This window comes from Thunnus albacares, chromosome 19 (assembly GCF_914725855.1).
Source record: "Thunnus albacares chromosome 19, fThuAlb1.1, whole genome shotgun sequence".
Classification (NCBI taxonomy): domain Eukaryota; kingdom Metazoa; phylum Chordata; class Actinopteri; order Scombriformes; family Scombridae; genus Thunnus; species Thunnus albacares.
The window spans coordinates 9,868,895-10,157,252 of NC_058124.1; the positions used below are offsets into that span (position 1 = coordinate 9,868,895).

The 288,358-nt window shown below is 39.2% G+C and overlaps 2 protein-coding genes and 1 long non-coding RNA gene across 10 annotated transcripts in view; all 3 read right to left on the minus strand.

The window, feature by feature from the left end:
- Positions 1–3,074: 3,074 nt before the first annotated feature.
- LOC122970511 lies at positions 3,075–243,389 on the minus strand. Of its 7 annotated transcripts, none has more exons than XR_006399218.1 (4): positions 242,887–243,389; positions 198,365–198,575; positions 6,279–6,406; positions 3,075–5,523 (listed from the first exon to the last, which is right to left on the minus strand). It is a non-coding gene; the product is annotated as an uncharacterized LOC122970511 (long non-coding RNA). The 7 variants fall into 7 exon arrangements; XR_006399223.1 differs by lacking the exon at positions 6,279–6,406 and adding an exon at positions 114,712–114,768; XR_006399221.1 differs by lacking the exons at positions 3,075–5,523; positions 6,279–6,406 and adding exons at positions 178,295–178,471; positions 191,299–191,511.
- A 2,520-nt stretch (positions 243,390–245,909) lies between these two features.
- On the minus strand, positions 245,910–271,830 carry ptp4a2b (protein tyrosine phosphatase 4A2b). Of its 2 annotated transcripts, none has more exons than XM_044336673.1 (7): positions 271,682–271,830; positions 253,302–253,609; positions 252,854–252,962; positions 252,676–252,768; positions 252,406–252,536; positions 249,501–249,575; positions 245,910–248,807 (listed from the first exon to the last, which is right to left on the minus strand). In XM_044336673.1, the coding sequence occupies exons 2-7, from the start codon at positions 253,304–253,306 to the stop codon at positions 248,696–248,698; spliced, it is 525 nt and encodes a 174-aa protein (XP_044192608.1). In that variant the 5' UTR covers positions 253,307–253,609; positions 271,682–271,830; the 3' UTR covers positions 245,910–248,695. The 2 variants fall into 2 exon arrangements, with proteins under 2 accessions (XP_044192608.1, XP_044192610.1); XM_044336675.1 differs by lacking the exon at positions 271,682–271,830 and adding an exon at positions 270,280–270,803.
- Positions 271,831–273,356: 1,526 nt separating this feature from the next.
- col8a2 (collagen, type VIII, alpha 2) overlaps positions 273,357–288,358 on the minus strand; it is a 126,244-nt gene continuing 111,242 nt past the window's right edge. The window contains exons 5-6 of the mRNA XM_044336671.1: positions 286,221–286,412; positions 273,357–278,831 (exon numbers count right to left, since the gene is read on the minus strand). Coding sequence (XP_044192606.1) covers positions 276,931–278,831; positions 286,221–286,383 — 2,064 coding nt within the window. The 5' untranslated portion in view covers positions 286,384–286,412 and the 3' untranslated portion in view covers positions 273,357–276,930. The remainder of the gene's footprint in view (positions 278,832–286,220; positions 286,413–288,358) is intronic.

A 288,358-nucleotide genomic window follows, 5' to 3' on the forward strand; every position in this document is an offset into this window, starting at 1 on the left:
CGTTTGTCCAAACGTTTCAGAGTAGATAAGACCAAAACACAGAAAATAAAAGTCTGATCAATACCAGTGTCTATTTGAGTCTAAATGAAGAGATTATTTAAAAAAATAATCACACATCACATAAATTCAGTTAATAATATAATAATTTTTGCATATTTTTCTTTGTTCCTCATCTTACAATGTATGCATGAAGCTGCTCATTCTCTCTCTATTTTCACCTTCTTCTCTACCACCTTCACCTTTAGACCAGTGTTACTATGCAGCTTGTCCCTCTGTGCCTCTCTCTTTTTGCACACATTTAGCAGGCAAGGGAGGTCTGGGACGCCCAGATGTTTGCTGAACTGGAAGCCTGCGTTGGCAGCAGCTGCCAGCCCATCACAGAGGAACACAGGCAGGAAGTAAAAATATGAACAGGCGGTTTAACTTTTAGATCTTCTACCCCCGTCTTTTCTTCAGCTTGCCTCCTCCTCTATCATCTCTCCTACCTTTTCTTCCTGCAAATAAGATAAGACAGTGAAATAATTCCAGGGTACATTAACATGCACAGATGTGCGGTGACCACAGAGTGGCCTTCTGTTTTAGTTGTTTGTGGAAAGAAAAATGCAGCAGTTGTTGTGACTGCCAGTTAATCTCCTTATCTAGCCCTCCTGAATACATATCACCTCTCCAAATCCTGAAAATCCTTCCCTTACAATCCTTTACTCCACTGCAAATGCTACCAGTTACTCAACTTAGAGGTCATATTTTGAAGTTGTTTTGTAAGCCCACCCTCTGTGATCGTGCTCTATCCGGCACTCATCTCCTGACATCTATTGTCTGCTGGCCAGATTTTACTTCAGAACACGTGAAATGCTTTGAGAGTGAGCAATGGCTGAAGGGGGGAGAGAGCCATAGAGAGACAGAGAAAGGAAGGGAGAGAGAGAGAAAGAGAGAGAGAGGGACCCTGGCAGGAGGTGGAATCCATTTGGGGCACTTAGTCAGCCAAGAGTCCCCAACAACAAAATTGAGAGAGGGAAAATGACCAGCAGGCAGCAGCCACTGTGCCGGCCCAACCTTCCAGTGGAATGAGAATAAATTGAAGTAAAATGTAACCTAGAAATAACAATCCAGTGCACGCGTGCGTGTCTCTTTGGCTTTCTGTCAACTAGCTGCCTCCTTTCACTGCTCGGCCACCATTTGCTTTTTCGCCACAGCTGTGACACAAATTTCCAAATTTGCACTGCAATAATGATTGTTTTGAGTCTTGTCTCTGCATTTAACACTCAGAAACTGATACAAGTGCTGTGAGTTCTACATGTGGCTGATGAATTTAATGCAGCTTGATCATGATGTTATGATCAGATGTACCCTGAGGCTCTACAGGGCTTGCAGTAGTTCTCAGCTCCTTTAACTGTAAAGTAAGCGTCATTATGTTGAATTTAAAACACCAGCATGACTCCTTTTTATTCCATTAAACTCTCTGTAGTTGAAAAAGTCCAACACACCCTATGTGCTGGCAGAGGAGGTAGTTTGAATTTGCATTTTCTGCCAGCCAAGGATGACTTCAGCTAAGCTTTGATGACAGCACATTAAACACAAAACCCATCTTATATCAGCGATTTGGGAATTTCTCTCTCTTCTTTTCCAATTTCTTTAAAGATGTTCTTAAAAGATGTCTAAAGCAGAATAAAAAAGGAAGGCTGGCTGACAAAAATTAAGTCCGTTGAGAGTATCTTCGACGCAGTGTTTTAAAGAAAAGCATTGGGAGTTTCTAACGTCTTGCTGAAGCAAATGATGGTGCCAAAGCTGTAGCCTGTCTTCACAAGAAAAATGACAGTATAGGTCTAAAATTCAGCTGGCAAAAATGACCTATAGTTACATTTATGCCATCTAGCGGCCGTGTTAATTATGACCCGTGGAAGTGACGTATTTCAGATGATGTAAATATGACGTGACTCGATGAGATGATTTTTGCCTTGTTAGGAGGACGTAGGTTGGGTGGATGGCTGGATAGATAGTGGACTCTTTGCTGCAGGAGACCACTGTTTGCTTTCTGTTTGCAACCGCGAGTGTCATGTTTCCAACTCTTCCCCTAACCCTAACAAAGTGGTTTTTGTGCCTAAACCTAACAAGACCTTAACCACATGTTGTCACACCATAAAACATAATTATTTTTTAACAGTGATTTATAACAGATTTGGAAAGCCAGAGTCCATTACTATGGCCGCTAGATGGTGTAAACGTAACTATAGGTCATTTTTACCAGCCTGAAATTTAGACCTATACTACATATTTTTATGAGGATGTGTTACAAAGCTGTTGGGTTTAGATACTGAAGTGAACACTAGCCAGTGAAAAATGGCAAAAATCTTCATAAAGCCTGTGCAAGCTTTTTAAGATGGATAATAACAAGAATCTTTCACAGTCTATTCCTCATCTGCAGTTTGTTGGACGGAATAAAACAATTTTGTTTCCAGGCAGTGGACCTAATCCTGTTCACAGTGAAATGGGAGGCTGGCAACCAGATGTCTGCTCTCCTCAGCTGCAGTTCTGCTCATCAGGCTGGATAAAGTCCAGCTATAGTGACATTATGCCTCAAATGTCTGAACAGGGAGCTGAGAGTGCCCGTAGAGCAGTGGACAGGCCATCCTTACTGTAAGCCCTCAGACAGAGAGATCTAGTCGATTGCCAGACCTGGGCTGAGCATCGATCCTCCTGTAGACGTGGGTTGGAATGTCTATATGTGATTTAGAGAGTGTGCCATTATCCACCGCTACAAGGCCAGGTAGACAAAAGGAAAAGTAATTTCAAGGATCCTAAAGCAAGATTCTAAAGTGGGTACTTACTTCTTCAAGGACAGTTAACTCACTAACAGACATGAACATACGTGCACAAACACAAAGATATGTGGATGAAAACAACACAGTTTGTTTTTACACAGTCAGGATTGTGGGAAATGATGACTAATGTGTTCAGAGAAGTAGATCAATACAAATAAAGCCTAGAGAGGAATAAATACCTCATCTGCTGCCACTCACTGTGGAGGAATACTAACGCTGCAGAAAACACTGTACAGTAAATAGGGACAGACAAAATGTTGCAACACATTTAATGTGATGGAATCCAATACAGCACTGCCTCAAAATTGACCAGAGACCAATCATGAACTCTGTGACATAGACTCCATTTGGTTTTTATTAACATAAAAGAAAAAAACACATATTAATGCAAGTGCAAATGCATGCAGGATGCATTCAAATTGGAATGCAATCAGATCAGCCAAATCACATCCCAGCTTGCATTCTGATCAGATCATGGCGGGGTAAAAATGGAACGACAGCATCCTTGGGAGCCTGGATGATGAGGACTGGGATTTAGGTACCTCTAGTTGCCTGTAGCATGTCAACTGCTCTTCTTCTATATTCACCTCAACATTCAAGATTGATAGTTAAGCACACTGTATTGCTACTTAGAGAATAAAAGAATAGAGTAGAATAAAAGAACAACTGCGAACAAGATAGCAGTGTGCATGTATTTTTATTTGTCTTTTTGTGCTAAAAGTTGAGAGGCCACCCAAGTCCACCTCTCTCTGCTACAGCCTCTCAAGCAAAGGCAGTGGTGAGCTTGTTACCAGAAGGTCATCAGTTCAATCCTCGGACTGGCAGGATAAATCTGGGTGGGGAAAGTGAAAATGCAGCGCTTGCCCCTCCTCGTCACAAACAATGAGGTGCCCTTGAGCAAGGCCCTTAACCCCAACTGCTGATCAGTGGCCGGCAAATCAGACTGTGGTTGTGTGTGTGAATGTGTGTAACTGTTTTAATGTGATCAGAGCGTTCCTGCCAAAGAGAGGATTCCTCTCAGTGAAACTTCCCTGAATAAATAAAGGTTTAAAAGAAAGACAGCTACAATCTCACAAACTCCTTCATGGCCAAAAGAAAGTTAAATTCATACAACGGCATAGCCTCTCTTGACCTGGGAACTGTCTGTCACCTCTTACTTTCTAATTTGCATATTAAAGTTACTGTTTTGTGTTGATTTTAGTGGCCCCTGTGGACAAAAGCAGTAGTGTTTTCCCTAAAATGAAGACTGCATGAGCACTACCACCTCATGTCGTAAAGATCTTAGCTAGCACATGCATTGGTTTTGGAAGCGAGTGAAAGAAATCGTCGCTGAAATTGTTGATGTAAACCGTCTATAAACATTATTTGGGTGGCTATTATAAAGTTGCATCCTATACTTATGGTAATTAGTAAATGATTAATAAGTGGTTTATAAAGCATCAAGTAACATTATTTGGCCCCATTAAATCTTTTATTGGTGATCTATAAAAGAATGATTATTTGTGCACTGATATCAGAATTGTATCTGATCATCATATTGCGCACATTTATGAACAGAAAGTCAATATTAACATGCAACACTGCATCACAGATAAACACGGTGGGAGATGAGAACGATGGGATGACAAAAAGAAAAGTTAACACAACAACTCAGCAATGACAACTTTACTTGAATATAAATCAGTGATGCAGCATTCAAAATGTGTGGGTAGGGGTGCTTTAGAGGCACAGTTCACTTTAAAATAAAATGCTTCATTATCTACTCACCCCGTATTTCAGCAAATTATCTAGCACTGCTCCATTTTAGCCCTCTTCCAAAAAACAGACGCCTTGCACAGAATGTTTGTGTAGTTCATTCTTCGAACATGGCTGCCTGTAACCATTGGTAACATCTTTAGAGAGAAAATGCCCAATTTTTGCGCAGTGGTAGAGGAGGTAGAATATTGGAAAAACATATTACTCAACCACTATGACTTGTTTACAAGATCCAGTAATAAGATGCCAAATTCTAAAATTTTTGTTGATATATTTTTCACATATCAACACATAGCAACTGTTTTGCACATAGCAACTGTTGTTTCTTCCAACATGGAGGACAAATGGGCATTCTTAACATTCTGTGAAAGGCCGCTATTGAAGTGAACATTGATCATTGCTTTAGAGTTCCAAATTAGTCAGCACAGTCCAAGTGTTTTACAGTAAAATGGACCTCAGTGCAGATACTGTAATATTTAGTTCCACATGATCATCTGTCTATTTGTATTGCTTAGCAATATCATGGAGCAGGTGTCCTAATGAACCATTATGGTGTCTTTTTACACAGCCATTCATTCCACTTGATCACAATCAGGTGATCTCTTAGCAGGTCCTTGGTGCGATTCCCTGAGTCTCTTTGTAGCTCCTCCAGGCCCTCTCAGTATGTTCAGTATGGCATCCTGTTTCAGCATTGACATATGCCGCACTGTGGTTGACTGTGTAATGCCTGTAGCCAAATGCAGGCAGAGCCTGACGGCAGGCCCGCCACTCATCGCTCAATATTATGGATCCTGTCCGAACATGGTACAGAATCAGTGGGATCAGCTCTCGTCTGGTCTGTCTTTCCACCAAGCGGAGAACAGGCACTGTCTTCTGTCCTCTGTGCTTTATGCCTATCATCCCAAACTCCCACTTCTTCCTTGTCCACTCACCAGCCAATTTTCCACGTCTGTAATGTCAAAATATTCAAATAGAACACATATTAGAGATGGTAATTATTCACATGATGATGTATGACTAATATATGGTCATACATGACTAATATATGGTAATCATTTGGCCATTAAAACATAAAATTAAGCCAATTAGATTTACTTCAATGAGTTATAAAAGTATGGATTCACCCCCACCACTGCATCTGCAGATCATTCCTGTTAGTGCTAAAACTGGAATAGTTTTCATTTCAATCTTTTTAAATTTGCTATGAACACTCATGACCTCTTGAAGAAGAACTTTTTTATTTTTGGTGGCAATGAGTGCATCTCCTTACCTGTTGGTCATACAATGACAAAACCCAAAGATACAGCTCATTGTGAACAATAAATTTGTCATAATAACTTATCAAGTCTGTCATTTTGGATTTTCCGCCATTTCAGATGTTTTTAAAATCACATTTTCCCTTACTCCTACTACCGTAGACTGTTCATCTGGGTCACCCAAAATAATAATAAAAAAAACAAACATATCTTTCCTCTTACCCAGAGTGCTATCTACCCACCCAGATAGTTTGGTGTGATTTGCTGAGTTTTGGAGATATCTACCACAGAGATGTCTGCTATCAATCTAATACAATGGAGCTGTATGGCACTGGATTTGTGGCGGGAATTCTCACAGAAATTTTATATGTATGGTGTTTGCACTTACCTTTCTTTCACGTCTGAAGTGGCTTTCATCGATAACCACAAACTCTCTTCGCCCTCCTACCTTTATCTTTGTTCCTTCTCTCCATCGCCTCAACACAGACATCTTTGTGTTGAGGCAGTGTAGGTGTGCTCGCAGCAGTGTCATTTTTCATCATGTTTATTTGTCTTAATTGTAGGCCTTGTGCAAACCTGAAAATACATAATATTAATGGTGAAAATGTTGTGGCCTTATGCAGACAATACTTCAGCAACTACACCTGGGAGGGCATTATTTACTATGATTATGGGTATGACAGTGATTCAAAGTACAGTCCAGCACTGTCGGCATTACCAATGTGCCTGCCCACATTTAGACAAAGTTTCACAATGATGGAACAAACTGTCATGGAGTTATGAACAATGTTGCCTCCCTTCGTAAAACAAATGAAATGTCTAAAATGAAATTACATTTAAGGGGGCATATTTGGATAATGGGTTTAACCTAGTCTTTGTATGGATTCGGCAGTCTGAAATGTTATTTGGGTGCTGGGGAAAAATTAGGGGGACACAAGCAATAAATTAGCTTTGATTAATCAATTAGTTGTGCTTTTTGGAGCCAGGAACAATACCTACTTAATGTACTGCCCAGTTTGTAAATGTTTTTTACTCTTGTGTGTGGGGTAGCTAGGCAGGGAAAGAAAAAAAATCATTTAAAATCTGGTGTGTGCTACACCCACCAAAAAGAGGCTTGTTCAATACAAGCAAAGAAAGAAGTGCTGGAAAATAAATAATAAAAACTAGACTAGTTCCTTTGCAAAAAAACTTAACAAACATGTTCCACAGATTCAAAGAAGTTATATAAAATTGTTGAAAAGGTACATAATATCTTTTAGACTAATCAAACTTTATTTTTATAGCACCTTTTGAAACAGGGTTACAAAGTGCTTCACAGAACAGAATAATACATAATTAAAAATGACACACAAAAAACATAAGAGCAAAGGGGAAGATAGCAATTTGTTATCAGAAACAATTGCAAAAAATAAAATGAAATAAAATCAAATTATTGAGTCACCCAGACAACAGAAAACTGGTCACCTTTGGTGATAAGGCATATTTCAGGAACAACCAGGAGACCCCTACCTGAGGATCTCAGGCTACGCTCAGGCTCATAGGGGACTAACAGGTCTGAAATGTAAATCAGAGCCTGACCTTGTAAAGCTTTAAAAGTTATCGGTAAAATCAACTCTAAAAACTACAGGCCACCAATGAAGAGAGGCAAGGATGCGTGTAATATGGTCTTGTCTCCCTGAGTTAATTAAAAGTCTAGCAGCAGCATTTTGTACCAGCTGAAGGCGGGAAGTGGCTTTCTGACTCAGCCCTGAGTATAGGGAGTTACAGTAATCTAAACGTGAAGAAATAAAAGCATGGATGACTTTTTCAAGGTCTGTAAAAGATATGAAGGAAGCGATGTTCCTCAGCTGGAGAAAACACTATTGTTTGGGTTGGATTTCAGTGAATACAGGGGAGGAGTCACTACTGCTGGCCACACCTCAGGCTCTGCCAAGAGAGGTCTGGAGAAATTCACAGTATAATAAGTTACTAAATTCCAACCCACACATTGGCCCAAAACAAAAACAAAGTAAATAAACACAATACTATTAACCCCCGCTTTGCTTTCTGAACTGGATCTTTTTCAGGTGGTGGTATGGTTAAGACTGTGGTATTTAACTCTCATGGTCAAGTGGTGTTGGTAAGCACAGGGTTCACGGTTCAAGGCCAGTCAGGGTTTTTCGTTCATACACTGTAACAAATTGCTGTAAAAATACAGCCAAATTCCAACAGTAAGGTACTATTCTTTCTATATATGGTAACATACTGTAAATTCTGATGCTGAGCCAAAACCAAGAACAAACATTAACAGTAGGCTACGGTAACACTTGATGGTATTTTCATTTTTGCCGCTACAGTTAATAGAGGGACAGAAGCCACAGGCAACCATCGACATCATATAATCATCGTTCATCCTCCTTTGTGGAATCAAACCAAAAGGTCAGTAACATCATACTCAGAATACAGAATGACGTTTGTGCATCTGCTTATGCAATTAGTAATTTTGTTCTAATATTTAACTGGTATAATCCTAGCATGCACCTGACAGGCACAAGAGAGCATTTTCAGGTAATGTTCTTCAGTTGGAAGTTTGATTTACCAGTATTTAAACATTATTTTCACTGCTGTTTGCAAGTCTAGTTTAAAGATTATTTTAGGATGGCTGTTTTTTCTTGAAATACACATTAGTGAATGCTAACGTTAGTCCAGCCTGGTCTATACCCACACCTTGTTTATCCCACTTGCATTTCATAATAATTAATAGCATTCTATCTAAAGCACATAACAATTGAAGTTTATTCAACTATGTAGTCAAGTTGATTAAGATATGTTTGCTGCTGAGCCCCAAAAGACAGAGTGGTTATATTGGTCATCTTAGCTCAATCCAAGTGTGTTTCTAAGCTGAAGCTAGGTTGCTGCAAATATTACTGTAGTTTGTTGCCAAGCTGTACTAAAACCTAGGACATAATAGTTGATTTGTTACATGTTGTCTTCAGGTACTTCATTGTGATTAACCCTGAGAGGGGAACAGAGGCTGACCAGGGAAAGAAATGCCTAAGAAGACAAACAAGCCCACAGAGATTCCTTGTCACCACTCTTCTGAAGTACTTGATGTCACTCCTTAAAGGTATGCTAGGTGTCATTGTTCAAAATGTTGATCTCTCCCATTCAACTGTTTCATTTCTCTTTCTCTCACTCTGTGCTTGACTTTCATTCGTGTTTCATTCTCACTCAGTGAGCTGTGAGCCTGGAAACCAACCCTCTGCCAATTATAACAGAGGACATTTGAAGGCATTACAAATTGTGTATTTGTGCCTTTATATTTTAAAAAGTAGTTTGTAAAACAGTTGCTGTTCAGACTCATGACTAAGTTTTGCTGGCAGCTCAGGATATTATGATTAATAGATTTACGTTGACCCCCTTTGAAAGGGCATGAACCATAAGAATTGTTTTTTCAAACATTCTTGAAAATACTCGGCATATTTGAAAGCTTTTGAATAAACGTTCAGTTCCATAAAGCTGTCACTTGTCTCATCCTCTTTCATAATAAATTTTAAGGGTTATGCATTTTAAATGTAAAACTGAGCTGATCTCATTACCGGACCATTAAGCTTGAAGATAGATTGTTATTTACAGTATATGTCTGCAATTTATAGTTGTTTTTATTAATATGAATAAGAAGTACACTTTTCAGTTGTGTACTTTAACATTTACAGTAAGAAACATGTAGATTACAATAGCAACACTGTAAAAATACAGTATATTACTGCAGGCCTGGCTACAGTATCAAACTGTAAACCTCACATTCTACAGCAGAATACTGTAATGAACACTTAACTGTTAAATTAAATTACAGTGATGACACTGTAAAAAATGGTAAAATGCGGGCAACTACAGCTGCCAGTAGTTTACTGTAATTTTATAGGGAAATTTGTTACAGTGTAGAACATTTGTAGGCGGCCACCTCCACTGATTTTCTCAGGAAAAAAATGCTGGCAGAAACTATAAGGCAATATAATCTAGGCTTCAATTGCTGCCATAGTAATCAATGTCAGAATAACTATTTGAATGTTTTGTTTTCTTTGTTTTTGGTAGTGTTTTTTTAAATCACTCCAAAAATGTTCCTACATCAACATTAGAAATAGCTTGTAGAAATAATAATCTAACAGTTATTCTGAAAATCAGTTCTTCTCAGTCAAAAACATCATAAGAACTATCAGAAAACCTATCTGACACATTGCTCTCATTAACCCACTGCATTGAAACTTTTGTGTGGGAAGAATGAAGCTTTGATTATTCCATGATAATTACTAGTGAAGCCTCAAAGCACAAAAACAATTGCAATTGAGACAGCCCTAATATAATCATTACACAACTCCACCACTGTTTCCTTGATTTTACAAATCAATGATTGTAGTAGTCCAGTGCAGCGCTGCAGCTTTATCTGACTGTCTGCCGAGGACAAAGAAGTCAAAACCAGCCAGCTAGTGTTTCTGCCACAGTCTGAAGGCAAGGCAGCTTTGAGCAGAACACCAAAAAAAGCAATCAATGATCGGAGTTTATTGTACCCTGATTTAAAGGTGCAGTGTGTAGAATTTAGTGGCCTCTATCGGAACAGACTTGGCAGAAATGGAATACAATATTCATAAGTATGTTTTAATTAGTGTATAATCACCTGAAAATAAGAACTGAATCAAAAATAAATAGGGAGTGGCTCCTCTTCCACAGAGACTGCCATGTCGCATTGCTATGTTTCTACAGTAGCCCAGAATGGACAAACCAAACACTGGCTCTAGAGAGTTTCGTGGCCCCCCTAGGTCCTCCTACATGCTTGGAGGGGGAGAGAGAGGGGTATATATTTGGTTGCAATTTGCAACCTCACCACTAGATGCCACTAAATCCCACACACTGGTCCTTTAAGACTTGAACTAATGCTAAATAAGCTTCGCTATAAGATTATGGCCACAGATTTATTATTCCTAAATCTTAGCTCAGATTCATAGCTCAGGAGGCATTTGAGCTAATGCTGGACAGTGTAATGGGCGTGCAATGAACGCATTACATGAGAACAACCAACCACCTAGAACCATCACATCAATACATGGATGTTTACAAATGTTATCACAAATTGCTAATATATTTTACCCCTTGCAGAGTGTTTCATGCCTGGCTGGATAAAAGTCTACTTTAGGAAGAGAATTATAGCAAGGAAATCAGCAGGACAGGTGAATGGGAGAAAATACCAACACTGATTGCAACTATTCAGTAGTACACAATGTAATGGCCTTACTAACATCAGATCACCATAAATGGTTGACCATGATTCTAATCATGAACAAGACGCTGTTAATTTATCGTGTTTGAGAGAGGTACAACTGTGGAGTAGAGAGAGAGAGTCCGCTGATCAGGAGATGAGGTTAGGGAGGGTGTAGCTGCACAAATACTGTAGGTGTATGCCAAAGAGTTAGATACAAGTGTGACTGGCACAGATTACGTAAACTATCCAATTATGTCTGTCCTTTTAGGCCATATCATAGATGCCTATGAGAAATTGGCTACCCACTATTCATGGAGGTCTCCACAACTGCTGTCCTTCATCTTCATTTTGTGGTGGTGTTGGGACGGGCAGTAGTGCGTTTCATTATTAGCAATAATTCATAATTATCATAGATAACGGACGGACGGCAGTCTGTGACGCACATTGTCTGGTTTCTGATCGACAAAGCAACTTACTTCCTCACTCACAGTGGCACAAACACAGCAGTAGTCCTGAGGGGGACAAACACAAAACAGTCTAGCGTGTTGAACACAACTAAACAGGCAGCAAACTTAAAATACTCCTCGGAGTAAACCAGAGAAAAATGGACTCGGTGGTCTGTCAACTCACACAACAAAACAATAGCAATAAAGCTAAAAAGCTAAATGCTAAACAACAGCAACTGATGCTGAAAAGAACACACAACTAACACTGCCTCTGCCCAGACTTATGTCTCTTACTTGGTCGCTTCAGAAAGCGAGCAGGGCGTGTAAAAACTTTGTCTTTGGCTCAGATGCAGGCGAAAATCATGGGAGCTGGCTCTGAGTGGCGTGGCGGAGAGAACAGCAGAGTCGACTCGGTGAAGATGAGCGGGGCAGAGAAGTTCCACGTCTTCCTGAAGAAACTTTGTTTCTTCCTTCTCGAGGGAATTTGAGGACGCTGGTTGCAGCAGCGGTCTCTCTTGGATCCAGGAATGTGTTCGGGTGAACACGGGCGAAGTCTCGTCTCGTTCGGTGAGGGGAGTCTTGAATGAGGGGAAAACATGTGCGTGGGGTATCCCCTTTAGTCAAGCTGACTCACAGAGGAACAGAGGTTACCCCTAGCTCAGCGACATGGGAAAGGCGTGTGCTTCAGGGCACGTTCAGCTTTTAAAGGGGCGGTGATGTCATGGCTGCGTCATCAGGATGCTCCGCTGTGCAGGAGCGTCTCTGCCATTGAGAGACTGTATGTTGACTGTTCCCTGCTGAAGTGTGAAAATCGCAAAGCATCCTTGGAAATGGAGTTTGCAATGGACTCCCATTGTCTGTAAGCAGCATTTTGGCGCTATCCTACACATCAGACCAAAACAAAAAAGTAAACAAAATACCAAGCAGGGCTCTTTTGCCTAGAGGTCGTTGTTTGACAGTATTACAGATTATACCTTTAAGTATGTTTTACAAACAATTTCTTCAAGGTTTACAAATTTGATAATCATTAACAATTACTTAATATAGTATATAAAATGTTATAATGTGTTCAACAATAAACTGTTAATAAATTTACTAATGTAATCAGTTGCCCTAACACCAGTTGTTATGAAGTACTTTGAGAAGCTCTTACTATCTCATATCAAGGCCGGCATGCCCACTGATCTGGACAGCTACCAGTTTGCTTATTGAGGAAACAGATCTACAGAGGATGCACTTGTACTTCATACAGCCCTGTCAAACCTGGATCATCCAAACACATATGTCATGATGCTGTTCATTGATTTTAGTTCTGCTTTCAATACTATGATAGCCCATAAACCGGTTGAGAAACTCAACAACCTGGGATTAGCCATTTCCTCACTAACAGACCACAAAATGTCAGAATGGGCAACCACACATCCTTGACCCCCATCCTGAACACAGGTGCACCACAGGGCTGTGTGCTCAGTCCAGCCTTCTTCACCCATTACTGCACCCCCATCAACTCCTCAAACACTATAGTGAAATTTGCTGATGACACCACTATTATGGGACTTGTATCTGACAACGAGGAGACATGCTACACAGTGGAGGTCCAACATCTGGCCGAGTGGTGTTCGGACAATAATCTGGTCCTGAACACCACAAAAACCAAGGAGATCATTGTGGACTTTAGGAGATCCAGAAAGACCACACATCCCCCTTTCCACAGAAATAGTGAAGAGGTGGAGAGTGTCAACGACATCAGATTCCTGGGAATCCAAAGATCTCTCATGGTCCCTTAACACCTCCCACTTGGTGAAGAAAAGCTCAACTTTTCTTAAGAAAACTCAAACAGGCCAAACTTCCCTCTCAACTCATAATAAACTTTTATAGAAGTACCATAGAGAGTATCATCTGCTACTGTGCCACAGTGTAATATGCCAGCTGTACTGCCAAGAATTGGAAGGACTTGGTCCAGGTTGTAAAAACGGCACAGAAGATTGTGGGAACTGTGCTCCCAAACATGGACACAGTGTAAGCTAGCCGTCTACACAAGAAGGCTAGCAACATCTGGAAGGACCCAACCCACCCAGGTCACGGTCTGATTGTCCTCTTGCCATCAGGGATGAGATACAAAGCCATCAAAGCCTGAACAAACAGACAGAAGAAAAGCTTTTTTCTCCAGAATTGTAACCCCCCTCACCCCCCATCCTCCGATAGCAACTGTGGACTGAAGACTGTAAATATTACCACCCACCCCCCACTCCAACTGCTGTTAATGCACTCCAACACTTTATTACATATATCTAACTTGACGTGCAATCCCTTTTTATTATTTATTATCTTTTAATATCTTGTTTTTATCTTGCTATGTTTTTTTTTTTTTTTTTTATCTTATTCTCTATTGCTGCTGGTCACTGAGAGTTACCAAACATAATTTCATTGTATGACTACAATGACAATTAAGTGTCTTATGTCTTAATCAGAATGTAATTGTTATTGTTATTGTCTCTTATTAGCTATGACACAATATATAATTTAAAAAGTAATTATTTTATTATTATTATTAAAAACTAATGATAAAATAACAAATTTTAGCGTTACTAATAATTAGTGAACATTATTGATTATCATTTCATTGTTTGTTAACAGTAAAATGACTATTACCTAAAGTTTAATTAACTATCAATTTACCATTTATTGAAAATGGTTATTATAAAGTGTTACCATCAACAGAACAGAAGCTTTAAAAAGGTAGGATTTATTGAGGCAGTTTTATTGGATTGCATTAGATTACACAGGTATACCCAATAAATGAGTAGCACAGTATAGTTGCGACATCAGCCGGCTGGCCAGCAGAGCAACATTTGGTCTGACCAGAAGAATAATGATGCCCGCTGGGTCACCTGGCATGAAAAAAAAACAAAACAAAAAAAAACTCAACACCCAGATGGATTGACAATCATTAAAGGATGAGGTGAAACAAACAAACAAACACGTCTGTGCCTAAAAGAATCCCGCACATACTCCATCACTTTGTCCTCTTCTCCCTTGAAATACCGGCAACAAATCTGATTGCTGTGTTTTATTCAATTTAGTTTGCCATTTATTGCTAATTAATCTAAATTTCCCTGCTACTTGATGATCAAAACAAAACAGATTGCCAAGATCAGGTGGCTTCTGTTTATCAACACTATTAAACAGTAATCTCAGTGTTGAGAGGGATGACTTGCATTGTAAGTGATGCAGAAATCTTATGTACAAACCAAAGTAAGGCCAAATGAGGATAAATAATTGATCACATGATGAATTGATTGATTAAAACCTAGTTCATTCTGGGATCCAGCTCCAATACATCTGTTTATCCTGTATATGAAAGCAGTTTTAGTACATCTCAATTATATTCACTGAAACTTCTTTTACAGAGTGGAAAAATTGGCCCTACATTTCCCTATTACCCCCCACATATGAGATTTAACTTCTGCTATCTAATTGCTATGCCTCCTCTGGTTTCCAAAGTATACCTCTGCAACCCCAGTGAGCTGGAGATACCAGAGCCTTGCTGTGATCCAGAAGCCACCAGACAGATAAAGTCACATTAAACTGAGTCTCTGCAAGGTGCAAGTGGCTCCATATCATCTTATATTCACAAATATGCACACAGCACTCCACCAGCTTGAAATCGGCCGATTTACAGTGTTTTGTTTCCTTAGTGATTACATTGTGAGTGAGAAATGGTAATTAACTGTGAAATTCCTTGGTATGGTATTGCTGTTGTGCAAAAATGGCTGGTATGCAAAGTGTGAAGTACTGAATAACTATATTTCAACATATAGCAGACAAATAATAGTGTTACAAGATCCAGTTGTCCAAATTGATAAGCAAACCGTATTTAAAAACTGGCAAAATGAGTTAATACATAATATATATGCAGTGATATACTGTATGCATTAATCCACCGTCATCATTCTGTGCAAAAATACAGTATAAAATTAGGTTCAGTAGTCTTAGCCAAACAACTGGGTTCTTATTTTTCATTTTTTTTTGTTTTTAGTACAAATTCCCACTTTGTGTTTTTTTACTAATGCAACATGACTATATATGACTATGACTATATATATATATATATATGTATGTCATATGCCTCAACTACTGCCTCAACAAATACAGACACAAATACAAATAGTGGGCCCTCTGCACATCCCTAGTAGAAGGAAAATGTTAATGACATATGTGTGTACTTAATAATATCATTCGGCTATCTCAGAATTGTGCTTTGTCCACCATTTCTTACATTAAAGTCGCACTATGAAAGGATTGCTTTGCACCCCGTATGGGCAAGAGCAATGGAAAAAGTGACCAAAACTATATGGGCACCTAAGTATTGCATTAAGAGAGACTTGCAATTTAATACTGTGATATCGCCCATCACTTGGTAAATTTACTCAACTATTCAAGTCACAGTGCAGTCTGCTTCCTTTGAGCAAAAGTTTTTTCATTTGAATTAAATTAATCACAGATTCATCTCCTGCTTAGTTTTTCACATCCCAATTACCAGCAAAACAGCATGAAAAGTAATGAATTCATTCTCAGGTAGCAGAGGAAAAAGTAATATCATAGACTTGGAGATTGTGCATAAAAGAGGATCTGTATTACAAAACTTTTCTGTTCAGCATTTCCCATTTAAAATAAGGGTGCTCCTCTTTATTATGCAACCTAGGTGAGAAAGAAAGAAAGAAAGAAAGAAAGAAAGAAAGAAAGAAATCCTCAGCTAAAGAAGATTGAGCTGTGTCCAGGGTGGAGTTGGTCTCGCTGACTTGAAACAGCTGAGTGACTATGCCCAGACTGAAAGACTGAAATCCTCGACAGGGTGCTGTGACATGGAGAAAATCTCCAGCAGGGTTGATGTAAGTCAGCTACCATGCTAACACTCGACGCTAAATGGCTGTAATGAATGACTGAATAACTTTTGTGACATCTGGTGAAATGTTATATGTGGGTTATATGTCTCCTTAAACCAAGTCAGACACACAGGAAATAGTGAGCTCAACTTGAATTTTAAACAGTGTGGGCTGGATTCTCAAGATGCTGCAAAGCTCCATTGTTGCTGCAACAGCATCAGAAAGGAAAGCGATAAAACAATGGCTGTGAATGGTAGATACATACATGTTTGCATACATGACTGCTTTTTGTTGCTCACATAGTGTTGCACAAAGGATATTGCAGATGTTTTTGCTAAAGACTAGGTACATACAAACAAGCAGATTTAGTAAAGATACACAGCTTGGCTCTGATTTTTCCCTGCAGAGTGTAACAACCTGTGGTGAATAAAATGAACTAGCCATAAAAGCTTTTTAATTGGAGCTACCTCAGTCCTTCCCCCATTCTTATATTAATTAAGTACCAGTGAAGGTTGTCTGTTGGCATGAAGCATGTGGTGCGTGGGCCAGAGTCATGGACGGCTGTGTTTTCTCTGTGCTACTCTCCTTTTTTTTTTTTAAATGCCACAATTTAAGATGGAGTGTTGCATACAGCGTGCACACACACACATGCACACACACACACACACACGGAAACCCCAGTGGTGTAGATGCAGACAAATAGCCTTGAGATGAGAAAGTTGCAAATTGCTCCCATGATAGAGGTAGCCAGAAGAGTTGGATGGATTTTTTCATACTTTGTTAAGGGAGTGTTTATAACATCATTGTGAGGTTAAACACAAATCAGCACTAAAAATGGGACACTAGCCCCCAGGTAGAGTGGGTGCTTATGACTCTAGGTGCAAAATGAATACAAATTGAGACCGTGAGACATGTAGAAATAGTATGTACTGCATACTGTAGGCTACACACGTACACTTATGCACATGTATATTGCAAAAGTGAAAAAAAATTCATGCTTTGTCACTCTACTCTCTTCCCCATTCCTTACTCCTTGCTTCCTTGACATTTTCCTCACAACAATGCAGCATCTCCGATAGCAGCAGCAATGTAACCAAGCTGCTTTCCAAGAGATGACGATCCGCATGAATGTCAAAATGGAACATTTCACCTCAGGCTGATGCCCTGCACTTAAGGAGACCCACCAGCAGCAGCCAGTGACATGGAATGATCTGAAAGCGGGTGGAAAGCAGTGTGCAACAATGCACATGTTTGTGAAGTGCAGAAGTAGCGTTGAGATAAAATGTAAGACAATTTGAGACCCGTTAAATCTAGCGACTAAGGCTGATAAGCATCTGATCCATCAAAGTGTGTGTGTGTGTGTGCGTATGTGTGTTATTGCTCCTCTTTCTTAATCACAAAGTGAACTAGAAACAGTGAGAAAGCTTTGACCTTTCATTGACCTTCCAAGCATTCAAACTGATATGTGTGTGTCCAGCCATGTTTACGTATGTGGGTGAATGTGTGTGTGTATGTGTGTATTAAAGTGTATTCCCTACATGTGAGCTGGGATCCATGGTGATGGATTAGGGCTGGAACTAATGTGTTCGTCCACCTGTGAAATGAGAACCAGGGGAGAGGGGACAGGCAAAGGAGGGCCCCATCACACTTGCATCAGGCTTCCTACAGACAAAACCTGACACTTTATGATGGTTTGATGGCACACAACCCTCCCTCCCCCTCGCATTCTCTCTTTTCTCTTTTCTTTCTCTTAGAAACCTACAAGCAAAACAGACAGCCGCACAATTCTGCAAGTCACTTGTAGTGCAAGACACGTCTGACCACATCGTCAAAAAAGGAGGTCATGAATGAGGTGAACACACACAAGAAAAGAAAAATCTACCACAGTCAATAATGTGGGATTAAAACAGTCTCATTAGTATTCACAAACAAATGACAAGTTACGTAACTCGTAAAACACAGTGCAGAAATAAATACAGAGTAATTTGTATCTGTAAATCTCTATCTGTGCCTCTAATTTACCAATTGTATATCATTGTTTGTATGTTAACTTTGCATTTTTAAATGGAAATATATTTGTGACTCTCAACCTATTTGTGTAGATTATTTTTAGACTGTTCTACCATGCTGTTACACACAAAATCCACAAATGCAGGGGGCATGTGACTCGTAAAATGTCACGTGAATCGTCTCGTAAAACACAATGCACTTGCACTTTTCATTTATTGCCTATTTTTTACAATCTAACTTTGTGAAAAGGAGAGGGGGAACAACAGGTTATGGAGAGTCCCTTGGGAGCACCTCACATGTGTCAGTAACACCCCAAACTCCGGGAGTAATGTCGAAATTAGGAAATGCAAAAACAAATTATTGGACAAATTCAAATTTTTACCTGCTGTTGGCCCTAGTGAGGAAATTAGGATTCATCCTCTGGTCAACACGAATACCTGAATAAAAATTTAATGGCAATCAGTAGTTTTTGAGATATTACAGTGTGGACCAAAGTAGTGGACAAACTGACCAACAGACTGATATTGCCATCCACAGAGCCACAAAATAATTGTTTGTTGCAGTTCTTTGAGATTGAATCGTGTAGTGTGTCTTCATGTATTGGTGAGCTGAGGAAAATTTTCCACCCTGGTGGACAATAAAGATATACTCTACTCTGTTCTATTCTATTTTATTCTATTCTATTCTATACATTTGTTTAGTGGCAAAGATGTAACCAAACATATGCTGGAAAATTAAGCTTCATGTACAAGTCAAAACAGATGTGAGGGGTATGGATCAGTCATTGTGTTTACATGATTTAAAAGTTGGTGAGAAACAGTGAACAACCAACAAAGCAAATCAATTTATAAAAATTAATAAATGTGAATAAGTTCATAGCATATGATCTGCAAAAATGTATGCAACATCATCCTGCGAGAACATATTGGTTTAAGCACAAGTCAACATCAGGCCTGAATAAAATTGCTGCATTTCTCACATGATAAACACACACCTATCAAATTCAATGCTCATCTTCTCACCTGCATGGATGGGATGGTGAGTGGGGGGATTGCGACTGACTACACCTCTAAACACACTCCTAAACATCTGACTTCCTGTTTTCTTTCATCATTCAAAAAAGGCTTTACTCATGTGCTTATTAGAAAGACGAGCCTGAGGGAGTGCCAGCTTTTAGTTTTCTATGATTACTCTTTTTAAGTAGAGAAGCATGTCTGAAACAGGTTGTGCCGAGTCCATCTGTTCGCTGTCAGGTATCTGAGCATGCTGTTCCTCTGTGTGTATGTGTGTGTGCTGTATCTACAATATGCGTGCACCCCTTGCAGATGTCCAAAAGCTACTTAAGGGCGATAATTTCCCTCTGATTACTCTAATACGCTACAGTGCTGCCATCCTGTCTGTGATTTCTCCATTGCTTGGCAGGACCACACACACACTCCATATGCTTGCTGACTGTCAGGCACTCAGACACACACTTATCACCGAGAATGCAAGCTATGAAGAGATGAAAAGGGAAATGAGAAGGCAGGAGTGAGAGGGGGAATGGGGGTGGGGGGTGGTGGGAGAAGAGCAAGAAAATTGTCTCCATTTTGTAATTTGTGCATATTTTATCAAATTCTCCCATGACAATGCTCGACATTCTTCACTGTGCCTCATTGTGTTGCAAGTTGCAAAACCAGGCTGATAAACAAGGGTGGCAAATTACGTAGTCAGAAACTTTTGAAACAATTGGAGTCTGAGATGAGTTGGGGGGGAATTAATAAATCATATTTGTTCATACATTAGTAAGGAGGGGAGCTGGTGAGGTAGGGGGTGGGCTGAGCCCAACGTCTTTGACAGATCTTGAACATCAATATTTAACTACTGTAAACAGATATGATGCACCCCTACACTGGCTTCAGATCATGTTATGTGTGTTAATGTGTATGTGTGCGTGTGCATGCAAATATGTTTGAACAAGTATGTTCAGAAGCATACGCAAATTTGAGCATATGCACAGACAGAAAGTCTCTTTTTTGCATTTTAAGTACAGAGATCAAATTAGTGATGAAACACAGTGATCTAATCACCAACTGAAAAGATGTTTAAAACACATCTAAGCTGAATTCATCGAAGACTAATGGTACACAGCGAACATTAATGGGAACATTTTGACTGACCACTTAAAAGGTTTTGAATCGGTTGATCATTTATTTCATTAGGACATTTATGGGGAGACTTGAAACTTTGTCTATCGACCATGTACGATCAAAAGTTAGGAGCCATGTCGGGATGAGTACAGCTGAGTGGCAGCACACTTGGCTGTGCATTGACATTGACATTGCAAAATATGAGCCGGATTCTGCTCATTTAGGCTGCCAGATGTGCCTAGGGACTGTTTGTTATTTATGAAAGGAGGGGGGGTTGGTGCAAAATGAGGGAGGCATGTCAAATTATTTTTAAGCACTGGGGATAGACTTGTTTTTTATTTTGGCTTAGAGGAGGAACATACAACTTTAAAAGGTTGTATTTACTATTTATTTTAAAAGTTTTTTTCTTTTCAAAATAAATGTTTTACTGCTCTATGGTGATGAAACTCACTAAATATGGTATCTCCCACACTGGACCTTCAAACCTGCCTAGTCAGTTTGTGTTGGAATGTGAAGGGTTAAATGAAAGACGCCCCTTTTGTCAGCCTATCAGAATTTTGCGCCTCTCCAGTTGCTGGGAAGAAAATGCTACTTACAGCTCTGTGATTGGTGGTCCAGCTATAATTTTACAGAGGGCTGCGTAATTTCAAATGCTAGTAAAATTGACCAATCACAACCATATCAAACTTTCAAGATTAATTTATAATGAAAAGTTGGAGATAATCGGCAAAGGAAGACCTTCACCAGAGCTAATTTGGTGCAGAAAACAAAGGATTTTTCAACTCCAGGATTTTATTTTCAAGTAACTTTCGTTAAAAGGGTAAGTTTTTAAAATCTAATAACGGCCGCTGTGTTTATTTGGGAAAGCGATCATTAATGTGCACGTCGCTAATGTTGGCTGTGAGTGCACTGTTATGTGTGTGTGTGATGTGTAGGCTTATTAAAGTTTGTTAGTTTTGTGTGGTAGGAGGGGTGGCTGTCATGCACCCATATTCTGCTGAAACGCACACAGCTTGTGTGATGATGCGATTATTTGTAATGAGGATTTGCATTTTGCTTAAGAAATTAGCTCTTTTTTTTGGTGGTAACTTTCACTCCGTCCATGCTGTTTGCTGGTTGCATTAGCTGGACTAAGTTAGCATCCTATTTTTATTTCAGATTTTGAATTTTCATAGGTAACTTTTGCAGTAGTGTAGGAGGGGACACAGTAAGTTGCAGTGTTTGCGGAGGGTGGGACGGGGGGATGTTAGCATGTTATCAATGCTTAGTCAGATGACAGACGCTACAATTGTAAACTTAAAGTGTCTGTTCTGTGACCATCTGCAGCAGCAGCAGCAGAGTCGCACCACAGAGCAGCAGAGTGAGACATTTTTCTTCCCTCATGCTCTCTGCTCTAAACACACGTAGTTGTTAGCGAGCAGCTGCTCTCATGTCTCCCCGGGTCTCAGTGCTTGTTTTTGGCAGAAACTCTCCCGCTCTCTGCCTGCTCTCGGTGTGTCTCTCTCCGGATGGCAGGCGGGTTATTCCGGTTCTGGCTTGTCCCCGCGTCTGTGTGCACAGCGGCCTCTCCATCACACAAACGCTCTCTCGCTCTCTTGACCGCACACTCGCTATGCACTGAGCTAAAAGGAGCTACGCTAAATAACTAATGTGTGTAACACATTTTAGTTCAGAAAACATCTTAAATACAAAAAAAAAAAATTCCTGATGCTTCGGCTTGGCAGGGGGTCACTCTTTCAATACACTGGCGGAAACCCTGAGTTGGTCTGGTAGTTTGCTTTTTTTTCCTAATGAAGGAAGGGGGGGCCAGAGGGCCAACCTTTGAGAGTCACGGTTTGCTGTTAAACATAATGGTTAGAAAAGGTCAGCCTTTGCTTTTTATTTTTTCCAATACTACCTAACGTGAATATAATAAAATATGGTTATTTATGGTGGAGGGAGGGTCATGCATATTCCCCCAGTCACTCAAGGAGGCTCAAGGAAAAAAAATTGTGGCTCTGGGGAGGGTCAAAATAAAATAAAAAAAAAAACAAAGTCACACCTCAGCTACAATCCCCCCCTTCCCCCCAACACCACCCCCATCTAATAAATAACGAACAGTCCCTTAGTATTTGGGAAAGTGCCAATTTGAGATGTAAATCAGCTCCAGTTAGCAGCACTAGTGCACACTTTGGGCCAGTGTTGGCTGTTAAATTCATCACAAAATATAAAACTAAAACATTCTTTATTCTTTCAGTCAAAAAAGAAGCAACCATTAATTTTTCAGTGTGAGAAGTAGCACCTTTTTGTAGAACCTTGGGCTGATATGTGGTTTGCAGGATTTAGGCTACTTTTGGATCCATTTTTTTGCTCCCTGTGAATAATGTATTGGTTACATTTAGGGTACAGCACCTTTGAGTTAAAACATGCACCCAATCCTGGGATTATGGGGTGTCAGGGATAATATAGGCTTTGGCATTGGTGAAAGGCCAGTTTTTAGTTAGCAGAGTAAACCATCGATGACACTGAGGTCTCGTCCTCTGCTATTTTTTCTCTTTTTCTGAGACTTTTGAACATTCTAAAATTAAAAATGTATGAATAGTGGGTGTTTTGGGGGCAGATTTCAGACTCAGTATATTAAATTCAAATACTTTTAGTCCAACAAAAATATATAAATAAAGGATTAAGTATTTTTCCACCAGAACTATATTTCTGGCAGTGTGAAGACTGCTTTGAAACAACAGTTAGTTTAATAAGTAAAATATGAAAATCCAAATAAATAAGAAATTGTAGAGACTTTCTTTTTATGTCTAGTCTTATTGTCCCTACATATTACCATACCGTATCCCCTGGCTGCTGTTGCCTCAAGGTCACAGCGCAGCTAACAAACACATCAGAGAGATGCAACATGACAGGTGTGTTTGCCTGCGTGTTACATCTTGTCATTGACAACACAGGGGATACACAAATGAGAGCCTGGCACAGTCGTGAGGTGTTGGGAAAATAAATGCAATTTCTGTTAAATGGGACAAAGAAATAGATGAATCCTGCTGAAGTTATTAGCACGAACGTAGCTATCATTTAGCCTGGATGTCCAGGTGTCATGACCATTTTTGTATTAGCTAATGAATTCAGTTTTCCCTTGAGCAACGGGATTCTTTTTACAATATCCTGTTCATGCTCATAATGACCAATTGCTTTAACTGAGATAACATTTGCCCCCCCGGGGATCTTCAATACGTGTTAAGAGGAAAAAAGTTTCCATATACCTTTGTGTGTGTGTGTGTGTGTGTGTGTTGGCGTATGTGCGCAGTTTATGTCCATTAGACTGTGAGACTGTAGCAAAGGAGGAAAAACCCCTCCAGTCAGAGTTTTTTGCTGCTCCCTAATAGTGCCTCTGTGACAAAGATGAGTGGCGGTGAGCAATAACCAGCAGGTCAATAAGAATTAAGGCTGAAGAGAAAGAGAGGAAGTAGAGATACAGAGCTGTTAAAAAAAGTAAAAGAAGAAGTGGCACATGGAGGAGGGGCTGAGCAGTAAAGCTCATCATTTTAAGTCCATCAAAAATAACTGCCCATTCAGAGCAATTGCTGCTAGTTTGCTCCTGCTTCTGTTTCTCTCTTTCCCTCTTAAATGTGACTGAGAGGCATCATGACTCAGATTATTGTGCTCTTTTTCTTAAAGCTTCAAATACGCACTTTCATGCTTTTGTACATAGACCCTTTTATTCTCATCTTCACACCTACAATCTGCTGTTTATGTCTGTGTGTGTGTCTGCTTTAATTATGTAACTTTATATACTGTACCACACAGGCCAGACACACACCTCCTATCTTTCCAGCCATCAAAGATTCCTCTCCTACATCTCTGTCTCTTGGTGACCTTGCATATTAATTATTCACTTTGTATGAATGTTGCCCCCGCCGGAACATTTTCCTTCATTAATTCCAATATGTGCAGTGCTGTGGGCCTGACAACTCATTTACACTCTCAACACTGAAACTATGGCGTTTTTTTCTTTCTGCTGTTTATCATAAACTCTATCTGTATTCTGGATGTTCTCTTCAATCTGTCTTTTTTTTTTTTTTTACACTTTTGCACCTTTTCGTCTGTTTCTTCTATCTCAGCCCTTTGTAATATCACCTTTCTTCACAACTATATTTCATACATATCTGTGCCTCTTCTCTCCTTTTGTTATGGTCATCGGTCCTGCAGAAAAAAAAAGTATATCAAAAAGATTCTAGGAATGTTTTAAGTGTCCATTACTTTTAGATGACCGGTGAACCGGTTGCCAAATTCCCATTACCTATGTCTTACTCAGCTAAAGCCTTATCTTCACTCTCCTTTCTCTTCCCTCGGGCTGGGCTACCTCAATATCAGAGAAAGCACAGTGAGGACAGTTCTGAATGCTCACCCAAAACCCTAAATACCTGAACACTATTTGAGGCTCAGCAAACCAAGCAATCACAGCATTTACTGAACATTTACAGGGGTGACACAAAGTTCCTGGGGGATTTGAATAAAGTTTTCAGTATTTTCTCACAGCTATCAGAGGGTTCAGTGTATAATTAATCCTTTTTTCACCCTTTTTAAACTTCACACTGCCACATTGCAAAATGCATATTCAATGTGCATCACCTGCTGTGACTGGTTGGCAGCAAACATGAATCTTGACTCCATTAGCTGAGAGACAATTAATCAGCTGGCAGTACTGTATCTGCATATTATTGTTCTGGAGGTTTTCCATAATGTTAATGTTAGGTCAGAGTGAATTGTGCTACTACCATGCAAATGATGGTGCAGATTCTGCCTGTTAAAGATCTTGCATTTTGAATTAGACAAGAAGAAGGAGAAGAAGAAGAACTTTATTGATCCCTGTGGGGAAACTGATCCTCTGCATTTGACCCATCCTATACACACTAGGAGCACTGGGCAGCCGCAGTGCAGCGCCCGGGGACCAGCTCCTGTTCTTTTACCAGTTCCTAGGTCAGGGAGCACTGACAGGAGTATTAAAGGTGCAGTGCAGTTGATTGCAGTCTGCAACCTCACTTCTAGATGCCACTAAATCCTACACACTGGTCTTTTAACCCTAACATGCTGTACATGTCTCTGTTGGTGGGAGATAACCGGAGCACCTGGCGGAAACCCACACAAACACAGAGAAAACATGCAAACTCCACACAGACCTGGGATGGCTGGGTTCAAACCCAGGACCTTCTTGCTGTGAGGCAACAGTGCTAACCACTGAGCCACCCACCGTGCTGCCCACAAGCCGGAATAATGGAAGTTTTTCCCATTTATCCATTGGAAATCTTCATCATACACCAATTTAATTTTTATTCCCATAAGACACTGTACCTTCTGCTGCAATGTTTTTCTTTATCCCCATAGATGGTTTGAGCCAGAGCATGGCACTGCGACAATGATCCCCTTAAAACATACAGTAAAATGCTCTATTACTACAACCTTCTGGGCCCCATCTGATACCATAAAGGGAGGATCACTGCTGTTAGCAGGCTTCCCATTTTTAGATTTTATAAACTGGAACTACACTGAATGAATTGTTGGCTGTTACCTATAGTAAATGTGCATTGCAATCAGGTGTCTAGTTATCAAGTTAGCTAGGATTGCATCTTTTTGCAGTTCATAAAGTCCAAGAGTGATTGACTGAAAGAGTGATGAGTCTTTCAGTCAATAAATGGCCTGTGACTGTGTATATAATTTTCCAGCCCTGTATGTTGAAGCAAGTCAGCAGCCAAAACACTCCTACTGTATTAACCAACAGCTAATGCTAGAAGGCAGAAAACAACAACCGTAATCCCTCAGTTATACTTTTAAGCACATCACATCAATACCTTAATCAGAGCTGAGCAGCAGCTTGTTCTGTAAATCTGTGAAATTATAACATTATCCAAAGGGGGGATTGAGAAGTGTTAACAGGATTGTTTGAATAACATCTTCAATTTACCAACATTTCTCATTATTGCCAGAAGTTGGCAACTGCATATCAGTCATCACTAAATATAATGCCACTTTAAATATAATAATTACAATAATAAAAAAGTAATTTGAAATATCCCAGTAATGCAGGTATTATCACTAAAATATCAGCTACAGTAAATTGGTCTGGTTACAGATGATTTTTTAACTTCCTTGCTGTTGACCTGTTGAAAAATACTAATTTAAATATTTGTCAGTGGCACATCAAACATTGCTGAAATAAACTGCTCATAGCTTCAATACATCCCCGCCTCTAGATATATCATAGAAAAGGCATTCATCAGACTTGGTCAAGTGCTCACACACGCGTATGCAAACACACCTTCTCTCTAGTGTGCAGAAGCTTACACGCACATACCCATAGATGACAGTTTAATTGCAAGATTGGCTGAAAACATATGGAACTGGAAATACAGGGGTCTATTAGTGTATCCTTTGTAATGGATATCAGGAATAGAAAAGGGAATTAGGCCTAGGCCTTGCTACTGACAGAGCATTAGAATAATCCCTGCTACTTAGGACAACAGTCAGATACTAAATACACCAAATCCACTTCCCCTGCTCACAGAGCAAAAGCAAACTAATGAACGAGGCGCCTTTGCATATTCACCATTATAACTGAAGTCAGACAGAGACCATTTATTTTTATGAAGCACCATAAAGCACAGCAGCACCATCCGCGTGCTTTGCCAAACAAACACATAAAGGCAAACAATATTGGAGCAGACGCGCGCGTGCGCTGACACAAGTACGCACATCCCACACACATTTTTTTTTTAAATTATTTTGAATCCTACACCCTTTGAATCCTAACAAGGCTGAGAATTACTGAGTTGTTAAGTTCAAAACATAATACTGGAGTGCGGAGAAAATAAGCCACAACACATAGAGGCTGAGAGAAAAATAGAGGGAAGACACAATAAAAGATAGATCAGGTTAAACCCCCTACCAGCTACGATGGACAATATACCCAAGAGTAAGTGTCATCTTTAATTTCTCCTAACCGCCTTGCCATTTCATTCCACATATTTCATTATAATTTGCAGACCCTTCAATATCTATGCGTGATGGGGGGCTACATTCTATTTGCTGAGATCGAGAGGTTATTGAGAAATCCCCATGCTGACCTTTTAGTTTGGAGGATATGAGTACCTAAGAATGTAGCAAGATCATGCAAGCAGAAATTTAATGTCAAACCCAGGTGGCTAAATGGCAATATTGATACACTGGGTAATGGTTATATCAATACTATCATCTGTAATTGGTGTAACCTGATGGACTGCATGCCAGCTGGAGGGTTTGGTGGTGCTATATTATCTATGAATAAGGTGCTGATAAGGATGTGTGATAGACAACGTGTCTATAGGCAGGGAGGAAGGGCATAGAAAGTATATTATGGCCTTGTTGCTACAAGGTTTCAAGGAGGCCAACTATAATTTCATGTTTATGGTACTTTTTGTATGGTCTTTCTTTGGCTACTTTTTCAGTGCGAAATAATAAAAATAAAAGTAACCCTTTAAAACGAATCACATTAGAAGTCCCCTATGAATATTACCAAAGGAAAGGTGGAGGAAATGGACCTCAAAATGTCTCTGCTATTGAGGGTCAGCCAATTTTTTTTATTTGTGAGGCAGTTGTATTTTACCCATGGTGTAAAATAATTATTGCGGCTCTAAAATCACGAAAGGCAACTTTAATGTAATATATGAGGTCATTCTGTTTCATCGCTGAGCACATTTTAACCAAACTCATGCTATGAAATATTACTGTGGTTGAACAACACCTATGCAGGATTTATACAGGGTGATATTTCCTCTTATTTCTCTGATCTATCAACTTACACTTGACTCCATACATTGCCATTTTTCCTCACCAATGTCTCATTTGTTACTCTTTACAACAGGAAATAACTTTTTTTAAACCAATGACCAAAAATGTAACAATACATACAATCTGTCAATCAATCATTAAGTTGGCCGCAGCAATGAATCCATATTTTATTATATAATAAACACTGCTTACTTGAAGAAGTGATGGACAAAAAATTAATCATCAACAGTTTTGATAATAACTGTAAATTGTAAATTGAATTGAATGAATTTTTATGCTCAACCAACAACCTAAATGACGAAAATAATTGTGACATCATTACATCACAGCCTTTATAAAACACACACACACAGGTATGAAATACACATTCTCTAACACTGAAACAAACAAGCCACCCACATTTGTTTCCCACAATAGATCACACACACGTACTGTACTATTCGTGCCTGCACACACACACATATGGAGTTGTTCTTTTAAATAATGGCTTTGTGTCAGCGTATAACGGATGTCTCTTAACAGTCCCATTTATTCCCATCTCCAGCTAGCCTATGCCTGTCCAAACAACAGCACGAAACAAAGGATGGAAAACAACAGAGGGGAGACAAACACATCAATCTGGCACCAAACCACACACACACACACACACACACACACACACACACACACACACACACACACACACACACACACACACACACACACACACACACACACACACACACACACAATCACATCAAACATATTCGCCACACAGACAGATAGCCTAATAGAGAGCATGGAGACATAGTTATTCAAGATTTTAACTCATACATAGTCATGGACACATATGGGTGAAGGATATGGAATAGAAAGTGAAAAAAAACAAAACAAAACTAACCACTCTTCACAAACAACTTGAGGACAATCTACAATCAGCGCATGTAAAAACACACCCATACAGAGCATGGAATACAAAGACACACACAGCCTCTCTGTACCAAACTCTTTCCATTTTCAGTCTTTCTTTCTTGAGGCCGATGGAAGACATGTAAGAAACCGGAGTACAGATCAATCAGCTGTCAGAGCGCTGTGCCTCTGAGGTGGAGAGGGCCCCTCGGAGATGAAGTAAGTCTGATACAGAGAGGGGATCTTTGATTGGAGCCAAAGCGTAATGGGGCTCCGCACTGAGAGTGGAATGGGCTGCAGTATCGCTCCAGCCTCGGGGATCACAGCGCTGGATATTTGATAGAGGCACACACTGCCATTTTATCTGCGTGCGCTCACCTGCGTGTTTCAGGGAAGAAATAAAGAGATCAGCCTCCTCTCAAAACACACACACACACACACACACACACACACACACACACACACACACACACACACACACAAGCCAGCTACAAGCACATGCTCACACTCTCTGTTGTCTCATCTCATACTCTGGTTATACTGAACACATGAGCTCCTACAAAGATGCAAATGAGCTACTTTTATTTTTATACGTTTGTCATTACATTCATTGCACTTAATATTGTTTCTCTGCTGTGTTCTCTCCATCTCACTGAAATGCGCTGTCTAAATGCTTATTGATATTACATACCCGCATTAAGTATTGCACAAACACCCCCTGTTTTCTTAGTAAACTGTTGAATGCCGCAACAGAATTCAAATACAGCGAACCACAGACAATCAACAGTAGAACAAATAAAACTCAAATACACACAAATAAATGTACGTGTTGAACTATTACAACAACAATGTGTTCCACTAACGTGAATAAGCTTATGCTAAACCCTGCCTGCGCCTGTGTGGCAGCCATTGATTAAAGGCCCTTGTTAGCATGTACGGCCCGTCATATGTTTCTGTTGTGTCATTGATAAGGGCTTTGTATTCACACTCGCTGAAGGGAGTCAGCTAATTAAAAACCAGTGACAGCCAGATTCAAGGAACAAAGGCATTGGTCCCACTGTCTCAGATTTGCATACGCATTAATTGTTGTTCTTCTTTTCATCTGGAAGTTTGTACAGTAAGGCTTACACACTCAAGGAGTGACTGGAAGTTTCTCCAGCAAGCTGGTGTTATTACAGAAGTGTGAATATGCTTTTTAACTCCTTCTTGATCAGCACTGATCAGTGTAGCTACAGTATGTTATAGTGATAACACAGAGAATCAATTATATGAATATAATATGAACTCTTTCGATGCTGAAGCTACATCTGGTGGAACCTATGAAGAGGTAAAATATTTTTGTAGCTTATCAGTGAAAACGTGTACAATGTACTGCATATACTGTGGAAAGACATAAGTCCTTTACAAAGAAGGAGACTTCTTCATTTTAAAGGGCTGAAACAATTACAAGATTACTCGTAATTTGAATAGTAAAAATCCTAAATTCTAATTCCTCTGCTTTAAAGACTTGTTTCATCATGGAACTACTATACACTGTTTATTGGAGGCACTAGTTGAACATGGACTTCAGTGAAGAGAAAAGAGTGTGAACAAAAGACAGGGGCAGTGAAAAGACACAAGCTATTAAATTTAAATTTGACTGCTTCTGTGCTAGCTGCTGGGCCATGCTACCTTCAAATCTAATTAAATCTAATTTAGTATTTAAAGTCTGTGTAAATCAATAATAAATATGTGTTCTTAGTTTGTCACACCACAGAAAAATGTGTAATTAACCACCTAGCCAAATTTGAATGATTAAAAAAAAACATAAAAAATTGTGGAAAAATAAGCAGTACTAGAACAACACTCATAACAAATTCTCCTAAAAAATACACAATATAAAATAGGCCTTGTTTGTGGGTGTAAGGCAAGCAGTATGGATGTTATTTTAAAAATAAAGTAACATTAGGAGCCACTGTTCGGCACATATTTTGTTGGTAAATGTGAACTTGTTTTTGTAAAAATGTAATTTAAGTGACTAGTTAACAAGTGATCCATCACTTATCATTGTTATATTAAATTGTCCTTTTTTTCAATGGAGTTCGGTTCAGTTAATGTTACTCACTTCTCTGCTGAAAAGCGGCTTCATTGTGACAGTCACCCTTAGAGCAATTGCTTCTCATGCTGTGCTTTCTGGTGAAGTGCTGCCCAGCAAATGCTCTCCCTCTGGCCGGGGACCTCCCAGCTGCACAGCTGGTGCTGAAGCTGAAGACGTGGCTGGTGTTGGCCGCTGCAAGTGCTGCGTCCGTTGACTCTACTCATCCTCCCAGCCGAACAGCCTGTGCTGAAGCCGAAGCTGCTGGCGGATCCACCCGTCAACGGACGCTTCAGCTGGGTTTAAAATAACTCCTTGAGCACTAACGTTTCCCGAAAATCAAATTTTATTTTCAACTGCGATTTTGGCTGCCAACAATTATGAAAACAAGATACTCAAGATAAAATTATTTTTGTGCTGCATTCCGTGTCGCAATAACGATCTAATTTTGTGTTGTGTTTTAAGTCTAGCACACCCCTTTCCTTTACAGCGGAATTGGTAATTGTTCATTTTAAAGTGATTAGTTCCTCATAATATCTATATATTTTTATTTTACATTTGAAACAATGACTTAAAAGCATTCTTAGCCAAGTACTTGTACTTAATTTTCAGACAAATCAGTAGTCAGTAGTAGATTTTTTTTTCTTTCTAAGCTATTATGTAATCTAAAAAGTATTCTGTGGGTTTCTTTTAATAAAGTGAAACTTTGTATTGTAACTACAGGAGAAGTTGGGGCAGAAGGAAAATATGGGTTTTTATTAGAGATCCCAGCATTTGGAAGTAACTTCTGAATTACTAAAGTTAATCAACAACCTAATCAACCTTTGCAGATATATTTAGGTAATTTTGTTCTATGGGGCAGTAAAAACTTTACTTATTGCCCCTTTAATAGCCAGTATTAAAAGAAATGAGAAATAATGTTGCATAAAACAGTCGTTTAGTGTTAATCTGACTGGCAGCCACCTCACTGTAGAGACATATGCTTGCCACTCTAATTAAACCATATGCAGCAGGGCATGAGTATGTGCAGTAGAGCACCTCAGTGTGCAGCCAAGCGTTAGCACAGAGGGGACTTCTGCAGGTTATAGAGGTGAAAGAGCCATTTTCCTCCCTCCTTCTCCCACTGCCAAACAGGGAAGCCACTTATTAGAGGATCCTAAGCTGTCAGCAGAATTGCACAATGCAGGCACATATTCTGTCGCAGCAGCCACACACACACACACACACACTTTTCCAAGTGTACTTTTTCATATATATACCTCTGTGTGTAACTAAGTTTAGGAACACAGCTCTGTTCCCCTGCTTATTTACATATCTTACAATATCTCCAAGTGTTCTGCTCCACAACTTCAACTGCTCAGATGTAATTAGCAATGGGTAGCAACACATATTACTTAATGCAGGGATGAGGACACATGTTGCACATCAGAGAGGAAGAGACCGTGATATGAGGATTGGGATACTGTGTTTTTTAGTCTTTTTCATTTTTCATCAGCAAACTGCAGCTGAGCAAAGGAATAGACACTAGTAATGCAAGACAACCTCATGCAAGACACCAGCAATGAAAGAAATGCAACCCTGTAAACAAGAATGGGTACAGAAATTCCTTTTAAGACACCAGGTGAATCGCACAAATCTACTGGCTACTTAAATGTAGTACAATCTGAAGATATTCCTTTGGTTCAGAGCTTTCCAGTACTTAAAAATACCTCCACCTGAGTTTCATTCAATAATGCCTGAAACATTTACAGAAATGCTTTTTTAAAAATTTAAACTACATTGCTTCTTTTGCCAGAACCACTGGAACTAAAGAGGTGATGCATCAAATTGTCACGCCTCAGTTACTGGCTGAACCGCAATATTGGGGCCATCCCTACACATGCAGTTGTCAGTGAGTGAGTGAGTGAGTGAGTGAGTGAGTGAGTGAGTGAGTGAGTGAATGAGTGAGTGAGTGAGTGATGAAGTTGCACCTTTGGTCGGCTGGCTGAGTGTTGGCGTTTCCCTGTTGGTTGTTGCTCTTTCAAAATGAATCAGCAGTTTTCTATTATGCCATCAGAGGATGTTTACAGTGCTCACAGCCAAATTCACATGGATTATGTATTACGTGGGGACCTCGGTGAGAGGAGATTTATGTGGGAAAACATAAAAAATATAATTTTAAAAGGTAATAGTAATCAGTATCAAAGGATTCAGATTCAGTTTGGAGACAGGACATATATCTAACTGGTGGAATTGGTAAAAAGCCCATCAGAATGGACCAACTATTGTGTGTCTGGCTTGACTTGGCACATCATCGATCATGAATGTTTATGGGAGAGAATCTGGTGAGGCATTATGTTCGTGTAACTACACTTGCAACTCCTGTTGGTTTCCAAATGGACCTGTGCCAAAGGAGATGGGATCACTGGGATCACTGGGATCACAGTCTCAGCTGGTGACTCCATGTGTATCAGTGAAAGCGCATGGCTGTCTACACCAGGTCAACACTGGGGGTTACCAGGGACAAGGAGCAGAGTGCATTGGTAACTGGCCATTCCAAATTGAGATAAAAAATGAGAACAAAATAAAAAATTCCAAATTGGCCCGAGTTGTTCAAAGGCAGTTCTGGTGGTATGGAGACCATGCCATGTAATGTGCCAAGTAAACCACAGGAATAAGATCCTAACTGTCTACTAGACAACCATACAACTGTAAGCCTGTCAAGAGATTTTTTTTCCAAGGATAAAAAAATGAAACAAGAATAAAAGTTATAAAAATGAGGGGGAAAAAATTGGCATGACATTAAATTATTTCAAGGTAATAACATTTTTAATTTCAAACACTTGTTGTTTGCCAACATTTGGGGGCACCAATAGTCAGCATAATTACCTAAAGCCATTTTAAAGGATAGCATCACTCATCTGTGTTTTCCTTCTTTTCTTTTGTTCCTAGTTGTTTCTGTACATAGTCCGCTTAGCTCAAGCTGTCTAGACTCCTTTGGGGATAAGCTATTTACTGTCATTTGTTCATGTAAAGTATAGAGAAAAAAGACACACTGACTTTAAAATTTCCTGGACTAGATAATCCATCACAGTAAACCTGAAGACTTAATTTGTTTTTTTGCCAAGGTTTCTGTCTGTTTTATCATCACTCCATTGTGCCTGCGTTGAGTATATTCATATTGGTGTGCACATTACATTATTCTCTGCTTCCTGTCAATCACCTGACAGCCTCCTCCTGGAGAGAATACATTAGAACGCTGAAGAAACTTTGTCACACCAAAATATTTGTATTTGCAATGTCTTGATTAGTAAAGGCAGGGGTATACCTCAAGCTTGGTTTGACACTGTGAAATGCATATTTTCCCAGTGACGAACAATGTTAAATGTAATATTGCTTGTGACATTCACCACAGAATGAAAGCCTGAAAAGAATGGGTTGGTATAAGATTTCATTGCATACATTCCATTAATATCAATATTCAGAATTTTAGATGCTTATCATAACTCTGTGTAATATTTGTCTTAAAAGTAGAGAACAGAAGTCATCTGACAGTTTTTGGAAGGAAAGTAAATGGAAAGGTGCCAGACATTGTTTCCCATCCCATCATCAGTGTTAATGTCTGGTAAGAGTACAACAGTGGTCACCAGTATTACACAGCAAACCTGCTCCATGGCAGAGGAAAAAGTATTCCTATGTTTTACTTAAGTAAAAGTAGCAATGGTACAGTATATAATGAGTGGACTCTGTAGTGTGATATTTTTATATACTGTTAGTATTGATTTGCTACGACATATGCAATGAAATGTAAGTAGCACTTTAAAGTTGTAGCTGGTGGAAAAAAGTGTAGTCATACTGTTTCGTAGTTCAATCTAAAATAATGCATCATACTTTATAAAGTGATCATATACTGTATTATTACACCTGACTAGAGGTCCAATCAGCCAGTCATTAAAAACTCCTGTGTGTGTATGCAAAGCAAAATAAATGGTAACTATAGCAGCAAAATAAATGTGGAGTAAAAAAGTATAAAATTTGCCCTCTGAAATTTATTGAACTAGAAGTATTAAGCATTTCTGCATTTTTAATAACCGGTCTGCTTCCAAGTTCTCATCTATTTTCTCTGATTTATATAATAGCCCTATTCAACCCTCTAACATTAATGATTTGGTCAATAATTTCAGCAACCTGTGTTCCTTGGTGTTAGATTCCATTGTACCTATTACAACCACATCACAAGCAGCCACCAACTCATCTCTGTGGATAAATGATGCTATCTGTAGCTGGAAGCACGACTGCAGGAGGGCTGAGCGCAGATGGAAAAAGACAAAACTTAATGTTCATTTTCTACAAATGAAAGAGCTTTTTGCTCAATCAAAAAATCAAGGATGCAAGAATAGCTTACTTCTAGGACTTAATTACTACTAATAGTCACAATCCCCAAGCTCTGTTTAGCACAATCAATCAGCTTGTACAACCTGCTCCCGCTGTTATCTCTGCCATCTCACCTGAAGATTGTGAATTGTATTTATCATTTGTTGCCAACAAGATCAATAGAATCATATCCAACATTGTGCCCCCATGCTCTGCTTTTGATCCATCTAGTAGTGTTTTAAATTTACTGACCCATTTTGCCCCCGTTACCATGCAAAACCTCATAGAGACAATTTCTCATCTGCACCTGTCTACCTGCCATCTTGATATCTTACCCCTCAGATTCTTTAAAGAGATCCTACCTGTCATAAACCCCGCTTTATTCACTATTATAAACATGTCCCTCACCTCTGGTTATGTCCCTGATCAATTTAAGACAGCCAGTGTCCAGTGTTCTAAAAAAAACCCAGCTTTGATCCATCCGTTTTGAAAAATATTAGACCCATCACAAAATTAATTTCATTTCCAAAAATGGAAAAACTTGTCACTGAGCTGCTTCTGCAAGTTGTTGTAGGGAATAATATCTTTGATAAATTTCAATCTGGTTTTCGCCGAAACCACAGTACTGAAACTGCTCTGTCTTACTTGACATGAGCGCTGCCTTTGATACCATTGATCATTCCATCTTCATAAATCGTCTAAATAAAATGCATTGGTATCTCTCTCATGGAAAGCTCTGGAGTGGTTTGTGTCATATTTGTCAAATAGACGTTTTTGGGTCTCTATGGGTATGTGTTCAAGGGTCAATCCTTGGTCCTGTTCTTTTCTCTCCATATATGCTTCCCTTGGGTCAGATAATCAGTCACTTTTGTTGTATATCCTACCATTGTTACGCAGACAACACTCAGCTATATTTTTCAGTAAAATCAGATGATTTTAGCAACCTAGACACTCTCCACAACTGTTTAGCCATGATAAAGGACCAGATGTCTCTCAACTTTCTTCAACTAAATTCTGACAAAACTGAGCTTCTCTTTTTTGGCTCTGAAAATACTACACATGGCATCATTCAGCATATTGGCCCATTTGTCTCCTATGTCAAAACTAACACTAGGAATCTTGGTGTTATATTGGACCCTAAATTGAAATTTGAACACCATGTCAGCAAATTGGTTCAATCCTATTTTTTTTTTCAACTTAGGAACATTGCAAAAATCAGACCATTATTAGTTGCCTCTGACTTAGAACATGTCATTCATGGCTTCATTTTTTCCCGCCTTAACTACTGCAATTCCCTTTTCACCTGCCTTAGTCACACTGTCCTGGCACATCTTCAGCTTGTATGAAATGCAGCAGCTAGGCTATTAACTCGGACTGGCTGTAGATCTCACATAACTCCTATTTTATCCTCACTGCACTGGCTGCCAGTGAAGTTCAGGATCGATTTTAAGATTCTTTTAATCACTTATAAGGCCCTACATGGTTTAGCTCTGGCCTACATTTCTGAGCTGCTAAGCCCTTACACTACTGAGCGGTCATTTAGGTCATCCAACCAAAACCTGTTGGCCATACCACGTGCCAAACTAAAAAAGAAAGGCAACTGCACTTTTGCTGTGCTGGCACCCAGACTTTGGAACAATCTCCCCTCCCATTAGATCAACTGAGTCTGTTGACTGTTTTAAGCAACATTTAAAAACCCACTTTTTTAGGGTGGCCTTTCCATAACTTTCAACAACTTAAATGTGTACTCTGGGTGGTGACTGGTTGCTGTATGCTTTCTGTGTTCATATGTGCATGTTATGTCTATATGTATTTCTTAAATTTTTTTTTCTCCTACTTATCTTGTTCTCTTTTTCTTTCAGTGCGGATGTTGATGTAAAGCACTCTGTAACGTGTGTTAAAAAATGTGCTATATAAATAAAGTTGAACTTACTTACTTTAGTTGCATAACATGAAAATACTTAGTAAAATACATTGTGAAGAGCAAGTACTTGAAAATTATATTTAAGTACAGTATATTAGACAGCATCCTACTGAACTGCATCAACCTAAAGCATTAGTAAACTTCCAAAAGAAGCCACAGAGGTCAAGACTGTGGACATGGTGTGGTGTATTTTATGGTGCCCTTTTAAAACACAATTTTAAATAAGGTACCAAGTAATCTAATCTAGTATTTTATTCAATTTTTCTTTGTGGCTGTTATTACCTATTTAGACGCCCCACCATGTCCTTCTTTTCTTTAATACTTCCATAATGCTTTGACAGCACTGAATTATGAGCCAAACATCCTGAGAGCCCCCCCTCAGCCAGAGCTGCTTAATCAAACACTCAGTGGGAACTGCTCAGCACTTGGGCTGATTTAGTAGCCCATAGCTTTTGGGTGTTAGAGTTCAGCGTCACATCATTACTTTTTTACACTTTACATTGATTTGTTTAGTAGGGTAACTGGCCTTCTTGTGGTCTGCAAGGGGATAAAATAAACACTTGAAGAGAGTGCAGTCAATCACACTTCTCATGGACAATAGACTCTGTGGTGGGATGGATAGAACATGGAAGGCATTACCAAAAAGGGAAGAAGAACAGCCACCAGGAGCTTCCATCACAGGGACAATATCTTCTTCCATTCCCTAATGTAGTGTACCTTAACCTGTAAGGGTTGTGGTATTTTCTGTCTGGGCAATTTTACACTGTGGCATTTTCTTTGCCCCAGACCTGGCATCATTTCCAAAAACCTTTAATCATAGCTTAAGTGGGCAAAGAGGCAGCGACATTCCTGAATAATGCATATCACTGTATATGACTGTTTTACACTGGGTGAACAAGCCAACACAAAAAGATATTGGTAATTCACTGGAGGGAATTCCGACACACTATAGCACCTAAACAGCATTGTATTCACATTATAATGTGGGTCTTGCATACATGCAACAGTATGTGAATGCACCAACATCAGTCTGGGCTTTGACTGCATTATCCAGCAACAACAGTGTATCTTAAATAAAACTGGGCTTCACAGATGCCAAGTCTCATACAAGCACTGACTAATCTACCTGGAACAGTCATCACACATGGGAATACACTCAACATGGCATCCATACAGGAGACCCATCTGTGAATGATGAAAACCAACTACATGAGCCACACTTGTGACAGCCTGGAAATCAATTCATTGATCCATATGTGAAAGAAGCTTAACACAAAAAGAAAGAAAAAAAACAAAACAAAATGAAAACAAACAATGCTAAATCACAAGTGCGTCAATCAAGATTTTTGGCATTAAACATATTGAATTCTGAAGTTCAGTCTTTATATCATGTCCACTTTCGATTCCTCCTCACAGCGTACCTTGCCATCCTTCCAGTGTGAGCGGATGAAAGGTGTGTCCAATCAGCTCATGGCATAATCATTCCAGAGCGCCATGAAAAATGGATTGCGGGTTTACGGATGGGAGATTGTGAGAATGGTGGAGGACGATGTGTGTGTGTTTGTGTGTGTGTGTGAGTATGTGTGAAAGGAATACGCAGTACTGCATGCAGGTTTGGTTCCCTGGACAACGGCAATCAATAAAGCATTAAAACGATCACAGGAAGGGGAACAAGATGTTGCAGCCATCTGGAACTGGTTATGGTATTAATCCATTTGGGAAGGCCTGATCCCCACATACATCAACTACAAACACAATAGATTCAATAGAACAACATGTCTCAAGTCCCCACTGCAGAGGAAATGGCACAAATGATATTGTTGTTGTTATAATCCTTTGGAGAACTACTGTACATTTGCTGTCAGTTGACATTGTAGCCAGTAGAGAATGAACACACCCTGTAGTCTGAAGAGGCCACAATGGGTTGGTTTTTTTTTTTGTTGTTGTTTGTTTTTGGTGGGGTTTTTCTCAAATGTTATAAGCATATGTGTAGGCTTGCTAATACATGATAATTTAGCTGAATTACTACCTGATCATCATCTTGCACCTCCTCTTTCACTGACATATTCAAGGTGATTTCAAGATACAAAGATGTTAAGTTCAATAACTCCTCCATGCATGTCCCTTCCATGTTCAAACATTAGAAAAGGCTACAATACACCACTTAGTGCTATATGACATAGTGTTAATTTTGTCGATGAAATATATGGCTAAAAATTCTCATCAATGACCTTTTTTAAGGTCTAAGGACTAAGATGAGATGATGATGAGACAGCGCCAACGTCATTAAAGACTATTTATTACTATTTATTTTTTATTTTTTTAATGCAAGCAGATTGCAAGTAGTGTGTGTACAGTATTTCCGTTGTTCAGAACAGAAAGGTAAGTTTGTCATGTTCTTTCGGCAACCAAAATATTGGTTTCATAACGTTTTATTGGCTGTACAGCTCTCACTGTTTCATAATAGTTTTAAAGAGAGTATTAGGCCCCAGTTGTTGAATCATGTCAGTTCAAAATAAATATGCAAATCAGAACACGTTCCACGTCTGGGTGTATTCCTTAAATTGATGCCATCAGACCAGACACTTTCTGCAAAGCTCCATTTTTAATCATTCAACCTGTGTTTTTCTTCAGATAATTTTAAGATACAATCTTATGTGAAATAAGTTTGACTAAAATGATTGACTGATGAAAAATGATTGGTTTTGGCTAGACTAGATTGACTGAAATGTTCAAATAGTTCGGTATATCTTTGACTAAGGTAAAACTAAAATGCCCAGCCTTTTAGTCAACTAAAACTTGGCTTAAGAAAAAAAGGATGAGGTTGACTAAATATGATAAAAAAAAAAAAAAAAGTAACAAGTACATTTGGCACAGGACTAAAACTAAGACATCAAGGGGTGGGCTATTGCCTTGCAGGGGATGTGGAGGTAAACAGCTGGTCTAATGTAGGTATGTGCAGTGTGTGATCCAGAATTGCCTAGGAGGGGATCAAAAGGGAAGGATATCTGAAGGACCCTAAATGATACCATTGACAGCTTTCAGTCTCCCGCGGGCAGCTGAGCTAACATTATATTTTCACAGCCTGACAAGACAACCTGCTCCTCAGCCCTAAATGGTTATATATATATATATATATATATATATATATAAACTGGGAGATTTTGACTTCTGTTTACTGCCCGCCAGTGTTAAGTGTTGAATAGTTTCTGCTGTCTAATTAGTTGCTAGCCCTGATCTGTGACCCATATACTCTGTATTACTGTTCTGCCATGTTGGAATGTTGAAAAACAATATTCTCACTGGATAGTAAGAAATCTTTGTGACTTTAAAGCTGGAAAAGAAAACTACATCAGGCACATGAAAAGTACCAAATAACATGATTTATTCAGACAGAGAAAACTCACTTTAATTTCAGTGATTATAAATCTAGTGAAATCATTTTTAATCACTTCAACCTTTTTTCCCCCAATTTTAAAAATCACTGAGAAGATCAAGTTCTTACCATTCACTGAGTTCATATTTCAATATGCCTCGATAAAAAACTTTATAGGAGGAATAGTGACTGAAATGTGAAAAGTACTGGAGAAAGTCATGCAGGACAGTGTAAGTGATATGTGGCATACAGTTCTTGATCAGGGCTGGCTAGCAGCTAATTCTGGAAATGCAACCATCTTCAAACAAAACAATGGCATAAATAGCATACTGAGGAAAATGCCACGATATATGTATAGGGCTGGAATATTTAAAGTGCAGTCACATAACATTAATTGTGAAAAAAATCTAAAAAAATGATTACCTTGATTACAGCACTGATTCTGCCCAGGTACTGGAAAATTCTATGTTTTAAGAGGGTTTTTGATACTCACTGTTTCATTTTAAAGCTGCATTAATCAATTTTGTTTTTGTTCCACTGCCACAAAGTAGCCCAAAAAATTATAAATAAATAAATTCATTCATTCATTTAAAAAAATAAAAATAAAAAAACAACAAACACTACATCAAGAGTACTCCACAAGTAATAGAAGTATTTATCTTGTTTATTTGTGAGCTATACCCAATGTGTTGGTACTTTATAGCCAACAAGCTAAAGCAACAGGTCCCTTTTACTTTTAGTAACAACGATGCAAAGTTTTTGCATCATGTTGAGTAGTGCTGAGGGCAAAAAAATAGCACATCTTAACCTTGAATGCTGCAAGTCAAAAACCTGTTAACCTGTACAGTAGGTAAAGAGACAAGGCTGTGATAGAGAGAAGAGAGACTGAAAGGTTGTTGAAGAGGCAGTATTTTCAGGATAATGGCCTGTACTTCTACTTTTGGAAGAAAATATTCAGTATGATAGAAAAAACTGGTAACCTTTCTCCAAACTACTTTTGCGTTTTTCTCCCTCTCTTTGCTGCCTGGCATTAATAGCGATTGGTGTGTGCTGGTGGGTTGTACTGGTCGGTAAACAAGCCAACAGCCACTCCTGCCTGGCTCTGGAGCACTCCATTAGGGAGCCAAGTGCATTCTGTTTTTTACACACTGGATGCACAAATATAATAAAGCCCCATGCAGCGGTTTAGGATGCTGCAGCAGTCTGTTGCAAAATGGAGGAGATTGAAGATGTATGTGTGCAGGTATTGGGACAGACAGAGATCCCTCCTCACCAAATTACTCCCATCCTATACACTCGTGCGGAACACTCTGTCTAAATATATATGGCTATACACAAACCCATGGGCACACGCATACAATACAAACATAAGCAGGCACTCGCACGCAAACCATTAAATGTCACATCCCGTAGCAGATTATATCAGTGAGCAATTTCGTGCTCTCTGGCATCATCTGGAAGAACAAAACTGGTGGAAAATGAAAGCCATATTGAACGATATGAGAATGGGAATGGTCAGAAAACCTCCATAATAAGGTTTAGAAGAAGCGCATACTAGAGATAAGTAACTAAGTAGAGACTCCCAGAGATGATACTGCTTACTACACAGGTCTGTGAAAAGAAAGAATAAGAATAACATTAATCCATACATTTTATTTTGCAGCATATCTGCTCAAATTATGTTCCAAGTTTAGCTTTTCTATTGAACTATCGCATGTATTACATTAAGTCATGTATTTATTTTAGTTTGATCTTTTTGGGACTGAAAAAGTTTGCAACTAAGGAAAAGTTTCGTACCTCAAAGTGTGTGGAGCATTGGACCGCTCCATGCTAAGGACAACACAGTCTCACATCAAAATGTGTAATAGCTATGTTGGTCCACAGCACAAAATGTATTAGTTTCACAATAATGACTCTAAAATTGTGAGATGCCGACTTTTTTTTTGGCTTATTCTTTTCAATTGGCCTGCGTCCACATTATGTGACTGTCAAGTTTCTGTCTGCCAAAAAAAAAGGCTGAAATTCTTTTTATTCTCAGTGGAAAATGCAATATTTTAAAATATTTTTGATAACATTTCTAGTGAATGCATATGATGTTTAGTTTGTCAGTTATAACTACATTTTTTCCAGGCTTTCTATCGTTGCTATGGTGGTTGCCATGGATGCTGCTATCACTGAAACCACATAGTTGTCTTTGCGTTGTGTAGTTATCTGAGCTGTTCTGTTATTTGTGTTATTTTATGTAACTGTTTGATGATGTTCTTTCAATAAAAAACATAGATTTCAAAGTGTTGCCCCATGGATGAATTGAATTTGAAATCCAGAATTTGAAGCTTTGCGACTGGCTGACTAGAGGACCCGCCCAGAAGTATTTTCTTCACCGTCACTGTGTTAAGGTTTTCTTTTAATGATATCTTCAACATTTCTCAACACAAAAACACAAAGATGTTCTTGATAACACAACATTATGGTAGGTAATTGCTAAGGCCATCAGTTTTAATCATTTCTCCCTTGATTCTGAGAAATAAACATTAATATTAACCTATTGTATTGTTTATCAAGGACACTTTTGTGTCTTTGTGTTGAGAAATGTTAAAGATATCATTAAAAGAAAACCTTAACACTGTGACATAGCATCCGTGGTTGCTAGTCTATAGCAGCCACCATAGCAAAGATAGAGAGCCTGAAAAAATCTTCATAATAACTGACAAACTAATCATTCACATTCACTGAAATGTTATCAAAACGCATTTTAATGCCGAAACTATCTTAAAATATTGCATTTTCCACTGAGAATAAAAGGAATGTCAGCTTTTTTTTTGTTTTGTGACGTAGACACAGGCCAATAGAAAAGAATAGGCCAAAAAAACATAAACATCTCACAATTTTAGAGCCGTTATTATGAAACTAATACATTTTGTGTTGTGGACCAGTGTAGCTATTACACATTTTGATGTGAGACTGGGTTGCCAAAGAATGTAGAATTAAGAGGAAAGTCTTGCAGTGTGTAGGGTGTTTTATCTGTGAACAAGTCCAGTATTACCACCTGCTTACATGCTTCTCACGCCAACAATCCACATCTGTTAGGTGAGTGTGTCAACATAATCCACACCCGCGCATCTGCCCCCGCACATGTTACATGCTGCACGGTCTTTCTCATTTTTGCCTCATCCTTGGCACTACCTTTAATACCTTTCTCCTCTATTTGTCTCTCCTGTCATTAATGAAAATGTAACAATATAGCTTCCAACAGTTCATCTTCTACATATCACTCCCTGTAGTTCCTATAATGGATAGTACAGGTCAGATATTAGGCTTCTATTATTCTCTCTGTGAACCCTAACTGCACTGTCAGATCTGGGGCTTCATCTGCCTAGAGAGACTAGAAAAAATAACAGCGGGATGACAGGAATGACAAACTTAGTCATACCTTTTTTTTTTTCTAGTGTGGAGTGAAAGAAAAAAAAAATGTCAGATGATGCTGCCTAAAGCCACTGAGCAAAAATCATTAAGGGAATTCATTTCCACATGAGGGAAAACAGCTTCAAGCTGTGAATAACACAATAACAGTCTCACAAATTCCCAGAGTTAACCCACTACCACATTTGACATACTGTTTGTCTCAGTGCCTCTTTGATCCAACATCACACAGAGGAAGGTGATGGATATCCTATGCAAGGGTAAACACTGGGCCATCACTTTGTTGGGCATTCAGTTCAGCACCACGAAGGGGTTCCAGTCACGCGTGGAGTGGAAGACAAACGACATCACAAAGATGTGTTGGTGTTTGTGATCGATGCTTACAGTTGCAAAACCAATGGATTCCCCTGCACGGCGAAGCAGACACCAGCACTTCTCTCACTTTCATTTGCGTCACTTATTCTCTGGGTGAGGATAACATATTTTCAATAACACCTGTAGTTACCTGTGCACGTACTTCTCATAGTCCATCTACAGCTGGGGCTTCATCTTTAACTTTGTCATTTGTGACTGAGTATGTGGTGGTGTTGAAAAATTGGCATGTATACACACATACACTTGTGTATGTTCACATACAGACACACACACATACACACACAGAGTACGGCCCCATTGCAGAAATTGATTTGACAAGGAGCGGGTTTGGCCCAGATGAGAATGGCGGTGTTTGAGCACAGCAGGTACAGCACAGAGCAAGGACAGCCGTAAATCAATGGCTCTGAGCTGCATGGCATTTTCAAATCCTACTCTACCAGAAACCTTATACAGGTACACGGCTCACCAGGAGTGGCTGGACCACACACACATACACACATACAGGCATGAATTGTTCATCTTTCTCTAGTGCATACAAACAGGCCCTTGCTGTTTATAACGGCCTTACATGAGGGTTTTACAGGACTTGTATAAGGGGGTAAAAACAGACACATAAAAATGATCTTCTGTGTTTGGGATAGCACTTATGTATTTTATTGTATGTATAGCCTGTAGTTTAATACAATTATCCTAGACTCAATAAAAGGTTTAACTTTTTCAGGTGCAGGAACCTTGATTGCATGTAGTCTTCCCATCAATCAGCACCTTCACTGAGGAAACAGCAAGAGTAGCTCCTAACAATTCTTACAGTGTGTTATTTTTAGATACAAATAGTGTATGGATCCAGAATATAACTCACTCATATATCATTTATTCAATCAATGGCTCACTCATCGTTTGTCTCTCTGCCCTTTACTGGGTGTGAGGAGGCATGACGAAATATACAGGTGGCACATTGAACCAGGATCATTCGCTTGTATCTTCTCTGCTCTCCCATGAACTGTGAGTGCTTCATATCTAAGTATGTTTCCATCCATCTGTGCATTTTGCATTAAAGTTGCGCATAAAAAGTATAAATGCTGGAAATTTACATTTGGCTGAGGTGGAAATGTTGGTCTCTATATATATATATATCTATATAATTAGTTGCCAAACTTAGTGGTTTATGGTTACTGATTTAGCCATAAAATGTACAATTATAATTTTTTCACACTTAGATAATTTAATGCATAACTATGTAAGTTTTGCTGAGAAGCAGGCTCTGCTGCTACATGTAATAATTACTGTACAGGACACATTTAATTCTTGATATCTGTGCAGTGAAGGGTACCGCACTATTAGAACTGAAGGGAAAAATACAATGCGTCTGGCAATATGCAGTTACTATTAGCAGTAATTGTGTTCTCCTTCCTTCTTGTTCTTTTTATGTATTATGGTAGCTGGCAAAATACAAAGTGATGCCCTATCACCACCCACTGCTATGGAGTGTGTCTTTGGCATATTTGCTTTTCCCTAAGAACCTTTGTTTGGACACACAGATGACGGTACCTTCAGGAGCACATCTGAAAAATGATGATGAAAGATCATGAAAAAAATTGTTAACTAGTTATAGTTAAAAATGTGTTGTGTTCCTTACCTGAAGCAACATGGAACTTTTGCCACGGAGCATAAAAAGCTTTTAGCTGTGTAAATTAAAAGATTTTTCCTACCTTCCTAAAAGTAGCTACACACAGTTTATCAGGCATTTTCTCACATTCCTGCTCACAGCCACACACACACATCCACAAAGTGATTGTGGCTCGTCATGTCTTAATTTCCTCCTGTCTTTTCACCATGCACTTTTTCAAAAAAAAGAAAAAATAATAATATGATTTGCAGCCTTTTTTCCACCTGTAAAGGTATGCTCTGCAGTTGAAATATTTAGCAGCTTATATTTATTCATTACCTTATGAACTGTCTACTTAGCTTAACAGGAATACTTTTATTTTTTTCTCTGGGATGAAACTGCAGTGAATCTATCTGCATAACGCATAATTTCATGCTTGCACCTGGGAAAAGGAGCTATATATTTTGGGGTGGAAAAGAAATGAGAATTAAGTCACCTACTCAACACCCACAAAACATCCATACACACTCTCATACTACATGAAGATGTGCACACACACACATGCACTCTCAAAAACACAGACAAAGCATAGGGATACTATAAATATGTCAGTGCAAAGGTATGAACTGTGAATGTATGTATGTATAAACATTACATTCAATAAGAGTATTAAAGTGATACTGAATAGACCTTCTGTTCATACTAAAAAAGGAATTTTTGATGCGACATACACACATACATATACGCACAGGTGAACACATCAAATGAAGGTGTTTTGGGTTTTTTTCCTCTCATAATCAGGATTTAGTTTTTGTTGTGTTTGGAGTGTGTGACCTTGTCAAGAGGAGCTGAAGGACCTGAGGTCCTGACTAATCTCATTCAGGCTTGGCCCCAGCCTTGTTCTAATGGACAATCAGCACTCTATATCTGGCTGACATTTTCCTCAGGCTGATCAGCTGCTTTGTCTATGTTCTGGAGTGATGTTTAGGCCTGTGATTACGCCTTGACCTTTAGCTCGACACGGAGATAAACAACACAAAAAGCTGGTACATAACAGCTCACGCACACTCCAGCATATCGTACTCAGGTTCATGTGTTAAGTGAAATCAAGATTTTAACAGTAAGTTTGTATATTGGTCAACGGTAGTTACATTAGTTGCAGAAGTCCTTCCACAGAAGGGGAAGAAGTCTTCATATCCTTAATGTTATGTAAAAGGGGCGATAACACAATGCAAAACTACTTCATTACAGTTACAGTCCTGCCTTAATTTAGGTAAAGAAATATTATGAAAAGCCGTATTAATAAAATTTTTAGGCCACTTGGGGAAAGCTTAGAAAACAGCTGTATATTTACACATCCAGCAGACATGGAGCAACATCAGCATTCACTGGGAATCATGTTTCTGTCCATCGGAAGACTATACTGTAAATCCAATAGTCTCTAGACTATAGACTCCTTTTATCTCTGTTTTGGGTCTCTACCAACCCCTGCCGGTCTGTCTCTTAAGCTGTGAATTGCTCTACTACATCTGCCAGCTAATCGCTAATCGCTAACTTTGTCTGTCTGCCTTTTACTGCTAAGCAGGTAGTGCAAAGTGGGTTTATTAGAGTTTTTTTCCCTGGAAACAGCTGCCCTCCGCAGTGTGATGACAGCAGTAAGACCAAACCAAACAGTGTGGGTCCAGGCTGTAAAACCAAAACAGTGAGCTGAAAGATGGTAAAACATTCTCCAGAGCTGAGTGGAACTGCAGATGATACCTCTCTAGGGGTTCATCACTACCAGCGACTCCTTCCACATGACATGTACTTATTTGACTCATTGTTAATGTAAACGAGCATAAATTAGTGTTGCTTTAAGTATCAAAGTTAAAAGTACTCATTATACAGAATGACCCCTTTCAGCGCGTTATATTATTCATATAATTGGACCGTTATTGCTGATGCATTAACATGTGAATAGCATTTTGATGTTATAGCAGTGGGAGGTACTGTAGAGCTCATTTTAAATGCTATGTACACGGTTGGGTAGCTATTTTTATGAGCTGATTATATGCCTTATATGTAAAATCTTTTTTTTTTTTTTTAAACTATAGCTGTCGAATAAATGTGGTCGAGTAAAAAAATACACTATTTCCTCTGAAATATAGTGGAGTGAGGTACAAAGCAGCAAAAGATGCAAATGCACAAGTTAAGTAAAAGTGCCTCAAACTTGCATTTAAGTAATTCAGTAAATGTACATACTTTCCACCTCTGGGAAGCAAGGATATGTCCTGAGGTGGAGAATTATGCCTCAACCATGACCATCGACCTCCCTTTTGTATTTGTTATTCACAAAGTTTTACTGTTGATGCCAATGTTAATGTCAACTCTCTTCACAGCTGCTGGTGCAGATCTCTTGCTTCCACAACCCTGTGACTTCACTCCACCTCTCCTCATTTATTATTCGTGTTTGTCCCCGCATCTCTGAACCAGTCCATCCAACGATTGTTGGTTTAGCCGCTTCCTTTCCTCTCTCTTCTCTCTCTCTCATTGATTTCTGCAATCTGCATCTGCAGCCCAAATTAGTGTGATTCTCCCGCTGTTGAATAATCATGTCTGGCTGCCGGTGCACTCATTAATACTTTGTACAACAAAATAAAGTAAACCACCCACATCAAGGCCTTAATTGCCACCACTTGGCTTACAATGAGACAACTGTACCTCTCCTGATCTATTATGACAAATAAACCGCCCCACTAATCGAAGCTTTACCTTGTTGTGCTTCCACAAGGTACACACAGTAAAGATGTCAATAAAAGAAAATACTGCATGCAACTACCATCTGTGTAGGCATTCAGATGTATTCAGTATTTGAATACATTTTTTGCCTAAATACAAGCATATGCTGCACATCTCATGCAAACTAACTTCCCACTTCTTACATACACATGCTCAAGTTGGAGTGAGTCCATAATGACAACATTAAGTAAAAGATGGATTGTGTTAACTTCAGCTCTCCAGCGTGGATAGAAGTGCCAGCACAGAACAGCAATGAATACAAGCTTGATTGCTGCCCTCCGTCATTATTTTACCATCTTTTATTATTGTTTTTTGTCTACTACATTGCACAAGACCCTGAAAGAAACAGCATATCTTGTGAAAATGAACATCAGTCTTGTGGATAGTTGAAAAGTTGGCTAATTTTAAAGACTCTCATCGATTTCTGATGTTTCTACACAACAATACTTTTTTAGCCTAAGTGGCTGTTAGCAGTGGATCAACTGACAAAAAATGTACTTGAATATTATTACTATTTTTAAAGTTAAAATTATTTCAGATGGACGAAATAATTAACTATTCATTAAAATAATTAAATGTGTTTTTGCTAACATCGTTTCAAAAGATTTTTTAATTATTCTTTGTCTATCTGAAACTAATTTATTTTGACACTTGGCAGATAGAAAATTCAGAAACTACTTTCAAGTTTCAAGGTTTAATTTTATATTTGTAAAGCCTTCTTATTTATTGCCACATGGGAGTAAAGTAATTGAAATAAATGAGATATTTATGATGGAAAATTGTGGAAATTGATTGACCTTCAGTTTGAAGAATTTCTTTGTCTCTAGTACAAATTGTCTGTATAAAGTTGCATATACAATAACAAAACTGCTAAAAATGCTCTCTGTAATGAACAGAATTGATCTGACAGTTAAATCCAGTGAAAGTGAACTATGAGAGTCGATCTCTCCCTCTGCTCATAAAACCGGTTTTGTGGGACAGTATATATAAAACTGCTAAGAAATGGTCTTGAGAAAATAATGGCCCTGAATTTTGACTTATCTTGGTAAAAAGTAGGACTTTGACGCTTTATATAAAGAAGCTAAAAGTAACTTTAAGCAAACTCTAAGTGTGGTTTTTAAGTGCTGATTGCAGTGACTCCTAAGTGCTGTGAAATAAGAAGCCCTTTTATTTATGTCTACCCAAAATGTCCTCACTCATGCATTAAATCAGCCAGTAGTGTGCCTCCAAAGGTGGTAAGTCATGGCTATATCACTACCCATCACAGATCCAACACATTCTTCAATATATTGAAACATACAAGAGGAAAGCTTAGAATATATCCATTACAGCTACTGGATATTGACAATATCATTATATTCTAATCGGTAAATTACTCAAATCTTTGCGTTAAAGAGGGGATATAGTAACCAATTTAGTATGGAGTAAAATGTTTTTCAAAAACACAGTGACTGACCTAAAAGCATTTTCATAAAACATTTTCTGGCAAATTTCCATATTTAGAATCATTTTTATATGCGATGTCTATATTTTGTTATTCATTGTCAGAATTCTTGTACTTCACAGTTCAGCCACTGTAATATAATATAGCACATTTTATAATTGCTATAAATGTGGTGTAGAATTACACAAATGTGTGAGCATTTGATCATATTCATAATGAATCCTTGATATGATTAACTTTTTAGGTCCTGGTTTTACAAACATTTCACCCTTCACTTGAAAAGCTTAACAAGCACTGATTGACCATTCCCAACAATCATAACAAGTCACCATGTCCTTGCACTTTGTATCTATCATCACATGTTGATACAGAGAACATTAAGCCTATCAGTAGGTTGCTAAGCTACATACTACAGAAGGTGACAGAGTGAGCAGCAAACACTGTTCACTCTAAAACATCCGTTTGAAGTTGCTCTACATGAGATGCATCAACTGTATTGTGCTGCTTGTTAGTTCAGTACAACTACTTGAAACTTTGATTTGAAAAGTGCTCTACAAATAAATTATTGTTCCCTCTGAGCTTGAAAACATGCACCAGTGTGTGAAGACTTAAACGCAGTTGGCTGCTTTGAATTCTGTTCCAGCCCACCTTCAGTCAGTTACACACACTGTGTAACTGATGAAAATGAAATGAGATGAAGAACATGGGTAAAATGGTAAGACAACAGCACATCTCAGAGGATTCTACTATCAGCCAAATTTGAATTTGATTTGATCACATACAGCGACATATTTCTAACATGCAGAATTATCAGGCATGTCTGACATTAAAGGTGAGCATATTGAGATGTAACAGTCTTACATCCACCTGTGTCTTCACGAGATAATAGGAGCAACAGCATCAGTATTGTGCAGACAGACAGCTTTTTTTCTTCTCTGTCTTCTTCACTAGAAAAGAGGGGTCCTTGAAGTCTCACATTCCACTCACACTCATTTCCCCTCCGGCTTTCATCTTCACAGACTCATGGGTGCTGAAGCAGTCATAAAATGACACCTATTTCTCCACTTGTGTGTAGATGCGCACTTGAGTGAGGAAATCTAAGCATTTGAATGTGTGCATGGATGGTAAAGTGTGTGTATGCGTGCGCACGCCCTTGTGGCCAAAGAGAGACATGCAATAGAGTCTGACACGTGGCCGCAGTAAATTGGATTGAAGATGTTAGAAAGACAATGACTCACTTGCCACAGGGTCTTTTCCACACAGTGAACTGGACAGAATAGGAAAAGGCCCTCGGAGAGAAGAAAAATCATCAAAGCAGTCAATTCTTTGGGGAAATGTCAAAGGGAGCTGTATCACCACCGCAAATGAGAATACACTGTCTGTCAAGTTAGCTTAATACAGTGCGGCCGACCAGTCGCCACAAAGAGTGGAAAAACATTACACTGAAGAGGGAGGGAAAGAGACAGAGGAGGCATGTGAAGGAGGAAGCTAGACAATGCCGTTTTTTCTTTAGTGAAATGTCTCGTATGGAGAATAGAGCAGGATTTTCCACCCAAACAGATGCCTGTGGCATCACAATAATCTTAATTCACCAAGCACCCCATGAAATAATATCCTCATGTTCCTTCCACCAGGGATTTGTCTCTGGTCTCATCCCAAGTAGGTGGCAGAATTGGCAACAACAATGTCTGTATTTCAGTGAAAAGGCTAAGAAAAGAAACGCAATACACTGTTGACTTCTGTTTCCCAAATTAATTACAGTGTTGGATGGAACAAAGACAAATACTCACACCTCCCAAAGTCAAACAGCAGCAGAGGTGCAGTGTATTGATTGTGAGTGAAACTCAGTAGCTGAGGAAGAATAAGACAATGATTTCCTCTTGATGGAGCTTCTCCTACTGTGTGCTCTCAGAGCGAGTATGAACACACACTCACAGACGCTCACAGATTGATGTCATCCCAGTGAAGCAGTGTGTCTTACTGGATGTCCATGGGTAATTGACCCATATAGGTCCCGCTCACCTTCTCTCACCCTTCACCTCACATTGACAGTAGGGGTATCTCAGACCTGTTACAGTCTTGTTAAAGTCATTGATCTCCACCCCCACACAGAGGAGACACCCAGTCCACTGCATATAGAGTTGGCCTACCTAAATATGAAGCATTTCGACACACTGTTACAGTAGCATGAGGTGCAGAGAATGTGTTTCATTTTGCCTGCACAAATGGTATTATGTTTAAGAAATTAACTACACCATGTGTGGAAGAGGAGCGTTCTGTTCCCTACATTAATGTAAGTTTGTATTTGAAATCATGTTTAATGAATGTATACTGTATGCGTTCTTTTTGATTACACACACGTTTGGTACGTATGTATATTAACCACTACTCTTACTGTGCTCGATGTTTTAATGGTTTGGCTGACACAGCGGTGACAAATATATCCGATCCTATTTGTCAAGCACACGGGCAGATCCAAAACGTCAACAAAAGGAGAGAAAAGCGGGAAGTGAAATGGTGTTGCAGTGCTGTGGGGATTAAAATGTTAGCCTTGCTGGCATAAGGCAAGAGCAGACACTGAGCTGTATAATACATAGTAAATGATAAGCATTTTAAAGCCCAACAGTGCATCAACGTTACAGCACTCTACCTTGCTCAGCAACATAACTAGGTGATGAAGTATTGAGAGGGGAGTGTGCACATCTCCCTGGGGGAGATGCACTCAGTTTGGGAGAGGTGTGTTATTTTATTTCAATTGATGCCAAATGTTACTCTGGGAGAGAAGTACAGTAGACAGTTATGGTGTCAACGAGAGCTGAGTGAGAATCAAAACACACATACATACACACACACAAAGTGTAGATGTAAAAGCCTTAAGTTTCCTGGATGAAGTGACTTAATACTTTAATTATACCTTGATGCCACTGCTAAGATTTTAAATCCCCTGTAGCTTTGTACTCTACCTTAATCATAATGCGGCATTAATAAGCTTTTTTTTTCCCAGGGAAGTATACTGTATGTCGGTGTTTTTAGAAGAGCACCAACAGTCTTTCTTGTAAGCTGGCTCTTCTCTCTCTCTTTCCCATGCCCCAAGTTCCTCATATTTAATGCATTTCGTAGAAATGGCTAATTCCAAATCTATACTCTATACTAATTCTATACAGTGTGTACTATATACTAATTGTAATAATACTGTTCATGTACAAAATAAATTACCATGCATACATGCAATGTTAAATGCCAATCAAACTTTGGAATGTCAGCAGGTTTACTTCAGAGGATCATATCACAGCCTGTCAACACCCTGACCACTGACCAATCAGATCACCGGAAAAAAGGAGACATCATTCCTACAGGATCCTGACATGGACAAAGGTCCTGAGTTTACAATAAAGTGACAAGTAAAGAGCAATATATATATTTTTAAAGGTCAGTGGAGACATCTTATTGTTTCAGGCTTTCTATTTCCACTGGTTTGGTTTTAAAACAGAGCTTCTAACAAACAGAGAGATTGTTTATGACACCAAACACATAATGATGATTTTAGCTGCATTTTAATTGTACACAGTTAATTTTATCCCCGACGTGACAGCTGACAGTGTGGATGATTTTACACTCTGTTTCCATCACTGCAGCTCAGAATAACATGAGACACCTATGTGATGATAACTGGAAATAAAAACGAAAGATTGTCTTTTGTTAATAATCCACACGCTGTTAATTGGCTCACATGATTATAAATGGAACATTTGAGTGAGAGAGGCCTCATCAGTCATTAATTACTTTTCCACTCTTTGCTTCAGTAGCAGAAACAGTCTGACATGACTTTTAAGTTTTTTATTTATGAAATATTCAGAATAGTGTGAATTAGTCACTGAGCTAGTTGACAGCCAGTTTCATGATACTGATTATCCAGGGTGGCTAATGTTAGGCTCAGTGAAGCCAGCTCAACCAAAGAGAGCCAGACTAAGTTCAACTTGCTTTGTAGAACAGGCTGGGGGCCTGTACTACGAAGCAAGTTCAACATACCCAGGATATCTTTTTGTTAGCTGGCTTCAATGAGCCTAACATTGGCCATCTTGGATAACCGGTATCACAAAACTGGCTGTCAGTCAGCTCTGGGTTTTCCAACTACGAGCGCATTCATGTGAAAGAAGCGGGGTTGTTAATTATGAGCAATATCATCGAAACCATGAATGAAGTACTTCATTTGATATGAGATGAAACGGTGATACCAAGTACCTGCGGAAAACTTTATGTATGACTTGATGTTTTAGGGACAGCAAAAAGTCATATTCAACAAAGTGAAATGTAAACAACAGCCTGTAATCATACAACAGAATAAGAAGATGCAGAAACACTAGAAATAATTTCCACATATTAATAGTAGGCTAAGGCTTAAAATACACGTAGGAATTATTATATATGACTGAAGTATGGAGTGAGTATTTTTTGCTATTTAGTTGGATGATGAAGAAACCACTCTGAATATGTCATGGACATATAAAACTTAAAAGTAATGTCAGACTGTCTCTGCTACTGAAGCAAAGAGTGGAAAAGTAGTTAATGACTGATGAGGTCTATCTGATCCAAATGTTACATTTATAATCATGGGAGTCATTAACAGTGTGTGGACTATATTTCTAATAAAAGACAATCTTTCATTTTTATTTCCAGTTATCATCAAACAGGTGTCTCATGTTATTCTGAGTGATTTTATTCTGCAGTGATGGAATCAGAGTGTTAAATTATCAACACTGTCAGCTGTCACTCCAGGGATAAAATCAACATTGCACAATTAAAATGCAGCTAAAATTATCATTGTGTGTTTAGTGTCGTAAATGATCTCTCCATTTGTTGAAGCTGTGTTTTAAAATCAGAGAGGAAATAGAAAGCCTGGAATAATAAAATGTTTCTATTGACCTATGAAAATATATATCACTCTTTTTTACTTGTCACTTTACTGTAAACTCAGGGCTTTTGTCCATGTCAGGATCCTGTAGGAATGATGACTCCTTTTTTCCAGTGATCTGATTGGTTAGTGGTTGAGGTGTTAACGGGCTTTGATCCAATCCTCTGGAGTTAACCTGCTCCGGAGAAGCTTAGCTGTTCAGCATAAGTTACCATGGCGTTGTACACCAGTAAAAAGTGAACCCAGAAAACCCGGAGTTAAACCTGAAGTTACCTCGCTAACCACAAATCCTGCTTCATAGTACAGGCCTCTGGTGCCATCTTTGTTTGGCCTTTGGTGACGTACCTGTTTGCTCTGCCTCAACAAGTGTTAGTTAGGGCAACTGGCGACACCTGATGGCTCACAGGGTTGCCAGCTTATTAATGTCTGGGCTGCAGCTGTGGCAGTCTCTCTCCCCCTCCTTTTGCTGATGCTGCTTGCAGCTTTTTACTTCTCCCTTCAGGCACCTGTTCTGGTTTGGTTTAGTTATGCTGCCTTAGTTATTTACTTTGCTTTCATGCACCTTCCAACACTAACACACACACTTATTCTCGACTTATAATTTACTTTCAATTTTTGTTGTTTTCAAAGATCATTCTGGAGCTGGCTAGCTGTGAGCAGCTCCTCCATTTCCTTTGTGAATTGCATTGTGGTAGAACAGTGTCAGTCAACAGCACACACAAAAATCCATTTAGCACGTGCACTTATCTAAGCTCCATCAATCTTATTTGAGTATCCTTCATTTATTCATTTTTCCAGTGTGAACACACTACATAACTCAAAACCTAATTAGTACATATTATGGATTTGGGACACATGTTCAACAGCAAAGCAGTTCTATATGGCTGTGCTTAGGCACAGCTATGCTTTGAGAAAATGTTAATTTCAGCATATTGACATAATCTCAATGACACTGCTAACATGTGGATGTTTGGCAGGTGTAATGTTCACCATGTTCACCATCTTATTTTAGCGTGCTAGCATACACGCGTTTGCTAATTAGTACTAAACACAAAGTACAGCTGAGTTTGATGGCAGTGTCAATAGTTTTGCAGGTTTTGGTAATAAACCAAAGTATTAGCCAAATTGAAATGTTGAAAGAATTGAAAGTTGAATGATGTTCAGATGTTATCCTTTGGTCACCATGGATATATGTGCTAAATGTCACGGGAATCCAAATGTTGAGACATTTCAATAAAAAACAATATCAACCTCATAAGGTTTCATCACAGGGTTCTTGGGTGTCTGTACAAAATTTGGTCAAAAAAGGTGAGCAAAGTGGTGGATTGACCGACCGACACAGTGCTATCCCTGGAGCCCAAATATATGTAACTCATTGATGTAATGGCCATATTTACCAGGAGGTGGGTGGTGATTATGGCAAGCAAACATGACGAGAGTCGAGGTTGTAGCCCTACCAACCAATCGGCTTTAGAGATGGAAAGATAGAAATTTTTAAAAACAACTCCAAATTCTTGATTTGATGAATTAAAAATATAAGTTTAGAAAATGAAATTCAATTTTCCTATTTACTATTTCAGATTTTTATTAAAATGAAAAAATTAACTGATAAGTGTTACGTTACAACATTTACAGCTTTTTCATGGCACAGTTTCTTAGGAGAAATTATAGAGGAATTTATATTTTGACTGCAGAGGATGAATAATTATACATGAAGCATCAGCATAATTTACATTTTGCCAACATTGCTGGGGCACATGTGAAGAAGCAGTCCTGAGCCAGTTGCCTGAATCATGACCAGACTACGTCATAAAACATGACCTGTGCTTTGTCAGTGGCGTGCAGTCAGTTGCTGCTGTTATCTACTGTCTAAAGATAGTGTTGATATCCTTGTGTTGTTGAATGAATAAATTCAATAGCTGCTGTTTTTCCATGTGAGTCCTGATGAACTGCCTGACTGCACAAATCCTTGTACCACAAATGAAGGCTTGAAATGGAGGCTTTAGGCTTGGATGGCAGTGCCAATACAACGCACACACATTCCCATGCAGTCATCAAATGAGACAGTGGGCAATTACAATTCCTTAGGCCTTTTTCAATAACGAGTATGCCAAGTTTGGACTCGGGAGTACAAACTTCCGAGGATGGGAGGACGCAGTACGATTATTCTGCAATTGGAACAGCAGCATATTTGCTGACAGCACCAGTTCAGCTTCAACACAACTACCTGACTACTGTGGAAAAAAATCTCAACTCAAAGCTCCACCAACACTTTTTTTCTCACAAAAAATAACCTCACTGACAGAGATGCAGTAAATTATGTTATTCAGTCTATAATGTAGCTATAAAAAAAATCAAAACTATTATGTAGCTTAATAAAATAAAACAAAATTGGAACAGTACTCTGGCTGCAACTGATGACTTTTCACAACTACACAAGAACACAAGTACAGACAAGAATGCAGATTGAGAAAGGCTTGTATTGGTTGACTGACTTTAATATTTGATCAAGGTTGCATTGTACAAATACAAAGTCACATACACAAAATATAACCCTGCAAAAGGACACACAGTAGACAGTAAGTCATAAATTACATACAGCTGGCATAGTTTCTTAGTTTTGATTGATTTATTGGCGTGTCTGGCATTCCACTGCAGATTAGTCAACCGAGCAACCTTCAGTTCATCAATATAGTCATCACTAAATCTGCCATGGTATTTGGAAATGATGAGCTACAGGCATTTGTGTCATGACTGCAGGGTTTGTGTGACCTACAGCTGTATCTGCAGTAGGTTCAAAATATTATTTTGCCAATACACTGGTCCAATACTTGATCAAATGTCAGATATCGGCTAGTTATGTAATATTATGACAATGTTTTATTGACAACAGCCACAAAAAAGCAGTCTGTCAGTCTCCATAAAACCAGCAATGAAATCTTTTTGTCTGTGGATATTATTTATCCAATTATACATTTATTTTAATTCTTCATTTTGAGGCCTGATTCATCCAAGAGTTTCACCTCCAATGAAATAGATTGGTTTAGTAACCATGCCCTGAAGGCATAGTTTGGAATTTTGGATATAAAGTGGATGTTGGCGCATTGATTTAGTGTCCACGTGGGAGTCCTGTTTTCAGCGATTCCCCAACCAGTTGGTGACTGGCCAGAACTAAATGAGTTGCAGCAAATGGCTGAAATAACAGCATTTCAAGCCAGAGAACAACATGCAATTATATGTTTTTACCATTCAAAACGCAGAACAAAAATTCAATTTTGTCTCCAAATTCTCCTGTTTGTGTGTTGTTAGCCAGTGTATCACTATATACTGTTGCTTGGTTGTATTGTCTCATGCTGTTTATTAACTATTTGAAGGACATCATGCAACAAAGGTACAACACCGTCCAGCTACTAAAAAGTGTTAATTGTTGCACTCAAATTACACAACAGCAGAGAGGATTAAATGGCAAATGAAAATCATCAAAAATATAACAAAATGCGGTTTGAGATGTTTTAAAAACCTGTTGATCCCCAACTTGTAGGGTGATATATTGCATGGATGATATATGATGAGTTCACAAGACCGCAATTGCTCCAAAACTGCAGCAGACAGATTTCAAAGATGATTGCTGCAAATGCTGGAAAAATGGCTCCAGGGTGGTGATTTAAATTTCATGTCTTTCTGAACGAGACATTTCACTGAGTCATTTCTGATAACATCAGCAGCGCTGGTGTCACTGTGTTTGAATGAGCTCCTTGTTTGCCTCCATCTGCCTCAGAAAAGTAAACTACTATACCAGACGGACAGACAGAAAGAGAGAGAGAGAGAGAGGAGAGACACTGTTTTGCATTGTGCCAGACTTCTCCTCCTGTGTGTCTGAGCCTCCAGGGATCTCTGACCAGATTGTGTCCCTTGTTAGCAGTCTGCTGTTTATGTGTGCAAATCTCCCTGCAGGTGTGTGTTTATGCGTATCTGTGTGTGTTGTTTTAGCTGGCTGCCCGAGGCATATTTGGACCCCTATTACCCTCTGCATTTGGAGAGAAGTTTGGGTTTTACCTTTTTAATTGATGGGTGGGGTGGGAGGTGCAGACTTCTCTGACTCTCCGCTTTTTCTCTTTCTGACTGTTATTCCCTCACCTGAGACCTACTTGGCAGCCAAAAATATCCACAACAGATGGCAGCTGGAGAAAATGCCGTCACACACCAACACAGCTACACAGCAACACTCATGGACTCTTAGGCTCTGTTGTACTCAGAAAACACACACTTGGATTATGTAAAACATGTGAATGTGGATCCACTTGGAATATCAGTCCCAGTTTTAGGTCAATCTGGCTGCTTGTAGGATCCTTGCAATATTGTATGTGTGTGTTGCTGTAGGGGGGGATTTACATGTGAGGGAATCCCGTATACTGCTACTCAACATTATTATACCTTGCTGAAATATGTCTAATCAACAGTACCAGATTTGTTTTATTTGTAGTCAGAATCTCAGTGTCTGTTGTATAAAGATGGGAAATTGTTCTCAGCACTATTTTGAGGTGCTGTTATCGTACATACAGAGCCTTAAGAGTGATCACTTTTAAGAAAAATACCTACTAGTCATGCTTGCAGGCTCACATGTTTGTTTTTAAAGCTACCATGGTGTGGGCTAAGCAAAATCTAATTCTGCAACAATGACTTCTTTTGTTATAGAAATGTTTTCTCACAACTATAAAGCCAGAATAAGAGCTAGACGTGTGTGCAGGCATTAAGCTGTGAAAGTGAAATCAATTCCAAGGGGCTATTTTTGTAATATCAGTTAATACCTACAGTACATCTTTAAAATGTAGAAGATCTAGACTGTGTTGTTATTTTATCAAACAAGCACGCAAGTATCACAACAAATAATATCTTTTTAAATCTTATACTATCAATCATTTTGTCAGAGTCGGTGCTGCTTCTATTCAAAGGGAAGATATCACGATTGGAAAGAAAACACATCAATTTGGACACAGGCCTGATAAAATGAGTTTGATCCACCAAAGTATAATGCAAAAGAAGACATAAATATTGAAGAGCAAACACAGCGAACAGGCAGTTGTACTGAACTGAAGCCAAAACACAGCAAGTTTATTGACTGTCTGTGCACAAACAGTTACCACGAGATAAATGGCTTGCCATATTGCTTTGTTTTCATAAGTGTCTGGGTGTGCATGACAGTTTTGGTGGTTCGACAAATGGCAGCAGTCGACGCATGAATACCCTTTTGACACTAACATACCTGCCTGAAGTGCCATTATTAATGTACAGTATGAAAAGATGTTGAGGAGCCTTTCTACAGAGTCGAGGAGTAAGAATAAGGAAACCGAACAAGGTAAAATATCCCTGAATCATATTTTTCCAGTTACCTTCAAAGCCACACAGTATATGGACAGATAACCATCCCACTTGAGCTTAGTTCAGTCCAATAATCCAGCCACTGTCAGGAAAATCCTATTCTTTAAAACATTTTTGGTTTTAAAGCCCTTCAATCAATCACCATTAGCACACCTCTTGGCTCTTGTTCATTCAATTAATTAAATTCAATAGCCCAAGTCAAAGTCTCATGTTGCACTATCTATTATCATTCATTAAGAATGAAAAGGTTTTAAACTTCAATATGCTGCATATTCAGCAGCACAGAGCACAAATAAATTACGAGAGATGAAAGAAATCAAACATTTGGGAATGTGTAATTATCATTCTAACTGCTTTGTTTGCCCACACACACATATATCTTCAAATACCTCTGAGGTCCTAAGAAGTAAAGTTCAACAGATGGAAGACTAAAGCCTGCAGCAGGCGGATTCTTCTCTTTCACAGATACACCCCTTCACATTCATTACAGCCTACAATGCTAAAATGGAGTTACGGCAAATGGGCACCTAGAGCTCATTTTTTTATACTGAGGAGGACAAAGAATATTAACACAATGTTCCTGACAGCTACAATGTGGCAGATCAAACACATTACATATTCTCCTTTTAGGTTGCATAAAATCTTGCTGAAAGGTTAATGGCATGTATTCATGAATGAGCAGTCAATGTTTACTTAACATTTCCTTAATGTGGAGGAAAATGAGAATAATTTCAAATTGCTCAAGTTCCAGTAACAGTCAAGCAAACTGATTTTCTATTTCAAGTTTACTTTATGAGCTTGTAAAACACTTCTGTTCATTCTTTATGGACTGACTGATTACTGAGCCAACGTGTGATAAACTCAGATTTAAAACCCAGCCAGGCACTTCTGCAGTGAATCCACAGGCTCAATTTGTAATTGAAAAGCTGTACAACACTATTAAAGGTGAAGGATTGTTTAAAATCGACTATAAACCGCTTGTGTGGCATTATTACAGACCTGATGTAAGTAATATGAACAGAAAGATAAATAAACTTGATAACTTTTCATCTTGTTCCAAGTGCTATAAATTGAGTGAAGAGAGAACAGGCAAAGTTTCAATAACATACTATAGAGGGTCGAATGGGCAGGAGAATTAATAACGCAAAAGTGGTAAGAACAACTCCATAAAAAGTGAAGCTACAAAAGTAAGTTCAAATCTCAAACTTACTTAAAAGAATATATTGATTCAGCAAGCCTGATCTCTCCTCAGGCAGACTGTTCCGAAACTGTAGAGGCTTTGATGGAGTAAGGCCGATCACCTTTATTTTTCATTTTTCAAACTTGACTTTGGAACAAAAAAGCCTGGACCAAAGAAATGAAGTTGCACTCTACTGTATAAGGGATTGAGAAGTGTGTGTGCTACATCAATACTCCGCAATGCTTTAAAAGCCAAATATTATTAGCAATTAGGAAACTCACAGGAATGCTAATTCTTCCATCATGAATATGTTAAAAAATATATCAGGGACCTATTCTTCATCTGAAGGTTCTAAGCAAATGTTGCATGACTTTTTCACATATATTTATTGAATGGAATTAGATGAGCACAGGTTACAAAAATGTCTCCAGGGGCCTCCTTTTCCATTCATCTATGCCCCTGAGATCAACTACGCTCTGTTCAGTCATCCCAATCTATTAGTGGGAGTTGCTAGTGCAGCAACACCGACACAATCCCTCACTGGCTTCCCACCAGTGAACACTGTCAGACATGACCACGGGTGGGAAGCCGGTGAGGGATCATGTCCTAGACCCAACTGATGTGTAGGGGTTGCTAGTGCTAGGACACAGTCCCTCACTGGCTTCCCAACAATACACATTGCCAGCTGTGTTCAAAGTGCAGATGGCACCCACTTGAACCCAACCAGGGAGGCAGAACTAAACAAACAAATTAGTTGATGCTGTACCTTTGTTCTTCTGCAGAAAAAGAAACTGAATATGATATGTCAGGGGAACATCCAGTTCCACTTTGTATGCCACAATTTCTTTCTTTCAATACTATGCTCCACAGTAAAGCATTTACTCAGAAAACCAGTTCTACATAACATCTTCTATGCTTTTGCAGCTGCTTCATGGTAAACAAACATTCAGTATAATGTGTTTACATGACTTTTTCCTATGCCTTTTGCAATAAGGAAGTGTTTTAGGAATCCTACAAGTTAATCTACATTACTGTGAGATTACACTTAAAGCAGTTGTCATGTCATATTATGTTTACAAGTATTAAACAATATCGATGGATATCTTGTGCATGAAACATACTCTACATATTACTTCCGCAGATGGTCAGGATTATAATGACCACAATGTTTTGCTACTAATACAAGGTTACCATCATTACCTGAAATGCACAGCTCAAAACTTATGTTGGCATTTTAAAAACCTGCAGAGTTGCCAGAGGAAACCTGAAACAGGCTGTAGATCTTCCATTTATGATTCTTGCTCTTATCACACCCTCAAACAATATGTACTTCAGATCCATCACGTTATTGAAGACTTACATTTGGTGTGATACAGCCCTGTGCTATATAGAGGACTTAAGTACACGAATTGGCCAGATGGCCAGTTTTTGGTTTGTTCGTTTTTTGACACAAAATTCCAGGTCGACTACTAACTAGGTTTTGTCTTGACCCTTCAAACACATTGTATGGTCTTCAGTATATGGAGAAATGAGCATTTCCAAGGACAAGAATTAACTTTATCACACAATTATCCATGGATTTTCTACTGTAGTACACAACTTTGTTTTAAACAAAGCAAGGAAAAATCACACATTGTACAGTACATACTTAAAGGTACTCTGTGGAGTTTTTCACCACTAGTAGTGCTATGGAGCAATCAGCTTTGCAACTGTTTTATGAGCACAGAAGTGCATTTAACATGTTTGTTAGACCTCAAGGATACATACAATGTGTTATGGTGAGAAACACTGAATGTAAACATAACTTTTGTTTGTTTACCCAGAGGGTAAACACAAAGCAAGTTCCTACATCAGATATATTTGGACTGGACTACAAAGTGCGTAACAAATTTTTCCTGTCAAACAGAACAGTTGACTCTTTCTGGACCAAAATTAACACATTCATGATATTCATAACATAACTGCCTTAAGCAATATCTTTTGCCCCACAAGGGAGTGTTAATATTACACAATTAGCATCAACAGCGCCCACATGTGGAGAGGATGTGATATGGATTCCCTTTACATATCTACAAGTCCTGTACTGGAGTGCCTCTTGACATTAAGGCTTCTTGAGAAAGCCTTTATCTGTGGTTAAAGCTCAGTACACTTTGCAGAATAGCTGCTGTATGCTGCTGCTCTTGGCCTTTCACACCCACTCTGTCACCCAAGTTTAAATGTCAAGCCCACATTAGCTTGTGAAGCCCTGCATGGATACAACTGGTTATCTGACAGCCTGGGTTCAGTCTCAGTCTCACACTAACACAAACACACACACACACACACACACACACACACACACACACGCACACACACATCTACACTCAGTAATATTACACACTGCATCTAGATTTTACCCACACAATACTGGACTAAACACACCATAAAGTCTCTCCTGGTATTTGAATGTTTATTGCTGATACTGTATATTGAACATATGACATCTCAAAAGTATATTATTGGATTTGTGCTTCACGTTAAACACACACACATACACGCACACACCTGTCCTCAACCTGTCATGGACCAGCCACCTGTCATACAGTCACGGCCAGAGGAGGCAGCAACGATGCGGAACAACAAGGCAAGAGATTCCTCCACACATATATAGTACGCACACACATACAGAATCTCAACACGAACACTGTCTAAACCACACGCATATCCTCTATAGCAGACACCATTCCTCACTTTGACTTGGCATCTCATAAGTCAGCTGCCGAGGCTGGAGGAAGAGACGGAGCGACGGATGAGGGGGTGGGAAGAGGAGAGAGAGAGGCAGGTAAAGGGTAGAGGAGGAAGAGAAGGGATAGGGGAGTGGTGGAGCATGATAACCTAATTTGTTAGCGGTGGATAAATAGAGGTCTGGGAGGTAAATCACCACAGGAAGAGCAAATGAAATAAGGATGGAGAGAAAAGGAGGGAGGGGAGGAGGAGGAATGGGGAGGAATAAACAACCTGGCCTAATGTAAATAATGCCAACCGTGCTTGTTGGTGAGAGGCTATATTTCAATATTGAGCATATAATTGAGCATATAAAAAGGCTACAGAGAGGAATTATAACTGCCTCCGACTGTAGTAAAAAGTTATAAATCACTCTGATGAAGCAACTGACCTATTTTGAAGAAACAGACGAACTTGTCCATTTTTTGGGTTGAATCTTTCTCAGGCTTTCATCTGATCTATATTTTGTTGTCTGTTCCTTTTTATTAATAAAACACCTTATTATACCTGAATCTAAATTGGAGCTTAAAAACAATCAATACAGTTTACTCTGGAGACAATAAGCTGTATAGCCTATCTGACATTTTGTACCCACGCTTATTAATGAATCAATAACAAAACAGTAAGATCTGGATAAAGTCACTCATTCAACTTTGTCACTGTGTGCTCCCCAATTAAGCTCCTGAAACACATTGCTCAGCACTTCGCACTTTGTTTGCTGTTGCTTGCCAAAAATCTTTACAGAGAGTACTTTGTTGTGTCGAATTTGCATCAAAATAATGGCCCATAAGGGATGTACTGCTGAATTAAAAAGGACAATGAATTACCTCGAGCTGATCTACCTCAGAGGGAGGAGACAAATTGACTTCGTCTCCCACATTGTTTCATCTTTCACACACAAATCCAACATGTGACATGAAATAACGAACATCCATTCAACCTGCATTTTGACATTTCATACAAGACTACTGATGTTTATAATTGCAATTTCGTACACATCTCTGGTGGTGTTTACCATGCAATCTCAACATCCCTGGCTCTCCCACATTTCTATATTATTATAAAAAAGCTAAATTAATTTTCAAAAATAATAACAAAAGACACATTACTGCTATATCAGAGATATATAAGTCTTTGTACACTTTAATGTTCTATGCTGAACAGGGTTGTGATTTTTATGCCAAGCAAGTGCTACATTCTTTTATTAAAATTGAAATTAAACATTTTCTGGTACAGGATACTAATACTCCACACCAGACTCTACAACTAAAAAAACAACAACAATATACCTATTTATAATAACAATAAGTTCAGAACAAAGGCAGAGACCAAAGTTTGTGACTTGTGTCCGGTGTGTGGTTAAGCTTAGGCCACTAGCTTTGGCTAAGGTTAGAGAGAGATCGTGATTTTGGTTTGGTTGGAAACAGTGAACACGTTTTGTCTCATCCCTCAAGTCAGCAAGGACTTTCTCAGTGTTTGAAAAGGACCACCATGTTTCTCTGACCTTGAGCAAGTGCTTTGTGTATCTTAACACAACCATAAATACCGTAATCATGCTCTAGTTGCTTTCCAAACAGATATTGAAGGGAAAACAAGTGAAATGTGTTGTTGCAGGTTTCCTTTTCCTTGAAAATGTTTCCTCATTATGTTGATATAAAATATCATTGGGGCGGCATTATGTTTCTCAAATTCCTCGGGGACAGGGTTGTTTTGCACGTCAGTCGGCATTGACATTATGATCAGCTACTGAAACAAATTACATTCTCCAAACATGTTCAGTCATCTTTGTGGTAAAGATTAATATTAAATTTTATATTGAATTAAATTTACTAGTAAAGCCCTTAAAAACTTCAAATCTTTAAAGGTGCAATATATGACTTTCAGCCCCACTAGATGTCTCACTAGCACCAGCATCTCAGACCAAAACAAATATGCATATCATTTACTCAATAAAGTTGGGGGGGAAAAAAAGAGAAAGCAGTCCCTGAACCAACAGCTCACGAAATTCAAGTCAAACTGTCAAATTAGGCAGTGCTGATTAAATATGGATCACGATTCTGTAACTGCATTGCCTATTTATTGCCTCAAATTTTTCTGTACTGTTCAACTGTAATTTGAGAAAGTTTGTGACACAGTCACCATGTTGAAAACAGATGCAGAGGACACACAGGGACTCACGTGCACTAACATTCATGCACAGCTGGACCAGCTACAAAAAAAAAGAAAAGAGAAGCCAGATTACAACACACAGAGGGAGTGTGACTTAATTCTTTGCCCACCTCAGTAATACTCTGTACATAGCAAATACTTGCTGATCTAGTGGGACTGAATGTCGTTTATTGCAACTTTAACATTTCTCCAGAGTTAAAGTCTGGGGGCAAAAAACAGTTTATTCAGTTTATTATTCACTAATTAATTCATTATTATTCATTAATTTGCTGCTCTGCAGTGCTGGCAATATAAGCAAACAACCCAACAACTGTGATCAGATTAAGATTCAAATGTTGCTAAACTGGTGCACAGAAGTATGACTCAGTATGTAGGAGCCCATTAGTCATAGTAAGAGGCTGATTGTGAAAATATGTCGTTATTGCTGAGAGGGTAAGACGATGCTGTCATTATGATTACAACGGGATTCGTCAAAACTCAAGTTCAAGCAGAGTTGATGAACCAGGTAAGAGAACACATGACATCCAATTCACACAAAATTGTTTCCTAGTTCCTTTCTTCACAGTGAAAGGGGAATCTTTCACTCTCTCGTGCTCTCGCTCTCTCTCTCCTCTTTACACTTACAACACTGCGGCACTGTGATCTGCATTGAAGGGCCCAGAGAGAACCTCAGTCTCCGTTGTTTGTGCCTGATGAGCTCCTTGACAAACAAACAGCTTGTATCCTCTCCGGCTTCTCCCCTCCACTGGGACTTTTAACCTCAATATTTAGAATCTTTAATGGGGAATCCTGCGTGGCATTTGTCTGGCAAACACTCCCTGCTATTGTCGAGCAATTTTATACAATCCAGATGTCTGCGTAAATATAGTCTCATTCTTATAGGGATTCTAAAGGGTGCAGTTCCACAGCTGCATGGATCACTTTATTTATCTTTGCCCTCTGTAATTCCCCTTTTACTGTGTGAAAACAGCTAGCCTAACTCCTGAGCCATTAAATGTATAATCTTTTTTTTTTTTTTTGGATACAGATTCAATATGCGTTTTTAAATTCAAACTGTGTTTCTGAATATCAGGTTGAACAGCCAACGAGTCATAATTTGACAGTAATGATCTGACATGACATAAATTATTATATTGATAATCCAGAGAGAATCTTGTAGCTTAGGAAGCATAATGAGAGCACTGCTATTCCAAATGATTATATGATTATACTGTTATTAACTTAAAATCAGTTTACCTCTCTGGTGTAAAGAAAAGCACAGAGGATCGTGCACCTATTTTGCTAGGGTGTGATCCGGTGTCAAAAGTTTTCATTCATTCATTAATTATGCTATACACTCAGTTTGAGCCATTAGCACAACCATGAAATTAAAGATTACAGATGAAGCACACATATCACTGCTGCTGCTTACTTAGTGTATACTATGCCTCCACAGCATTGAAATTTATACAGCAAATTAATGTGCTTTTAAATTTGAATTACCAAAAAAAAGTTTATCAAAGTGAAAAAGGTAAAAGTTTACATACAACATAAAATTATTTTCCTGATTATGGAGAGATGGCAACATGTTCCTGAGCTTACTACAGCTATGAAGCTGTGTGCTGACTGTTCTTGTGTTTACAATAAGAGGTGGTCTGAACAGGCGGAAAGGAAATACAAATGCAATTTTATGCCCATATTGCACCGCATACTATGATCTGTATAAACACAACCTCAGCTGCGACACTTAACCCACCTCAATGTAAGAGGGTTTGTTTGGAACCATAAAATTACCAAACAGCTGCAGATGGAAAAAATGGACTTGCACCTGATAAATATGGCATTATTGCATACATTTAGAAGGCTGATAGCTTTGTTTTTTTGTCTTCAAAAGTCCTCTCCTCTTGTGTTGTCACATGAAGGAATCTCCCTTATGCTATAAAGTAATACAGCAAATTACCTGTGAAATCCCACATGACTGTAGGCCCTACAAGGGGCTAGTAATCACAAATCTCTCAATTTTTTTTCTTTTCATTCTGACCATATTATAAAAAAGTTAGAAGATGACCTTCTCACTCATCTGGAAGATGCAGTCATAAGAGACTGAATGGCATTTTGGCAGCATACACTTAAGTTCCACCACACCGAGGAACAAGTCCGAGTTATTGACATGTTTGCGTGTGTCTCTTTGTGTGAGTGTTAGTGGGTGCAAGAGTGTCCGCCTTGGGGAACAAATGACTTTGTGTCCTTCTGCTGCAGTTCAGACATGGTGAGATGGAGCAAGCTGGCATGAGGTCAAGGGGGCTCCCTGTGGCTTTGACCAGTCGGCTCAGCACGGAGGGTATAAGTTTGTGTTGTTGTGTTCTGTTTAGAAGTATGGGCAGGGGATTACAGGGTTCAGTAAAGGGACACAGAGAGGCACCAGGATATGTGTGTGTCTGGAAAGTCCTGGTGAGAGTGTAAGTAAGAGTACAAGGTGGCTCATAGCAGGGCAAAGAACAATGCTGGTTGCAGTGGGACTTATCAGTGGAAGGTTCATGTACTTTTCAGCATTTACAGGTCACCAAGAAATACCCATGGACAACACATACACACACACAGAGGCACAAATGTGCTTAAGGTCAAACACTTGGATATATGTGGTCAATTTGAATTGACGGAGGCCAAAACAAATAGAGTATGCAAACACACATGAAGCAGACACACATAATGATAAGCACGCATTCTGGCATCTATCAATGTGACTGTCAGAGCTACATGACCTTAGTCGGGTTGAGCTGCGGGAATCTTGACCTCAAAAATGTTTTAAAATCCTGGCTATGACCCTGTGTATTCACCCTCAGATGATTAAAACAAATCTAGATTCGCGGACCATGAACAAATACAAACACAATACATATAGTGCAGTTCAAAACTGATTTTAAACAATATGATTCAGTTGTGACTTAACATGAATTCAGCTCAGATTTGTTTTTTTTAATTGTTAATAAAGTAAAGAGTAATATTTTATAATAACTTAATAAGACATTTGTTTCATATGCTAAATGTGAAACAATTTCATGTGCTAAATTAGAAATATGTCTTAAAAAATGTGTCTGCTGTCACATGCTGCAGACTGTTTATTTTTTACCTCAGTTCCCATGTCAGTGTCATCCATACACCTGTGATCTCAATGTGCTATTCTCAACTATGTTATAGGGGCATGTCCTTGTAAATAAACCAGCTTATGGATTCAGTTATTACTTGAAACTGGGGGAGGGGGGGTTTGTAACCAGTGTGCTTTCCGAGTAACGTTCACATATTTTTGATAAATGAGTCAAGGTTTGTGGTGCTGGTGGCATATTTTATGATACCGCTGCATGTTTTGATGACTGCAAATGCAATGTAATTCAGGCAGTGTTTGACACAGTAAAATGTGACATTTTTTACAAGCGGGAACATTAGCAGGAGAGGGGCGGGGCGGGTCACACACACACACACACATACACACACACACACACACACACACACACACACACACACACAGAAATATAAGATGTGCAGGAGAGAGAAAAAGAGAGTAAAAAGTCAACTGGACGTGGTCAAGGTCAGAGACTTAAAAGGCGAGACCGAGGGCTAAGGCGGAGATAAGTCTGAGAAAAAAACATCTCAAGACCAGACTCGAGTACTACAGCCCTGCAACTGTGAATAATGAAATGTGTTTCTATGAGGAACTACTATATACTCTATTGATGAAACACAATACAAGTGGGGAAGATCATTTTTCTATGTTGCATCTCTTAAAGTTTCTATTCACTTTACTTCCTGAATAACAATTCATTTCATGACAGAAAGAACACACTTTTTCAAAAAGTTTTAGGAAAAAGAAAGAGACAGATACAGTATAATATCATATTCAGAGAAAAACCTGTTGAAATTATGTTTTAACCCCCAAAAAATATGACATAATTTTCACAACATTCACCGCCGCCACAGTCTTCTTGGAAATCAAATTCATCACATCCCTGCTAAAAATAATTTTACTTAATATACCACTGGATACCAACTCACCACTATGAGCTCTCACTATAACCAGAAGAAATGTACAAAAGGTTATGATTCAAATCAATGCTATCGCAGCTCGAGCTCCCAAAGCAATAATCGGGATTAATGGGGAAAAAAATAGAAAAAAGAAAAAGAAAGCTTGATGGATGAAATTCTGCTACACCTGCGAGACATTTTGAATGGGAGTGGTCAAGCTACACTGAGTAATCACTCAACAAGAGCACATCTCTGAAATTAGATCATTCAGGTTATGGGGAAATACCCATGTAGCATTAAGGTCAGGCAACACTGTGGAGCATTCATTTTGCGACACTCCTGGCTAATATTTACGTTCATACATCAACTTGCATTTAACCATGTGGTCGAGGAATTTTTGAACAAGGGAGTGAAAACCATTATGTGTCAGCTTCAGGACTGCAGCTGAGAGGAGGCTTGATGAAAGATACAGATATCATCTTTATCTGTCACAGGGGTTGAACCTTATTGCCTATTCTTCACTTGCTTGAAGATATTATCAAAACTGAACCATCCCATCTCTTTATAGATTGCTCCTGTTCTGTCCTGAGACCTGTATTTCTTTGCAGCTTGATAACATCACACTCAATATTTCATGACTTCAAAGAGTTACAGGGATGAATTTCTCTGCAGGTCCCAACGGTGTTTCATATCTGCACAATGTGTTCCTCCCAGATGATTTTTAACAACAAGACAACATAAAGCTTTTAGCGCTATAGCCATATGCTGTTACTGCGGTGCAAAGACTTGTACCTCAAATGCAGGATTGAGTGGCATAAATTCATATCTGGTTACTCAGGTCGAGGTGAGGGCATTTTTAGAGATTTATACATACAAGAATTCACACAGGTGGTGATGTTTCTAGAGGAGAGGTTTTGTGTGTGTGTGTGTGTGTGTGTGTGTGTGTGTGTGTGTGTGTGTGGGTGTGCATATGTCTGATGACCCAATTCCCTGTAGGGACGCCATGGGTCATTTGCTCTGACCTTTCTTGTATGCACAAGCAAACAAACGGCTGCAAACAGATTACACTGCAAACAGCCTCACATTCACACTTATACACTACAATAGCACACTGTAATCGCAGAAACATCCCTGCAAGCAGAAAAGATGATATTTGGTTGCTGGATGCATCTGGCCTGAAAATGAAACTGGTATTGACAGGCCTCTGCTGAGCATTATTTTATCTGTCATTTATAACTGGTCAGTTGATAAGTGAGAATAAGTCACAGAGACAATAAAAGACAGCGTAAAGGGAAAAAGAAAGTAATATGAAATGGTTGGATAAACAACAAACACACCAAAGGTACACTTTATGAACAACAATGGCTCTTTTCCACTCTAGGAACCTCTTAAAGTACAGGTTCACAAGTTTTCAAATTTGTCTTAATACAACAGTCAGGTGTCCATATGAACAGTGAAAGAGGTTTTCCTTGCTGTAATCATTCCTCCTGTTCATACTGGCTATTAAAAGATCCCTTTGCGCTTTCAATGTAAGTGATGGGGGACAAAATCCACAGTGTGTCCACTGGGGGTGTTCCCGAATATAAATACAATATTCGGCAAAGCACAATTAGTGTTTTTTGTTTTTTTCTTTTACAAATATTTGTTTCATACAAATATTTTAAAAATTATTTGTTTCTGGGAAGAAAAAAAAAAGGCAAATACCAGTGTGCAGGTCGGTTACATCACTATCAGTCTCTGTCCTCTGCTCCACTGTTACATCTATCAGCACATGGTGTGCTGTCTCTGCGTTATGGGTGTATAAATAGGTAAAGGTCTGTCTGTAATGAGGTGATGAGTAAAGTTTTAGCTCAGTAGTCAGCACAGTCGTCTGATCTGGATGAATCCAGTTTGAGACCTGTTGTGGGGACCTCCTTCATAAGGTATCTTATTCACTTATTGTAACACTTTAATTTTCTAAAATTAAAAGAGTAATAAAAACAAAAACAGGATTTTTAAGCCTCTTTCCCCTCTTATTCGAATACAAATACAAATAATGTTTCTGCCTCAACAAATACAGATACAAATACAAATACTGGGCCCTCTGCACATCCCCAGTGTCCACACTGTCATTTTATGCAAAAATGCATTTAAAAGTGGATCTGAAGCGTATATACATATACTATTACTATACATATATGAGGCTTCAGCAGTCTGAGTTAGTCATATCAAGTGGATATCTGCCACATTTAGTCTTTTTAGTCGGCCTCTCTTCACTGGCTACCAGTGAAGTACAGAATTGATTTTAAGATTATTCTATTTGTTTTTAAAGCACTACACTGACTGGCATCAGATTACATCTCTGAACTGCTCATCCCTTATTCCACCTCCAGACCCCTCAGATCTGCTAACCAATCACTGCTCTTCATTGCATGCACCCAGTTAAAAACCGAAGGTGATCGAGTATTTTCAGTTGTTGGCCCTAAATTGTGGAAGAGTTTGCCATTAATAATTAGATCTTCCCCCTCCATTGATATCTTTAAAAGTCATCTAAAGACCTATCTCTTCTCTTTAGCCTCTTAATTGTCCTCATGAAGACATGCCTGACTGCACTCTGGCTTTTATCTGTTTGTATTTTGTTACTGGTGCAGTGCTGTTTGTGCTTTGATTTTATCTGATTTATGTCTGTGTTGTTATTTTGATCCTGTGTTTTTGTTTGATTGTAATCATCAATCAAATAATCCCATAATTTAATCTCTCTGTAAAGCACTTTGGTCAATGTCTGTTGTTTTTAAATGTACTCTACAAATAAACTGATTTGACTTGACTAAAACTTCACTCTTTGTGTTTCCTCAGACAGTGTTTCCCTGTTGAGCTGCAGTGGAAGTATAGTAACAAAAAGAGGGACTTTGGCACTAAAAAGACTGTGATGTTGAAAGATATCTACTTAATTTGACTCATTTGGACAGCTGAAGTTTCATATTAGCTTCAGATAAACTTTTAAATACGTTTACGGAACTCTGTAACTTGACCTGCATTGCAACTGGCTCCAGTGTTGTTTCTTGGACCGTAGTTCCTGCCACCAAAAGAATTTTTGCTGGGGTGGAATTAAAAAAACTGAACATTGCTGAATGGTCAAAAAGGAGTTGTAAGACTGTCACAAGTTGTGTACAGCAATCCAAAAGCACTGGTTCGTGTTATTGCTATTAGAGCTCGGACTGGGAATTTCTTCTGATGTGACTGACAATTTAACAGCTTTTAAGGAGTCTTCCAGACTAGTCTAAAAAGAGTGAGATGAAGTGAAAACTGACAAACAACAGAGAGTGTGAGAGAAACTAGACTTCTTTTATTTGTTACAGCCTTTCAGAGCAAAAAGAAAACAGAAAAAATTGCTACTTTGCAGACAGGCGTCTAGTCTTTTTAGCATCTCCTATATAATTGTCAAAGAACACCATGGTGTCTGTTGTGTCCTTGTATTCAAAAATTACATTGAAAACAAAGATGTGACTTTTTAAAATATTATTGGTATGTTTTTCTTTATCTTAATTGATCCTCAGACGCAGACACACAAACATGAATGCTCACGTGGTTGTCATGGGTGGTGGTTTGGCAAACATCAAGAAGGCTGGACTTATAACCGGTCAGAGATAGATGCCAAGAAGAGGAAGGAAACAAAACCGCCAATGACTTAACTCCTTTGTTGAGACTGATGGACGATGAATAATGACCCTCATCATTGAAATATTTTGGTTTATTTTTCTGTCTGAGTTTCTGTGTTAACCTAAATGAACTGAAACCAACAACACGCTGTGAACAGTCAGTGCACAATTGGCAACCAGCAAAGAGGATGCTGGGCCGACCCAACCACCCAGCTCGAGTGAAGTGATGCTGCAGGAGGCCAGTCAGACTAACAGGTGTTCAGGAAGGTCCTGCATTCTTTTTTTTTGGCATCAAAGACCAATGGCACACACTATATGCTGTGGTCTGTTAGTAGCTGGTAAAGCCACAAGGCTTACTGTTAATTAAATCCCCTCGACATAACAAGAAACAATTTCTCCAATACTACCCGTGTCGAGACAATACACTGAAGGCACCTTTAGCTCCTGGTTTATTTTCTCTTTAAGTTCCTGTGGCTCCTTAGTTCATGTTAGAGGTCTTCATGAGTCCAATTGGCCCATGGAAAATGTACCTTCATGCTTGAATAGATTTTTTTAAAGAAAAAAAAGGCAGTCTGGTCCAGGGTTTGGGTCTTGGTTACTAGGAACCGAGTGAAACCAGGCAGAACCCTGTAGTTCCTGAGACTATTGAGAGAAAAAGACCAATTACGTAAAACACCGCAACATTGCTAAAAAAAAAAAAACATCAACATCTCTGTTTCAAAAACAGAAAACATTATACATTTCATAAACAAAGGTATGTATTGTGAGAGTAATGTATTAGAACGCAACACATTATACAGGTGTTCATGTTTTTGTGTCAGGCCTTGTATATGTTGGCTGGTGTATAGATGTGTGTGTGTGTGGGTGTGTGTTTGTTTGTTTGTTCATGGAATTTAAACTTTCAAACACTTTAAGTATATAAAGAAACCCTCCCTTGATAATGGAGTTTCTTTTCCCTGATTAACTAAATAAGCCTAAAGGAAAACATGTTTAAGCAGCTATATTTGGTGAATTAAAGGAGCAATCTCCAAGGAGACGAACATTTGTACCTGGAAGTTGAATGTATTCTTTATTTGGAAATATCAAACTTAAAAGGAAGGACTATTATACAACTACCTGATTATACATGTGCAGTGTAAACAACCACCTTGGTTGTTGGTGACAATAAAGTGCTGTTCCCACCAGGTGCAATGAACTATGTTTCTCTCAACTTTCCTCAAACTACCTTTTTCATTCCGTATCTTTGCAGCTGTGCACATGTGTTCCTCTGCATCTGCATTTAAAGTGACAAAGCAAGAGAGATTCAGAGGGAAAGCACATACAAACAAAGCAAAGGGGAAAAAAGACAGACCGTATATAAAGCAGGGCGGGAGATATCAGCCAGCCAACCAGGTGGAAACCAGCTGTGAGCGAGCTCAGGAAACATTCAAGGAAGTCTTACTCACATCCCAGAAGGCAGAGCAGATTAGACAAATCACAATGCTTGAAGAAAGCATTAGTCATATCCCAGAGTGCCATGCTCTGGAGAACGGTGTGGCGCTGGAGAGTCAGGTATCATGGCTGAAATGATAACTCTGAGATGAATAAGTGTTTGCCGTGTGTACCTGGATCACCAGCCAGCATCCTAGGGGAAGATGAAAGGATGGCTGCAGAAACCGAGACAAAATGGAGAATGCAAGAGCAGAGAAACTTTCCTATTTTGCATCCGTGCTGAATTTTATGTTATATGTATTTACCCATTTATTTTTCTAGGAGAGATATAAATAAAGGGAAACAGACATTGGAAACAAACAAGCTGTCATCGCAAAAGAAAAGCACAGAGCCCAAAGTGGGTAGAAAGGAAGAGAGAGTAAAAAAATGAGGTAGAGGGCAGAAGGAGGAGTGCAGGAGGACTTTGATGGTTGGAGCGACAGCTGTGTCCCTGGTGAGTGTCTTTGAAGAACAAGAGGAAGCTTCGAAATAAATGCATTAATTGTAGACGTGGGAAAAATGAAAGAAGAATGATGAAGATGAAGGAGAGGAGAAACAGATTGTGTTTGTTGACTCAGAATAACTCCAGCTGAGAAAGATGAAAGGCCTCGCTATTGTCACGTCAGAAGTTATAAAAACATGAACGTAGAGGCGGTGGATGTTGCCCGAGAGAGCTGGTGTGTGGCCACTTATTTTCATAAGTATAGTAACATATCTTAAAATCCTAACTCTAAAATTACACTTTCAGGAGTTTTTTTTATTAAAGTATCCCTCCACTCAAAAATTTGTTTTTCTTCTTGTTCCTAGAGTTGAATGTTTTAGCTTCACTGTGCAAAATGATGTATGTGCAATTTGACACTGGAAGGCTGTTTTCGAATTCACCCGCTGAAAGTAGAAATCTTTTCTGTGCTCACTGATAATCTGATTACAAGAGGTGGGCCTACAGGCATGATTTGTGACATCACAACTAGTACTGAAGCCAAGATTTGGTCCAATATTCAACTTGCACAAGTGTTATGTGGAAACTCAAAGCCTCCAGTGCACAAACACCGAGAATGGACTTTACAGAGAAGTAGGAGACATCTTGTGTCCAGGTGTTAAACTACGAAGATGAAATATATTTACATATTTACATATTTATAGATTCTGGGATTTTTAATGAGGGAGAAGGAAGGATTTTAACATGGCTAGGCACGAGCGAGTGAGTGGCTAGGCATACTTTATAATCATGCACATGTGCAAAATGTCCTTCTGTCTTTTCACCAAACTAAAAAAGCTCCTTGACCTTCCATCAATGTAATACGAGCTGAATCCCATGGCACTATTGCAACACTCTTCATTGATTAATTCTGTCTATGAATCAGAAAGTTAGCTTCTTTTTCAATAGATAAATGAGTCTTATCTACTGAAAGTTGGGACTTTTTTTTTTACCCCTGAGACAGTTGCCAATGTTTCATCATCCTCAATATTTCGATCTGCTGCCTTGGTCCAACCTTATGCCCACAATAAATAAATAATAGAAATGAAGAAAATAACAGCAGCTGAGGCAAAAGTTTTTACGAAGGGAAAGAAACAAAGGGGGAAAGTGAGACGAGGAGGCGACCAAACTTTATTGGTATTATAAGACAAGAGGTGAGGAGGAGTGAGACCATAAATGTTAACAGTCTCTTCCTAAATCACTTGGTAGTTCTTGTCAAACTTTTCAAAGTGCCTGGATTTCTCATTAAGGTCTACAATTTTTCCAAGCGCCTTCACCACTTTGACGGTGTCAGAACTCTTCCCTAACAACATTGCTTCACTTTTATCTGCTTTCACCGACCCGAGAATCAATGATTTATCTGAGACAAGCGAACTGCACTGCACGCTCAAAGTGGTTGAGGTTGTAGTAAGGGGAATAAAATAGCTGAAAAGCTCCCAGGTGCCTCTCCACAGGGGGACTGTATCTCTCAGGTGATTTCGGAAGCATCCTATCTATAGCCCCTGTGCAACCTAACTGTATAAATATCTCCTCCTTCTCCGTCCCCCCCACCCGCCTTCCTCCTCACACCGTTTCCCAGAAGACGTCCTTTTCAGAGTCTCTCCCCTGCACCCCCTTATTCCAGAGGCCCTGCACGTTCCCATCCTTTTTACCATAGGCATTACCATACCTTTGATCGCACTCGCCCTACCTTCTCTCCACTTCATTGCCGATGCATACATCTCCCTCTCTTTTTTCAAAATATCTTTGTCCTAGTCAGCAGTTAGGAATGTTCATTTAACAATTTCCCTAGATGGAATTATAACGGTAAAAGGAGATGGCTTTGAAATGGAAATTCTGCGCATGGGAGGCCCTGGTGAGCACTCCTACGGTCTCCTGGTTCCTGGTGACGAACACCCGGGTTTCATACCATCTGACATCAGAGGCAGAGGCGGGCATATGAAGAACAAACATGTCGTGGAGAGAGGCAGAGATAAGAAAGACAGACATCCCTGTCCTTAGCTGACAAACAGCTGCATCGCCTCCCTCTCTTCTTTTATCTGCACTGTGGTTTCGCTTTCATCTGGCTCACGGTTTGATGTGATGGTATTATATACTTGTCATTAGAGGCAGAGGAAATTGTGTCTGTCATTAGCTTGATAACACCTCTGCCAGATTAGATGACAGTCAAGAAGCACTGGTGGTTTGATTGGAGGGGGAATGAACCTCGAGGATCAGACTCTGTGGTTGGGTATTGCTTTTAAATGTGGAGAAATGGATGACACACAAAGAGATGAGGAGAGAAGAAGAGAGAAAACAGATCTAAATTACTAACTTTTTGAATTTGTCAAAGTTCTACAGGAAAACAGATGGATAAAGAGATAACCTGTGGTATACTGAAAGAGAAAGACTGGAGGTACACATAAAATGAGCAAAACATATCTCCAAGAAATTAGGAAAGTCCCTTGGATCATTACTCCCAGTGTGTGTTTAGAAGTGTGGTAGCATGACTTAGTACAACAACTTCAAATTAAATTACAAAATACAGTGTTTATAATTACTCTTCAGGATGACACAAACATTTTCTGATCTGATGCCCCTATAGGCAGAGTGACATAATTTGTCAGTGCCTTACAAGTGTTTTCTTACCCCTGGGACACACTGGATGCAGCACGTGTGCGTCACAGAACCTCTTGCTTTTCATTTCGGCACCCATGTCAACAGGTTAGAGTGACCACACTGCCTGCGTGAGACGCTGCTGCGTCACTTCATCTAGAGATTCAAAGTCTCGCCTATTTTCTCCACGTGACGCACGTAGTTCTCAGCAGGAATAGACAGGGGACATGATAGAAAGATAGGGCTGCCAGTGGCAGAGGCGCCGCAGCAGACACACTTCCAGTGTGGATGCTGCAAGCGTGAGAGACGCAGCAGTTCAGAGACGCACACACACTGCTGAGGTTCACGCATCCAGTGTGTCCCAGGCGTTATCTAGCACAGCTATGATTAAGGTTTGGCTATGTTTAGGTACATAAATGACTTTGTTAGGTTTAGGAAAAGATCATGCTGTGGATTAAAATAACTACTTGGTAAAAGTGAGGAAACCTTCATCGTCATGGTTAAGATAACAACCACTTGATTAAGATGGGGAATGATTGTGAACATGGTGAAAGGAAACCAACACCGTAGGTAGGAAACAAGAAGCGAACAGCCATGGACTTTAAATCTACTTCCATTTAACAGCAAATAATTATTTGCATTAGCTATTCATCTATTTTGTGATTGATCAATTGAATAATGTAAAAATACAAAAATGCCTCACAGGTTCTCAAGGTGACATCATAAAAAAAGAGATGAAGTCCTGGAGTCACTTCCAGGCTAGACACTGTTGCCTCTGCAACTCATTGCAAATGAGTCTTTCTGAAAAAGTGTGGTGTATTCTTGCAGTTTACAGTCCTTATTATAAGACAGAGTAAACAATCATCTACCATAGCATCTACTGTTAGAGGCTGCTTTGAGATTTTAATTAATCTAAATGAGAAATAATTTGTTATCATACAAAATAAACTATAGCTTCCATGAAAATTTACCAACATGGCAGCACAGGAACGTTATGTCATCCTAACTTGGTTTAATCCATATTCGTGATATGCAGCAACACTCTTTTCTAATGTAATTTTTCTTGTGTCTAAGAAACATCTCTGTCCTGCAATTATTACAGCAATGTCTGAGCTAGCAGTGGCCACTCAATTTACAGATGAAATCGTCTCTGTCTATTGAGCTCATGAAGTTTAACCTTCAGTGATCTTATGGTGTTTTCACACCAAACGCGTAGCAAATATTTCGCATGGCGAGAATACATACAAAGTCAATGCAAAGACACAATGGGCAATGCGATTTACATAAAATTTGCAACGTGAATACATGAAATTTGCATCATTTATCTTCACTTTCGCTTCTCAACCTAACTTAGCCAGACCTAACACCAGATTCATGTGCCTCCCTCAGCTGCTGTCATCAATAATAAATATATGACGGTGAATTTATATAATTTTAAAGTTACACTGTATGTAGATATCTATGTGTATAAACATGTCGCTAACATATTTATGCTTTTGAATGACATTTTTTTGAGTGTTGATGGAGTAACTACTGTTTGCAAAGCATAGATCTGATCAATCTCAACTCCATTCAGAAAACAAGCATTTTAAAAGTTGTTTGCTTGTCATCTTGCTGACAGACCTGACAAAGCATGAATTCAGACTTTTTACAGATCAGCATCATGATGTAGTTTATTTTGGGTTCATACATCTTTAAGGTCTGTAGTTGTCATCTGGGTCGTGCATTAAATCAACAGATTTTTGGGGGAGTTTTGTGTGATGGGTTATTACAGTTTATCACAGCAAAACGAACAGAAGAGCTCATCATGTATCTCTGTGTTTACAGATAAGTGTCAGTATGACTGTTGTTAGCAGGAAGACTGAGCTGTCATGATGGCAGGCAGGCTGTGATTCAGTAACATCACTGCACTGGTTGGGGACTGGTCGGTGCCTGCCGTTGCTCGCTGGCTGTTTTGGGCGAATAAGCACAAATAAACCTGCAGTTAAACTTGGCCGAATAACACAAATGAAAACAAATGATCCAGTGATCAAACTCGTGTGAGTAACGCAAAGCGAAAATTCCCTGGAGTGAACACACCATGGCTTATGGGTAATGATGTTTGTTTAAGGCCATTGATAATGATAGGGGATTATTTTCCAAGGATAGATTTTTAGTAGTTTGCATTTTCTTGATTAACAAATCAGTAAGTAAATAGTTTGATCACTAGTCACTCATAACAAAAATGAAAATAGCTAAATTGGTAAGTGTGTGCATGTGTGTGGCCCCCTTCCTCTTTCATTTTCCTGTAATTAGTGCAAGCTCGTTAATTAAGCCACAAGGCACTCAATTATATTTCTCCTTTTAGAGCTGACCTAAACCTGAGGGAAAACATGTTGAGCCGTCTAAGAAACAATGGCCCCAATGATCTTTGAGTAATTATCAATTACTATGCTAATTCATCAGTCACCGTCAATTCCCCGCAAAAGCCTCATGCAGCCTGATGTTCATGCCCCAACTGACGAATTGCATGTCAAAGTATATAAAAAAAAAAGTTTAAGTACTGACCTATTGTTAAGGATTTTTGCTCCTTCGAGGCATAGGCTACTGAAATGCATAGCCTTCTGAAACTGTATCCCGTGCACTGGAGTTAAATCAAGGATAATGGATAAACTGGACTGGACTGCAAGATTAGGACTTTTGTATTTGTGTGTTTATGCATGTATTTATCTGGTTGCTGGACATAGTGGACACTGCAGCTGTCTTGGCAATACAAGATCAACGGAGTGAACTGAAGATGGGGAGAGAAAAAGGAGGAAGGAGAGCTAGATGGAATGAGTGCATTAACTTGTTCATAATTAATTATAAGTCTTGGTCTGCATCCTGTTTCCCAGGGAGAGGGCAACACGCTCATAAGCCCTTCTCATAGTGACACCACCTTCTGATTAATTGGCCCTTGAATGCACAGCTTTAAATCACAAAGTCCTAGGTACATGCAAATGCACACATACACAATTTGACAAGCACGCACTCTGTATACACAGTAGGTCAAAGCACCTACCTACACTGCATTTAATCACAAAGTTAGGCCAAAACACCTACTGATCTTTCCCCATGACAGCACTGAGGTGCAGGTAACCTTGTGTGTTGTCATCAGCAGGTGAAGATGAATGTAGAACACCCACAAGCATGCACACCCTCCTTGCTGGCCTTTTTAACATGGAAATTCCATCTGGAAAACTTAATTTAGTTGTCTAAAGCAGTGGATGTACCAGATGAAATAAAGTACTCCTTCATCAATACTGCCAACCATTTTCCAAATGTATTTAATTAAGCTGAATCTTTCAATGATTTACCCATTAGCTACTGCTGGCTAATTATTTCAACCACTTATCCATTACTTTTGGCAAAATATTCCAATCGTTTATCCATCACTTTCAGCTATTTCAACTATTTATCGATTGCTTTTTGATGTCTATTTCAGTTATCTACAACTTTTAGCTATTCTAACTTTTATCCATTACTTTTCACAAATACTTTTAGCTATTTCACCCATTAATCCATTACTTTTGGCTAACTATTTCAACCATTTATCCATTACTTTTCACTAATACTTTTAGCTTTTCCAGCCTTTATCCAAAAGTTTTAGCTAACTACTTCAACATTTATCACTTTCAGCTATCTGTTTTAACCATTTGTCTGTTACTTTTAGCTAACTGCTTAGACTAATCGGTTAGCTTGCTAACTAGTTTGCACGCACTCACAACCACAATATGTGGATGTGGATTTTTTTTTTTTTTTATTAAATCAGAATTTCATTCAAACTTGTCAGTCTTTCCAAGTACCCTGTGGCAACTGCAGAAGTAACCCCCTGGGGTAAAAGTATCCCTGGTTTAGAATAACTGGTCTAAAATCTAGGGATGTGCAGAGGGCCCAGTATTTGTATTTGTATCTGTATTTGTTGAGGCAGCAAAATTATTTGTATTTGTATTCCAATAAAAGTGGAGAGAGGCTTAAAAATCCTGTTTTAGTTTTTCTTACACTTTTAATTTTAGAAAATTAAAGTTTTACAATAAGCGTTCATGAATAAACTATCTTGAGGTCCCCACACCGGGTCTTGAACTGGAGTCTCCCAGATGACAGACAACTGCGCTGACTAATGAGCTAAAACTTTACTCATCGCCTCATTGCAGACAGACCTCTACCTATTTATACACTCATAACACAGAGACAGCACACTGTGTAATGTGTAGGGAAGAACTTCAAAGGCGATTATTGCTTTGCACTCTTAATTTATTGCCTATTTTTTACAACCTAACTTTGTGGAAAGGGGAACTTTGCGTGTGTCAGTAGCTCAGCTTTATCTCTGGGGAACACGCCCAACTACGGGAGTGATATCCAAATAAGGAAATGTCCATCATGTAGCAGGTAGATGTGACTCCCCTCATTGAGACCTGCTGATAGATGTAACAGAGGAGCAGAGGAGACTGAGATACGATGTAACCGACCTGCTGGTATTTGATATGGGTTTTTTTCTTCTCCAAAACAAAAAATTTAAAAATATTTGTATGAAACAAATATTTGTAAAACAAAACAACTATTTGCCGAACAATGTATTCGTATTTGGGCACACACCTACAAAAATGCCTAAACTCTCTTAGTTTTGACCATAATGTATCAGATTGATGTATTAGGTAGTAGCTTTTGTCTTACACCACTGCAAGAGCTGCATTATGCTTGCAAGGTTTTAGAACAGGCTTACAAGAACACATCTACACCAAGACAAGTCAATAATAGGAGCATATGGAAAAAGCTGCGTACTTATCCACCCTGTACCATCATATGAAACTACAAACAACTATGCTCAAATGCAAGAGCATCTGATTTTAAATTCCTTTCATTATATCCCATTTTTACCTAAGAATGAGTGACAGACATACACATACACGCCTGAATTGTTATGCTTATTTTACAAAGAGAGGGTAGGCTATCTCAACAGCCACTTTTGTGAGATCAATTTCCTAGATCTATTCTAAGACAACAGGAAGTTCTTAAGAGTCCTTGGTACTGCCCAGCTTTTCCCTCGCCTGGGTAGGCATAGCTTCTTGGTACTGCCCAGGCTAAGTAAAAGCTTTCATCTGATGCACTCCATCTGTTCCCCATGCTCTCCTCTGCAGCCCTGTCCTCTCAGCCTGCTTATGTATTGATAAAGGTATTGCCTATGAAATATCAGCTCCTGTCTACCAGTAATTGATAGTTTGCAGTTTGATAATACATAAACGTGGAGACTTGCGCTTGTCAGCTGTGCTCTAAAATAAATGCAGCCATAGATTTCCAATTAAAGGTGGCTGGCAGGGCTATTAGTTAGCTCTAAAGGTAGCTGTCAGGGAGCGGAATAAGCCGGGGTCTATAACCACCATGATAAGGCAGCTGTGAGAGGTGTATTTATCCAGCTTTGGACACACAATTTCAGCGCCGTAGACATAAGGAACTCTATATGGAGTGTTAGGGTTGGGTGATAGCCTGATATATACCATGAGACGATAACGGGCTGTCAACAGTAGTGATTTTGCTATGTCGTTCCTACAGGGGTAACTCTACCTTTAAGATCTGTTTGAATCATGCCATTGAAGGCAATGTTGCAAATCAATGAGCAGGACCTGCTATTGGAATATTGGATTTACAGGATTTTTGCATCAATGTGATGAAGTACCTTGATGTGTCAGGTATTAAATCCACTGAATAGACATTATCATCTGATTATTTTGTATATACATATTACTCATTTTAATTTCTGAAAAAAAGTTCTTTATTATGGTACACATTGGTACTGCAATATAATATTGTATTTACAATGAGCTTGAAAGTTCATTCTTGTCTGGGTAAATAGTACTTTGACAAAATATTCCTAACTCAAGGTCCACTTACTATAGCTTTTTTCTGGAGCTTTGTCATGTGACCTAAGTATAGAACTTTTGTCAAGTGATCACAGGTGGTGATGAAGACTGAGCCATCTTCATGACAACTGAGCAAACATCATTGCTGATAAAGACCATACAATGTGGTTGAAAGAGCTAGAAAAAGCTAAAAAAAAAAATTAAAAAAAGTGGACCTTGACCTAAGATTTTCTTTTTTGATCTATTTTTATGTATTTTACCCATCCCAATGGAGTGTAAACAAACCTTACAGACAGACAGATGGTAATGTTGTAATTTAGTTACATGTACATTTGCTTCCTAGTATTAGCAGGTATACAGCACTAATGAGAACAATTATGTTGTAATGTTGACATTACACAACACTGCACACTCACCCAATTTGGCTCAGGTTATCCTGAGCAGGGAAGGCAACACTCACAATATGGAAATGTTCCATGAACTTCAAGTTTTATGGCTATTTTTGTTCTATATGCACCATTAATTTATATTAATTTATATTAAATTAACTAAATGATGAATCAAGGAGATAACTGGCAGCTTAATTGATAACAAATATTACTTGCAGCCCTAAACAGGATACAGCCGTGCTGACCCTTTTTGGGCTCATTTATCACTCTACTAACGATTACATGCATCTTTATCTTAAAGTGGAACAAACATATACTCTATCTGCTTCAAGGATTGACATTTGGATGTTTTGCCCTGAAATGCCCCCTGTGTGCTTTACTGTTGTACAGAGATGATATTTGCATTTTTTCTGGCCTGGTGTGTTAGCTTGAATACATTTTACCACTCTACTGTGACCTCTCGCATCAAAATGGCATTTTTACCCCAAGGACTGCCGCAGCAGCTAACTGGATATTTTTTGGTCACTGCACCAAAAAAAAAAAAAAAAAAAAAAAAAAAGTCCTTTCTTTCTGGGACGCTAAAAGCAGCACATCAGGCTCTAAGAGTTACAATGTATTCAAAGGGACTAAAATCACAAATCTTGTTCATTTTGACATTCAGTTAACCAGAAACTGAATGTCTGCATGCTGCATTCATGTAGGAGTCTAGACAGGGGGAACAATGTGTGCCTGATCACTTAGGTACTGACTGTATGTTCTGTCATATAATAAAGATGATGTAACTGACTGGAAATTATTTTCTATGGAGCAAGTGATACACAAGGAAATGAATGAGTGAACAAATCAGTGAGGGCAAGTATAGAAAAGAACAGTGAGATAGCCGTAGGAACTTAAAAAGAAAGGGGAAAATCTGACAGAATGACAGAGAGAGAAGTGTCTGTCTGTTGGGAGTATGAGTGTCCCTTATCACTCTGTCCCCTGGTGTTGCCTGTCACCCCTATTTCTGGATAACAAGGCTCTTCCAGCTCCATTTCAACCATTCCTCAAAATAAAAAAAAGCCAGCTTTGACAGATACAGCCTTAGACACACAGGAGGTTAGGTCACAGTATAGGTTACAGTATAGGCTTGTTCTTTGTACCTGATCGTACAACATGGAAAGAGTTTCCTCAAGGATCAAAATAAGCAAAGACGTTACATTGAGAAATGTCACACTAGCAGAAAGTGTCTCCCGGCTGTGTTTGCATTTTCATCTGAATCCCTATCACACACAAACACACACACTATCACAAGAGATCTGATCTTGGTTATTTGATTTTCAAAACAAGCCGATGTCTCAAGAAGTGCCTCGGGTCAGTGCTGAAAAGAGACACCGCCTGTTTAAAAATTCCATGAGGTCTATGCATACTAACACACAATCAAACCCACGTCAAGTCATGTGAGGTCTCACTCAATCAGTAAAGGACATGAAGGAGGAGGGGAAAAACAAGACCCAAAGACGAAAATACTTCCACCCTCACAAACAAAGTGTCACTCAGCTCTCATCTACAGCTCCTTCATCAGGCTTACATTTTATGGAGACTGCTGTTGTCATGGAAACAATAAGTTTGAAGCATTAACCCGTTACATCGAGCTGCCCCAGCCTCCAAGCTGTCTCTCTTGCTTTATCTCACTCTCTCTCTCTCTCTCTCTCTCACACACACACACACACACACACTCAGAGAGACACACACACTAAAAACTAATCACCACTTTCTTCACAAATCCCTCCTCATAGATCTCTCACTGCTCTCTGGGGACTCTCCACAGCGTATTAATCAACGTAATTGAAATAGTTGATTACATCACTTCACGCCTCATCCCAGTTTAAGGGACTGTGTGTGCAGCAGGAATTAAATACGTGGTAAAAGAACACTGAGATGTTGTGGTCTATTTGCATGTCTGTGCTAAAAGGCATAAGTGCAGATGTCATAAAAAAGTACACTTGACATAATAACTACAACTGTCTCCCCATTACTCACTTTTTTTAAAAGGAAAGTGCAAGGCTGTTAATACTGCGACACACAATCAAATCATTCATTAACAACCCTCGTATCATTAACTTCAAAAAGTGACTTAAACAGACAAGCTTTTATAAGTATAATACTAGTTTGTGAGGTATATGTCACAAAGCCAATACATGAGAGAGGTGAAAATATTCCTTTTAAAGGTGCAACGTGTAGAATTTAGTGGCATGTAGCGGAACAGACTTGGCAGAAATGGAATATAATATTCATAAGTATGCTTCAATTAGTGTGTAATCCTATGAAAATAAGAATCGTGCTTTCATTAGCTTAAAATTAGCCCTTTACATCTACATAGGGAGTGGGTCCTCTGCCCTGGAGCCCGCCATGTTGCACTGCCATGTTTCTACAGTAGCCCAGAATGGACAAACCAAACACTGGCTCTACAGAGGGCCACTGTAGGTTCTCCTACACCCTTGTAGGGGGAGGGGGAGGGGTATTCAGTTGGTTGCAGTCAGCAACCTCACCACTAGATGCCACTAAATCCCACACACCGGTCCTTTAAACTGCACAAATACAGTTGTGATTTCCTGTTATATGCTATAAACCTCACTTACAGTGTATAATAGGGAAAGCATGGACTTATTTTCTCACCAACTGACACAAGATACTTTTCATCCTTGACACATTTTTATAATAAAGAAGGAATTAATGTAGGGGCAAAAACTGACTGACTATTGATGACCAATTAGATACTTTTATGATGTCTGTAAACTATTTTGGTACAAACATACTCTGAATCATATTCAAACTGATAGTTCAGATGGCAGTGACACATTGGCGCATATATGCATATGTATGCACACATGGAAACACATATGCATACACAGTTTCCTTTAGGAGGTACCCATTGTCATAACACTCAAATGTTCATGAATTGTATTTTTGATTTTTGGAATTTGCAAATGTTTCGTATACAGAAGAAAATGACATCTGACTCTCCTCTATTTACAATTTGTGATTTACAGTTGTATGTAAACATTTTAGTCAAGTTATCGATATAAATCATGTGAGTTCTTTAAAAGGTGTTGTATAATACAATAAGTGAGACAAATGAGGATTAGAAAACACAGTGACAATGTTCAAGTCCTAAAGTTATAATGTGCAACTACAGACCATCTAATATTGCTTCATTTTGTGATGTTATTTCACCTTGTTTTTGGTGTTGTGTTATGCTGTGATATGTATTTGAAAAACAAGATTAATTAGAATACTGTATATTTTTTACTTAAGGGATGACATTTTAAGGCATATTAAAGTAATTTATTACATTAACCATAATATTTGCACTACTGTATACATAGTATACAGTGACATTTACATATTGTGAAATATACAAATGCATTCTTCTTCCACCTACGATACCAGTCAAAAGTTTGGACACACTTTCTCATTCAAGTGAATAGGAAACTTTTGTTTGGACACACTTTCCCATTTGGCTTGTTCAGTAGTTTGCAATCTGCAACCTCACTGCTAGATGCCACTAAATCCTACACACTGCACCTTTAAGCTTGTTTCATGTATGCTAAAAGCACTCCCAACTGTGTGTATGTAACACTAAAAGAAGAGCAAAATGTGGGGGGTGGGAGGGGGTGGTGGTGGTGGGGTAATCTCTCTTTTCAGGGTGAAAGTACTGTATTTCTTCACTTCCCCTCTTCTGTTTCCACTCCCAATTCATCTTCCTCATATCGATTTGTGGCTTTATACTATTTTTTAGAAGACCACAACCACTCAGCCATAACCTTTTGGCCGGTAATGTCTCTATGCCTCACAAGTAACAAGGTAATTGCTCTGTTTTATACTTACATGCCAACACAAGGGGAAAACCAGGACTTTTGGTCTTTTTCAGTAATCCTACAGATAAATACATACGGTTCTCAAAGGTATACAAGTTGCTCTACATACATTTAACTTAACTTAAATAATAAATAAAATATGAACATTGAAGAGCAATAAATTAGCTGTTTACATTACAAATAAATGTAGAAATATAGATGTTGTTGGCAAGCAGTTTAGCCTGTAGCAAAATTGGCACAGGAACATGCGAAGAAAAACAGGCACACAAATGGAGAGTAGTATGTATGTAATAGTAAAAAAATGTTTCCTTAAGGCTTTTACATGCTTCAAATGAACTATAGTATGACACATCATCATACTGTGAATCAATATTTTGCTCTTCACTCGTAATGAGGAAACTGAAAAGGGGGTTTTGGCCAGAAAATTGATTGTGTTCTCATCAGCTGGAAGGTATTTTTTTACTGTGAAGTAGCTGCAATGAGTTTCTGCCAATAAAACACAGCAAAGGTCACCAGCTCAGAAATCAGTGATTATCCCACCCCTTTTGGAAACACATAACATTAAACTAAATTGAAGAATAAATATCTAAATGAGAATGTTACCAAGAGAGACACAATGAAAACAAGATACAAGAACAAAATCTGAAATTGGTTTGACTCATGTTGCCCAAAATACTTAATGGTGGTGGAGTGAATGCTGCCATTAGGTTGCATTAAATAGTGTGAAGTGTTGTTTAGAGGCAGCATGGATGCAAAAAAGTCAATATCAGATAAGCCAGATAGTTCAGTCAGTCCCCGGTAAGTTTTGTGCCATCACACACAGTCGACCTGTACTGTCAGTTCAGAACCACGTCTGTTTGTGGCCAAAAGACACAGACCAATGTATTGCTTTAGTGGCTGAAAAAAGAGCTGACAATTCAGAAGACAGCTTGCTCTTTATCTCTAGTCGACAGAGCTGCTGTGTGATACATTAATACACCCCTTCTAGCAACCAATAAAGGTCAAGGTCAGAGCCACAGCGCCCTGATAATATTTCTGTAAATAATCTTGGAAGAAGGAAGTGCCAGGAAAATAACTAAATAACAGCCAAGTAGGAAGTTATAGGTTTTTTTTTAGAGCAATTAGAGGTGTTAGAGAGGATAGGAAAATGTTGATGATGGGGGATATGGGAGATGGGTTTTAAGATAAAACAGGACAATGGAGAATGACTTGCCTGTTCTGTCCGGACAGAGAGGTCATTCATTGTACTTGAAAATGGAAACCAAGCGTTGAATGAAATTACTCTATATTTGATATCTACCTTTATTTTTTGAAGCATGTTTTTCAATGAATCCTTGCCAATAGCACTATAATATAGTCAGTAGGGTAAAACATAATTGTTCCAAAGTCATGAAAATGTGCTTGATATTAGACATTTTCTATAATATATGTATTCATTACCACCACCATACCCCACCTTTTCTAAAGTTACACATCTAAAGTCACATCCAACTGTACTGATTTGTTGGTTTTTACCTGATGTGGGTGTATGATTTGAGTGAGCACCATCAGAGTTGGGGATTTTGTGGTATTGGTATCAAAAGTAATTGACCGAGGTTTTGAAGTCTTGTCCCCAGGAGTCAGGGCTCTGCTGGTTTTCCTGTTCCCAACTGATCCGTGGCTAATTTAGTTCCATGTGTAGGCAGTTATAGTATCACACTTGTAGGATGGTCTTTAGGAGTAAGCACAGACCACCCACTGACTTAGAGCGTGGGGAAGCAGATCCCTTTTTATACACTGCCTAAAAGATGTTGAATCTGATGGTTATGAGGGATAAGTATTTATTTATAGTTAGCATCATATTTCCATATTATCCTGGTTTATTATTAAATATTTCTCATTAGCAAAGGCTCTTCTTACTTATAGTTTTAAACCTAAACTTAACCAGAGCTGATGTATTATATTGTCCACCTGCCATATCTCTTGCTACATCTTTCCCATCATTCATTGGGATAATTTCTGGTGCTGTTTTGTAATCTCAGAATCCGTACACATGATTATATTTTTAGCCAGGTTTTTGATGGGAGCTTGGGGACTACATGCTGCATAATACACAAAAACATGGTGATAGCAAAAGATGATTTTCTACCCCATTAAAATTGAACAGTTCCTTCTTGGGTGCTTTTATGGGTACATAATGAATCAGAATACATCCATCATTACCGTTTACTGTGTTTGCTTTGGCTTTAGTGATTCTCATTTTATGTGGATATGGTGTGTTTATTCTGTTTACAATAGGATTTTTGTAATTTTGTTTTACATTTCTGCTGAATGAATGACGGAAGTGCTTAAGACAGCTCTGCTTCAGTTTCACATTTTTTTTTAGCAGGGTTGGTTCATAGGGTTCATAGGGTCTGGGACGGATTTTGTAGCTGTGCAACATAGGGTATTATGGAGATCCACATGACAGGGCCTCCAATCTAAATGACCAAGCAGATTGTTTGTTATTACCTTCAAAAAACCGACCCATATAAGTATGTTTTGTGATCCGCCACCACTATCGTTAAGATGGCATTGTTGGTCAATGCCTTGGTTAAGATTAAGTAACTAAAACTCCTTTATTAAGGTATTTGATCATAAATGAACATAGTTGTCAAGACTTTTCACTTAAAATCACAAATGATGGTGTGAGACGAAACAGTCAGGGGATTACCAAAGGAAAATCATTGGGGAGCCATAAATGTCTGTACAAGTTTTTATGACAATTCATTTGCTAGATCAGGAGATATCACACTGGATCAGTGAAAACTCAAAATATCTGGGTACCATTCATATCTGTTCAAAGTTTCATGGCAATCCAACGTTGTATAGCTATTTCACCAAAAACAACCACTGTCAACTTCATGGTGGCACAAGAGGAAAAATCAGACAATTCACCAATTCATTAGGATTCATCCTCTGGGGACAATGAATGTCTACAGAATTCCCTTATAATCCATCCAGTATTTGATGAGATATTTCAGGCTGAACCAAAGTAGTGCATAGAGGGACCATTTAGCCACACTGCTAGTGTAGCTAAAAACTATTTGGTTGTGGCTAAAAATAAAAATTATACAACATGTAGTTCCGACCAAGCAATCTGATTGGTCAACTAGACATTTAGAACGTGCTCAAATCAGCATGACAGCACACCTTCATTCTAAAATGAAAAAAGCCTCATCACTAAAAATATTACTCTGCCATTCAATAGAAGTACAGACTGTGTCATTTCTGGGTAGACGACTGGTGGTTGATTTGAATTGCGGAGAGATATGTGGACTTGGCAAACTTGTTTTGTTTGTTGTCATTTTCAGCCGTAACTGTAACATTTGAAGATACTTAGTTAAACACTGTGGTTCGACCTATCTGACATTTCTGTTGGCTTTATTTTATGTACTGTGTTTGTTTTGTTTTGTGGGGTGGAACCTGCAGTGAAAACCCACAGCGGAATTTTGAGTTGTCTTTCTTTTATGTTTGTGAAACTGGATTGAACTGAACTGATTAGGGGTTGTGAGGAAAACAAAACAGACCCTTTGCCGAGTGGACTGGACTCAAACTGTGGGACCAGTTACACACGCACACAGTCACACACACACAAAACCCAAACCCTTCTTCACTCTTCATCGTTACTTGGCACCCCCATACACAGCAAAACTGATCCATTTTCCCTTCAGTTGAGAGTATATCTCAACTTCCACGCCGACATCCTCCATCAGCTGTGCTGGTCCTACAGCGCTACTAGCTTAAAAATGTCTGTGAAGTTTGCGGACAAAGTAGCTAGATCTGTCCATGGAAAAATTATTTTTTCAGCAGATATCTTAGTTACAACGAGAGTGAGCTAGCAAAGCAGTTTTGTGTTTATATGTGAGGTATTTATTCAGCTTGGGAAATGCCGCAGTCTCCAGGAAGCATTAGCTGAAGTTGGATGGCTGAGTCAGCAGGGACTAGAAATCGTCTCGTAGGGTCGACCTACTTGCTGGAGTACTTAACTAGGTTTTATTACATAGGATTCTACTGATGTGAGTGATTGTTTTCCAGGTATTAGTCATACCCAATGTATTTCCATGGAAACGGAGATAACACAAGCAAAAAGTTTTTTTATTTTTAGAGCGAAATGCCTCACGATATGAATACATTTTGTTTATATCTTTTATTTTGTTGGTAAATGTTGTATAATCACAATATTACACTCGAGGATGTGCTTTACCTTATTGTTGGCACTTCAGTGATGCTTACAGAACTCAGCGCAAGTGCCTTGTTCCTGACTGCATCACTGTTGTGCCAACAATGACAGTAAAGCACACCTTCTTGTGTAATATTGTTTAAATTTACAGTATATTTGGTTAAGATCAGGGAAAGATTGTGGTCATGTTGGAGCTTTGACTGATAGCTATCTGATCCCCTCCCCCACCCCTCACCCCCCTCCTTGTTTCCTTCCCAAATGCCCCCCAAAAAATGAGAAACCAACATTGACAGTTGGTAGGATGCAAACAATGGCACTGTACCATTGGCATTCGAGTCATCTATCAAGCAAAATTCTTACAATAAAAAGCTAGTTGGCAGACTTTGGGTGAACACCAGTCACACAACACAACTAGTCAACACAAGAAATCCAGGGCAAAACACACCACAGCAGACCAGGTAAGAGAGGAGGTGAGAGGAAGAATGAAAAAGGATAGCAGTCATCCTCTCCATCAACTCTTTCAACTCCAGGAAGACAGAATACAGCATGGTGTGTGAGAACAAGCTGGAGCCACATTGACCTGTCTCTGTTGCTGATGCCGCCTCTCTCAGGGCTGCTGACGAGCAAGGATTGACATCAAGTGTGAAGGTTGACAAGCTCCAGTTGAAAACGGTTGTCTCCCTGCTGTCCTCTCTGCCTGTGGTGCTTACCAAAACATCCCAAAGGCTTTAAACTGCTGCTCCTCTTCTACCTCATCCTCTGTTGCTTATCTTTCTTGTTAAAAAAGGAGGGTATAAGGCCATGCAAATGAGTGGGGGCAAGTGGAAATCATTCAGAAGAATTGGTTCAATACCCAGGGATCATATAATGTCATGTTCATATGCATTTATATTTATCCATACGTCTATTCGGGAAAACAAATCTGTCCTTGCTGTTTTCACCGATATTTACAGTTTTAGTCTTGCATTTTGATTCCATCTGTCTTCTGGGTGGAGAAGTGGCTTTAACTGTGGACTGAATTTCATCAAAAAAAAAAAAAAAAGAATCAACAACATCTAATTTAGAGGGGAGTGGATATTCTGCACATACAATGTCAGCCAATAATTTCTGATGTCTCTTTTGGACACTGCATGATGTATAATACATGTCCATCAAGATATAAACATATTCTGCAGGCATTATGCCTGTGGCTATGTCCATTATTTTTATGTGTGTATGAGCATGTCACTGTTGAGTGTGTGTGCAAAAAAGGTGGGAGGATGGGTGTTGTTTATGTTGCTAAACATTCTTGCAGTCAACAACCACTAACACATGCATGCACGCAAACAACGACAACTTCTCCGAGGTTCTAATTACATGACAAATGAGCTCAGTTTCCCAAAGTCACAGCTAGACTCTGTGTCTGACTTTCCCAGCTCCCTTCATCTTGGGGAGACGAGGGCCGGTTTAAGATGATGTTTATGCAGAGTATACAGAGCATATTATTCACGCTGTGTCGGATAAACAGGCTGATAGTTTAACTCTGCCAACTATTTGCCCTTGCTCCTCAAGAAGCTTTTGAATGCAGCTCAGATACATTCACTCAGATAACTTTGCTGGGAACCAGCAGAGAGAACAAAAACAGCGTCTGTTGGTGACACTGAACTCTATGAACTAAATTAATTGCAAGTGTTCTTGTTTCTCCATATACATTCTAATAATCCTTTCATTACCTGACTATGATATGATCTTGAAGTGATCCTGAAACATGGATCCTCACCTCTGCAGCTGATTCAGAAAAACCAACAAAGAAATATGTCCTTCACTTTACAAAAATCTTTCATTTCATTACTGAATGGGCAATCAACACCATAAATGTCTTAATAGCAAATGACTGCTTGCACAAACAAGATGGTTTGAGAATAACAACAGTGATATTTAAGCAGGTGTGGGGAATAAATGCCGTCTAATTAGGGAAGGTCACCAGGAGATTGATGTGGAGACAGTAGAGAGATTCGCACACCTGTTTGTTTCCTCACCATTTCCCACCTCCAGTCCTTCTCAGCATCCCCTCTGCAAACTCGGGCAAGGTTAAGATATTCAACTCTAATGAAAACCAGGGAGCTGACATCACGTCAGGCTGTGTTTTATCATGCTGTGTAGTATTCCATCATATCAGCATAAAATCAACTGTTGTTTGACCTCTCTGGCATTGCTATAGCAGGTAGATGAGTTGGAGCAAGATGAGAAACTGAAGGAAAAGAAGCAACTGGAGCTAGTGGATTATTATGCTGACGAAAAAGAAGCTTGATTGTTGATGACTGAGAATCATTTCCCATGCAGGATACAATAGATGTCAAAAATAGGTGTGGATTCCTATCAGACTAACAGATTAAAACGTCATCTTCCCCACATGACCACATGTATTAACCCAGATAAGACCAGAAGTGAAAATAAATAAAGTTAAGACATAAGACTGACAAACAAGCTTCTTGTAAACATCAATTTCTGTTTCTTTAAGATGCCTAACCATAGGCCAGAAGACTGATGTAACTCATCTCCGATCATTGTTGTGAATGAAATTGTCACCAACACCGACGCCCTCTCAGGTGATGTGCAGTGGTTAACATTTGAGGTGATGGGGGGGGGGGGGGGGGGGGCGGTGGGCATAATGCAGGCGGTGAAAATTAAACTGTCACTCACTTAACACCCTACGATTCATAGTTACACATTTTTTGAATAACAATGACAGATTGCTGCTAGAGCATGCTGGAAGATTTGATGGCTCCTGAATAATGAGAGTGGAGTTTGAATGAGTTATAAATTTTAAGCACGGCAAATTTCTCAGCTTGTATCATTTTAAATTTCACATCATGGCACAATCATGATGCAATAAGCTCCTCACGGGTAAATTGATGTGATTGGGTTGAGAGTGCATGGCTTTTAAAAACATAAAAGTTAATTGATTCACACAGTTAAAATACTGAATGCCATTTGTGCTGTGCTGAGAGGTTGGAGGTCATTTCTGAGAGCTTCTTACTGAAATCTTAGAAGTAGCACAGCCAAGTAGTTGGATCACTTACAAACGACCCTGAGGGCAGACCTAACATGTGCAGGTTTCATCTTGGGAGAGGAGGTGGATAAAATGATCGTAGTCTTATAGTCCTTTATGTCCTGCATTAAATGCTACAAAACTACAGGTCATGATGCTGACAGACTCTGCACATCTTAATAAGCATATCATTGGAAAAATCCTATAAGGATTTAGCATTACTTTTACAGGCAAAGTGTAATATTTCCTGGTTGACCCACTCTTCCTAAACTGTTGATATTTTCATGGGATTAAATATATAATATAAAGTGTGCATTATGCTCCCGTTTAGTTCTAGAATGGTGAGGAAGAGATGACATTTATGCAAGAGAGACCCTGTTAGTAATGTAGAAGTAGTAGTAGTAGAAGTGTGGTTCTTGTCCTCTATAAAACGAAACGCAGAGTTAGACCCACTGAATGTACATAATTAGTCCAGTATATACAGTATAGTCCATGTACCAACTGCAGTATATATTACTAGTGTGGAAACAATTAGTTAATTAATAGAATAACAGAAAATGAACCAACAACAACAACAAAATCTGAATTGTCCAAGTAATTTATCTAGTAAACATAATTACTGGTTTCACTTTCTCAAATGTGACAGTTTGCTGCTTTTTTATGTTTTATATCATCATAATGGGATATTTCCATCACAGGGGACCAAGAACCTGGAGCTCAGCACCTTTACCTGTACTTTGACAGAGGAACAGGGGAACTAGAAACTAAATTTAGTTGCTGTAGGTGGCAAAAAGTCCCTGTTCGAGGTACAGTACTTTCCAGTGGTTGAACTGAATTTCAGTAATTGGTCCAACACAGACACTGTGGCTGCTTCAAATGGTGTACCACTTAATTCAGAAAACAAGAAAGTACTGTGTGACTATCAATATAAGGACAAGCAATGGGGTTTTTTTGGTGTTTATTAATGTTAAAAACAAAGTTATGTTGTTGCTTCCCAGACTAGTTAAAAATTAGGAAGATTAGGAAAAAGAAAGAGAAAAATGCTCAAAGAGACTTTCCAGTCCCCAGTTCAGTTCCTAAGTTTAGTTCCTGTGATTCTGTGTTCCTGGTACTGTTTGGTTGAAAAGAGCTTTAAATTGAATACCCCTGGGATTTGGTCTGTTGGTCAAACAACACAAGCAATTTGAAGATATCGCCTTTGACACTCAGAACTTGTGTTTGAACTTGGCTTTTTTCAGTATGTTTTTTTTTTTTTTTTAACCAGTTTTACCAGTTTAAGCAAATCTTATTTGATTCTCATTTAAAGGAAAATATTCAATAATGAAATTGATCAGTAGTTGCACAGACACATATTACGTACAACACACAAAGCAAACACACACATACACATTCACTTCATACACTGAGTGCTCGCTCCAGTATGATGGAGAGCGCTAATGACAAGCAGCAACCCAGAATGGATGGAGTGAGCAGTGAATTCAGCCCCGGTCCCTCGCCAGGGCACTCTGGCTTTTTTGCAGAGATTTTTTTTTTCTCTCTCTCTCTCTGTTCTCCTGCCTTCCTCTTTCTCTCACTCCCTTCCACCATTATTCCCTCGCTACTGTACAGCCACTGCACAGCACAGTTTAAATCTCTGTCGAATTCTTAAGTGCTTATTACAGAGTTCAAGAGCTTAGCTGGAGATGAAGCGGGATAGGATTGAGTGTATGTGTGTGTGCGTGTGTGTGTGTGTGTGTGTGTGTGTGACTACAAGAGGTCACACAAAGAGAATGTGTGTGGCATGTGAGTGTGTGTGTGTGTATGTGTTTTTTTCATGACTAGGCGTGTGTGTATGTGAGGAAGAAAAAAAAAATACTTCAGGCCAAAATAAAAAGAGCAATGAGATCAGACGCCTCAAGGCACAATGGTGGGAGGAGACAGTGGAAAGCGAGCACTTCTTATTCTCTCCTTATCTTCACTTGAACTCTACAAACCTCCCTTTCGGATGCAAATGCAGCACTATTCAAAGAGAGGTTGACTTGTTTATCTTGTGTTTCACGCTCTGCGCCCCAATGAATAAAGATGCAGTTCAACGTCCACTGCTCTAAACATGTACTGCAAATGGTGATGGACATATGAGAGCACATAAGGGGAGGAAAGAAACAGAGATTGCGTGTGACATTAAAAACGACTGCTGGGGTAAAACCAGTCTATGAACAACAGCTTTCCTGTTACAATGTCAGATAACATTTAGTAAATTGCTCCAAAGTGACACACTGACTATGCAGGATGAGACTGGCCTGTTAAATCCCTCTCACATCAGCTTTATGAGACCATCGGCCACATTTAAAAACACTAACCAATGGAGTGTGGATACAAAAGGCAACAGGACTTTGGAATCAATGTCACATTATGGTGGAGTCTGTGTATTTCAGTGGTTAATTTGCTGTAGATATTGGGAGCTGCTGGACATAAGAAGCAAAGGACAGAAGTGCTATTTTGACTGAAAATGCATAGTAAACAATCAAAGCAGGTACGCTGTTGGCTAAATTAGACAAAGATGCAGAGGAACAAGATGTGAACCTGCTTAATGCGTTACGCAGAATGACAAATTTACAATACGATACTACATTTAACAAAGGGATGTAGACATTGTTTCACATACTGTAATGTTTTTTCACAGCAAGATTAACTTAAAGAGACACTCCACCAATTTTACATATGAGGATCAGTTCACTCTTCATGTGGAGTACTACTCAGCCTGTGAAAACAGATGTATAATATCTTATGTGGCTCTGAAGGGAGCTTTCTAAAGTTTGAGAAAACTCCGTATTTATCTTGTACTGGCCCTTTATGCAGCCCCTTAGTTCAGCCTCTGTCTGAAACAGTCGTTTTAGCTCCTGTCTCTAAAGAAGTTCTCCACAAGATGATTTTCATGCAACTTAATCAACTATATGGTTTTGCGAGGTGGTGATTCTGGTGTTAGTATTGCTCAAGAGGAGTCATTATGAAATATTTTGAGCTATTATTATGTTAAGTAAGTCAATAATTTGTCTTGTCTTGCATTTGGGAGTAATATTTTGATTGCTTTCTCTGGAGCAAGATACAGGCACTGTGTGTTCATTTCCAGCAGCATGTTCATACACTGAGCTGTCAGTTTGTCTTTACAATTAACAAATATAACAAATACACAAGGATCCCAGTGGACTACATATGTGTACACTGATGAAATGTCTTTGATCGCTATCATATTTCATCAACACTTCTCCATTTTTCAGCCGTCATCTTCTCAAATACTGTAATCATTTGCTGTCTTTGCTTTGCTCTGTCACCACATTATTTACCCAAGCACCCTTCAACTTGCAAAACCCACCCACATTCCCTTTTGATCAAAGCCACTCAGGATTAATTAAGCCATGATTTACTTTAAATAGGTCTGATTAGCACGCTGATTAGCATTTTTTTTTCTCAGGAATGCTTTATCAAAACCACACCTGGTCACTTTGTGCGTGAGACCACATGGACTACATAAGAATTGGTCGACTAATGAGCACACAGTAATTAAGACTTTATGAATCCACAAAAATGATTAGGCTAGTTCTAATTTACAATGTGATGTAAGCACACTTTTACATAACAGATGTTATGTTACAGAGCACGTCTTTCATTCATATGAGCAAACAAAACAAAGCACAGCTAATGCAAATAAGAGCACTGAAAATATTCTCCATAAAGCTTTTGTACCTATAGGCTAAATCAGATGTTCCTATTTCCACACAGAAATAATCAAACACACAGATCATAACATTCATATCTTGGCCATTTGACCCAGTTTAAGCATGTGTTGTTCTCTTGGTTTACCTTTAGCCGGTTAACCAATGACCAGGATAAATAAAAAAAAACATGTAGCTACTCTTTGTTCTACTCCACTGTGCTATAGGACTGCCGCTGTGCAGTTCTTTGCCCAGCGCATCTTCCTCCACTATCCAAACTCTCAAAATTCTTCCTCATATTTACTTTCTTGTTCCCTTAATTTTATGTCAATGGCACTCATCCTTTCTCACATTTCAAGTTTGCTCTTGACCTCACCCATTTTCTTTAATACTCCTCTACATGTTTGTGCTCCCCTTTTCCTTGATGATCTCATGTTTCATCTCCCTACAGTAAATCCTATTCTTATTATACCCCAAACTCATTGGACTCTATCTCCATTCTTCTCTGACTTAGTAAATCTAGACATAAAGGACCTAGTCTGCAGCTGTTGTTTGGATGACAAACTGGAAATTGATGTTGTGGAAGAGAGTTTATTATTTCATCCATATGCTGTCTGTAATGTAATTACTGGAAACTCTGTGGCACCACACATTGAACACAGCATACAGTAAATCACATGCAGGAACTACAGATACCCACTTACAAGAATTGTTTGACAGCTTGGGAAATATCCTTGTTCATTTTCCTGCCGAGTGTTAGATGAGAAGATTGGTACTACTCTCAAATATCAAACTAGAGCTATTGTCATTTTTACATTTAGTTTGTCTATATTTTGAACAAATGAGATATAACGTGTTCATTTGTAAAACGGAGGTGCTGGTGAGCAGATTTGTTTAACTGTGGAGCCAGAGCCAAGCTAGCTGTTTGGCCATTCTTATAGTCTTTATGCTTACATATGCTAATCACATGCTGGATTTAGCCTCATACTTAATGGATTCATATGAGAATTGTATTGATTTTCTCATCTAATTGACAGCAAATCAAATTTCACAAAATATAGAACTGTTAATTTGACACAATAGAACTGGTTGTTACATGAAGATGAAGTACCATTACACGACAGTGCCACAGGCGAGCACATTGATGACATGGTCCTCAAGACCTCATAGTCAGGATTCACATTCTCATAAAAGGTAAAAAAAATAAATAAATAATACAATTAAATTGTTCTTTACTTAATTATTATAATATTCATTTTATAAGCAGTACAAAAAGCTTTTCTCCTAAGAAAACTTCTGAGAAAACAAAACACTCTGCACAAAGGCAGGTTAACACACCACTGAAAGCTCTTATTCTGAACCTCTTAAATTAAACAGCAGTCTCTGATGAATGCAACCTTTGCACTGACCCAGTCCCTGACCTAGAATTACCAACAACACTGGCCCACATCTGCAAAATGATGGTCCTTTGTATTTTAACAATAGGTAAGCAGAAGTGTGTAATTTATTTCAAAGAGACTATAAATTTAACAGACTGTACTGTATTAAAATATAGTTTTTACTTGTTCAAGAAAAAGAAGTCCAAATCTGATACAAGTTACTACAGGAGAGCTGTAATTGTTGTTAAAAGTAATAAATTGGGTGTTGCATGTTCATACAAAGACCAAAACACTCCTTATGCTCTCTTAAAGTTGAGCCTGAGTTTGCCCGTTGCAGGAGGTAAAGCTCCTCTGAACTTTTATAATACGACTGACAAGTAGAAGAAGAATGGATGACCATTTGTCTTCAAACAGTTTTCCCTCTCAGTCGTATAGTGGCACAGCGGGGTATGTAATGAAGATGGTGTGAGACTGGACATCTCTTTTCACCCTCAGATATGCGACTTGGTGGTAATGAGATTTTTGGGGGCCTGTGTCATTCCTGGTCCCCAGCATGTGTCTCTTAGTGGCTCAGAGGAGCCGGTAATGACATTCAGCGGCCTCGCTAAGGACCAGTGATTAAGGGATTGAAGAAGCAGTGGAGCATGGACGTAAACCTTCAGTGCATGAAGCTGTCAAGATTGCACAATGTTCAGGGAGAACATATAGTCACTGCCGCCTCTGCTTGTGTTATGTCTTCATATTTACTAGATTGACTCCGGAAATCTTCTGATGAGACTGAAATATGGACAGAAATTGGAGTGGAGTAGTGAAGAGGAAAGAGAGTGATGGAATGACAGAGCATAAAAGATGCATTTGGAGACTGCAAGGCACAAGCTTGAGAACAGAATGACTTTATTTGTCCACCCAAGATGGAAAAATCTAACCAAGACATAAAGTCAGCATAAAATTACCATTAGATGAATGTATCTAAATCATCAGCATATTATAGAGGACTCAAATATAAAGTCTGATATTATATGAAAAGACCAAAACCAGTATTTCTGTTCTACAGACCTCCATTGTTTTCCAAAAACTGTTAAAACCACATCAATGAGCCACACTGCACTGGGTACCTTCATTACCATAAACATGGGCAACTGAGTTGATCCCACATATACTCAGTCCTGCTGCTGGAAACACTTTTGTTTTCTTTTAAGGTATTGTGAGACAAAGAAATGAACTGTTGTTTTCGGTCTTCATGGGATTTGTTGGCAATAACAAAAATATAGAATATTGCCAGCCTTATCCTTTAAAGGTAGAGTCAGTCATTCTGGAGGTTGATGATATTTGAACTAAACACACAAACAAATACAACCTGCCCTTCATACTCCTTAAGCTCTGCAAAGATCAAAAGAGAAATATGGCAGAATCCAGAGTGATGCGTCAGCTGTAGAATCACTTCTGTTCCTCTCACACATTATCACGGGTGGAAAAAAATTTCATCTCATGTGAGCACAACAGTCCGTCCACACTCTCCACCTCTCTGCAGCCTCCTGACTTCTCACTCAACCTGCATTCAGTGTCTCTGTCCACGGAAGCAGCCGTCTGCTACTGTATTCATATACCCATTTACAGAGCCAGTGCTGTGTATGGACACAGCACAGCACACACACAGAATGGACAGCTAGCAGACTGTGAGATATTTGCTGAATTTGACAAAAAGTGCATTGGATTAGAATTGCTGACTCTAACTTTAAGTGGGAAGACTGCATTTGCCCAAATTGGTCCAACATATAATGGAAAAATCTACAGGTAATTTTCCAAAACAGTCTGAATAGCATATTATCCTCCAAACAAGAGGAAAATAGTCTAAAACACACCACACTCTTTCTCTTGTAGTTGATTTTTTATATAAACCTTTTGGGTCATTTGGGGGAAATGGGCAACAGAACAGTACTTGTAGTGATTGTGGCTGAAATCAACTTTCCACACAATGAAAGCCTTCCCAGTGGTCCATTATGTTGCTGGAATATAAGTAGACAGTTTAATAAGGAGTCTCAGACACCAAAACTTGATTAAGCTGTTGATTATGATATGTGAAAATACAAACAACATGTGAAACATGTCACTTCCAGTGCACTGGCTCTGTTTAACAAATTATTAGAATTGTCAACCAGGATAGCTGTGACCCAATAAGACATTTAACACTAGATGAAGAACTGTCTCCAATCACAATAAAATATTTTTGTATTTTTCAATGCCCTATTCTTAATGATATATTGAGGGTTCCTAGATATATAATTGCATGGTTTTAAATTTTAACTATGTCCCTTTTTGTTTCATTGGGACAAATTTGGTTTTGCATATTCCATTTTTTTGTCAGTATGCAACATTATTTTGCTTGTACTGGCCTGTTTCTCTGATTGACAATTTTGCAGCAATAAGCACCCATCACATTTTCCTAAATATCCCATAAATCCTTTAGACAAGCAGTAATAGCTCTCTCTGCCCTTGCTGTCAGATCTACTTTGAGTTGGTGCAATGCCAATGCGTTATTACCCACGATATCCCATGGCAGGTAGTCTCCCTTGTCTAAACAGCCCTGCCCACCAAGGTAGAAAACCAACACTGTCATCCAGGGAAATTAGGGCCACTCAGAAACATTCTAATTTTGATGTTTTTTTTGTTTTTTTTATCCTGCCAGAGTCAATATCCAAAGGCAAGCCTTTTAACTGGATCAGTCAGGTGTTTGAGGACGATCGACAGTGCTAGTTGGAGCCAATTGGGTCCACTCGCTTAAGATGTTGGAGTGTAAAAATGCCTGATGTGATTTGGATGAAGCACATAGGTGAGTAATATGCTCTTTGATTTAGATTTACTCAACTTAGCATGGAGAGCAGTGTTCCAAGCCCTAAACTCATCTTGGCCATTCAAGCATCTGTCATGGCTTATTAGTGGAATTAGACCTTCCTTTGCTATATGTTGTGTACATTAGCATAAACATAAGATTACTTTCTTTGACATGCAGGTGGGTGATTTAATTAACAGTGGACCCTTAGGGCTGCTACCACTGTGATTCCATGGTGTCAGGCAGGCTTGTTCCTTGTTCTCACTGTAACACAGAGCACCACGTGGAATTGTTAAAACAAATTTGAATTAATAGCAATATCCCCTTACAATGGTTAATGTCAAATAAGGTAATGAATTCTATCTATTTTCTCTCTGGCTCACTCTCTCTGTTTATAAGCACATGTATAAGACACATTCTGACTCAGGACGAGGCTATTAGTGTAAATGAATGGCACATCCCTACAATGTCAAAGGTCAGCCACCCCATTGTAAATGAATAATTTCCACCATAAAAAAATGCAATGTCACAAGCCTCCAGCTAGGATTCTATTCAGTTTTGACTAGCGGCAGAACTCAAAATCTATTCAGCAGTCAATTTGCCTCCCCAGTTCTGATTATGAGCATAGCTGCAGCAGCAGGGTTTGATAGCTGCTATAATACTGCCAGACAGTCCAATTTCTCCCCTCGCTTCTTCCCCTTGCCATTCACACACACGCAAACACACACAGTCCAGCTCTGTATACATAACCTAAACTAACTGCTATGATACACCATTGACTCAATAACAGACTCAGAAAAAAAAAGTAAATCACTTCCCCGCTTCTATGCATTGGCTATCACAAGGAATCCAAATGCATTGTGCTTCCTCTGATGACGACAAACAAAGGTTTGGAAATGTAGTCAGCCATGACAGTTTGAACAAATTAAAAGTTCTCAATGGTGGTGGCAGGGTTTGTGATAGGCTTTGATAGCATCTCCTTGAGTTTCCTTTCTTTGGTTGTCTCCTTCTCTTTGAGACTCCCTATCAGTAATTTGTCTGCATTGCCAGCCGTGGACTGATTGTAATAATGCTTCTATTGAATAGCACAATCAGCCCTCCGGCCTCATATGATTTTCCTTAGGGATCCCTCGCTCTGTCTTCACAAAATAGAAAAGAGAAGAGAGAGATTTGTATCAAGTGAGCATGCGCAGAGAAAAATTCATTATCTCATTGAATTCAAGCTAATATGCTTACTAAGTAACTCCTTAGATATCATTGACAAGACTGAGGAGTGACATAGGAGAAGGTCAGTTCAAAGTTCATCACAATCATTTTACCACTTATATAATGTTTCTGTGTTCTGAAAGGAGACAACACCATACTTGGGCAGACTGCTAACATTTTTATGTTTGTTTTATAGCCTTGTAATAAAAATGTCTGTAAAGAACCAGCCCATGGCCTGCTCCTTGTGAATTGTGGATGTGGACAATGATAAAAAAAAAAATCTGCTATTGTCTCTGCTGATGGCTAACAGGAGTGACTGCTGTTTGCATGAGAAACACTTCCCTCTGGACCTCAGCCACCCAAAACAGCAAGGCTTGAAATTGAAAATTGTAATCCATCATCTAATGGCAGGAACAGAGTGGGTCTTAAGTGATGATTGAAAGCTTTGGCGCAATGCCCACTGGGGTTCTTACATGAACCCTTTTAGGGTTTTAAGGTCTGCAGCATTTAACACTATGCACAGGGAGAAAGTATTTGCACTGTTTGAAAGCCTTTCTTGTTGCGTCTGTTATCTGCACCTGTGGTGTGGTGATTGTAACCAGTGAAGTAGTGAACAAGCAAATTGAAAAATGGTGTATCTGCTGTTTTTTTCTTTTTTTGTTTCTCTCTTGAGAAAATGCGTGTTGTTTTGTTTACTCAATCTTCAAGGCTTGTTCATAGATGTTTGCTTCTGTACCTGTGTAGCCTTGATTTTTCTTTTAAAGGGTAAATCAAAACTAAATCTAAAACTCCTTCTGCACTCTCCATGGGTTGAAACTTTTTCGCAGGTGCACTTCTAAACAATTCCCCTATCAGGGATGTCAATGCAGTTGTATATTTGCCTCTGACAGCTGATGAAAACACCTGCTGTGACATTACTTTTTGGGGTCTGGCTAGAACTGTTTGAACATTTCAGCCCTTGGAGAATGCAGCAGTGGGTTTCTACTAATGTTAATGAAAACTATGATTAAATCTGTTTGTCAACGACCTTTTTTTCCCTAGGCTCTTTTACACAGTCTGTTAAAAGCAAGAATGCTGCGCCTTTATTCTGCCTCGCTTTTCTGTATAAAAGGTACAGACACAGAGAGGGGAGGCAGAGTTGCTCTGCCGATAAGCCAGCTATGGAGATAGTCACAGAGCCAGATTGACATCTGTGCAAAAGGGACAGCCGGCGCGGTGTAACAGGGAGCTGACGCTGTTGTGTTACACGTCGCACCTCTGAATCCAGAACGGCGGCATGCTATGTAAAAGTACACAAGGGGGTGGCATTATGCTGGCTTTGTTTGGTTCAGTGTAAAAAACCAAAGGTGGCTTGATGATGGATCTTCTTTACGGCTACAATGCGGGATCAACAATATCAACTTGCAATATTGTTGAAGAAAAAAGACAAGACTAAAATTTTGTTCCGAAAATAACAAAACTTTACCAAAATATCTCTTTATTTTCATTGACAAAAAAGAAGAGACAAAATATTATAGACTCACGTGAGGTGTAGTGTGAGCAGCATGTTAGCAGAGCAGCAGCAGCAGGTGCTCCGTCTGTATGTCTACACTGAAGGCGTTCAGGGGCAGTGTTGAGTGTCGGTCATTGGAAGCGAACAGAGCCAAATACACAATGACTGTAGTTACATGCATAAAACTGAGGAAAACAGATTCCAGACCACGTTCAAATGTGCATAGTTCGAGTGAAATTTGAGCCATTACACAGCCTGTGTAGACAGCTGTATTGATTAAAATAGCAGTGCATAATTTTACCGTTCCTTGTCATGTTTGTTGTTAATCTAGCAAACCTTGCCTTGTTTAACCTTTAATACTGATGCCATGTGAACTACCTTGCTAGGCAGCAATTTTTTTTAACCTTATGTCATTATTAAGTTCATGGGGCACATTTTTTTTTCTTTTCTTGTTAACACCAACACAATATTATCTGTTCATTAAGTAAGGAAATACTAAGGATGATACATTACAACTTCTTTCAGCTCTACCTCTAATCAGCTACCATCAGCTTTACCTTTTCTTTACCAAAAGCCAAAGAAAACCAAACCTGAATTGTCAGAGATGTGTTTCAGATGAGGAATTGATCAAAGTAATTAACATCCCATTGAATCCAGAACTGTGTTTTTTAGGGAACTGTACAAATAATAGTGCATGTCTAAAATAATCTCAAGGAAATTTTTCATAAAATAGCTTAATGTGTTGCCAGAAAGTATATAAAAATAGCCTGGATGTCTTAGCAGCTTTAATTAGATTACATTGACCAATTACCTTTATTAGAGGTACAATTGATATATAAAGATGTTATTATCTTTTTGTGGTGTCTCTTCTTGCTCTTTTTTATTTTATGTGAGGAGTGAAGGGTCTGGTCTTTGTTGGGTATACGCTGTTAAAATTTGAAAGCTTGAAAATAAAGGATTCCAAGTATGTTTGGGGACTTTTTAGTCTTTATTGACAGCAATGGTGGTGGTAAGAAAAAGTAAGAGAAAAGTTGTCAGCCATTGGCAAATCCAAACCGAAGGCTCCAAAACTATTCAGAGACCAGTGGAGAACATCACATATATTACATCTGTGTTTTTATGTGGTCTCCATAATCAATGAATGTACAGATGTACATATAAACAATGTACAATTATATTCTATACTGTTGCATTTTTAGCTTGCTTAAATCCTTAGAAAACTGTGCTGATTTAGCATTTGCCTACATAGATTAATGAGATTTGGCTATCTCAGTGCTGTGGCAGGAAATGGACAGAATGTGGGCAAGAAATCCCAGGTTCCCGACACCTGGAACCAATCCCAATCCAATATACCTCTATGCCTTATATACAATCCTCTCAATCTTCCAAACCCTTTTCACAGCACTCAAGGTAACTAAATTAAATGTTTTCTAATTTAAACACAGACTTGGTGGTGAGAGGATACCCATCACATTTGTTCTCTATTTAGTGGACCTCTGCTCAGCTACTGAGACATCTTAAATAATGCAGTCCCTATGAGGTGCCCCTGTGATTCCGTATGAATTTTTAAAGTTCAATAAACGTTTCTTATCCACTGGTCATACCTAATGGCACCCATTACTATTTTATGCTCTAGTATTTTGTACTGTGTTAAAGTCTATTGCATTGCGCAGCATTGTTACAAGAGTCTCTTTTGTATTAACCAAAATGTTTAGATCTTTACAGCCACGTAAGTATTCATCAATAATAACCGATACACCATGTTTAATGATTATAAGCTAGATGCTGCAATTCCAACAGCTTGTGCTTAGCAAAAGTTGTAAGCAAATTGAAAAATACATGCATTATTGAGTGTGTCAGTAAACCCAGAGATCATTATTAAGCTGTCCAATAAAGCCAAAATCTCTTAAAAACAAAAATTGCATGTTGTATGTGTATTTCTCGTGTTTACTTTAGAATTATCTCCATCAGCAGGTCTACTTGTCTCTATGCCAGAGTTGCCATGTTCCCTTTAATTTAAGCCCTTTAATTTTTAAATGCAGTAGTGGGGGAAAATTAGAAATTTAAGGTTGTTTTGGGGGTCTTTTCACATTACAAAGCAGTTGTTAAAAAGGTTTAGCTGAAGTAAAAAAAGAATAGTACAAACAACTTTTGTACTGTGCATTTCTAAATCCCTGTTCACACCTGCCATTAACATGCGTCTTGGGAGATCCAATCATAAGTGGACAGCTCTAAGTACATAAGTTCACATCTGGCATTAGAATGCGTCTCCACACGCGTCTCAAGTGACCACTTGTGATTGGATCTCACTTCCCTGCTGTATATGCAAATAAACACGTACATCATATCCGTAGGCAAAGACCACATGCAGTGCAGAGGAGAAAAAAACTTAGAAAAGACTCAGCAGCCAGACATTTCTCTGTTAAGAGTGGCTGAGACTATCACTAAAATGAGAATAGCTGGTCCACCTTAAAGGTCAGTCCACCTTAAGTGAGCCTGGTCAGGTTAGGCTAACCCATTGTTGCTAATTTCAGGGGCCGACTCCCTTCACTTTAATCAGCAGGTGGTAAGCAAGACACGGGAGCTTGGCTTGGTTCTTGAGGAGTTGTAGCATTTATTCACTGACAAATATCCTAAACTGCACACACACTGCACTGCTACATTCACAGCTGTACTGCTAATTTCATACTCTCTGCTCCGGTCGCCAGCCCCCTTGTTGTTTCGTACTTTAATATGATGCCATTGGCACGCAAATAGGAACGTACTTCCACTTACGCAGAGGATGACAGTTGAGTAGGTGGCCCTTCAGTGTGGCCCAGGACACATTCTCATACACCACTAAAAGAATGTGGCCATATGCAGCCCAGACCAACTCCAAATTTGGTCTGAGCGATCGGATCTCAATGCATCCTCGGTCAATTTTGGATGCATTCATACCTGTATTTAGACCTGTCCACTTCTGATCGGATCACCCAAGATGCATTTTAATACAGGTGTGAACAGGGCCTTAGAAATGCCCTTTAAATGACATTTATGGGCACCGGATTATGTTTTAAAATGGGGGAGCAAACTTGGAAATATACATAATTGGTGTAACTTAACCTCTTGGTTTAAGTCAAGACACAGCCATCTGCACTAGTCTAGATAAGTGGGGTAAGGGTGCTATGAAAACCAAGAATGTATCAAGAACAGTATGGCTTATAATTGGGTGGATCAGAACAGGGAATGATTGGTAGAAGAATGGCTATTTCATATTTGAAATTATATTTATAAAAACATTATGTAGCCTAACATGGTAGTAGGCTGCAGGCTACAAGGCCATCTTCAAGGTCAAACAAGGAAAAACAATTAATATAAATGAAATAGCCTTGCACCACATCACAATATGATTTGGATAATTAAACTTGGTTAAACAGTGTTAAACCTGAGGGTTGTTATTCTCAATACTCACAAGGCCATCTTCAAAGTCTGAAAATTGCAACAAAGTACAAACAAATTGGATGAATGAAATGGCCTGACAACAACTATCTAATTCCAATCCCACCTGTTTATTTCACACATAAGTTTTAGTGGGAGATATCCTCAATATCACCACTAAATGATGTAGTTCTAATGTTACACAGAAATGAATAGTCATAACTTCAAAAGCAGATCATTTTAATCTTAACCTTATCTTATCTAACATTATTTCAAATCAAGGACTATCTTAATTCACAACCCAGAAGATGACTTTTGCTTCTCAAGACTTAAAAGGGCCATTTTAGTTGAGGATTAGACCTTACTGTGAAACCACCCCTTATGTAAACTTGCACCTCTCATTTACCGTGTATGAGAAAATGAGAGAATAATCATAATAATGAAAGCACAGTGCAGAGCGGCTGGATGAAAGGAGAGATCATTACATGGAGCAATGCGCCTTCGTATTTAAAAATAATTCCATCCAAAGTCTGACTAAAACTTAAGAAGTCTAAATAAGTACTTTTCATCGCTGAACTTTTGACTGTTTGTTAATTCAGATACTTTCACACTGTGAGGAAAAGCTCCACTCTGTTTGTCTGTTTCTCACTTACTACACTGTCAGGCTGTGCTGATCAATCAGTAACGGATTCAACCAACTCAAAAGGTGGTCCAAAAATGTGTGCTTTTTTATTACTTGTTTTTGTCAGTTGCTGAAAATCGTAAAATGATCATTGATATAGGCTGCTTAAATATAGTTACCTGATTATGGGGACTGTATCATAATAAGTTTTTAAAAAGAGAAAAAGTGGGGTTAGCAAAACCATAACTTTGCTACCACTAATTGAATAATGGGGATCCATCTGTTCCATTTGCTCTAATGCTTAGGTGCCCGTGGTGCTGTTGCAGTGATGTCATCTTAGTGTCACTAAAAATTAAAGTAAGTCATATGCAAAGCTTTATAAAAGAGGGATGAAGGAGGAGATGGAGGTCACTGAGGAGTGAAAAGAACACCATTTGAGGCACAAAAGAAAGAGTCATTTACATTTCTGTGTGAGGATTATTTAAAACTTAAGACCCACTTCCACACTACTGAATGCCATATGTAGGTCATATGCATGGAATTCATTCCTGTTTGACTGGAGGATTATTTTGAGTTGACTGACATGTTATTCTGAGGATTTCCCCTTGCAAGCTGTATCAGATGTATAAGATTACTGAATGTAAAGGCTGAATCAATCCTTTAGCCTCTTAAATATATCTACTTGCTTCAGGATGTTGTGTATTGGGATGAGCACTCAATCCATCTCAGTGAGAAGAACACACAGCCATAGATCTCAAGTTGATGATTTTTACCTAATTTTTTCTGTTAATTTTTTAATTTCACTATTCAGTATTTGAGTGTCAAATGGTACAGATAAAGCTTTAGTTGACCTCTGTCATTTTTTATTTTCATATTTGACAAAACACTCAAAACCTGAGTGTAATTTTAAATAAAGTATTAACGATTATTGTTACTGGCTAAACACAGGCATGTGTATCACACGCATACTCATGAGCGCACACAGACAATCACTCACATTCACTCATACTGCTAGTTTTCTCCACCCTGTAGTTGGTTGGCTAACTGGTCACAAGCGTAGCCTATGGCAGATCTGCCATGTGACTAATGATGCCTGTATAGCAAAACAGAATGGAAAAACAACTTTCACAATTAATAATAGACATAAGGGCAAATACCTAATGCTAGGAGCCACACTTACCCCAGAACATGACAACAAGGCGTACATAATTTGTTCAATTATCTAAAATATATGAGGACTGTGGCGGTTTTATCCTAGGGCAGCAGTTGGCACACAGGACCATGATTGGGCCTGGCAGTGTGAGGAGTGTGTCTGTGTGTGCCTGTGTGACACAGTGTGTGTCTCATAGAGAGAGAATGAGAGGACACTGTGTACATGTAAATGAATGTGCTGTTATGAATTACTGGCAGGATACTGTACCTGAATGGTGCTTTGATACTCAGCAAGACTACAGAGTTCATACAAGTATATCAAGCTTAAGTGAAAGAGTCGTAGAGAGTGTAAGGAATCGAGTTTCACCATGATGATGATCTTTGAGTCACTAGTATTTCCCTCATTTGTCCACTGTGCACTGTACTGTAGGCTGTTGGCATTTCTCACTGAAAGCCAATATTATGGAGAGAAGAACTGAGCCGAAAGGCTAACCTGGTGAATACAGCATATGCTCAGAATCAATAAAATCTGCATTCTAATTAAGTGATTTCTTGTCTGAAAAAATATACAAGGTCTACAATAAAAGAAAAAAAAGTATTTTGGAGAGAAAGAAGTTTACTTTTTATAGAAATTTTCCAGTTTATCTAATCTTGGGTCTTATTTTCATGGTTTTGGCTGTGGTTTCTATTTCTAATAATGACATTGTACTCACTCGATTAAAGGTACCCTGTGTTGTTTTTTGGCGCTAGTAGCAGTTAGCGTTGGCACACACTACAATGCCAGCAACAGGATACACAGTTGGTCTCCCTCTATTCTACTAATCGACAGCTGGCGGGTGATTTGCAAAGAAACATAGCAATGCGCTCACGAAGTGGAAAGAAAAAGAAGACTGCCAGCTAGTTAAGATTAATGTGAACGATGCATGAGTCAAAACAGTCAGAAAAATTGGGTTTTTTAAAAATGTTTTACGGGGAGGGAAATGTATGTTTGATCTCAAGGATGATAAGATGTGTATTGGTGAGAAACTGAACATACACGAAAGGTTTGGTTTTGTAGAAGAAAACTCCACAGGGCGCCTTTAATTACTGAGATATGGGAATATGGTGACATCGCTAAAAAGAATTCAGGCAGAGTGTTGTAGCAATGTCACCATATATCCAGATCTCAGCAATTTCTTTGGTCAGTGCAATGTTATTATAACCCAAATGATGGCCCAAAGATTGAGAAATATGAGAATATGACCATAGCTATAATAAACCAGAATTATCCTTAAAGTTTTCCAAGAGCAGTTGTATGATACATACACACTGTCTGGCTCACATAAAGTGTGCACACTTTGCCCAGAATATATTACATTCAGATGTGTAGTGCAGCCTTTGAGAAACTGCATGTTAATACTGAAGAAGTGGTGGTTCTGGAAAATATTCAATACTATTTACGACAATAATGTTTCATTCTTGCTGCTTTGTTGGGGCACCATGAGGTTTTGTGCCCTTTTTAATGGCGTCTAAAAGTTCAAAAAAATATCCTCATTCATTTCATTAAAATTCATCCTATTACTGTTCAACATATTACTATTCAATACTTTATCCTATCTTTGTAATGAAATGCAAAACCCAAGAGACAAGAGCCAAGAATGTTATTAAATTATAAGGGGAAATTTTTGCAGCCGTTTTTGGCCTTATCAACTGTTCAAGTGACCTAATCCCTTCGTCTTTCTTCTCCCCCCTGCACCCCCCCCCCCCCCCCCCCCCCCTTACCATCCCTCTCCCCGACCACCAGAATCTGTAGTGATATCCTTTTGTAGTTCATATGCAGAGAGGTTTCTCTCCAAGATAAGGTCTATGCATTACTCTGACAGTGTGCAGAAGTGCAGAGATGCTACAAGTAAAAATAATCAAAACACAACTCCATTCTGCAGAGCTACACTGGGCAAGAAGAGAGATAGAGAGCGACCTGAAGGTACTTCAACCTTTGCCACACACATACTCACTCACACACACACACACACACACACTCACACAAACACACACTTGCACGCACAAATGAAAATAAAAGACACAAAAAAGTACGAGAGGAAAGTTCTCCTTTCTTTTCCTTGTGCTTTAGTGTTTGCCAGGATCAGCTGCTAAATGTTTTATTCAGCAGAACTTGGCTCAATCTTATAGGCCCTTTGATGCACTACACAGGCCTAAAGTGCAGTGCAGCACAATAAAAAAAACACTAAGGCACACTGTAAGGGCAAGGAAGTCCAAACAAAGTTTGAACAGTCAGTGTTAAACTATAACCACTCTTCCAATATTGGAAGTACTCTATAATTTTGTAAAACTCCACATACTCTGCATTAGATAGCAAGACTTACAAAGTACTCTGATTATGATGCCAATAAAGTCTTTTACCTCTATCAGCTGCTTGCCGGCAGTGAGTGTCTTGGCGAACACTGTAGTGAAATCGATCTGCATAGAGATAGAAAGGACTATTATGTCTACATTTTATCCTCAAAGAACTTTGGTGAGGTGATACAGCTTTATATGAAATGAATCATCTGCTGCCTTGTGGAACACTTTCACAATCAGGTCACATACCAACAGTTGGCCTTTGATGTTTGCTTCCACATAGACTCCAGACGTAAAGGTCGCATTTGCTGGTGTTCGAACTTAATCTGAACTTGAGAGTCCAAGCTCACGACAACAGGAGTATGCTCAATTTGCAATTGATTGTTCATTAAGCTTCATTACTGTCACTCCACCTGTCAAGCTTTCTGTCCTTGCACAGTTTAAAAAAATAACAGTGACAGATTTACCACTCAAATTTTTGGAAGTTTTTTAAAAGAATGGGTCTTTGATTTAGGTAGACAATAGCAGGTTTCTCATTTCTACACGACCACCACCAAGTGTTCTGGCTGAAATGACAGCTTTGATTAGCTGTAGCCATGTAGCTCCATGAGCTGGTTAGGAACACTGTCTTGGGGTGACGTTTAATGTTTCCAAAGCAATAATATTGAAATCTTTGGTTGTTGTTCTTACATACGTGTTTGTATTTTCAAACAGTATGTTTTCACTTTTAATGTTCTAAAAGAAAAAGGCTTTTAGGGTGATGAGAAACCGGTGTGTCAGACAAATGTAATGCTATCTGGGGCAATGCTGGCTGGGGATGCTGAATTGCAAACTTCCACAAATCCAGTAAAAAAGCAGGACAGAGCTTACCCTAAACTCTTATAACATCTAGCACTGGCTTCCAATACTGCTGAAATACTACATATTCGTGAATGGGGCTTCTTACGTAACCTGTAACCTCACAAACAGAAGTAGTTTGTTAATGATATGCTCCTTGGCCATGAGAGAAATGCTTGGTTTCTACTAACTAACTACTGTAAGGAGTAAGTTGGAACACATTTTCACATATTATCTTGATAAATTGACCTCATAAAATCTCAATCTAAATGTTCAATTTCTCATCTGATAAAATCCCAAAAGATAATTTGGTAACACAGTAACATTTGCAGAACAAAGCTCGAATCTTATGTTGCTGACACAAGAATGAGCATTTCAACACTGAAAAAACAATACCACATTCTCACTGTTTTTCTTTTTTTTTTTTAAATCTCAAAACGAAAAAGTGTTGGCTTCAGCTGGAATGAGTAATGCCTAATGACTGACAGCACGCCAACACCTTGAGGATATCCTATGAAATCTGGAGCTCCTGAGTTCAGTTCTGTTATGTTTCTCCTCTACTGTACACCTGATGCTCAGTAAACACAAGCTTTACTTTCATCATCAGCTGTTGTTCTCTCCCCCAACACACATTCACCCTCCGTTGTATTTTTCAATTCACGGTGACCGGTATGTGTTGTTGCTGTTCTAGAAATGACACACCGCCACTATCTGTAGAACGCTACTGTGTTAAATAACAGTTAAACAGCAGGTGTACTTGTCTGAATAATCAAAGCATGATGCAACATGAGTTACGCTGTGCCACACGTTGTGCCAAATGAAACTTTACTTGCTATCTTTGTCCTGTTTTTTATTCCAACGAGCAGTATGCAACTTAGTTTGAATAAAACTCTTCAGACGTTGCATATAATTTGGTAAGAGTTGTAAGGAAGCAAAAATACCCATAAGGACTTTCTTTACTGTGACTCAGTTTGGACTCATGCATAACCATATCACTATTTTGTGTACCTATACACACTCTCTCTTCTGTGTTTTATGTGTGTGTTTGAGAGTGGGGCAGTGTTTCACAGCCAAAGGCTTCACCATTATCCAAGCTGACTTATTCAGGGACATGGTGAGGTGTGTGTATGTGTGTGTGTGTGTGAGAGAGAGAGAGAGAGAGAGAGAGAGAGGCTGACATGTTGAGCGTGTCATTCTGCAGCGGGGCGACCTCATTCTGTCATAGTGCCAGAGTGCCTACTTCACGAGCAACCCCGTCACCATGACTCACTCATGCATAAACAAACAAACACACAAACACACACACACACACACACACACTGTACACAGCTCATACATCACTGCTCTGAGGGGTAAAACTATACTTTCTGGAGACAACGGGAGCATTAATACACAATTTGTACATTGCTCCAACATTGGTACATCCCTGAACTATTGCACTCAAATGACGCACAATCTAAGTTCACAGAAGTTGCATGTGAACTGAATGTACCATGTGAGGCATTCCTATTTTTGTAGCGTTTAGTCATCATTCCTATCGCTTTTTCTCCTTTTTTTTTTTAGTTAATTGCTGAGATCTGGGAAGAGAAGCCAGACAAGGCATGAAACAAGAGCAGTCAGACAATCAGACGGTTAGCCAGAAAACAAGCCAAACCGTCCATCATAAACATCCATCACAGTTTACAGACTGATTCCTGGTTCAACTTTGACCTTCTGTCCCTGCAGAAACTGTGTGAACACAGGTTTCATACACAATGAGTGATTATTACCAACATATCAGCCTCGTTGACTTTTAGTTATAGCCGTGAGAAAAATGGTTTAGATAATCTGGAAAAACTCTTGGCTTCCTTACAACTGATTATCCAACTACTTGTTCTTCTTGACCTGTCAGACTCGACTGTACTGAAGTTGCCATGTTTCATATTTCAGTAATTACTAAAAAATGTCATCATAGCCATAGAAATAATGGGCCAAGTTGTAATAAACCAGAATTAATATCTAGTGTTAAATCTAGGAGAACAAACAATGCTTCAAAATCTGTTAAATGGACTTTGAATTACATATGCCTTTAAGACCAGATTTTTTTACATGTTGCCTGTCTTGAAATAGCTCATCTTTTTATCAGAGTGTTGGTGGTGAATAAAGTCCTTGGCTGATATCTGAATGTTTCAAACATTTCAACAGCTTATCCATTTGTAATGCAAAGATAGATTTATCAGAAAAGCTACTATATAAAATTGAAAAACCTCCCACTTCAGAATTTGAAAGTCATAAATACAACCGTCTGTGTATTTAAGTACTTAAGTTGCATTTACTTGCTATTGTAGTGACCCAGACCTACTTGACACTGCAGTGGCAGAAAAAAGTTGAGATGATTTGCATCAAAGTTATTGGCTAAAAGTTGCTATATGCATTACATTTTACAAGCTTAACTGAATGAAAAAGTACAAACCACTCAACTCTCATGAGGTTTCTGAGCGAGACTTGATTAAACACAATAACAAACAGACCAGAATAAGCAAAAGGTAAAGAAAAACGTTTTATATCTCCTTATGGTCCTTTCCATAATGTCAGACACTTAATAATGACACTGAGCCTGTCAGTGGCAAAAACTTTTATTGGACACATATTGACAGGATGCAATTGTCCAAAAGGATTACATTGCAGCCCATTTTGCGGCTGCTGGCTGCAGCTCTCTCGCTCAATACTGGACCAGTTTCAAAAATTGTTGTCCCCATTAGTCACTTAGACACAAAATGATGGGAAAATATGGTCCAGGTTGAAAAATCCCAAAGTTTCCTTTTAAGTTCAAGCAGGAAAACAATTATTCTAATTTTCTTATCACGTCTGATCATCTTCTCTCTAATTTTATCCAACAGACTCACATTTTGTCTAATGATCACACTCCCTGAAGGGTATTTAATAAAAGTAATTGTTTATTTGTTTTGCTTTACAACACTCTGAACACAAGCTCTACCCTTTTAGGGGCCAACTCCTAGCTGTTTATCTTGTTGTGGAGATTTACAGAGTATGGCTGTGCTAGCTATGTCTCTTTGTGCTGTGCAGAAATACAAACTTCACCAGTACTTCCACAACCATGAAGGTGAGTAAATAAACATTTATTTCCAATAGAGCTGCAACCTTCACCGGCCATAACAGCTTGCCAGCACTACTGCTGCTGGTCTCTAGGTAGAAACCACTACTACATGAGTAGTTTGTGTACAATATGAGGCATTTTGAGGTGTTTTATTATTAAGTCCTCCTCCACGCAAAAATATGTTTTTGTTCTTGTTCCTTCAGTTGGATGTTTAAGCTTCACTGAGCAGAATGATGCACTGCATGTGCAGAGTTTGACACTTGAAGGCTGTTTTTACATTCATCTGCTGAAGGGGGAAAGTTTATCTGCTCTCCCAGAGAATTGGAGCTTAAGGGGGCGGACCTATAAGCATAATTTGTGACATCACAACTAGTTTGGAGCCAATCATGGTGCAGTATGCAACTTATAAAAGTATGATGTGGAAACTTAAAGCCTACAATGCACATACTATATAGGGACCGGACTTTTCAGTGAAGTAGGAGGCATCTTGTACCCAGCAGTGAAACTTTTGAAAGAGACAATATTTTCATTTTCACAGATCCTTAATTTTTCAATGAGGGAGACGGAGGAGATTTTTATTTTAAGAATTTTTAACAAGTTATCTTAACTTTTTTGTGAAGAAACCATATGAGACATAAATTATTATTCCAAGCAGAGTATTTTTACATCCAAAAACATTCACGTCTTAAAACATGTCTATAGGGGATCTGTAAACATTTGATAGAAAAATCCAACCACTCTTTTTTTTTTTTTAATATTGTAATAACTCTCCACAATTATTACAATTAAGTCTGCATTTTTCCAGTCTCCCACACAGCCTTGCCAGTGAAACTGTATATGATTGAGAAAGGTTATCCATTAAAGTAAACATCATGCTCAGCTTCTCGTTTGTCGTTATGTTACATGTGTCTTCATGAGTGGGTGGGACACTCTGATGTTGGTGACTGGTGAACAACATTCACAAGGCTTTGCAATCAGAAAATCAAATTCAGAAAAGAAACACAAGGAAAGCGGGTAAGCTATGATAAATTATGACATTTCATCAACAACTAACTACTAGAATTAGGTAAGCATCAAACACTGGTTACTATTCATAAGTGTTTAAGTATGTTAAGGTGAAATTTTTTTGGTAAACAAATAATGAATTGTGTGTATCATTGATGTCAATCCAATGTGTCCAAATGTGTCTTTTATGTTGTTAACTTGCTAACAGCCTTCTTCTTCCCTCCCTTTTCTGGCACATTGCTGCATATCTTGGTGTATTCCCACCACCTGTTGATCAGTGCAATATCAAGAAATTATTGTGTATTGACTGTACAGTGACTGTGTATTGCATCACTCGTGTGCATTTGCGCTCTTGTGCGCAAGACAAACCGAACGAGAACCCACTCATTAAAAAAACCTGCTCCATAGTGCTACTAGAGGCCCATCAATAGTGATACATTTAATGAAGCCTAATGACTTCCTTTGAACAACAGAAGCAGAAAAATGCTTGATTCTAACCTTTTTTAGACCATATAGGAACATTTAAATCAGTAACTCATGCAATTTTAACTAACTGCCTTAAGCAGTGCTGGGTATCTCAGTTTCGGCTCAGAGCCGGCTCACATCAGATCACAACCAAACAGTCTCTGTCACAACATGCAAATCATCATTTTTTCAGCACACAGTACATCACCTTTGGGATCTCACAAGGCATAGTTTAAGGTCCCGACAACATTTGCACACATAATGCTGTCACACAAAATTCATCTCTCAGATAAGGACAAAAAGATACGTGCAATCCCACGGGGAAATTTGATAGCAGCATAAGTGCTTGAACAAAATACACTATCAGCAATGTAAAAATAGCACTTAAGTAAAAAAAAAATATATAACTTCAAACAAAGAGTGGATTCTATACAGCCTTTGCATCAATTATGTACATAACTAATGAAAATTAATAATAAAATAATCAGTATCTATGCCATATTGACAGTGAAACACATACAGCTACAGAAATACCATACCAAGCACACAAATTACAACAATACAAGAAATATGTGAAAGCTGATGATATTTAAGTGGTTTTTCAGTAGTGTAAATTATGTGTAAATGTGAGTTGTATATTAAAAACTCCACAGGTACACATTCTAATTCATTAACTAACGAAAAAAATAGCAAAGTAGCATGCATACAGAAGGTGCCTGTTAACAGCTGTTCCATGTCATAAGCTCCAGGGCAGAAGTAGAATATTTAAACAATGATTTTTATCGGTATTTCCCAAGGGTTATGAACAGGTAAACTGTCATACAGGTCTCCTCATGTGCAGATAATATGTATCATCTCACAGAAAGTGCTGATGGAGATGAAAGATGCCACGGCACTTCAGTTCAGTCCAGCATTCCTGTCATTCCCCTCCCAGTAGGCTTGAACTGGGGCCCTTTAAACATGAAGCATTGAGCAGTGTAATGGTTGTGACACAAAGAAGAGCCTAAAGCACTCAGTCTAACACCTCACGGGTGTCTTCAGCCTCCCACCTCCTCACAGCACAGACAGTTGGGAGGTGTTGTCCAAGATGGAGTTCACTTTAGTCCTGATCCTCCCCGCCTGCTCCTGCCTCCAGGGTGTCCAGCCTTGACAAGACAGCCATCCTTTTTCACCGGGATTATTAATCTTTCCTGCAGCCCCTGCCTTGATGTTTCCTCCCCAGCTCGCGGCTGTAGAGAGCGGTGTGCTGCCCACCGACTGGTAGAACATGTTGAGCAGGCTATTACAGAGATCTGACACTCCTCAGGATGAAAAGTAACTTCATTGTCTTGTTTTTTAAGCCTCCAATGTTATTATGTTAGTTCACTGTTGTATTATTGTTATATTATTATATAAAATCTTCTTTGATTAGAAGACCTCTCCATCTGACAAAGCTGATTTTTTTGACAATGTCTTACTTATTTTTGAGTGGGCTCTGAGTGTGTGTGTTTCCATGCATGAATAGGCACTGCTTTGTTTTCTTATCACGATATTACAGGCTACACACACCAGCACTGTATAGCATACATCATCTCACTGGGAAATGCCACTGTTGTATTTCCATGCATTGATGCATATCAACTCTCTGGTAAAGCAGCGTTTTCATCATATTTCCTCCCAGGTTACTGTACCTTGACTACTTTATCTGTTTGTGTGACATGTCCAGCTTGTGCTATTGACATCAACTGACACATGTCCAATTACCCATAGTCTGTGACGCAGCCTGTTTTTTGTTGCATTTTAGGGGAAGATTATGGTTTCTGTTACAAAAGTAAACTTGTCTTGTCTTATTCTTCAAGTCACTTATATTTATTCCTAAACCAAGACCACAATCTTTACCTAACCTCAACTCCTTATGTCCACAGAATCCAGCTGTGTCACATTCTAGCCGTGCCATGGATCTGTCGCTGTTTTAATGTCAATTGGAAATGTTTCAAAAGTGGAGCATCTGTTCTTCAGCTACATTTCTAATATAGTTTAGAGTCTTTGCCTCCAGCTTCCTTGTTTTACAAGCATACTGAATACATGTTTGCAGCAGCTTTGCTGCTATCATTACCTGTATTTTTGTTCATTTTGTGAGATGATGTACTGAGCATAAAATATTTTATCTGCAGTGCAGCTTGGTAATGACTGCTGGTTGACAGGTAGTATTTATGAGCTGTAATCATTTCCCACTACTTCCACTACTTCTGTAGTCACTACTTGTGAGGTCTGACAACAGAAACAGAAAAATATGTAAATGAGAACTATACTGTGAATTCAGCTGCTTTAAAAACACAGCGTATGTGATCACAGAGAGCAGAGGACTGAACGGCAGTTCGAACGAGACCATCTTCCTCTCTCCTCTCAGTCTCTCTCTTGCAATACAAACACAAAAAAACTAGTTTTGCTGTAAATGTGTTGAGACCAAGTCAGTGACAAATAAAACGCATAATTAAATATATATTTTGAGTCAACTGTTAATAAATACAGGCACTTACTGTATATACATTCACACGTGAAATTCACACTTCAGAGACGAATCTTGTGTTCTGAGCATTCTGTCTTTTGTACATAAAGACATTTCCACCTGCATTTTGATCATTGTCATGCTGCAGTGTGTAGCAGCCAGCAGCGGTGTCTCTACAGCATGCAGTCAGGTGGTGAAAGTGCTGCAGACCCCTCTCCTCCTCTAGAAGTTGTGGTGCTGCTTCTGCGTGCTCTAATGTGCTTTTGACCTCCCTTTTAAAGTCAGTCGGCTGTTTCTTTATTTCTTCCAACCTGCAAGCCTCAGAACTTACATGATTAGCTGCATCAGTGACCCTCCGCCACTGTTTGAAACACCACATCCCGGGCCTTCAACCATATCTTCTCTTTCCACCACTTCCCTCTACTTTCTTAGTCTGCAGTTTCAATTTCACAGTCACTGAAACCGTGCTTCTTTAGGGTATGTTCTTTTGGCAGCCATCGTCTGTGACATTTTGCCTAAATGATAATGACGGGAAAATTACACTGCCACTAACGGGTTAATTATTGGCATTTAACAAACCACTTGTGGTTAAATATGAGGAGGGGATGCTTGCTTGCTCACATACACACAATTCCACTCTGGTTTCACTGCCACAAATTAATTTTATTAGCAGTAGTATTACTCTTAAGTCTGCAAATAGATATGAATCACAACAATCATTAGTCCAAATTAGTCAGCTTACACGGGGTTTATCTAAGTCCAGGAGAAATATGATGCTGTTGCATGAATACTACAGTAATGAAAAACAGGTGTCAAGTCTGATGGTTAAAATCTTCCATTTGCACTTGGGCAAAAAAGAACATCAAATTTAGAGGGCCCAATGATATGCATCAATTACTGCATCCAGTGCCTTCAGGGCTTTTCGTTCTCTGAATGTGGAATGAGAATGCTCAACAGTGCTCTGTGTGTGATGCTTTGTTCACTGAGCTTAAAACTGCCTTTTACAACACTCACAGTAGGGAAAGACTGCTCCTGTGTGATCTCTAACATATAGATTTTGTAACCAGACAGGAAATGTGAGATCAAAAAGCAGTAGAGGCAACAGGACAAAAAGAGAGGGGAGTCATGTCTTGTTTCTGTAGCCCCACTGTGGATCATATCCAGGTACATTTGCCACATCTCTCCTGCACACGGCGGCAGTAATGGTGCCCCCTGGCAAGGACTGTGCACTCTGCTCAGTGCGCTGTGGAAATCACCCGAGGACTGCAGGCAGAAACACATTTTAACCCACGCTGCTGACATCCATCTAGCCCTTGACACCGCAGGCTCAGATCTGTCTCCTCGGCTCAATAACAACATGGTGGATCGCAATCACAGCAACTTGGCTCTTCAGCCACACACAAACACACACACACACACACACAGTTGTGTTTCCATCACTTCAAAGGACATTACACTGACATGCATTAATTTCCTGGTGACTTATCCTAACCTTAACCACCACTAACCTACAAGCCTAACCCTAACCATAACCCTCAACTTAACCACTGACCCAAAAAGCAGCTTTTTACCAATTGGGGACATGGCCTTTGTTTCTAATTGGACAAGCCGTCCCCAATTAACTGGTCTTTAGTCTGAAATTTGTACGAAAGTAGCCTATGATAAACCACACACACACATACACACTGCTGAGTGTGTACTAATGCATGCCACAGTGCATTCAGTTGGATGCAAAACAAAACAAAACAAAACACTAACACAACTAAAAACTTGCGTATTCAATTAACTAAAATTTCAAACTTTATGTTTGCTGCTAGGAAATATGATACTGTAAATATGTCTTGGACATTACATGATGTGTGTATTATGTATGAAGTGAGTACACAAACAAACACACTCTTATGTGCTTGAATAAATGTAGACAGAAATACATGTGTTGAAAGTGTCACAGTGGTCAGATTTACACATTTCCTTTCTAGGTATCTTTGTTTTTACACATCTGCTGACAGGGTAACAACCAGCAATTATATGTGTTTGGCGAGAATAAGACAAACAAGGTGTGAAGCATCATCCATGTATTTGTTAATGGAACTGAGCAAAATGTCACACTGACAACACTTGAAAAAGCATTACTTTGATGTGTAAAGGCTGGGATGCTTTTTAAACTTTAAGGCAGGTAAGTGCAAAGTGAAAAAAGGCAGACGTAAATTACATGTAAATTTAAGTAAATCTACATAAACATTACCTTAAGCTGTCCTGACAGACTGCATACACTACCATTGAGGTAAGAACACTGTAATCCCTACTTAGAGGCTCAGAGAAATAACCCTGATCTTGATGGCCTTTCTCTTTTCTTGGCTGTTTAAAAAAATCAATTCGGTGAGTAAAGTGTTTGCACAGGTGATTAACTCCAGCTAATGATAATGAATTAGTGTTGTATTGCACAACAAATATATGTATCCCTGTTTAACTCCAGGGGACCTCCTCCACTCCATCTCTGTTTGTTTGACATAAAAAATACTATGATTAGTATGTTTTTTCCTTCCATGGATCCAACCGATCAAGTTCCAGTGCATTCTCGTGTATATGTCTGTCATATGAGGTGGCTGAGACAAAAATAATATATTTATTTATGAAAAATGGAACTGATCACTGTAAAGAGAAAAGAATAACCTAATCTGACATTGCTGACACAATTGAAATTCCAATAGAAAACACAAAAATGCCATCAAAGCAAAAACAAAAAGCACATCATCTCGTGTTTTTGATTTTCTAGGTGAGGAACCATGTGACATGATCAAGACATTGTAATTTAACTCTGCATTTTACTTCCTTATCACAACGAAAAATGAACAGGAAAAACTACATAGTTGCACCATTTTTTGGCAGAAAGTAAATATTGTGTTCTTGCCAAAGCACACCTTGGTTTTCCAAAAGCATTACTTCATGTGAGAAGGAAGAAGTGACTGATATCCAACAAACTGTGCCTACGGACGATGCGGACACCTCAGTGTTGGCTCGGTTCACTGAGTCCACCATGGAAAGCTATTTCCAAAATGCAGATGCCAAATCGATCAAGCATTTATGCACGTAGCTGGTAGTCATTATCTGTATGGAACAGATAACGATTACCCACGGTGAAGCTCCAGAGTTGTGAGTGATGCAAATAAATCATTATCTCTCTGCCTCAAGAAATGTGAGCACCTGGAAGCTATGGTTGCTGAACTGGAGGGACGATATTCGTTTAGCTCACCTGGAAGAAGGAACTCAAGGTGATAATGTAATGGCTTTTTTTGTCTAATACATCACATGTTGGTTCCCTAAACTCTTGCTTACCCTGCCAGATCTGTTTGGACTGCATTGCATTGGCAGAGCGCTTCGTTCCAGCTCTCCAAGAGTGATCTACGCAGCTCAGATAGAGACAGAATCCTCGCCCGAAAAAGGAACATCTCTTTAGAGATCGGTGGCCGCAAAATTAGATTCACAGCACACTACAGCGGCTATATCATGAGAAAGAAGATGCCATGTTACCTTATAATAAAACATACCAGGGATTTTTCTTTCATCATCTATCCAGCCTCAATCAAACATCAGCACAGCTTATTTGAGGGCACGAGTGAGGCGAGAAGTTACCTGGATGTGAACTTACCCTCTGATAAGGGACTGGAGGCTATCAACCAGCAAGAGGCTGATAAAAATTAACTGAGAAGTCTTTAATATTCAAAATCTTCTGTTAGAGCTTAGGTGAAAAAATGTTTCATCTTTCTGTCAACTATAAAATGGCAAGGGAGTGTGGGCAGATGCTATTACAGTGAACACACGCATACACACAGCAAACATTGATCAGTAATTAAAGCTCTTTGGTGTTTTAAATCACCTATCACTATTTGTTCATATTATGATGTAGCACTCATTGATCGGCTGTTGATTAAGCTAACCTAACGAGGGGATAAAAGTCGGGAGGCTCTCTGGGGAGTCTGCTTACCATTTACCATCTCGCTCAGTCTGTGAACGTGCTGTGTGTGTGTGAGTAGGAGTGAAATGACTTGGCCTGACCTCCCACTTGCCTTATAATGAAAAGCTGTCTCTTCTCAGGCAGAAACTCTGTGACCCCAATATCCTTGAAACTTATAATACTGGAAACAGCTGGCCCTCTTCACAAGGCTGTCTTTCTTTTTCTCATGTATCTCCTCTCCTGTTTTTTTACACACATACACTGTACATACAAGCAATCACAAAGGATATTACACTATTCGCCTGATCAATCAACTTCCCAGAGGCGCATGTACCTTTCCCATCTCAATCATGCAGCTAATATACTCCCTTTCTACTTGCTCAATTTCACTGGAGTGGTGATGATGGAATAGTGAACAAGCTGGCAACAACGTGGCGGAGCACGTGCATCGCGTGTCATATTTTATGACTAATTACCACAAAAGAGGGGGCTTGACTGTAATTTCCGGCATGACTTTTCAGCATGTGTTTACGTAGAATAGAAAGGCGGCAGAGAAAGAGGGAGAGCGGAGGGTTAATGGTTTTCTGTCAGTCATCGATGATGAGTGAGTCTCCACCTGGGAGTTACTGTTAAAAAAAAAAGAAAAACAACACGTGATTGTTTCATATAGCCAGTTTGAGTGAATGAATGAATCCCAGCACAAGCTGCCTACTGATCCTGCTGAGTTTTCCTCCGTCTCAAGGGACACTAGATTGAGATTGAAATAGAAAAGGAGGGGGGTGGATAAAAGTGAGGTGAGAAAGAAGAGGGTAAAGGCAGAGGAGAGTTCAACACATGGCAGGGAGGCTGTCAGGTCAGGCAGCCAAGGACATGATGCAACAATGTTGTACCAAACAAGTGGACGGAGAAGTACACGTCCCAGCTTTTCTACCCGCTGACTGGGTGTTTGGCCCATCCACAGACTGTAAAAAATACTGGCTGTAGCCACCGTGACGTCATCCAATAATCTGTGGACTCCCATTTTGAGTTTGCATTTTGACCATTGCCATCTTGGATTTATAATATGGTCACTTGTGGCTCATGAGAGTAGAGCTGACCCTAATGCTAGCTGCTGGCTTAGTTAGCACAGTGCATTTACAGTCTATGGTTAACTGTGATAATGCTAATGCCAATTTTCACTAGCGAAAAACAAGTTTAAAATCATTTTAAAAATTGTACTTACCAGAAAAAACTGAACATCCGACCCCTTTGATTAGTACAATCAAACACTGAACAAGACTTTTTTAGGCGACAAAAATGTTACAATTAACTTTCATGAACTGAAAACACACTGAAATAGTGACGGCTATGTCTACGCCTACACTCTGTGAATCCAGGGTTTTGCTATCGTTATGTCACCCAACCAACATTGTTACTGTGGTAGTGACTTGCCTGTGAGGGCACCCACCAGTCATTGGCGGCCACGCCCTTAATTATGCATAACTTTAAGCCTTAATAAAATTTAAATGAGTGAGTTATATAAAAATTCACCCCCGTACAGTTGTCATGAACAGGGAAATTAGGTATAGAGACCAAAACCGTTTTTTGTACCAGGCTGTAAACATGTTTAATTCTGCTGTAAAGTTGGGCATTTTAACATGGAAGGCTATGGGGATTGCCTCGCTTTTGGAGCCAGCCTCAAGTGGCCATTCTAGAAACTGCAGTTTTTGGCACTTTGGCGTTGGCTTTATTTTTCAGCCTCGGAGGTTTCCACTTGGGCCTGCATCCTCCCCTCAGCTTCCTCCCACAGAATGAGGGAAAGGAAAAAAGAAGAAAAACACTTGTGAGTGAAATGGTGTGAGAAAGAACGGCTTAGAGCAGTAGCAACATCCACAGAGGAAATGGCATTTCTCTGGAGGAGGCGGCCTCTCTCCTTTACTAGATGAGATGGGGGAGAGGCAGGAAGCGAGTTTAAGAAAGTGTGAAAGAGGCGGCTAGATGGAGGATGGAATAGGTCAAAGGGAAGATGGTAAGGGCAGAGAGATTGGGCCAAATGGCAGGGACTCATTTCACACACAAACTCTCAGTTTCATGCTCCCTCTATAATTTAACTCAGCTTTCCAGGCATCCTGTAAAACAAGGTTGGGCATCATTCCTCCAAAGTAAAAAATTGTGTTTTAGAACATTTAATTGGAGTAATACCTGAGAATACTGTTTACTCCATATCTCTTTCTATAAAAAAATGGAGCCTTGGTTAATTATCTACAGTGAAAAGCAAAACCAAAGTCTTGTTATTCAGTTAATTAGAGTGCCCTCAAACAAACTCACACCAAGTCTAAAATATGTGACAGGAAACCGCAGAATATTATTTCAATAATAATTAAATAACTTGCTGCCATAGCTACTGCCCAAGTTCCTTTTTAGAGGCTGACTGATACATCGGAAGGCACAACAAAATGTCCTAAATAAATTACAATCTTGAAATTGAGAAGTTTGGACTTATTTTTTACAACTGAGACTACATTTTTGTTATTACAGAGAGAGTAAAGTAACGGTACCTTTTTTTAAACTTTTAAACAGTAATTTTTATCTGTTGACACAAATAGTAGTTGGAAAATGTTGTCCTGTATTTTAAATCATGATTACTGATAAATGGATAATGTGAATAAATTAATACATGAAAATGCATGTGATATGTCATTGGTAACAGGGTATTTTAACTCTGAAAAATTAGTTTTTCTTGTTCTTGTCTATGAAGAGCCCATGCTAACTTGTCAATTATAGTTAACAACAATAACTAAAAATAATAATAATAATAATAATAATAATAATAATGAGTCCAGTGAAGTTTATTGTTGTAGTTGCTGTTCGAGTTATGTTTTTGACATTAAAATATTTATTTTCCAACTTCATAATGTGATACTTAGTACATATATTGGTCAGAACTCATCAATAACCAAGTGTAACAGATCCATATCAAAAATGTGTCTTATTTGCTTCTGGTAAAAAAAAAAGAAAAAAGAAAAAAGAATATCGGCCGATAAATTGTTATCAGATATGTTAAGCCCTCGAATATTTAAATCTACATTGGCCTTTCCAGTGTTGCTGGGAGTGATTCTGATCTAGACACTGTTTCTCTTTAAATGGCATCTCAACTATTTAAAGCAACTCGCATCTTTGGCTAGTTTATACTTTATTTATATTCTTCCCTCCCACAGAGCCAAGGTACAGTTATTTTTCTTGGCAAATGTTGACAAAGGATTTAATTCAGTGCGCTGCAGTGTGATTCTTCTGAAATTTTATGTGTAATGTAACACCATTTTCAGCAGGTCAGTGACTCCAGTGTAATTACTGTATTAAATCAAACTGTGTGTGTTACTAGATACAGAAATGTGATTACATTGACACAAAGCACTGCTGGAAACACACCCACTGTAGATTTCAAGGCTTTGTTTGAGAGTGAAAGACAAAATGGTTTTAAGATATTTGAGGAAGTAGTGTTCATAAAAGCCAACATATAAGCTGTGCTTCCTAACTTTTTCAAACAGTACCTCACCGGTCTCCACAAAGGGATTTCATAGAATATAGTCCATACATTCAAATTTTCAAATATGGAATGAAAGTTCAAACAGATCTCTGAGCTGCTTTTCTCTTTTTGTTTCTCTCTGCAATCTTCACAACAATATGCGGAGAAAATCCATCTGTAAATGACCTCAAATGTCACAGACGATGTAAAATGAGACAAACCTAGACAGAATTAGCGTTTCACTCAAACAGAAGATGAAGCGCACCAGAGAGGGACAGAAGATGGTGAGGGGATAAAAAGGCGACAAGTGGAGTCCCAGCTTTCTCTCATGTTGTAACGCGACTGCTGTGTTTTCCTCTGTCTCCTATCAGTCAGCCACTAGAGCAGTGAGCCTGTGTGAGCTACCTCCTTCAAAGTGCGCTTCTTGCCTTGGGCTACTGGTGTGTACCTGTCTGTGATTTGGTCTTTATATCCCCCTCCCTGATACACACACCCCCATCACTACTGTTAAGATCCATCTGGGTCCCCTGATCAAAGGAGAGTGAAGCAGGGGGCTTGGAGGATAACTCTGATTACTACTGCCTGAGGCAAGCCTCCTCATCCCCATCAGCCTTATCACGCCATCATCACCATCCACCACTGCAATCAATATGCCGCCACAAGTCCCTGTAGGAGCTACCACCATCCTCACATGAACGCATGTCATACAGACTCACAGTACACAGAAGGGAATGGATCAGAGAAAGGAATACAATTCTGTACACCAGCTGTGTGGTTGCATGCCATTGTCTTCTTATCCATTGTTGCTTACCAGAATTGAGCCCAGAATTACATTATGCTTATAATCCAAGTAACTTTTCACAAGGTCAATACACTTAATAAACAACCATCAGAGAAGATTTCTGTACATTCTGTCTCATTGCATTCGTCCCATGGATGACTGTCACAGAAATGCAGAGGATAACATGTACAAACCTCACTGAAATGTATAGTGGTGTAAAAGTGCAGCCTGAATAGTAGAATAGTAGAATAATAGAAATTGTTCAAGCTTGTACCTCAAAACTGCACTTAGCAGTGAAAATACTTTCCATTTTTGTATTGAAGAAGCAGGCAGTCCAGATGGTAGAAACATTCAGATTGCACCCTGAGCCTTGTAAATCTGAAAACCATTTCAAGTGGGAAAATGACGTGTCCAAGCTAATTTTTAGGTTTGTTTTCCTCAAGATCCCCTTCCACATTGAAATAACGGAATAGGAAAAAAAAACAAAAAAACAAAAAAAACCAGCCAAAGCTTTTTCCTGTTTGTCCTTTTTCAGTTGGCAGAGGAGTGGGACAGATGGGTAGTCTGCCGGAGCTCAGCTTGTTAAACCTCAGTTCATTCCCCTCCTGCTCTTGATGGTCATATATACTGCGTTTCACAATTGTCAAACTCACACTTGAATTGTTCTCATTTACATATATTTCTGTGTCTGTTGTCAAATGAACAAGCATAAAACAATACTTTGACCCATTAATATTTTATGATCACAAAGCTGTCTAACAAAATAAACAAGTACAACACATAAGCAGTGCAATGAGTTATACTGACATTTAAAATTATTGATAATAGTGAGGTTTAGTCTGACTTACATCACTGCTGCCAGTACAAGAAGAGTTTGCACACCCGAATCAATCAAAATGCTTCAGCATAAATGTTCATCCTTTACTTTTGAACCCCTACTTTAATATTACACTACTGCTACACACTCCTCAAACTTGTCTGAGCAGCCATATGTCTCCATGTCCAAGATTACATTTTTTTGCATCAACTCTATAATTCAAGGCTGCTGTTTTTATATGTATGTTGGAAAGCATTTTCGACAAGCATAGTGTGGATGTGGTCTCAGCAATCTAATGGACACCAACTCAAACTAACATTTATATGTAGATATTCAACCACACACACACACACACACACACACACACACACACACACACACACACACACACACACACACACACAGTGAGAGAGAGAGAGAGAGAGAAAGGAAATGGCGGATAAAAAGAAAGAAAATTTGTAGGGCAACATTATCATGTTTTACTGAGGCCTTTTTGTCATCTTTTCCCAACATTTCAAGCCAGCATGTAGAATATCATTCAGGCCCCCCAAGGACGCAAATATTAGCTACAGCGCTACCATTTTCATTACACAGACAATATTGCCATCTGTACTTTCTGTTGAAATGCCATCTCATTTCCCTTCCCCTGCCTATTCTGTCCCGACTTTAATGCCAGCACATCTGATTGAGAATACAACACCAAAGAAGCACATGTGCACAGAGACACACTACATCTACAAACACATGTACACATACACCAAGGTTGTGTATAATTAATCAGGAGGCATGCTTTGTTTAATAAGACTAAAAATCTGAAGTCCTGTTCGTGTCCCCAAGTGAAACTTCAAAAATAAGATTTTTAGGGCAAACACTGTGTAGTTCATCCATTTTTAGCCATGCAAGTTGCATGGCTCTATGGATGCCAGTGACATCTGTCTGGTTTGTTGGCAGGTCTGTCTGTCATTTTTTATTTTTAGTGACATATCAAGACAAGTGTTCATGACTAAATACTTGCAAAACTAATGACATACCCACAAGCCTGAGCTATACTTTGTGTTAAGTGCTAATTAGCAAATATTATGCTAAACTAAGATGATGAACATGGTAAACATCAGCATGTTAGCATTGTCATTATAAGTGCATTAGCATTTAGATCAAAGCACTGTTGTGTGTAAGTACAGTTTCAAAGAGCCATCACTGTGGTCGTTATACGCTTCACTTTCTATAAGAGCTGTCCTCATTGCACTATAAATTTTGGTCAACAGTGTCTTATTGCAGCAGTGAAAAGCGGAGCATGTCACCCAGTACAACGATGTGGCTTCATTGACATGTTTTTTTTGTTTGTTTGTTTGTTTGTTTTTTGTTGTTTTTTTGTGGAAAGTTGCAAAGTGGAGTGATTATCCACTTTGAACCACAAATATGCACCGCGAACATGTCAATCTGTCTGATAGATTTCAAGATATATTCAAGGTTGACATTCTGGCCTGAGGGTAGCTGTTGGGGTATCTTACTTTAGACCAGTGTTGGGTGAACAGACAGACAAGCCTGGTATTGAATTTGCCACCCCATGGTGCAAAAAACTGGAAATTGAACCAATCTAGAAATAAAGAATCAAAGTTCTACTAATCATCCATTAAACTGCATTTTCCACCTTAAACGCTGTTTTAATTGTATTGAATTGAAGGCTGAAATGAGCACAACACTGAGACACACAAAGGCTATTTATTTTACTGGCAAATATCAGTCAAAACTGCTAGACTGGCAGAACATCCTCTACAAAATGATCCCTTCTCAAAACAAATTACAGAGCTGGCAGATGAGTGACAGCAGCCGGGCGACTTGAACATTAATCACTCGAAACAAGTGTGCACCTCTGTGTGGTGTGTAGGTGCCTTATGATGCTTCAAACATGGCTCACTGACAGTTTCAACTATGGATTCAACAGTCACGCACGCCTGTGTATCTATTGATTTGTTGTATTGATTGGTGGTCAAGACATCTAAGCAATACAATGAATTATTCACTTATTTTATACTTTTACGTGACCATGCTAAGTTATGTAACTCACTCAATTCAGCATACCCAGGGAAGCAATACACTGTGTGTGTGTGTATGTGTGAGAGAGAGAGAGAGAGAGAGAAAGAAGCATTTGTTTGTGCATGTGTCCTTGGATAATATACAATATATTCATGTTTCATTTCATATATGTGTGCCAGTGCGCTTGTCTTTTCTCAGAAGGCTCATCACTCATCACTCCCTCAGCTTGTTACCATGTGTCTCTCACTCCCAAATCCTTCAGTATCTCTCAACTGAGCGCTGATTTATCTCCTTTGCTCACACCTCCATTAAAAGCGGAAGCCAAATAATTACTTAAGGTTAAACGGGCGCTTGGGCAGCACATAAAGCTCTCGTTTGTCCGATGCATCACTCAATAATTCATTTGTATTTCTTTTTTGTTAACTTTTGTCCTCTGCCAGAAACTTGCTGGGCTGGCAGATGAGATCAGAAAGCTTCAGTATTCAGGCTCTTAAGATGAAAGTCAATGATAGATGATGTATTGACTGCAAGTCCAATGTGTCCTGCTGGGAGGACACATTGAAGCGTGATGTGAAATATACAGCTTGTTAGATCCAAGAAAAGTGCCTGCTGGTAAATGGGAGACTTTTTTTTTTTTTTTTCTTTTTGGGTAGTTTCCATGGTAATGAAAATGAATAAACTGCTTAGTTCTCTGAGAATGTTGTATCCTCGTCCAAGCGAGTGGAACAAACTTACACAAACATTAAAGCATGTGAGCGCCTACACCCATGCACCTACTTGACCTATTTGTTCACACCTGAGTGAAGCCAAAGTGCTCAGATTATTTTTCTCTTCCCTCCACAGAGTTTTCTGAGATTGCACACTCAATTAAGCTGTGCACCCAGTTCACCTGTTTAGCCCCACCTCTCCCATCGGGGCAGATTAAACTCCCCCATATGAGCCTGGAATCTGTACTTATTGTTATGAGAAGTTATGCGCTGTGATTTTTTTTATGATTAACAGACAGACATACTTTAATGTTGAAAATCAACAGTGGAAAGTCAGCATGTGGAGGTCATTATGGTTGGTGGGTAGAAAGTGCACACAGTGTCACAAGAGAAAGGACAGAGGTCGTGTGCCGCTCTCTGAGGCTGCAGCCACCTGTCACCGGGTTATTCACAATGAATAATTGCATTAGATCCAGGCCCTAAACTCAAGAGGCTAAAATCCTGCCCCCGCTCCCCCATCCCCCTTCCCTGACTCCCTCTCAAGCCACAAAGGGGATTAGGGTTCAGGGTCCGAGACCCGCTCACTGCAGAGCAGGACAAAGGCTGGAAGCTGGAAGCTCCTCAACAGGGAGGAGGAATTAGTTAGGGATGGATGGAAGGAGGAGAAGTAGAGAAAGCCTACAGAAAATCAGTGGACATGGAGGATGGAGAGAGAATAACAGAACAGGGATTGGAAAAGAGAGAAAGGATGAGAGCTTTAATGAGGCCTCAACTGATTTCTGGACAGATGACTGTAGGTCACTGATTCGTGACACACAGAACAAGCACCACAAGTGCTGCTCCGAAAATATCGGCACCCCTAACAGGGACTTTTAAAAAATACATTTACAATAATCCACAACTATTTTTTTCTTTCATTATGTGACATACATATATGGTAGTTGTCTAGCAAAGCATGAAGGTTCAGACTTGAAATAGCAACCTTGACTAAAAAAAAATCTTAACAGAAGGTCCAACTTAGTTGTTTTGTACTTGTTGTCAATCATTTTGGATCATGTCATTTGTCATTAACATGTGTGCTCAGGGTAAAAATAATATTCACAAGTTTTCCCATTTGAGTCACACAGGCACAAAGTGGGCACACCAACTGCTGTTTTGATTCATATCTGTGGAGCAGCACAAAGTGCTAAAGGTGGGTGAAGTTAAAAAAAAAACATTGGAGCGTGTGGTGATAAATAAATACACTCTTAGCCAGTCACATCACTGGTCTCATAGTGCCGAGATAGCTCTGCCAATCACAGTGAAGTATGTCTATAGTGAAAAGTTCAACAAATGTACATATGTGAACAAACAGCACCACAATGTATTGGTTTTTTAACAGTTAATGACCACAATGACAGCAGAAATAAATAAGATGCGATGATATGAATTGTGAAGCATCTTTTTCAGTAATTAAAGTATTTTTTGTTGCAGATTTATACACATTTAGCCTAGTGTTTGTTTGATTAAAATGGTTTATTGACATTTTAAGCATCATTCTGTTGTTGCAGCATGTCTAGACTCATCAAATTGGCAGGGGAGTGACATTCTCTAGAAGCAGACATGGTTTTTGAGATGTTTATTCTCAGCACAACATGTAAGACCCAATTTCCACCAAAATACCAAAAACTCACTTTGCGACTTCTCATTTGAATAAACCTACCACCTGTTTGCGCCTCTCCTCCTACCAGTGTAGTGTGTGCTCTGTGTCTGGCACCTAAATACCATAGAGACCGGCAAAGCCAACTTCAAGATCGGATATATACCAAACTGTCATAGCGCTCCAAAATAGAGCCCCTGATGTCTTCTCATGATGTGTGCTGTAACACTGTTTTACTTCTAGTAGCTATATAGTTGTAGTAGTTTATTCTAATAAAAAAGCTCTTAACTTTCTACTCATTTGTTTTGCCTGATTGTTGTCTTACTGTACATCTTATAGGGACTATTAAGCAACTCTTTTGGACTTTCTGTTGGATTTTAAACAATTTATTTTCCTTATGCTTGGGCATATTTGAATTTGTCTCCTGTGCTTTTTATTGCCAATTTTCTCCAATAGGGGTAATTTCTCAGGTCACATCTCCTTGCTGTCTACAGGAGCCATTTCCAATTTTTAAAAATCCTAAAGCTCAATGGTCAATGAAATAAAACGCACTTAGAACCGAATCTCTTAAGTCAAACATCATAAAATATGTTGCGTTGCTACCCAATGCTAGTTTTTCAACCTCCTCACAAGTAATGCGCAAGAGAAAATCAAAAGTTTATTGCATCCAAATAATCACATCCAATACCACTATCAGGTATGCATGTTATATTCAGAGGGATCAAAGGTATATGAGCCACGAACAAAAGAAAATAGCCAAAGCAATTACAGAGCATGGATACGATGAATGGCTAATGCTGCAAAAAAGTGTGAAAAAGTATGAAATATCCAACCAAAAATCCAACCAATATTTTAAGTATAATGATTGCCATTTTGATGTAGGTTAATATATATAGCAATTATACAACAATAGCAATTACATCACATTCACTAATATCAGCATCACTACCATCAGGATTATAATCATAGGCATCATCAGGCTCTACTCTTATATCCATGAGAGATACACCAGGCTTTATCTGTAGGTCTCAACACCCACTTAAAATGTTTGAGCTGGGAAGCCTGTAAGCCTCTATTTGTTTAGTAATTTCATGACTGGCTACCCTTCCTTCTCTGGGGCATCTCTCTGACTCAGTTGGAGCCTTCTGTATGTGTGTGCATTTGTGCTTATCAAATAATATTACATATCACCTCTATGTATACACATCTTACTTTCTTTATATCCTTTCTCCTAAGCCCACGCCATCTACAAAATGTTTCTCAGCCATTGCCCACATGTAAACAGACTCTCATGCAGTCCACATTCTTAAAGCAAAAAAAACATTTTGTCACTATGTGGTTGTTCTTTCTGTACAAGTGGTTTATGAAGCAACCAAGTTGAAGCCATTAAGGAAATGGCCATTTTCCTGCTTAGATATACTGATGGATCATGTTAGCTCGTTCTGCTTGCCTGGCAAATGAGAAAATACCAGACATGTAAAATACACCGAGAAAAAAACCAGTTTTCATTTGTCACAGCCGACTAAGCAGTGGTGATGCCTCCAGGCAAAATGAGTCCTTTTCCAATTGGCATATTATTGCCTTCTTAAGCTGTGGCATGCAGCACCATATCAACTGTATTTGCATTTCTGCCGAGTCCTTGCAGGAAGAGTTTAGCCCCACGTCACCAGGACCAAAGCCTCAGGGTCCCCAGCCTCAACTGATCTGTGATGACAAAATTCAACATGTGTGGTCATTGAAGAAAAGGTGAAATTACTATGTTTAGCTGTTGTAGTTCCTCTAGCTCTTCCACTTATTTCACAGCTAGAGGCGTATTGACTTAGTCTATAAATTAGTGACAGACTTGACTCTTTGTTTGCAAAAACTGATATACAGTGTATCTAGATTGGTGCATGTACTGTATGTGTATTTTTTGTAAGTGTAACAGATTTAAATATCACAAAATAAGATATAGCCACATCCAAACTGAGAAAGACACTAAAGGATTTTCTTGAATGCAGTATGGTTTGATTGGTCATGAGGTGGATGTAACCTCTGGTCAGTTTTGTCCATTTGAGAATTCCAGTAAAGTTTTATTCAAACAAAAGAATATTAATCTGGAAATGGCTGAGAGGAAGTGGAAAACAGGGACTATTACAAACAAGCCTACTAAGTTGTATAGCAGATCCTTTGACATTAGCCATGTACGAAAATGGATCACAGAGCAGCTCAAACTGAAAGACACACAACCATAATTTCTGACATACCAGAAATCAATCTGATCATCCAACAGCCAGACTACTGATTGTTTAGACAGTTAATCAGGTGCCAAGATTCCCTTTAATCTGAATGTAAAATCTTCAACAGCCTGATTCAAAATTTACTCTGAGATGAGCAATTCTGGATTAAAAATCTGGTTTAACCCATGAATGAACTCATACTTTGCTCAGTTTAAGACAGAAAGGTGAAATCAACAGGTGTTTTTTGCAGACTCCCAGGTTCATAATTCAAGATCATTCAGGATAACTCAACAAATCTCCAAGACATGATAACGGTAAGCATAGTTTGTAGGCATGCCATCCCTCCGGTATAATAGAATCTGATGCTGTCTCTGCCCAGCTCTGCTGATAGTTCTGTGCCATACACATTACGATATGTCAGTAGACACCTTAAATTAACTGGGAAGATTGCTGCAGTGATAGAGAATTAGTTACTACTATGGATGTCACAGACATGACAAATAAACCTCCTCCTCCTGCGTCATCTCCACTCTCATTATTCTTCAAGCCAGTGACTATCTCTGCCCATGGAGTTAATTACATTTGCTTGTTTAAAATATTAGATTAAAATAAACTTGAATTGAAGCTTGAGATCCAGTTTCACAAGTTTTCACTGTCTTGACACCATGTAGAAACAAAAAGATTCAACACTTCATTCAGCACTCTCCCCATGTGAACTCTGCTCTTCAAATCTGCCAGTAACAGTAATAGTAGAGAACAGGGTAGCATGAGCCACTTTTTACATTTGATGATTTTACTGCAAAATAAAAGTGTATTTGTTTCAGATAATGCTTACTATATATACCTCTGGTTGTTGTGTAGCCATGGGAATTAAAACAAGTTATCTAATTATTATGGTTTTAGAACAATGACCCATCAAAAAAAATTAGTCCTATGGCACAACTTACCCCAAGGTAGGGGTAAAATGAGCATGAGAATGGGGTAAATTGAGTGCTCTAGGGGTAATTAGTGCCTCCATTAAATACTAATATAAAAAAATCAAAAATTAAAAATCAAACAATTTTGAGATCATTTTGAACTATAAAGAACTATACTTTCTTAATTCGTGGTCACATGATTACTTTTGTTTATGGTTACCCAGATAAAAGGGGTGGCTCATTTTACCCACTGCCTTGATTTACCCCGTTCTCCTCTACACTCTGGCTGAGATATCTGGTGGCCCAATAAATGATGGCCTGGGTGGGGGACCCATCCTAGGGGAGTCATGGATTTTATGTATGTGTGTATGGCAGGTTGTAGTGTGGAAAGGCTTTGGAGGCAGGGAGTTCTTTCTCTGTTAGTTCTTGTTAATCCACAGTTCACTGGCAGGTGTTAGCAACAGTGTCTCAGTTTCACTTTACAGCATTCTACAAATTCACCAAATGACTTCATGCCGTCCTTCACTCTCTCTCTTACTTACCCCTTACAGCACTCAAACACTGACACACACACATGCACGCCTGCACACCTGCCTCCCTCTCATCGCCATCAAACCTTGGCTCGCTTTCAGTCGCAGTTTATTTGAGTGGCAGGAATTTTTTTTTTCTTTGATTTTGTAGTCTGAAACACTGACATATGAGTCACTCAGCTACCCCCCCAGACAAACACGAGCCTTTGTCTCTCGCTTCACATCAATTCAAGGCCTCCAGTCTTCACCAAATGTCTTTTTAATGAAAACTGCTTCGTCTCATCACTCAGTGAGTGTCTAATGGCTCCTGTATTGCTGCAGGTACCAGAGAGAGGTAAGGATGTCTGGCACAAGAAAGCAGAACCTAAGACCAAGACAAATAACACGTGCACACCCTCGTACACCCGCAAACACTATACATTTCAGCTTCACTGAGTATCTAAGCAAATCCAGAAGCGCAAGCAATTAGTTTGGATTCTCTTGCTCCCATGATCAACAGGAACAGTGCGGGTTGTTAGAGCAAGATATTTCAGAGTTCATTTAATCATCAGAGACTGTGAGGTGTGGGGAAAAAAACAGGGAACAGGAACAAAGCAGTTTTCAATGAAATGGAGTGGCTAATGAGCGCTAAGGCTTAAAAATCAGACTACATAAATGAGAGTATAATCATATATATGCACATAATCATGCATGGCAGGTGAAATCTGCATCAGCGATGATTTGATTGCATTGTATATGCTGAATCAAGACACAACGGGCAAAATCTCAGCTCTCACCTCTCATTTCCTTCCCTGCCCTCTCCTCTTTCCCTCCACATCCTTCCCTTTTTTAGATTCCCCTGTCATCTCCTTTTTCTCCCACCTCCTGTCCATTGTCTTTGCTCGCCTCACCACACCTGCCCCTCCTTTTCCCTTTACTCGAGTCTCCTCTCCGAGTGGAGGATTTGCTTGCTGATCCTGATCCCACACACAAAAGGAGGGTGGATAATCAGCTTCCTCTCTCATCCAGCCTGAATCGGCCCTCTTCAGAATTCCCACGCGATGCCATGCCTTCCGAAACCGGAGTGTTACCCATTATCCCTCATCTACCCAGCCACTCATCCCTAATCTTTGGCTCTCTTATCCCTGCTCCTCCGTTTTCTGTGCTTCCTCATGCCCCCACCGGCAGTCGCAGGATGGATAGTGTTCGGTTTGAGACAATGTTATGATTTTGAGCCTTCGTAGACAGCCAAACACACATTTAGTCAAACCATTTTGAGAAATACTGTATTTACAATCAGAACTGAAAAAGTAGTTCCGGCTGTTTTTGGTTTCCCATTGGTCACCTTTGCTCAGGATTATTTAAAGTGGCAAATGTAAAATGATGCCACATGCATACTAATAGCAACAACACTAAACTCTTTCCCAATTTTTAATACCAGTTTTAATCAGGATTCAATTATGTAGTGTATTCATACTGGGAAAATAACAAAATGAAGTATACGCAACAGTCAGTATGCACACTTAAAAACAACTGATTTTGAGAGTGCTGTTGGACATGATTGTCCCATAATACAATGCACAAAGGATATGGAGGAGCTACTTTTACAGGTGGAAGAAATATGAAACTAATTGTGAAATAGCTCCAGGAACATCTCAGAGAGCAAAAAATAAGCATTAAATACTTGTAAAAATATTTTGCTGTCTCTTTGAGAAGTTTAATTGGCAGTGGCATTTTAAAGCTGCTGTTTGTCTGATCGGCACAGGTCTTAGCATTTAATAGATAACAATTTGCAGTTAGTTTGTAGTATGTTGAGTCTGCAGCCTGGTTAGCAGCTCTCTGAGGCTATACTTGTGTAGAGTTGCACATCGAATTAACTGCTAACAGGATCCTGACATCTTCACAATGACATTCCTGACATGCTGATGTTTAGCAGGTGAAATGTCTACCGTGTTCACCATCTAAATGTGCTTGCTGCTGCTTTTTAGCATGCAAACATTTGCTGATTAGCACTAAACAGAAACTACAACTGAGGCTGATGTCAATGTCATTAGTTTTACAACCAAAGTATCGGACAAATTGAACTCTTACTTGATGGTGGCACCAGATGAAAAGTCAAGGATCACCAAAGTTATTACTATCTGCTGTCTGGGAACCATGCATGTGTGCACCATATTTTGTGCAACTCCATCAAGTAGATACCGAATATACTTCGCAGTACAGTTTGCCTGCTGATGGCGTTAGCTAAAAAGTCAGAGGATCACCAACATCAATGAGCTTCATACTCTGAATACCATGAATGTCTGTACAAAGTTTCATAACAGTCCATCAATTAGTTGTTGAGATATTTCAGTTTGGATCAAAGTGGTGGGCCAGCAGACTGACAGACATCCCTAAAGGCCTGCTGCTAGCAAAAACTACAAAAACTACAAAGTCTACATGGACCCCACTTACCGTCACTTCATTTGTTAAGACCTCCGTGTAGTTCATTATAATTATATTTGGAATACTTAAACTTTTAGTCTGAGGCAGAGATAAATTCTGCAGTTTCTTTCAATTCAAAGTGCAGTATGTTTAAGAGATTTGTTGACTACATAAATCCCCCATTGAAGTTATGCTTCAATGATGACAAATGTTGCTCTGTTACAGGAAACAAAATGAGGATGGAAGATGAAAGTTAGAGCTTAGGCAGGAAACAACAGATCCTGCTACTATTTAAGCTTCACAACAAAACATCAACTGTAGCTGTTAAATTAAATCAAATGCTCTTTTTGAATTTGAGAGACAGTATGCGAGTATTGAACAAGGTTGTAATTAATGTTTTCCCAAATGTCAGGGAACTTCTGTGTAAACTGCTTTTGAAGCACAGAATTCCTGTGTATACTTGCTGCGTTGGCAACCAGTTCCCAAGAGCTCTGCCTCGTGTTCTTACTTTAAATGAGCTGTCTTGTCGACTTTTAAGTGAAACCTCCGACCTCCTCCTAGTCTCCCACTGAAGTTCCTCCTATTGTCTGCCTTCCCCTCTTCATTTTCCTCCTCTTTCCACATCCAAAAAGGGAACCTGTTCGTTATCGATTACATTTTTTCTTGTCTCCTTTTGTGCTTTTGTGTTCTGCTCTGCCTAAACTGGCTGTTCTTTATGCTTTTGTTGTCCTTTTCCCCTCTCCCACACAGCTGTCAAAGATAAAGGAAAGCACACATTGTTTCACCTTTTTAGCAGTTTGAGTGTAAACAAATGATGTAAATTCTTCTGTTGCATATTCGAAGACGCTAAGCTGTTCAGACCAATCAAGCATAGCCTGATCTTGATGTCTTAGATCACTGGTGGGAGGATACTTTTTCTCAAAAACATGGCACTACAACATGGCATCATGCTGGATTTGGAAGTGACTGAGTAAAATATAAAAGGGAGAATGAGAGAGAATGATATAGTAGCAAGAGGAGTGCATGGTGTGTGTGTGTTTGTGTATGTGTGTAGAGCATTACTGATTCATACAGGCCTCTGATCCCAGGCTGTGTGAGAGTAAAGCCCCCTCTCTCTTCTCCGACTTCACATTTTCAAAATTCATTGCTGGGCTCTTGGTATTCCTCAAACTGTCATACCCTCGGCTGGAATTTAACAACAGCCGCAGAAAGCTCAGATGTGTGTACGCTTGCGTGCTAGAGAGTGAGTGATAAAGACTTAACATTTGAAATTTACCAATTCAAGAGATGACCATCCCAGGAAAAATGCCCCTGAAGGGATCATTCTGAGGCTGATTCTGTGTGTGTACCCTGTTGTTTTTGTTGTAGTACCTCAAAAAGAAGAAATTATTTAGATTGCATCCTGGTTGCGGCAAAGGAATAAAGGCTTCTAGTCTAAAACCTTTGAATAATTAAGGGGGATAGTTTGATATTGCATCCAGACTGCTGGTAGATTTGATGTAAGGCCAGCTCTTACACAGACGTCCCAGAAATCAAAGCCTGCCTAAGCATGACAGACGTCCTTGATGGGTTCATAAAAGAAGGTTTGGATCAATACACCCCTATTGGTTCACAGTCCATTCACATGGGACACGTCCACTCTGTCAGCCAGAGAGAAAAAAAGATACATTTGATTGCATCATTAGCTTTTTAGTCCGTTGTCCAGATCCCACGAATAGGTGTTAAAGACAGGCAGATGAATGTAGCTTCAAATCAGAATGACCTCGAGCTTCTTTTTTTCCCTCCCAAGATTGAGCTTTGATGGCTGACTGGGATGAAACAGGCTGAGTTCATGAAATTTAGGAATGAGTTCTGACTGGAATTCTGCTTCAGGTATGTGATAAATAAGTAATTTCTTGGACAGAACATTGCCTTCAGTGAAGCGGCAGTTAGCACGACATCAAACCTGCCACTCTGCTGCTCTCTCTGTTTGTCTTGATCTCTCAGGTGTTTCTGTCAGCTGTGTAGGTGAGAAAAGATTGGTGAAAGACAGTCGATATCTCCCCTCCCGACGCTTGGCGCCGAGATCTGCGAGAAAAATCAATCACTTGTTTCCATTCTCCCATCGGTTTCCTTCTTCTCTCATTCTGTTCTTTAAAAAAGGCCTTCTCTTGTAATTATGGGAGTTGACTCCTGACTTGCAAGGAACAAAATACTACTGTTCCCTTTACAAATGGCACGAAAAGGTGTTTACCTTACAGTTTCAAATATTACTTCAACTTTAAGACAATGTCAAAAAAAATCTCTTACCACTTACTCTTTAGGGCACATGGCAAGCCAGTGTGATAGATGTACGAATACATTACAAGACGTAATTATTTGAATTACGCCTTTGACAGGCTCCCATTACTTCATGTTGTGTTTTGTTTTATTTTCTTGCACTGAGGAGTATTGATTTTTCTGAGAAGACTGCGGTGCCCAAATTGAAATGGATAGATTGCCATGTTGTCGGCTTTCTTGCATTATCTGCTAGAGGCATCTGCATTGGCTGATTTTTTAAATTGCATCTTATAGATTAAAGTATTTCAGTCAGCTGGTATTTGTCCTGAAAATGAACAGGGAGGTGCATTAGACTCAGACAGAGAAATGGAGAAAGACAGAAGTTGAGAAAAGAGAAGGAAGAATATGTTTAAAGATGAGGAGGATATCCATTTTGAGTTTAGTCTGGTGAAAGGGGATTTTGAGGCTGATTTTGTGGATAATTAGCTTCTTTTCATTTCAATTTCGACACATCTGTAAACAAAACATGGGGAAAAAAGTATAAATTATATTGGAGGCATATTTCTGGTGCTATGCATCACCAAAGGATGTTCAACCTCTGGATAATTTTTATTCCCTTAAAGTTTCAGCACTCAAGTTGTGCTGCTTTTTTTGTGTGAAAAACACTCTCAAATCTGTCCCAGTTGTCCCGTATGTCAGCCTAAGAGCAGTGGTGAGATAATCTCATGGGATTTCTATCACACAGGTGCCGTTGCTTATTTATCCTTCCCTCGACACGTTCAGTGCCCCCAGCGAGCAGCGCTAACACCGGCTAAGTATCTGTCACTACAAGCTAACAGAGCTTTGCAACTATTGTGCCTGGCCCTCCAGCCCCCTCCTGGGCTCCGATGGCCGGCCCGCTAGTCTGTGTGATCTTCCCCGCAGGCAGTACTCACTCCACAGTTCTCCAGAGCTGACAGTTGCGTGACAAAAATATCCTGTAAGCCAGTGCTGTCCCAGAACACTGACTCAAAGAGATGTCCATTTCTGAGAAAGCAGAGGACTTTGGTTTCGCCTCATTTCTCTTTCTGTTGCTGATCCACTTGGCTATTTAACATTAACAGACAGAGGGATAGAGACGACTGAAAACTAAAAAAAAAAAAATCTGTGAAACTCCTAAGAGTGAGTGGGCCTAAGCCCTGGGGCAGAGACAAATCACCTGAGGCAGAGTACAATTCTACTTTGTACTTTGGAGACTTTTTTTCTCCTTCAGTGTCTATTTTAGTCATGAATAGGTATGAGAGGAAAATGAGGTATTTCCTTTAATTAGAAACCCTAGGTACATGAAAATGTGATCTTTTTGTTCTTTGCCTAATTAGGCTGCATGTATCTAGAAATATGCATTGTGTTCTTACCTGAGTGTAAGTTTGGGCCACCCTTAAGGGGTTGACCTACTAAAAGTTACAGGGATAGGGTATGTGTGCGTGTGTGTGGATGTGTGTGGATAGGATCGTGCACGACCGTGTGTGAAAACTACACAGCCATTCAAAGTGAGAAGTGGGTGTGTGCTGTGACAAGAGAGTCGCAGCTCTGTCTGTGAAATGGAAAGTAAAGGAAGAAAATGTCAATTCCCAATGTGGAAAACCATGTAATGATTCTCTCTGAGGAAAAGGGTAACACATCCCCACACACACACACACACACACACACACACACACACACCTCCACGTGAATGGACACACACTTGGTTTTTTACTCTTGCTATCCCTTCATCTGCCCCTCAACAGACAGCAGGTCTTTGGGGAGTCCTGACAAGAAGTGTGTGTGCATGTATGCGTGCGTGTGAGCCAGTGTGTATTCATTTTATCCCTTGACTCACCTGTCAAAGCAAACCAGGTAGCTATGTGAAGGTTAAGACAAGGAGATCTAGTTTCAGAGACAGACAGGAGAAACAAGAGAGGCATAGAGTTTTGTCAGGGATTTTTTTTTTTTTCCTTGTTTTGTTAGCGTTTTGACAAATGCTGTGGCTGACCGGAGCTTTTCTTGTTTTTCAAAAGCAAACCTCCTCTGCCCTCAAACTGTTGGCACTTCTGTCCATCAGCATGGGGAGATGCTTCTTTCAAAATGATAGAAACACCCCCATTGTCTCTGGCTCTCTCTCCTGCTTCTCCATTCCTGACTGAACAGACAGTGCTACTATAGAATATGGCTCAGACACAGTAAGTGTGTTTACATGTTATTATGTAATCTGGTTACTGTCAGCTTTTTTGTGTATTTTCCCCAAAGATTATCCAACAGCAGAGTGCAATATCTGCATTTTTAGGCATTATGTTCAGTCTATGCCAGTGATTTTTGGGGATGAAATAATCAGCCAAAAACCTTCAAACGTCGTTTTCTGAACGTGATTTTTCCTGTGGTCACTGCATTTTGCCTTTGTAAGACAGTAGACACACAACTGTGTTTCTAACAAGGCTTTTACACGTATGCATTTGCATGAATGAGGAGGGATGAAAGGAGAGATTAGCAGTGCTCCTGGTGACTCATAATAATGTGTCCTTGTATCTACAGTAACACAGCCGAACCAAGTTAAAACTGAAACTGACAAATCTGAAAAAAGTTTGTTTACACAGCTAAAGAACAGACTAGTTATAAAATTCAACATCATGTGCACTGCAAAGATAAAAGTGTAGTCTCTCATCAGTCAAGATGGTCTAAGAAAGAAAGAAATAATTCTCCTCAAGCATCATATATTACTAATGCACTTGCAACACTGCATGCCCACATTTAAATATTAAAGTGTAGAGAAGAAATATCATTAGTGTCCAGCTTCCTGTAAACGTGAGTTTTACTTATTAGAATACATGTAGACATGCTCTCTAATGTCCTGCCTAACTTAAATATCTGCAAAAAGTAGAACCTGCACACCGTTCTTCGCACCAACAATGTTTCTTTATTTACTTTTGCTGTGCAACTTCTACATCAATCAGATCAGATCTGCTTCAGACACAAACATGTGGGGGGCTGACTGGTAAAAATGTTGCACATCAACAGTAAATAAAGAAACATTGTGAGAGCAAAAAACAATGGGCAGGTTGTATTTTTTGTCTTATCTCCTGTTTGGTCCAGCACCTGTTGAAGTGCATTCTTTGGGATATTTCTTTATTGTTTAACTTTATTTCTCACAATAACCTTTCTTTTTTTTGTACACATGTAAATGTCTGTTCATACTGTTTAAGATGTGGAAGAGATGTGTTGCCAAATTCTTAAATTGATGGAAATTTAAATTGGTATAAAAACAAAACAAAGACAAACAACAAAGATTAACCACATTTTAAAACCTATTATTATCAATGTCTATTCATTACTGCCTCGATTTGTCAGACCACTGAACACCCTCGAAAGCATAAATGACACTTACAAAATCACATACATCTAAAGTCCCTGATGTTTTCACAATATTTCCAACTGCTGTTTTGCCCCTTGCATTATTTAGATAAGAATCAGTGTGTGCACAGCATATCTGCTGAGTGCTGCTGTACTGCTCTACAGAACAGTGAGAAAGAAAGGCATGTTCTGTGAAGTTTCCACACACCTGATATGATAAACTCATGTCTCTTGCAATGAAAGCAGACATGAAAGTATCCCTTGATCTGTGACACATAGAAAATCTCATCTAATGTCATCTCATGTGAGTAACTAACATATAACCTTGATCAGATGTGATCTAATGTGATTAACTCACAGTTCACCTTGATGTGTGCAGTCACTGCTGTTTCATCCAGCCCCAACACCTCCTTACCTCTTCACCCTCTCCGTTTTCTAGCTTCTTTTTTTTTTTAACATCATACATATTTCAAGGGCAGCGCTTTCTCCTGCCACTGAGCTGCAGGCCCAAAGAGGGTCTGAAGGAAGTTAGGAAACCGTGGAGAGCCTCTCAGGTGAAACCCTGTCAACAGAGCCAGTCCCTTCTCCTCCCACGGCTGAGATGTGGGAGATGGGGTAAAAGAGCTGCAGATAAACTGCTGAATCATTCACTGTGGCAAGGTTATCTTCATGTGCTGTGTGTGTGTGTGTGTGTGTGTGTGTTTGTAACAGAAGTACAATAGGAAGTTGCACCCACAGTGTCATCATTGTATTTTCACCACAGTTACAAACTGTAGAGCTGAGGAAGTTAGTGCCTCTACCATTGTTGTCATTTCAACTTCAACTTTTTGTTGTAGCAGTAAACAACAGTCTTGCAAAATGTTGTGGAATGAGCTAAAAGTCAGAAATGTACATTAGATTCTGTTCCTTACAGCTGTACTAATCAGTACCTATATATCAAAGGTAGAATCAGAGATTATAATACAATACACTTTTTGTTCAATTCAACAAATATCTCCTCACAGTCTGCTAGCTGTCTGTTCTGTGTGTGTGCTGAAAAAAACATCCGGTGACAATACGCAGCACTGGCTCTGTAAATGGGCTGCAGCTCCTGGGTCCGCAGGTCGAGTGAGAAGTGGGGAGGCCGCAGAGAGGTGGAGAGTGTGGATGGACCTTTGTGCTCCCATGAGACAAACTTTTTTTTGTGTGAGAGGAACAGAAGTGACTCTACAGCTGACGCATCGCTCTGGATTCTGCCAAATTTCTCTTTTGGTTGTTGCCGTGGCAATGCACGTCCATGAATTTGGGGGGGCAGAGCTTCTGAAGGAGCACAAAAGGAGGGGTGTATTTGTTTGTGTGTTTAGTTCAAATATCAACAATCTTTCTCCAGAATGACAGACTCTACTTTTAACAGTCCTACAGCGAAAATTACAACAGCTTTTAGCCTGGCTCAAAATCTCCACGAAATGCATTCTGGGATACCTGGCTGTCCCAAGCTTTGACCGACCAATGGTGTGACATCATCACTCAGTCAGTGACTCACTTAGTCAGTCAGACACGGACATTCATGTTTATAGGGCTGTCCCCGCTGTTACAGTCCAGCCAAAAAAAGGTTCATTTCTCCACTCAAGCCACCAGCTGCCACTATTTGGCTTGATGAACATTGGACAACACTTCTGTTGTCATTAATATCACTATTTCTCAAACAGTGGGTGGTGTGCATGACTGTGTGACTCTGCCTTTGTGTGTGTGTGTGTGTGTGTGTGTGTGTGTGTGTGTGTGTGTGTGTGTTTTGATGGAACCCCCTAGAGTTCCAACACGTACAACTGTTGACCGTATCTGAGCTGTCTGATTCTGCTCGTGTTAATTTAATGAGCGAATAGCATGCGCGCCAGGAGGTGGTCACAGCATATTATAAAGCCAAATGAGACTTTGTAATAGGCTGACTGGAGCAAAAGACTTTATCAAAATCAATAACTGCAGCAAACAGAGACAAACAGAGTCTGTTTGCAACGTTAACGGAATGTGGATACATAATCAGTGATATATGACTACATTTGAATTGGATCAACAACATGCACGCACACACAAACACACACTATTCTAATGCAGGTTGTGCGCTAGGACCCATTAATGACACTATTTATTCCATCATGCATCCAGGTTTTTATACACATACATCATCCACATGAATATCATTAACGTCACAGTTGAACGTGACTGTTGCCGCAACACCACTGTGAAAAACGCTCAAGGTCAAACCTTTTTCTTCCTTCCCAGGAGCATGGAAATGTAGACTTACTTTGCATAACTAATGCATTCCTCTGTTCAATACATGAGCCTGCACATTCATGGATTGGGTGTGGAGATTTGTCTCAATTTACCACTGCTTTTCCATTTCTGTTGCTGCTACGACTGCTTCTCTTACGTCCAGGCATGGTATAATGCCAGATGGACATTTTATTTTATTTGGTTAGAATACAGACTTCACTTGAACTGATTTGATGACATCTCCATTGAAAAACTGTAGGATGAACAATGTGTCTAATGTTTATATTCTCAAGTGTGTTTCTTCTTGATCGCTTAGTTTTCTCTCTAGCTCCTAAAAACATTAAATGTCTTTTTTTCTTTGCTTTTGTGCATCGTATTTCTCTAGAGGACCAACCTAACTTTAGCCTCTCATTATATGCTAACACATTGTTTCTGGTTTGCCTCTCCCTTGCTAGTGCTGTATGTCGGCAATTCATGATTGGGTCCCCTGAGGACAGGTACTTAGTGTGTTTGAGTAGGCAAACACTGAGAAAACTGACTTTAACATGCAAGAGCTACAGTATGGGGCCACGAAAGACACAAATAATGAAGACACGCACGTTTTGACACGCACAAAATACATAATGACGTTCTCATCATGTGGAATGATATTAAACATCAACATTAACCAGTGCAAGTAATGAAAGTGTCAGATACTTGGACATTTCCCTTCACTTCATTTGCACCTCGCTCGTCGTTTGTCATGTCACCTGAGTCTCCAGGGAGCCTTTTCACTGACAGTCGAGAACATGAATGCCACAATGCACTAAAGTCACTCATTTCTCTCCCAAGCTGTCACTTAGCACCTCCCTGAGCTCTGCCTTTGTGCCTACCTGTCGGTTTTGCTGTCGGCTTGGATGTCTGTCTCTCTGTGTTGCTGTCAGAAGGTCTGTCGAAACTTTGTTTTCCACCAGCCATCACAGCCTTTATCCCGCTCAGCGTCATGCCTGCCACAGCTGCTGGGGTGTGCTAATATGTGAGCATGAGGTCTGAGTAGGTGAGTTTTTTGTATAGGCTCACACTCTCACACACACACGTATTAATCTAGTCTCTTTGTTGGATACTGTATTTCAAGAGATTTTTCAGGTCACGTCATTCATTGAGGTGACCTGATGTCCAAGCTTTCCAGAGCAAAACTCAGGAGAGACTCAGCAGCCAGACATCTCTCCGTTCTCTGTTTAGGAGCGGCTGAGATTGACACTAAAATGAGAATAGTCCAACTTAAAGGTCAGTCCACCTTAATTGAGCCCAGTCAGGTTAGGCTAAGCCATTGTGGCTAACTTCAGGGCTAGCACCCTTCACTTTTCCAGCAGTTGGGGAAACAACAAACAAGACTTTTCTTTGTCTTGAGAAGCTGCAGTATTTATTAACTGACACATTGTAGTCTGTGCTGTACATTTACTGCCAGACTGACAACTGCTAACCTTTTCCTCTGCTCCGCTCGCATTCACCGTCGCTTTTCTGCCACTCGCCCTCTCACACTCAACTGCACACTCGCTATGCACACACATTACGCACTGCCTTAAAGGAGCTACGCTACTCATATAACAGTACCTTTCATGTAGATGTCCTTTGAAGAATGAGAAGAGGGAGGATTCTGGGATTTGATGCACTAGTCAATGAAAAAACTATTCCACAATAATAACATAGGATGTTATTGTGCTCGCACAGTGTGAGAAATGTGTTTAAATCGTTAAGAGCCCATTGATATGAATGATCATGTCCAAAAGTGTTGTAGACGCACATATCCCATTAACTTCAAACAGGTGCTTGACCAATGAAACGATGTAACAAAGAAAGATGAAGGTCTGCATACTGTAGCTCCCTTAGATGCAGTTTATTGAGATATCCACCAGTGACGTTTCGAGCTACATGCTCTTTTTTTTATTCCCTGTACTGTTTTTCATATTGGGGTAAATATCTGAGGGTTGGATATTGTGACTGTCATGTGACTGGAGCCTATAATCTATTTAAGATGGCGACTGTATATATTTTGTTTAGTCTGAAGAAGAGCATGTAGCTCAAAACATCGCTAGTGGATGTCTCAATAAACTGCATCTAAGGGAGCTACAGTGAGCAGACCTTCATCTTTCTTTATTAATGACAGTGTGAAATTTTATCAGCAATGCAATGAATATAGAGGAAACACTGTTTTACAGTGATAATGTACTGATATAAGACTGCACAGACAGTAACAGCCCACACTTTGTTCTATACTTATATTTATTATTTGATCATTCACTGCTATTATCAGCCCTGCCTACACCCCAAAGAAAGTAACACCCTGACAATAAGTGGGACATATGGTTAGATTAATACTGAGGTTCAAACCTATTTAGAAGTCATGCTGGGATCAGACTTCACAATATCAGTCCAAAAATGGCCTGCCGTGACTTAACAGACATGATCGCTGAGGTCTTCTGATCAGGGTTTTCATGATCATTCCTCACCGCAGGCTTAAAACTAAAGGAGATGTGCTTTTGAAGCTGTGGCTTCTAAACTCTGGAACTCTCTCCCTTTGGACGTACTATCTGTGGGCACTATGGCCACTTATCAGGGTTCAAAGTTTCGTCTCTGAGGTAAGTCACAGCAGGACCATGATCACCTGAGCCGACAAAAGGACATAACAGTTGTACAGTCTGATCCTGTGGTTTAATAAAACTGTGCAGTAAGAGATCTGGAGCCAGAAGCTTAAAACTCTGTGTAGACTCATGACTAAAACTGTGTGTACACACAAAGACAGACTGTGCATATGCATCTTTTCATCAGATTTATAAAGTCGTGCGTATGCATGGTTCTGTTTTATAAATCTCGGTCATTGTGGAACTGCAAGAGCCCAATTACCCCTCCCACAATTTGCATTAATGGATGAAGACATGCCCTTAACCAGCCATTATCATATCAGTATGCTACCCACTCTACCAGTCTGTACACCTGTTGATGAAACAAATGGTGAAGAACAAGTGCAGAAGTTTCAGATTGTGTTGCATAAATTCATCACATGAACCTGTAACACCAGAAAAGTCAATCAATGATTAGTTTGTAGTGCTCATGTCGAAATTGGGTGTCACAATTAAGGATAAAAAAAGAATATTAACAGCACAACAATGCCTCTTATGTAAGCTTATGTAAGCTCATAAATGTGTCTTTAATCGGTATTTTATAGATCGCTGTGTAGACCTCATAAAAAAGCACACAATCAGTGTAGATTATTAACCTAAACAATGTTTTAGATTCCGTCTCTTGCCTTATTTTTTCACCTTATCATGTAACCCGCAGCTGGCTCTGGAAAAACATGTCGGAACATGTCGGAAACCTGGTCGGAAGTATACATGAGGTGAAGACATTCTCACCACAGATTCTGTGTTTATATACCAGTTTATGTGTGGGAAATGGTGTATTCATGGTTTTTGTGCGTGCGCATCGTTTATACATCTGGCCCCAGGAATTTGGATTCAGCTTCATTCCTTTCAGCTAAGATTAGACCGTGTATTTGTCTGTCCGTATACTGTCATGAGCCAATGAAGTCCATTGTTGATATTGATGGAGAGTGTCGTTATGATTTGCCACACACCTCCACACAGCTCCATATCTGCCAAATAACGCAGGAGTGTAGTTTTTCTGCTCTCTGTGTGATTTTCACCATGCCAAGACAACACTTTTCAAAAAACTAAAATCTCTGCCTTTAAAAATAGTTTCATTTGAGCCCTCGCATAAAGCCTCTTTGAGATAGACAGCTTCAGACATCTAGGGACATCTAAATTTCTCTCATCCAATCTGAAAGTGGCTGTCGTACATGTAAAACTCTATGGAAGTATGTAAATGGCAAAAGACTTAAGTGAGTACAAAACTAATTTGACTGCTGTTCATTCTGCAAGTCAATACTTTAGACTGCCCAGGCACAGATTAATATAGTAATTGCAGAATTAGATTTGAGCAATCATGTGTGCACTTATCTCTCCTGCAGCAGTTTCGGCATGTTCTGAGCACGAGATGGCAAAAGCTTGCTTGCTAATCATCTTCGACAAGCTAAAAAAAAAGACACACCCACATCTGAATGTTAGGAACATGTCGTTTTAAAAGTTAAAGCCTGCATGGATGGTACATATTGTTGTTTGTCTCCATCTGATAGTTACAAAAACACTTCTGCCCACGCTTTTATTTCAAAAGTAGAAGGAGGGAGGGGTCTAATAGGATGTTCCCTCATTTCAAGGTCAAAATGAAGAGATTTTGCTCTGCTTTCAGTCTGTATTTGTTCTCAGGCTACTGACTGAGAGAATATATCTACTTGAAATATAGTCAGACAATTCCATTGCTCTTACAAATCTGTGCATGAGCACTCTCAAATTTGTTTTGTGCTCTCTCTAGCTTTTTGTCATCTTCATGCTCCTGGCCCAGTCTACAAAGACACACATCTTAACAAAAGTCACAGTACCTTCACCTTCTAGCTGTGACTCCCCTTCTTCTTGTCTGGTTTACATCCCACCCGATCCTCCCAAAACACACACTCAACATGTCATGCCAAAGGAGATAGGCCACCCTCTACACCCTTCCTCCTCCTCCTCTCACTTGCGCTGTATGAGCTACCACTACTGTCCTGTGTGGTGTAATATTTCAGCATCTGACATGAGGTGTAAAACCTCAGTTAATAGCTGCTGACTGTTCCTGTGAGCTATGCTTTGGGGGAAAGCAAAATTACAGGGTGCGGAGAGTGACAGCCGAGGCGCAGCAGATCCTTTCCCCCTGAGCCCATTTTTGGCTATGGAGCTCTTCTCTCAGGCGTATCAGTGCTAACACCAAATGAGCAAAGTAAACACAGGTACACATGTATTGTAAACATTGCTGGTTTGCAATTATGGATATCCATTCATGCGATAAAATGGCCTTATCCATGCATAAAGCAAACCGGCAGTTTCCTTCGAGAGAAGGGTCTTTGCTCTGTGGTACTTGACTACAGTTGCGAAAAAGCACACAAGTTCAGAGGGTTTATTCTAAGAAATAATACAAGAAATATAAAAAGCAACGGAGAGGAGGCATCACAAAAGGTCCAAGTTAAGAGAAGAAAAGAAATTGAAGGATATTGCCTAAAACTAGGGAAGCCACAGTGCTCACACAGAGTGCTCACGCTCATCCTCAAAAGACAGAGAGAAAACATTTTGTCCATGGCAGGTCAGACTCACTTTGCTATTTTTTCTCTTGGATATCAAACAGCGAGAAGAAATTGAACAGGCGTGAAGACAAATGTTATTGAACAGTATGAGAGGGGAGGGAAAGAAAACACAAAAGCAGAACAAGGACAGAAAGCTATGAGAAAGAAAGGGAGGGCATTATGTGGGTTGTTATGAGCATGAAGCACGCGGAGAGACGGATGGGAGACCAAGAGAGAGAGAACAACAGCGAGAGACGGAGAGAAACATGAGAGGACGTCCATCAAAGTGCTGTCTTTCTGCTGTGCACAGCAGTCCAACACGCTGCAAGTAAAGGAGACAGAAAGAACAGGCTGCCCATTAAAAAAAAAAGGGGAAAGGAAGAAAAGAGATGGGGAGGAGAAAAGGGAAAAACCCACGCTGACTCTCTCTCTAGGCCCGCCGAGAGGCAATGATCAGACTCTGAGATTTACATCAGCAGGTGATGGGCATCAGGGTCCCTCAACCCTCATCAGCTTTCTCTTCTGCTTCAACACTCTTCATCTCTCTCCACCTTTCCTCTGTTCTCCCTGTTCTCCTCCCCCGCAGGCTGCTCCTGTAATTGGCTGTCCAACGGTGCTGGATCTCTGTGTGTGTGTGTGTATACAGTATGTGAGTGTGTATCTACACGCATATATTTCTCCATTTGTTCGAGTAATTTTTCTATCTCATAATTTTATGTTTTTTGTTTTTTTTTTGATGACTTTTGGATGATGATGTGAAGAGAGGATCTCTGATGTATATTCTGTTTCTTTCTTTCTCCTTTACACACACACACACACACACACACACACACACACACACACATTACAATACTTATTCTAAGAAATAGAATATGTTACAAGTTACCAACATGTAAGGAGCCACATGGCACCTAATATCAAAAACACTGGAAGTACTGGACTATATAATTAAAAGTACTCTGTGAAGATTTTTTTTAATTTTTTGTAAATAAAGAGTTTACATCCAATGTTTCTCACCAAAATGCATGCTGTGTGTCCCTGAGGCCCGATAAATGCACTGAATGCATTTCCTTCCTCATAAAACATTTGCAGAGCCAGTCTTTGGAAGAATTTGAAACCTGCATTGTGTACAAACATGTTTGCTCGGTAGCAGTTTTCTTCTTCCGTGCCTTTGTTGACACATTGCTATATTTCTTGGAACGTTACTGTCACCAACTGTGCATGTGAATCTTCATGTGAGATACAAACAAAACAGGGACCCACTTTTAAAAACAATGCTCCATAGTGTTACTAGCGGTCAAAAACTCTACATCCACGTTGCCTATAGCACACAGGGGAGGCATCATACAGTCAGTATCAAAGTATAGTAGCTTATATGTGCTTATCTGTGAATGTGATAAAAATTGCTGCATAGAATCAACATGTGCCAAGGCTGGGAAATAGGACAGTGGCATACCCCGATGTGTTGACACACAAGTCACAATGACGAATATCAATCACCAGTGTGTGTGCTTACACAGAAAACTAGGGCTGCAACTGACAATTCTTTTCATTATTGATTAATCTGCTGATTATCTTCTCAATTTCGATCACTGTTTCCCAAAGCCCAAGGTGGAATCTAAAATGTCTTGTTTTGTCCCAAACAGCCGTCAGCAACCGAAAAATAGTCTATTTATTATCATAGATGACAAAAGAACAAGAAAATATTCACATTTAAGAAGCTGGAAGCAGAGAATTTGGGATTTTTTAAAAGTTTTTTAAAAAATTAAATGATTTATCCATTATCAAAATAGTTGCTGATTAATTTTCTGTCGATCGACTAATTGATTTATCAACCAATTGTTTCAGATCTACAGAAAACCATGTTCTGATATGTGTCATATGCCACCAATGTGTTTTTCCCTTTAGACAGGTGAACTGAATTATGATACATTATTTTTCTTAAAGAAACATGTAAACCATGTGTTTAGTGGTGTACTTGATTAAGGTTCCTTTGGCAGAAAATATTCATGTAGAAACAGAAAATAATTTAAACTTTACCATATTTTATCTGACTTTGTGACCATTGTAGGATTGATGCACAGCTACAGTCAGCTCAAGTCATCTTATACAAGGAGTCAGAATTTCTGGATGTGCATGAATTCAGGTATAGTAAAGCCTGCTCAAGTACCATGTTCCATTATTACATTCACATGTACTCTCCCTTTCAGAAGTCCTTAACCCACTAAAATTACGCTGAGTCAGATCAGTGACCTTTCATTCATGCAGGACAGAGGCAAAGAGGTCAGGCCTGCCATGCATCAAAGGGATTCAAAGGATTCAAAGGTTTTATTTGACACATACAGGGTTGTACAGTGATGTACAGTTTTGCAGTGAAATGACATTTTGTTAGTTCTAAGACTGTGCAATAATATATAAGAGGAGAAAAGAAGAATTAGAAGGGAGGAAGGGGCTTAAGGGATTATAAAGAAATATAAAAATGAGAGATTTAAAGACACAAACATATGAAAAAACATACAAATAAACATTGAAATACAGACAGATAGATAAATAACATATGTACACTCAATGTATAGTATAGTTAGCAGCAGGTGAGAAGGTGAATGTGCAAAAAAAGACAGCAGAATGTGCAACAGCAGAAACAACAGTATGTTTGATCCATTTACACTATACATACACTATACACCACATTTCTACATACCCTTATTTATAGCTCTGACAGCCCGAGGATAAAAACTCCTCCTCAGCCTCTCTGTCCAAGCTTTAAGGCTGCTGAAGCATCTGCCAGACTTCAGCAGTGTAAACAGTCCGTTACTGGGGTGAGAGGAGTCTTGGGCAATCAGTACCTGTCTGGTGTGAATGTGCTGCAAAGTGGGGAGAGAGGTTTTTGTGGTGGGCACTGCACCCTGTGGAGGGCTTTGTGGTCCTGCGAGGAGCATCTGCCATACCAGGCAGAAATGCTCAAAGACAGCTGAAAGCTGAAGCGTGAAAGGTTTTTGGAATGGCTGGTGACACTTTGAGTTTTCTAAGTTGTCTGAGGTGGTACAGATGCTGCCTGGCTTTTTTTTTTTTTACTATTGCCTGAGTGTGCTGGCTGAATGTGAGCTCCTCAGTGAGGTGAACTCCAAGGTATTTACAGGGGTTCATGGTTTGTCCTGTCTTCTTCTGTAATCCACCACCATCTCCTTGGTCTTGATGTTAAGAGAGAGGTGGTTAGCTTGGCACTAGGCATACAGGTTCTCCACCCCATCCAGGTAGGCCTTCTCATTATTATTAGAGATGAGACCCACCACCACTGTGTTATCTGCGAACTTTATAATGGAGGTGGAGCTAATGGATGTGTAGCAACACAGGTGTGTCAGGGGCTGAAGACGCAGCCTTGGGGGGAATCCAGTATTGAGGGTCAGGCTGCCTGAGATGAAGTTGCACACCCTCACCATCTGATAGTGGCCAGTCAGGAAGTCCAGGACCCAGCTGCAGAGGGAGGAGTTGAGACCCAGGGCCTTTGCCAAAGTAGCCCCTACCCACTCCCACTTCATCACGGAGTGCACTCTGTTTGTAGTCACACTCACAGCTGAATGAAGTTCCCTTCATTAAGGTGTGGGGTATAAATACAGCGGCAAGCTTTGGGAAGAACTTCACTCTCTCCGGTGGAAACAGGAACTGTCGTAACTTTTTGTCACCATGGTTTCCAGTCAGCATCTTTATACTTTATATAAATACTTATATACTTTTAAGAAATCTTTATATACAGACAACGGTTGGGAGCGGCAACGGTTGCCATCATCCACCAGCTGTTGCAAAATGAGAGAAGGAAATTTTCCAGAAGGTGTAGATGTTTTTTTGTGTGTTTTATCTTTTTATTATCAAAAATACAAAAATACATTTCTTGGGTATAGACCACATCACTACACTCCTTGCATAGTGATCCTTTTGTATAAGTGGCGATGAGCCATTTTTCAGACATGCCATTGAAAAGATCCAAGACAACTTACAATGATGCAATTCTGAAATGTTTTCCTTTTAGCTTCATTATTCACATCAAATATCCTGGGTTATATTGTCATTTGCTAAATTTCACATGTAAATGGCAAGTATTACTGAAAGCCTGTTGTGCATTAATATAATTTATCCGTGGTAATTACATTTGTGCACAACCATTAAAGAATGTTTTCCCCCTAAAACAATAAATGTGTTTACCTTTTCCTTTATACATTTGTAGTCAGAAGTATAGTTAGCTCCTGCCACTAACTGGGATATAATAATCAGAGGTTGTGAACTTCGTTGTCTCTGGAGATATGAAGGATACACAAAGGGACTGTCGAACTTTTTAAAAATGTATTGATGTTCCACTGGAAATAAATTAAACAACTTACAGAAGTTCCTGTCCAAACCAGTTTTGTTTAAATAAAAAATGACACTAATTCCAAACATATAGGTAGACTTCATCATATATAATACTACATATACATATATTATAATACCAAAATTACTCCGAAGCCTCTTTGGTTGCATTTCGTTTCTTTGTAAAAATCTTCTCCTTTTGCATTCTTATGTTTATAAGCTGCTTGTTTGTAGCAACAGTCCCTGTAAATATACAACACGTTACAATCAAATAAACATGTCTACCGTTTTCTAGACTAGAGAATGGTATATTTGATCCTAAATATAATATATCCTTAAAAGTTTTTAACAACTGCGTGGCAATATTAACTGCCTATGTCAGTTTGAGCAGTTTACTAGTAAATGTTTGTGAAGGTTGTCGCATGGAACTTAACATTTGTATGCAGCGCCTCCATGATGAACACAATAGGCGTTGCACGTGCTCAGTAAGTCAGCATCAATGCAGGCTCGCTGTTGGAGGGTTTTATAACCCACTTCCACTCCCCACTAGTTGGTTTGGGATGGCACTTAATATGGAGGACCCTCCACATGAATGCGCAAACAGAGTGGAAGTAAGCAGGGAGAGGGTGTAGGGGCTACTTTGGAAAAGGCCCCAAGATCCCTGGGCCAGCTGCCTCCCTTTTTTTGGTCTGTATCAGAAGAGCTCTGACACGAACAGCGGACAATCCCTTTCTCCAGGGGTGTCTCCTGCAGCTACGTCATCTGGCTGGCTATTGTTAATGCTGCTAGCCTCAAAGCACGCGTAGAAGGCATTGAGATTGTCGGCTAGCGAGGAGTCAGCGCTCACTATAGCTGGTGTTTTCTCCCTGAAGTCCGTGACAGTTCTCAGTTCCTGCGATAGGTGTCTGGAGTCACCCAGCTGGAATTGCAACTCCAAACTGTCCCTATATCATGAACTAAACATCGGCTCACTGGTCAAATGTGTTTTATTTTCAGCCAGATGCAATTTCTGTCCACTATGATCAATATTTGTTTGTTATTTGTGGCTCTAAATACAGCTGCCGTATATTCATTAGCACTGCTAATATACCACCATAAATCATACCAAATTAGTTAAATTTGCTCGGATAATTCATTAGCACAATTTGTATGTGCCAGAAAATAATCCATAAAAATCCAAAATGATCCTCCTGAGCTTTAACTGAACTGTTAATGCTTGTTACCAAATAAAAGTGAAAAAGAGAGACCAGACACCCTAGGCAAAGTAATACAAGGACCTAATTAATAGTACCTCATTCATAGGCTAATAAGAGGCTAAGGGAGGCTAAGCCTCCCCAAAATGTTCATCAAAATATTATGCTGAAGCTTTTCATGTATTACTTGGCTTGCTGATTGTTATTTGGATGCAATAGCTAACAGGTGAGAGTGAGCGAGCAAGCAAGAGAGACAGCTGAGAGACCAAGCGGGAGAGATGGAATCCCCTAGTTACTGATTATAATGACCAACACAGGCAGCACTCCGTCCATTTCCTGAATTTGTGTTGCCTGTCTATGTATTTTGGTGCCAGGCGCAGCACACATGGTGCACAGGTGGGAGGAGAGGAGCGCACAGGTGGGGGGTTTATTCAGATGAAGAAGTGAAAAGCCAGTTGTTAGTGTTGCTGTGCTGAAAATAGATGTCTCAGAACCACGTCTATTTCTGAAGAAATGTCACTCTGCTGGAACCTCAGTGATTTTACCAAAAAGAGCAAGCTAAATTCTTTCAGTAAATGCACTGAAATAATTGAATAATGCTTAAAATATAAATAAAGTATATTTAATCAAGCACTCTCCTGCTTTTAGATGGGCATAGAAAATATAAAGTTTAATGTGGTTAAAGCAGTGTTTCTCACAGGTTGAGAATTTACTTGTGGTGGTGGGTGGCACGGTGTGTAATGGCAGGTTCAGTTGCTTAATAAACTAGTCAAACAAAGGTTTATGAATAACTAATTTTGTTTCCCAACAGCCTATTGAATTACATTTTCATTGTTATAAGAGTTTGCATCCTACCTGTGGTGCTCTTTGGCTCTCTCCACCTTCTTGATGCTTAGGCTAGGAATCTTTGGGAATCTCACGATTCGATTCCGAATCAATTCTCAATTCAAAGCCAGTTCTTGATTGAATGAATAGAAAAGGGGGCACTATTTTCAGTCTCTCGCAACTGTACACTTTTACTTCAGAGTAAAACATTGTACCACCACATTTAGCTGACAGATAAATGTTACTAGTTGTGTTGCAAGTTCAGATTTTACTCATGAAATATAACAAATAAAATATGATGCATTATTATTCATTAAACTATCCAGCATTATATAGGAATTAAAAGCTCCACTTTTAACACATGTTAAGTACCTGTAAGTACATTGTGCTAATACCACCTCTGTTTCACTTTTAAGGAAAAATTTGAATGCTGACTTTTACTGTGCGGTATTAATGGTTTGACTTAAGAAAAAAGTTTTGAGTACTTCATCTACCACTGCCAATACTAACATTCCCAGATAGACAGAGGGTGAAAATAAAGCAAGACAGAGTTTGCCTGGGGCCCCAAAATCACTAAATCCGCCCCAGGGCGGCGTGCTCTGCTGTGTTATTATTAATGTCATGTTTTCAGCAGTGGAGAGCAGCATCTCTGCTGCAGTGTTAGCTCCGGGGAAAGACATCGTTGTCCAACATGCTGAGTGGGTGCAGGGTTGAGACAGACTGAGCATTGAGTTATTTTTTATTATAGAAAGTTCACAATATACTTTGCGTCGTTATCACAAAGGTAATTATTTAGTCATTAAATCAAAATATGTTTGCCAATACTGCCATTTTTGAAGATGAACTACATGATACATGTATTGACAAGACTCTAGTGTGTGCGTGCTGTGGTCAGTCCAGGTGCTGCACTACCCTGGTAGTTGAGTTCATTCAGTAAACATCACATTATTATTTAGCAAAACTATTTTGGACATTTGTGAATTGATTCAGAATTGTGGGAGATAGGAATTGAGATGCTTATGTGGGCTGAAGGTCCGCTGGTCTGTGTGCATTATGCAATGACAATTGCACGATCAGGATTTTATCTACCTGCCGCCCAAGTAGAGCCTATGTATGAGAAACACTGGTTAAAGCAGTAAAGGAGTCTGCATTGATTTATACATTAATATGATTGATTCTGACAGTATCTGTTGTCCACAGCTGCTTTATACTGTATCAGGTCATTAAATCCCTGCATCCATCTGAAGGCAGCAGGACATATGTTAATTGATCTGCAGCCTCTATACACTTCAGACTGGTCAGTTACAACTTGGCATTCTGCCTGTTATGCAGGAGACATCAGATTACCTGAGCTCTTTAATCCTGTGTGTCATCAAACTTCTTTCCAAATTTGTTTGCAGTTTGCAATGCCTTACAATGCTAATACTGTTGCATCACAGTTTGTGATACGATGTGACAATTTACAACATGAGATAGAGCAGAATTAAGACTGAAAAAGCATTAGATCAATGTAATTATAAACGGCTTCATCAAAGTATTTTTCTTTCTTTAATTGTTAAAATGTGTTGTGTGTTCACATGCTACCCCCATCCCCCCCACCTCCCATTGCTGACCTTTAGTCTCTCCAAGCATGATGTATTGGTGCCACCTATGTCCTCATCTATTCCCTTCGTAAATGTGTCTCGATTTTACTTCTGAAACTTTCTCAAGCATTAAAACATTAATATCAACTCTCTGTGAGATCTCTGCTTAAGTGCTCCTTTTTTCTGCCACTTTAGTTAAGATTAAAAGCAGAAGTGAACAAAACCTCCCTGCTCCCCTCACCCCCGACACTCCATCTCAGTTTGTGCAGTTTCCCCTTTAACATTCACCAACTCCATTTAATGCCCATCACTCTATAACGACCTAACGTCCTCAGCAGGGGCCACGAGAAGAGGGGGTGTCCGTGTGTATGTGCTCCCTCATGCATACACATAACCTCACTGTGATTGCGAAGACTCCACAGAGAGTAACAAGTCCTATTGAGAGTGATGTCACATTCTCCCTTCCTGCGTCTGCGAACAACAAATCACCTTCTCCCCATCTATAATACATATCCCCATCCACCCCTGGAGGCTTTATCAGCTAAATACCCTTCAGTTGAAGATTCTAAGCATAAGCCCACGTGTAAATTTGCTCTGCAGCTCTGCAGACATGTTGCACTGGGAGACAGCCGATAAAAGCTACCATTAAAACAGCATCTGGGGCCTTTTCTTTGCAACGAAGATGGAGGAAGTGCACTGCTGACAGTGTCGTAAGACAAACAAACCTGGGCTCATTTTGGGCATGGAGCAGTAGGGAGGTTAGGGTCAAGGAAGACAAAAAAGAAAAAAAAAAAAAAAGTCCATGCATTTGTGCACATACAGTATGGGTCTATGCATGTATCTGTGCATGGTATGACCAAATTGCTTGACATCCTTGTTGTCGGTAGGTGTATCCAGAAAGTGTACTGTACATGTACTGCAGCTGTAGCAGCTGAAATTTCAGGTGGAAGCCGCCTTGCAGTGGAGAGGATGTATATTTCATTAATTCACAGTAGTGACCTCTTGGGCTGCTCACTGGTGTTCATCAGGCCTGCTGCTGCATCCTAATATCACTCTCCACAGTTACCTCCACTGCCAGTGTGAGTGGTGGAGGAGAGCGAGGCTGTATGGGGATATAGAGGTTGGAGGGTCATTTTAGGAATGCCTCTGCTTATGTCTGTCGATGTGTGTGTGTGTGTGTGTACGTGTGTGCCTGTGTGTGTGTGTGTCTCACATATTTTTTCACTCAGTGCATTGGGAGTTAAAGCAAAGAGGCTCCCTGTTCCTTGGTCAGAAGAGCTTCAGCTGAAGTAGACAGTGAGATGAGCCAGCAGAGGTGATGGGTTATTAAGAGCTGAGGTTAAAAGGTGAGGTCAGGATCAAGACACAGAGGAAACCGAGAAGGGAATCACAGATTGCTTTATGCCGCCTGGAAGATTGCTTTGGAATGTATTGAAGCAGCACTTGAGTTAATAATAAACACAGCTGTGTGTGTGTGTGTGTCTGTGTGAGGGAGTCATTAGACTATGGAATAAAAAGTGACACAACTCCAACTTGTACTTTAGAATGTAGAATTTTCTTGTCAGCAGGCACTTGTCGCATAGCAGTGAAAAAGTTTCTGTACTGGCAGTGAAGCAAATATAGAAAAAGGACCTGATTTCATACAACCACGCATTCACATCCTGGTTACAGTTGTTTTCAGGACCTCTGTTAAGTGCTTAGATATTTAAAGGCAATTCTGTTAACCTTACCTCGAGCATCCCTGCATGCATGTACTCAAAAGTAGATAACATTTTTGCCTGTTGTGTGTGTGTTCTCCTGCCAGAGATTTAGCATGCAGAGTAAGCCAGTTACAACAGTGAGGTTGCACAGAGTGTAAAAACTAAAATTAATATGTTTACGTGCAGTGTCACCACAGATTAACGACGTTTCCCAGGTGCTTTGTTAATTTGTTTTATTACCATAGGAGCGATAATTACAAAAGTGAGACCCTGGTTGTAAACAAAACAAATTGTTTCCATACAGAGGAGTTTCCATAAAAACACCAGTCCTCTAAAAGTCAGAAAAAGGATAGATTACTTAATTGCTATTTAATAATAACTTGCATGTTTGTTCTAATATGAAAAACTACAATATTAATATTAGTGTGGGACACTATTGTTATTGCACTGCACTACAGTATCTTTATCTATCTTTTCCTTGCCTTGGTCTCACATTTTAGGCTGCTTACAATGAGAAAATTGCTAAATTTAGTGAAAATACTAAAGTTTTCACCGGCCCTGTAGAATAAAATAAAAAAAAAAGTAAACTGCAGATAAATGAGAACAAGTAGCATTACAGCTCAGATGGGGAGGCTTAACCTTGAATCTGCGCAGAAACGCTGCCCCATTTAATGTTGGAAAATGGCTTTGGAAGGTATTTTATGACCAGTGGGCAGGTGCTATCACTAGGATGGATGGGCTAAAGGAGAGCTGCAGCGATAGAGAGATAGAGGAACAACTGTGAGCTGGTCTCATCTTTGAGGGGAGATGAAATCAGCGTGGAGCTTGACAGTGGTAGGATGGGATGTTAAGAGGTGGGAATGGGGGAGGTCAGAGGGCTGAGGAGAACGGTGGTGGAGGGAAAGAGGGGGTGTAGAGCAGGCAGAGTGCCCTGCTGGCCACTGATAAGAATGGCTACCTGTGGGTGGTAGCTCAAACGGGTTGTTTACCTCACGAAACGCTGTCTCTCCAACAGAAAGATAAAATACAAGAGAGTTAAAAAAAGAGGAGAGTATAAAGAAGAGAGAGAGGGGGGAGTAGGTAGGAGGGAGATATTAATGAATTTATGTTACTTTTTTTTTTTTTTTGGTTTATGATGTGGTAAACTGTGAAAGCACTGATTCAGCAGAAATATGCCTCATCTGTGGCACTTTCACAGATTAAAGACCCTAATTCTTTCACTAACAAGCACACCTGCCGGAGAAGAAAGCACTGCACAACAGAAACGCTAACATTGATCCCTGAGATTGAATAAAACAATCATTTTGAAATCTGAATGTAAGAGACTTAGTTGCTATACTCAGGAGTTCACAGACTAGAAGTTTTGACGTCAATTCAGTAAACCTGAACACAGGAGGTTAGATTGTTGGGTCAATTCAATTATATTCAGTCTGGCGTAATTATCGATGATCATTATCATGGGCCAATGATGTCAGGCTTTAACAGGTTGAATAAGTCTTTTCAGAAGGCAAACAAGCTTGATGTAGAAGATTTCAAGTTTAGGAAAGTTGAAATAGTGATGGTGCTCGGCCAACAGGTAGAGATTTTCTTAACTTCTCTATTCATCAGCCTCTTACTATAAGTAATGCAGTCCTTCGCAAATACACTATTTTCTCACTTGTTTGAAGTGGGCAAGGCTCAGCTGGAAAAAGGTGATGTTGGACTGTATGTCCACACGTATTCAATGCAGGGCAAATGTCTGTATATGAATGGATACAGGAGAGTGTCAGTGTTCCAGGTATATAAAAATTTGAGCATTAGTAATATCATAAAAATATTAAAACACTGTAAGTAGACATAACAATACCCGTCCCTACTATAGTAAGAACCCACGTAAGTGTTTGGGTTATCCTTTTCTACCAGCTAAAATCAGTCATTAATACAGCTCTATGATCCTAATGCTCTTTAAGGTAGGGATGCACCGATCCAACTTTTCAGCCCCGATACTGATACCTGGGTTTTGGGTATCAGCTGATACCGAGTACCTATCCGATACCAGTATTTAATCAATATGTTGTATGCCTTACTGTGTGGAAGAGACTGGGATCATTCTTTTATATGTAAGTAACTTTGTAAAACAAAATGTAACAAATAAATACGCAAACACTGTCACTGGCACAAAACTATGTACAAAAGAGCAGCTGTCTCTGTTTTACTGCTGTGGGAAGTCCCTCTTAGCAGTGTGCACAGTTACAACGATTCAGAGGTGCACAACCAAGCACCGCAACAACTTGCAGGGCCTTCGCGCTCAACACGAAAGACGCGATGAAGTCATTTTTGGCATATGCACCATCGTACCAGGGACAATGCATTGAGCATAAACCTAGCTTAGGGCAACTGACAGTTATGCCAAGGCCTTATATTTTTTACTGGAAGGCTCAGTGGTTCCAGAGTTATGGCAACACGACCAAGACAGGAAAGTAATTGTGGAGCGAAAAGTGAGCCTGAGGAGCAGAGCTAATGCTAACTGGTCCAACCATTGCTAAATAATCAAACGGAAACTATTAGTCACGTGCTTTGACATAACCACCACAGTTATAAAATAGATGGTTGGGGGATTTTGTTAAGTATGTTGCATTGGATTTAATTAGCAGAGGTGTTTTGCTGTTACATTTTAGGCCACACCCGACTGGTTTTCTCTTAGCAAGATTAGCTACAATAGCGGGTCTTGTTGAGGCTACACCAGTTCCTTGGGACAGCTGATATTTACTCAAGACAGTGTCTAAAACAACTTCACATCAGGCGGTGTTAGTGTTATAAGTTAATGTGTCTAATGGCACTACGGGCCCCGCCAGTGAGTCTTCCTTTCTAGATAATAGATCAGCCAAGATTGGCCCCCTGTCACTGATACCCGATCCAGCTACTTGACTCAGTATCAGACTGATATCAGTATCAAATCGGTGCATCCCTACCGTCTTTATCATAAGAGTAAAAATAGTGATCTGGATTCAGACATCTTGACTTTAATTCCTCTCATTATTTTTCTCTTGCCAGAATGTCAGGCTCTGAGCATTCAGACCTGCATTAACCTTTCTTCTTTCACGACAAACACTTTTTTCTGTGCATGAAAGTGCAGAAAAAGCAGAGAGAGTAAGATAGAGCACAGAGAGAAACAAACACCGCAGAGGACATTGAGGTGGTTGGGTGGGTGAGTGAGCGAAAAGAGAGCCACTTTAACTGTTTGGGATTAGAAATAAAATATATTACCCTCAAAAAATGAAGCACATTATTGAATGGGCTCATGCATTCACAGATGAGAACTCCACAAGCCCACACAAGCACCATGAAATATGTATCAGCCTGAGATATGGTTTTCTCTCTGAATAATAATCAACGCCATGGACAGCACAGAGCAGTAAAGACAAAATCAAATTCCACAGCCACCCGCAGACACAAAGTAAGCCCGGCTGCATTGCAGCCACTAGCAGCACCATCCCGGGGGGAATCTAAATTATGTTCCAGGGGCACTAAGTTCATGCAGGCTAGACAAAGTTGTCATTGTAACGCCAACTGTGCCTGTGAGTCTCCAGCGGCTTCATGCTAGTTTAGCTGTCAGAATATCTGTGTTTCTGCATAGAGAGCACTGTGACAAATGTTTTGGGGATGATTTGCTGGGAAATGTCAAAGGTTTTATTCAGTCTCTGTCTGTGGGTGGCCCTGCACTGTGTATTTTACACATCAATATGTGTATGTTTACAAGACTTGTAAATATTGCCACCTTGTGATAGAATCCTTAACAGTGGTATTCTTGCCATCTCCCAGGCATATGCATATTCCCTGAAATACCAGCATTGTGCACATTGCTTTAAAAGGCTGCTTTACCAGCAACATTCATGGTGTTTACACCATCAATTTTCCACTGTTGGTACTTTGTCAATATCATAATTCCCCATGGAAATGGCTTTCTTTTTTGGCTGAACCATCCACGGACCAACCCTATAACCTCGAATGTCTGTCCATCACTGTCTAACTGAGTCCCTGAGTGATGAAGTTACACCATTGGTCAGCTGGCCCAGTGCTGGAGTTTACCCATTGGCAGTTGCTCTTTCAAAATGAATCATGCTTTAAAAACACACATTTACCAACCAAAGCGTCTCACACGGAGGCTCCGACACTGACAGAAGCATGAACCCAAAGAGACATGACAGATCCATTTTACCAGTTTGCACGGAAGCTAACAGCTAGTTAGCATGGCTAACTAGCATAGACTGTATAAAAATAAAGTGTAGCCGCGGTGTTTCCAGTTTAACAGCAATGTGCTGGGCAGGTGATAGGTGTGTTTATAGTATTTGTGTACTCTGTAATATCACGGCACGGTCATAAAGTTACACAGCTGACAGACTAGCCTAGCCATCCACAGCTTACAGACATCCACAGATAGAAACAGATGAAAGGGCAGGGGGAGTTAACAGATAATTAGAATGGTTATAATTAAAATTAAACATCCCAAGATATGAGTGAAAAGAATTTTTCTTGTAACCGCATTTATACCCCTTTTTTTTTTTTTTACTCAAACATTGCTTAACCATGTCATGTAATATGTTACCTCAGTACACTTTAACAAAAATGGGACCACTAAAGAAAATTGCAGATGAACATTTAATATCCAGGAATTCACATTATAGACACTACCACTGACTATCCCTGTAACAAAGTGGCCACAATTTCATACATTGACCATAAACGGTCCAGCCATATACTATGTTTTGACCTAGTCTTGTTTCTCTTCAGGCAAAAACTGCAAGTGAATGTATACATGATTAAATAAGTCCACACAGGAACATAAGCAGTCCACTGTTAAGCAGTACAGGGTTGAAATTGTGAATACTGTCAGATTTGTAGTCTATTGTCAGCTATCATTGGTAACTGACCTTTCAGTGAAGATACAGCAAAATAATGCAATTGAAAAAATATCTAAACCAGAAAAGCTGATCAATTGGTGGAAAAAAGCTCCATTAAGCGAAATATGGAGACTAAAAATGACTTAAATGACTCTCCATGATGTGATATGTAGTAGAAATGCTGACCCTGCTGACAACCAGCCTCCCAATCTGCAAGCTCCCTGAAGCTTTTAATCACTTTCAGATAATTAGTTTGGTTTGACTAGTTGAGCCCTGATGGTGATGATGATGAAATATCTTAACATCTGCAAGATGGATTGACACAAATTTTGGTGCAGACATTCATGTTCCCTGAGGAACTCTTTTTTTTTTTTTTTGGAGACAGTAGATCTTAAAAACACCAGTGAATACTGAAGTTCAACAACAGGTAGTGTGAAACGGTGCTCAACGGGTTGCCCATGGTGCTCTGCTTTACATGTAAAAGTAGGCTATCATTTGTACCACAAGTACCTCATAGAAATTGCAGTATAATCATGGCTTGTTGTTATTTCTTAAGTTGTTGTTAAGTTAATTTTGGAGTCTTATCTCCTCCTAGTGCTCACAGATCACTTCATGCAGCTGAAATAAAGAATGAAATCAAGAATAGAGTTACATGCACTCAAAGGATGACAGTTACAGAAGAAAATCTACAAGGATCTCATTAGCGTGGGATCAAGGCCCACCTGAGTGAAATCTTCGTAGTTCATGCCTCATCTGTCCTGGAAGAGCAGCAGTTTATGGGAAATACAAAGAAGTGAAACAACCCTCCATCTTAGGAATTCAATTGCTTTTGACATTTCAGTGGCTGTAGCAGTCACTGATAAAGTTAATAGCATTGGGAACTGGGAATTGTGTTCTCTTCACGTCCTGACAATAGAGGTAGAAGAATAATCAATGTTGAAGCATGTCTGTGCTATAGCAGTTATTTACATCTGATCTTTTAGCTCTGTCTTCCTGTTGACAGAAAAGAGATGTATCTACATTGCAGTTGTCCTCAGTTCTTGGCATTTTGGCTCTCAGAAGACTAACAGCTCTCTCTGTGCCGAGATGCGAGGCATATGGATGTATCAATAGATGCCTAATGTCTTTGATAATAGGTTGACTGGTTTGGGGGTGCAGTGTGTGGGCCGTGGGGGTGGGGGGTTGGTTTTACTGAACTTATAGTACCATAACGAGTGAAGCTGTTGTCAACCCAAGTAACATTATCTTCACTTCACCTGGTTCACTGACTCAGGAGACACTAGGAGTGCCTGAGATTGTCACTAAAATGAGATTAGCTGGTCCACCTTTAAGATCAGTCCACCTTCAGTGAGCCTGGTCGGGTTAGGCTGACCCATTGTCTCTAACTTCAGGGCTAACCCCCTTCACTTTAATTAGCAGCTGGCAAACAAGACACAGGAACTTGGCTTGGGTCTTGAGGAGTTGTATTTACTGACTGCTACGTTCACAGCTGTACTCCTAACTTTATACTGTCTGCTCCGATTGCCAGCCTCACCGTCACACACATGCTCTCTCCCTCTCTCTCTATCACACACCCACTACATAGAGGAGAGGAGAGAAACTAGCGCGACCATAAATGACAGCAAAACGCAGTAGAGACTCTCACACTTAGCTGAAATGAAATGAATGCACATAAATTAGGTAAATAACTTAAATAAACATATTTTGTTTCTTTCAGAGGGGCGGGCCGCCCCTCCAAGGCAACATTAGGGGAAACACTGATATTCTTCTTGGTATTTACTGACACACTGAATGGTTCATGCTGCATGTTCACTGTCACTTCAAATTCCACCTTCAAAAGACAGGGTGTTTGCTCAGCTTCGTTGACAGTGGCGCAGGCTAATGCACTGCAGTATTCACTGATCTGTAATGCTATTTGGACAGTGACACCTCTTTGATGATTTAATTCTTTGCTCTCATCATTTTGACTGTTAAATCACTCTGAAGCTATGAGGTTAATGTACCAATAGCTTTCCCCCATCTTCATGAGATGAATAGTTAAGAACATGACAACACCAAAATTGCAGAGTAACTGATATCAGTTGTGACAGATTATTCACTTTTAGTGTTTTATTGAAAAGTCAACTTCAAATAATTTTTGCTAACAACCCAGAAACATCACTGGTGTTTTGACATTCTATTTTCAGATACCTCTTCATTTTCCAAGTATCCCTTTGAGAATTTTGATCTGACGTTGAAGTCATGACAGCATGGAGCAAATAGGAAGGTAAATGGAAGCTAAATTAAAGCTAAAGTCCCAAACCAGCATGTCCCTTCCAGAGATATTTTCAATTAAATGAAGTCAAGAAAATTATTAGGTAAATAAGGATTTGAGACCCTTGTTTATGGGGAGTTAGATTACCTCAGATTTTTTACTAGAAGTCTTGAAGACCACTTTGTCAATTTTCAAAACTTTATTCTGCCAGTTGATTTTTCAGCAAGAACTTAAGTTTTTAAATAGCATTACTTTTTCATACCTACACCACACTTTCTTCAAAGGTGCAATTATCTCACCTCTCAGATCTTTTGAAATGAGTCTAGCTGAAATTCTGGGGTGTTGTACCTTGCATCAAATTTTCTACCTGTTATTAGCTATGTTGCTATGAAGACTTCTGAATGAAGTTATTTTCATCTTCCTAATCATTTTCTTCACCATCAACCAGACCAATTTCTGGCCACATTTCAAACAGGCACTTATTCATCCTGAAATAACAAACAAACAAAAAAACAACCTTTTTAAAAATCTTCTAACTTATCTCAACAAAATAACAATTCCTGTCCCTAAATAACCTTCTCATTGCTGTGGAAAATGGCTTGTGCTTCATAAGTGATTCAACAGTGCGTAGGATCCAAAACCAAAATTGTACATGACACACCAAAGCTGAAAATGGTGTGCGCCAAAAAACAATCAGATTTATAAAACTGTGCACATGCACAAATGCATGCATTTTTCCTTTTATAAATCACATCAACTTGAAAATGCGCATACACGGACGAACCTCATATCCCACCGCCTACACTCCCACAATTAACCATAAGTGGTCAATGCAAAAGCACTCATGAATATTGATGTTGTTCCTGCGGAGAATGGCAGCAGTAACAGAAGAAAGTGTGAGAGGCAGATGGCTGCAGAAGCTGTTACTACAGTCGGTGCAACAAACGAAACAATTCCCAAATTTAAACAAAGTCTTCATCATCGTCATCATTTTATTTATTTAAAACGCATTTAGAGAGAACCCTCATTTTCAATGGTGCTGAGGTGAAGACTAGGGATGTGCAGAGAGCCCAGTATTTCTATCTATATTTTTTGACGCAGCATAATTATTTGTATTTGTATTTGTTTTCGAATAAAAGTGGAAAGAGGCTTAAAAATCCTGTTTTTGTTTTTATAATGCTTTTAATTTTAGAAAATTAAAGTGTTACAATAAGTGCTCATGAATACTATTAAACTACTTTATGGAGTCTCTCAGATCATAGACAACTGCGCTGACTACTGAGCTAAAACTTTGCTCATCGCCTCATTGCAGGCAGACCTCTACTTATACACCCATGTATACTTTATACACCTATAACACAGAGACAGCACACCGTGTTACGTGTAGGGAAAAACTTTAAAGGCGATAATTGCTTTGCACTTTTCATTTATTGCCTATTTTTTACAAGCTAACGTTGTGGAAAGGAGAAGGGGAATATTCATAAAAACCCACTATTTGTGTTTTGCCGAATAACATATTTGTAATCGGGCACACCCCTAGTGGAGATATACAATAACTGCAGACAACTAAAATCAAATAGCAATAAAAGAAGAATACATGGCTATATCAAGTAAAAACAAGGTAAAATTAACAACACTGAAAAGTACAAGTGTGGGGATTGACAATGAGACAAATAAATAAATAAAACAATAAGAACAATAAGAATAAGAACAATTTAAAAAATTAAAACCAATTAAGCAATTAAATCTTGGAATTGACTCAACGGTATTAATGAGGTAAACTTGAAGTTTTTTTGAAGCATATTCCAAGTATGTGGGTCAGAGTAACAGAAAGCAGATCTTCCTAACTCTGTATGAATTTTTGGTACTTGCAGGGTGAGCCATGTATGTGAGTGGGTGCAATAGCTACCAACATTCCAAGAAAGCAGGGCTGAGAGATAGGAGGGGAGCTTTTGTAAAATAGCTTTATAAATAAATAAAAACAAATGCTGATCCCCCCTCACTGATAGTGCAGGCAGGCCAGTTTTTTGATATAGTTGGCAATGATGTGTCCCATATCTATCTCCAGTAATGAATATTAAGAAGGAGTGATATACTGCATCTAAAGGTTTGAGAGTGGAAGTGGTCGCCCGACCATAAATAACATCCCTGTAGTCCAGTACAGAGAGAAAAACTGCTTCAGCAATTCTTTTTCTCGTAAATAAAGAAAAGCAAGATTTTTTTCTAAAAAGAAAGCCCAATTTCAATCTCAGCTTTGATAACAGCATGTCAATATGGACTTTAAAAGTTTTTCAATGGCCCAAATTCCAAGATATTTGAAGTACTGCACCATCTCTATCATGATGTTATAAAAAAATTAATTTGAAAACTACCATAGTCAGTATTTCTTGCATTTGAAAACAACATCCATTTTGTCTTTGACAATTTAGGACCAGTTTCAAGTTATGAAGGTGTTTTTGAAGGAGGTTAAATGATAGCTGTAGATTTTGAGTGGCGGCATGAATAGAATCTGCACAAGAGTAAAGGACCATGTCATCTGTGTATAGATGGAAGTTACAATTGTACAGTGAAGGGGTAATATTTTTTTATATAAATAGTGAATAAAAGTGGTCCAAGAACAGGACCTTGGGGAACTCCCTTTGTAACGGGGAGAAAAGAGGACTAAATCTTACCCATCTTGACACCCTGCAACATAGCAGAAAGATAATTCTGAAACCACAGGCAGCTAGCAATGTCAAAACCCAAAGAAGAAAGTCGTTAAATGTGTCAAAGGCTTATGTTAAATCAATAAAACAAGCAGCATAGTGTTTTTGTTATCTAATGCAATGAGAATATATTGTTAATAACTAAAGAAGTAGCAGAAATAGTGCTATGCTTTGACCTTAAGCCAGAATGAAATGGAGTTAGTATGGAATACATTGATAAAAATGATTTCAACTGTTCATTAACAAGTGACTCAAGTACTTTGTGCGACAAGATATTTTTGAGATTGGACAATAATTATTTAATTCAGATTTGCTACCACCTTTATGGAGAGGAAGAGCATAGGCAGTCATCCAAACTGTAAGAATGATGCCAGAGGCAACGCTAAGATTGAAAATATGAGTTATATATTCAGAATTTAGCTGTGCTGAGGATTTCAAAGCAAATGGTTCAAGTTGGTCATCACCCATTGATTTTCATGCATCAATATTGCATAAGGTGTCAGCTACCATCCTACTAGAAACAGGAGATAAGTTAAAGGAGTGGTTTACTTCAGCAGTAGTATTAAGGAAGGATGGCCTATGTTCTTCCACATAACCGTTGGGACCAACACTACAACTGTCAAATAAATGACAAAATGCAGCAAAATGATTGTTAAAAGCAGTGCAAATTGTATGGCTATCAGTTATCTGAGTAAGGCCATTAACATAGGCAGGTAGAGGAGTGCTAAATTGTTAGTGGTAGATTTGACTATTTTCCAGAATTTACTGGGGCTATAAGAGGAATTAGTAAAAGAGTGCAGATGGTAGTCAGTTTTGGCTTTTTTGACAGCAGGAATGCACTTGTTCTTCAACTGTCTAAAGGCAAGCCAATGACAAGGGTCTTTGGTGCGCCTAGCCAGAGCCCATGCTTTGTTTCTGAAATAAAATACAGTAGAAAGCTCTGCAGTGAACCAGGGAGTGGTGGCTTTTTAAAAGGTGCATGCTTATCTAAAACTGAGTTTAAAACACTGGTAAAATAACTTAAGGCTAGTGTAAGTTCGGGGATTTTGAGAATACCAGTGATTGGACTGGAGTAAAGGTCATGTAGAAAGGCCTTGTCATCACTTTTTTAAGTTTCTTCTGACCACTAAGGGTGAATTAGTTTTCCTCCATTTCACATTTCTAATGCAAACAATCGAGCAATGGTCACTAATACAAGGTCAAAAACACTACAGGCAGGATATTTCTCTGGTTTGTTTGTTAATATTAAGTCAATTAAGCTTGACTTGGAGGAATACTTCAGGTTGGGGCAAGTGGGATATATTTTATTTTGGTTTTTTTGTTTTTTTTCTTTTAACATGTTTAAAATAAAAATTGAAATGAAGTGAAATGAAATTAAATGAAAGCGATGTGAAACAAGCTGTGTAAAATTAAGCCAATCTAAACAGAGATCACCAAGGATAATCACCTCATGATCAATCAATGGTGCACTTAATTCATCCAATTTTTCTAGGGCTTCTGAGGGGGCAACTCAGTACAGAGAGAGATGATTTTATATATATTGTCACACCACCTCCTTTACCAGCTCTATCTGCTCTGAAAATATTAAAACCACTAAAAGAAACAGTTTGATTGCTATGTTGCCGGAGTCGAACAGTTGGGGGAGCAGGTTGTGCTGGTCATGATTCACACATAATACGACCTCTTCAAGGTCAACTGCAGTAGTCTGAAAGACACTTTTGAAGTGCCTACCATGGAATAAATGTCCATGTTATGTTTCATTTTTGAAAAGAGAGCATACAATCTTTGATGATGGTATGTTTTTTAATTCTTTGTACTAATATTACTAGTACTACATACTACAACTACTCCATCACACAATACATTATAGAAAAACTCCATCCCTGTGACTTCGGAAGCTTTGTCATATAAACTTTCCACCCCTAACATTGTATTTTTTTTTATCACATGGTGTTAATTCATGCTTTTCATCGCATATGGGATTTATGTTGGATTGACTTGGTACATTTAGCACAGTCATTTCAAGTGTCTGCAAAATAGAGTGGAAATGATGTATCTCCTAAAAACTGTGTGTGCACATTTGAGTCAGCGAGTGTGTATTGTACACACATTGCAATGCTTCTCCTTCTGCCGCAATCAATCCCTTTAATTACTCTGTCGTTGCTGCAACCAAAGCCTTCATCAAAGCACAAAACATTGCAGTCCTGGCAGAGTAGGAGAAAGAGAGAGAGAAAGACTCACGACTAGAGGAGAGAATGAGTGGAAGCTGCTGTTAAAGATATTTCAGGTATATCTCACCTGTCAAGAGTGGCAACTATCATTTCCATTCCTGACAGTGTGAAGTGTTGGATATATATAATATTTCAATGTTTGGACCTGACAGCTTTTATATAATTTGTCTGTTGGCAATCTGCATTGTTACACATTTATAAATCTGTCATTCATGTAAATCAGTTTACTGTATTAGCATGCATTAGCCATTAATAATTGAACACCATTTCCAAATTGGTGTGCATCAATTACTAGGAAAGATAATACTTCCAAATTATAAAGATTTGAGAAAAATAAACTGATGCCATTGGCAGATACCTTTTCTGAGTTCCACTCTGCAAAATTCCATGTTAGACTAACTAATGCCCTACTCCCTAGTAGACCAGTGGATGCCAACCTTTTATTGCTTGTGATCCCTTAAAATGAGGCAATATCTCCTTATGACCCCTTGTCATAGGTTGCATGTCCATATTTTGTGAGCAGTTCAGTCAGAGTTATTTTCTCTTCTCGGATTGGTTTATTTGAATAACCGGGGTAAAACCATACAGACGAGAAAAAAGCAAAAATTGGAGCAAAGTCTAAAAAATACAGAATTTTGCATGGCAGAATGATTGTGGGTGAGCATCTTATGACCTTTTGTATTCATCTTGTGACCACTTGTGTGGGTCTCAATCCAAAGAGATGGAACCTTTACTCTAAATAGCTACATACAGTACAAGTGGTGAACAAAATCCTTTATCTGGACACATAGATATGATCATAAGTTTTGAAATAAAATTCAATAAAAGCCAGAGAATGCACTGTACAAATCACACAGTCTCTGTTTAACTGTTGGCTGGTCAATCCCAACAAAATTGATCTGAAATAACATTATGTTTAGCTGTGGAGTTTATAGCCTAGCTGGTCAACCCATCACAGCATATTATTTTTAATTAAGAAACCCTCTGCACTGCCTGAACATTAACGTCTACAAACAGGCCCACAGTCTGTGTTAGGAATTGGCCTGTCTTCTTCTTAAATGTACTTGGAAATATTATGTTCAGTAAATCCCTTTATAGAAATCGATATCACTTCATTTCACTGCTGCGTATCTCACTTTGCAGCAAAACTCTTCAATCCTTCCCTGCTTCTTATTTGGAGGCAGGAGGCCATAGAGTTCTGTACTCTGGTTGACTTGCTGAGCGTGCAGTACTGTGCTAGCCTCTAGGCAGTGTTCAGAGGCTCGCCCAGGGGTGTTACTTTGCTTTTCATCATTCTCAACCTTTAGAATGTGCCCATAGGAGGTGACAATGCTGTGGCTGGGAACTGGTGTTGTTATTGTTGTTCAACTCTGCTGCACTTTGTTCTTTTTGTCCTGGCAGCTCGTTGCTGCTCTGGTCTAATGAGATCACACAGAAAATACCATAGAAAAATGATTCACACCAAGAGACGTGTTTGGAGGAGAGGGTTTAGTTTTGATGCAGTAGGAGGAGAAAATCCACGTTCATACACACACACACACAAACTTTCGTACACATCACAGCAGACTACTGCGTCAGGTCTGGAGTTTCTGCCTCAGTAAGCAATACTTCCTGGCTGGCTGATAGACTGACTGTTGAAGTGCTGTCTGATAGAAAAGGGAAACAACACAAGAAGAAGTTTCATCAAGCCATCACAAGCTAATATTATTCCCTTCCCTCAGTCTGCACCATGTGTCAGGCAAAGTAAACTTCTCTGAGGTGGCAATGCAACAATCATTGCTGAGGGTGTTGTGCTACTTTACAAACTGTTCACTGTTACCATGCACTGAAAGTAATATACTGCTTCTTAATGAATGTAGTAAACAATATGCAGAGGTGAAAAGCAATTAATTACATCTGCTCAGGTACTGTACTTTAATGCAATGCAATGTTTAAATGCAACACTTTATAATTGTAATGGAGTCTTTTCATAGTGTGAAAGTAACTCACTTTTCATACCTTGGCTCCTCCACCACCGGTAATATGCAATTGACCACGCAACATATAAGTAAAAAAAGTACAGTATCTTCCCCCTATACTGACAACAAGATGCAGAAAGATAACAAGTGCAAACTATGCAATCTGTATTCTTTTTTTAATGTCACACTCACACATAGGTCCAGAAATTATGTCTTCATAAGGGATGGTGTATGATGAATTCATGAAGAAGAAAGCAAATGGCACGACAATACTAAACTGTGAAGTGCTGCCCACAGGTAATTTTAGGATTTTGACCTTGATGCACTTGAAAGTCAGTACTTGGCTTTTAAGTAACCATTTTCTTTTGTGTAAATGAAAATCTTGTGTAAATGATGTGACTGAATGTATCTAAGTCTATCCTTGAGTGATTGTTGTGTTTGTGCACCCAAGACTTGGATTCTATCCTGCATGTGAATTTCTCTTTGATTTGTGAGGTCAATATCTGTCTGTTATTATCTGTCCATAATGAGGCGACAGTATTTGTCCTTGTTATTAACCTCAGTCACAAACCCAGCATCAATCAATCCAAATCCTCACTGTGTCGGCAGTAATCTGTGGCCATCATGTTGTCCTTTACCACATCTTTTACAGGAGCCTTTTTCCCCACAATCAGTCAACAATCATAATCTTGGCATTTCTTTGTTTTGCCAGTGACAGTGCTGCTTTTGTTTCTACTGACAAAAGCTTCACAGAAATAAATGATTATACCTGTTTGCATTTGTAATTTAGCATTCTTTACACAGTGCATCTACATTGTCACTGTTTTTCCTCTCAAGGAGCCAATATAAAGTGTTACATCAACCTTATGACTAGAGGTGTGGAAATTTCTCAATTCTAAGATGCATTACAATGCAGATGTGGACGATTCTGAATCGATTCAAAAATGTCAAAAAACAACTTTCTAAATGTTAAGAATGTGATGTTTACAGAGCGACGAAGGTAGAACTCAACTGCAAAGGCAATGCAGCACCCAGACAGTCTACAGTACGCACACACTAGAGTTATCTTTCAGTTCATCTTCAAAAAAGGCAGCGGTTGCAAGCATTTTTTGATTAATGACTAAATAATTACTTCTGCTAGACGAACCTGAAGTATATTATGAACTTTCTACCCTGTCACTCAGAGACTAACGTTAGCTGAGTGGAGCAGCAAACTCTAGCAAAAACAAATGAGACCAGCTGACCAACACACACTGCAGCATTAAACAACTGAAACCAACTCTGAGGTGAAGAAAATAACTCAGTGTGCACTCTACAGCGAAACCAAAACCCAGGAAATGGAGTCAATGAGTAAAGCTAGTCGAGCAGCCATTACATGTGTGGGTTTTTGTAATATTTATGTACTGAGATCACACAGATACTGGTATTGAAAAGATGCAGCTTTTTATAATATAGACAGTTGTAGTCTGATTTTTATCTATTACAGATTTATCTCACTGCTTGTATTAATTGATGAAAAAGTAGCCATGTGCAGTAACATAGAAAATTGAGGATGCAATACATTGAGATGCATCGTGCAATCGAATTGTTGACAGGTGACTCGTAATTGAATCAAATTGTGAGGCCAGTGAAGATTCACACCTCTATCTATGACAGAGCACTTAACTATAAAAGTGTTGATTTCTGCACTATTTTGCTGTGCATGTACCCCACTCCTGTCCTGACGCGACACTTCCACCTAAATTTGCATCAACCTGCACAGTATTATCCGAGAGCCACCTTGTTCATCCCTAATGTGGCTAAATGATACAGCAGGAGCTTCACTGAGCTAAGGTTTCTTCGTCACTGCCTTCATTTTTCTCTGGTTATTTTTCTCCTCCTGGCTTGTTTAGACCGTGTTTGTTGTGGTCTGTCCTTGTGCCTGTTTCCTGGCACTGAGCAACTGAGTTAGAGCAAGCAGAGAAATTGCAAGAAATGGGCTCCTCGTACACTCACGGTTTGACATTATTTCCATATGGGCATCTGGGGCCAATCAAGAAGCTGAATTGAAGCAGAGGAAGCTCAGGTGCCTGAAAGGCTTTCATAATAAAGAAAAAAACTAGCACACAGGCAATACGAGATACACAAATGGACAAGAATGCAGAGATGGGAGACTGCGCACAAGTGCAAGCACACTTGTTAATGACTCACAGAAGTCTTGCCAACCCTCTCCTTATGTTGTCTCTTTCTCCCGTACCCTCTCCTTCTCACACAAATCTACAGTAAAATGCTCCCTGACCCAGAAGTGCCAAGGAATGAGACTCCATTTAGCTGTTGTGGTGTATAATGCACTTTGATCACGTCTGATCAGAATTTGTGACACTTCCTAGCTCTCTCTATTTTGCCTGCTGGGGATTTGAATAATAAAAGGAACAATCTCTTAAAGTTGCTTTTAGTTTTTCCATTTTCTCTATTTTATATTTCAGTGAGAGGCACATCTCCGTCTTTCAGCTACGTAGGTTCATTTGAAGCAGGCGAGGCTTGAGGGGTTTCCAATCTGGGTGAGTCTTTCAAGGTGAGGTTACGTCAGGAACTGATGCTTAATCCTCAGCTTTTATTGTATATGAGTATGTGTAATTGAAATATGGGCTTTTTTTCCCTCATGTTCCTTACATCTCTGCATTTTCTTCTGTCCCCCTTTGATCCCAAATGACTACATCTGCCAATCAACTGTGGATATGTGCTGAGATGAAAACGTACTACAGATGAGAAGCTATGGCTACTCAGGCAGTCGTAATGAATCCTATTCCTTTGAAAGTCAGAGTCAGAAAAATTTAACCTTTACCGGAAACTGACATGAAGACAATCAGCCCACCTTTACCTCTATGTCCTCTCCTTTCTTTTTGGCAACTTTTTCCTTTATCTTTTATAGAGACACCCACTGAAAAAAGGGAAACTGTCTAGCTTCGCTTTCCCTTCATGCACTCTTACACACGCATACATATTTCTGCCTGTGTGTTAGACACAAAAGTGAGCAAAAAGTGTTGTACTGTGTGACTGTGTGCCCAAAGAGAGAAAGTTGCCACCTTAATATTTCAGAACTGTTGTGGCCCAATCTGGCCTCATGAACTTCTGCACACTGCACCTCTGGCCTTGAGACCCTGCCATGACCTATTGCCCCTACTCTGCAAGTCTGCACAGATGAAGCTGCTCTGAAAACCACAGGACGCTACTGTGTCACTGTGGTGAAGTCTGGGTGAAAGGGGGGGTCAGGTAACAATAGGTCCCTCGTCCCCGGAGCACAGCGCGAAGCATAAACCTGCTGCAATTAGGAGAGGAGGGGGAGGAAGAGTCGAGATCTGGGTAGCAGAGAACTGTCTACCTTATATATACCTTATTGGCCCGAATATAAGAAGATGTTTTATTCCAAAAATTACATTTGAAAAAGTGGGGGTCTTTGAGGACTAGTCAATTACATGTTCACAAGATAATGATCCTTCTGAAAGTGTTGTGTTATTGGTTGTTTGTAGCCTTAATGTCACTAGGCTTGTCTCCAAGTTTGTTGTCTGTTGGGGTCAGCACTAAAAGTGTCTCACTCAGTTTAACCAACAGGAGTTTCTGACAGCTCAAGTAACGTGTTTTTCTGCCACGGAGGAAATAAATTCATGATGAGTGAAAATGAGTTCAAAGTGTCTTCCAACATCTTTACTGCAGTAACGGATTGTGGACCGATCTGTCAAGCAGTCACGAATTACTACGGTCACAAATGGTGAGGCGCTCAAACAATCAACCTGAGACATGGTATGTCGCAGAAAATAACTTCAACACTTCCAACAGCCTGACAGGAGAGAGTGTATGTGATTCATAGACAAGCGACACAATTTTGCGATTTACATTCTGCTTTAATGGATTTCACTTTTACGATTTTACTTTTTACGAGAAAAGGCTAAATAATATCTTGGGGAAAAATTCACCAGTTACTAGGCAGGAGAGATAAATATAAACATATTTAGAGTTAAGAGTCAAGTATGCAGGTTCAACTGAGGAGTCTGTCCGTCGGAGATTGGTTTGAGGCTGACTTTAGCTTGAACTCTCCTTTTGCTTGAAAAATGCAGAATATGGTCTTTAGTCACCTTTTCCTACTTAGACCAATTACACCTTATGTTTGATGAGTGCTTTAATTTGCTGATGATTGGTATTGATCTATATCATTTACTGATATGCCAGATGTTTTAGTCTTTGACTTAGTCTTTGCATTTATTGATAATTTTCTCCGAATGACGACTGCTTTGATGAGTGACATAATCACTTCATTTGATAGTTGCATATTGATTGAATTTTATTGAGTAGTGACTGTCTTTCACATGTTGCGATGCTAATGAGTAACTAAGATTCAGACAACTCTGAAGTCATACTTTGATGCTATTTTGGTTCCCATTTTACCTTTAGCATAACCTTTGATTGCATTTTGATTACTCATTTTATATTTTTCATGCTACATTTTGATCATTCCTCATTCCTCAGTTAATTGACATCTTGATTCTGTTTTTCAAGGTTCCTATTCTATATTTTTTTATTTTGATTGAAACTGATTGATTCAACTTTGATCAATATTACTCTTATTGAGTTTCATTCTATAGCTGTATATGCGGTTGATTAAGATTTTGATACTTCTTTATTTGATACTGCTGGTTTTGATTTGACATTGTTTGAGCTATTAATAATTGCTAAGATGTAATCTAGATTGATTGATTATTGCTCAGCTCTAGAATTCGAGTGTTATACTGACTGGACAATTTTGCTTCATTGACTGAAGCTTACTCAGATTTATATTGATTGCTTTTAATTGGCCGACACTGATTGGCTTAATGCTAAATTGTTGAGGCCTATTTTGATTGCTATGTTGATTGACTGATTTAGCTCTTGATTTTAATTCTCAAAGTGGTTTTTCAGCTCACGGATGATTGAATGCACTTTAAATTAGTTCTTGATTTAGATTCATACAGTACATTTATTCAATGCTTAATAAAAGAAACTTGTGATTCCCCAAGTACAGGTGTTTTGCCTAGTCAATTTTCCCATCAAAAACATTCAAACACAGTATAGTCTGATATTTTGGCTTGAATCAAGACTTGCTATGGGTACACTACATCCAAAGCCCTCCTGTCTCCAGAAGTATAGTGTGGAGGAGACACAGTCATGCCACATTATTTCTCTGGTCATCTACTTTTTGGGTGAGTGAGACAGATATAGAGGGAGGGAGGGAGGGAGGGAGCGAGGGGGAGAGAGAGAGAGAGAGAGAGAATGAGATTTTTGCAGGTCGTAAATGTGGCCCAGTTAGTTTCTTCTTTTTTTTTTTTTTTGTAGAACAGGGAAAGGTCGAGGTGAGGCAAATTGAACCTACACGGCTAAAATGCCAGAGAGTGCTACTTTCTTCTTACTCTCACCTTTTGTCTTAAAAGGAACCAAGCTTTTGTTTTAAAGTTAACTTCCATCCTGTAAAAATGGCAGAACTGGATGAGTCAAATAAAAAGAAGTAAACAGAAAAAAAAATGCAGCAGCATTTGTTTTTACTATCTTGATAGTAAAATCAACCATTTGATTTTATGACATTAGTGGTGGTAGTTTCATAAATCTGCATTGTGTGAGACTGTTCATTAAACACACCTGTTCAATCAGTCTTAAGTGTCCTCCCCTCTGATTAACAAGTTCGGAGAGCTGTGTCTGTTTTTAATCACCTTTATAAAACCAAACATGCATGAGGAAAAGTATAAGGAATTGATTAAACAATGTGTTTATCTGATCTGACATAAGCTACAAATGTTACTATGTTTTGTGTTATTTGTTGAGTTACAGGTTACACTGTACTGCTCTGTACAAGGCTTGGGCGGTAACTATTTTTCCATACCTTTCTGACATTTCACCAGTGTATATGGTATATGAAGGTATATGTGTAAAAAAAAAAAAAGCTGAGGGTAGGGTTTTTTTGTTTGTTTTTTTTAAAGAGAAAATCAAGGTATGTTAGTCTGCTTTTGTGTCAGCCGAATGGAGCAGCAGTACCTGACAAACACAGAAAACACTTTAAATCATGGTGTGGCAGGAAACGACGTTGGCCTACAGCCAAGTCTCCTTAAACCTGGGAATTCTGAATGAGTCTGGCTGGATGTGCCTTTAAATTGTGTGATGTGTTGGGAAACTACCTTGCAGGTTAAATGGCAGCTTGTTCGGCCGCACGGTGACCTGGGAGAGTTTAAACATACAACTGAGACAAAGTATTCATAGAGATGAGTTTTTAACTACTGATCATCACCACTGACCCCTAGTCAGCTCACCCCGACCCCTGGCCAGCCCATCCCCAGCCTGGCTCTGTTATAAGGGCAACATTATTTTCTGGTTGTTTCACAGCAGTTATGTTCTAAAGCACAAATAAACATGCCCACACCTCCGCACAACCCTGCGAGACGGTGCCGCATTTCCGGATTTTGTGTGAATGCAGAGCTTCATCCTGTCCACTGTGGCCTCTCTGTTCTGTGTGTGTGGCCCAGCCCCGCCCGCGAACAAGGAAAAATAATAAGAAAATAAGAAAATACAGGCAGAGAGCAGGGTCTCTGCAAATAAATACACCATCACACACTTCTAGTGGGTCATAAGCGATGATTGAGAGGGATAATTGATGTATGAGTTTATCCATTCATCCATCCGTTTTTTTTTTTAGGAAAATCCTACATAGTATACCTTTAAAGACCTTCCTTTTATATCATCTATATCATCTGGACCAATTGGTTTTGGAAGAGAAAAAAAAAGCTAAATGGTTTTAGTTCTGGTCTGGTCTGTACTCACACTGGCTTTTAATAAACAAACAAACCAAAAGCTGCAAGCATGAAGTTATATAGATTGACAGGTAACTCAATCATTGGACAGCTGTGGTATATGTCATCCTCCCACATGGGGAAATCAAATTCCAGTGACTCACAGTAAGTCATGCAGCACTTTACTTATTCTTATGTGTGTATTTATGTTCTCTGGTGTCACAAGTAATGACAAACCGAAACAAATACACCAGGGTTCATTTTGACTAAACAGTCAGGAGAGATTCATTTATTCCATACTCAGCATGATCCCAATTTGAACAAGATGGTCTATTCACTTTAAAAACAAACAAAAAGAAACAAACGTAAATCTAGATTACTTTTTATGAACTCCTGTGAAGTTGCAACACAATGATTCTCCACAGAAAACTGTTCATCACACATGCAGGGTGTTTTGGACGTGCTTGATTGTGAAGATACAAGAGTCCACTTGAAGGCTCTTGAAAAGGGCTTGAAAAGAGCTTTAAAGTTTTGGTGAGGGACCTTTTCACCTCCATTTGACGTCTTTAAGGTTAAGTATTGTGAGCCAATCGTCCAAAATTTGTAGTGAACCTAAAATGACTGCTGTGCCCCCAATTTAAATATGAATAACAAGGTCAGGTTAGAACGTGAGTACAGAATGTGTCATTCAAAATGATGTCACTGCTTTAAAGAGCAGTCACACACCTTTCGTTACGCAGTAGTTTATGCGGACTATCAAAGACCCATGTTTGTGTATGCACTCACACACGCACACCACTCAATTAAAGACAACCCTGGCCTAATCTTTACCCCTCTAATTAAGCCCTGGTGAATAATGCTTCCAATCTGCCAAGGGTTTCCACGCCGACAACACCACTGTTGCTAAGAGACAGCTAGCCCCCCAAAGAAACATGAATACTTAGTGTCATTACCACCAAGATTCTTCTTCATTTTCCTAAACTGTTGTTTGGATTGCCTCTGCTCTCATTTTTATTTTACTTTCACTCAGTGAATGAATCTGACCTTGAAAAAGGGACACCAATCAAAGAGAGAAAAATCAACAATATTACCTTATGCATTTTCTCTCTCTTTTTTGGAAGACAAGTGCATGGTAGTAGTCAACATCAAACACACTGCAAAATAATCAATTAATGTAGGGCTGTGTGATATAACGATATATATCATGACAATAGAAAAACATCTATCCTTTCATATTATGCTCTATCGTTTATGTTGTGTCACAAATCACACTCTTCACTGCAATATTTTTTCATCATTTGGAATCTGTCCATCTTCACACAGCGCAGCAGAGGAGAGAGTGAACCGGGTGAAGTACTTGAGCTGGGGCTGGATGTGAATTGTCATTGGATTATCCCTCTGCTGTGAAAACTGAACAAGAAGTACAGTTCAGATGAATTCATGTGGGGAAGACAAGATGAGTAAGGGAGTATGTTTGTGTGCGTCTGTCTGTTTTTTGTAGAAATGCCTTTTCATGTCTATGTGTGGTTGCTCTTCATAAGTATTGTCATTCAGCCACCAAGCCTGCCAGGAAAATTTTAGGCCCCATTATGAAATCATATTTCACAACCGAAGTTAAATTGCAGTTTTTAGAATGACTGTCATGGTCTATAATAGCTTAAATTACTCACTTTCCCACGTTGTCATTGTCCATGTCTGTCCAACCAAATATAAAATAAATACAACTTTTCTCTCCTTGTGCATTGTTTTAGGGCTGCAATTAACAATCATTTTCATAATTTATGAATTCCTCTAATTAATTAATTGTTTAGCCTATCAAATGCCAGAAAGAAGAGAAAAATGCCCATTACAATCTACCAGAACTGAAGTTGCTTGTCTATTTTGTCCAACCAGCAGTCCGAAAAACAAGGGATATTCAATTTACCATTATATGAAACTGATAAATCAACAAGTGAGAGGCTGAACCCTGAGAATGTTTAATATAATAATAATTATCTCAATATAATTTTCCTTGATAGAAATATAACAAATATTTGATAAATGTTTGATATAATTAAACTGAGAGGGAGAGAGAGAAGCCATTAATAACTGCTGAGTAATTAGGAGATCTATGCTGGGTTGGCTCATACCGGCTACTGGGGGCTGGCTAACTACAGCAGCTAAAGATTGGGTTTCCATGGTGCGGAGCAGCTCTTCTAAGTCACTGAGCCTTGCCTCCATCACAGCAAATAAACTACATTTATTACATGTACAATTATCACTAAAGGAGGCAGGGGAATAGTTAAACATAAGACACACCGAGCGAGAGAGAGTAGGAGAGTGAGCGGAAGATAGAGATAACTGCTAAACTAAGTAACTAGCAGATCTGCATAGCATATAAATAACTGTGGGATTTGCGAGAAAATTGTTAAAAGGAGAGCTCTATGAGTGCTTGAGAAGAACTAGTGTACGTTTAAATGTACAGGGGGTAATTAGCCACAGTAAAGAAGAATATAGCAAAATAAACTGGGTTGAGATGCAAAAACACTACCAGTAACAAAGAAATGCTGCACTTGGAATAGCTTTCTGCCGCATGTCAGCTCACAACTTCATCTGGGCAGAGGTGATTTCTGTAGGCTATGTATTGTGGTTGTTTTCATTTGTATAATTTAGTTTGAATTTAAATGCCTACGTTATCATGTGTTACCAGACATGTAACTAATTTTGCAGTCTGAGCCATCTTACATGTGTTCTGTATCACACTACAGCACTTATTTTTTCTGTAAAAATATTCATTTTGTTGAGGAAAAAGGACTGAAAAAGGATTTTATTTTATTTTGATGTTGAAAAGAGATTTTATCATTGTAAGTGTTTTTGAATGTTCTACCTCAGATTTGTGAAATGTCTCACTGTTTAGCAAGTGTTAGTCAAAGAATAGTTTAAAACCACAATTAACAATCTGGTTTATTCAACTTTCACGCTGGAGCAAAAACCTTTAAACTTGAAAGAAATAATGATTTGACATTTATTGTGATAATTATCAACTGATATGAACATTTTTATCATGATAACATTTTTGGCCATATCTCCCAGCCCTACTCAGATGTCAGCAAGACTTTAGTCACACCGTGCTGTTCTCCATGAAAACTGGCCTTCATGTGCCTGTGATCCACCTTTTCAAAAGAATTAACTCAGTCTTCACACTGCTCTTTGGGATGAAGTCTCCTTTTAACTCTCTCAACTGCCAAGACCTCTTATTTAGCCTTGAGCATACAGTGCTTGAATACTGATGCAACAGCATCTTCACTGCCACACAGCAGCAGTCATTTTATACTGTTGATCCAAGCGGGTAGCTCCAGGTCTGCATTCTGTCGAATGGCTAGCAGGGGAAACTCCACTGGCTCCAAAAAGAAGTCAAATTGTATGGAGTTCTATGAGAAAATTACCCTACTTCTCACTTGATCTATTACCGCAGTAAACAGTTTCCTAATGAGTTTATGGTCTCAACCACTAGTTTCAAGTCTTCTTCAATAGAGCATGATGTTCATTTCGTAAATTATGGTCCCATTTAGAGTAAAACAGACAATAAAGCAGGGTATGCTTTAGGGCGTGGCTATCTTGTGAGTGACAAGTCGTTACCATGGTGACAATGTTGCCTATATTCTGTGAATCCAAGATTCACAGAGTATAGGTGTAGCCGTAGCCGTGACTATTTTAGTGTGTTTTCAGTTCATGAAAGTTAATTGTAACATTTTGGTCACCTAAAAAGTCAGTATTTTGTTTGTACTAAAAGATTGGATGTTCAGTTTTCCGGGAAGTACATTTTGTTTTAATGGTTTTAAGCCTGTTTTTCTCTAGCGAAAATTAGCATTAGCATTATCACAGTTAACCATAGACTGTAAATGCACCATGCTCACCAAGCTAGCAGCTAGCATTAGGATTAGCTCCACCTTCTTGTCCTAATATGGTCACTTCTGGTTCCAAATATCCACAATGGCGACGGTCAAAATGCCTAACTGGAGGCTTCAAAACGGGAGTCCACAAACCAATGGGTGAAGTCACAGTTGCTACATCCATTATTTTTTTAGTCTATGTGTTAATGCAATGCTGAATCCATCATCTTGTCATGTGTCATTGTATCAAAAATACTCATAATCATGGTGAGTCTGACCTCCATTTTTTTCCTTTGGTTTCCACTAAATAAACATGTCTTGCTTCTGACTATTCATGTTATGTGACTAAGTGAGCAATTCATCTCAACCTTTCCATGTACAAACATGACACTGCCTCTGTTGCTCGATACACAGTTTCTTAGTGAATGACACATCTCAGCTGACCCCTCCCCCTTCCTGGCAGACAGAAAAAATATTGAGGAGAAGAATATGACCTTTAGCTAGAAACACCAAGCCAAGCTTCATATAAGTTTTTGCTGACTGTTCAGAGTGCAGATCCAACAGTTCTTTCCTTTTCTAGTCAGACTGAGAGACAGCACGAAACAAGTCAGGAAAGAATAGAGGATTATAGAGAAAGTGAGCTGGGCTTCACAAATTGAGAACTGTCAATTCAGTCACTTAAGGTATTATTTCACCTTATCGGAAGGAGAAGAATCTCTGGCTCTGTGTACCTTTTGGGAAAATCTCCCTTTAGAACCAAACCCTATCATTTCTTACCAATTTGCAATTTCTTGCTAAATAAGGCTGTTGGGTGAAAATCTCATACCTCCACAAAGCTTTTCTTGTTTTCTTTTTAGATTGTTTAGCAATTTACATGGCGTTATACAGCATGCAATGTGTCGAGAACCTGCCTCAGTTTTGTTATTTCAGGAGCATAAACAGACGATTGCTTGAGAAGAAAGCAATCAAATCCTTTTCAAAGAATGATTACATAAATCAAGAGTACAATAGACCGGCGCCATTACACGTGATGGGACATGGAACAGTAAATAGGTCAATGGGTACTGTTCATCCATTGGAAAAGCTAAGATTAAATGAGCCAGAGAAAAGGGAAAAATTTATCGGGTTTCAGGTATTGGGTGTTGTTACATTTATTTCCTTGTCTATGTTTGGTGCAGTAAGTGTGTCTTATTCAGCAGCAGTGGTGTGTAATGTAATCTAAGCTGTCTTAATCGCACAAAACCAAAGTGTTATAATGATGTGTAATGGGTTAATCAATGCACTGACCCTTGCATAGATGATGAAAGATACAGTGTAAGTACACACATATTTCAGAAGATCAAAGATAAATCCAAGTGATGTTGACTGTGCCATTAGCCGACCCTATTGACTCATTGTAATTTGCCCCCAGTTATATGCACGTACAATCTCAATGTGTTTTACATACTGAAACACTAGATTTCAAAACTGTGTATACAGTATGCAAAAAGCCACACAGATGGGTGCAGGCTGATTTTCGCTCTCTGTCAGTGTCTATATGTGAGATGTCCTTGTACATTACAGGAATAGGAGTAAAAATTTCCATTTTAAGAAAAACAACATACTTAGCTGATAGGGGGAGGGGGGTTACTAGGGTTTTCTATCAAATCCAAATTAGATATCAAGCAGATACACATAATTGTATATCATTTATAAGTTATATGTCTTTTGTGAAGCCTGCCCAGTTGTACAAGGTTGCAGTTGCAGGAGATCATAGAAAATAGATGTTGGTGTTGAGCCCATTGCACAGTGCAGTGGTGCAATATGAGAAATGAAAGAATTAAAAATTTATCACACCCCAATGATGGTTACATACCATAACCTTGCTTCCTAGTTCAACCCTGTTGATCAAAGGTGTTAGCTCTCCAAAGGGGCTCTATTGGTTTTCCAGTAAGTTGATGTGGCAACTCTCCTCTGGAGTTCACATTTCTCTTGCTGAGCTCATCATGCAGGTTCATCGGTCAGGATGGGGTCCATGAATATTGACACGATGAGCTTCCTCTACAGAGGTGTTCCATCCACCGGCATGCTGAGGGGCTCCAAGAAAAGACTATGAGCTGTAGGGAATCTATAACAAGCTGCTGTTTCTGACCACAGGAGTCCAACCAGATCATGAATAATATTTTGTGCATTCATATACAGAAAACACACCAGAATAACAATGTGAGTCTTGATTAATCAATCAGTAAATCAACAGAAAACATAACAACTATTTTGATAATCTATTTATTTATTTATTTTTTAATAATTGAATGTTTGGCATTTTTCCAAGTCAAAATGTCAAACAGGCCCTAGTTTCTTTGTCTCATGTGATAGGTAACTGAATATCTTTGGATTTTGGACTGCTAGACAGACCAAACAAAAAAATTGAGGATGTCATGGAAATTGTGATGGGCGTTCTTTGTTAACAAAAATACTCGTCATCAGTTCATTGTTGCAACCCTGCCTTTTTTTCCTGCAGTTGATAGTAAACACTAAATGTGTAAGTTCAGACTAGACTGGTCAGTGTGAAATATGGTCCATCCTTTGGAGGAGGCCACAAGAGTGATGGTCTTTAAGTAGAAGACTCCTAATTTGAGCATCATAATGCTTTGGGAGTACGTAAACAGTGAGTGGTTTCTTTTCATTTCCTATTTCTACCAAAACAAAATTTTTTATAGTTTAATAGATCTTAAGAGACAATAATGTGAAAAACTAATGCCACATTTCAAAATGAACCCATGCTAATAGCAGGGACTAAAGTAAAAACTGCATTTGGTACATAACATAAAAAGTGGTCATATGTCCTTTTCCTTGCAAAGACTCAGAAGGCCAATGAAAGGAAACAGAAACTGTTATAATCATGATGTGATCTTACTGTATATTCAAAGAAAAGCTAATCACAGCTATTAGTGTTTATATCCTGAGTAATAGTGTAGCTGCATGTCCCTAAGAGACATTCAGGATGGTATATACTTATAACATGCAAATGATGTCTGTGTGAGCTTGTTGCATGCTCTGGTACCAGTTGGTAATTACTGTACACAAGGTGATTAGCATACATCTTTTCAACACCTGTGTAGCAAATGAAATATCTAGGACAGACGTGCATTCACATATATGAGTTGCTCACATCCACTCACGCATGCACACATGCATAAACCACTGTTCAGCATGGGATCTGAGATATTCACCACCATCTGCTGTGCAATCCATGCGTCAAATTGACACTATTGATGACACAAAAAAAAAATAATTTCTCCAGCGAACATTTGCTCCTGCGTCTTTTCAACACATGCACATGGATGTCATCGGATGTTAAGAATGTCACAGACGTCAGAGAAAGTGACAGTTCCATCAACAGTTGTCACACGTGGGCTTAGATTGCCATCACGCCTTAAAGAGCATAGTCATTTTCAGATGTTGCTTTGACCAAGGTGAAATGTTCACTGGGGAAAGGTTTACTTTTGCCTTTAAGTTTGAAATAAGAGATTGTTTCCTGTTCGAATTGCTTCTGAATGACAATTAGGCTGTGAATAGCAGTTTATGACATGCTCAGTGTTCGCTCTGTTATTGTTAATGTTCTGTCTACACGTTACCACTTTTACACCTCCAGTTGGACTGGATGAATCTCTCCCTGCGGACTACATACTGTATATCATCATCACACTTTTTTTTATACATTGTCACCCCCACAAAGTGCAACAGTAGATGTCTGACAATGTGATAATTAGATTCATTTGGAGTGAACACAGTCGTAGTTCAGGTTAAGTTCTGTCCGATCAGATTCTTTCTGTATTCATTTGGGAATATAAAAGAAACCTATCAACACCTTGTCATGGCCATGTGAAGACACTGAGGAGTCTTCTTGTTCTTAATGACTATAGTTGTGAACAGAAAATTGAAATACACTCACCTTACTGTTACCCAACTGTGGCAAGGACATGGTAGGAATGAAATGTAAATGTATCCTTAATTGGACAAAAGTGTGATGACATGATCTCTACTTCTTCCCTTTCTGCTGTGATTTTTGGAAAACAGTAGCCAGCAGAGTGCCAGTTCCCTGTATTTAAAATAAGCTGACCAAATATATCATTGTATTTTAAATTACAAGCTAACATTTCAGAGGAAAAAGCCATTTTTAACCTACTGACCAAAATCAGACAGCTAGATCTGGATTATTGATGATTTCACAGTCCCTTTGCCCTTTATCTGCGGATAGTGTTAAAGCCAAATATCCACCTGTCTAAAAAAAAAATAGGGAAGGAAGGGTAAATGATACCTGAGCTGTATAGGGCTGAGAAAATGTCAAAACAATTATAGATATTAAGAATGTGCTGTGACCTGCAGGCTTGGGCTGAATGTCAGACTCAGAGTTTTACCTTCTATTACACAAAAAATATATTGCGTATTGTAATGAAATAAACAAGAGATACATGGTTTTAGAACCACAATGACACTTTTAACAAATGGATGATTTGCAGTTATATTGACAAAATTTATGAGTTTAATGGAGAGGATGACTTGTTGCCCATGCTAGTCTAATGTGTCAGTAACAGTAGCAAGAGCAGAGGTACAAGGTCTTTGTAGACAGCATGTTCATTTCAACGCAGCTGTGTCTTTAAAAGTCAGATCACTACAGCAGTGTCCTAAATCATGCTCTCATTTACAATTGCCCATATAATAGATACTCAGTAGTTTACTCTTTAGGGAGGAGGAAATCAAGATTTTGGACAATTATGAATCGTCCTTCTGCGTCATCATTGGCAGGTGTTGAGTCACACAATAGTAGTTTTTGCATCTATAAAATGGGATGTATTGCATTGTGGGATTGTTCTCAGAAAGGAGGATACAGGCCATTGACTTTTTTGTTCCATTATTGGAATTTTTCAGGACATTATATAGTGCAGAAATTTATTTTGGACTCAGTCCTGCAGTTGCAGAAAATCTTTGTACATCCTTTTCATACATTTTTTGCGAGTAACTATACTCAGGCCAATAACCCGTAAACAGTCTCCCAACCTCCTGAAGCATAGTTCAAGATAGACTAAAGCTCATTTGATGTTATGAACTAGAAAATTCACTTTGGGCGTCTTTGGCAAAACCTGTCTGTTTCTTATTAATGCCCGAGCAATACTGGATTTTTGAGGCCGATATTACTATTAATATTTTAGTGAGAAAAATCAGATAACAATATATCTGCTGATATTCATTTTTTATACATGAGTGTATATTTCTATAAGGTCTATACTATTCTATTTAGAATAGTCGTGATTTGAAATGACCTGATCTGTTTTTCTAAATGAAGATCAGAGGATCAATACATCATGGTTAAATAAAGACTTAAATGAAATTTCAAAATGCATCAGGTTTGACTTCAAATTAATGCTGTCTACCAATTGAGACACATGGATTATTCAGTCTATTTCAAGGATGACCAGGGAGCACCATCTGCCAGACAAGTACGTATTGACAGGAGCACAGTCAATAATTTTGATGAAATCGGTTTCCAAGACCATTTTCACATTGAAAATGCAGTGATGTTCATTTCACTGCTCAAGAGCAACCTTGAGCCTTGCTACTACTAAGGGCTAAGCCTGTAGCTCGTTTTCATACTGATCACTACACATTTAAGAACATCATTATTTTTGCTACTGTTAAGACCAAAAACCTGTCTGGGGGAAAAAATATGACCATATTACCATCACAATACTTACATTCAGACAAAAGTTGATATAAATTTTATTTTGCAATTACTTTGACTGCAAAATCTGGAATAAAACAAAGAATAAACAAAACCCAGGTGGGCTTATTACATACAACCTCTATTATGGATTAAAAGAATAAACAAATAATAAAATATATAGACATACACACACTCACTCAGGTACAAATATGTGCAAACAAAGTTCTTGTCAAGCTGTGACTGTGTAGCTTATTGTTTTTGACAGGTACTTTATGAAGCAGAGATGAGGAACAGCATCTCTAGTGACATCTGTAAAGGAGCATATTGATATTCATGTTTGCCTGATCTCAGGAACACAACAAGAGATGGTTGCTTGCTATTGATTGTATGATGAAAGCGCAAAACTGCCTTCGTGGTGAAAACCCTGTTAATAAATAAATAAAACGCCTAAGCAAAAAGCAGAAATAATGTACTTTTTTTAAAATCATTGCTGTATTCACTCACATTCACATGCTCAAGTGCCATGTCTTTCTTGCTCTGCGTGACTAACATTTTTCTGAGAAGTGCTTGCTTTTATTACCATATTAGTCTACATTATGATGAAAGAGCATGTGTGCATATCGCAGAATGTGTGAGCCTTGCTCGCTACAGACTGCCTGCTGCAATCTCATCGTAATACAGGAAATGCATGCTGCCTCACACCCTGATAAAGCTCACACACACACACACACACACACACACACACACACACACACACACACAGGCATCTGCCCAAGCACCTGTAGAGGTTTTTAAGCTTTGCCAGCTGCCTAGCCAGTCCAAGATCACAGTGCCAGTGCCTGTCATAATCTGCAGTGCTGCCTCGCAGAGACGCATTTAAAGCTGATCAAATGTGTGTGTGTGTGTGTGTGTGTGTGTGTGTGTGTGTGTGTGTGTGTGCTTGTGTGTGTGCATGTGTGTGTGTACACAAGAACAGTTTCATAATAATAGCTACATACTTGTGATTTGGAAAATCCTGTTCATTATGCAGCCTTCCTTTGAGGTAGAAGGCGAGTAATTACTTTTTCTTTAAAAACCAGGGATTGAATCTTGCTATAGAAGCTAAGAGTAAACACTTAATGTAAGAGGCTTTTGGTGAGGAAGGAAAAAATAAGTTATTCCTATAACTCTTCTTTGAAAAGGGGTCTATACTTTTGCTGCCACTCACGCACTCACACCCCCTTGCTTTTGCTCTGTTATCACAAAAAGACACACAGACAGTGGGGGATCCTGTTCTTATTCTCAATCTTTTCCTGCCACTTCTCTCCCCCTACACCTCACTATCTGCACCTCTTTATTTTTCCTTGTTCTGTCCTCTTCTCATTACAGCACAGAAAGTTTTCTCATCTGTCTGAGCCCCACCTCCTATTCTTCCTCCTGTTTCTCTGTCATCTCTCAATGAGCCTCTACTTTTCTCTGCCTCTCTGTTTAGTGCTTTGTCCAGGTAATCCTTCACTCTTCATTTTTTTATTTTCTCCCTGTGTTCTTTTTAATTCTATCACTCTTTTCCACTTTCCCCATGGAGAAACCAGAAAGTCATCACCAGAAATTCAGCATATTATATCGCTATCTGTGATGCCTTTCTATTAAATTATACAAATTAGAAATTCCCATTAGTTTAAGTGAAACTGATAGGAGATATGGTAAAAAGAAAGTACACTCATTGTTTCATCAGGGATTACATTTTTCACTGACAAATATTTGATAGAGTTTCAGTTCCTGTGCCACTTTATATTTTCCTCAAAGCTTTTCATAAATGAACCTCATATTCATCCATTTTAGTAGAAAAAAATCCTCTATGATCTCTTGTCAGGTTTTGATAGCTGGGGAAAAAAGTATACAATCCTGAGGGTGAAATAATGATCAAAAGCTGGAGTTATGATATTGGATTTGAGAAGTAAAACATAAAAAAATATTGTTTTAAAATAACACAATCAACCCATGAGATAAGGATTATGTTTACTTTCACACACATTCTATTATTTATTTTCTATATTTCAAAAGTAGATTTTAGTGAGTATTCAGTCAGTGGTTAAATGAAATAAGCCTTTTCTGTTTTAAATGATATGGTTGCAGGGTAAAAAGAAATACCCCATGGTCTGTACCAACGTGAACAGTAACATCTTCTTAATCTGACTGATTCTGATCTAGATCTTAACTGACAAATCAGCAGGGTGGTATAATTGGCTGAAACAAGTTAATTTTTCAACTGCAAAATGTCCTGCATGCATAGTATACACTTGTTACACTACCAGTATAACAAGTGTAGAACAATATTTTCAATAAAATTGTCAATCAAGTACATGTAAGTATGGTCAAGTAACTTGACCCAATTTACTTGACCATACACAAACTATCTCACAGCCCCGGTTTTGTTTTTTTTTTCTGTTTTACACAATAGAAACTTTTTTTTTTCATTTGAGTACTGAGCAGGACATTTAACAGTACAGAAAAAAAAGAATTGTAAGTTCTCTCTGTTGGACAAACTATGGAAAGTCACCCTGTTTTCAAATGACCTCAAACATATGTTTGGATCAGCAGACATATATGCTGACACCGACATTTCTGTGATAACCCAATATCGGCTGGTACTCTATTAGCATGGCTATTCCTGAAATGATGTGAAACCAGCTCATGCAATCAGAATCCATTTCCACATGTACTTCCTGAGCCTAGTTAACAGCGAGATCATTTCTTTACATTTATAAACTGTTCACTCTATTTTTTGAATTCCAAGAACAGATAGGAGTGTGTCAATGGCAGCTTCCATTGGCCAATGCTAAATGCTACTGACATCGGCATGCAGAGCACATTTACCAAACAGCAGCCAAGAATGTCACTTTGTAATGTTCAGTGGTCAGCTGATGGAATTAATTAGCCAATAAAACGAAGTAAAGGTTTTCATCTCAGCCAGCAAAATCAAAGTTGCCTGTCAGCCTTTTTGCGTCTAAACCTTTGTCTTCTTTTTCTCGGTCTCTCTCCCCCACAGCAAACCCCATACATTAATATGACTGCCCATGTCCTCCAGTGGCTCAATTGCAAGTACTCACACTTACCTTGCTGTGAACAGCATCATTCACATTTTCCCTAAGATTAATATATTCACTTCTACACCACCATCCTGCCTTTCCTCATCATCCCTCTATTATTTCCTTGCCACCCCCCACCCGTTCCTCACCTCCTCATCTCTCCTTTTGAGTCATCCATCCACCACTGCGTCACCATGCCGTCTAGCAAAGCAAGCTTCCAGCAGAGCAGGCCTCATGATTGGGGCAGGGAGCTAGCCAAGAGCACTGGCCCGGGACCAGAGCAGAGATCCTGGGCGGCCCGTGCCCAGATTAGCCCCTCCTCAGAGTGGCATTGGAACTCCCCTGCTCCCTGGGCTCCAGCTGGAGGAGAGGAGATTAGAGCGAGAGGGAGGAGCAGATTGAGACACTAGAGATTCCAAGAGCCGTTTTTAGACTGCCTGTGAAATTGGATAACAGATTACTCTCAAATGTCCTCCTAACACTTTATATTAAGTAGAACTAATAACATTAATCTAATAAATTGCCAAATACTTCAGTGGTGCTCTGAAGGGAGAGCAGGAACTGGGTGTGTTCTCCTTCCCGTCACCAAGCAACACGTGCTATTGTTGTTGGGTGTTGTGGATGCCATTTTTTATTTAAAGCTGCACAATATTTTATATCTACAATTGATCAAATGTGTAATGTGAAGGGAGTAACTCAGAGTGAGGAACCCACTAAAATATTTCAGAGCTTTTAAGCACATTTTAGCTCATTGTTTTGGTGTTATGGCCTGCAAACTCTACTTGCATCAACCCTGTTTCCAGCAGCGGCAACAGCTGTGCAAAAAAAAAAAAAAAAAAAAAAAAAAAAAGCTCAATTCACTGTAAACTATCTTCCTAACACCAAAATGGCAAATGACAAAGTTAGCAACTGGCTGGTGAACATAGTGGATCATTTACCAGCTCAGGAGGCATAAAGCACTTGTACTGATAAGGTGGACACAAACACAACATCAAATGAATGCTAATGTTGTTCCATCTACAAGATTGTTAATAGGAAATAGTTTGCTAACGACTTTTTAAGGCAATGTCAGGTTTCAGCTCCTCCTTCTGATCTCCAATGGTCAAGAAAAAATAATGTAATGCATCTTTAAAACTCATTCTTCACTCAAAGAAAATTACAAAGTGACTGAATACAAGGACAATAAAAAGCCAGAAGACAAAATGCAAACCACACTATAGTGAAATAGATATTAAATTACAACTAATTAACGCATAAAGGTGAGAGAATTTAATAGGCTCAGTGTGTGTAATGTCAAAACAAACACAAAAAAACGTTTTCTGTCCTGATGCTCTTCCTCAGGCTACTCAAGAAATTTGTGCACATAGAGTATATTAAATCATCAAATTTTTCTGCATTTAATGGCTCTTCTGCTTTTGTTGTTGTTGTAGATTTAAAACTATTAAAATAATTAGTCCACAAGATAAAGACAGAAAAACAAAAAAACAATGGGTAATTGGTAAAAGCTGTAATAAATTATGTCACATTTAACAAATACCTCTCTGTAGAGATTTTGGACCAGTGAGAACCTAAATCACCAAGTATTTAATCTCCTACTGCATTTAAATACACCAAGCGCATATACAGACTGTTCTGTTAATGGTGATAGGTGACATTAAAAAGCAGACGATGCTAACGCAAGATACCAATATATATATTTATTTATTTATTTATTTATTTCTGTCACAGTTCCACAGTGAGGTACATGTTGCATAAGGCCAAGAAAAATAAGACTGACACACATCAGCACAGGCAACCACTCACACCATCAATCTTATGTCAGGCCCAAAACACATGCTTGCACCACACATCTTGCCTCCCACAGGAGCAGCATCACCACCTCCGTAGTTTTCTTCCCTTCCACAAAAACTAATGGTCATGCTATAAAAAACTCATGTCATGCTATAAAATTGGATTCTGCTTGTTTGTGTGTGTGTGATCCATCCCAGCTCTGTTTGCAGAAAAGTCACTGATACCAGGAGGTCCACAAGCCAAATCGATATGGATTCTTTGGTGGGGTGAATCAATAGGAAGAAGCAAAGGTTAACCTGCCTCGGAGTGCGTGATGGCTCTCTGCAAGTATCCAGTACCCCTTAACCTTTAGCATGACATAATTCACTACAACTTACAGTGGTGTGCCCCTGTTTAACCAATTGCAGAAGCCTGTCCCTTGAGGTGTGACTAACCCAGCTAGATTTTACCATCTAGTTATAGTTTTATCTACCCCCTGACACGCACTTAAACATTCTTATTTCTAAATTTGGCACTATTTGTTTTATCGTTATTGCATGGCCAGGGCTGTTGATTGCTGATAATATTGGCGATGTAGGAATTAAACTGTTGCACTAGCTCACCGGTGATAAGAGCATCAGATAAATGGCTACAATGTGAAATCTAGAAGTCTGAATCTACTTGATGGATCTCATAATGTGGGAGATTATTTAACACCATCCATCTCAAACTGATTATGACAAAAAATAATCCTACTTTTATTACAACCATAAAAAGAGAGGGAGAAGGATTTGAGAGGTACACCGATCAAAGAAACCAACCTTCATGAATACACTGACACTCTTACTCTTAAGTTGACACAAGTGCTGTACTTCTATTAACTCCACAAGATACTTGATGTTCTCTAGGTATTTATGAAGGCACTGCAAAGGGACTTGCAAAGTGCAGTTTCAACAAATGGATTAAACTGATTCCAACTGATTTCTACTCTGCATACTTAGCTTATGTTGTCTTGTCAACATTTGGGGTAGTATTGGAGCTGGTTAGTGACCTGTCTTGATTTCTCTAGTCATGGATTGCTATGTGCATGTGTCCAGTAACAGGTTATTATCTATTACTATTACTATATTTAAGTAATAATGGAAATGAATGTACAGTACCAGTCAAAAGTTTGGACACACTTTCCCATTGAGAAAATGAGCCCCAACTTTTGACAGATACTGTATTTCTAGTCCTTGTTAGAGCCTCTTATGTCATCATTGTTGGTACATGAGACTTTCACATTGATGATTACTTTGGAGTTTAAGAAATAAGCCACTGATTTCTAAACAAGACTAACAGTCTGCAGCCACGCCAGCAACTCTGTGAGACTATACTCTGGAACAATAGCACTTTGAGCTAAATGCTAAAATCAGCATGCTAACATGCTCACAATGACAATGCTAACACGTAATAACAATAATAAAATAAGTTGTTACAATTCATTCAGAGGGGGACATGAATGTGTGTACCAAATGACATGGCAACCCATCCAACAGTTGTTGAGACATTTCTCAAAAATAAAATAAAAAGTCAATTGGTGGTGCCAAAGGAAAAGTCAGTAGGATCACCAAAGTCAGTAGGATTCATCCTCTGAGGGCCATGGATATTTAGATTTTCATGTAAATCTATCCAATAATTGTTGGGATATTTCACTAAAACCAAAAATGTCAACTTGCTGGTGGCACTTTAAATATTAAGTAAGTGTAACACCAAATTTAGTAGGATTCAATCTCTGGAAGCCATGAATGTTAATTTATTTAATATTTTTAAAGCATTTTGGTCTGGACCAACACTGACACAAACATATGAATATATTGTGGCAGATTGTTTGAAATTATAAGTATTTTTGTTTATGTTTTTTATGCTATTATAGCATTGAGCAGAAGTTTTGGTTTGTAGAAAAATTCTATTGGAAATTGATGTTTTTTTCTTTTGTTTTTTTAAATACTACCACAGGATGGCAACTAACTTTAACAAACCTTATTACATTTCAGAAGGAATCTATAATCAGAGAATGAAGTTCAACATTGTGAACCTCTGAAAATGTTACTGTACACAAGAGGAAGTAATAATTGTGGAAAGAAGGTGAAAAGAAGCATCTGGCAACTCCATATACGTTTCCCATTGCAGGGGCTCTATCCTACAAAGGACATGGCTGGTCTGCCATGCAGAGCATGGAAGCAGCATACTGAATCTGTGTCAGTTCAGCCACATGGACATCAAAGTTAATGGTGTATTTGTGTGGTCCAGATACTGAATGTCCAAAAACTTGCAGACTCTGAATTGCCCATAGGTGGAACAGTTGTCTGTCTACAGGGCTGTACGTTTTATTATTAGGTGGTAACACTGGTGCCAGCAAGCTAAACATTTCAGTAGCACAAAGAAAAATTTAGTAGCACACACAAGTGGACGGTTAACTCTTACATACTGTTGATATCCTGACCCTCTGTAGCATGGAGTGGGTCATTTTTGATCCCTCTCAAGTATCCCTTTACAATTAGTCGCTATACTAAATTTTGAACCAAAATCGTATTTTGCATCCATAGATATCTTATCAGTCATTAATAAATGGGTGAATAATCCTTCATTAATGTTTCAGAGAGCAGAGAGAGTGTTTTCTTTAGGTTTGACACCATTCATTTATAGAAAAAAATAATCACAATCACACTATATTATGACCTCATGTTATCTAAAACAGGAGAACAAAAATTGCACATAAATTAGGTAAATTACATAAATAAACATAGTCTCTACTGCAATTTGTTATGATTTATTGAGAGAGTGAACCAGGTAATGTACCCGAGTTGACAACTACACTTGTTACGTTACTGTAAGTGCAATAAAAGTTTCGAAAGTAAAAAGCCAATAAGTGTAATTTAATCCAAGTTGTACATCTTTTTTCAAAGATGAGTCTTGAAAAAAGGGGGGAGGTTGTCTTATATTTGGGTCAATAAGGTGATGTTTCTTTTGCTAATTTTTACAGATGTGACACCAGTTCAACCCACTCGCACACATGTGAGTGGATACATATTTCTCTTCGCACAGAATAATAATTATTAATATAATAATAATTATAATAATTAATTATTAATCATTTTGTAATAGCATATGCAGTCAAAACTGACGCACTGCACAGCCCTAGTCTATATATGTAAGTGCTGTGATGGACTGCTGACCTGTCCAGGATGTACCCTGCCCCTCACTTAATGCCAAGCGGGAGAGGTCTCAGCAAAGGATAAGCAGGTACAGATGATGGATGGAATACTTTAAGCTGAAAGAATGCATCCTTTGTGGAAAATTCAAGTAAATTAAGTCTGACATCCCGGCATTACTTTTCAACCAAAACAAATTTATGCTAATGCATAATAGGTTATTCTATGATGCATGTGAATGTAATTCTTGGGAGAAAAGCTTGGATAAAAACACAATGAAGAATGAGCGTGACACTGATCTAAAGTCCAGTCTGAGAGTTCAGGAAGGCTTTGAAGTTTAGTTTCAAAGGAGCAGAGGATTCTTGCAGCCATGGCCAGACCTAAGGCGGTAATACAAAATCTCATCTGATGCTGGGTGAAAGCACAAAATGATGAATTTATGATCTGCTGTTATGTACTTTTATGGGTTTTATATTTTCTTTGTTCGGCTATTATATATTTGATTCTAGCTAGGCCTTATTTTCAGTTGTCTCACCTAAATAATCCAGTTGAAATATAAGCAGGAGTCTGGTATAGGTCACTGCATGCAGTGATTCTTGTTACAACATCAATACACATAATTGGAGCTAAATAAGTGCTCTGATATTAATAGCAGAAATGTTGTCAATGCCACTGCACAATAGCTGGGGGAACATGTTGAGTATTGGTGGCAGAATAACTGAATACAGTATGCACCTTATGAATGCATCGATTTCTGTATATCTGTGGATCTAGCTGCATCACTTTCCATTTTCTACTGGCATGAATGTCATAAGGTTTGCAGAGCACATACAGGAAGACTAAATTCTCAAAGTCATAGCAGTTTAATCCTATCAGATGTTTTTTGCTTGAAATAGCAGCCAAAGACTGTCTCCTCTGTCAGACTGGCTTTGAGTGACTTTAAACAAATTCAAAAGGGCCTTTAGTCATCCAAAATGAAAAAACAAATCTTATCATCCATTTATCACAGATATTTCCCTCCTTTTGAATATGTTTGAATGTCATCCTGCACCTTCTTCGGGTGCGCAAGTACAAATCTTTCAAGTGACTATAGATGTAACATTTCTTTTAATGTAATTTAATTTGCTTGCAATGCAAAAATACACACACACACACACACACACACTTTACCCCAGAGTGTATTTGATGAAACTCGAGGACCTACTGTCTGCGTTCAATTCATTTTGCATCTGAGTTTGCCATAGAAGATAAAAATATAAAAAGAGGCAAGGACAAGAACTGTGATGTCTTAATCAAAGGCAGCTGGAAAAGCACATTTGCCTGAATATTTCTCTTGTGATCCAAGGATAAACGAGACAAAGAAATGTTTTGTTCTATTGTTTGTAAGGCACAAGCAGGAACTGGTTGTCAAGGTCAGAAAAAGAAAAAAAAAAATAGACATTTAAGGAGGTGTGCGCTCATGATTCTTGGCTCACTGCTTAGATTTTACTGATGCAATTGATGGTTCTGAGCCTTCAGCTGCAAAGTTTACGTAGTTAGTAGCCTTTAAAAAGACGTCACGCACTACGCAAAACCTTCCCTTGACTTTTAAACAGCCAATTATTTAAAAGGGAGTATGTGGGCCTGCTTGTGTGGGTGACAGAGAGAGAGAGACACGGAGAGAGAGAGCGGTAAAGAATATGTGTGGAAAAAGCAAAAGCAGCTCCAACCATGCAATCACAGAAAATGACACATGGCATTTCAAACTCACTTTGTTCCATATAGCAATCCTCGCTGTAAATTACCAAACCAATCACCCATGACTACTTCCTTCTCCTCCTTCCCTCTCTCCAGGCAACACGTGCAAGCAAAGGGAAAAACCTTCTCAGCATGACCTATCTGTAAAATTGGTTACATATTTCAAGGGCAAATGCAACATATGACCTTGGAATGCACTCCATGCATGAGAGGTGAAATTAAATCAATGGGTTGCAGGCTAATGGAGCCGGTAAGATGATTCCAGAGAAGTGGCGTTAATACAGCTGGCCTTTCGTTTGACACCTTTTATCTCCAGTGGTGCTGTTCTCAGTTTATTTCTGGCAACGTCTACCCTTTTTTAAAGTCTCTGTAAAGGAAAATCAGCTATGTCTTTTCAAACACATTATACATGTTGGAAAATAATTGCTGCAAACATGCGAAAAGACTGTGAACTATGTAGTACTGAATTGTGGCGTTAGAGCGTTAAACTGTTTCTCACCATTTCTGGACGGGCCTGAAATGTTGGCTCGATGATGTAGAGGGGTTACTGGCATGACCCACCCCCACCCACGACTCCGGTCGCCACCCACGGCAGCTGGGAGATCCCCGGCCAGAGGAAGAGCATTTGCTGTTAAGTGCACCGAACTCCACAAAAAAAAAGTCAGTTTAACATAACGATGGTTGGTGATGGTTCACTTGTTGGCTAGTCATTTAAGTCAGATTTTTACTGAAACAAGTCTTCATTTACCTACAAAATATGTGCCGAATTAAACAGTGGCTCCTAACATTACTTTATTTTTAAAATATCATCCATACATTCGGATCGAAAATTTGCATCAGGCACAATAATAGGCCTTAAGATATAGATTTAGATGTTCCAGTCATGTTTTGGTGTGATTGTATTTTGGCACCAAAAACAAAAACCTTCAAAATCATGATTCATACATTAAGTGTGAAAGAAAAAGGCTTAAATTATTCAAACCACGTATGCAATGTTTCTTTATATTATAGGATCTAAAATGTCTTATCTGAACCCAAATGTTCTGGTTAAGCTCCATACTTTTCTCTACATGACCGTGTTGATGGTGATATCAAAGTGAGAGTCATGTTTTGCCCCGTCCTTGATCTCCTTTTTCCTCTTGGACTGAGTCATCTCTTATGTCACATAAGAGACTATAAAATGTTGGGACAAGGCGTCTCTGTGTCAATATTTAATGGATCTGTCCATTTAGAGCAAGAGTGATAAGATGTTGTAACCCCTTTTATCTGTCTTGTTTGCTTTTTCCATATCCCTCTCACGCTGCTTTCTTTAAATCTCAGAGGTCAGATTTTGTTAGCAGAATTAGCTGAAAGTAAAGAAGAGGCTTGACTGGTTATGCCCGAGAGCAACTAGACTCTGACAGTACGACTCAATATTTAACACCTCTCCAGTCATCTGAGGGGTTGATCACATCAAACTGAAATGGGAGACAGAATGGGAGAGCAACATAAAAAGAAATAAGTAAAACAACAAAGCCGAGAGCAGACACTTGCCTTTTGGGATTTTAAAACCAGAGCTGCTAATGAATAGAGTCAAAACATAGCCTGGATGGTACAACGAACATGAACCTGCATGTTTGAAGCAGAGTGTGATAACAGTGCGACCATATGAAAGTCTGCTAAAGTTGACAGCGCTATGCTGGTGTGTGTAGCGATCGCTGGGTGTTCAGACGACTACATTGCAGTGTAGCTGATGTATGTAAGAGACGTGAGCCGCGATGAAGCCAGCCATGAAATTGATCTGAACAGAGGCCTTAAGAGCTCTTACACACACACGCACACACCGGAACCGCTCACACATGCATGTACATTGGGGGGGGGGCGACGACAAGAGAATGCCTTAGAAGATGAAAAGAGGACCTGAGGATATTAGTAAAGCTATGAGAGCTGACCTTCCACGCTCAGGAAAGCAATATCCAACTGACAAAGAGCAGAATGTAAATCCACAGCCTCAGTAATAACTAGGCAGCTTCAGCCATGTGGTGTTTAGCTTACATGGACATTCCCATTTATTCAAACGTCCATTATACAACTGATTTGGACGCACTTTACTGCCGTCTGCGTGCTGCTGATGGCTGCCGGATACATTTTGGAGCTAATGAAAGTGCAATATATCCAATGATTGTCCACGTGTTTGGATTAGCTGATAATATAAGCACTTGTGTGCACATAGAGTCATTATGGTCCTACTCTCTGGAGTTCTCTTTTTTTTTTCAAGCTTTAAGTGAGGTTTAAAGTATCTGGTTAACAGCTAAAACTCATTTTTAAATCAGTATTATTATTATTCCCTTTTTAATAGTAATGATTATACCTGCTTATCTTATTCCCTTTTTATTGTAATACCTTCTTATCTTATATGTTTTTGTCATGTATGATCTCATTTGTTTTTTGCTTATATCTTGAGTCTATGCCTTACGTATGAAATGTGCTTTATAAATAAACTTGATTTGACTATACAGTATGTATTTGCTGTAGATTTTTTATATTGTGTATTTCCGTCTTCTTTCCCTCAGTTGATCAGTATTCTCCCCTCCTCTAGTCCGCAGCAGCGCCCATCCAAGCCTCCCACCGAGAATAACACAGCAAATTTGCAAGAATACATTATTAATTTCCCGTCAGAAATGGCAGCCGCCTCCAATGACAAGTGCTCCTCGCATTTCTTTTTTTTTTTTTTTCCTTTTTCATTTTCATTTTTCATTTCCTGTAGTGCACCTGAGACAACTACGTGGCCACACTGACATGTCAACCACACACACACACACACACACACACACACACACACACAGTATATACACAGTCACACATACAAACATGGACTCAATATCATACGTGTCATACCGTACTCTGAATATATAGAAAAGCAGAAAACACACATAAGAGCACAAAAACAAATGTGCCCTAAACTACTGCAATGACAATCCTATCTGACACAGAATCATTCTGAGATTGAGACGTGATAGTCATCTAGCCTGCAGACCACAAAGAAGAAAACAACACTCTTTCTCTCACCCTCCCTTTCTCCTCTCTTCAATCCTAAGCCCCCCCGTCGCTTTCAGCTCTATATCTGAGAGGTTGTTTTCAGGTCTTGATTCTCTGCTCCTTCCAGGTACACTCAGAGCTTTGTGTGATTCTCGTGATAAAGAGGTATTATTGACAAAGGTCCCCAAACACACCCAGTGCCACAGAAACTAGGTATACTGCACACCAATGGATTTTACTCAAGCAATTTTTTCTGTTTTTTTTTCCCTTTTTCACCAATGATGCACTTGTAAAAATGCTAGTTCTGAATTATATACATCAAATAGGGAAAAAAAAACCCTCAATCATCTGATACAGTTAGATTTATTTCACAGGTGTGCCTACACAACACTAACCTCTGACCAACAGTTTTACCAACGTCATGATACTCAAAATTATAGTTGAAGCTGAATGTTCCCTTCAGTTCATGTGCTTATCACAGTGCTGTTGCTTTAACAAAGAGTAGAAAATATAGACAGAATGACATGCAACAAAGGCATTTGTTATTGTTACATAGTTCATACCTCCACTGAGGTATTCACACAGTGAAGTTCAGATTTTAGATTTGGTACAGGTTTAGATTCAGATCTGGTACCGGGAGAAGAACCCTAACCCTTTTTTGAGGTTTTTCATGTATACAGTACTCATAACAGACCAAGTAACATTTTCAGGGTCCAGAACATGCTTTGTCATTTGTCCTAGTTTTGTTAAAATTTTACCCATGATGAAACTATTACTGCATTGCACAAGATTCCCAAAGCAAACAAGACAACAAAGCTACAGCACAGGCATTAACATTGAAAGTTCACTAAACAGTAAGAGCATAAAAAAACACTTGAGTTCTCTAACCCAGTGAGCAAATTCATTTTTTAAGTATTTATATAAATATATTCTTCTAAATGTCATCGTGTTGTAGCTTGAATGAAATCAAGGGTTTGGAAATAGTGATGTGAATCTTGTAAACAGCTTTAGTTTATCTTTTTGTGCTAAATAAAAGTGTCTATAACTTATGTACAACATCATAAAGACTTGTGTACTTCAAATGAACCACATCTATTTCTGCAGGATAATTAGTGGCAAATGAGTTGTCACAACTCGTTTATAGTTCTTAAGCCACCATTTCATCAACCATTACACGTCGTTTCTTTCTCATGTGTCACTGCTCTAACTTCATAACATGACTGAAGCAGAAATTAGATTGAGCCGGCTTTTTGCTCATTAGCATTGTGGCTGTGTGATGGGTGATTAATCGGGGGCGTCACCGGTCCTGCATACTGCAGCAAAAAACTTTAAAAATAATTCTGTGAAAGTTGTCTGACTGTTAATATTAATTGCCATAACCCACAGTTTCCCTTCAACCCACAGTTTCCCTTCAATCAAATTAGCCCTGACTAATCAAGCTGTTAAAAAATATTTTTTCCCCCCACAGAAGGATCTTTTTAATGCATTTATATTAATTCATTATTTCTATCTCATTCAATTATTGTGTCACTGGCCCCAGTGGCACTGTTGTGGCAAATTAAAGGCAGTTTGCAAAAAGACACATACACACTTTAGCAACGTTGACAACAGTGACAGATCTTCATTAAAATAATAACGCGCTGTTTATGCACCAACTCATTGACATGCACACATGCTCCGTTTATCAGAGAGTGTCTTTGGTAATAATGTGATTATTTGCAAGTGTAATGCAGTACTGAATGCGATGTGGTGAAGGGGGAGTAGGAGATGGGGGAGGGCATGTACGCATGCTGTTAGAAAAAGGATAAAAACAGAAGAACGAGAGTAAAGTGCTGATTGGATAATTGAGCATTTTTTTGTTTTTGGAGCAAAGCCATAACAATAACTGTTCAAACACTGTGCAGGGTCCAACCCTCCTGAGGGACGGGACAATGATTGTTTACGGGCGATTAGGCAAATTGCTAACTAAAAATATGTGTGTTTAGGAACAAACAAGTGAAAGGCTAATGGAGTTGTCAGGGCACACTTTCCAATGGCAAGTTCCCATTAACGACCCTAAGACTATTAAACGGCCCTCAAGACAAATGTTTTAAAGATAACGGGTCAGCCCAAAACTCTGACTACCACATCTTTCTTGCCACCATTTAGTTAATGATGAGGTTAGCATTATTTTAAAGTTCAGATGAGGCTCTTTTTTTGGCCTAAAGGCTGTTCTAATGGGGGAAGCAGCTTATCTTTCATTGGCAACAAGACTTGTAAGTGAGTCTCATGGCAATTTTCATTGGCCAGGCATCATTATTAAAAAGGTCTTCACCTCTACAGAGAAGGTCAACACATTCAGCACTGCTGAAATATCTGAACTTCTTAAGTAAAGTCGTTGAAACTATGTTTTTTCTTAGCAAGTTTTAATGCTTAAAACATAACTACAGTCTTACCTAAAGCAGTAACAGTCAAATGCATCTCAATCGTGATTGTCAGTTTAAAAAATCTTGCATCTTAGATTTGTCAAATAATTTGATTTTATTTGTCAATATTATAATTAAGGTGTAAAAAAAAAAAAAGGCATTTTGGTAACAATGTTAAACCATTTAAGGAGGTGTGTGGGCACATATTTTAGTCATGATGTTAGGCTAAAATATTATGCAATGAATTTGATGCTACTTGTAAAGATGCAAAATCCTAAAGTGATGAAATGGAATGTGAGACAAAGTTTGTAACAAAGTTTTAGACAAAAACCTCAAGAGCAGTGAGCATATTAATCATGTAGGGTCGCCAGTTTGCATAGGTGAATTCCTCATTGGGAAATGTAATGTCAGGGCTGGTAGCACTCCTGGGAACTGGGTAGGAATTTGTTATGGCCACTAATGCAACTGATTGGACAGTTCATTTGCATATATTTACAATGGCTATATTTAAATCTTCTGCTCTTACTGAAATGAAAAAGATTTAGAGCAGATAAGCAATGTATTTTTTGAAAAAGGCACCCTCTAGCCTCAGTGTTTTTTTCCTCTTCAGCCTGCAAGTCATGTTTGATGATACTTTAAACAAATGTCGGCGGAAAATAAAATACACCTCAAGCCAAGAGATGATGTCTAGAAATAGACCCTGTGATCATGGAAATCAAACAAAGGACATGCTGAAGGCTCAAGAATATGCAGAGGCAATAATTCAGATTTTATCAGTATTTTTAAAAAAGTAATAGATATGTCCACTATGGTATCTACTAATCATAGGACGTAATTTTCTCATCCTCAAACGCAGAGAGCAGCAGAGACAGTAAGAGCTAAAAGAATGCAGAGTATTACATTATTGAGGCTGCATGAAACTATCTAAGATAGGTAACCTTGAGTGAAAAAAGAGATAGTTTTGTTGAACATAAAAAATGGACAAGAGAAATTGAGGGATAAAGTAGCTGAATAAGAAGTTCTACAGGCAGTTCCTTCAACGTTTTGTGAATATGGTCATTCACTTTCTTGAAAAACTCACAGTTCGGATCGGATCACAGATTTGAGTCACAGATCGGATCATTTTCGGATCAGCAAAAAAAAAAAAAAAGGGGAGGGGGGGATAAAACTTTTCCTTCCATATATTCTGTAAAACACTTACAGCAAGGAACTTTTGGTCATAAATGAAAATATTCAAGATGTACAATGTTTAAATGAAATCTTAAAATATATAAAATATTCAAAGCTCAATTGTTAAATTAAATTATAAAATGAGGCCGTCCTCCTTTAAACATAGTAGTGAATGAAACTTCATCAAAACTTGATGATAACTTACAAATATGAACACACGTCTTGTCCTGCAGCCAGCTTGTTGAATGAACCACCAAACAAACATTCACCTGGGAAAAGTGCACCGCTAATGTCAGTTAGCAGCTAGATAACTAATTAATGTGCTGCAGCTAAGCAGCTAAACAGCGTGTAAACATACCTGCAGATGTCACTGCGGACCCGTTAGATGCTGGTTTGGTAATTGCACTTCAAAATCCCTGTTAGTGACATGCTGTCTGTCAATGAATTTTACTTACAGAAGTTTGTTTACTTGGTCTTCAATGAGACATTAAATTTTATAGTTAATCCGTGGTTCACATGTGTACCGAATCGTGGGGGGGCGATCCGTACGGATCACGGATCAACTACGTTCCGTTACACCACTAGAAGACTGATAGCACTCTCATGTCCATATGGTAAATATGAAACTACAGCCAGCACCTAGTTAGTTTAGTTAAGCACACAGACTGGAAACAGGGAGAATCAGTTACACACTGATATATATACACTGATTATAACATGTTTTTAATTTTTTTTTTCTTTAAATTACTATCAGCCCATACCTAGCTACTGTATTTTGTTTAAACTCTCAAAAATCCAAATCCACTATTCATCTGGCTATTATTTTTACACATTTTTAGTTTTTAGTCTTACCTTTAGCAAGAACCAAGCTAGCTGTGTCCCTGTTTCCAATCATCCCTTTACCAAGAATGCAAATTACTCACCAGGAAAACACATATGAAAACCATCCATCCAGATGCTGCTACTGTTGAATGATACTGACATAGTATGTGACATAGTTCAAACTCAGAAAACTCCAACTTTGAGTGCAGGACAGCACCCAATAACATAATAGTCTAAGACACACATTGCATGGGGAGTTAGGCACTGATGCCCACTTGCCTCATATTATTTTAAATGTCTCAGTGTCGGGGAAAAAAATAACTGAGAAAAGGTGCAGCCATATTCAAAAGCAATACTTTTGCTATCATGGTCTTACATTGTCTGTCTCTGAAGGTGTGTGTGTGTGTGTGTAAGGGCTATTCTAAGGGCCGGCCTCTGTATTATCTAGAGCATGAGCCTGGGGTAAGATGGGGTAATGTTATAAAAATGCCATGCAACATTAATGAACGTGGGCGGCAGGGTTTGTTATATTTGTGGTGGCTGCAGATGGTAAGTCAGAGCAGCATGAGTACGGGAGACTTAACACTGAGATTTTTTTGTGCCATTAAAGAAAGTAAATCCTTTCACTACTCCTGAACAAGATGGCTCTGTATAAGCATGACACAGACAGACATATACCGCCTTTGTACTCAGGAATAATACGAAAAATAGAAAAAAAAAAACCCAGACAAAACATGCACACACAGAAACACAGCAGACTAATCCATGAGCAGTGCAGTCTTGACAGTAACGACAAGGCACTCAGTTTGGGTGAACACGCTCTTATAGGCACACTCAATATTATGGCATTTTGACAAACAGCCTGCCAAAACTGGTCTGTCCACAGAGGGGGACATGAGCCAGCAGAAAGTGCTCAAAGGCAGTGTCCTCCTCCGGGGGTTAAATCTGCTCAATGTCCTGGAAGGCTACACAACTTCAAGGACAAGCCTCCGTCAGAGTACAATGGGTACATTGGCTGCTCCTGTCACGCTGAACTTTCAACATTGTTGTGGATGAATCCATGACCCAAAATTAGAGTTTTGCGTCGGAGGGAGGGTGTGATAAGCTGATGAGGTAGTTATCAGAAAATAGAGTCAAATTAGGGCTTTTCACTGGAGCTGTAATTTTACATGGACCGCTTAATCGCTAATCTGGGAAGGCTGCAGTGTTTTGTAGCGTCTCGTCCAAGTCTCTGATGATTTGAATGCACTGTGCACGTGTTTGTGTGTGTGTGGCAGTGTCTATACCTATTGATCCAACAATTTATGTTTTTCTATAATCAGGAAAATGTGAGGATATGCCAGTTGCCATGACAAAACATATAATAGTGAAAAAAATATTTTAGATCCAATTGTCAACTAAGCTGTAAGGCTTAAAAAACTGTAATTATTTCATTTGTATATATTTTAGTCGATGTATTTTCAGCTCTTTTGACAGTATGTTTATTCTTAGATAGGGATAATCAGGGGAGGCAACACTCAAACATGAAGCAGGATAATTTTCATGTAAAACTAAGTGCATCATTCCTTTAAAAAAACAAAATAATATGACAGCAGTAGTGATTTTCAGGCTTTTGGCACTCAGTAAAACATTTGAATATTCTTTCTAGCGCTGTAAAACTCAAATACCGTATGATGAAAATTCCTCTCATCAATCTGATCAAACTGGGGGTTAATTTGAATAGCAAAACAAGTTCTGATTAAACAGGAAAAAGTTGCTTTTTGACAGTAGAAAAGAAAATTTGGTAAACACATTTTTATCCCCATCTCATCCTCCCCCCTTCCTCAGCCCTCACCGATGCAGATCATTCCTGCTGAGTGCAGATATTTGGGCTTGTTTGTTATGGTTGAAGTGTATCACTCACTGAGCTGCATCACATGAATTAATGATGAATGAAAGGAGAGATCGGAAGAGGAAGAGAGAGTCGTGGGGGGCAGAGAGCCGCGGAGAAACGACAGAGAGATGGACAGGAGACAGAAACGTGAGTCAGACATTAGTGAGAGACATTAGAAGAGGCTCATCTTTAGAGACAAAATGAGAAAAAGGATTGGAGAGAGAATGAGACATGGTTTTATCTTCTCCGGTTGTTTTGTGGCGGAATAATCATGGAACTCATTTGATTACAAGTGCCTCATTGAAAAACATGGGTTTTCATAAGTGTGCAGCCAAATGCTTCAATCACAACCGCATGGCATTTTGTTACTGGGGGTTTGTAATGAGGACTAACTTCATGTCTGGATGATTCATCTCATCAGACGTAGTGCCGGGCATTCTTACACTTATGGGTGATTCTTTCATTTGGAGTCAGTTCCAGAAAATGAATCAAACTTTTGTTGTTTCTGCATTCTGTTCATTCCTTATAACTTCTTGATGACATATGTGTTGTATACTGCCACACAGAAGTCAGATCATACTAATTTCATCATTATGATAAATTAACCATGAGGGTCAATGGTCACGGAAATATCTGACAACTTGCACATGTGCTTGATTTAGGGGTCTCTTGTTTTTATTTCTAGTGCACATGGGTCATATGTGGGGCTGGAACGACGTGTCGATGTACTGTAATTGATTATGTCGATTATGTAAATACAGCAAATTGCATGGAATGTGTCAATGCGCTGTACTGTTTACATTCATGCACCAATTATGGCGGCTCCTGCTCCCGGGCATGCTGAAAATGAGACATTATCCCAAAAAACCCAAACCTGATTGTCAGGTGGAGATTCTTAAACAGAGACCCAATAAAATGGTGCTCTGCATGCTTTGTAACACTGAGATGGCCTACCACAGCAGTTCAACTGCTATGCACACGCATCTCAAAAGATAACATCCTGGGGCTTTCCAACCTCAAAAACGTGAACGCAGCTTAAGTATTTGGACTATTACAGTGAGTTTTGTCTGATTACTGGTTGGTAGCCAATGCCCGGGAGTCGTTGTTGTGTCCTTATCTGTTGTGTTTCAGAAAAGAACTCAACGATGACTCCCTAGAGCTGATGATAATGGCTAGTATGGCAATGCTGCTTTCCAGCACATTTGCAAGTTGTAGGCATAAGCAGTTTGTTTATGTGCATATAGACCTATAAAACCAAACAACGTAGATTTCCATTTGCATTACACTGTTAGTCGGCGTAAGCAACCTTTGTAGATAAATAATACAAATGCATTTCTGATTACAATCGGCAGTAGCCATTGAAGTAAATCATACTGAACACTATCTACGGTAATTAATGGCAGAATATAGTAAACAATTTTCCTAATTAGGGTTTACAAAAAAACACTTGGTAAGGGTAATGGAAAGATCACATTTTGAGTTAAAATGATCACATAGATATTAAGGGTAAAAAAAACTCCAGGGCGAGTGTGTATTTGTGGAGCAGTAGCAGCCCCCAGGACCTACAGGACGGACACAAAGCTTTGGCAACATGCTCACAGCTGTTGTGTTCACTGTAGCTGTCGACATGAACACAAACAAGACACTGGAGGTTTTCTGTGAATAATACAGATCTGGAGTGTTTTGGGGTCAGTTTAATAGTGAATAATGAGGGAACAAGTGAAAGATAATTTATCAGTTGTACTCATCCTCAATTCAGTCCGTTATAGTTAAGCTACAGAGAAAAACTCTTATTAGTTTACAGTCAGCAAGTCGGGCGCTTAGAAAGCTATAAATACATTTAATTATCAAAACCTGTTTGCTTATGTGTGATCACCTGATATTCCTTTAAAACATAGTGAGTACCTTTTAGAAAAAGAGTATAACCAACCCCTGCAATATAAACGATTAAAAAAAACATGAACAAAATTAAATTGGTAAATTTGACTTTTGGTTTTCCACATTTGAAATATTTAGAGCTCTTAAATGTAGAACAGGGATCACAGTTCTCCTACTACTTTAATTGGCCGGTTTGCATTTGTATAGCTTTCAGCATTATCATTTCCATGTGAAAGCTGACTTTCCTAGCTGTGGTAGTGGAGCTCGTCAGAGGGGAGGGTCTAAAGAGAAGAACATGAGATAGGTCTGACACTTTCATGAGACAAATCTGAGAAGTATGACCCCTAAGAGATCTTATCATTGTCTCCTCCTTGTCTGATTTATTTCTCTTAAATGTCCAGCTGAAGCTATGTATGAGAGGGTAGCATGAGCATGAGCCAATTAATTAGCTGTAGTAATTAAAATCAGAAATACTTTATTGATCCGGAGGAAACAGGGTTATGTTACAGTTGCTTACATTCTAGAAGAAAAATATATATAAGCATAGAGAATTTATAAGAAAAATAGACCCCAGTGAATGTGCAATGATATCCATCTTCCACAAGCAGCCAAAACCTGGCCATTAAGCCATTAGCTGAGTAGCTTTGTCTGTCAGCCCAGATTCAGTCGTCTCTGTATTGAGAGCTGAAATGTTTCAGCATTTATTTGAGCTGTTTATCGTCTCCAATCTTTCCATCGCTGTTCTGACGCTCAGTTTTTTTCTGACTGCTGAGCTCCTATGAAACTCACAAGTCAGAGAGCATGTTGTTACTATGACAACCCACAACTGTGATTAATTTTATCATTCTTTTAATTTATACAGGAGTCAACATTTTATTATTGACATGCTGTTAATATTATTTTTATTTTATCCTTAGTTGTGTCACATCTTGTCAAGTGGGTTTAGATATGAGTGCTGCAACCTAATCTTGGATTACATTTCACAGAGATATCACAGCTGACGATGGTTTACAGGTCCGTGTAAGGAGTTAATGTTATGGATACTATAAAGAGCCGCACAGCCGTCGTAATGGTCACGTGAAATGACAGCTGTTCTGGCTGCTGGAGAACCTCGCCGGTGCTACAAAATCTGTGAACCGGCATTTTTTATTTTCCGTTTGTTTCATTGGCAGCTGTACAGACTGGTGCAGCAGACATCACGTTGATATGAAAACAGCTGGTTCAGGGCGTGTCTTCATCCATTTATGGATCATCATGGGAGTGGAAATTAGGCTTGTGCACGTGAGCCCAGTTTCACAATGACTGAGATTTATAAAACAGAACCATACACACAGCTTTATAGAAATAGAATAGAATATAGAAAAGAATGCGGGTGCATATATACGTTGCTTTGTGCATACACACAGTTTTAGTCATGAATCTACACAGAGTTTTAGGCATCTGGCCCCTGATGTTAATGAACTTGCCGCTGCTGTTCCACATGTGTAAATGCACACATCACTCTCAATTTAAAGATGCACTTAACGTTATAAACACCAGAGACAGCTACAGGAACCACTCCACTCACTGTAAAAATAACTTTGCTGACATTATCTTATAATACACCCACCGTCTGTATGCGTCTTGTTATATGCAGCACCATATTTCTCCCCCTCCCTCCGATGCTCCACTTTAAGTTCTGCTCTATTACATTGAAATACCAGTTTTGAGGAGTAGAAATATGCAGGGCTGTGCTCAAAACATTCAAGCTGAAGCAGTGGCAGCCCACAGGACCCACAGGACAGACCCAAAGCTTTGGCACCACGCTCACAGCTGTTTTTCACTGTTGCTGAAAATGAACACAAATGAGACGCAGCAGGTTTTCTGTGAATGATACACATCAATTGTGTTTTGGAGTCAGTTTAACTCTGAATATTGAGGAAAACAAATCAGCTTTCTTCCAGGCTGCTGCAGCACATGAGATGACTTGAAGATGGGAGCTGGAGAGCACAGATGATGCACAAAATGTATGCATTACTGCAGCTGCCTTTGACCCAAGATTTCACAAACTAAATTTCCTGCCAGCAGAGTAGAACCCAAAAGTGCAAGTCCAAGTTCAAGCTCTTGCACTGCAAGCAAAACGAAGGGAGAGAGAGGAAACACTCAGCAAGTGCCAAACTACCAGTTTCAGAGGCGAGGCTGGTGTCTCTGCTGGACACTTCGCTTGGCTCACATTCAGATGAACACGGCAACAGTGAGGAAGACAATGCACATGTTCAAGATGATGATACTAAAGGCCAATTCTTGCTTTCTGCGCTCCGCGGACAGCTGTGGACTTGCACGCAGACTGCAGACACGCTCGCGGTTCCATTCATACTTTTTTCGGAGGTCCATGGACACAGACACATTCCACATGTGCCCACTAGTAAACATGATTGCAGTGTGATAACTTTCCAGAGGTGTAAAATCAAGTCTGTGACTATTACAAACTGCTGTGCTGTGTTTTTCTGATGCGCCTTTAAACGCACTTTAAAACATGCCCACATCAACACAGCCCCTTGTATTGTTTTACACAGGACTGTTTTCAGTCTGAATGCAGCTGAGAAGTTCCTGTATGTTGCTGAACGACAAGAAGAGGTTGAAAAAAGAAAAGTGACAGCTTAATGAGAAGAGGAATACAGTACATACATACAGTAGATGAGACAGGCATTCCTGTGTGCTTTTCTAGCACATGCGCAGTTGGCATGTACAGTCTTCATGGTCACAAATTTTGGGCTGCGTTGAGACATCCGCAGAGGGATCTGCATGGACGGGTGGATGGCAAAATTTAGGTCATGTGGATGTCACGTGAACGTCACACGGATGTGGAAAGTGTGAATTGGCTTTTACAGTGAAATGGTTAGGAATGAGGTACTGATATACTTTGGAGAACAGCCTATCCCAAAGGATGAGAACCTGCTCAAATGGTGGAAGGAAAATGAAGCAAGGTTTCTGACTTTCTCACTAACCCCATCTGAGCGCCCCTTCTCAGCTGCAGGGAACATCGTGACTAAGATGACACATAGACATGCTTACGTACATTCCGCCACTGTTATGCTAATTGAACTCTTGCTGTCCCTTTAGTGTTGAGAAAAGTTCTGTATTGAGATCAGTGCTGATTCAGATTTTTTTAGAACCTCTTTTGAACATTTAGCCTACTTGAACTGATCAACATTTCAATTACTGCACTTATTATGTTAGGCTGAATTTATGTTGGACTGGTGGACATTTTTATTTCTGATAAATGCCTTTTAATTCTAATTTTTATTTATAAAATAAGTATTTTTATGAAAAAATGCTTGAAAAAAGATTGAAAGATTAATGGTAGAAGTTCAGAAAATCAGAAAATAATCAATAGATTAATTGAAAAAATAATTAGTAGTAATAATAGATTAAATCAATAAAAAAAATAATTGTTTATTGCAGCCTTAGTCATATGCAGTGGTTAGGTTTACACATTTTCTGATGTTATTATTATTATTTCTACCTTTTATGATGATCCAAGCATGATTCATTTTGGAATTGTGTTTTTAGGACTTATGTGTGTTAGGCAAAAACTTGGAAATGGAAAAGAACAAAAGTACATTTTAGGTCAATATACATGTAATATAAACATGGTCTCATAACAATTAAGTTTTTGCAATTTGTTGTATAATCACATTTTTAGAAAACACATTTTGGAAGAAGCAATGAAGCAGTACATTACATTTTTTAACATAATGAGGACCATTTTTAATTAAGTATCTGCAAAGTTGGAAAAAGGTCCATACTGAACAGAACTTTCACTGACAATGTATTTCCCTTGTTTTCTCTATATGATAAGCTTGTGGCAATTACAGCAGGATTAATGTGTTTATTGGCATTTCTAAGCAACTCAAAGCACTTGGTTAAGCTTTGGGAAAGTTAACTTTGTGAAAAATTGAAATGTCAGCCTCAACTTGAAGAAAGAACAAGACAGGACATTTTAATGTTTTCAGTATGTAACTAAAACCATATGTTTGCCTGACCTAGAGTCAAGTATTTTAGCATATGGGTCCTGTAGCCTACATGAATGCCTCTTTCCAAAAAGTGCTATCTTAATCTAACTGGGTATGGAAAGACCCAAGCATAAACCACAATATGTGTACATAGTCAAAAGTACACTAAAAAGTTTGTTACAACACCACAAACAATGTTGTTTAATTAACCCATAAAATATCAACCCTGTTCCAATTCAGAACTCAATCTGCATATCTTGTACTCACTTCAGTGAAACGTGACTATTCTCATCCATCCCAATTACCATGGCAGCTTCTGAGAGATGTGAAGATTGCCTTTTGCAAAGAAGTAAAAACCATCAGCAAAATCAGAAAATGCCTGATCTGTCTTCCTCTTCAAGTACTATTGTACCATTGTACTATCAAGAATTTTAAGTAATACTTGTGAAATTAATTTATCATCCACCTTTTAGTCAAACATGATTCAGCTAAATAATTTGACTTTAAGTACTCAACAAAGACAAAACACATTAATGTAAATGAGCCAGATTTGGCCAACTGCTGTCACTAAGCAGGATGATGTTGGAAATTTAAGAAAATTATCCACTCTGAAAGAATAAGAGAAAAAAAGGTTGATTAGATCTAGTTGGAGCTGACTCCAATAGTGTCAATGTCATGCACCACTATCAGATTTAAATCCATTCTTAAAACCTTTATGGCACTATGAAGCAATGTCTGTTAACTAAGAGCTTAATAAAGTTTATTATTATGATCATAGCAATATCCTTAAACCAGGGCTCAAGACTAACGGCATCCCATCATCCAGTGGATGGTAGAAAATGTGTTTGGGACAAAAAGAGATCTTCCCCTGGACGCTTCTGGGACAAAAGGGATTTTTAATTTAGGCCTATTTATTTATTTTAAACTAAAATTAAAATAAACTAAATTTATTTTGAACCGAGTGCTGACTACAACAGAGTGTGTCTTCTCATGCTGTTACCATAGTTACTATCACTGGCTGGCTACTCAGTGCGAGACCTGAAATATTCCTGTGGTACCGGTCCGTCTATCCCCTCAGACGGCTTGCTAGCAGGACCTTGCAAATATGTTGCGCTGGTTAAACAAAACACAGCGCTACCCTGAATGTGTGTGAGTATATTAGCTAAAGCATAGGCTACATTTAGACCATTTCAATATGTTATTGTGATGTTTTTTGTTATAATCTAAGCCTTAAACACTTACAACAACAAACATAGCTTGTATGAGGACAGTAGTGATGCACAGATCGCAGTTATATCCACAGGCATGGGTCGGGCAGGTTGGGTCATAAAAATTAACATTCTGATTAATAGCGGATGGGTCGCAGGTGGTAAAATAATACATCATTAATGAGGAAAATATTAATTACATTCTCTAAAATGTGAAAATAGCAGAGAGCAGAGCAGAGCTGTGGTCTGCAGCGGACAGCTTCATTTTTCATTACTGACTCACAACTAAGCAACTAACAACAGGGAATACTAAGAAATATACAGACACTAATAACAATTATTTCTACAGTTATAAAAGAGAGATTGCTGGAGAAATTGGTGCACTCAGCATGCTATAACTGTATTGCAAAGGCACAGTTCACCATGGAAACGTATACAATTACTGAAAGCAGCATCTCTAATCTTTAAAGCCTAAATCGTTACAGAAAACACTCATACATCAGCAACAGGGGCGGATTAAGTGATTTGGGGGGCCCCAGGAAAACTCTGTCTTGCTTTACAAAGTAAAGAAACATTTTGATTTTGAGACAGTTTACATTCACTTTGGGACGGTCAAAACTGTTTTTCAGGACAGTTCTAGGACGGTGGTAAATAAAAAAAAAAAAAAGCTAGTCTGGAGCCCTGCTTTAAACTTGAAAACGTTGAGTGACATGACATTTCCAGAATGTCATTCAGTGCAAAGGTTTTAAACACAACTAATGAGAAAGCACTTGTGATAAAGGTCACTTGTTTTGGAAATACTGCAGAGGTTTGGGTTTGAGGATCACACATGCCACTAATCCTTGCCCATGGATTTATAGCCAGTCCTCCCATGTCTCAGTCCCATTTGTAGAAAATAGCCTTTTCAAAAATGTCTGTCATCTTTTATACTTGTTTATTTTATCATTGTGTTGTTGATATTAACATAGCAATACGAAATGCAGGGAAAAAATTAGAGAGAGTGAAAGTCCATGTGAAGCAATAATAAATATGTGTTCTGAGTTTGTCACACAACAGAAAAATGTGTAATTAACCACCCTGCCAAATTTGAAGGATTAAAGAAGTTGCCAAGTATAAAAAATTAGCTTTCAAAAAATAAGCATTATTCTCTGCTCTGAAACACTGGGAGTGCTGAAAGCACGGCCCAACTGAACAACCTCTGAGTTAACAACGCTCATACCAAACTTGCGTACAAATACACAATTTAAAATAGGCCTTATTTGTAGGTTTAAGGCAAGTAACATGAATGATATTTTAAAAATAAAGTAACGTTCGGCACCTATTTTGTAGGTAAATGTGGACTTGTTTGAGTAAAAATTTAACTTAAATGACTAGTTACTAAGCGATCCATCACCAGTAATCATTATGTTAAATTGACGTTTTTTTCCAATGTAGTTTGGTGCATTTAACATTGCTCACTTCTATGGTTATGCTAGTAACCCCTCTATGTCATAGATCCACCATTTCAGGCCCGCCCAGAAGATCTTGAACACAGAAATGGTGAAAAACAGTTAAACACTCTAACGCCACAATTCAGTACTACATAGTTCACAGTCTTTTCACATTTTCAGTAAATATTTTCTAACATGTATAATATGTTTAAAAAGAAATCTCTAATTATCCTTTACAGACTTTAAGAAATGTTCTTTCATTCACACATAGCCTATTCATAGTGAACCTTCACTTATACATATCACTGTAGCCTTTATGAGGTCTGCTCTTCTTTTTGTGTAAAAGTACACCTTGAAAACATTAGCATTAAATAAAACTGAAAAATAACGAGACAATCGTAAAATATAAAAGGAACAGAGTGAACATGCATGAGGAAATAAAATATCCATGTAGAAGGAGGAGGTTACGACCAGGACAAGGATAAATATAATATATTAAAGGTGGGTTTTTAGGCGAGTTTTAAAAAACAAAATGCTAAGTGAAGGGTTATACTGTTGTTGTACTAAATATATTAATATATATACATTTGTGACTGTTGAATCTATCTATTCATATGTAATCAATCTAAACTAGGAAATAATAGTTTCACTAAGTAATCTTAATTCAAGGTCTAAATAGCCTTTTCTGGAGCTTTCACACGTATCTCACAGTCTTCATCAACTGAAGTTAATTAACTTAACTAATTAACTGAATTAATTAACTGACATTGGCTCAGGTGTGATGGAAATGGCTCAGTTGTGTCACATGTTGACAACTGAGCTTCTTCTTCTTCAAAAATTGCTGATGAAGACCGCAAAATGTGGCTGAATATGTACCAGATCCACATCCTAGTGGAAGAGCAGGGAGATGGATCTTGAGTACTTATATATTCTTAAAGGACAGATTCACAATTTTTCAAGTTTATCTTAAAACAATAATCAGGTGCCCATATGAACACTGAAACAGGTTTTATTGGCTGTAATCATTAATTCTGTTCATACTGACCATTAGAAGATCCCCTCCAAATGTGTTTGCAATATAAGTGATGGGGGATAAAATCCACAGTATTCATTTTGAGAAAAAATGTATTTAAGAGTTTATCTAAAGATAAGATAGATAAGAGTTAGTCAAATAAAGTCTTCTTCCAGAGTTACAGTCTTTAGTAAAAAAATTACCTCTTTGTGCCTCGACAGACAGTGTTTTCCTGTTCAGCTGCAGTGGAAGGACAGCAACAAAAATAGAGAATTTAGCATTAAAAAGACAGTAACATTGAAAGATATTGACTTGATTTTACTTTCACTAACACTGAAAGTGAATTATGAAGGTTAATTTGGGCATCTGACTGTCATTTTAGGGTAGACTTAAAAAACTGTAAACTTATGCTTTGCATGGAGCTCTCTCAACCACAGTAGAAAAATGTCCGTCACAGTTTCCTAAAGCCCAGGCTGACTTCCTCAACTGTCTTGTTTTGTCCAACCAACAGTCCAAAGCCCAAAAAGATTCAATTTATTATACAGTGCATACATACAACAAAGAAACACAGCAATCCTCATAATTAAGAAGCTGAAACTTGGTAATGTAGAGCATTATTGCTGGCAACATGACAGAAGCGATTAATCGATTATTAAAACAGTTGCTGATTAATTTGCTGCCAATTTTTTAATTGTTTAATCGACGAAACATTTCAGCTTTAATTAAGATTACTTTCATACAAAAATGATGATGACACCTTTTCTGTTGAGCTAAACAGGAAGGAATTTTTTTATCTTAACTTCATAAAAATATGTCTAGTACAGTATTGTTCACAGAATGAAATGCTGTCCCTGTAATGGAAGAGATCCAACAATGAAACATAAGAATTAAAGATATTACAATATTTATTCTTATTGTCAGAAGAGGTGAGCTTCAAGGACAGAAAACGTTCTCCCTCTTGTCAGTAGCATCCTTAGAATCTCTATTTAAATAGTTGTTGCATTGATGCGAGTGTATGTAAGTTTGAGTGTGAACATTGCCATAAGGCCACTAATCATTGCAGCAGGGATCTATTACCTCAAAGCCTGCTGGGAAAAAACATTCTGCTCAAGACGCACTGCTCATCTGCCAGCATATTTTACTCTCTCCCTCTAGAGATGTCTCATAAGATGAAAATGAAATATGAGAGTAATCAATATCAAAGTGGTTTTTTTCAGTCTCATGAAGAGTAATTACCATAGGCACATCTAGAAGAGAGTGTGATTTTTATTACCAGGGAAACATGCTGTAGTCGTTAATGTCTCTATTCACTGTCAAACTCACCTATAAAACAGGTTTTTATATCTCAATAGCGAAGCAAATTAAAGCGGGCCTGCATGTGTGTTTGATTCCAGCTTGCTGTTGTGAACATGTGTGTTTGTTCTCCTAAAGGATGCTGCTTAGACTCATGACAAAGTATTAAATTCTACATACAGGACGTACAGGCGGGATTTCTGCGCTCTCATGTCTTGCAACAAGATTTGCTGTTTTTTTTCCCTGAGCTCTTCCTCCATCAAGGGAGGCAAAATTCTCTATTTAAAACCACAGGCCTTCCCTAAATGTGAAAAAATAAACACTTAAATGAATAGTTTTAGTACTGAAAAAATGAATTGACAGGAAGTAAATCGACAACAATTTTAATCAAGAGCTGAAACAATTGACAGAATATTCATCTATTTTTATAATCAATCAAACATTTAAGTAATTTTCAGATTACAGATTTTTCAACCTGAATACCTTTGAATATGAGCTATTGGTCAGACAAAACAAACAATTTGAGATTTGTCACCTTGGGCTTTAGTAAATTGTGATGGGCAATACTTGCTATATCTGACATTTTATGGACCAAATCATTCAATAATTAATCAAGAAAATAGTACGACTATTTCTTCGCCAGGCACAGTAACTTCCTGGAGTCTTGTTATCACTGTGAGGTTGCCAGGCAACCATTGCATGGCCAAGAAATTGTATATATATTGAATACCTTTGGGTTTTGGACTGTTGGTCGCAAGAAACAAGCAATTTTAAGACATCAGCTTGGGTACAGGAACTTGTTATGGGAATTCTTTACTATCTTATCTGCAGCCCTAGTTCACATCATACAAGCTCACAGAGCCTCTGCCAAAACAAAGAAATGCTTACGTGAAAAAATCCCACGCTACAACTTGGCCCGAGATGCGATTCAGTTCTCTTGCAGGATCCTAACCATTTGCTTTTGGCCCATTTCAATTAAAGTCTTTTGATAATTTCAAGGCTCTTGCACAATAATTACAAAATACCACTCAATACAACACAACACATAACACAGAATATAAGTTTATGAACTTGTGAAATGTCAGGTTTTTCTTCAGCGGTGCCTCAATGTGACTCCTGGTCAGTAAATTTCTTTTGAATCTCTAACAGTTCATACTTTCTTTCATTTGGTTGTCTAGTCATCTGATTTCTAAAGAAGCAATCCTTTTAAAAGCCTGTATCAGAAATATATACCGCCAGTACAGCAGGGATGATTAACCACTGTCTGTCTGTCAGTGTGTGTAGTAATGTGTGTGTCCGTGTTCCCCTCGCGTCCCTGATCCTGAGCATTAAATCCTTCCTCTGCTCCATGAGACAACGCCAAGTCCTCCCCTCCGCCACCTCTATGCATCCTCTTTCCTTCACTCTTTCTCCACCGAGTAAGAATGGAATAACAGGAGCGACGTCAGATCCACTGAGAAATGCTTACCCATTGCAAAGTAATGAAGAGAAAGACAATGAGTGGGAGCAGGCAACAGAAAGAACCAGAGCGATGGTGAAAACACACAAGGCCTCAGGCAGCGTTAGGAGCTCTTAACATAATCAAAACTGACAGCACAACACCGGCATTATGGATATTTGATCATGGCCAGAGATGCAATATGCACATGCTCACAGGAACACACACACACACACACACACACACACATACACACATACACGTGAACACAAGCAAATTCAAGTATACACAAATACATGCAGGCGCATACACACTTAACTTTTCCGCACTACACTTCAAAAAATGTTGATTTACCATAAATTCTATTTCTGGCACTCTATCTAGAACACCACCCACCCAAAAAAAAAAAAAAAAAAAAAAAAAAAAAAAGTGAGAATGGGAAAAATAAAAAAAAAAAACTCCAGGCGCATTTTGAAACATTTTGATACACATTTTTACATAGTGTCAGCAGTATTCTATCTCCCTCTAATCAAAATATGTCAAACTTAACTTTCCTCCATGCTCTGCTGCAGCGCGAGAAGCGTACAGTTGTACTCTTCCTCCTGGAAATCAGCAACAAAAAAAAATTGTGACATTTTCTCCTGCATGCCATCAAGCCTTTGTTGGCCTAAAAATAACATGGAGTATTCACCGGCGGCGCAGCACATTTTCCTTCCCCTCTCTACCACCAGGAAAAAGAACCTGAAAACAAAATTCAATATGGTTGCCCGTGCCAGTGTCAAAATCAGACCGAGGAGGTAATGCCGGCTATACATCATCATTACGGAATCCCCGGGAAAAAAAAAAGTTCAAATAATGAAACTTCTTTTTTGCACTTTGCACTGGAAAACCTTATTATAAATCACACCTAGCTCATCACAGGATCACTCATTTCTCTCCCTACTCTAATTCTCTCCTTCTCTCTGGAGAGTGTAGAAAGAGTAATATATATGAAATCCAATAGATGCCAAAGGTGTTGTTTTGACAGTGTGAGGGAGCGGGAGAGAACAGGAGGGGGGGAGGACGGCGGGGGACTCCTGACATGGGATGATAAATGTATGGCAGAGGTGGAAATGGCTTCCACCTGATTTGATATGGAACGCTCTGCCTGTCCCTCTTAATCTCACATACTCGGTAACATATTCATTGGCACTGTCAGACACACTGCTTTATGGGCTAAAGGTGGGAAGTGTTGCCACATGCTCTTATCTGTATAAACCAATGTGCAACTTTTGGCATTTCTACACAGCGCACAAAGTGCTGTATAGTATGTTCATACAGGGTCACAAAGAAGTTGATATATCATTTGTATATTCAAACAACATTGATGTTTTCAGAGCCGATTAAGTCGAAAACACACATTAGGGTTGTTTTAAGTTGACATTATGAGTGGATTGACCGAGCTGTCTGGCTGCAGGCGTAAACGGATTCTCATCAATCTCGATCTTTCTTTCTATATCTTTCCCTGTCTTTATCTCAGTCTCACTGTCTCTACTTCTCTGACACACACACACACACACACACACACACACACACACATATACACACACAAATTCCCTGCCTCTGCATGGAGAGCTGGGTAAGCTGCTGCCGGTGATATAGAGAGGCTGCAGAGGCCCCGGCTGACCTGGGCTATGCTGCGCTATGAATCTTTTATCACATCACCTCTGCAACCGTTGCTTTCCACTCTGCCATCCCCCAACCCCCACCACCCCCCATCCCCCCACCCCCACTCTCTGCTTCTTCTTCCATCATACTGCAAATAATAAAAAATGTTGCAACATTACAGAACGTTTTAACACTAATAAATCATTACCATATTAATGAGGAGGCATTACTGTCATTTCTATAAACAAACAAGACCACTGCCAAGAAGACAGTCTTTTTTTTTAATATATTGTCTGCTACTAGGTCGGTTTTCAATAGAAATCAGCTTTATTGCTTTATGGCACCAAGCAGCATTTTTTTTTTTTTTTTTTTTTGAGATGAGGCTCTGGAAACATTCAAATCTTCTCTTTCTCTACAAAAGCAGAGAACCACTGGAATTTATGATAAAGATGCAAATCCTGACATTTCCTTGCCGCTAATCCCAATCTTGGTCCTTTGATATTGAGTATTTGTAGATACCATGTTCAATCCAATATTTATGTTTCTGCTTATTTTTTCCCAATAATACAGCTGCACAGTGCACATTTAGTCTAAAATAGGCCTACATCGCAGCGAGTAAAGCTTGGACAGACAGGGGGGTTGACATGCAACAAAAGTCTCCCAAAGTTATTAAAAAAATGTAAATGTACTGGGCAGCTGATTTGCTCCGGGTTAAGAAATCACAGCTCGCATAAGAGCTGTCCTTTGGTTGTTTCCTTTAATATTTTGTTTTAGTGTTTTGTATAATATCCAAAGAGAGGGAACAAGTGGAAAAGGTTCTCAAAATAGTGCTCTCAAAATTACTGTTCACTAGTTCTACTAAAAATCCCACAAATTAATGCTTTGCCATAGCTAGACGTACAATTTACAATGTAAGGAATAGTGAATAAATGTGTGATTGGGTGTGATTTCAGACACGGCCTTGCGCTTTGTATTAAGACCAGTCATGTAGCTGTTGCCCTAATCTGAATCTGATCTGTAAACTCTACACTGTCACTGCAGCTGTAAAGTATGATGTTCCAGCATCTGGTGCGTATCTGTTTCTATGGGAAACGACAAACTGTCAGATTATGACACGATCACAGCACTTTACACCACATTTATATCCCGCTGCCTCAAGCTGCGGCTTTTTTTTCCCTTACAAATTCTATACATCTTTATCTCAAAACCATCCGTGACTTTACCAGGGAAGTTTTTGCCCAAGAAATGTTATGAGAAATGAAAGTCTTGTTTGACAACATTATTTAACCCGTAGTATCACTACTGTGTGCGGTACAGAGCTGTGCACAGGTACTGTTATAGAAAACCATAATGATTGTCAATGACATTTTTCATGAGCACTGACTTTAATAAAAATAAGCCTATTTGAAACATGGCGACTAATGAATGGCTTGAAGGTACGATATGTCATTTCAGTATATGAAATACACATATTCATTAATGATTTCATTTTTATTCACCAAGTCCTATAGCAGTTTTGTGTGTAGATATGGACATATAGAACACTGCATTGTTAAATTTTAATGGACAACGTGCATGATATTTCACACCTTACTTTCACATCTGTCATGATTAGGTGGAGGATATTAATAAAAAATAAGTGTAGCTCTTACTTCACAGGAATATATGGTACAATCACTGCAACACTTGATGCGCATCACATCATTTAAGAAAAACCGAGCTCAGAGACGACAAAACAACCAAAGAAATTGGTGCAAACCTAATGACACAGGATATAGCAGCATGTCATGAGAATTTAATACTGCTTCAAAATGATCTTTCTCCGTTATTAAAATAGAAATATGATAGATTTATTAAACGTTGGATCTATATGAAGGCCTCTTTGCTGTTTGAGCCTAATGCAGATCAAGAGAGGCACTGAACCTAAGGAGAAAAAGAAGAAATAGAGTGAATTTCCTTATATGTGCATTGGTATATTCTCAGTTAAAGGAAAGATTAAAAATCCCATCCTTATTTTGATTCTCTCCTGTTAGCAGAGATGGATGGAAGAGGAGGAAGATAAGGGACTGAGAGAGAGTTTGAGAAAATGACAAGCAGGATAAAGAGTCGGCCTTGCACAACTGTGTAAACACTCCAGCAACACCAGCACATCTCACAAGCTGTATTCAAATTCAAATGCCTCTCTTCTTAACCTCCAGTCATTCTTGACACTGCTGTCACTCCATCCTGTGGCAGTCCGGAGAGAAGGTGTGGTGTTCAATTATCCCTCTCTTTACAGGACGAGTGCGGCGACCTTGGCCACCCCGGCTTAACTTTAAATGAATAACAGAGGGGGCTTTTATGTGAAATGTGAAACAGTACGGCACATGACAGGCAATTACTCTCTGTGATGTCAATCTGTCAAGGGGTCACTCCCGCCGCCATTGTTGTTATGGGCTGCTCCTCCCATTCGCCCGACTCTTGATAGACATTTCTTTAGAGTTTACGCCGAGCGTTGCTGGCAGTTTGTGGCTGCACCTGGACAGAAACTCAATATTGGCCAGTACTGGTATGAATGAACTTGGAAAAAGAGACAGAGGGAGGAGGAAAGAATGCAACGGAGCGTGAGGGTGTGGGACAACAGCTTTAGAAGTGACACAGAGGGAAAGATGGATTTTAAAAATGACTCCGTAAGACTTGAGGAATAATCTTTGCTCTGCGTTTGAAGTGAAATCCAGCCACGTTTACTCACAGCAATGTCTTATAATTTCTATTTACATGCATAACACATTATTCCACATTTAGCCCCGTCCAAGTCCTCCAAGACATCCGCATGATGAAATCTTGAGTGACAGTGGAACAACGTGGCTGATTTTAAAAGCACTGCATCTTTTTAGGGAAAGCAAAAAAGGCCCTGCTGTTTCACAAATACAAACAGGCGTCTTATTAACGTGCACAGTGGCATCCCTTTTTTGAATTTTTGTCAACGTAACCTCATCCCATCTCCCTATTGGGCATTGGATTGCTGCTCATCTCTTCCATAAAGAGCAGAGAGAATTTGCAAAAACGGGAGGAGCTCTTTTCCCCTGGGCCCCAATTAAAACTTCCTTTGGCAAAGTGGCAGCTTTTTATCCCTCGCTTTCCCGATGTTTTTTCCGCCACATTTCTTAACAAACTGCAGCAAAGAAGGAGTGAAAGCAGGCTATTAGAAACTAAGAGCCAAGTGAGGGAGGAAGGAGGGGACAAGATAGGCTAGAAGACGGAAAGAGCAAGAAAGCTATTAGTCACGCATTAGTCAGAAATTATGGAATAATTTCAAATGTTAAAACTCCATATCTGGTATTCAGAGTCATTATTATACGGTTTGCTTGAACCTTGGGGAACGAGTGGACTGCTTATGTAGAACAAGAGACACAACTAGTGAAAGGAGTGGAGTTTATAATGCCAAAAAACCAAGGAACGGCTCCAAGAGGTCTTTTAAGTTGAGCTATTATGGAGTGTGATGAGCGCACAGTGCTCGTGTGAAGCAGAAGTGATTTCTAGCTCAACATACACGTTGACAGTTTGTCATATTTCAAACACAAGTGAAGATTTTGGATCCAGTTGTGAGATTAGTGCTGGATCTTGACAGATAGCACATGCCCAGATGTTTATATTCAAAGCTTGACGTTTCAAGTTCAGGCTGCAAGTGAAATTTCAGCTGATTGATTTAGTGGGGGTATATGCAGCGCTGGTCTATATTTGGGCATGCACATTGATGCTTGCACATCTCACAGAGTACACTTCAAGTACAGTCAACTTAAAAATCCTTACATGTTTCTGCTGCTTTGATGAGAGGCAGGAAGCTGAGCGATGATTAGTTATGCTTGTGGGGTTGGGATGGATGGTTAGATGTCTGTGCTCTCTTTCACTGTCTCCATAAGCCAACAGCTCAGCTTGTTGTTCCTAAAAATCTGGACCAGACCGTCAGATTCAATTACTGAGCACAAAGCCCATAGCAGTACAGAACCCCATAGCATTCAATAACAGTTGGAGGTAAATAATATGATTTTATAAAAAAAAGAAAAGAATAAAGAGAGGGGCTAGTGGAATAGGCTTGTGGTATTTTGATTAAAAAATATCCACTGATTGCTTTCTATCTATCTTTTCTATTTCATTTTTGTGTGATTTGTCCAAGGATCTGAAAGATAAAAAGGGATTCTTGTTCAATTTGTTGGAATTGGACATAAGATTATACAAAGAAATTACAAATTGGGTTGAAAAGGACTTGAAAAAGTTGTCACCAGTCTTCATTTATGGCTGGATGTTGAATATGGTTTTTGTTGTAGGCTAAATTGATCTAGAAAGAAAATAGGAATTAGGTAAAACATTCGACTAAAACATTCCAACAAGGAGTTTCACAAACTGAATGAAAAGTTTGTGCTCTGAGAAAGTCAAATCTTGTAAAACATTTTCATGTTTTTTTAACAGTACATATCATTCCACTGAAGTCTGAAAGACAAGTGTCAACCTCTTCCTGGAGTGATGTGTAATTTTTGCCTCAGAGCTTTGCTTTTAGCACATATTTGGCAACACAAACTCAACCAACAAGCTACAATTGTTGACTGTTTGGGCATGGTGCAAATGGGCTCCCATAAAAAATGTTGGCCTTAAAATCAATCGCAGATTAAATCCTCTCAAATATTCTTAGTTTTGACATCATGATATCTTAAACTGCATGAAAAAATCTAATTCAAAGAAATGCCTACATTTATCTGAACTTTCCTGTATCACTATAACTCTCTACAGCATGAAAACACTCCATCAGTTTGAGATGGACATATTAAAGACATTGATCCACAGCTATTTCATTCCGGCACAGATAAGAGAGCCACCATTGCTCCACATAAATGAAATCAGGGACCATATCTCATACTGGTACATGACGCATTATGAAATATAGAGGCAACCATGCAAGCTGGGTAGCTACTGCATTGGCACTGAATATATGTGTGTGTGTGTGTGTGTGTGTTTGTGTGTGTTGCAGGGAATGTGACAGCAGGGATCAGATAGCAGTGAATGCATCCCAGACTGGATTTAGAGAGCGCCTGATATAAGCGTGGAACAGCGAGATTGTCTCAGATATTTATTGACTGTAGCGCTCGTGGAAGCGATGGTAGCGCTGTGAGCAGGAAAGGAACCTTTTGTCCTTTGCATTTCCACAATTCTAAACTTGTACTGGACTAGACTTTTTTTTTCCCCACACAGTTTGATCAAACAAAGATAGCACTTATGTGACGCTCTGCTAGACAATACTCTCTGCAGTATCAAATCTTGCAGGAAAATGTAATAATATTCCGAGCTTGAATTGAACATTCTCCTCAAAAGTCTGTCCCTTAAAGCCACTGATTTGCAACTTGTCAGCAGATAATTACAGTTGTCAGAGTGACATTCGATCAAGTCAACATCCACACTATGCCTCCCCTTTGTGAAGGTTCTGCGAAGGGCATTTCGGGACATACAGTAAGGCCTCTGAATCCTGTCACTTAAGATTAATCCGTGCCACTTTAGCTTCGCTAGTGATGGGGCAAGAAGATAGACGGCATGCTTCAGGGAGAAAGGAGGGTAAAGAGAATGAAGACTCTCTTCAGTCTTCGCAGCCAGAATTAGAAATGTTACAAAGGTCGATGAGAAGAAAAGGTAGAGAGAGAAAAAAGAAAAAGTACACTGGTTATATTGTTGCCTCCTTTTCTGCATGATTGCGTGCAAACTAAGCACAACCCTAGATGTCTGCTTGCCTAGGGTAACCGCACTGAGTTTGTCACCAAGAGTTTATGTCCTAAGAAGTCTTTGTCTGTAGTCAGATTGAGGCAAAGGCCTCAAATGGACAAGTGGCCTGGAGAGAGAGAGTCTGATTAGCTACAAGAGGCCAAGCCCTCGGCAGACCTTTCCCAAGACCTTTTCCTGTCTTCCTCCTCTCGCTACTGGAGACAGCTGAAGAGAAAGCCTTAGGTACCATGACCCGAATGTAGAATAGTCATCTACTGTGCAGCTTTATTTAGCAAGGACATTGCATCATATTTTATATATATATATATATATACACATATATATATATATGTGTGTGTGTATGCATACAAACATCCCCAAAAGGCATGCATTTCCTGATTTGCCCTCCCTCTTCAGTTTGTTTCTACATCCTGCCTTTTGTTTGCAATGAAAATTGCCTCCAAGACGTTCATGGCCTGTGCGTATTACCATCAAGGTGGTGCTCCACAAACACATTTGAGAAAACACACACAGAATGGTGCACTAGTGCATTTGCATGAAGACAAGTTCATCAGTTCCTCAACCTCTTGTCACCCTGATTTCCTCCCCAGCCACTCCTATTACCTACACCAACAGGAAAGCTGTTATACACCTTGACAGTGGTGGGTGTTTGCCTGTGTGCCAGTGCAGTAAATGGTTGGAATACTAAATAGGTTTATACTGTGCTTCTATACTGGCTCTGTCACAGAAACAGGGTTGAATTATACATGCATTTGAGATCACTATGAAAATGTGAGGGAAAGAGGGAGAGAAAAGCAGCAGAGGTCGAAGGTTCGTTATGTAAAATCAGCTGTCAGTTACAGTGCCCTCCTATTCACCCACTGCTCTCCCTGTCTCTGGTGCCCTCTGTCAACTGCACTTGTTGAATTTGGATGTATTATTGTTTGTCGTCCCCCCCTCCTCCCCCCAACCACCACCTCCCTCGCTCGGTCCCTCTGATTGCAATCGGAGTTCCAGCCTTCCGGCATTAAGTATGCAAGCCCTGCTGCATGCGGTGCATTCGCTATCAGCAATCAGCAAACGCCACCATCTCTAGCCTTATTCTTACAGAAAGGATTAAAAAAAATCCAACACATGCAAACAGAGAGAAAACCGAACACTGATGGCGGAATTAATGAAAAAAGATGAATGTCAAGGAACACAGACATGGAGGCATGCAATTACATGCAGGCACATCTGCCGTTGTGCCATTTGGGTGTTTAAAATGATATATGAAATTGAAAAAAAGGCCCCTCTTACATCATTATGTCAATACACAGCCTTGAAACTGTATCTTAGGAACATGGGAGTCCTTATTTTAAACCTTGATATTTACATGAACTTACAATACAACAATATTAGACTTCTACTTCTACAAGCTACAGGTAGTCTAATGTCTAATGAGCATAGTCCTACTTCTTTTTTTTTTGTTGTTTAAACAGTTATTAATTATTGAAAAATAACAGCTATTGAGACATTTTCTTGCAGAATTACACAAAAAAGCAGAGGTGTGTTTCTTGACAGGTTCACAAGGTTGCTGTCTAAACCTCTTTTGAGGAAGCGTACCTAGAGTGAGATTCTGGATGGTTTGCAGAGATTAAAGGGGTTTTTTTTTTTGAGACAGATGCATGTTGTCTGTCACTTAATGAAAACATCAGCGCCCGCACTTTTATCTCCTGAACAGGCAGACGTCACTAATGATCACAGCTACCACAAGAAGCTGTGCAGCACCTACAGATGCTTCAATCTCACACCCTGATGAGCTCAACGTGCACCTCCAACTGTGACAGCTACAGCCAAGCCTGCATTTAAATAACTTTGCTTCGACGTTGCACAGCTGAGTAGGTTAGTGTACTTTGTTCTTTAAGTGATTCATTCACTGCATGTGTTTCTCTTAGTACGTAGAGTGCATGAGAGGAACAGTTTCCTAGCAAAAGTAGGTGACTTAATTCCTTAATGGGCAGGTGACTACCTTCACAGGTGGATCCTCTAAATTTCAAAAATACTGAAAAACAAAATTCTGATGATGTGTGTTTATTTCAAATGAAGGCAAAGTGTGGTCCTAAAGGAGTAGTTCGACATTCTAGGAAATATGCGTATTTGTTTTTTTGCCAAGATGGAACCAAAGTCTATCTACCAATCCGTCTACCAGGACATCTAAAGCTTTATATTTCACCAAGCAAATGAGAGTATTTCCCAAAAAGGTGAACTATTCCTTTAAAAAAACAACAGCCTTATACATGTTGCTGAGACTCTGCAATAATAATGTTTCTCTGGATTGTTCAGGGCCTGATCAGTCCTTTTGAATTTCCATTTTGATGATTTGGGCCAACAACCTTTCATCCGTTAATGGAGGGGCTTTCATACTACATTTGAGTATCGTTCTCCACAGCAATGTGGCATACACGTATCCAGGGGCCTAGCATAAACACCACTTTGATCTGCACACAATAGCAGAGTAGCTTAGGGATAATGCTGAGATCACCTCTCCAACCCCCTCTCATCCACTCCCTGGAACATCACTCTGGCAGTAGTCAATGCGCAAAGCATTGTACCAAGTGTCAATAGTGGAAAAGGGCAGCACTGAAAAGAAAGCATCATTGAGTCAATGATTTGACTATTACTGTGAGATTAGCATTACTTGAACTGCGCGGTTCAATGCGAAGTCTAAACAAGGGCTTTCCTGAGGACACGCTCTAGTGAAGCAAGTTTGTAAGTCAGCAGGAGGACCATTTGTTGTACTGTGATGATGGCTTTGTTTTGATTAGCAGTTTGAGCTTGGAGATGGACTTGGCTTGCTCTTCGTAAGTGAGAGACTTGAGGGGAGTGTTGGCATTCAAACCAGATTCCTTGGCAGCCGTTTCACTCAGCAGGGATCAGCTGTCTGCCAGAACAGATTACACCGGGGATACTGACGCCTGTCTCTGGAGAGTGTTTTGACAGCTGACCCCCGAAAAGGTGATCTCTCATGGAAACACCAGTGAACCACAGAGGAGGAGAGTTAATACATATTAGGTTTAACATTGGTTGAGGAGCGAGGATTGCATATTGATGAATCCAACAGAAATCTAGCCTGGAATCAATCCTAGAGGTGCTTCAAAGTGTTTGTGGCAATGGACAGTTCTGTTACTACTAATAATTATTTACAGTGTATTATTGATTTTTCTCATAAAGCCCAACCAGTCCAAAAGAGTTGATAAAGTCTGCTTAGCAGATAAAAAGATGTGTAAGTAAGTTCTGGGTGGTTATGCCCTCCACTACATCCCTGTAAACAATCTGCACTGGACATATGGACGAATCTGGGTTGAAGGAGGAAGTAAACAAGCCGCCATCAGAGCAATGGCATGTCACTTGAAAAAAAAAATATGTCCAGGAAACCCTGTAGAACATACTCAGTGATGAAAACATAGTTACCAAATGCCACTAAAATAAAGGTTATCGTCTAAAAAAATTCAGCAAAAGTTTGTCCAGTAAAGGATAGGTATCTTGTCCTCCAGCAAATCAACAAAACCACATTGTCCTGTGCTGTGATCATCTGCTCGAACAAAAAAATAAAACACAAAGTAAAATCCACAAGCCACTGCTCCATGAAATGTACTTATTTCCACTTAGTTCTCAGCTCTGTATTGTGAGTGGCATGCCGATAACAGACCGACCAGGGACAGCTACAGACTGGTGTTACCGATTAACCTATGATCAGATTAACTGGAGGCGATTGCCTGTAGTTGTTTGCAGTGATGTGCATGACTCGATACCACTAAGTTCAGCAGAAAAAAAAAATCTGTTTGACTTCTCCATCGCAGTAAAGTCAAAAAGACATAAAATCAACCAGTGAAGATTTGTCTATACCTTCACTTTACTGCTCCTGTTTAAATGAATACATGTATTGTCTGTATGTGAGTGCACACTCGCTGTATTTCAAAGGGTCAGACCTGGTTTGCCCCTGTCTTTATTTCTTCACAGGTGGTAAAGGAACAAGGAATGGTTGCTAATTAAATAGCACATGCAGTGTGTGTGTGTGTGTGTGTGTGTGGCCACATGATGCGCATTGCTTGTTTCCAAAGCTAATTAGATACGTGTTGAAGTGGAGGACATGCTCAGGCAGCACAGGAAACCTCCTGCTACTTAAAGTGTGAGACGTAGCAAAAGGAAGACAGGGAGAAAGAGACATACTGTAGGGAAATAGACAAAGATTAAAAACAAAGGAATGCACACACCTGCCTACTGGAAAGGCACGTCTCTAAACGCTAATGGATAAAGAGCTCAAACACAGCCAATTAGGAGCGGTGCTTGTTAAACCGCCAACATAAGGCATTTTGTGTCAGGATAGATTGGCCTTTCATGGCTGCTTTGGGGCTATTGATATGGCTGCTGACACGTGCATTAAAAGAGTAAAAAAGCTTTGGGCCTAACCAAGCCCTGTTCTCTTTTGTGAAATCCTGCTCTGGATAACTATGTTATTTTCATGTGAGCAAAAGAAATGAAGGTCGGCCGGCTAAACAGCGACCACAAATCTGCTGTTTACTTACTGCTTCAGTTTTGTCTTTTACCAGCTTGGAGGGAGAGGGAAAGAACGAAGAGGGGAAGGCAGGGAGTAGAGATGGCGCTTGAGGGAGAGAAATGGAACAGTGAATGAGAGATATACAGGGTTAGAGGGTGAAGCTGTGAGGCACTGCAGAGCAGCAAATCCACAGGAAAATGGGAAGATGGAAAGTAGCAGCTGGAGTTGAAGATGAGAGCTGTGCTGATAAGCAAACAGGTGAATAAAGATGGGAAGGAGAAGGGAAGGGAAATGGAAGAGGAGAGGAGAGGAGAGGAGAGGAGAGGAGAGGAGAGGAGAGGAGAGGAGAGGAGAGAAGAATGAATTAATGGTGTAGACAAACTAGAGAGGCAGAATAGGGTGGGGAGGACTTGGCACAGTAGAGGGAGGATGGAGGCAGCGCCGTGGTGAGTTGCCACATGGGAGGATGACACATATCTTATCCCCTAGAGAGTGAAGGAGAGGGGCCAGACACCCCTGCTGATTGACTGGCAGCGTCTAAGCCTGTCATTCACCAACCACTCACACTCATCAACACTGGCTGGGCTCCCTACTATGGAGCCAAGGGCAGAAAGCAGAAGCACAATACGATTCACCCATAAAAAGGCATAAAAGGGTCTTTTAAAATATGCGATTCCGTCCTCAGCTCTTTCTCAGTAAACATCCATGTTATTCTAGCAAGATATCTGAGAGTTGTGTTAATTGTTTCAAATATTAACAAACATTTGAATTTGCCGTTATCTCAGGGAGGGACTGGGAAAAGCATGTCGCAATAAGTTGTAAAAAATGAAACATTTCCACGTGCCAAGTCAACCTGCAATCAGCTTCTGTTGCTTTTGCTTGTTGCAGTCTCCCCTCCACTCATGTTCTCTGAGTTAGATAAGGATGAGTCCTTCCTTGTTCCACAAACAATAAATGTGTGGTTATTGATTACTGGACAGTCTCTGCTGCTAAATCCAAGTATCCTGAATACAGTGGCAGTATGACTCACCAGATTGGCGCTGTCCAAGGTGCTGCCAGAGAGAATACATCACATTTCTCAACACTGCAACCCACCAGTGGCATCTGGGGGTTGGTGTATTAGTACTGCTCTCTAGTGGTCATTACATGTACTACTGTGCTGCTCATATAGGTCTCTAGCACCATCTGGTGGAGTGGAGAGACATTATGGGTTTTTTTTTTTTCAATCTTGGCCCTTGTGTGCTTGACTGCAGACACAGAAAGGTGATGTGTCTCTATGCCCACTGACATTAAGATGATGATGATAATGGATGTAAAGCAGTGTCTTCTGGGACAAGATATTAAGAGGTGAATTCATAATTTTCACAATTTTCAGCTGCCACCACCAGTTGATTCAAGGACAAAGTCTTTGAATGTCTTTAGTATGGAGCATTAATCTCTGGATTCCAGTTGAACAAAAGACAGTAATAACATGAAACTAGAAAGGGCGACATTTTCTGAAGAACATTTACATGAGCTTTCTGCTAAAAAAAAAAATGCAGTTGAACCACTTGAAATACTGAAAGAGTTGAAAATGTAGTTGAAGTGGAAGCCAAAATACAAACACTGAAAGAAGTCGAATTAGCATTTAAAATCGTGTGTGTAAAAAGTGTAGAAAGGAGTTGTTGGTGGTAAATTGAGCTTGAAGTGTCAGTGAAAGTGGAAATCCAAAAAAAAAAAGTGCAAGTTCAAGGTTTAAACTGAGAGAAGATGTCAGTTCAAAGTGTGCTGAAGTGTAAGCACTGAAAACAGTTGGAGTAAACTGTGTATGAACAGCAGCAGTTGTGCGAGTTAAGTTTTTTAGTTTAGACATTCAAAGTAGAGCTGCAACAATTTGTCAATTAATCGATTAGTCAGTCGACAGAAAATTAAGTGCAACTATTTTCATAACTAATTAATTGATTTGAGTCTTTTTTTTTTTAAACTGAATATCTTTGGCTTGAGGGCTGTAGGTTGGGACAAAACAAGACATTTTAGGTTTTATCTTGGATTTTGGGAAACACTGATCAACATCTTTCACCACATGAGATTTTATAAACTCAACAACTAACTGATTAATCAAGAAAATATTTGACAGATTTGTCGATGATGAAGAGAATCATTAGTTGCAGTCTTGCTTTAAAGAGGTGCAAGAGTTTGCATCGCTAAAAGCAAGCACACCAGTAATTCTTTCAGTACGTTCCAATGTGTTCACAGTCCACATGCTCCTTAAAAAACAGCTACCAAACCCCATCAGAAACCCCACAGAAATTTCTGTAAAAACTAATTACAACTATGTCGATTATAGTTTTCTACCACAACATGTTGTTATTGTAGAACGTACACTACCCCCTGGTTGCTAAATGCCCTAAAATCCCAGACGCAAAGTAGAAGCCAGGACCTCGGTGTCCTCAGCGGTACATATGAACCTTGTTGTGGGCCTCCAAGGCAAAATCAGTTCTCAGTTGTCAGTTACTATTTGCTATGCCACACGCTTCGTTGATCCTTACTCAGTCATCCTTCAAGTCACACATTCTAATGTGACAAAACATCCCATTTTACAAATCTGCCTCATTGAAAATTGAAAATTGATAATTTTGTATGAGTGTGCATAGTCTTAAAAGATGCTAAATCCCACTTTGAAAATTAAATGGTTTTGCTCTGAAGCACCAGAGAATGATATGCACCAGTGTAGCCTGTGGGGAGTTACTGCGCGGAAATACTCAGTCTGCATTAGACAGAGACAATTGATCAAAACAGACTAATTAATGTATGTGTTTTACATATATTCATTTCCGTATCAAATATTAATGGAAATAAACGTATTTGTTTTTCAAATGAGCACAAGGCTATCAAATATTTCAGACACACCTCATTAAAGATACAGAGCCAAGAGCGAACATGCATTTTTAAAGGGCCCACGATTCACAATGGCAACGCAGAGCTGGGCTGCTTAGTAGTGTGGCCTAGATCAGCTATGCAGAGGGCTGAGTGTTGAAGGGGATCAAGGACTTCTTGTAAAACAATCTAAACCTATTTGGCCTTTTTCCCTTACGTTCTTTATGGCAAACATAAAAGTAGTCCTTACGCTCTTGATGTCCAGTTTAAAACGATTCACGTGGCTCTTAAGGAGAACTGAGAAAAGCTTTGGCCAAATGCAGGTGCAGGTAAAGTTTAGACTATATACCCAGCACTACCACAAGTACCAGTAGTCCACCTGGATACTAATGCAGTCTAATACATTCAGGTTTTGTAGAGGACTGTTTCTAATATTTTGTCCATTGCCTTTATATCAATAATAGTAGACACATTTCAGAAACAAATGAGTATAATCCAATACCATTCAACAGCACAGCAAACTACAGCCTCCAAAATGACTGTAAAGCTGGATCAACACCTCTCTCAACAACCATTTTGATAGGATAGGATTTATTATTTTTGTAACTTTCTAAGCAAAAAAAAAAGCCAAAAATTCACTGGTTGCAGCTTCTGAAATGTTTATTATCTGTAAGTTTTCTTAGTCCTGTGATAGTAAACTGATTTTTGGGGGGTTTTGGACTTCAGTATTTTCAGTATTAATTGTGATGGGTGATTTTATAGACATTTATAAAATATTTGACATGTTGAAAACCAGCATTTTGATTAATAAATCAATTAATTAAGAAAATAATTGGCAGATTGATTGATAATGTAAATAATCATTAGATGCACCATTGAACATTAGTTTTGCAGAACTGAAAGCAGGTCTGCTGTATTAGAGTGCATTAGCTTTAAAGGGACTGTTAGTTATTTATCAGAGGGAGGGAGGTGGCTGGGGTGTGACTTTGTTTGTTTGTTTTTTAATCTTGACCCTCCCCCAAGCTACAAATATTTTTCCTTGAGCCTCCCTGAGTGACTGGGGGAAATGCATGGCCCTCCTTCCACCATAAATAACCATATTTTATTATATTCATACCAAAGTTAGTAACTTAGCATTGGAGAAAATAAAAAGCAAAGGCTTTCCAACTCCAAAAGTTTTCCAACCATTACGTTTAATAGCAAACCGTGACTCTTCAACCTCTGACCCCTCTTCCTTTGTCAGGAAAAAAAAGCAAACTACCAGACCAACTTACTGCGTCCTCTCCTATAGTAAGCTTAATGCAAAAGTTACCCATGACAATTCCAGCTCTGAAACAAAAATTGGATGTAACAAGTAAACAGCACGGAGAGAGTGAAAACAAACAGCTATTTACTTTTTTTAAGAAAAATGCAAATAATCACATCATTACACAAGCTGTGTGCACCGCAGCAGAATATGGGTGCATGACAGCCACCCCTCCTACCACACAAAACCAATATTTAATAACCCTACACATTACACACACACACGTACATCACAGAGCGCACACAGCCAACATTGTTAGCATGTGCATATTAATGACCGTTTTCCAAAATAAAGTAACATACACAACAGTGGCAGCAGCGGCCAAAATAATATCAGCATTTTAAAAACTTACCCTTTGATGATCCATTAAGGAAAGTGACTTGAAAACAAAATCCTGAAGTTGAAAAAAGCCTTGATTTTTCTGCACCAAATTAGCTCTGGTGACGGTCTTCCTTTGCTGATTCACTCCAACTTTTCATTAAAAGTTCATCTTGAAGAAGGTGTGGATAATCCTCACTAGCCATGGTTACTCTCGGTTTGTTTAGTTTGTTTTCCCGCTAGTTTGTGATTGTGTCTGTTCCATTTCAGTGCGCAGGTGCACCGCTTCGTCTAAAACCATTTTCACAACCTGACCTGCTAAGAACGCCGCTGCTCGTCTTCACTTGAGGCGACAAAATATAAAAAAGCCATAAAATAGCCTAAATAGTTACTTATAAACAAGGTTCCAGTGAAATTGTGCCTTCAATGTACAGTTTTAAAACTTACAAGTCGTTTTTTTTATTTACTAATCTTTTGTAAATTGAATACCTGACTCCTCTATCCACGTTGTGTTTTGCCGCCACAGGATTTTCCCAAGATGGCAGCCGGAAGTGACATACTTAAATAAATAACTTTATTGGGTACAATTGAGAATATGAAGTACATTCTTGTGAACAAAATGCCAGGGGTGGTTCACAAACAGTACATAAGAAATAAAAAGAAATTTACATACAAATTAAAATAATAAAAAAGAATAAAAATAATGAATAAAAAATAAATACATAAAATGAATAAAACAACATAAGTTAAATAAAGACATTAAAAAATACAGCCATCAATAGTTTTTACAGCCTTCCCATTAGTGCAAGATTTAATGGTCTGAAAGCAGCCTACTGCTCACATTCTTTATGAAAAACTGAGAAGAGACATGTTTTGTTGGCAACCTTACATTTATGAATATGAAATTTAACTAAAATAATAATAAGACTGATGATGTAGGCTTGTTTCTCATTCTTTCTGTTGTAACTTTAAAAGAAACCAAACAGAATATGATTATACAATATACTTTTACAACATCTCTTTTGTTGCATCACCAAAATATCAAGTTTTACTATCATGGTCATTTATGTATGTATTAATTTCATTTTCCATTCATGTAGACCTTAATAAGGTGTACGATAACATGTTCATGCTTTTCTTGAACCATACAAAATGAACATACTTTGTCACATTGCGGCTGCCCTCCTTAAATGGTTTAAGAAAGAAGTCAACTTGGAAAATGTGTATCTTCTATATAATGCAGCAGACAGGATCATTTTGGTTGCGGTTGGATAGGAGAGTCAAAATAGTGGTATAGTGTTGTTTATCAATCTTGCTAAACAAAAGTGGCATCATACTTGTCACATGCGCCCTATTGTGGACTATCAAAAATAGTAGACAGAACAGATCATGTAGGCTACATTAGCCCTCATTTTGTTTCATTAGCATGGGACTTGTAACTCATCTTTCGATCTTTGGAATCATAATTGCAGTTATTTTCTCAAAGACCTCAGATAGGAATGATTCTCGTCGATGGGTCTCCAGGACAAGCTGTACCCCAGTCAAATGCCAAGATGTTGGACAATCTGAGGTGAAAATACAAGGTGAAAGTCTTCTTAAGCTGTTGAGGGAGAAACACAGCATCTGCTGTCTTTTGCCCATCACACAACAGGCATATGGCTTTGATTATTCTCTTACCTCACAATGGCAATTATGTCTTTACAATATTGAGAGACATCTGCTGGATCACAGCTCTTTTCAGTGACACCTGTTGGAGGGGAGCATGGCACACAGTGACAGCTTGCCGTATACTAAGTCCATATGTGGCGCTTATGTGTCAGTAAACACATCTCTCAATACTCACAGAGATGTTTATCTCTATATAAACTAGCTGGCTCAACATTTTCATTCTGTAACATAACGTCACCATCAGAAAAAGGTCAAAACACTACTGAAGTAGTGATGAATCATTGTCATCCAAGACCATAAAATGCTTACGGGAAACCCATTTATAGAACATGCAATACTTCAGGTAAGGCAATTGCAACTTGCAAAATTTAAGGCTTCTTAAAGAGTATTTAGGATGAAACAATCTGCATTCTGCACCCTTGTACCAAAACCTCTTTATACCATCTGTCACACGAATATGAATACAACCACTCAACTGGGATTCTGAATAAAAAGTTGACGCTTAATCATAGATTCCACAGTAAATGACATTCATATTATTCGATGTAGGCTTCGCAGCGTTGAACTGGTAACCGAAGCTAATTTGTTTGTCATTTTGCTGCATTGTTGTAGGCAGTGACAATGACTGACATACTGCATCAGTGTCAGTGCTTATTCGGTCAAAAAAGCCAAACTTCATTGTTTTATTTATGTATGAATTTGTGATTTTCCATTGAAAACTTTAAAAAATGGTGGATTCTTTTTATCCATCAATGAATTGATAAATGGTTTAGATACCAGAAACACAAAGATTAGGTTAGAAATGTTGTAGATCTACATTTCAGGCTATGAAAAATACCATACCTTTGACTGCAGACACCAAAGTATACCTTAATGGCAGTTTCATACAAATAGTGACAATTCCTTGTTTGCTTTTGTGATGACAGGCTTTGAACAGCAGGGGGGGCCCTTTCAATTGGTTCAAGTATTGGCTGGAGTTGTTAGTTGTGGCTGTGAGTAATTTGTCAGTACCACGGTGTCCTGTGCCTTCCACGTGGTGCTGAGTCACACTCTACTGGGGAGAGGACATTTAGGGCAGACTTTAACTGACGTGCCGGATGAGCACAGTGTCTGGGAAACACTTAAGCACCTTTATCACCAAGCGGAAGGTGACAGAATTGTTGCTCAGAATCAAAACAGGATAAAAGTCACACATTAAGAGGCAAAGGTTCACAGCCATATAACCTGCAGTATTAACTAGTAATGTTCATTTGTCTTAAATGTCACAACTACCTGCATACCTGACATACATTAAGGAACAAACTACTATACACCCACACCTATTTGTCAACCAACATAAACCCCACCCATTGAAATGTGTGCAAGTGAGGCAGAGAAAAGACACACAGATGCTTTTTATTTCAATTTATTTATCTTTAAAGAACCAATACGAATTGGGGATGTTTTCAAAATGGGTACGACAATAAAAAACTGACCATTTTCATTCTTCTCCACCTTGCCTTTCAGATTGGATCTTAGGCTCTGTGTACAGTGAATATAAAAAGTCTACACACCCTTATGAAATTGCAGGTTTTTAAGCGTGAAGACAGAAGTTACAACAATGTAAATGTCAGACTTGTTCCATCTTTAATGTGATCTTCCAACAAACAAGAATCCAGAGGAAAAAACCAAACACTCTGATTACATAAATCTGCACAGCCTGCCCAATTTATACTTGTGGAAGCATCTTTTGCATTTATTACAGTGTCAAGTCTTTCGGAGTAAGTTTCTATTAACTTAACACATCTAGACTCAAGAATTTTATCCCACTCTTTGCAAAAAAGTACAAGTTTCTTCAATTGAGAGGGGATCTCCTGTGTACAGCTCTCTTTAGGTCATTCCACATGTTTACAATGGGACTGAGGTCTGGGCTCTGACTGGGTCATTCCAGGACTTTGATTTTCCTTTTCTGAAGCCATGCCTTGGTCAACTTGGATATGTGCTTTGGGTCATTGTCATGTTGGAATGTGAAATTCCTCTTCATCTTCAGCTTTCTGACAGAGGCCAGCAGGTTTTGTGCCAAAATATCTTGATATTTGGAGCTATTCATTATCCTGTCTATCTTGACCAAAGCTCCTAACCCAGCTGAAGAGAAGCAGCCCCAAAGCATTCAGTTGGTATGGTGTTCCTTGGATGATGAGCAGTACTGGCTTTGCGCCAAACAAATCTTTTAGAATTAAGGCCGAAAAGTTCTCATCAGACCATAACACATTTTCCCACATGGTTTGGGGTGACTGAATGCATCTTTCAGCATAATTCAGATGGGCTTAGATATTCCTTTTTGTAAGAAAATATTTCCGTTTTGCCACCCTACCCCATATCTCAGACTTGTGCAGAATACGGGAGATGGTGGTTATATGAAAGGAGCGATCAGCACCTGCCAGAAATTCCTGTAGTTCCTTCAATGTTGCCTTTGGCCTGTTGGTAGCCTCCTTGATAAGTTTTCTCCTCGCCCTCTCATCAACTTTGGAGGGTCGTCATGATCTTTGCTATGTCTCTGTGGTGCGACTTTTTCTCCCGTATTGATAATGGTTTTGACAGGTACATCCAATGCCTTCGATATTCTTTTATATTCCTCTCCTAATTTGTACTTTTCTACAATTAGATCTCGCAGTTTCTTTGGTAACTCTTTGCGGACCATGGCTCTCCCCGTAGGATGCAACCCCAAACACACAAGCAAATCTTACAGCAACAGTTGACTTGAATCTGGTCTTAATCAGAATCACTTTCATTGATGGCAGGTGTATGCAATTTACCTACAGGCATGATTTTGAATGTGATTGGCTAACTCTGAACACAGCTGGAGCCCCCATTATGAGAAGGTGTGCAGACTCATGCAATCAGGGTGTTGTAGTTTTTTTTAAATTGATTTAAAATGTTCCTAATAATTAACTATTTGTTTTTTCTAAGGATTTTCGTTTGTTGGGAAATCACATTAAAGATGGAACAAGTCTAACATTTACATTGTTGTTATTTCTGTCTTTACATTTCAAAAACCTGCAATTTCATACGAGTGTGTAGACTTCTTATATCCACTGTATATGAGTTTAAATATGCATAATTAGGGAAGTCCTATTGTTGCCCCGTTAAGGAGAATGAATGAAAGCAGAAGTACCTATCATAGAGGTTGCCAAGTTTTTCCTGTTTAACTGCCCGGATGTGTATCTTAAGTGTGTGCGTGTGCGTGTGTCTGTGTGTGTGTGTGTGTGTGTCTGTGTCTGTGCATTTGTGTGTCTGTCTGTGTATAGGATGTCAGCAGGGTTTGGTGGGCTTTTCTGAGGTGGACTGATTATTGCACTCCAACAAGATTAAAAAAAAAAAAACCAAAAAAAAAAAAAACATGGCTCTCGGAGGTTAAAAAAAAAAAAAAAAAACAACAAAACTATTGGATAACAAAGTGTCCTTGCCCCTGCCAAACTCATAACTGCCACACATATCATCTTGTGAATAAATATTGCAGACATATTCAAACTCAGTGAACCCCTAAACTGAAAGTGACTTTAAGCAAGTGAAGGGTAAAAGGAAAACATTACTGCATGTTCAGGTGAACCTTTTAGTTTTTGTGCAAAAAAAAAAAAAAAAAAAAAAAAAAAAAAAAAAAGCGCAACACCCCAATACCAAAATGGACAGTCACAATGTGTGTTCAAAGTTTAAAATATTTTTAAAAGATACATTATTCTGGCCCAATCTTAATATCAATAATTTGTGGAAATAAAAATCAGAATATCATTTTACATTACATCTTTTCATGACCACTGTTTGTGTAAAAAAAAAAAAAAAAAATTCACAAAATGGAAAAATGTTATCCCATGATTACAACTGAAACAAAAAAAGAGAAAAGAAACAGGATGGACTCAAGTTGAAAAATTCTGGCCCGTGGTTGACAGTATAACCGGGAAGCGGGCCTATCTGTGTGCTTTGACCTTCCATTCATTGGTTCGGCTGGTGGATCCCCAGATCTGGATTCATTCATTCGATCACTTGCTTGCTCTCTGATCAATTAACCATGACTCAGTGTTAACAAATCATCACAATAATTACTGATAGCACTCTCTTCATTTTTTTTTTTTTTTTTATCTCCCCTTGTTGGAAGATTCCCCACTGGATGCGCATAGAAAGATGCACTGACAGGTAGCCTACTGCACGCAGCAGTTGTGGCCGTTGGTATCCTTGAACCGCAGACGCATTTTGGGTCTGTATTTCTCGAGGTAAAGAAGCTGTTTGGAGTTGAAGGCTCCACGTCTCTTCCTATGAAATGCAGAGAGAGAGAAAAAAAGGAGGGCAGGGATTTAAAACAATGATATCCAGAAAAGAGTGCAAAGAGCACACTGTACTAAACACACTACAGCATTACCGTCTTAATTAACATCGGGCATCTTGCAGGGTACAAGCTTTCTTTCTAGTGGTGCTACCAGACTCTGCAATTACAGTTACAATTTCCTAGTACTCTGAAAATGCAAAAAAAAATTTTTAAAATTTAAAAAAAAGAAATGCACCTTGTTTTTATTCCCACAAACTTCACCATTTACTGACTTAAGGGTACCCTGTGGAGTTTCTGACCTCTAGTTGCGCAATGGAGCAGTTTTTACGAGTGGGTTCCCGTTCTGTCTGCCTCATGCTCCCACGTGCAAGCAGGTAAACATGATACACACGTCTGCCAATGATTTCACAATATTCTACACACTGATCTACAGGGAGGAGGGAAGAGGAGGCCTGTAAACTAATAAACATGAATGTAAACAAAGCAGGTTTTAAAAGTCTGTTTTGCAAATGTTTGAGGGAAGAAACACATTCAATACTTTTGTCAGACCTCAATGATAAACACAATGAGTTTTGGTGAGCAACAATTGAACTTTTGTTTGTTTACAAGAAAACTCCACAGAGCCCCTTTAAGACTTTATTAAAGCTGTAAAGTCAAAAAAAAACAGGGAGGGTACTTACTGCCTTATGAACTGCACAGCATCCTCATACTTCATCCCGCACTCAATAAGGGCTAAGGCCACCAAGACTGGAGCTCTGAGAGGTAAAGAAATCCAGTGGACCAGTTGAAGGAGACAGCGAGAGAATCAAAGAAGGAGAAAAAGGAGAACAGAAGATTAAATGCCAAGGTTCACATGGTTCCATAGTAATATGGTGGAGGAGGAGGAGGAGGAGGAAGGGGGGGTCTAAACCTGGGAAACAGGCCTGGGAAATCAACAGGGGTGCACAAGTTCACCGTTGCCCTGCTGGGGCACTGAGCTCACACCCTCAGCCACACACACAAAAGTTACAGTGATAAGTTACAGTAAGACAACCTTCTCATTTCTCACCAGAAAGAGATAAGAGTGAGAAAAAATAAATAAATGTAAAAAAAAAAAAAAAAAAAAAGAAAAAAAAAAAAAAACTTTCTAGACCGCTTGGCAGGTCAAATCTTGGTGCTGACAAAGCATTTCATTGAATGGGTTTTCTCTCACACAAAATTCACGAGGGACAGCATGTGAGAGAGGAAGGACAGACCGAAAACGAGAAGGAAAAAAAACTGTGCGATAGTGTGACAGGAGGGGTGAGAATATTGTTCAAGAAAGGACAAACAGCAACAACAACAACAAGGCTGCAGCCTTCACACTGCGTAAGCCTTAAGAGAAAGCTGGCTGGTGTAAAGTAGATCAGGCCGAAGCACTATGGAAAACCCAGATGACTGCAGTAAACACTGGACAGGGAAGAAGAGAGGATGAATTCTGAAAATGCCAGTCTAACCAATAGTGGGAATTATAAAACCTCTGGAATGCCGCAGCGATGCAAAACGCTGGAAGCCATTGAGAACTGATTGGCTTATTGTGCCTTTGTGGTCAGGAAATATAGTTTCACACTAGCTCGCCTATGTCATGTGCTTCTGCCTTCTTTGTTTTCACACTTTCACACACTGTTATTCGGCATAACTCATTTGTAATTCACTGTCACATTGCTCTGTGAATATGAGCATATCTGCACATCGCCTGTGCAACCTCATGACTAACGGACAGATCACATGCAAATGGAGTTGCTTTTCCTTTTCAAGTCTGCGGAAGCAATGACAACAGACTGTTATCACTACTGATAGGCAACCTAACCAGCTGATTGTCTATTTATGGAGCCCCTTGCGCTAGGAGGAGACGACATTCAAGATACTGAATGAATCACCAGGGTGTATTTACAGGGAGACACAGGGTGGGACAGACACCAGTACGGTGCAGCATGTTCCGTTTAACACCCAGCCAACCTAGCGTGAGTTGTGTGACCTATACTGAGTGAAGGAGTGAAAAGTGGCAAAGCTAGTAGGAGGGGCTGAGAGTAGGGCTAGACAATAGAGAGATTAAAAGAGGAGCAGACTTACGTAAATACCCATAACGTTTAATTAATACAAGTGTTCCATGGACCCTGTCCTTTGGACAGGAAAAGACTGTGTGTGAGTGGAGCCTGATTACTCTAGGCCCACATCTCTCTGGAGTCACTTTGAGGCAAGAGAAATGAAATGGACTCTGGTCTGAGCACACCCAAACAGCAACATCACACTAACCAGTTAATACAAACAGGAAGTGGAACAGAGGATGAGAGATTAGGTTAAATGGGCTACATTACAGAGAAAACAGCCAGAACTATGGAAGACCTTGTGGGTACTGCTGAGGGTCTGATACTCAGTTTGTGTCGCCGCCTCCCAGGTGGTGTTTCTGACCTCAAAGTATAATATAAACCAAATGCGGCTACCATGTATCATTGACATGATTGATTTGTTTGATGATTTAAAAAAAAAGCAGCCAGTTAAGGATAAGTTCACAGTTTTTCAAGTCTGATTTCAAACAATAGATAGGTGCCCATATGTACATAGAAAGAGGTTTTTCTTTCTGTAATCATTTCTCTTGTTCATACTGACTATTAGAAGATCTTCTCCAAATGTACTTACAATCTAAGTGATGGGGAACAAAATCCACAGTCCTTGTTTTAAGCAAAAATGTATTTAAAGGTTTTTCTGAGGATAATATGAGGCTTCAGTCTGAGTTAGTCAGATAAAGTGGTCAGAAAAAGTGGATATTTTCCACAGTTAGTCTTTTTAATAAAAAGACAGACAATATTTTCCTGTTCAGCTGCAGCTGAAGGATTGTAACAAATAGAGGTAATTTAGCACTAAACAGACAGTAACTTTGAAAGATGTCAACTTGATTTGACTAATTTGGCTGGCTGATGCATCATATTAGCTTCAAATAAACTTGCAATACATTTTGCACAGAAGGAGGGCTGTGGATTTTGTCCCCTATCACTTATAAAAGGATCTCTTAATGGCCACTATGAGCAGGAGGAATGATTATAGCAAGAAAAAATATGTCTCAATGTGATTATTGTTTAAAGACTTGAAAAATTGTGAACCTATCCTTTAAGGTGGTTCAAGCACCCCCTGGAAACTGCTGTGTGGAGGTATTCCAGACACATCCAGCTGGAGGGATTACTTGGACAGGGAACGCCTTGGGATGCCCCAGTAGCAGCTGAAGGACGTGGCTGGGAAGAAAGGTGTCTGGGTCTGCTGCTGTCGTGACTCGGATTCAGATAAGAGGCGGAAAATGTATGAATGGAAAATCACTGGATGAATGGTCCACACACTTGCCTTTCCTGTCCTGTTCCTATCCTATGTGGATATCTGGCTTTGTTGTACTGAAACATCCATTTTATGTCACTACCTGATCCATATCACAGTTTATGTTACAGTAAGGACTCAAGACAGTTAGTTGGGTAAGTAGCAGAGGGAGTTTTGGACCATAACATACAACAAATCAGACAGTGTGCCTCCTGAGTTACTGTCACATCTCTAGACAAATCATCACTACAAGAAACTCACCGGCCAAGCCCTGCCACACAGTGCACAGCAATGCAGCAGCCGGGTTCCTCTCGAAACTTGTTGTTGAGCAGCTTGAGCCAGTCGTCCACAATCTGGGTGGGAGGAGGGGCGCCATCATCGAAAGGCCAGTCCTGCAGGCAGAACATGCACACACAAAGAAAGAGAAAGAATGTGTGTGTGAGTGTGTATGTAAGAAAGAATAAATGTAGACTAAAAGGCTGCCACAAATGGTCTGTGTGTGTGTGTGTGTGTGTGTGTGTGTACTCTTACCAAGACCTGTATCCCCTCCTTCTCTACTGGAGCCTTATCGTAGGTGGCATCACAAACTCTCACCAGCGTGTTCACCTCAAACTTTTTCAGCTCCTGGCAGGCATCAAAGAGAGGGTTTTAGACAGATAGATTACAAGCGGATGTACACAGATATCAAAATACAAAGATGAGGGCATACCTCAGTGAATTTGTTGAGCGTGGCGTTGGTGGGGTTGTGGGTGATGAGGAACCTCATGCACTCGTAGGTGATCTCGACTGCAGCGGGGCGGTTCATGTTGGCGAGACGGCTTAAAAAACAATTACAATACAATACTCTTACAAAACAAAAGCGACTTTTTGGCTCAGAAGTCAGCAAAGACTGCTAGGATTTATGTATTGAGGAAAGGGTTGAATAAATAAAAATGACAACACGTGTAGAAGGATGGTCAGGAGGACAACAGGTGTTCAACTATGGGGGGGTGATGTACACAGAGAAGGGGAACAAAAAGGAATAAACTAGTCCACAGTACTCCGGGATGTAAAAAATAAAAATAAAAAATGAAATAACACCAAACCAAAAAATTTAAAAGAATAAAAAAAGAAAAAAAAGATGGAGAGACTATCCAGGAGTCATCCAATCAGTTTACCCCATTCAGGAGAGCTGTTTGTGATTGGCTGTTCGAGGAGAAAGTGGAAAGCAAAGATCTTTCGTATTGGTTGGGACACGGCAGGGCAGTCGGGCCAAGGACTACGCAATATCCCGGGGGGGGAGAGGGGGGAGGGCCTTTGGAAGAGTCAGCAGTTCCTAGTGTGCTGGCAGTCAGGGGGGTTTCTGGGTAGCGTAGTCCCTCGGGGGGCGGCCGATTCACTTCTCCACAGAGGTGAGGTGCTGTGCCTGGCAAAATTCTCCGCTCACACACGCCATATAGGTACGGCTCAAGTCAACACAGAAACCCTGCCAAGAGAGGAGAAAAAAAGGAGAGAGTGAGGTTGTGTGATAATAATTTCAATGAATTCACAAACATATAGGGATGAACAATTTATGGTTTTTATGTCAAAATCGCAATTTTGCAATGATGCAATTTTGCAATGATGCAATTTTCCAAATTGTAAGAGCTGCAATTTTAATTACATAATTCAATGAGTCTTAAGAAGATGTGGCAAGTGAACATTCAGGCCAGCAGCCTTTGATTTAAGCAGCTGTAATGACAAATGTCTCCAGTAAACTTTACTCAGCTAATGTTCATGCACGGTGATTCCGTGAGATGGCAAATAACAAATTTTGGCCGTTGCTTTTTGTATATTAATGGTCTAAGTGATCATCAACACAAGCCTGAAGTTTAACATAAAATAATTTCAATTGCAATATTGGCCAGAAAAAAAAAAAAAAAAAAAAAAAAAAAAAATCACACAATGTTTTCCTCAAATCATTCCGCCCCTATCCACACCTGATACATCAACCTTTATTTCCGCAATCCTTTTTCCAACCTGTATTTAAACCAGTCTTCTTGATTCACTGAAACACAACCTGCTGCATGCTCAAAGTTGTGGTCACACTGGGAGAAGACAGTTACATCTTAAACTTAAAAGTTTAATTAGCCCTCTGAACCTCTGAAGCTTCCGCTTTCTGGACATTTAACTCTAAATCCAGTGTCCAGAAACTCCACCACCAGAACTGCCTCTTCCTTACAGCCTCTGTTATGAGTCTGCAGCGAGCTGACTACACCTTTGGGTTACATCACTGTCATTTCACCACCTGCCACAAAAATGGAAACTAACAATATGAACAGTTTAGAGCGCGCACACACACACACACTTCACACAAGTGTCTTACAGAACAGGTAATGTCTGGTCTGTAACTATCCGGGAGCAGTCAGTCAAACTGTGCCAAGTCCATGACAGTCTAAACCCAGCCGCCACAAACTGGCTGGAACCATCTCAGAGCAACATGGGAGGGAGGGGGAGTAGAGGAAAAAGTGGATGAAGAGAGATGGATATCACTACACACACACAAGGTGGTAGGAGGGAAACAGAGAGAAAGGGCTTGGACTTTAGCACCGTGTCACAGGCAGTAGTCACAAGGTGAGGATTACAGGGTGGGCAAAGCTTCAAACAGGCCGAGCATTTCAGTCCCACGCTCCCCGTTTTCACCTTCTTGAGACTGACACAAGACTCTCTGTGCTCTCTTTGTCTCTATTTCTTCCTTCCTATTTAATTCAGACACTAGTATATCTACCTTTAGCGCATGAAGGTGTACGCCATTTTTATTTTGTCTCTCCTCCCCACCTGCTTCGCTTCTAGTATGGCTTAAAAAAAAAGTAAATAAATAAAAGTAAAGAGCCAGCTAAGACTTATCATTTTGCAACCCAAAGCCACTCTTCCAAAACCACAAAACCTCTCTCTTCTTTTTGTCTTGCTCCCACCAACTACCCCGCTGTCACTTATCCTCTCAATTAACTGTCAACCACAGAGCCGTTGTCAAAGGGATGTATCAACCCACTCTGCTCTCTTAATTTCTACTCTTTGCTTGCTCTGCCTGCTTTTCTCCCCTCCATCTTTTACACTTGGCAACAGCCACAAGGGCACTCAAAACAGCCTTGATTTTTTCTTTTGATGGCCGCTATCCTTCCATGACACCTTTAATTACCACCTCTGAGCAGTACTAAATATAATGTGGCATTGCTGTGTGCAGACAAGTGGAGCTTGGACAAAGGGTAAATAAGCTTCTAAGGACTGTTTTCACCATCTTCTAAATTCCAGAAATGTAAAGGATGGACAAAGCCAAGAGAATGGACAGTTACCATGTGCTTTTCACCTGTGAAACCTTGCTGTGGAGAAAGGACAGGAGACATAAGGGGGCGTCCAGACCGACATCAGTTCTGCGTAAAAAAAATCCAGCCCTCATATTCATTTGAATGGGGAAGAGTACATTTACGCAGCGAGGGTGCCACCGCAGACGGCTCAGCAAAAGCTGAGTCTGATTCAGCTTTTGCCATAACAAAATCATTCGGCAAGGCACTGAGTTGACCGATCAAATACATGCAAGTGCACATTCCTGTTGGATTACTTCCCGATCGGTGCGACGAAAGATGAAACAGTTGCCGGTGAGATAACTTTCCAGAGTTGAAAAATCCTGTCTGTGAGTATTACAAACCTGGATCATATTTCATTGTCTCACCGGTACCTCAAACAACACGCCCCCATCACCTAAGGCTCCTTTACTGTTTTAACGCTGGGCTTTTTTCAGTTAACGCGGCCTAAAGTGCAGAAATTCAGACAGTTATGAGAGACATACATGAGGGAAACACTGAAGAAAAAAAAAACCACCCGACACACCAAGGACACCACAATGACAGCTTATGCTAAGTGATGAAAAGCAACTGAGCTGCGGACGGTTGCCCGGATGCATTAAGTAACTTCATAGATTCCATGTAGCGACTAGCAGGGCTCCAAAAAAAGCCAATAAGGCAGACCAGTCCAGAACACAATATCAACGTTAGAACTGGCAGAGCTGGAATAATTAGTCAATTAATTGAATGGTCAATCAAAGAAAAATGAATTGGTAACTATTAATCGTTAAGTCATTTTTTAAGCAGAAATGCTTAAAAAAAAAAAAAAAAAAAAAGCTTCAGCCTCACAAATGTAAAAACTGTTCAAGTCCAACATGCATGTCTGGTAATGTGATGATTGAGACATTCACTGCAGATGACTAAATGACTAAAAGGTCTGTAAGCTTGTCAATAGGGAAGTGGGTATACTGGCAGCATCTGGCCTTTCCCTGCAGCTTGCAATCATCACAACACTGTCGGGAACACATGCAAATCACTCAAATTTGCAAGCTGATTCTGCAGTTACATGCTGCACAGATGCAGAAGGAACACAACAAACACACACACACACACCAGATCTGTTTGTGGTAGCAAAACTATGTTAAACCACACAGGAAACAAGAAGCTATGTGTACAAAAGCTTTTAAAATTGTAGATAAGTCATCAATCTTCAGCTGAGACACAGGAAATAATTTTACAATTTTGACAATAACTACATTTTAAGTCTTCCAACTCCTTAAAAAAAAGTATTTTGTATTCAATCACCAACACCAGCTCAATCAATCACCAGCACTATTCCTATCTTTGTATAAATAGACACATAAACCAAATGAAGTTCAATGTCACCATCCAAAATACAGCCCTAAATACAGGGATGAAATGTAAAAGCCCAATTTTGAAATCCTTGTACACCATCACCCCAAATGTCCTAGTATAGTTCAGGGTAGTAAAAGACAGTTACAGTGGCAGGTGCCCTTAAGGACAGATAAAGTTTAGGGCTGCTACTAAACACTATTTTCCCTAGTGATTACTTTCTCAATAAATATTTATTAATTGAGCTTTAAAATGTTGAACGGAGCAAACAGTGAAAAATACCAATTACAACTTCTCAGAGCAGATGGTGGCATCTTCAAATGTCTTGCTTTGTCTGAACAATTACAGATCCAAACAAATCCAGTTCACCATCATATGAGACTAAGAAAACAGAAAATGTTCACATTTGAGAACCCAGAACCAGTCAATTTTTGCTAAAAAACAAACAAACAATTAGTTAATTATCAAAATTGTTGCAGATTAATTTTCTGTAGATCACCAATCAGTTAACCAACTATTCACTTCAGTAATAACTGAGTTAACACAAACACAAAAACACCTTTTCTTGTAGTGGAATCAGTTACCCAGCTGTGGTGGGTACACCTCAGCTAAATAGATATCCAAGTTAAAAAAAAAAAAATTATTTTGGTTACATCAAGTCTTTTGTGCATGTGTGTCTATGTACAAACATATATATAAAACTGGGAGAAAGGTCACTAAGTAACAGCAGAGGCCCACGCAGTGGCCCAGAGAAAGCTCCCTTAGTGCCCTGTTCCTCGTCACGTGCTCTACTGTTGGAGTTGTGCTACAAGAGGAGGGAGGGGAAAAGAGTGGAGAGGGGGACTAGCTGAGAGTTGATAGGGAGAGCTTCCCAAATCAGCTGGCCTCTCCCAGAAACCTAAGCCCCTTTCATGCACTGAAACCCTGAAGTTATCCAGCCATTACCCAGAGGAGCTGTATCTGAGAACGCAAATGTCTGAATCAGTTGGACCGAACATTAAACGGACTTTACCCTGCCCGCTCCCTAGTATATAGTCTGTAATATAAAGTCCGATTGTGCCCATTTATGAATGCAGCTTATCATTTCTGGAGAATTCACAGTGAGCAAGTGGGCATGTTGATGATGTTTCTATCATGCAACTGGTGCAAAACCGGAAGAATGAAATCATCCGTGAAGAAGAAGGGTTTAACTGCAGAGACGATGAGATTCGGGAACTTGTTTTGGTAAGGGCCAATGCCAAAATCGTCAGACAAATTCAAGGAACGGCAAGAGACTTGGTTGTTTATGACCAAATCACAAACCGACTCCGTGACTGTGCATACTTTTTACATCATGGCCTGCCTCATGCTCGCCCTCCTACCCGGGTGCCACCCCTCACCTAAACCAAACGGAGTATTTCCAGTAGGTGAAAACGTGTCTGACATGGACAATCTCCTGATGTGTGCCACATGTCTGAAAGGGCAACTCCAGACAATGTCCAGACCTGATTCTCTGGACACTTTCCGGAGTTCATATGAGAAAACGGCTCTGCGGTGACTAAAGAGAAAGAACAGAAAGAGAACGAGAGTGAAATGGGAAGTGTGAGAGAGCAGAGAGTAGCAGTACTAGCTGATAAGGGCCACAGTATCTCAGAACAGTAAAGGACACGCAAACCTAAACAGGTGATAAAGTCACAAAAGAATGGGAACCAGGGCATGGGTATCCTGCAACTGCTAACTCATCATTTTAGGATGATTCATCAGTCTGCCTTACAAAGTATAAAGACATGTCCGGTTTTAAAGCAATACAATTGGGGGGGTAAAAAATCCAATTGTACTGTGATTTACTTTTAAGCAATGAAGCAATGTTTATATGGTTGTAGCTTGTATGTTTTAATATTTTCCCTTAAAATAACTTATAATATCAGCAACAGATTGAAACACTGCCAGTTGGGGTTGTAAACTTATCACAGCTACGTTGCATGGAGACAGAGTAAACAGCTACAGTGGGAGTGCAGATTGAAAGCTTTTCAGTGTGTTAAGGATTTCACTGCCATGAGTCTCCATAATTGTAGACCTAAGGCTGTGGGAAGGTCTTGTGGACACCTGATAGCTGTCAGGTGGCCTATGTCTAGCACTCTCCCACCACTAGCATATACATACACTATGTACACAATGTACATAGTCATGAGGGGTGATGTATTTGCCACAAGGGCAAGGGGGTTGTTCTATAATTAGAAAGAAAAACACATACACGCACACACAAGCAAATGAGCCCAAATGTCTGGATGTGGAATATTCAAACTGGAAGGGCATAGTGGCAAAATGTCAGACTTTTACACACAATGTGGAATGTCTGAGTACATCTTCTTCCTCCCTTGTGAAAGATGTTAGTATTACATGCAACCCTGTCTGGTTGTCTGAGGTTGTGCCTGAGTCTCACTGATGTTTTGTCTGGATTCAGACTGGGCATGACCAGACTGTACTGCCTTGAAGCAGCTGGAGGGCTAATTTGCTGTGTGGGAGCCGAGTCAAGGAGCAAAGGGGGAGCGCTTGTCATCTGTGGCAGGATGGACAGTGAGGAGGGAAGGAGGGCAGGAGCGAAGAAGCCCGGTTCTCCTTCGAGTGGGAGGAGCATGGACGGCACGGGAAAGATAAAGGCCCTGACACCCATGCCCTACAAAACCACCTGCTTGCTACACTTAGCGCTCACACTTCTCTTTTTAGTGTCTCACTCAAACTGTACGCTTCCATAAACAAATACACACTTGCATGAGTACGATGTGACAGAGAAGTATTGCATTCTCCTTTTAGCTGTCTGATATAGCTGACACTGATCTGAGACTCACTGAGGAGAATCACGGGGACAACAATGAAAGTTGCAATCAAACACACACACACACACACACACACACACACACAAACAATGAATCCATCAGTGTGAAAAGAAATGGGGCCAAGTGTCACAGAAGTATGTTTTCATTCCTGTGGCCTCTGTGAGTGCTAAATAAAAGATAAATGATACGCTTGAAAATGTCAAGGAGGACAGGGAGAACAAAATATGGCGGTGAGATCTGAGGAAAATGTATCATCTGGACAAAAAGACAAGTGGATCAGCAAAGTTAAACAAAAGGGAGAATGAAAGCAAAAAGTTACCAAGACAAGCAAAGGACTAAAGAAAGAAGCTAGGAGTTTGGCAGTAACTATGGCTGAGATAAAGCAGAGGATCACACCTGCCCAATAGTCCAGCTGGCTGCTTGCAGTGACGTCAATGCTGCTGATAGTCTGGGTGGGCGGATCTCACCTCAAATTGGAACTGTCCTAAACCTAACTGTGTGCTCACACCAACAGTGCCAATAAGAGATGAAGAAACTGCAACTCATTCATTTCAAATGGAGAGAGAGAAAAAAAAAAAAAACAACGGCTGGTTGGGAGATCTCAATGACTTGGTGACAGGGAAATGTTGAGCAGAGGCCAACTTTATATGAACAGACCTACTGGCAGACACACACACGCCTACTTTTCGGGGCATTTTTCACACTTGGGCTAATTGGAGAGGAGTTCTGGATGCAAAGGCATTTTCTCAAACCTTGGTACTTTAAGCTAATTAATGTGATTGGTTGAAAGTATCCGGTACTCTTCAGTGGCTGATCACTGCAATGAGTTCACTGTCATGGTGTGAATACATGCATTGAACCACAGCACAAAACACACATCAAGTGAAAGCCTGAGCTGTAATGAAAAATGAGAAATTATCTTAGTGTGAAGGTGTGGCTGCATCACCCAGGCATGACTGTTTTTCATCTTTCTGCATGTTAGCAGGACCCAAGTAACAGTATTACAAAAGCATTTTCAGTGTTTACAAATGTAATGTACTAGGCATACTCTGTTGCCATGGATGCCTGTTGCACAATCGATCCACAGGTCAGGACTTTTGTGTATGAAAGTAAAACTTCATTAACATCTCTCAAACAAATTTATTTGGGCCAAGTCTGAAAATGTGCTTAATGTAACATTCAAAGCCCATAGTGGGTCACAAGATAGGAGAATTAACTGCATGCTTAATAAAAGACAAAAGCCTGCTATGGAGTCCTGGGACATAGTCCAAGATTAAAGGGGTCTGTCAACGTGGGGTATGGTGACAGGTCACCACAGCATTCAGCAAACATTGCACACATAAAGGAAGTGGTGTGCACAACTCACCCTTACCATCAGTCATGCTTGAACACACACAAAGAAAAACAGACAGCCAAGCAAGAAAGCAAACACGCACACACAAAACTACAATAAGCTACAATAGTTAAGCTTTTACTCTTTTCTCTGCGCCTCTCCAGTTTAACTAGTGTAACAAGCAAGACACTAAAATCCCCAGGCATGCCTGGACAAGACAGCATTTGAGAGATAGAGGCTTAAATGCAAAAGTGAACTCCAACAGAGATCCTAAACTGTTGCTGTGCCTCCCATGAGCTGCACACTCCTCGGATATGAAAACAAGAGCATTGGGCTGAAAGTGATACTTCAAGTCAGTAGATTCTGTGTGGCCTCATGCTTTGTTGACTGATTTCAGATAATGTGCCTGCCTATGGCTTTCTTAGAACGTAGTCATGGATCTGGAAAGGACTGTTACGCCTTTATTCAACACAGCACCTTTACCCCACCTGCCATTACGGCAGGAAGAGCAAAACTTCGGAGTTTTTATTGTTTGGTCTCAGCTGAGATTGACATTAAAATGAGAATACCTGGTCCACCTTAAAGGTCAATCCACCTTAAGTGAGCCTGGTCAGGTTACCCCTAAATTCCACCGGGCGCGTGTGCGCCGTGTTCCGGCTCCAACGGAGCTGATCGCGGCCACTCTAGTCAAAGCGTCCCAGAAGTGGTTCTCCGCTGCGCTGCACTAAAGATAGGTGCATCGTCTATTTTTTTAAGGAGGCCGCGTCAAGCAGCACAGAGCAGATCGCTCTAGGCAGGAAGTCAGGCACAGAAACAGCATTGAGCAGCCGGTCAATTTTCAAAATAAAACACCCCGTGCAGACTCCTGGTCGTATATATCAACAATAAACACAATTTAAACAGACGAATAAAGAAAGCATTTAACTACGTAGCCTACTTTACCATAGTAGAAGCACAAAAATCAAGGAAAATGACAAAATCAACGAAAGCTGAGCAAGTTAACAAAATTTGGCAGTTTAGTTGCCCTGCTACTGCAGTAATTATGGTAGCCTTAAGGCACTTTATCAGCTTTGACTAGGCTGCTGTAATTAATGTAGTAGGAGTGCAACTGACTTTTAACAGCAGATGGCTTCTCTGCAGTGAAGACGCTCTTCGCTTCGCTTCTAACACACTCCCGGTGGAATAGGGCGCTGTGCAGAGTACAAAGCAAAACTGCGTCGGAGCCAGGACACTGCACACACGCACCCGGTGAAATCCTGGGGTTGGCCTAACCCATTGTCGCTAACTTCGGGGCTAACCCCCTTCACTTTTCCAGTAGTTTAGGAAACAACAGACGAGACCTTTCTTTGTCTTGAGAAGCTGCAGCATTTATTAACTGACACACTGTAGTCTGTGCTGTACATTTACTGCCAGACTGACAACTGCTAACCTTTTCCTCTGCTCCGCTCGCATTCACCGTCACTTTTCTGCTGCTCGCTCTCTCATGCTCACTCCACCACACACCACTACACCACCACACACTCGCTATGCACACACACATCACGCACTGCCCTATTCCTTAAAAGGAGCTACGCTACTCTTATAATAGTACCTTTCATGTTGATGTCCTTTGAAGAATGAGGAAAGGGAGGATTCTGGGATTTCATGCACTAGTCGATGACTAAAAACAATTCCATGAAAACGCAGGGCGTTATCATGTGGGAAATGTGTGAAAATTATTAATAGCCCGTTGACATTAATGATTGTGAAATTCTGACAGCTGTGCTCATAATTCTACTGCCACTGCAGAATGAATATAGGGAAAACACTTTTTTTACACTTAAAAAAAAAAAAAAACAAAACATGCTGTTCTGTAGGTTATACTTTTCTGATGAGGGTTTTAGCTAGGTTGTTCAAGCCAACTTATGAATTATTTATTTAATTTTGACAGTTTCTTTAGCACCATTATGTAGCACAACAAGTAAGTGTACAGTAGAACTGCTGTGGTTACTGCATTACCGTGGTAACGCAATCACGTCATGCCCACTGCAGACTCAAGCTGATGACCACTTCACAACCGAGTGAGCGGCTCAAGTGATGGGACATTAGTTATTCTCTCAGGCTTGACATAAAGAATGATGTGCCTGCTAAATGCCGACCAATATTCCTGCTGCAAAGTCGGCCTCTTAATGACAACACTGGAATAGTCTAGACAATTACGTGTTCACAACATCAGATATTCTTTTGAAGTACTTGAAGTAAGTACTGATGTAAAACCGACTCCTACACAGAGAGTTGCATTATGGGTTGTTTGTAGCCTTAATGTTGCTAGGCTAGCGAGTGTCTTAAAGTCTGTTTAGTGCGTTAGAGTCAGTCAGCCCTAAAGGTGTTTCGTTAGTCCAGTTTAACGTACAGGAGTTTCTGAAGGTTCATGTCACGTGTTTTTTTTGCCACAGAGGAAATAAAATCATCACAAGTGAAAATAAGTCCAAAGCATATTCTGACGTCTCTACTGCAGAAACAGAATATATCAAGCTGCCAAACACCACTGTCACAGATTATAAGGAGCTAAAAAGGACAAACAGGCAGTCATATAAATGCTAACTACCAGAGAAAATCATTTTTGACTGCTTCCAAGAGCCTGGTAGGAGAGTGTGTGAGTATGTAACTATAATATGAAGTAAGTTATATTCAAATCAGGGCAGCCTTATATTCGGGCCAATACGATATTTAGGCACCAATTATTTTATAACATCTGAGGTTTATTTTTTTTTTTATTGCAGTTGCTGTGACAGTTTGAATGGCTTCATTAATTTGTGCGGTGAGGAAAAAAAAAAAGCAGTACAGCAGCAGCTCTAGTCTATGCCATTTTAGCCAAATCTAGAAAGTTAGTGGTATTTTCAAGCTGATGATGATGAATGAAATAATAAAACAAAGAATAAAATCCAATGTATGAAAAAAAACAACAACCAAAAAACAGAATTAAGACACATTTGCCAGTACATGTATCTGGAAATTGGCCTCTGGCTGTGTCTTCAAAAACAATAGCTAAATACTACCCAATATTGGTGAAAATGCTTAAAAGACACAGTCTGATGTTTTGTTTGTTACCAGGTCGAACTGAGGTACATTTCAAAGCCAAAATGAGTTATTTTTTTTGTCCAGGTCTAAAAGGGTGTACAGTGAATGTGGTTGCACAACAGCTCTAAATTGGAAATTTTGTGCATTTTCATGAAAAGGAACTTTTAGTATGTACGTGCATGTATGATTTAAAATTGAAAATTATCAGTGAATACGAGCAAAATAATAAGCTACCTGCCTTTCCGGTCTGGTCACCTAATCAGAGCCTTATAATTGTGACGTGAGTCACAACTGGTCATGTCTGCGTTTACCTGCGTAACAATCTGACTCAGGCTTGTGGCTGTCTCGGTTTGAAATATAATAAACCTGTGTTTTTCACAGGGCTATTACTGCAGGCCTGTAAGATATACAGACTCCCCGCTTCGGGTAGTAGCACTTTGAAACGGACCCGAAAACACACCACAGGGCAAGTCTTTTCCTCAGTGGAAGACAAAGCACATGATTATCAGTCCGCAATTCAAATGTGGCAATAGAGCTACAAGAATTTGACAGTGTACTCAGGAAATGCAGGGGTACTATTAAAAATCTGTTAACCAAATTCTTTGGTATCAAATGACAGTAATACTTAGATCTTGCATTGTTGACAAAATGTCAACCTCAACAGCAACGCACAGAGTATACTGTTAAAAACCATTATATAGACTGACTTTCCTTTTACACGTCCTTGTAAAGAAAGAAACAGCCCTCCTCTTGCAGCATGTATGTGGGTGGACTGTGTTTGATCAAGCCTAGAAATAGGTTGGGGGTAAAGAATGACCCTCTATAAATGCAACACTCTCTCCCAGCAGGCTCACAAAAAGCCTCAAGGCTGCCTACAAGTTAGATTTGTCCAGCCATGGCAGACCTTTCAAAAGGTTTACAGATTCACCACAACGTGTCACCTAGCCTTGCTTGATGCTTTTAATCTGTTCTAAATAATAGTGAAACTCCTTACAGAGGGCATGCAATAAAGCGGTGAAACATCAAAGCCGACAGCACTGACGAATGGCTTAGCGTTAGATTGTCCACTGACATGACAGGAATGCTGTACTAAGGTGCAGGTGAGTCTTAATAAGAATGCTCAAGCAGAGCAAAAACCAGAGTGTATTTCCCACATTAACTACTTTGAATTTTAAAAGCATTTTGGCTTGAACTAAACCTCAAAGAACGCAGAAAGCTCATTTAAGTGCAAAAGAGCATATATTTTTAAATTAAATCCAGCTGGTTAAAATAAATGTTAAGCGCACTGATGGTTTTTAAATACAGACTTTAAAAAAAAAAAAAGGTATGATAACATGAGGCCCCATATTTGCACTGACGAGAATAACCTGACTCTGAGGTACAGATGCAGAGCTTTTAAGTTGACCAGCTTAAAATATTAATATGCTTTAAAGACTTAAGGTAGCTTAACTGCTAGATTGTTTCCCTAAAAGACTCATGACTCTGTTGGCATGCCTGAACCATAAAAGGCCAGTCAACTAGCTTTCATTTGAAATATGAAAAGGGAAGACAGTGGTTAATTCTCTAGAAACCATCTGGTCAAGCATAGATAAAACATTTTTTGCATTTCTTCCATGTTGTAAAACATGCCATCTGCATATATGATAAATTCCTGTTGTGTGGTTTGTCAGAATTGGGACAGCAAAACCATGTCTTCATGATAGAGGCTGTGTAACACAACTGTGAGGTGTGCTCATGTTTTACAGCTTCCTGATTAGATCCACTTATCAGTTACTGTATTCCTCATCAACAGTAGCTCGTTATGTTAAGTTGCTGTGAGTGGGTGTGCAATTTAACAGTATATATTATATTTGCTCTGTTATTGGCTTTTAGAGCTTGCGATGCTCTGCCAAGGCTATATTTATTGTGTTATTAGACTATCTGCAGTCCATGTTCCTCTGCAAATTGAGAAAAACACTAATTATTTTACTGAAAATGTCATAAACTTATAATGATTTAAAAATATATGAAGGTAGTTGTTTATTCTTCGGCTAAATGTTGTTGACATTCTGGTAAATGGATATCTTCGTTCTATCACCTATTCAGCACAACAGGTTACCTCTCTCTGTCCCCAGAGGACAGGAGCTAATCTTCCTGCGGAGTACTTGTTGTTCAGGCTTCTTGTGTCCGTGTAAACGGGGCTGGGTAGGTGAGAGAATATGCAAACCCCCACCCTTATTTCCATGAACAGACAAACACCCCCTACGCACGCAGTCACACATGGCAAAGCCCACTTATCACACCGCTTTGCAGCCTCTGAGTGAGCACAGATAACCAGTGTGACGATCAAAGGCCTCTGATAGCACTGAGGGGGAGGGCGAGGGGGACAAGGACTGATCCGTCTCTGGAAAGGACTGAAAGAGACCAGGGCTCACTACCTTAGAAATGGGAATGAAAAGAGGAAAATATATCCAAACAAAGGCCTATTCTGTCCCCTCTGTGGCCTAGTTGCACTTTTAATCACACTTTTACACAGAATTAAACACCAGCACCTGAACAACTGCATTTGAAAGAATAACAAAGTCTGACATAACACTTACATTTGACTATAATTTGAATGAGGGTTAGGAGTGCCAACACAAAGAAAAACAGATTCTCTGCTGACAAAGGAGCCTTAGGTAAGGACTCAACACTGACAAGTGTTCCTGCCAAATGTAGGCTTTAACATGGGCAAAATATCAAATGTTAGCTATATATTTTGACATAGTTTTGTTCAAGATACAAAATACAGCAGCAATGTTATGATCACTGTTATCGCAGGGAGAGGCACAGAAGAGGAAAAAAATGTTTTAAAAAGTTTGCTTTCTCCATATAACAGTGTGATATGGAGAAGGATATTTTTATACCAGTCCTATAAAATTTAACTAGCAAAGAAACTGTTTGTTTACAGTTTAGTTTAGATATTAAAAAAGAAACTTGGGACATCCCTAGTAAGAGCTCAAGTGACTGGAACACCTGTTTGAGCTCAAGTCGTTTGAACATTTTCCTAAAGCTTCAATGGATCACCAAATGACTGTTGAAACTCCTCTATTTAGAATAACCACGGATGTGATGTCGCAATTAATTCTCACATTAAGGTGAGAGGGTTTGAGGGGAGGAGGATACTACTCGTACAGTATCGCTTTTCATCTGGCCACAGCAGCACTTTTATCAGCATGTTTCAGTGTTCTAAGGAAATTGTTTATATTAATGTTATATGTATCACTAATTGTTAAATGTTTTTAAATTATACTGCCATTTCTAAAATTCCTATCTTGGTCTGGAATATGGGTCGAGAGACTATCTCCATCAGTCTCTGAGCTCTTTTAATATGACATAATCTCATGTCACAATCCTAAATCGGCTCCAGGACGACATCTCCCAGCCTAGCCGGACACGTGCAGTACATCATGACAGTGAGCTTCACCTTTACCTGTTTGCCAACAAATCAAGTAAGCACAGACAATCTGTACTGAAATAGATTTAGCAAGAAATTAGCTGGCAAAGCAAAGATCTGCACAGCTATGCTGCTGATCAGAATACAAAGTGTTCCTTCCACATTCCAGTTTACAGTTAATGCTGTTCTGGCAAATAACTCACAGACACTTCCTGTAAAGCTTAACTAGTTTCATAGAGACAGTTTTCGTACTATGTAGATATGTCTGACTGTGGGTAAATCCAACTATTCAGATGTCTGGAATATGAACTACAGTCAATTTAAGACATTTAAAATGACTGAAATCAACCAAATATTCCAATAAAAGTCTAAAATGAAAATAAGTTTCAGCACAGGAGACACTCAGCAGCAGAAAAACCCAGACAAGAGAATGTCTGCTCACATTTTTTGCCGAGGGGTGCAGAGTCCCACTGCGACATCAATTCTTCTGACATTTGGAGACCAACTTGGCCTTCTGACAGCAGCATCAGGGGATGCCTGTTGCCATACCAACAATTATCTCAGCGGTAGCAACAAGTGCTACTGTAGGGAATTTAGGTGTCCCCTGTGAAGAGATCAGAGAAGAGCAATGGTGCTCTCTTTAAACATTCACAGAGCAAAGCTGAAAAAGCAACAGGAGGTTGCAGCACTGAGGAGGGTCAGGGTTCAGAGGAGACAGCTGCCCATATGCACTGATCTAGGAACTTTAACCTGTGAAATCCAACTTGCTTACCAGAAGTGTTAAATACACCCTGTGATCTTAGATCAGCTGCTGGTAGTAAATCCATCTTTTTTCGATTATGGCCACAATGAACAGCTTGAGGTCATGTTGTGGAAGTAGTCACACATTTCATGCGTTTAATAAGCCGCTTACGGAAATGAAGAAAGGCTACAGTGAGAAACAAAACAGTGCCTAGGTAATAGCAAAACACAGCTTGTTCGTGTGCAATAACCCAGCATTTTCTAAACTATAGTTGCTTCAAAACTAGAACACTTTCTGGATCAGTGAAGGTGAACAGATCTGTACGCCTACAAACAACAGCTCTAATAACAATAACAACACCTTTTACTATAGCATGTTTTGGCAGAGGACTGTTTTCAACTGTTACTGCAGCTCTGGCAGCTGTAGCTAGACAAGGTAGCTGAAAACACTAAGAACAAAAGGAAGATCCTATTCCTACCTGTTGCTATAGTTTCAGTACGCAGCCTTGCAGCAGCATCTAGAAGAGTTGTCAATCTGTCAGACACTGCCAGTGCCACAGAGCCTGTGCCTTTGCTTTATTCCAGTGCTGTGGCAACAACAGTAAACGAACACCGTGCCGACCAGGGCATGATTCATTAACCAACACACAGCACAAGAAATACACAAGGTGCCCATGGCTACTAATGCATAATTATATATGGCTTTTTACTTAATGGTTTGAAATAAGAACAAAAAGTGTGGGCATCTAATCCTAGCTTTCCACTTTGGGCTGATTTCAACACAACAAAATTGTTTTGGAGCCAGGGGTCTTAGCAAGCTAACACATAGTAAAACCAGAGCTTATGTTCCATTCTTACCACAGCCAGACACCCAGGGGCAAAACTAGATTTTAAATTGGCTAAATCTGTTAAGCCAGTCACTGTGGAACAGACCTCTTCAACCCGACCTTTCAACACTCACAGCCACCCTGTGGCTAGATGGGCCGAATGCCAGCAGGCTACAACATAGGTGTTCTTCTCCCCCGGTAACCCTCCTTGATATGCTGGCGTCATGTTACTGTACACTGGGTTCACCTTTCACAGTTACGGTAACCAAGGCTGAGAACTTCCCTTCTTGTCACACTGCCTTTCTTTATGCCACTTGTACACAGAAGAACCACCCTTTAATTGGTGTAAAAAATCATGTAGACATCCAGCTAGATTTAGGCTCACTACTTAACACCTTCATTTTAACACACAAATACACCCATTTAATCATGTGCAGAAGCCACCAATGCAAATCAAGCTGATGCCATCAGTCAGACCTTTAAGAGGTGACTTGTCCAGCTTTTTGCAAAAAGGAAATATACATTCTCAAAATGCAAGTGTGGTTTCAATTTTAATTATGACTTCCTTCAAACACAAATACTTCTAAGTTATGCATATATAGAGAGAGAGGTATTACAGACAGACATGAAGAATGTTTCATCCAAGTCCAACAACAATACAGCACAACAAAGGCTAGGCTTAGCCTCGCAATTTCATAGCTCACAAACATGCACCAAAATAAATAAACACAACTCAAAGACTGGAAACACAGGTAGAGCAATAGGAGTTTGACTTGCTGTGTGCTATCTTATGAATGAGGGCCTCCCACTGTAAAAGTCTGCCTTTAGCTGCAGGCTGTGGACTGCGCACTGCTCTAAGTGGACTGAGCAGAGCTATGCTATTTCTAGATTGGGCTGTGCATCATGTGTCAATTAGCTGTAATATAAAGCAGATCACCAGTATGAGTGACCTACTTCCACAATAAAATGTGAATAGACCGTAAAAGGCTCAAAGTGCTCATGTGTAATAGTTGTGAAATCCAAGTGTTTCATGAAGCGTGTATCACTATTCTCCAAAGTGGGTTAATAGTGACACATCTAAACTCGAATTACCTGAAGTGGTACAATTCCCTGATTTACGTAAAAATATAAGACTTATAAGTATGTATTCTGTTACTTCTCCTATAAATTGTCAAACCTTTAGTTTGTTTTGATAACTAATTGCAATAACAAGTATCATCTTCTGACCCTTCAGTAGGCAAATTAGGTCACCTTGCAGTGACTCATAAGCAGCAATGTATAATTAGCTTACCTGTTACACCAGTTACTGATTGACTCATCCGCCCATGTTAGTAGGAGTTTCCAAAGCCATTCATTTGTATTTGCTACACACTAGAAATTATTACCAGAGGGGAGACTCAAACCATTGTAAGGTCATAAATTGAAAACTGAGAGGCATGGGAATGTGCTGCGGCCTTTAGTGTCACAGCTGCTCTAGTCAACTTCCTCCCCAAGTGCATTTCCTCATTTCACTTCAGCCCACATGGCTAAATGGCTGGGCGCTTTCTGTTTTTAGGAAACCAGACAAGGCTAAATTATAGGCCCACCTAACCCCAGTGTTGGCTACATTTCTGCATGGAAGGCTGGCGACTTTACCGAGTAAAACCGGCTAGTTAACAATAGACAATTTCACAATGCAAACGGGCACCCAAGTCCGTGTAACAGACAGGAAATATCGGGTTATGAACTACTTGGCTTTGTTATTCAAGTGTTAGCAAGGCATATGGCTTAAAATAAATGGGTCAACCATGCTCTGGGTCAAGATTTGTCACAAAGGGCGGAAGGCAGTTAGCTCAGTGGCTATCTACCTCTATTAGCCAAGCTTTTCACAGCTACCGACGTCTGTCGAGACCACTGCCAAAATAAGCTCAAAATACTGTAAAACACAAGCACTGGTTATATTTTAAACGTCAAAATGGTCGTGAACGTCAGCCAAGACCGCAGATAAAACGTCAACCAAAGCATTGGTTAACGTTAAGCTAGATGTTGTCCATGAGAAATGCTACCTTTACTGATTAACCAAGAGCTTCATTGTAAAGCTAAGGGTAACGTTAGCTCTCATTTTGTGAAACTGCGAACGACGTTCAGTTTGGACAATAACATTGCGCTATAGAACATCTAATGTGCTATGTTCAAATTCTAAATAATAGCTGATACTAGTGGCCGTAACGCTAGTCCGATTTTTTTTCTCCTTCTTCTAGGAAATAGCCTCAGTCCTAGTAACACAGCTAACGTAGCTACATTAGCTAGCAGGCTAGCTCAGCTCACAGCAACGTTTAGTAACCAGTTTAGAGATAACGTTAACACTTGCCACGTTAGAGTTAACCCACAAAAGGGTGGCAAAATAATACGGGTTGATAATAGTATAGGTTAACACAATTTGAACAAATCTTCGTTTGTCGACGTTGTAGTCGTCCGAGCATTGCTCTGAGGGCTGCCGTTAACTAGTGTGGCTCATCTACTCAAGACAACCACTCGTAGGCTAACGTACAACTTACTTTAGCTCACTTGTGTTGTGCTTATCACCTCACAACATGTACTAACTTTATCCAGGCTCTTGGGGATCTGCGGTGTTTGCAATTGTACACGATCGCAACAGAGACAAGTTACAAGAGGTCAGTTTTAGTTAGTTAGTTAGGTTATTTGCTACTTACAAAGAGCAGGCTGAACATTGAAATCCCGTGACAACCCCGGAGAAAGTGGAGGGAGTGCAGAAACCGCTGTCAGGTCGCCTTTTTTGTTCCTCTTCAATGTGGCAGCTTGGATTCTCGTCGGAGGTCGGGGACTGTTGTTGGGGAGGAGCCTTCTCAGTTATTGGATGCCATCAGGCACTGTCGGAAATATCAGCTACGAGGCAGCGCAAGTTCATGGCACGTTAAACACCGGTAAATACAACTGGGAAAATCAGCTAATTTTTTGTGTACATGTGCGATCTAATTCTGAGACTATTGTGAAAACAAGCAAAAACCTATTTATTTCCATTATAACATTCTCAAAATTTTTGTCTTTTTTGAGAGTTGGGTAAACTTAGGGTATGGGCAATAAGTATGTTATTTTGAAGAAGAATTGTGTCATTTTTTATTCGGAGGAAGCATAAGCACGCCCTAATAAAGTGATATAGCCTACCTGACAACATTTTAAACAAATAAAATATCATAGCCTAGCTTATATCCTGCTTTATCAATGTGTAATTCCTATTTTGCCTCTCAGCCGTGGGCCTTTTTGGCTCAGTTTCACTTAATTTATGAATTCAGAAAAAAACAACAGATAAATGGAAACAGCAGCTGTTGTTGCTCTCTAGTCTACACACATCCCTTGTGTCAAAATCAAATTTGCGAGTATGTAGTTTGGATGTCCGAGTTTTACCTGGATCCCGCGAACGCAGCGCGAAGTGTCTGGCGTCAGTACGACGTAAGAAGAATCCGGGTCCATGATGACAGCTCACCATGGTGACGACAGTTCCCGAAAATGACCACACATAGATTGTTTTGCAAAATACATTTTGTCCAATGTTTTCATCCAATCAAATTTCTTGTAGATGTTTTACCAAATAGCCTAATGAGTTATGCATATTATTGTCCATAGGATAACCTACAGGGCTTACAGTGGTGGGTCTACAGTATTTCTTCTAACCAAAAGTTGTCTGTCATTATCATTTCCTGTGTCAGTGTCTCTATTTTTATGTATATTAGATGGATACAAGTATTATAGTAAAACTTTGATGTATATGCACCCCATCTAAAATAAGAGACACCCCTTGTAGAAAGAGAGGAGAGAAAATAAAATCATTGTCTCACATGATAAAGTTAGATAAACAAGTCCCTCTGTTCCTTAAGTTCCCCTGAAGTGATTTGCCATTAAGAGTCTTTGAGGATGGCACAGGGAAAACTAACACAAAGATTCATATTGTTAATATATTTTCATTTCAAGTCGACTCTTGTGATGTAATCTGTGATAAATGGACATTCCAAGTGAGTGACAAACACACATTTGTTATCTAGTGATCTGAACTGACAAGTAAAGTTCATCAGTGCAGCTCTGAGCACACTGGCAGATCAGACAAGGATCTTTTAAATGTAACAGAGGCCTCACATACTGATTTCATTATAACTGTATATCTCCCTCTAGTGTCCATTCCTTTACCTGCAACAACCTTCTACACCAAAAGTGCCATGAAGAAATCCTCTACCTACAAAACAGAATTTCTAATACTACTACTACTCAAAGGCTACAACTACTACTGCTAATAAAAACAACCAAGATAAAGATTAAAGATATAGCAGTGATTTCTATGTGTTCCAGTGCACAGAAATAGAAGTGACACAAACGTACAAGAAGGTTTTTATTGATGTGATATCAATACAATCAAGTACTGTAGATTTTGTATAAGCAGACAAACATTTTCAATCAAAAAGAGTGCATTTTATACCCAAATTCTATTGCATAGAGTGCACGCAATAGCCTTGTATGACAAAAATCCTATAAGTAGATACATTGTACATTACACAAATAGAAAATAAAAGTCCACAAATAATCCTTCACAAACAACGCTAGAATGCTAACTACATGTTGTAAATGCTCTTAACTCATCAATGCTGTTAAATACCATTTATACGTTCTAGGCTTCGGTGGTCGGTTTTGGCATCCCTATTAAATTATCATAAATGTATAAATACATCTTCATTAATTCCATGTGCAAATGGGAATGGCCGTTTGTATTTATTGAAACTAAAACAAACAAATATCCCTTAAGAACCGAAGCAAGGCTTTTTTTAAAAACTTTTTTTTGTTGTTTTTATAAAGAAAAAAAAACAGAACAGTTCGAAGCAATTTGTGATGGAGACGGTACATGGATCTTACTGACACTTGTTAAATGATTTGCACACAGGGCAAACTCCACAAGCAAGTGACATTGTCTTTAAAAACAAACATAAGGACAGAGAGTAATAGCCACATGTAAGTCACATCACCATTTCATATGTCCAAAAAATAGAAGACGACAAAAAAGGCAACATACAGTACATAACGAGCCTTGGACTGTCTTTTAGACTCACGTAACAATAATGATACATCGCGGTTGTAGGTGTGTTCGTGTTATTAGACAAACAGGGCAAGAACAAGTGCATTGTTTGCATTACATAGATGTAAAATACTGATTAGGCCTATTTCCTAGCACTGCCTTTTCAGAGCAACTTGAATAGTCACTGTTTATGTATAGTGACACAGCATGGTAGATGTTTTATAAAAATGATTGTTAATCAGTCAAAGAGTATACATTCATTCTGATTGCAAAGTTTAATATTTGGCACAGTCTTCCTGTACATTGACATTCCTCCATCATGGTGTAAGGTAGTCCTAAATTCAGTGTAATGAAAGTGTTTGGGCGGCATAAGTTACATTAGATTCCTTTCTGAGCTGAGGCATTTAAAGGCACGGAGAAAGTAATGTTAGCACCAATTTTTCATTGTGAAATAACATCCAACAATTTTGCCCAAACCTCTTTTTCTCTCCCCTGTCTTCGGTAACTGCAACAATTGATAAAATATCTTGTACACTTCACAGAATGTATTTTCTTTTTTGTTCATGACTTGTACAACACAGAATTATTGCACACTGTTATGCCACTCATTGGACTAATATGCAAAATAGTCTGTTCAGTGTTAACCAGTGATTCATGTCTAAAAATGTTGTCTTATCTCAGTGTGTCGATTTAATTTCTGTTTTCTCCCATAATCTATTTATTACATTCATCAATCACTTATTTCATAACTTGTTCCCTTAATTTGCAAAGGCACCATTAGAGTGTCATAAAATAAACCTATTTGGGATTCCTTTTTTAAAACCCAACAGCGGCCAAACATTTTTAAGTCAGATTTCTTGTGGAACATTAACAGAGCTGTAAGCTCTTCCGAAGGTTTTAATAACTTTACTCAAGTTTATTATTATCCTAGCTGAAGTGTTCATGACCTGAATGCCAGGGGGACAATGTGACACAACTACACACACACACACACACACACACACACACACACACACACACACACACACACATATTGACACAGTGACAGGCAGAAGGGTACACATACTGGAACATACAAGCACATGCATACACACACAGCGTGTATCTTTAATGCTTCATCCAACAGAAATGAGTAAATACAAAGCTCTCACCCTTGGCCTACCACCTCTCCAAGAAATCTGGCAGGGGTTTGTTAAATGTTACGCAACCTGTATTTCACAACCTGTGGGCCTCAGTCAGTCCCTTTACTTATTCATGGAGTAAATGCAGATCGATTCTCATTTCCAGCCATATACTTTGACAATATTCAGCTCTGAAACATCCTGTCCTTGTTGCCAGGGATCCTTCCATTAAGCTAAACTAATTCAGCTATTTTTGACACTGATGTGGTTTGGGAATTATGGAAAATCTTTTAATTTAAAACTACAAATATATCAGAATTGCTCTCATTTTCCCAGCAACCAGTCACGTGCAAGCTGGCACTGGAGGAGGAAGTGGATGAATTTTATTTGTTATCAATTTACCTCGTTGTTTTCTCAAGTTTACAGTATTTTGACAATTTTGTAGCATGTAGTCAGAATGAGGCTTTTACTGTATGGCAGCACAGATTGTTCACTTTGTTAATGATGAGGGACACTGATTTATTAATCGGGAGTATACCATTAGAAAGCAATGATGTCATGGTCAGAGCATGTGAAGAGGATGACTGCAACATGGTGGATTTGCAGTGCATATGGGAAAAGGGAAAAACCATCAGATCGATACAAGGAAAAAGGCCATCGATCCAACTATAGTTGTGCCCTTACTGTCCATTTACAGTTGCTCTCAGTATCTATTCTATGGCATGTAAACATTGACTGTATGCATACATATCGTCCTCAATTAATATTGTCCTGAAAGTTTAAAAAAGGCATTGTCCTTGCATGATGTTGTTGATGCTTTTAAAAAGGCCAATTCAAATTTAATAATTCTAATACTGTGAGGTCATACTAGGTCATACTATTCTTGGACTGTATCTCTAAATTGCATTTCTGGATAGTTCAATAAATTATAAGAAATACAAAGACCCATCATTTTAAATGGTTGGCTACTAAGTTCAGAAAGAAGCAGAAACAGATGTTTATGCCAACTAACTGTCAAAATATATATCTCACTCTAAAAACAAAGATTTAATCCCATTAATAATTTTAATGAAGCAACTGTTTAGAGTACCAAAAAGGTCAAACAAAAGAAAAGTGAAAATAATGGTCTTATAGCACCAAATGCTTTGTTTTACTATTGTTTGTCTATATTTCTAAGGTGTACATTGTATTGTTGCTCTTTATGTCAGTATTGTCATTCACTGTTTAAGTAGGAACACAAGGGGGCGTGGCTGCAGCCAGAGGAACCAATCACCCCCCATGGTCTGGTGATGTCGTCCTTATGATGTCAGAGCATGTGGACAGGATGTGCAGTCACATGGGAAGGTCTGTTACTAGCACATTACAAAGTAAGGCACTTAATAGTCTGAATCCAATAAACAACAACAACAATGATGACAAGGACCAAATAATAACAATAAAATTATGACAATATAATAATTAAAATAATATAAGCTAAAAAACACCAACATAAAATACAACCCAAAACACACATTTGAAGGACATTGAAACACAGAACACAGTATAATATTCCTTCCCCTGCCTTTTAAATCTTTCCATATTTCATTCAAAAAAGTTTTTTTTTTCTTTTGCTGATATTGTTGAGGGTGAGACAGATACAGATGATGGAAATTGTATTGAGAATTTCATGGGTTTTGTGTTTCTATTATGGCTGCAGGTATTTTAGGTTTAGGGCTGCTCTGAGGTGCCAATACAGGAACGTGTTGGGAATGAAAGGACAGGGTTATGTAGGACAGAGCAGGAATCCTGAGAAGGAGGAATGGATGTATTCGGTGGAATAGAGGCCATTTGCCTGATCTGAAGGCATCTGGACCCATACCTGGTCACCCTCCTTCAGCTCTAGGACAGCACTACCAGACGCCTGGTCCATGTAGCCTTTCTTGTATTCATCATAGGTGTAAGTGGCTGGTACATTGTTCTTGTACAGTGCCACCCACAGGCTAGTTCCCTTTACATGCATGTGGTACGCAAAGTAGTAGACACCAGATATAGGAGCAGTGAACATGCCAGTAGCCGAGCTGTAGGCATTTTGCCCGTTGTACAGGGTCCTGTCAAATTTGATTGGCATGCCAGAGGGAGGGAAAGGCGTGGTGAGGATGGCTGTGAAGGCTGGTGCTATAGAGGCAGAGAGTGGAACTTGACTGTATGCTGGCCCCTTTCTGTCTCCTGGTACTTCACCCCCTTCCAACTGGTCTGTTGGACCTGCAACAACTGTTTGGCCATTTCCTGGAGGACCTGGGGGCCCTGGTGGCCCAGGAGGCCCAGGGTTACCATTGAGCCCAGCAGGGCCTGGTTTCCCCGGAGGACCTTGGGGACCTATGGCTCCCTTATCTCCAAACTTACCCAGCCCTGGTGCCCCTGGAAGTCCGGGTTCACCCTTCAGGCCAGGGACACCCTGTGGCCCCATGGGACCCATGGGCCCTTGAAGACCAGGAATACCTGACTGACCCCTGGGACCTGGTGTCCCTATAAACCCTGTTTCACCTTTTGGCCCGGGAGCACCTGTCAGCCCAGGATTACCAGGAAGGCCAATATGCCCTGCTTCACCTTTGGGTCCAGGTTTTCCAATAGGACCGTTCAGCCCAGGGATGCCTTTGTCCCCAGAGATACCAGGTTTTCCAGGGATCCCATTGGGGCCTTGATCACCTCTGAGGCCAGGCAGTCCTGGAGGGCCCTGGGGCCCCAGCTCTCCCTTCAGTCCTGGTATTCCGTGTTTTCCTGGAAGTCCCATTGGGCCTTGAAGTCCTTGTGGCCCTGGTTGTCCGTCAAGGCCTGACTCCCCAATTGGGCCCACCCTTCCTTGATCTCCTTTGTCCCCTGGGAGACCAGGCAAACCAATATGGCCCTTTTCTCCTTTTGGCCCACCCAGACCAGGTTTTCCATAGCCTGGAGTCCCAGGAAATCCAGGAGCACCTCTGGGCCCTGGCTCACCTTTGGGACCTAGTGGACCTGAGCCTCCTGGCAGTCCATCTAGCCCAGGCTTCCCTAACCCAACTGGCCCTGGCAGACCTTGTAGACCTGGAGCCCCTGCCTCTCCTGGTTCACCTCGATCCCCCGGGAGTCCATTATCACCTTTAAGACCAGACGGTCCAGGCAAACCTTTTAGTCCTGGCTTGCCTATACCTGGAAGACCGGGTGGTCCTGTAGCACCTTTTAACCCAGGTGGACCCCTTATACCTGGAGGTCCTGGCTTCCCATTTCCATTCTCACCCTTAAGCCCGCGATCACCTGGTGGGCCAGAAATGCCCTTTAATCCTGGTTCTCCCCGAGACCCAGGGGGGCCTCTGATACCTGGAAGCCCAGGTTTTCCATTTAGAGACAGGCCAGCCGGGCCAGGGAGGCCTGGCTGCCCTGGGGGACCTCTGGGACCCGGTTCACCACGAGGACCAACCTCGCCATTAAGCCCTTGCATCCCCTTTGGCCCAATCTTTCCTGGGAGACCTGGAAGTCCAGGCTTACCAATTCCTGGAAAGCCAGAAGGCCCCTGAGGGCCTGGCTGGCCATTGAGACCAGGCTTCCCCAGTCCAGGTTTTCCTGGAAGTCCTGCTGGCCCAGGGGGCCCTCTTGGTCCAGGTTTCCCTTGGGGTCCTGGTTCCCCCTTCACTTCCATCATAGGTGGCATATCTAGAAAAAACAAAGGTGATCATGTTGTTAGTGTAATGTATTTAAAACAAAAAAGAAGAGGAGATATCAACAAGATTTATACAAATGTGTCTGTGTACAGTGTGCATTTTGAGAAAAAAAAATGTTTAAAATTGCTGTAGGTCAAAGAGATTAAAAAAATATCAGTATGCAATTCCTATCTACACTGCAGCCAACTTAATCCCATGGCTGCTACACCAATAAAGGCAAATTCTGGAAACCTCCTGTTTTCTGCTCAGACACTCAGAAGACAACACTGCTTCATCCTAATGTAAGAATTAAAGATGGACACATTACTGCCACTTAAGGCAAGAGTGTTAGGCTTTTTAAAGCAGCAAAACTTTCTCCAGCAATGCCTTATTTTCCTTGTTTAGCAAAATGAGCATGTATGACAAATTAATAAGGAGCCAGTACATGTCAATGTATACACAAGAACAGTTATTCACCCCTACACATGTTGTAGAAGATCTTCTGACTCAAAAGGCTGCTTCTGGTACAGAAAGTGTATACATCCTCTTTGCTGTTGATACACAGAACACAGCACCATCATAAGTGTGAATGCTGACAAGCATTCAAATCTTTATTCTTATTCTTCTGTATGTTTTTCGATCACTAACTATTTCTGCATTCTTTCAGCTACAGAAGCTATTCAAATATCAAAGCCATTGAAATGAATGGACAGAATGTTCAAATCCTCAACCTACTCCATTTTGAAATTCAACTACTTCCATTCAGACTTCATTTAAGCTTTAAACAGGTCACAAGACCTTCAGCTATTAAATTCCTATCCATCTTTTTGAAATCTTATATGGTTTTTACAAAATCGCAGTTTATGTTTTGTAAAATATTCAGCCTTTTTCAGCCCTTCTTTCAGTGTGTGATCTCTAAAAACCAAAGAGTATATGCATAAAAGATAATATGTCTGCATCGTGATTGTTCGCCACAATGGTGTCTACCAAAGAGTATACACATACAAGATAATACATTGGCATTTTGGTTGTCCACCTGAAACATATAAATAAATTGTCATGACATATAAATAAACAAGTCATAAATTGAGTTTTATCCAGCTTTAAGCGACACTTTTACTCTTTAGATCTTGGTCATTTTTAAGTATATCTTTTAACTGGATGAAGGATCTTAGTCATTGGACATCTGGATCTTAAGTTGTCAGAGAAATAAGCTGAGCAAACATTAGCAGCAGCTCGGCTCACACAGAGCCCCTCCCAGACGTCCAGTGTCCACAGAACAGCCTCGGGGAAACACAGATTTTTTACGTGACACTGCTTTATTCAGTGTTTTTACGGTTTTCATCCCTATGTACATTTGTTTTGAAGAGGAGACCTCTGCGGATAATTAGGCTCCCTGTAAAAACCTGCTGAACATCTGGATCTTAAGTTGTCAGAGAAACAAGCTGAGCAAACTCAGCTCAGCTCGCAGCTCCTCTGGACGTCCTGTGTCCGTCCGTGTCAGAGAAACACTGATTTTTAACATGAAACTGCTTTATTCACTGTTTTTACCAGTTTTAATTACTGGATCTGTTTGTTTTGGAAAGGAGGGGACCTCTGCGGATAATTCAGCTCCTGGTAAAAACATCCTGAACTATGAACACTGAAGAAATACTACTTTCAAATACTACTTTCTGTTAACTTCTTATAGTTGTAAAGGACACACACACACACACACACACACACACACACACACTTGCTCTTTAAGAGCATTTATGCTCCTATTTAACATTTACCTTTTATACTTTTTAAAAATATTATTATTTTAAAATATTAAACTTTTTAAAACAATTTATTACAATAGAAGTGAAAAACTTAAACAATATTAAGTTTAGCTTCCAGCTTTTTTAGCAATGCCTTTCAGCTCATAGCTTCCTTGGATAATGCAGTTCAGCTTACAATTCTAGCAATCAGCAGTGTTTTGTAACTCTCAGCTCTTTAGGCCAATGCCTTTTGTGTTCCAAAGTGTTTGGCAAATCAGTTCATCTGTGTGATATTAATACAAAGCATTTTTTCTTTCAGCCTTTTCAGACAATTCATTTCAACTTCCAGCTTTGACAGTATTAAAGTTTAGCTTCCAGCTTTTCTAGCAATGTATTTCAACTGTTAGCTTCTTTAGGTAATGTAGTTCAACTTTCAATTCTGCCAGTTTTTTATTTCAGCTTCCAGGTTTTTCAGCAGTGCAGTGCAATGCATATGAGCTTTCAGCTTTTTCAAGCAAAATTCATTTCAGATTTCTGCAATTTCAGCAATGCTTTTATTTCGGCTATCAGCATTCACATGCATTTTCCGCAGGAAATGCATTTTCCAGTTTTACTTCAACTTCCTTGGTTCCTTGGCTTATAATAACTATCAGGATAGCATCATGCCTGCTACCTCAGAGTTCTCATAATCAGCTGAATGGGTTTGCACACATTCTACTTTGAAATGAAAACAGCTACTACATCTACTATTTCCGAGATTTTGAGAAGATTCTCTTAGAAGCACAAATTGTTCATCATTTTAGTCATCACCACTAACTTCTAAATAAACCAGTCCATAAAAGTTAGCTTTACTAAATAGACGATTCATCTGTAAAAAGTAATATGTCTTGGTCAACCAAGCTGATTAACTTCTAAAAACTAGAAGTTTAGTATTGACATCAATAATTTTCATAGCATACATGGCATTTTTAAAAAAATGTGATTAGCTATCGAAGTTTTGGAAGAAGATGTCGATATAGAGATAGTGAATGTGGCAGATACTACGGCACTAAAGAGAGAAGAAGTAAAATACATCTGGTGTATGAATATATGTTGTAACAAGTTGCTCCATACAAGAAACATCTGACATCACAACATTATTACCTGGGAAATGAAAATTCAAACTATGATGTAAAATGAAAACCTGGAAACTCGGACATCTTGAAATTTAAAACATAATGTCAGAAGACATTTAGACTGTTGGAAATCTAAAAAAAAAGAAAAGAAGACAGAATATTGTGATATTTTGTAATGTAGTAGTACTAAAAAATGGATGATAGCATTTTTACATAGCCTTGTATGAGTTCAGGGGCAGAGGAGTCTTTTCCTGAATTCCCTTTTATACAGTATCTTTTCCTGACCTGATGATGTTTCCTCTTACATTCTTAGTGATTATTTGACTGTTCGGACCATTTATCCATCCATCCATCCATCCATCTGTTTCTTGACTGCTTGTTCAGGGTCATGTGGGGCTAAAGCCTATCCCAGCTCAGATTGAGCGGAATGCAGAGTAAATTCTGGACAGGTTGCCAATCGATATATACAATATAACAGTACTCTGAGTTCAGCGGTTGTTATGTAATAGTAGAGTTGGACAGAAGTTAACTTTTCTGTTTTCTGATTGACTAACGTAGGGGTCTAATTGAGTTTGAGTGAGTCACTAAAATGCAAATTTCTTGGTTGTGTAACAGAGGGAAAACCAGACTGAAAATGCCACATGTCATAAACTGTCTCATTATTCTTTCCCAGCACAGTGGAGAAGAACACAGCCAGGCCAGAAACAGCAGAAACACAAGCTTGATCTGCAGAACATTACAATCACCAACACGCATCCACCACAATTTCAGCCGATTTGTTGCTCCACTGTATCAGCTCAGCAACACTATCCCTTCATGTTTAAAAATAAAATAAAATCGGAGCGTATTGTGGAACAACCAATGCTTGAATCCAAACCAGTTTATTCCTTTAGTTTCATAATTAATCTCAGCTGGTCTGTTGTTTAACCATATCCAAAGAAAACGTTATGTGATGTGATAGTTGGCCTCCAAAACCAGGGATACGCCAATACAACTTCAGTATTTATTACTGATAACTGAAGTGCCTCAAGTGTCTCAATAGTAAATGTGAAAACCATACTTTTTCCCTTTCCTTGCAACAATCTTTAAAGAAAATTTAAGCTAGGAATGTTCCCTTTGCACTACTCTGACTGTGACCATAGGCCACTACTTCCCTCTACTGGCAGTTAATGAGACATGCAGCCTTTTCAATCAATCAATATTTGAAATACAACACAATTTAGTGAAAAGCTTAAAGACATGTTTTAAGACATGTAAAAAAAAAAAATACTTGTCTTTGAATAATAATTTTTCTATTTTTTCACAAAAAAAGATTTTTCCACAAAAAGTTCAATTACCTCATTAGAAATTCCTAAAATTACATCTAATCCTTCTTCCTTATTGGAAAAATCAGAATCTGTGAATATGCACATATTATTCATTTCAAACATGTAACTGCTGAACACAAGATGTCTCCTACTTCATTAAAAAGTCCATTCTCAGTGCATGTGCACTGGTGGTTTCAAGTTTCCACATCACACGTGTATAAATTGCACTCTGGACCAGAATTGGTTTCAAAACTAGTTGTGATCACAAATAATGCTGGTAGATACACGCATTAAACTCATATTTAAGGTGAGCACTGAGAAACTCATATCATTCTGCTCAATTAAGCTCAAACATTCAAGTGAAGTAACAACAAGCAAAGCACATTTTGCTTGTGTGGAGAGGGACTATAATGATGCTAAAGAGCATTTTGGTTTTAGTATTGTATCATTCCAAGTATGTTGCATTTGTCATGTTTGTGAGCAGCATGCTGAAGAAAAGTGGTATGACTTGCTGATGGTGGATGCTGCTACATTCGGCCTGTAGTTTGAAGCCAGAAAAATATTTCTGGCTTGTTCAAGGGGACACACACATGCACACATTTTATATTAAGTGTTTTATATTAAGTGATCATAAGTCTGTGAAATCATTATAACTCCTGAAGTGCTTTAAATTTAAATATATTTGGGATCATGGGCATTAGGCCTCAAAACATAGATGCAAAATCAACTTATAGCAAAATATCAATTTTTACAATGCGGGTCTTATTCTTATGGTTGTGGCTATTATTCGTATTGTTTGTGCTAAAACTTTGTCCACCATCTTCATTGCTAAAATCTGTAGGCGGGGATGGGGAACACAAGTGGTGAGAGGATCAGGCAGGTTGTAAACAACCCCACAATTTTACTACACTCATTTGGAAGAGAAAATAATCAGACATTAAAATTAATACCCAAATGTCCATTAGATTTTGCAAACCAACTTCTAGGTTTAACTTTGACCTATTTACTATATCGTAGAGGTCTGCTATGATAGGAGGGATTATAACATGGCATTTCTGGTGAGCTCACTTAAAGTTCTGCCTCCAGATAACTGCTTTACATAATATGTGTAGATATTGGGATAGGATTTTGTGTATGTAAGTAAGGGTGCCACACTCACACACACAATTCTTTGCATCACTAGTGGGTCCAAGAATGGCATGGTTAATTTCACTTAATTTTAAACAGCTGCTGAGTTTAGTCTTGTTTCCTGGCATGTAGCTCCACTGTACACTACCTTTCAAATCATCCGGAGAAGAGAATGTGGTGATCACACTTCAGAGGTTAGCATGGCCTTCTCAATAACTGTTGCAATAACCCTGAGGATTCAGTCTTAAATGACCAGTGTGAAGGATTTAGTGGCATCTAGTGGTGAGGTTGCAGATTGCAACTAACTGAATGCCCCCTGCCCCCCTCCTCTTCCAAGCAAGTAAGAGAAACTACGGTGGCTGCGAAACTCGCAAAAAACATGAAAGGCCCTCTCTAGAGCCAGTGTTTGGTTTGTCCGTTCTGAGCTACTGTAGAAACATGGCGGGCTCTGTGAAAGAGAACCTGCTCCCTATGTAGATATAAAGGGCTCATTCTAAGGTAATGAAAACACAACAATTCTTATTTTCAGGTAATTATACACTAATTAAAACATACTTATGAATATTATATTCCATTTATGTCAAGTTCATTCCGCTCGATGCCACTAAATTCTACACACTGCACCTTCAAAGACTTAAGTTTTGCTTACAAACACATGAATTGATTAAAGCAAGAAATTAACTCAACTATGACCTGGTGGCCCTCTTACCTGCTTGGGTGGGCCTGTTGGTTTGCTCTTGTTGTCTTGCAGGTGAAAGCAAAAAAATAGAAACACCCAAGCAGACCAGAGGACCATCAGAGTGCTAAAGTACTGACTCCAGTCCAGATGAGATTGATATATAAAATACAGGTCATGAAACCTTGTGTGAAAGAAACATTCAATAGTTATTTGGAAAAACTTAGCAGCAAAGGTATCAGTGTCCATTTTCACATGGCCACATTCTCCTCACTAACCTTAAAGGAGATGTCTCTTTGACTTATTACACTCGGAAAATGTTAAATGTGTGGGACACTTAACATCAGAATAATAAGTATCATTAAAACCTATGGTCTGTTTGAAGAGTTGACAATTTAGGATTCAAAACTACACCTAATACAGTTATACATAAAGACACAGACATGTATATGATTAATTTAAAGCAATTAAATGTTATAATAAAAGTTGATCTCATGCAATAAATATGTATTTCCACACACTTGTATTCAGGTGGGCTGCTGTAAGCAACATACTACAATTCAAACATGTGATACATTTCAATAGTGATGCAATGTAGACATGTAACCACTGAGTGGCAGTAAAAGCATTGTATTAGTGTGAGCAACAGGCTGTATTAGTTTTACTCCTCCTAATCCAAGTCTTGTTTCTGCCACACATTTTGCAATCCCATTTATAGAAAGCATAACTTTTGATTGTGTAAATTCGTCTGGCAAATCTTTGATGTTCCTGTGAGTGATTTAAATAATACATTTTAACCATGAATTTGCTCTGAATCCAACTGCTGGAGAGTCTTTCTTTGTCAAACATGATTTCATGGTACTGAAATGAAAATGTGTCCCCCATTTACTTTTAAATTTGCTTTGAAGAGGGGGCCTCTGATAATACAAGGCATATTCCATATGATCCAGAACTTGAATTTGTAGTTGGAGTCAAATTTAATAATGCCAGCAATGACAACATGCACATTTTCTCAGGATCATTATTACACCCTCCCCTTTACCAGCTCCTCTGCCTGAGCTTTTATTTCTTCTATTTTTATTTCCTTCACACTCTCTCCTCCATCCCACAACTGAAGAATATGTGATAAACAGTGAGGTAACAACATCCAGATGGTGGGAGGAACAACTGGCCCAGTGGAGCTCAGCAAACAGTGGGCAATCAGGCCTCCATTAGGCTCCAACTGAGGACCTGCCAAACACTGCTGGACCCACAGGGAAAGAAGACACACACTCCAGTGAGCCCTTCCATAACATCTTGGACATCTTGGGACATTGGAGACATGTTTTGTTCATAAGAAGTTGTTTTTTTGTGTATGTTTCTGTGTAGTTTTGAACTTATTGTGCATATATGATGAGATAACACACTTGCACTACACCCACATGCATTACTTACCGATGTAATGTCCCTTGCCCTCTCGGAACGGGGGTCCAATAGGCCCTTTCATCATGGGCTGCATGTACTTCATATGGGCTACGGGGGGATAGCCTCCAGCAAGAGCACGCCCCCCCAGCATCAGTAGAACACAGACAGGAGCCAACAGCATGGTCACCAGCATCCCAGGCTTCAGATGTCACACACAAAGAACTGCACACATAAACAGAAAAGGAAAATTGTTTGAGAAAACAACATCAGGGATTTGTTCATGTGGACCGAGAACTAGCAGTGTTTTCACTTTTAACTTCCTGAAATCAATGACTATCACCAGTATGAGAGTGATAAAGCAGAGGTTGCATTTACACCCACAGTGATAATAAGTTATAAAACCATACAGGTGTAATACTAAACACCATACAATACCATACATTTGTGGGAAAACACTTCAAAACATTTAAGATTTGAAAGTTGCATTTCATGTAAAACATACATTTGCTGTTTATTGGTTGAAAAGACTGAATAACTCTACTACAAGCCATTTGAACGGATGCACTAACATTAAATCTCAACTTCTGTAAAGGAGATTTGGCTTTACATCATCTTTATCTACAAGCCAGCCACAGACAGTATGGCCAACGGAAACCAAGGAAGCCAAGGAAGCATGTTTCTTGCATGAAAGCATGGAAGATATTCATGCTCAAACATAAATGGACAAAAGGCTGGCTGACATCTATAAAAGCATACATTATATTGCTTTACTATGTCCACAATCTCCAGCACTGGTGAATGATAAGTAGAATGGCCCCTTAAGTTTAATATGTGCAAACAAGTATATAACATATTTATGTCCCGGCCACCAGCTGCTGCACAGGTACTCTGTGGTAAGTACTTAGCTGAGTTAGTGTTTGGCCTAGATGGACCTCAGAAACTGTGACAGGCAGATATGTTGACTTTAATTTGCTTCAGGAAGAAATGACCACATCGTCCTCCGCCAAATATTTTCACAACCGTGGTCAGGTGCGAAAAGGAAACCACCAGAGGACAGTTACTGTGTTTGTGTATCATGAGTGTGCAACTGTGGGTGTCCAGGACTGGCTTGAACTGGTGAAATGATGTGTGAAAATGGCATCAATTTCCACTCCGACTCTCCACCTCCACTGAGTTCTTTTCGTCAGCTTTCTTTGGACTGATGACTGTCTGGAGTTATTTTGTGATACTGTGCAGTCTCAGCCTGTTACCTTTTTAAATGCCAACAATGTCACGCTTATATTAAGCTTGAAATTGTGTGGGAGTGTGTGTGTGAGAGAAAGAACGGTGCATTACTGTGAAAAACTGTATCCTGTAAGTTCCCTCTAGAACAACTGATTTAATTGCTTGGGGTCCAGACCTTTAAATCTGCCAACTCCACCAAGTCGAGTTGACTGGAAATGGAGTGTAACGAGTTGACAGTTCTGTTTGATATCAGGCACTTGATTTAACTGACATATAGTATTTTCATACACTTAGAGAACAGTATAGGGGATAGGAAGCATTAAACAAAAAAGACTAACAAACAAAATAGACTTGGACATACTACAGTGGGTCTCTAGTTTCAAATATAAATCATATGTCACACATGATATGAACATTTGCATCCCTTTTCTGCTTGACACAAGTCATTTTGTCACTGTATCTAAGCATCAGCCTTTTATTAGCTATTATTTGCAGAGATTGATTCAGTGTAGATTTAAGCAGCAAGAGAGTTCAAAGCTTATTACGAAGCACAGGAGTTACATGAACATGAGTTGACATTTTCTAATTTGAAAATGATCTGACATTTTTTCTAATTTGAAAATTACACCAAATTACACACTGCAGTTAATTGGAAGCAGGGGTCGAGTGTAAACTGGAAGTTCACGGCAGACCTCGACTCACAAGTACTTAGAAAAAGGTGTGTTCATTGCCACCATCTGTGCTGAGATCAGGTCTGTTTTACAGCTTTGTTCTTGCCCTCGTCTGCGATTGTTTAACAGCCGCATAGCGAGGCAGTCGAATTCTTGTTTTACAGCCATTTACCAAAGTGTTTGCCTAAGTTTCTGAGTTAGTTTTTTGTAATTTGTGTGTGTGTGTGTGTGTGTGTCTGCGGTATCTGTTTATGCTTGTTTGTGTTGCTCTGT

Excerpts from the sequence above, each read along its gene's own strand:
- ptp4a2b (XM_044336673.1), bottom strand. Across the intron at positions 252,537-252,675 it reads AGGAGGGGATACAGGTCTTG|GACTGGCCTTTCGATGATGG; the intron begins GTAAGAGTACAC and ends TTCTGCCTGCAG. Across the intron at positions 248,808-249,500 it reads GCTGTGCAGTTCATAAGGCA|GAAGAGACGTGGAGCCTTCA; the intron begins GTAAGTACCCTC and ends TGCATTTCATAG.